Source organism: Struthio camelus, chromosome 1 (genome assembly GCF_040807025.1).
Source record: "Struthio camelus isolate bStrCam1 chromosome 1, bStrCam1.hap1, whole genome shotgun sequence".
Classification (NCBI taxonomy): domain Eukaryota; kingdom Metazoa; phylum Chordata; class Aves; order Struthioniformes; family Struthionidae; genus Struthio; species Struthio camelus.
The window spans coordinates 127,055,961-127,344,318 of NC_090942.1; the positions used below are offsets into that span (position 1 = coordinate 127,055,961).

Here is a 288,358-nt window from a genome sequence, read left to right on the forward strand (position 1 = left end):
CTGGAGTCAGGCTGCGCATGCTAATGTCATGCTGCTAGGAAGAGCATGCAATGCTGTGCCACCCAGCACAGCGATGGCCTCAAGGTGTGGGGCCCTTCCTGGACCCCTCACGCATTGGGTTTCCAACCAGGAGGCTCAGTGGTCAGGTGCCATGATGGGCATTTTGGGCCACCTGCCTGCACAGTGGGGTTGTGTGATGGGCAGGGGATGGAAAGGAAGGAAAGCCATGCATGCTGGAGATGGAGCAAAAAAAGCTTGCCAGGGTTCTCCTCCCACAATGCCTCTCCGCGCATCGCCCAGCAGCCCATCCTGGTCTCAGAGCCCGGGCCAGGCTGTGCCAGGTTCCAGCCACTGCTGCCCTTCAAGGCCACAGCACCCCGGCAGAGGGAGAGGAGAAGGGCAGAAACAAGGGCAGGGAGCAAGGGAGTCTTGCAGAGACTTTTGCCTGCTCCGGTTTTGCACCTGGCACTGCCGAAGGCTGGGAAGCTGGGTGGCTCCTGGGTTAGTGCAGCAGCCTCATACCGGGGTGTGCTGCTACCTGCCTGCCCGGCGTGCGCCTCTGTCACTTTTGGCATATTGAAAAGGAGGGGTTGGTAACTTGTAAATGAGAGCTGGAGGCCTGACACCGTAATTAAGGTCCCTTGTGCCTTTTCCCCCACCTTTATACACTGGGAAGATAGAACTTCTTGGGCTCCCAAAGATGTGAAAATGTTAAGTGACATGCTGTGAGGAGCTTGGGCACAACTGGGGTGACATCTGTAAGCAAAAACGACAATTAAAATGAAGGATCCAGGTTGTCTGCAGTGCTGCTTCTCCTCTTGCTCTTTTCTGACTGTCTTATCTAATCCACTGCGCTGCTTATTTCACTCATCTGTTGCTGCCACAGCCACTGCTTGCTCTGGTCTTTATTTCCAAACAGCAAATAGCAGCCTTTTCAGCCAAGTCCCTCCCTTTCCCCACAAGTGGTAAATGAAATTTAGCTCCCAACCCAGTGCTGAGGGGTTTGGTCAGGGCTATCACTCTCTTGCTTGTGCCTGTCATTGCCACCTCACCTTTTGCTTCGACAGGACAGAGCACCTCCACCTTCACCAGGGTGACTGCCGAGCTCTGCCTCCAAGGAAGGGGCAGCAAAAAAATATCCTTGGCTCAAAGGCTCTCCCACCCACCCCCCCCCCAGCCTGGGCGGGGGGGACGCTGCTTAGCTCCCAGTGGGAAGAAGTGTTTCCATACTGTTTTGGCCTCTCTTATTTTCTAACGGCAATGGCTCATTTTGGGAGTTGTCAGTGGTGATAAACTCAATCCCATTCTGTTTCAAAGTTGGTTTAAGAAAGATGCCTGGCTGTTTAATATTTAAGCTAAGTGTTTAATGTTTAAACAGGAAAATTGTTCTGATTGTCAAAGGGGCATGAAAGCAGAATGGAAACTGGTCTATGATCTCTGACAGGCACAAACGCTGCCCTTTTTCCGTAGCAGCATGGTACCTAGGAGCTGCAGGAGTTTCAGAAATGCCAATTTTAATCAACCTCTTTCATTTCATTTGCCATGTACCATTCCCACAGCCGTGAGATGTGCTTTTTGCCTGTGAAGTGTGCAACATTGTACCTGGCTTTGTTAAACAGTCTGAGACTAATTCAATTGAATTACACTTGCTTTTCAAAACAAATTGCTTGGATATAAATGTGCTTGGAGAAGGTGAAAAGAGGAGCTGGACAGTATCAGCCACAGATGTGCTCCAGTTTATCTGGGTTCACTCCTGCATGTGCACAGCAGCTTTTTTTTGCTGTGAAATCCAGAAGTCAAGTTTCAAGTCAGAACATAAATGAACGCTTCTAACTGCTGTAAATACACATATGGACGAATGTTTTTGAATAGACTGGGGTAGTGTTTTTCAGGCAGCAAATTATTGCCCCTGAGGTAAACGTGTAACAGTACAGAACCATTCTAAGCCACAAAAGACTTAACAGGAGATAGTCTGCGTTCACTCTCCGAGCTCTTGGGCTCGGACTAAGGCTATGCCAGGCTGCACGCACAGAGATAGTCCTAGCGTACATGAAGCCTTGCTTGGTAACAGCTGGAGCTGGGGAGGAAAAAAAATCCGTAGGAATGCCTCCAGCCAAGCAACTCTTCACAGTAGTCACTATTTTCCCCTCCCAAAAGGTTGCTAAGACGAATTCTAAAACGACCTGTCAAAAATGCTTTTGATACAAGTTCTCTTTAAATACGCATTTAATACTACAGCTCAGCGTTTTCAAAATCCAGCATTGCTGCTTCCTTATTCTCTGCTTTCCAGCACAGGTAATTTGAAGTGCCTGTATGACTCCAAGGTAGATAAGAAAGTTTAATCTAAAAATGTAGAAGGTCTTTCTATTACTAATCTATTGGGCTTTTTTCCCCCCACAAAGAAACTGGTAGCGGCTGGCTGATCCTCACCCAAAATGGTCATGAACAACCAAATAGGAAGCTCAGGAGACACATACCAGCTGTACAACTTTTTTTCTGCTGTTCTTAACACTGATGCCGTGAAAGGGGTCTGACAACAAGCAGCCATCTGAAGTATTCCTTTGCTTTGGAAACAGCTTCCGTAGTTGAGACCATCAGCATCTATGCCGAGATTGACCTATACTAAATTATAACATATAGGAAACTTTTCTACAAAGTGATGATAGGACACACGAACGTATTTGATGAGGAGGCCTGGAAGAAAGTCATTGCAGGGTAGGTAGGTTTTTCCATTGGCTTGAAAATATTGATCTCACAGAGTAAAGCCAGGGCTTTGGCTACTGCTGTATATAATATGTCTCAACATTTGACACAGGTTTGGAGAAAAAATTCCCTTCAGCAAACCCACAAAAAATGGCACAAGTGAAAATACAAAGAAAAATTTATCGAATAGATCCTCTTTTCAAGGTTTCAGGATGATTTAAAGGCACATTTCACTGATATTGAATGACAATTGAGTTCATGGACACAGACAATGCTTACATTCATGGTAAAAAGACTGCATAACGATGGTACACTTTGAAACGTATATTCTCAACTTAGTTAACACTAAAGTGATTATTTGAAGTGTGCCATGTACATAACAACAGCGGAACAGGCAGATGCCTCTAATTACTGCAATTTACAAGGCGGTAATTCAAGCCCCAAGTATATTTCCACTTATTGTAGGAAGGCAGTACAGATTACAAGTAAAATGAGGGAGAGCAAAATTGATAAGGAGCCAGGAAACTACTGACATCCTGAAAATAACAGCTAGCATCTGCTGTAAGTCAGAGGGGCTTTAACTTCACTAATTCATTTTACCCCATTTTAATAGCAAATGGCCAGGCTGGATTGAATTCACTTGGGCCAGGAAATAACTGAGAGCCACTCTATCGAAATGTTGCAAAGCATAAGACTCACTGAAGTGCAGGCATTTCACAATAGATAAGTGTATTTCTTTGTTCAGTAGCAGGTAGAATAAAGTCCACTCATGCTTATTCTCTTGCTGTTTAGTGATTTAATTCATGCTAATTATCTCTTTTCATTCAGCTCATCATTAAGTTTCACATTTTGATGTTTAATTATTAATCAAATGCATTTGAAAATTGATTTAACGTTTCTATGTCTGATTGGCATGTTATTCTCTTCTGTGCAGCAGGGATGTTAAAGGAATAACCTGAAATAGTCTGAGCCACTAACTGAGGTGAATATGTAAGGATATTTATTAACCTGTGTGATTTTAAAAAAAAAAAAAAATAACAGGAAGTGGAAATGAATGCATTATCCAAGGCCTCTTTGGCTTTTGGAGAAAGCTCTGATCTGCATTTTCCCTTCCCTCTATTAGGAATATACCATTGATATTACTATGTCCAATCAAAAAAAAAACAGACAAGCAGAAGGCAAATTTGAAAAAAGTCCCCCTCTCCCCTTCCCAGTTGATCTATTGTGTTTTGCTGGTAGCAACTGCAGTAGATTTAATGCATTAATTATGATATTTAAAAGAATCACCAGGAGAACAACTTTTGCCCTTTCCAGCTGTCTCTGTCATTTCTCTCCAAAAATAACACACATCTGGCAAAAGGGAAGAATAGGGGGTGTGCAGCTTCAAGTGGGCATTTAGAATACACTAGTTTCTAACGAATAGTCCCTTTTTATAGGCAAACAGCCCTGCAGCAGCCACAGAGGTGAAAAAAGCGGTAGATCCAACCAGACACAGCAGTCCTGATGCAGATGGCAAGTTTCTCTCCCAAAAGCTAGTAGTAAACGGTCGGGCTGGGACATCCTGGAATAGAGAGCAGTTTGCATTACCACAGGGACTCCCTTACTGTGTGAAGCAAGAGTGCAAGTGTCTCCCACTATATTATAGAGATCACAAGTTTTTACTGATGACCAGATAAGGTGGGGGGAAGGACAGTCAGTGGTTATGAAATGCATAATTTCTGCTGTACCATAAGGCCACAGTACAGTGAAGATACTGTCACTAACAGCAGCCACCTGTGATTGGTTATGAAGATGACTATATTAGACTTAAAACAATAGCCTACTATTGGGCAGAATTAGGCTGACTTCCTGCATTTTCCACTCCTCCAGGCTACTAGATCACTGTACCTTTATCTGGTCATCTCTCTCTCAGACAATGTTCTGGGGAGGAATTGAACAAGTGAAGGCTGTCAACATGTGAGCTAATTAAAAACTTGCAGTAGTCGTTTGGGTAGGGACTGCATCTTGACCAAGGGGGTTCACTCTTGCTCTGATGACAAGGAGAAAGTAAAACTTACCTTTGATTCTGGCTCAGGCATCCAAATTTCTTTCTCCGAGATCCTCCCCATATTGCATAATATCTAAAAGAAAAATTATTTGTACCACATGAGGAAAATTAAAAAATACATTACCTACAATTTGGTTTGGAAAAACAGAGCAAGTCAGAGCAAGCAATACTGATAAAAAGCATAACTGATTAGTTGAAAGTGCCTTGAACTAGAAAATGCATAGTGATTTGTCTGCTGACATCAGCAAAGGAGAAGGCGGAAGTTATGACAGTTTTTGTGAAAATACAGAAGCTGGTCGTGAAACGATCATGTGCCTAACCAATGCTTTAAGGCTAAAAGGACAGTTCCAGTGTCATTCCAGGGTCACTCCCTGATGGTAGAAAGCAGGGCTTCACACAGAAATTCACACGAACTGCTGATTTTCCAGATGCTTATTTTAAACTTCTCAGTAGAAGTAAAAATGCTTTTTCACTTGGCAGTCTGAGAAATTCTAAGGTGAGGTTGCTGCCTTGCTCTCATGAAGCAAAGCCTATTAGGAGTGATACTGTTTGAATCAAAATTAGGAAGAGAAGAGAAGCGAAGCAGGTCCAAGGCTTTCAAGGTTAGGATTATGAAGTTCTCTCTTGCCTGTTAAGGTAGTACAAAGTTCAGTAAGGTTTTTTTTTTTTTTTTTTTTTGACAATAAACTGATTGTAACAATCATAGATGGGCAAATGAACGTCTCCAGAAGAGACAAGTAAGAGCCTTTGTAACTAGTACTCGTAGGCGCAGAGAAAAGAAAAGAAAAGAGAAATTAAGTGACTTGAAACAGAGCAAGTATGAGGCTTGTAAGAGGAATATGACATTCTGTCAAATAGAAGCAAAGGGCTGATTTTCAGTTAACTAACAGCTCCGTGACTCTGCCATACAAAAGTTGTAACTGTTATGTATATCCTTTAATGCTTTTTTTCCCTCCTTCCAGACTGCTGTAAAGAGATTTTACTGTGACTGGGAACCCAGCCCAATGTGTGTCATTCTGAGAAGATTTAGACATCATCAGAGTTGCCCATTACGAATTCATAAAGACTAGCTAACTCTATTCTCTCATAAAAGGAGGAGCAGAATGGATAGAACAATGCTCAGATTTCCACATTACTGCACAGAAAATAACTGCAAGTGTTTGTAATGACTTAAATTACTTCTAAAACATACTGCGATTAATTTGATAGAAATTGTGATAGTATATCTAAGGGCAGCATGAGGTTGGAGGGTTTCCTCCATAGATATGAAGCGCACTGTGTGAACCTTGTTTTAAATCTCTAGTGCAGTAACATACTGTATAATATTCAGATTCTTGTGAGATTTTTGGCTTCACTTTATTCAACAACAAACTAAATCAAATTAAAAAAAAACAAACAAAAAAGGGAGCTTTGGTTCACATTCTTTTCTGGGATTCTCCTGGGATCCTTCAAGCTGCACTCAATCCTCTTTAGTCTTTTAATAGGGATGACCAAAGCAAACCAAAGGTCTGTACCTCTCTAGCTGCTCTCTCTCCTGCCTGTACGGCCCCCTCCATGTATCCGCTCCACTGGGTGGCTGTCTCTGTGCCAGCAAAGTAGATCCTGTCAACAGGCTGGCGAATGATCCTTCAAAATAAATGGAGAATGTCAGATGACAAGTAAAATGATGATCCTTCTAAAAGCAATCTATTGGCTGAGATAGTGCTGCCAACCTAATTGCTGTAGAATTCCTGCAAACCTGGGCCAGGGAGCAAAGTGCAACAAGATCTCTCCACAGGATCACCTACCTGCTTTCATACACAAAACTCCAGCATTATTCAAGATCTGGGACAAAGAAAATCCAAGGCACAAATCAGTGTGCCCAGCTCCCATGCAAAATAATATCAGTCTTATTTTAGTGCTAGGATAAGGGACAATCCTAATAGCCTCCATAAACGCAGTGCAGGTGATAGATTTATGTCCTCTGCATGGCAGCTTTGTCATTATCCTGCCATTACAATGGGAAGCAAATGATGTTTTTGCAGCAACGGGTCACTAACATCAGCTTCTATCTGGAGGGTCAACTTGCCTGGCTGCTTGCCAAAGAGGACGGCAGCTGAACGCATCTGCATCTAGAACAGAAAGTTGCATTTCTCCCTTTAGGATAGTATCAGCCGTACAAAGCTGTACGGGCATCCCAGTCAACCCAGCCGTTGCTAATGAGCTCCCTTTCCCACAGAGGGATATGCCTGCTCTGGTGGCTCTCACCTAGTCCTGGATTAGGTTTTCCCTGCCTGCCTGACACCAGCTTCCCCAGGTCACAGGCCTCACTCATCACTTCCCAAGCATTCAGATAGATACAGCAGGAAAATCTGAGTGTGGGAAGACTCCTTCCCAGTCCCATCTTGGCCCAGAGGCAGGGTGCGACTCCACAAGGGACAGTCAGTTTGAGAAAGACATGCTAAAGAGCTCCCATACTGATATGATACATGATTTGTCTGATTGTTGGTTATGGATATACGATTTGTCTGGTTGTTCCCAATAGGTTCTGAAATAGTGCTCTCCACCAGCTTTTGAGTGGTATGCCTAGTGTTAACCAGTATTATCTAACACGTTCCATTAGCAACACAGCAACTCTGCGTGGGAAAGGCATGTGAGGCTTTGGGAGGAGAAAATGAGTTTTCATATAACAGTTCTGTGTATTCCCCTAGTGATGTGAAAGAAGGGGCTTTGCCAGAAACTGGTGCTGCAACTGCAAAGTCAGTGGAGACTCTTCCACTGTCTAAGATGTGTGCCCTCAAGGCTTCATAGAGCAGTAAGAGATCTACTGTAAACACGGCATAGCAGCAAATACTGTAAGCAACCTAGCAGGGAAAGGTTTCCTATTTCCAGCACGTCCCTTTGTGACTGTGTTTTATTTCACTGAAAATCACAAGAGAAACTGTGCTCTTATTAAAGCCAATAGCAAGATCCTTGAGCTAGGGATTGGAGGAGTGGAAAAGAGGGGTTGGAGTTCTCCCAATAGGCTACACATCCTGTAAGCTTGTTGCATAAAGAATATCATTGTAATAAGATCTAAGAAATACAACCTAAAAAGCAAAGCATTCTTTCTTTTACCTTCCATAATTATACATTATGCCTGGTGGGAAATAGGCTGTGTAACAACCCCCAGAATATTGTTCCGTGCTCCAGTTCTTTTCTTCATAATGCACCGGCTGTAAGTATTAGCAAACATAAGAGAGTGAAACACGGGCAGAGAAACTGGAAATAAAAAGCTAATATCCTTGGAAGACGGAAAAATCAGGGTGAGGACACCTGTTAAAGGAGTGCCAGCTCATCCGACTAATGCTATCCAACACAAAACAAATCTTTGCACGTTTACAGAAGCACTGGCCTCTCATGGGGAAATGACAGGACAAATTAGACCATGCACTGTCTTCTCTTTTCTTGTACAGCACGAGACTGCTAGCTTTCTTTGTCCCGCAATTCTCTGCCCTTGGGAGCAGAGATTGTAAGGAACAACCTATAATTTTAGGTATCTATTTTAGGTACTGGGAATTTTGGCTTCATTCTACTAGAACAAAAGGCAACCCTACTGTACAACAAAGGTGAAAACAGACATTCAGTTCTTACATGTAAAGCCTCTTCCATCCCCAGTGCCTTGGCATATGCCTCACAGATTTTCTTCTTCCTACGTGAAAATAAAAGCAGAATCAAGAAAAAATAAGATGGAAAAGAAGCCTCAGCTATTGCTCTTATCTTAAAAAAAAAAAAAAAAAAATCACATGTATTGCAATACACTGCAAAGAAAGTTGGGTTGTATTTTGTTTTTAATCTGATTTAAAAGTTCTTAATTTATGTTTTTAAACGCTGATGCCTAAATGTGACATCCAAAATTGACCCTGCATATGGGAAATGAAGGCCAATGCTGGCAATGAGCTCTAAAAAATAAGTCTTTGTACAGTTATCTTAGGATGCGGAGTCAATTCATTCTCCTGTTCACCGGTAGAAGACCAGAAAAGAACAGATACGAAACAGTGAAACAACCTACAGATTTACTATAACTGAAAACAGAACATGAGCAGAACATTACACACTTTCCTAATCAGAACTCCTGTTTCACTTAGATGTGTACCAAGATCACATTTAGAAACTACTGTTCACTCATTTCATGGACTAATGTAGAAACAATACTGTTACAAAGATGGAAGTTTAAATTTTGTCATCTAGTCTGAATGTGAAGGACACTCAAAACTATACACGTCAGTGCTTCCTTGATCCTAGGGGGTGAAGCATCATTCAGTGGTGATGCAGTTTGGGAATGTCTTCAGGAAATTCTTCTCAGACTACTTACAAACACAAAGCTGACAAGTCATAACATGGAAGAGCAGGTGGGACTTGGAAATTCTGAAACATCTATCAACTGGATGGATATCAGCGCTTCAGCCAGTTTATACTACAGCTCAATTTTTGCCCCATTTCCAGTATTTGTAGTTGCTCTGAGCATGTGCATATGTACACATGTACATATGTACACATGCACATTCCTGCGGTGAAGCATCCCAGAGAGCTGACTTATTTATGAAAGATTAACAGTTTGTGAACTCTTACCTCTCTTCCTTACTGAGATGTGCCAGTTTAACAGACTTTCTGGTAAGGATGAAACTGAAGAGAAAAATACAGCATATAAATATCATACAGTGCCAGTGCCTCAGTTCATTTTTAAAACTCTTGCTTGAAATGACTCTGAAAAAAAGGTGGGCACACCATTTTACCAGTAGACAGTCAGCTTGACATTTTGTCATCATGCTCCATCACTTAATAATTACAGCTTACATGGGTGAAAAGGACTGTATGGGGCTCTTGAAACACAGTAGCAACTGTCCTTTTGTAGCTATCCCATTTCAAGTGATTTTCAAGCTATCACCTTTCTGCATCAAGAGACTGATGCAATTGCAGCCTCAGACGTGTGTCCCCTTCACACTCCCACGGAGGCTGACGGCCTTGCCCCAGGCAGCTGGAGCTTCCTACTGCTCCTAATGCAGGTGAGTAGGATAGAGGTTGCAGAACAAGGTCTGCACTGTAATGAAAGCAAATGGAGATGCTGGGGACCACCCTGAGGAGCTGGTTTGAGGGAAGAGTGCGTGTTCGTGGGGGGTACTTACAGACGACCACCTGACAATGACCAGCTGTAAAAGTCACATGGGCTTTCAAAGCTGCCAGCACTGGCCTCATTCTGCTGCCACTGAAATGAGCTCTACATCCGCACTGACTCCGGAAAGCAAAGGTAAACCCAAATTGGGCAGAGTGGTCAATGAACTAGCCTGCACTGCCTTGCTGCTTATATGTAGGTCTTTTCCAAAAGGGCTGAGACCAAGGACATGGCGCAGGCTCCTGGAGCACTAAATTTTCTTGTGCTTTTCATCTCCCACAAGCAGCTGGCCATATCACTGTCCATGCCGTTTTGTCTGTGCTAATAAGTGATGGGGAGCCTGTAGCTCTGACAAGCATTGCACAGTCATAGATCAGCCCTCTAAGAAATAGGACTAATATTTATTCAGGTTGAAGTAAACAGATTTGGAGATCAGTTCATTTGACCTCAGTGGAGATATCCCTGGGATGAACTGGCTTCCATCATCCTTTTAGAAAGCTGCATATGTCCACAAGGAGAAAGTAAGAAACTGCACTGCCAGAGAGCTGGAGGTGGCTTATTGCTCTCAGGTCATGGAATTCCCTAAGCCTTAAATATGCCCATAAACATGCACCATTCAGTAGAAGTGGTAGGTTTTCCTTGTCAGATACTTCAAGTGCAGTTGCCTGACACCTATATTGGCCTTTTTGGCAGGTTCACCTTAGATTAAAGCAGAGACATTTGTAAATATTGTTTGTTCATATTGGCTTCATCTCATTTTAGAAGGCAGTAAATGCTATTACATATACTCCCATCCAAACTACAACTCTTCTACTTGTCAGTTTCTTCAGAATCCTAAATTTTTCACTGAATGGCTATTGCCTAGATTAACCACAAAAGCTGATGTTCTTTGTCTCTCTTCAGGTCAATGGGAGAAAGAAGAAAACGAGGGCTTCTTAAACAACTGTATTTTGGGCCTTGGTTCAAATGAAAATGGAAGGCCCAACCTAAGCAGAATATAGGCTCACAAAATTAAGAAAAGGATTTATTTCTAAATGTATTCTACAGCAAAACACTAACTGAATGCTTAAAATGAACGACAGCCGAGTTCAACAATTCTTTCCCAACAATCTCTTTTATATCAGGCTATTTGTGGCAGAAATTTCACATAAATCTATAGGGACTAGAGAGGCACAGGAGAGTTTTAGGAAGTGTTCTCCTACATACATGAGGATTCTGTGGGAGCAGCATCACTTGTGAGATCTGACCATTTCCCCTCTTCTTCCTCCTCCCAGTCTTTCATAGAAAAAGAGATACACATCTACAAGTACAGAACAGTAGCTCCTAACCCCATAATGGCAGGGAAAGATCCATCAGGTTTACTGTCATCCATAGTTATTGCAATTGGCGATTCTTCATCCTCAATGAAAAGGGCACCACAATAACCTATTAGGAGAAAAGAAAACAAAAGGATTGTCAGACAGACTTGAAGACGATCGTTGTTACCTATAGTCATGACCAGGGAAAATTATCAATAAGAGGAAATGTACAGTAACTCCTTTGTAACTGATAACACCTACAAAGGCTGAAGAGTTCTTGTAACATTCTCTCATGCTCAGTCTTCCCTCAGGTTCTAAGAATTTTTACACATAGACATTATAACGGAATTTAAATGTGACTTTTACTACTTAGCAAGGAATTTCTGTGGCTTATTGCAATTCCCTTTGGCTTTCTATTATTGGGTGCAATAAACATTAACAATAAATGGATCTAGCAAGAACCATGATGTGTTCTTTCCATGAGTAGCTTGGTCAAAACAACAGAAGCAACAGCAAAAAACAATGTAGTTACGTCTGATCACTGCGGGCTCAGATTTACACTCCGTATTGATTTTGCAAAGGGTAAGACTGTCAGGAATGGTGTCCAGTAACAATAATGCACCAGAAACATGGGCCAACTAATCTAGTACCAGATCCCTGATTTAGGCCACTTACATGTTCCAGATGAACATGCAAAAAAAACTTGTATGGATAACAATGTATAAGACTTCCCAGATTTTTTTTCTAATCCCAGTCAGTGACTGGTTTATGCCCTGTAATACTCAGATTTATAGTCTTTCTAGTAAAAAAATATTCTTACCCAAGGCAACTATCAACATCACATAAGAAGCAGAAATTAACCTGTTCCTACAAATACCTCTGGAAATAGTAACTTATTTTTTCATCATTCATTAACAGTAAAAGCCAAGCAACATGTGATGTTGCAGCATACAGGAAAAACATATCTTGAGCTAAACAAAAAGCTAACCTACTTTTTCCAGTCCTCTGAGATATCAAGTCTGTAGAGCAGAGGATTAAAAACAGTGAAAGGTCTTTCTTATACTTTAAGCTCTCCTTGTTGTATGCTATAAATTCTGTTTGACTGCTCTAACCCTGTCCCTGGCAGGGAGAAGTAAAGAAGCATCCTGCTCCTGCAGATGCATGTTTCTGTGCATTACAGGTAATCTAGCAGCCTTCCGCAATGAAGGCTTCCTCAGCTAGCACGTCTGAGATTCAGGATCCCATCTTGGTCTGGACTCTGCTTTGCAAAAATATGTATATTCAAGTATGGAAGAAGAGCTCTCTTTCCCAAGGAGCTTTACCTTTGTCCTTTCTGTGTGCTTGATTTGTTTACATAAGGTTTTATTCCTTGATAGATAGCAGAGCTTTAAAATTAGTTTAGCGCCAACTCCTCCCAAGTCCTTCAACTTCCCCACATACCCTTCCTCTCCCAGAAGGCTTCCCTGTAGTACATCATGCATTTTATGACAGACCCCATAGGCATACGCTGAATTAACTGGTTTCTCTTTGGTGGCAATTCTGGTTTGTAATGAATCTTCGTTGATAGAATAGGGGGGATAGCACTGATCACATACCTGCACTGAAATGCAAAACACAGTCAGTACACACAAGGTGCTACCTCTCATTGAAGTTGCCCACCATGCCACAATTGAAAGACTCTCTTTCCAGTTGTTGATAACTTCCCCACACCTGGCTTTGCTGTTTGCATTTCCTGCAAAGATACTACCAGGTTACCAAAAGAATTATGCCATTTTAGAAAAAGAAAACAGGGAAAAACATGTTGTTTTGTGATTAGATGATTCTTGACAGCTTTCTGGACACTACAGTGACAGGGGTGAAATTTGACTAAAGACAGGTAGGGAAAACAGGAAAGGACACACATCATATCATACAGAAAAAAAATGCCTTTTAATACTACCAAGAAAATATGTCCTGCTTTTGTCCAAAAAATAAGCTGTTAAAAAAAACAAAATCACTTCTGCGCATGTCCACGGGATACAATTTCAATAGTAACAGCTAACACCTATGGCGATTTCAGCTTTCCTGAACGTGCTCCATGCCTCTCACAGGTCCTATACCTGACTGGAGTGACAAAGGATGCTCTGCTTCAGGCTCAGGGTGACACTATATCACCATAGATACCACTGCTTTCAGCTGCTGTCATGCTGCTGGGGCCAGGCGCAACAGCTGAGTGCAGGAAGCCTTTCTCCTCCAACTTTGCTGCTGCTCAGCAATATGGAAGGGGGAGCTTTCTGATTTAAAAATCCTTGGAGAAGAGAGAGGGTCTAGTCCTAGAGGACACCCTTAAACTGGTTTCTCTGTCAGACAATCCCTTCCCTTTCTGCTAACTTTCTTGAAAAATCTTCCAAAGGCAGTGAGACAAGGGTCTTACAGACCCTCCGTGCTTGTCCTGTGCAAGCCTGACTTTTCTTCTGTGGCAGGCTCCGTCCTGCATACTGAATGAAGTTGCCGTCCTGTGGATAACATTGTGTGTAATCAGGAACTGATAGATTATTACACAATGCAGATGCACAAAGGAGGCTGAACTCTGGCCTCTCCTAACTTGTTACAAGCAGACCTTGCAATCTTACTAACAGCATTTGAAATGTTGTCTTTATTTTCTGCAAGCCACAATCTTGGATAAGAACAGGAACGTTATTTTTCCTTATTTGATGTGGCCTGGATGAGGAAATAAAATGTAAAATTATATAATCACAGAAGCAGCTAAGACAGAAAAGACAGACTAACGACAGAAACCAATTAGGAAAACACTGAGATGTGACCCACTCATAAATAAGTCTGTAAATAAGTCTGTAAAGCAGGCTTCACAGACTGTCAGGATAGTTTGAGAAACAGACACACACAAATGGGTACTCCTGATTATATCTGGCTAACAGCTACAGCAGATGTATTCCCCCACTAAATGCATAGTCTACTTTTATTTTGATCAAATTACCTCATATATCTCATGGTTTAGAGTCTCCACAATGACATTATCACCTGTCTGATCAATACGGACCACAGGTCTCTCCAGTTTAACCCTGCCTTTGAGGCGTTCCATTATCTTCTCCGTTATCTGACCAGAACCCCCAATAAACTTCCTCTCCTAAAAACAAACAGAAAAACAAACACACAAAATTCATTGGCATTAATTACAATGAACTTGAGTATAACTTCTGCTCATAAGCAGGAAATTCCAAATCTGCAAGTTCTAAGGACGCACTAAGTTGGCTAGACTTTCAGAAGAGCTAAGTCACAAGTTCGAACCCCAGTGAAGACTCTTATCCAAACTACTTTTGCAAAAGCTTCTTTAAACAGCTGGCTTCAGGACTCAGGAAGACTAGAAAACAAAAAATCCTAATGCAGATATTTTAACTAATATAAACTAACCTCTTCATAAAAAGGAAGTTTTGACTGTTTTACCCATTGCTGTGCTACCAAAACCTGCATATGTGACAGAGATACTCGCTTGCTTCTGTACAGCCAAAGCCTGCACAAGTCCAGAAGCAAGAAAGATCTTTCATTGAATCTGGCCTCAAGCGCAGCAGGCAATAAGCTTTATCTGTCCCTGGGAAGACGCAAAGATACTGTTGGCTGGGAAAAGCACATTTTGTGACATATATTTCTTTGCGATGTCTGTGCAGAGGCCTGGTGGAAGCACTAACCCTCTTTCATCTATCAGCCACCAGCATTACATCAGGCAGCTCAATTCCACATATAAGATTTTGGTATGGCAGAGAAGAAAGATACAACAAAATCTTGTGCTAAAGGACTGAAACGGCTGCCTGAAGATGTGTTATAGCACTTGCCACGGATGCTAAGTCAGAAATGCTTATCAATTTGCTCAACGGCCTTTTTTTTTTTTTTTTTTTTCCTTTTTAAAAACCAGGATGAGAAGAGTTGGAAGGATGGTAGAAAACAAAATGGCTTGTCAGATCCAGACGCAAAGAAAAGGAAGTCTTCTGCCCTTGTCAGTCTAGCTTTCTACTCTCTTCTTGCTCAGTTATCAGTATCTTGGGATTCATTTTATTTCCAGTTCCAGCTGTAAGGTCGAGCAGCTGCTGACACTAGGCAGAAAGTGTGGCTGGGAGGCCCCTGAGGAAGACGGCTTTTGGGTCTCACTCCCACCCCAGTGCAGCATTACCTGTACTTTAGTCCTTCCTAGCACATGCTCGTCTATTCTCACCATAAAAGATAGACACCGATGGAGACTTCACTCTCCTTTAGGCAATTTCTTTCATTGCTTCCCTATCCTTAGCGCTTAGAAGTTTGTGTTCCTGTCTCCACTTTCATTTCTCGTCACTTAAGTTTGAAATGCTACGCCTGTTTTCTGAGGCTGTTTTAACTGAAGTAAGAGGTAAAGGGTGCCAACATACCACATCCAATCTCTTTTGATAGCTCCCTGCTCCCTTTTCTGAAACTTATCCAGAACAATCACATGAAAAATGTGAGATTCTGTAGGCAACCAGACGCCTGCCACGGCCAAGGTGAGAAACAGTCTAAAGTAGCTCCTTAAACATGCCACCATGTGAGCTGTCTCAAGGAGGAGGGGCCTTTCGCTACCCACTTCCAAATCCCATCATTAAAGGTCACCACAAAAATATTCTAAGGTCACCACAGGCAAATATTCTAAGATCAAACGTTTTTCTGGTGGGCACAAAGCTCCCATGCTCTGAACCCAGATGATGCCAGTCATCACAGCCAATCCTAAAAAAACACTGTTTTCTCAGGCTCTGGAACTTGCTGTTCTGCTTAAAGAACACTTCCCAGAAAACCTCACAATGAAGTTTTCAAGTAGCTGCTTATTATGTTAGTATTTCAGTTTGAAGTACTCTTGCTTTGTACTCCTAAAGACATACAGACATGTTAAGTAACCCATAGAAAACAAATTGGCAGATACTGAAAAACCAAAAAGGAACAAAACAGCAACAAAAGAACTGTGCTGAAGGAAATGTAGGAAAGAAGAATTAATTAAATTGTCCCAATTTACCCAAAAGCCTAGCTAATAAAATCCCTCATTGTACAGTGTTAGCCAAGAGGGCTGTTCATCCCCATGAAAACATAATCGCCTCTGGTGCCACCTAAACCTAGTGTTTTGCCTTCTTTTCATTAATTGCAGGGGTTTGACAGGTACAATACTCCACTTGCTATTTATGGTTTCAAGAGAGGAAGAATATTTGACATTTTGTACCTGGCCCCCATTGGTCACAGAGAATATCCTGGCTGTGCCCCCACATTGCCTCACGTACCACAGGAACCAGAGAGCAGAGACTTCATGAGGCTCAGATGTGACATTGACATTCACAAAGAGGGTGGCATATTCTTTAGCAGCTCTGCACGAAACACAGGGACAGAAAAAAGTTAGTGAGCAAACGCGACTTCCTGATTGCTTTCATTAATCTTTCTTTACTATTTTTGAAAAGGAGATGCTATTCCAAAAATCAGGAAAGTAGAAATGCTTTTCACCCGCCTTATATTTTTTAGTCTGTAGCGAGATTGTTTCAATGAGTTTATATCAGCAGCTTCCCTCTTCCCCAAAGCATTTACCCCATTTAGTGTGAAATTCCACTGATTTTACCTTAGTTATTTCCTTAAATAGTTTCTCAGCTGCTATTACTTTCATCAAAACAAGCATTTTTCTCAAGAGGAGAATGCATTTGGTAACCAGCTAGGGAAACTCTTCTGCCTTTCTCCTCCATAGGGAGCTCATCAGAAACATCATTTCTAAGTTTTGATTGGTCCTAATGGACTGAACTAGCCGCATTTCCAAAGATATTCCTAGTCTCCCATCTAACATTGCTGCACAGCACTGTTGTAAAGCCAAAAATCAGATGCGGTAAGTAACCCATGGAAACCAAATCGGCAGTCATCACCACAAATATAAAGAGAGGGCCAGTTGTCTACTGAAGTAATTCCTCTCAACAAAGTTACACGAGCAGGAAATGAGCACCCTGGTATTAACATTTGTTTCATTTGCGACTATACGTTACTAAAACAATTGAGATCATTTAGCAAAGATAGTCAAAGGTCTTTGAGATAAAGTTTCATAAAACAAAATGACTTTATAATCATCTGCTAAAATAAGCAACTTTGCAAGTTATCTGTGCTAAAATATGTAACTTATAAATTTTTATAACCTCCTTTCCTTGGGCATGAAGTACAATGGCCTCTATTTTACTAGCAAGAATATGAAAGGGTCCTGCACGCAAGAACTCCCTCTAATGAGTCTGAAAGCGCCCAGACACTAACAACTGTAGCAGGCTCAGGCCTGAGAAACATAAAGGGAGAGTCCAGGATTAGTAGGTATTTGTGACACACGACAAGTGTATGTTCTTTTATAATCTTGATCCAAGTCATATTGAAAATGGTGGGAAAGAGTTATTGTCCTTCTATTAGCAAGTTACTTGGAGGTGAATGGCAACTCAAAAGAGCAAATGTCTGCTCAGAGCACTACAGTTTTTAAACTATGTTTAGGAAAGCTTGGTTTGGCACAAAGATATAAAATGGCTTTTTGCTAAGTTTTTGAATGTGTATCAGTTCAACACGTCCATTAAACCTGGAGTGCCACAAAACAATCAGCAGTAGAAGCAGTCTTGCAGAGCAGCATGTTATAGCACAGATCACTATATGCCCAGTTCTGCTTATAATTAACCGACTTACTCACCAAGAGGAACAGTAACAACTACAAGAGGAAGAGCCAGCACACTTTGCAACAGAAACGGTACTTCAAAGTGATTGTGTTTGTAAACAAATGGCTCATAAAATTCATCGTAAAGAAAACTACAGTGCAACAGCGAGCAAGGGAAAGACCAGATGGCTGTACCTCGTATCATACAGACCTGGAGCAAGATTTAAGCGAATGTAATTTCAGATGGAAAGTTTTGGTCAGGAAGTTTCAGGCACAGCGCTAAACCACAGTCAGAACAAAAGGCAAACAAAACACAGCCAAACAAATAAAAGACGTTGAATGTAAGAGAGGGTAGTTTCACAGAATAGCACAGGGGAACGGCACAGAAAGAGAGGATAAAAGTGCTAGTATGAGCACACTTCTGTTTGCCTGATAATGAAAATAAATTGGAAAAGGAAAGGAAAAGAAGAATATTTCCAGTTGCTGGTACTCCACATCCGACACCGCATGTATTAGAAACAATCCGACATCACCCCCCTCGCCCCCCCCCAAAAAAAAAAAAAAAAGACCCCAAAAAAATAGTGTGGTCCTTCATGGACAGAAAAAAGGCAGGCTAGACCTGCTGCTCATGAAGAAGGAAGAACTATTGGATGATATATAGGGCAAAAGCAGCCTTGGTTGCAGTAACCATGAGACTGCGTGGTTTAAGCTCCTGAGAGGAGTGAGCAAGACAAACAACAGAATTACGATCCTGGATTTCAGAAGAGCAGATTTTAGCTTCCTCAGGGACCTGCTTGACAGGATCCTACGGGAAACTGCCCTGGAGGGCAAAGAGACCCAGGAGAGCTGTCTAATCTTTGAGGACAGCCTCCTCAGAGCACAAGAACGGTCCACTGCAAGGTGCAGACAATCGAGTAAGTGTGGCAGAAGGCCAGCATGGATGAACATGGGCTCCTGACTGAGCTCAGACACAACAAGGTACGCAAAGTGGAAGCAGGGCCAGGCTATCTGGGAGGAAGACAAAGACGTTGCCTGCGCATGTAGGAGCGGAGCCAGGAAAGCCAATGGACTTGGAGCTGAAATTAGGCAGGGAGGCAAAAGGCAACAACAAAGGTTGCCTCAATTGCCTTTGCTGCCTTGTTTCCCTCCAAGAGTTTTGGAAACCCAGCAGCCACTGCTGCTGAAATGAGAAGCAGCACTGGAACTTTCCAGGAGTTTCCAGAGCCAAAGGCTGCTTATTTTTCCTCCTCGGGTCTTGCGCTGCCCCTACCAATTGAATAGCCGCTGGAAACCAGCGGCCCTGTAGCACAGCGTACTGCGCTCTGATCTGTCAGTTTCATTCTCCTGCCCTGTGGTACACACAACACAGCTCACTGAGTAAAAGCAGCCATGTATTTTAACTACATATGTGCAGGAGAGGGCATAGCCAAGAGCCAGGGAACATCATTCCTCAACTATCCTTCCAGGCTGCTGCGTGGCCTGGGAAGCCCTCTCCCTTCTTTCTGTCTTCATCTCTATGCCTGCAAGTGACGTAGAAAGAGCAGTTTTATTTATAAGGTGTTGCTTTTTCTACAGCCAAAAAAGGTACGTTCTCAAACCGAGTTAACTGAATCCCAGTAAGGAGAGCACCAGCTGTCACTCTCACAGGGATATGCACGCTGAGACAAACTCTAGGCTTCCCCAGCATCTTTAATTATACCTGCTAACTGATACAGGCACTGTGTACTATCTTATCCTCCACAGGCCCTCACCCAGTGGTTAATAACAGTCCATCACAGTGATCAGTCTCATCTCAAATATCTTCTAACCCTTCATTGCCTGAATGTATCTGCTGTCTCCAGTCTTAAATTACGGGCTCTTTGGAAGAGATGCAATATATTTCTGTTATGTTTACATAGCATCTAACACTGTGGGGTTTGGTCTGTGAGGAAGACACAAAGGCACTAAGATAAGAAAAACAATAGATGATAATAGAGATTAGCCAACACAAGTCATCAGCAACTACTTTTTTTTTTTTTTTTTTTTTAAATCTCTTGTGGATAGCACACCCTCAGACACTCAAAAACACTTCAAAAGACTTGGCTGAAATAGCTGCTCTGCATTTAAAACCATTTTATACTATTACGGTCTGTACACTCATAGAGGATGTTCATATATCATCTTTTCTAATAGCTCCCTGCAGACTTTATGCTGAAATATTAATTCCACTGAAGACCACAGGAATTTTTCCACTCGTTCCAAGATTTCATGTCACATTGTGACACCTCTCAACCTCTCTGCAATGACTTTCTAAAAACATCTAGTAATTTTTATTGATCTTTGAGTTTGCCTTAATTTTTCAGTCTCCTTTTTTTCCCTCCACTTTCAAAAGCTATTGTTTTATTCCCTCCATAGCACTGAATGAAAAGGAACAATTGCTTACCTCGTTCTTCGTGGCATACCAGGTGTTAGGGTAGTGTATTAGGGCACTTATGACACTACGGAATTGTTAGCGCATTTAGTGCATCGTCCACATTGTTTCTGTTCTCCTTCCTATATTATCATTGTCTATCTTATACCACCACTCTTGCCTCTGTCCATACTTCAGGTATTTCTAACTTCTCAGGCTCGTTCTGCTTTTTGGAGTCTCCAGGTTTTTGGTGGCCCTCCTTCCCATAGATGCTTGGCCCACTGGAGATTTGATCACGTCCCATCTGAAGTCAGTGGGCACATGAACAGACTCTCAGTGAGCAAGCTTCATGAAACTGTGTCCCAGAATTTGCTAGGGAGCCAATATCATTCTAAGGTTGAATTTCAAAGTGAATAAAGAGTTTAGTACTTGGTCCAGCAAGTGTTATTTATCAGCTGTTCCATGGTCATTTTGTCCCATTCTTCAGCATGCGGAGCATCCCATGGCGCTTCAAAAGGAATCTACAGACAGAGATACAATATTCAAGAAATCACTCAGTACTATATCACTCACTATCTGGTCACAGCTAGTTTGTAGTACGGGGGGGGACTGATAAACTGTTGGCCCAGATTTGCTTTTGTCCTTGGCACATAGCCGCAAACCCGGAACAAGTCCACTGAATGAAATAGTCTCCATTCATACCTTTGGACATGAGTTGTATCACGAGAATTAAGTCTGGCTTTACCTGACCAATGAACTATATATATAACCAGCTTTTACGTTAGGACTCACTTCTACTGACTCTTAGCCATCTAGAAGTGAGGTATCTATTCAAATTTAGTTTCTTGATTTCCTTTACAAGCTGAGAAAAAGTTTCTCTCCAGCCATAGATTTATTTAGCTGTAAGACAGGTATCTGAAGACACATATGCCTCTCTGTTGACTACAGAGGCAGTAAAAATAATTAGATAATATTAAATGATTTTTAGACAGTTAAAGACTTAATAGCAATCCATTGCATGCAAGTACCATGACACATGAAGATATTAATGTATATTTAAGCTTTTTCAAAATACATTTGATTTGGAAAAACATGTATAGTATCATGCACAAACCTGGCTCTGCAAAAGCACATATACCGAATGAACTTACTTTGCTGGAAACGGTTACCTATGCTTGTAGGTTATTCTAAGGTAGGTATTCTAAGGTATTCTAATGTTGCTGGTTTGCAGCAACATTATAGGGCAGGTGATAGATATTTGGTAGCTATATTGACTCTCCAGGGTCTGCCTTTTGTACACAGAAAGTTCTGCAGTTATACTGCTTGAATTCTGGAGGCATTTACTATTGGAGAACTTTAGAAATAAAATTGCTCTGAAGCAAAATTGTAGTCCAGCTCAGGCAGTTATAAAGAAGAATCATAATTGTTCTAATGGGCTTTCATAGAGGAAAAGGGGAGAAAAAAAAAAAAAAAAAGTGTTCTCATCCCCCAGCTTCTGGAATGTCTTTCCCAGGCATGAGAAAGTACATGCACTGAGGTTCAACATCAATTTTTTAGATCTTTTCGACACTTCTGGAGCTTTTTATACCCTCTCTGTGAGAAAGGCCTGTTACTGCTAATAGTTTCTGGGTAACATAGACTTCTTTTCTGATGGGTGTTTCTACATCTTTTTAGTACAGAAACAACAATAAAAAAAGCCTACCAGACCCCTCCCCAACATTTACTCATGGTGTCACCAGCACTGTAGGAAACAGATGCAGCTCGTATTTACAGCTTACCTCTTTTCCCAATTTATCCACGGTTCTCCAGAAGTTATTGTAATCCAAATAAACTAAAGGATTCCATGTTGGAGGAGAAATACCCATGAATCGGTGTGACTTTCCCTAAAATACACATAAGAATATAAGCATATGAAACACAACAGAGCATATCTGCATCACTCAAGAAAATGCAATTCCCAGATTCATCATATAGATCTTTAGGGGCAGAAGTTGACTAAAAATAATTTTAAGCAATTTTATTTTTCTTTTTTGCTGCATACAAGTAAGTAACAGAATGTATGAAGCTAAGTATGAGGGGAAAAAAAAAAAAAAAGACAGTTCGGCTGATAGTAAAAAGGACAATAATTTTTTCTTCTTCTCCCAACAGCGTACATTTGTTCTGAGCAGGCAGTCAAATTCTAGGTTAAGAAGAGCCAAGAAACAGCCAAGTAGGTAATATTCCTTGCCCCGAAACATTCTTCATTATCACCTATGAATGAATCTGAGCTTTGCTTGTTTTGCTGAAATGTGTATCCTAAAATGTGCATGGGCTCCAATTAAACTTTTAAACTATCTAAGCACCTTTACAATGCATCTCAGCTATAAAAAGTAAACATCTTTATGATGTCAAGTGCTTTAAGAGAAACTTAGTCTGAAAAAAAAAAAGTTTTTTCTAAATAGAAGTTTTTTGGCTGCAGGAAAAAAAATTCAGTACACTTGCAAAAAAGTAACCAACACTTAAAACGTGTATAACAAAACTGCAACAGGAATAAAGACTGTTTCACATAATCCTGTAATATAATGATAAGTGAAGCAATCTAATAGCAGCTGGTGCTTTGTGATAACTTTAATCTGAAAGAGGACTGAATGAACAGGCAACATTTTCTCTTATTAAATTGCTTTGAAGCTTCTCCCATGTAAACCTCTCATCAGATCTCTTCAATGTTTCTTAGTAAAAGTATACTTGAGGTCATGTGGCAGGATGCAGTGAACATGTTGAATCATGACAGGTAGAAGCTGTGGTGCTAGGCTGCCTGTAACATGCTGTTTAGTGCTACGTATACCATGCCACTCGTTACATTTGGCAGATGGGAGTCATAGACCAAGTAAGAGGCTGCAGGGTTGCAAATGCATGACTTAAGAATAGGCATACCTGAAGCAGGAGCCAACTGTACCATCCCCACACTGAACTTATCAGTCTTCACCACTGTTAATCAGGTATGCATGTGCAAATAAATATATTTCTGATATTCTGCAGAACGTGTTTCTGCAGAGGTCGAAAGAAAAAATAAAAGGTGCAAGATAAAAACTTGAAGAGTATATTGAACTTTCAGACTTGGCAAAAGCAGTAAAAGGTGAAAGTCCAGTTTTCTGGGCAACTTCTGTCATCCCTACTGCAGGTACAACGGAGGAGAGAAGAGGCAGTTGGAAGACTGTATTAGTAGAGGAAAGAAGTCTCAGCGTGGCAAATGCTACGTGGTCCCTCTCTCTAGAGAGCATGGATGCAGTGATCCTTCAGCTCCGGAGTTTGGCTGGAGGCCCAGGCCCACTCTGGGCAGCCAAGGGAATGCATGCTGCACCCCCTCCCCATTTTCACTGAGGGTAACAGCAAATATACTCTTGTATTTAGTCTAGACTACAGCCTGTGCTCTGGGCCAAGCAAAACGCAAGGTCTTGGTCTCAGTACTCCATTCAGCTTGAGAACCAAGTGGTTAGAAATGTGTGTTTTGTTTCTTTTAAATCTTTTCAGTAAGGCAGCAGGCTGACTCCGGAGTTGGTTGGTTACCTCTGGATTTTGGATATGTAATCTTGATCTTCTGCACCATGCATTTTTTCCTCTCTCTTCTCTATTTCTTTTTGTTTCAGGGAGGAGGATGTGTGTGTTTGGGGGTGGGGTGGGGGGAAGGGTTGCCTTCTCCAGGTGCATTTGCATGTGCAAAACAATTCTGCCAAGGCAAGAACAGAGAAGACGCTTCTATGAACTATCAGCAAGGGAATCCTCCACACGACACTGCCTCTTCCCTTCCCTTTAGCAATAGCTCTCACTGCCAATTTTGAGCACTGTGTGTTCAGCCACAGAAGAAAGGGCAAAAGAAGGAATGTAAGTTCATGTCCTGCACTCTACAGCTCCTACTTTCACAAGCCGATGCTTTATCAAGCAGGGGAAACCCCTATAGGAAGCATTAATATATCGCTAATAGTTTTCTTCTTATCGCATAATTCTGTTTTTCAAAATGATCATCCCATACTGCTACTATTAGACTTCTTATTCTGTCAGGAATGCAGGTGCTATCAACGTGTCTGTCTCGATGTGCCTTAAAACTAACAACCCTGCCCTTAGGCAGACACGAGGTACAATGCTGGCAGGCCACCTAAAAACAGGTGAAGGTAAGTTATTACTGAAGTTCTGTGATACCAATACTGCAAGGAGACAGAGAAAAGATAAGCTCTCAGTTCAAGAGTAGCAGTGAAAACTTCTCAAAGTTTTTCACTGGTTAGTAAGATTTTTTTTTCCACATAGCTTGCTAATATGGTAACTGCACTTGCACTTCAAGTGGTGTAACGTGGACACACCTCTCACACCCTTGGCTTACTTTACTCAAGAAAAAGAATAACGTTAAAAATAAAGTTGAAAAAGTAACTACTTCCAGGGTGATTTTAAAAAGTCACCTCCTCAGTTTAGCCAAACCTACTCCTTTTATTGCTCAGCCTGACAAAAGTACATCTCAGTAACTCTACTCTGGGGTTTGTGCCAAGACAGCTTTTCTACCTCCCAGTCTTGACTCTGTTGTGTTAATCAGCAACAGGTTCAGGAACCCCCAGACAATCCTGATTGCTGCAGGCAGAGCGACTGATGAGGCAGAGAGAACCTGCCCACTATCTGGCTAGCTAATGTTTCACTGCAATTTTTCCATCACTATACTAGCTCTTGAGTTTTAAAAACTATGACCACAGACTCTTTTGAGGAGTGATCAAGAAATTTTGTGATATCAGCTACTGGTATGACACGTTTCACTTTAGAGATTCATTTCTCTGCTATTTTAAAAGGAAAAAATATATATACTTTTATTATTGATCTGAAAATATTATTATCCCCATACCCTCGGTCAATGGTACAGCCCAGGAAGACCAATGGAAATACATTTCATCCCTTCAGAACTATTAAATATTTAGCGATAATTAACAGAGTTTACAGTTGGATTACTTGCTAGTCTCTTCTCTATGCAAAAAACTTTATTTTGCATAGATCGGACGCCGGGGCAGGAAAAGCTGGAAAAAATACAATGATGCCACAAAGCCCCAGAGAGACAGAGGCTGAGCCTAGAGAGTCTGAAATAGTTCACAAACGCTCTAGTTCTAGGTCCAGACCCCTTGCACAAAGAACAGGTCCCAGGTGATCTGAGGAAAGTTCAATTCTAAGAAATTCCAGGAAAGAAGTTCCCAGCGTCCATCAGAAAAGAGCCAAACAGCCTTAGCCACATCAGTTTTTCAACCCTTTTCCACCCTGGGGATAAAACCAGGCCAAATGACTTGGGGCTGGCAAGTTGTTCATTTCTTTTTAATATTGCCTTCCTACTAAGCAGAGGAGCTCAGGCCACCTGTCTCACATAGAAGCTCGCTGCAGCAGGCAAGATCTTGCAAATATTCCATTTTTAAACAAGTTTATAGTGTTCTGGCTGGATTATTTTGAGAGCTACTGTTTTCTTAACTGAAAGGCAAACAACATACTGGCTTTGCTCCCATGCTAACACAAGGCTGCTTGACTGACTCACTGAGTTTATCTAGTTTTTTCATTTCCTAGTGTGCTAAATGCTTTCCTGCAGACCTCAGATCTGAGTCCTGCTGCTTGCCTGGATTAGTTACTCCACACCATTCCAAAGGAAACAACAATGTCAAGCACTGTAGCCCAGAGGTTAGGAAGAAAGCCTCTGAGACCTGGGCTTTGCAAGGTCTGTCTTTTCCTCAAAGAGGGCTACGCTGTGTCTTGTAGCTGCAACTACAGACTTAATGACAGACTTACCTGCTGCACATTAATCTCTTAAGGCTAGATGAAGGAAAGAAGAGACTATATGGCAAATGTGAAGTATTATATACAAACGCTCATCTTTTGTCAAACGTTACCTTGCTCTGAAAATGGTAAGCAAACAAACAAAAATCCTTATTTAATAATTTAACATATACTGGAGCTGAGGACTGCAGCCAGACACTACAGGACTGCAGTTATATGAGAGGGTTTAATACCACAGCAAGGCACTAATGCCTTTACTTTCTCGAGTCTTCTGTTAATATGAAAGTGAGAACAGAACACAGTGTGACCTTCAAGGAACTCCATAAAAATAAAAAGCTATCTGCCCCTTCCGGAAAAGGAGAACTCCAGAGCCTCTTGCCTCTTCCCATTCTGGAAAGTATGCTTTCCAAATTATGCGACAGTAGCCACCGAGCAATTTGGCTGGAAATAAAGTCTAGCAGCTCGTAACAAAATCTACAGGTTGAAGGTACAGATTTAGAATGACAAGTTATGAATAAATTTCTGATTCCTATAAAAGAAGTCCACGTTACCATGCTAACTGATGGGAAAGAGTGAACAAAAATATAAACACATCAGCAGTAGCTACATATTTGGTTTTTCAAATAAACTGTGACTACAAAGGAAACCTGCCTACACAAAGCAACACAATTTTTAAAGCATATAGTACATGGAATTTTTCCAAATTCCTATGGGAAAAAAATCTTTTCCGAGTAGAGCAGCTCACAAAATCCCTCAGGGGATCTCCACTTTCCTGTGGCTGCTTCCCCTTCTACAATAAACAATTTCCCCACTTTCGTCTAACTCTATTCAAGCTGTACCCCGGAAGCCTTCAGAAAGGGCAAAACTGAACTTATTAATACCAAAAATCTCTTCATCTGGGGATGCTGAGGATTATGTATGGTTAAATTTTGTTGTGACAGTTATTCAAAGCTGTGTTTCATTGTTCCTTAGAAAACACTCGCTTTCGTCTCCAAGAAAACCACTGCTGGATCACAAACTGCAGAGATACATCCTTGGGAACAGAGCTTCCTCTCTGACCTCGGCTACTTGATCTCTGACAGCCGTTAACTAAGAGAAATAGCAGATGAGACACAAGAAGAGAAGTTTTCAGCAATGCTTTTCAAAACTGAAAGACAACAGCTGGCCACAGCTGACAGTTTGTTAATCCAACACATCAGCCTTCTAGATGAATATTTTAGTTCTGGAGTCATGATCATTTAATGTCAAATCACTTCTTTGCTAACACATTTTCTATTATCTAGGAAATACCATTGTTGTTCGGATTCCAGAAGTATCTTTAACAAATATGAGAGATGTCTCTCCTCTCCCTGCACCAAGGAGAGCATAAATCCCTGCCTGGACAACTCACCATTGAAGCACGCAAACAGTAAGTAGGAGGTAAAGAGTACAAGCCAGAAGATCACTGAGCTCCCACCACCAGGCTAGCCAACAGCCACTACTGCACAGTTTGTTTTCAGTAGGTCTCATGTAGAAGTGGGATGTAAGGAGAGGATTCAGCAGTAAGGACTCCCTAAAAAAACTGTGACTACACAAGTTCTCAAGGAAGGAATAAGGAGTAAAAGCAGTGAAAAACCTTAGCAGGAGGAGAAAAAGACCTACTGGAGTAAGAGCACCGTTACTATCCATTTAGTGCTTAAGTCTATCCACACTTGGAGACCTTAAGGTCCATTTGCTGTCAACCTGCTCCAACAACTAAACCGCTCATGGAGGCCCCAGTTAGTTCAGCAGGAACACTATGCAAAATCCAGAATTGAACCACAGCATATCAGGCAGCTGAATAGCTTGTAATTCAGTCTCTTGCTTAGGAATATGATTCCACTTCAAAGAAAACTTACAAAATCACATGGTCATTAGCAAGGACATGTATAATGTAATATATGACCAAAAAAAAAAAAAAAAGCCACAGCTTCAGTGTCAAAATGGATCAAGGGCTCAAATTCATGTAACCCATTAGAGCCTTTTATTTAACACGCAGAAGATAAGTGCCTTTTAAGAAGCTAAGAGATTCATGTCTGAGCTTAAATTAAACAGACTGGGCCAAACATTCAGCTGGTACAAATCAGCCCAGCTCCCTTGCTGTAGAACTACACTGACTTTACACCAGGCGGTGTAATTTACTTTGTAAGTACTGTGGAGTGGCTACGCAATTATTTAAAATGTTTTATGAGCACAGCACGAAACTGGCCAATATGGAAAAGTTAGAGTATTAGATCCTAAAACTTCCCAGCACAAATGCATTACTCTAATTCTAGGAAGAATCTGAAGGAATAGAATAAAAATGAAACCAATTAAGGAGCCATAACCTTGCCTACTGTCTATCAAGCACATCAACTATGACTCTTATAGACTTCAAGTACTGTTCTGACAAAGTCTGAGAAATACCAAAACTAAAGGGTATAAAAAAAATTAAGCAGCGGTAGTCTTTTGAAAGCAAGGTAATGAAAAAGATAAAAGCTGCTTTTGAAGGAGAAATTCTTTAAGCAGGTGAAAGAAATGATTTGTGAGATATGGAGATAGACACTTGCACCTAATCCCTATGGATCTTAGGTCTGTCTCTGCCTCCCCTGTTCCAGTCCTCTCTGCTTATACATACACAATACACCAGGGTCCCCATTTAGAAGGGGGTAAGCTACAGAGTGATAACTGTATAATCTGCGTATTATTTTAGAAGTCTTTTTTCTTGCAGAGGTGCTGGTACTAAATAGATAATCTTTTGCTTTAAGTAGTCTGCCTAATCAGGTTTCCACTTCGCTGCCCTCCACGACAACAGAATCACAGCATCTGAGCTGCTCTGCACAGTCTGGGAGAAGACAGATCTGGAAATAAAGGTGGTGGGCTAAAGAACTAATATATAGGTCAGAAATGTGCTCTGTAGATAGGTTTCACTTCAGTTCACTTTAGTCACCTACGTGCTAGTTACCTACTTCCAAAGTAGCTATCTTAAAATCCCTGTGTCCCACCTCTCAGCTTTGAATGAGCTTTGGGAGATGCCCGTTTCTCATTCTTAGCTATAGGGAGGATCTAAATGAGTCTCGAATTAGATATTCAACTTCTAGATATCCAATTTTAAGTGAGATGAATCCCATTCTAAGGGCCTGGGAGGGATTTAAATAGGCTTGAAAGGAAGCAAGTTATGTAATTGGGGCAAATACTACTGTCCTACAACATTGCGTTATCTAATAGTGTCATATCCCTGGAAGTAAATCATGTTGTAAGTTGCATGCCTTATGTTAAGCTTAAGAAAACGAAATGTATCATTTCTTATTTACATTGGGCTTGTATTTCAGAACTAGAACTTCCCTAATTTTCAGAATTTTTGTTTCTCCTGACCAACTTCCCGTTGTTTCTATGGGGTAGCCCCGGGAGGAGAAAGGAGGGGGGGGCAGCAAGGAGGAATCAACAGTCCGTTAGATTACTGCCCGCTTAGCGAAAAGACTGGCTTCCCGAGTGCAAACTGGCACTTGCTCAGACAGCAGGAAACGTGGACAATTGATCATCTATTGTCTGTTGTGTCACCACACTAGAAGGCAAGAGCTTTTCACGACAACTGCCAAGAAAAGGAAAAAAGAAGTCCTAAGGGGTACTATTTTGCTTAGAGATGGACATGGCTACAATGTAAAATACTGCCAAAGAGGTAGGTCTTTGATGTTGCTTTCTTCTGGCTACTTGGACCAGAAAGGCATCATATTCTGCTTTTTCTTATTGGTTCATGGATTTCATCACAAAAATACAACAGAAGAATGCAAAATAAAAACAAGAACACATCTGTGCAGTTAAACACAGTTGATTCAGATGCTTCCGAGCAGATCTTTGAAGGTTAGGAAAGCAGGATCTGAAAGACTGGATAGCCTCCCAGAAACCTGAGGAGAATTCTGTAGGGGATACGATTTAAAAAATAAAAATAAAAAAAAAAAATCAGGTGCCGAATGTGTCTCGATTGTGTGTACTATTTACAAAAAAAAAAAAAAAAGAATTATTGATCCAACTGCCAATAAGTCAAAAGAGAAAAATAATACTTCAAACAGATGCATACTGGTTTACTAAAAAAAATGAGGTTTAAATGGAAACCTTTTAATGACTGCCAGTAATTTCCAAATTTCAATGTTATCTTTAGGTATTTGAACACAAAATATGCAGTACCTACCCTCCTATGATGGATGGCATAACCCGCTACATTCACTTTATAGGTCTCAATACCAAGCTCTTTTGCCAGTCGGAGAATTCGGTTTTGGGTAGGTCCTACATACGCTCCACCAACATCTACATAATTAACTTGCTTGTTCTGTCAAAAGAAAGAACACAAGAATTAGACGTTTTGTGAGAAACTCTTCAATATAAATATCTAGCATTAGGAAAAATTATTCCATATTGCATATCACTGCAACTATATGCACAGGAGAAAGCATACTGACTGACTTCAGAGCAGGCAGTTTTGAGACCTGTAATGACAGAGACAGAGAGCACATTGTCTTCATTCCATCACACAGCTGTGTGCAACTGGGTGCAACTCTCCCAGTTTTCGTTTAAATGTCACTACCGTTTTCAATGTTGGCTTTTTATTCTCACAAAGGACATAGAATATGAAGAAATACCCAGCTAAATCAATTCTTTTGTTAAAAGTCTGACCCCACTTTTTCAGAGTGCATGTTACTTTTCTTGTCTTTGCAGATCCTGTCTCAAGTTGAAATTAACTCCAGTATTAAGGCTTGTCTTCTCTCTCTGTGTAGATATCTGCTTAGACTTAATGCTGTAGATGCTGAGCATTGCATAGGTAGCATTCGGAAAGGGTAATCTCCTTTTCAGCGCTGCATGCTTTGGCTTTAGCCGAGCGTGTTCTGGCTAGAGGTCTCCAGCCGTGCCTGCCAGTGAAGGTGCTCCACACACCACTCAGACCAGCATCTCATGCTCTAGGGAACAGAGCAAAAAGTTTTACAGGCGCACACTATTACAAGTGGGCCGATTTTCCAAGACAGTAACTCTTTTTAACATTGTTTATAGCGAGCGTTTTAGGCTAGGCATTTTCAGTGTCACAGAGGAAGGCTGTTTATGTTTCATGTTTCACGTACGATGGGTTCTGCTGCAATACCGTTTATCTCCAGTTCCCAAGCAATGGTATCTGACATAATTTAATTCTCCCCTATGTTTAGAGTGGGAAAGAGAGGTTATGTCTGTATTCCATTACCTTGCATCTGCAGTGATTCATTGTGTCTTTTCCTTTTAACGGCAAACAAGATGCAGTCCATTTTCAGAAGCAGGAGTTTATTTCAGATAATTTTAAGCTATGTTAAAATGCACGTCTGAGCTGTAATGATGTTTGACCCTACTCAGGCTGCTTCTTATAAGGCTTTTAGCTATCATATCTGTTACGGTATATAAAGTGGGATGGGAGTGAGAGGAGAAATGTTTTCAGACTCAGGGTCTCAGATGACAGTTTCTCTCGGTAATGTTAAAGGTGCAGCAGATCCTGCTTAGTGTAAAGAGGATGAACTCAGTGGGCAATCCGGTTGCCCTAATACAGAAGTTTAACGTCATTTTAGACAGTATTCTTTCCAGACTTTTGTGCAGAGCTGACACAGGACCCACAGAAGACCTGCAGCTACCCGCAAAGGCAGCTGGAGGCCTGGCAGTGTATCCTTGGCAGCTAAAATGGCACTACACACTTACGGTTCGGCACCCACATCCTATTTGATGACTCTCAAGGTCACTTCCAGACCAATTTTACAGTACTTCTTGTTGGGAAGGCACACTGGTATATATTGCAATGCAGCCCACCCAAATAGAGCTCTATTATTTGACAAAAATGACAACAACTCAGGACATCTGTATTCTTCAGGAACTCTACTCCCTCTCTGCCCACTTGCTGACAAAGCCAACCACAACATTGCAGACCAGTATAATGAGACTTAGGCATCTCATGAAGCACTTACCCTAATAGTGAATGTCCTTCCTCCAACTCTGTTCCGGGCCTCAAGAACCACCACGTTAAGCCCAGATTCAGACAGCAATTTGGCTGCCGACAAGCCTACCAGGAAAAAGAAAGACAGTCCTCTAAAGCAAGTGCCAGCAAACAATCACCTAAACAGTCAATGAACCTTTTGAGAAAAATAATTTGAACAAAAATTTCACAGATAGAGGTTTCAATACTGCTTTCAAAAACTCCTGAGAGAAGTCTGAAAGTTTTCATGGTTTCTCACCATACAAATCACATGGCTGCTGCTTAGCTGCATTTTATAAACATCAGCATAAGTAACATTCCACAGACTGAAGTCTCCTCCTCTAGGTTAGCATTTTTAAAAAAGCAAAATCTCAATTATTAAGGGACACGCATCTTACTGGTTATGTGTGCAGCGCATAGAAAGGCAGAACCAAACCCTGTGAGGCCCGCAGTGCTCAGGTGGTAGAAAAAAATCATATACTGAATAGGCATGTTTCAGTAAGGTCTGCTTCCAATTTCTTCTCTCCCTTATCAACTTTTAACTCTGTTACTATCCATTGTCCTCATTCACATGCAGAGAGGAAGTCTGCTTCGCTGTCAAGGCTCATTTTAAGCAGTGGAGTTTGACCATGACAATCAAACGGGCTGTACGTAGAAAGTTTATAAAAGAAATTGCCATCTCAGTAAAATCATCTAATTATGGGACTGTGTGATGGAGGCACTAGAGACAACTGAAAATTCAATAGGACAGGAGTCCTCTTTACTTTTGATAAACGTGAACTGAAATTGTAAAAAGCAATCATGAGTTTGTGAAATCAGATTATCTCGTTGTCCTGCAGGCCAATTTGGCACTGAAGCATTGTTTATTTGGAGTCATTCCCCCTCCCTGAGTGTACGAAAGCCAGCCTTATTGATCAGAACTTTCCAACAGGATACCCCGCAGTAAGGAATGATATCGTTATATTCATGTTTATTACACTACTTAGAAGCACGATTAAAAGCTAGTGTTCATAAACCCACAAAGAATACACATCTTACAAAGACAAGATGAGAGAAATCATTCTAAGGTTCTGGATAGCATTAAGTGGTTTCATTTCTTCTGCAGACAATACAGAATAATACATAAACTTCCATGCACATAATCTTTTAACAGGGAAGTAGAACAGCATTCACTTGAAACCAGAACTGAAACCAGAATCCATGTATCTTACATTGACAAAAGTGATGTTTTTCACACTTATCTGAAGATAATTTTAGATCCTTGCATCACATTTAGATTGCTGATGAATCAGAAGTATATTTAATTCTTCCATCTACTTAATACTCTAAGAATGCTAGCCATTTGCCAGTATAGCAAAAATCTTCCAAACTGACCTCATTTCTATCAAAAGGTTTTGATATTTTTTACTGCATGAAAGATGGAGAACATTTATAACTTGTTAATTCTTTAATCCTTTTAGTGATGGTGTTCTCCTCCCCTTCAACATAAATAGAAAACATAACTACAAACTACAGTATTTTCTTTCAAATGTGGACACATTTCTATATTAAGAAAAATGATTTTTCAAAATACACAGTGGATTTTGTCATAAAAAGTCTATTCCTTGCCTTTATAAAAGAGAAAGTTGAATTTCTCTATTCTGCATAAGTACAATCAGGCATGAGAGGATAATTCTTCTGTAAGAAAGTTTACTATACTTTCCCTCCGAAAAAACGCATAGCATGTTCATGCGTTACCCTATCTGCATAAATACCTTTGTACAATCAGGCATGAGTGGATAATTGCTTTATGAGAAAGCTTATTATAGACATATTTCTTCTGAAAAAATGCATAGTGTGCATGCAATTCATGTGCTACCCAATGGAATACAAAGCAATGAAAAATCTGGCCTAGATACTAAAAAAGAATTGTATGCAAGTCCTTTAACTCCACCATTGCCTGTATTGCCTATTTACTCCTAGAAAGGACTGACACCCTTATCTGTCATTTCACGCCATATAATAATAGCTATATACATGTAACCAGTGTTTAGAAAGAATAACAGTCACACTGCACCGAGCTGGAAGTTAATGCTGGCTTATAGCTTAATTATATGATGCATCCAAATAAACAAGGACAGCTAAAAGATGGAGAACATGAGGCAATATGACTGAAGTTCTCTAACCTGGTTGGCTTGAAGGTTGAGATACAACCTGTTGTTGTATTTCTTTGCCCTCCAGCCTTAGGGATTTTTAATTTCATTGTTGCTAACCCAAGTGTCACTGTAGACACAGTTCTGACAAAAGGTCTCTGAGCTCCAGGGACTGAGAAAGGCAAAAGCTGCACCAGGACAGAGGCGGCTTACTAGCAATTGGCACAGGGCCCAACTGAGAATTAAAAACCATACCAATTTGTAACTTCACATTCACCAATCTTGCAGGCCCAGTGAGACAGCATAAGCAGAGGTGGTTATGATCTTAACCTCCTTCACACTGTAAATGCTTAAAGTTGAAGGTTAGAGCTGGAAGACTGAATTTAAAGATAAGCACATTTATATGGAAAATACAGAAAAATTTAGCTCCATCCAAGATAAAAACAGTTTTATCTTTCCAGTAGAATAAAGCCACCAAAAAAGGCAGAGGATGGGAGCGGGAAGAAAAGGTAGGGGTCAAATCAAATATATTGAAGTTTTTTATTTATACATTTATATATTTAAAGAATGGTAACAATCTTCTTTTAAAATAGAGGAGTAGCAAGACCACATGCACAATATCTGTATTTGTATGCGTCTGTCTACTGAACTCCACTCTTTAACTCCCTTCTAGTTTGAACTGAAGCATACTAGATGCAAACTTTTACATGCGTACCGTAAGCACCCCCACAGGCCAGGAAGCCTATTTGCTTTTGATACACGGACATCATTATCCTCAAAATTCGTTGCATATTTTCCCTTTATCTTCTCCACAGCTGGAATTTCTCAAGAGTTTTGTCACTGTCCTAGTATTCTCTGTAGAACGAACACCAGAGATTGATGCGTTTATTTGCGACTGAGGAGCTGCATGGGAGAGCTCGTCCCCTCATTGGCCAAAGGCCTTTTGCAATGCAGGTATCGCTGTGGAGATGCAGCAGCCCTCAGTCGCTCATACACTCCATAACCATCTGCTGTGCACTGCCAGAGGCAAGGCAGACCAGCCTAAATCCAGCTGGGCACTGCAGCCTCTCTGGCCACAGCCAGGGCTCAAGCAAGCTGTTTTAAAGCTCCTTTGCTTGTGCCTACGTTACTGCAGCACTGACACGCCTATCACTGCTACCACATGTGGGTGTCTTCTCCTTCCTAGGCTAGGAACTGATGCTTGTTGTGCGTTGGAAGAGTTGTGTGGATGACCAGCTGCTGCTTCACAGCCTGTCCCCTTTCATCACGCTGTGCATGGCGACGTTGTTGTCACCCCTCCCATCCCAAGTTTGACTCCTAGCAGCCGAGACCAGTGTTGTGTCTCCTGGCTTCCTCCACCAGCCCAGAGAGTAAAGCTGCAAGCCACCCCAAAGCGTTAACCGTGCTCCTCCCGTTTCTCACTCTGATTCTATGCATTAGAAGTGTGCTGCTTGCCACAGCACGAGGAAGGGGGCCTGCCAAACCCATGCCGCATTTGAAGTATCTGGCTGTAGAAGTTCATTTGTTTTTAGTTCGGAATAAACAAAGCAAGATGACTTATACATCCTCCTCAAGGGTTTCTATGGCAATCTCATACTGAGCTCCCTCTCGTCCGAAGATACCATACAAGAAAAAGCTGTTCCAATTGATTTTGCAGTGCTGTTAAGGACTCAGAATCGCTGCTGTCACAGATCATACTACTGCTGCCTTCATTTCAGAAAAATGTCATAATCCTATCACGTAAAGTAGTTTCAAGTGTATCAAACTACTGTATATACAATTAAAAAAATCTATGATGACTTTATGCCAATCTGCCGAACACCAAACACCACGGCTGAAACATACAGAAGCTGAATAGTACTAAATTTTGTATCTAGTCAGAAGGAAAATAAAACAAAGTATGTTTTTAGTACATAGGAGAGGGAGGTTCATCCCTACAGGTAGGACTTGAGAGACGAGAGCTTGACTGCCAACTGAGCCACAGAATATGGAAAGCCTTTTGTTATTTCCTAGGGAAGCATTTTTGAGAATAATAGCAAGTTGCCTCAACTGTTGCGTTGATACAGGGCACATAAATAGAGTGCTGTAGTATAAATGGTGGGAATAAAAAAAAAAAAGAGTTACTTTACTGAAAACATGATAGTACAGTACAAAATAATACTATATTCTACTGCAAACATCTTTTCATCTGGACTCTGTAAATCCAGTACAAATGGATTTACCGATATGCCGTAATCGGAAACAATAGTCACTGGTATCTTACTTGGAGATAGCACTCCTTATGATACATGCTGAACATATCCAGAACATGTAAGGGCAGTACCCAGACAAGGTAATGAAGGACAGTGAAGGGAAGTGGTGACAGTCTGACACCATAAAAGCATCACAGCACCAGGCAAAGAACGCTTCTGATTGTCACATCATCAGAGCCAGATGTGCTCGACTTCACTTCCTTCTTTTCAGATTTTTTGGATCAGTTGGGCAAGGAACTAGATATTTTAACTGAAGATTGGCCCACCTGCATTCTGGAGGAATAGGAGGTATAAGTCACCTGCTTTGTCATAAATACCCTGAAAAGTGCAGTCTTATCCCTGTCATCTCTCTCTGTCTTCCTAGAGACAAGCGAAGCCCCCTTGCTGCAAACTCCTGTGCCAGAGGAGCTCTTCCACTTGGAATAGTAGCAGCGGGTGTGCCGAGAAGACTACATTACAGCACAGACTTGTAAAAACGTTACACTGTCTCAAGACATCCAAATATTTGGTGATGAACATCACAATACGGGTATAAAGTCTGAAAAGCGCTGGTGAGTTCACGTGAGACGTTTCAACGTACTAGAGATGCTTGATTTTTCAGGGACTTTTAATCTTTCAAATAGAGGCCACTATATATCTGCCATGTCAAACACACCAAAACAAAGACATGGAAAACTAACTGTTACTGTTGTAAACGTAACGGTCTTCTGGTTTTCTAAATGCATCGATTCCTTAGTTGTTAGCTTGTTTGACAAAATGTATTTGCCTTTCTGTCCAGCAGTAGATGCCTAAAAGTTTACCAAAAACAATGTGATATTCCTTCTTAAAATCCTTGTTAATCCACCCTATTGTACATGAAGTGAGATAATCACTTTACATGAAAGACTACTATTCCATTATTGTCGTGTTCTAGCAGGCTTTAATGGAATAATATAAGAAAAAAGTCTTTATGAAAGTTTCTACATTTTCCTGATCTTAACAGGGGAATACTTTTAAAACTTTTCCTTTCATCGCTCTAACATACATCAGTAAAGTAAGACAGTTTTAATACATGCTCATTGAAGTTTCACCATAACAGCATGCTAGCACTGTGATTATTTTTACTCTTTCACTGATGGATAACCTAATAGTTTCCAAACAGAACTGAATAATTAAATCCAGCAGCAGTCAGCTTTGAATAACGAGAACTGATTCTAGCAGAAGTCTCTCTGCCAAGTAAACGTGACCCTGCCAATACGAGATGGAAAACACTTCTACTATGACCTTAGGGTAAAATTTCCCTTCCTTACCACCTCCTCCTCCTCCTCCTTCTCCCCACACCATTTTCTTCTCATTAGAGCTTTGTTGCACACCATAGTATTTAAATAAGTTCTAAAAATATAGGCAAAACATACACAGTTGCATCTGAGTAACTGCAGAGAAATCACTGATGGACAGCAACATACAGAAGATTTAAAATGAAAGGGCTGTTCTACCTTTCAGATTAAGGACGTGAAAGCTTTAAGGTCACCACTGAAAATGAAAAAAAAAAACTTAACAACTTAATTACAACCCATGAAAATTTGCACAAAATCCTTTTTTTTTTTTTGTGAGCAGGAAATGAGAAGTGCTGACCACAAATCTATCTACATTCATTTCTTCTTTCAGTCTAGCCTAATACCATAATACCACCAACTTTCTGTTTGTCAAAAAACAGTATTTTATCTTTCCTTAAGTTTCTTCATAATCCTTGTCCAAGTCTAGTCAATACTAGGGATGAGTGCATTTATTTAAATTTTGACATTTTCAGATGATGGATCTTCATGTATGTCAGTGCTTTTTTCTCCTTCCTCAAAAATAATCTAATTGTTTCACCTTAGATTTCAATCAAAAGAGAATAAATATCTTCTATCAAAGAGTGCGCTGTTTAACTGAGAATAAGCCACTTTAATTGTTTTAAATGGTGCAACTGTTTAAATAACTTGAACAGATGCAAACCTTGTTCTGAAGTGTACAGAGACAGTTTCTCATGGCAAATATTAATAGAAACTCACTGGACGGGAAGAGAGGATTATATTCCTACGATTATTCCACCCTTACATATATGTCCACTGTGATTTTCAAATCCAAAACTCACAGAAAAAAGTAAACTAATAGAAAACAGAGCACAGAGTTAAAAACGGCACACCGGCTTTATTTTTACATATAAATTGGAGAGTATACAGAATAAATTCCTGCCTGTTAAATGGTGCTCTTCAGCTAAACACGTATGTGAAAAAATGTTACAACAAAATTATGATCAGTATCACTTCCACAAATATCACAGAAGTCAGCACTGATATTCCCAAAAAAGACTAATGTCTGTTCCCTGCATGCTTTCCTTATGCTAGGATATTTAGGGCTAAGTCCTAACTACTGAGTCTTTTCCAAGTGGCTGTAAATAATAGTCTGAAGATTTCAGACATACCTAGTTAACATGAATATTCGTTACCACCTTTCAACAATTTCCAACTAAATCTGAGATGTGGTGCAAAGTTTAGTTCTCAAGGACAAACCGTAGCTTTACAGTGCTCTCTTAGGAATGCTGAATTTATTCAGCAGTGAGTCACACTGGTGTATGAACTATTTTTGCCAGACAAAACCAGCACATTCTTCATTCGGTAGCAGGACCAGCTGTAACTGCTCGGGTTACCACTCGGGTTAGACAACGTTTATAAATCATGCATTTACCATAGAAAACCACACGAGAAAGAAAATGACGAGAGATGAAGAAAATAATATTATTTCTTTGTTTGCTTATATAATAAATGTATTGCAATTATATTTTGACTGAAACTATGTATCTAGCAACGAGCACAACATAAAAGTGTGTGTTAACCAGAAAGCTCCCCACATGTCATAACGTTTTGTATCTTTAATAATAAAACATTAGAACATGCAATAACTCAATGTTATCATGGGTTAAAAGCACTTTAAAAAAGGAGACAAATAGAAACTGGGAGTACTCCTTATTTGCGGGTATTGGCCACAATGCCCAAAATACTTCATACATGGGTTCAACTGTTTTGACCCCGCAGTGCATTTTCCACATGATGACAGTCAGCTTGCTAACAGTATATGGGGAACTTACAGCTCTGTGAAACAACGCTATTTACTCCCGCATCCAAAAATGGTACCAATTGTGATATTATCACTGATTATCAGCATTCCTATAGGATCCAAAAAGAAAATATCGACGAACTGGGCAGCCAAAGCTCAGCATGCAGTGAACATAAACAGCAGAACCCAGGACACACTTTCGGAGCCAGCTACTGCATTCCTACAGGTCAAATTCAGAGTAAATCTCAAAGTAACACACAAAAAAATTCTACTGGAAATTACTCCAAATCTATATAGGTGTAACGGGTTATATCTTCTACCAGCAACTGTGTATTTGACAGTTTATCTAACACTACCACCCACCAGCAGGTTGTCATGCTGTCAAAACAAACAGAGCACTATGCAACATTAGTTGTGCTGCTGTTACAGCAAGCAAGGAAAATCTGTATTTCCTCATTAGTCACCACTTCACACAGAGACCACAGCCAGTGCGTGGGTAGCTCAGGCATGTACCAGCTGATACCAAGGCCCCAGCACTCTTTCATGGAGAGAAAAAGAATCCCTAATGGCATTTCATATGTTTTCTTTCAATATAAAGACTAATTACTACATTTTTATATCCCCGCTACTCCTACAATTTGCGGTCCTTGGACTTCTACGTAAGTGTAATAGAAAACACCGCTGTTTCTGCATGTGGCTGGTAAATTTAAGCGTCCTTTTTTGTTCAGCTACGGGATCTCTCTGCTTCTAGCTAAGAACAAGCATGTTTTTAACTTGAAGCTAAAAATTATCCATGTCAAAGAATGATAATCTTCAGTGCAAGTTTCAATTATGGCTATATTTCCATTTTGCTTTGTTCTTGTAACACAGCGTGCTCAGAATTCCTCCAAAACATATTTTAGCACAAGTTCTTTTGAACTCGCATGCTTCTGGCTATACTTATCCGTATCTGACAGATATCTGTTTTGCATCACGTAGTAAACCATTCCTAATTCAGCATATACTCTTTTGACAAACTAAGCTTTCGGTGTCCAAAACTCACGTTTAAGATGAGCCTGGTGTGAATATTCCCAAAACTCTGCACTGAAATAGCAGGAGTCTTTTGCTTACATTCGTTTTTGCTAAATTTTAACTATTTAAGCTTGAATTTACTGAAGTGTCTTTTTCAGGCTAATTTTTTTTTTTCCTGAAAAATCTTGGCTAAAATTGGTTGATTATTTACAGTCCTTTAGGACACAAACATTCTTCTGTGATGTTGAAAAGCGATGGCTTCCCCACCCCCCTCACTTCTTCTTCTGCTATGGAAGCAGTGACTTCAGTTTTGGCAAGGAGGTAGCCTTTCATTCAACACAGCGCGTTTTGTTATCCTTGTGAAAAAATGACCCAACGAGGTTAGTTATAAAGCTTTGAGGAATTACAAATCACACGTAGACAGCAGCCAGTTTCTAGATCTTAGAAGCTAAAATATCTGAGGTTCTTCCAGAACTCTCAGAGCACTTAATGTTGCCCAGCTGTTAATGTGCAGAGCCCAAAGAGCGACTGAGAAAGCCAGATCTCCTAATAACCTCTCTCATATCTCAAAGCAACTGGGTACACTCTGTCCTACGGCTTTGGAGCCGAAATCCAATTTTGCCTGTAACTGTGGCCTTAGTTTGGGGAGCAGGTAACGGAACTTGGATTAGGACAATGAATCAGGAAAGGTATGACAATGACTCGCTGCATAAAATGGACAACTTCTGGAAATTGTCAATAACTACTACTGTAATTAGTTCACATAGAAGTTAACAACCTATTAATACTACAGTAGCCTCTTAAATGAGGTGGAAGAAGTTTGTCTGATGGGACGTCAAGGTTTCACTCCTGCTGATCAGTCGGACACGTATCCATAACGTGTCACATGTGGTCAGTTTGCTGCATGTAACAGCTTAGAGAATTACATAGCCTAAACCAAAACAGACAAGCAAGAGATCAAAAACAATCCAAATCAGACTCTTCAGTTCACTAGAAGACCCTATATATAAGGGATGGGAACTAAATTCAAGATGTATACATATGAATTTCCCATAAGTAAGTGAAAAGCGTTTATACATCATTTTATTTAATATGCTTGTGGTTAAAATGCTATAATTATCATTATCTGCATAAGAGAGATACTATCAAAGAAGCATGATGAAAACATGTTCTTAAGGCCATTCCTGGCCACCATTCACATTATTAAAATGCATAGACACCTATAAAGAGGAATTTAGCCCACATTTTGTGGCTCCCTCTCGCTAGGGGATCCAAATATACTTGCTTATGTAGTCTGGACAGTTTGAACATGATTCCATAGAGTATATCAGGAAAAAAAAGCAGTGGTACAAGCTACCAGAGCCTACTTGTTCCTACAAGAGTTTCCCTACTGTGAAAAATTCTTTGCAGAGCTTCTCTTGATCCCAAACGTGTGACTTTCTAAGTGCAGAGGAGATCTTCTGTCCATGAATGATCGCATGTCTGTATGCGTGCAAACAGATATTGGTAGCGTGTATGAGAAGAGAGCATTTGGTAGCTGAGAAGTTGGCTCTGAAGAACTTTCTTTATTTTCACTGAAAAATAGATACTTCCAGAGACGCCAGCCAGGATTTGAGCTTCATTTTGCTAGGCACTGTACTAACATTTTAAAAAGTCGCAATCTCACTATTGGGAAGCTCACACTTAAGATAACCAGCAGCTTGCCTTATATACATATCCCAACCTTTGCTATCCTTTCCCGTAAGCATCAGGTAAGGAGTATTTAAGACTTAGTAGGAGGATAGAAGATAGTAATCTTAACAGTTTGAGAAAACTGCAAGTACATCTTGGGAGAAATAAATAGTAGCAAGTCAAGGTTTGAATCAGGGAGATGCAGAGGGTGAAACCCTGCCCATATTGAAGTAGGTTTTACTATTTACCTCACCAAGACCAGAATTCCAGATAGATTTTTTTTTAAATGAAATAAGGCATTTATTGTTCATTTTTCTAAGATCACTTCCTTAAAATGATGTTTGTTCAAATTCATAGAAAGCAAACACCAGTTTCTATGCAACTGATGAGACATGAGAGTTTCCACTGGCAAGAAAAATGTTCCTGTACGCAAAGAGTCCTGTGACACGTTTATTTGTTTTCCTAATGTTACTGACAAATTTTCTGGGGCTGTAACACCTTGAAATTTCCTGCTTGGATCCCCCCAGACTCCACAATAGGCTCTAATCCAAGGAATAATTGTTCTGAAGTAACTTACTGATGCTTGTGCTAGTGAGCTAAGATATCAGTTAAAAAAAGTTCAATGCATTTTCCAAAATGCTATCGCAGGTTAGAAAACCAGAAGAGCAAGGCATCCTCCAGGGAAGAAGAGCTTCTCAGAATCTAATAACCGTATTAAGAACAGAGCACCATCAGCTGCACACAGTATGGTTTGTAATTCCCTTAAGGAGCTCTGTGGATTACAGAAACCTTAAGGACGAAGAGCAAATGACTTGTGTTAGCAGAAAAAATAATCAGGCATCTGGTGAAACAGAAAGGCAAGCCAAAACTAGGTCCAAACTCTTTCTTTCTGCTGGAGAATACTACAGATTATTTTATTTATTAAAACAACTGCAATTAATTACATTATTACAAATAATTACTTAAATATGTAACTAATGTATTTTTTTAAAAAGTAAACAACATGCTATTTTGTGCATTAATGCACCGCAGATTAAAGAAAGGAAAGCCTCTGATTGCTTCTCAATTCTCATGACGACTGTTACTGTCCCTGTAGTAGTAGCAGTTAATGCCTGGAGTAGTAATAAAGTCACCGGGTCATGCAGCTCACCTTTTCTGAACTGTTAGTGAAGTAGAGCCTCCCTGAAAACTGGAAGCTGGCCAAAGCTGCTAACACAGTATTTATCAGATGGACAACACAAATACAGATTTTCTGTAATACAGCAACGTTCTTATCTCGGGTACCATCAGAAAAATGACTTATTTTCTTAAGCAAAGGGATGGCAGGGGGGAAACGCACTTGATACCGTTAAAAGTGGATCTCAACAATATTGCAGGAAGTTTTGGGTAAAGCGTGAAGCCTCCAGCACAAATGGGGAACTTGGCCGCTGCCCGAGCACAGCTCTTCTCAAAGCAACGAAACCCAGGCTGCTTTTACAGGTATTTCCAGACGTCTTTCTGCCGTCTTTACCAGAAGCACACAACCACCGCCACTGCGAGAGCCACCTCAAAAGCCACAGTTTAAAACCAGTGCCTTTGCTGCGGTGCACAAACCCCAGCTTGCGCCGCGCACCTGTGCGCAATCCAAAGTCTTTCCGACAGACCTTCCGCCAAGCGCAAACCAGCCCAAACAGCAGCCAGCACGCCTTGAAACCCTGAACCCAGTTTCTCCCCCCCCTCCGTTTTCCAGCGCACCCCAAGCCCCCGGGCGCACACCTGCCGCCCCTGCGACCCGCGGGCGCCTAAGGACGGCGGGGGCCAGGTCACCCTCCGGCGCCGCTCTCAAGACCCCCGGGAGCGCCCCTCCGCCGGACCCACCTGAGATGCCGCCGCCGACCACGACCACGTCGTAGCTCTCGGCCATGGCGCTGCGCTGCGCTGCGCTGCCCGCCCGCAACCCCCGGCGGCCGCTGCCTCCCTCCCGCGGCGGCTCCGGCGGGCGGACAGCGCCGGGCCGCCCGGCCCCGCCCCCGGGCGGGCCCCGCGCCGCTCCCGCCAATGGGCATCGCCGGGGGCGTGGCTACGCCTCTTCGCCCCGCCCCCTCTCCTCGACGGCAGGGCCCCGGAGCGTGAGCAGGGAGGTGCTTCGGCAGCCGGGTGGTGGAGAGGCCGCCTGTGGCGGGGGGGCTGCAGGTCCCGCGGTCTTCGTTCAGTAAAAACTATTTCTTTTTTTTGTTGTTGTTGTTTAATTTAGAATGTACGCTGCCGATGGCTTTGGGATAGGAGGAGATCTGCGGTGTCACAATTGCAAGGTTACACCAATATACGAGTCTTGCCTTTTGCTAGAATTAACTAGACGCGCTCGGTCTATTAACCCGGGAATGAAGTGCTAACCTTTACACAAAAAGTGGCTTTCGCAAGACCGTATCTGAAATAATAACAGGCTGCAAAAATGCCAGTTTTGTTTGTACTTCTACTACAACTACTGCTCTGCAATTCATGGTGCTAGTGATTCTGGGGCATTTTACAGCTCACATTTTTTTTTTCCTTTTTTTTCCAGGAGTGTAAATGTCACCACTGTGAAGCTAAGTAGAAGAAAACAGAAAGCATATCCATTCCCTTCCAAGTAAGCACAAAAGACCTTTACTATTCATACAGTTGTAGGAAATCCTAATGCCACTTCATGTTAAATATTGACATAAGTTCTGAGAGTTGTCCAGTTCTGCAGTCTTATTCCAAATCTGCGTATGGCCCAAAAATTGAATGAGTATGCAATACTGTATGCTCAGTGCCCTTGGAAATGCTTTGGCTTTCTTAGAGTGGAAAAAATAAGATTTTTGGTTTCTGCTAATTGTGTCAAATGAGCAAGGCAGCAGTGACTCAAGGTAGAAACTTCTAGGAAGTCACTAAGCTCTAAAAGGATCAACAATATGTGAGACAGAATGATGGATATTCTTCCAAAATAAAAAACAGGTACTTGGAAAAGTTAAGTAGATGTACAGTGCTAAATGTGTGTGCTACCTGCAGACGCAAAAGTGCCAGGTGCTATAGCAAAGAAGATGAATAAGACTCTTACTGCTCTGAGAAAGATGTCTACCAACAGAAACACATATTGCTGAGATTGCTCCTGCTTGCACAACAAACTAAAGAGGTCAAAAAGAGCGCAGTCCAAGACTGGATACAACAGAAGACTGTGCTGCCATTCAGAGGGACCTGGACAGGCTGGAGAGCTGGGTGGAGAGGAACCTCCTGAAGTTCAACAAAGGCAAGTGCAGGGTCCTGCACCTAGGCAGGAATAACCCCCTGCACCAGGACAGGCTGGGGGTTGACCTGCTGGAAAGCAGCTCTGCAGAGAAGGACCTGGGAGTCCTGGGGTGGGGGACAACAAGAGGACCATGAGCCCGCCATGTGCCCTTGTGGCCAAGAAGGCCAATGGTCTCCTGGGCTGCATTAGGAAGAGCACTGCCAGCAGGTGGAGGGAGGTGATCCTGCCCCTCTGCTCAGCCCTGGGGAGGCCTCACCTGGGGTGCTGTGTCCAGTTCTGGGCTCCCCAGTACAGGAGAGACCTGGAGCTCCTGGAGCGAGTCCAGTGGAGGGCTACAAAGACGACGAAGGGACTGGAGCACCTCTCCTGTGAGGAAAGGCTGCGAGAGCTGGGCCTGTTCAGCCTGGAGAAGAGAAGACTGAGGAGGGATCAGATCAGTGTATCTGAAGGGGGGGGTGTGTGTCAAGAGGATGGGGCCAGTCTCTTCTCCGTGGTGCCCAGCGACAGGACAAGAGGCAACGGGCAGAAACTGAACCACAGGAAGCTCTGTGTGAACGTGAGGAAAAACTTCTTTCCTGTGAGGGTGACAGAGCACTGGCACAGGTTGCCCAGAGAGGTTGTGGCGCCTCATTCCCTGGAGATATTCAAAACCTGCCTGGACGTGATCCTGGGCAACGTGCTCTAGGTGACCCCGCTTAAGCATGGGGATTGGACTAGATGATCTCCAGAGGTCCTTTCTAACTTCAACTATTCTGTAATTCTCTGATGCTGTGATTGTGGGAGTGACAAATAATCTGAAATGGAGAATGCAATGCACTAACAGTCGTTTGTGCTCAGCAGAGGAAAAGGCTTTGCTTCTTGGGGATAATAACAATACCCACTCTCACAGCTACACTAGCTGCATGTAGGTCACATGGTATCTAACACATAAAAAGCTTCACCACGAAGCACCTCCCTCTCAGTCTAAAAGCCAAGTTCGGAGGAAAACAATACCTCTTCTGTGACAACAATGGAAAACATGTATCTAGACAACTTGTTGATACATCAGTTCACCAAAAATTGTCTAGTGTTAAATGGAGTTGAAATGGTCATGTTAATGAGCAAAAGAGATCCCTGAGGTTTTACCTAGAGTAGCTTTCGCAACCAGGGATGACAACTAAGTACAAAATGTACATATCATGGGTGCTTCAGCCCTTGCAATAAATATTTGTGGGGGCTACCAGAGATTGTCTCAGGCAATGGCAACCTCCAGGGGTTGTCATAAGAACTGTGTAACTATTAAGCGCTTAGCATCTGTTTAAGATAGATAAGGGACAATTCTATATCATCTCATGCAAATCTGCGGTTATCTAGGATTTGAAAAATAGAAGCAGATGCTGAAGCCTTACTTGAGAACAACTGGATGAACCAAGTGGGAGATGATCAAATAGATGTTGTCAATCTGCCAGCTAGGTCCGTCAGAGTTTCCTGAGAACTTGCTGAAAATGCAAGCAGAAGGGGAGGAAGCATGTGAAGTACAATCTTGTGAGCAATCCTCCTCCCAGTGATATTAAGACCAGATTTTCAAAGAGAAACTTAAAATGCATCTAGACATCAAGAGAAAATGAAAAGATTGTAAACCCCTTAACCTTAATCCAAGCAGATAGAAAATTATTTGGAAAGAAGTTTATTGTTGTTCAGAATAGAGAGTTGAATACTAAAGAGATGCTCGCTAATGGGCCTTATTCCTTCACTACTATAAAAAGAACAAGGAGGGCAACTCTGGAGGGTCAGTATAGAAAGCTACCTTTGCTGAAACCATTCCCTTGCAATTTGTCTGGGTGATTTATGTCTCCTTCAATGAGTGAATGGTATTATTAATTTACAGAGCTTGCAGAACGTGCATGATCATTAACACAAAGGTCTAAAGAGTCACAGAATTGATGTAGACTTTGATATTCACGAGGAGGAACTACTAAGAGTTACTGAGAAATGCAGTAGAGCATTCTGAGCAAGCCTGTCATTCAAGATAACAGCTTTGTTAGCAATGAAAAAAGTTGTCATGTAGCGCTATGAACAAACCAAGCTGCATCATTTCTTGATCAAAGAACATAAAGAAAACAATCCAAAGCTAAGTGCCATCACCAAGTTCTTCATTGTACTGTGTGTGTTTTTCCTTCAGTTTTACCGATGACGGATGCGAGGAAGTCAAATTTCTCAAGTCATGTCATCAGTAGTCAGAGTTCTGTATTATTTTGCTTCTGTTCAGTACCTCAGACAATGAGTAAAATCAGTCATAATCATTGTGGAAGACATACACAGTTTTGTGTCTTAATTTCAATATTAATGTATCTTGTCAATGCATCCAAAAACTGGAAGAAAGACTTGGGTAACATCTGCTGGCTTTATAATAAAATGGTTTTGTCAAGAATAAAAATATTATTTGTTGTACATTTATGTACACAGTATAATTTTTTAGTTCTTTATTTGTATTAAGAATGTCTTTTGACCAGTAAAAACAGAGCATTTTAATATTATAAGGCAAAATTCCATTATCACGAAAAGGTTGTTTGTCATCATTAAGATTGTAATTACCACTGCTTCGCCACCTGTAAACCCGTATCATTCTTGTATCTTAACAAAGTCAACAGATCTGATCTGAAATATCTTAGAACTTGCCATCTTAAGTGTTACTGCCAGATGAAATTTTTGTTATTGACTCATAAACTGTAATGATTAGCAGTCTACTGTGCAGACACAAGGGTGAGCTTTCATCTGATTCACATACGTTCACACACATTTTCATTCTAGCAATTGTATGGCTAGTAATCTGGGTTACATCAAGCCAAAATATAAAAAAAAAATACAAAAAATAATCCAAACTCTTCCAGAATCAGACTCAGCAGCATTCACTGAGCAACAGCCTGCACAGGAAGTGGTAACCTTACGCCTCAGCTTTAGGTGATACTGTATTTCCTGAGGACAGTTTTCCGTTTTCAAACATTATCTTAGACTATCTTACGCTATGTTCAGGGTTGTCATTTAATTTACAATGTTCATGTCTCCAATTTTTTTACTGTTTTTTTCCCCAAGAACTTAGTCAGGATGGGAAATGATAGAAGAGTGTATAGCACATATAAATACACAATATTGTATATGTAAGCGGAAAAGAACAGAAATCGCTATTCAAAAAGTTGTTTCAACCTTTTGAGTGCTTTCCTCTGAAATAAATAAAATCCAAACAAACAACCTCAGACCAAAGTATCTCCAAGATTAGGAAACCATTGAGAAAACCTATATTTCCAAATAACAAGGATAAGCTACAGAGGTCATCTAGTCCAACCTCCTGCCCACAGCAGATCCAGCTGAACCAAATGGCTGAAGGTTGTCCAGGTGAGTTTTGAGTATATTGAAGGATGGAGACTGCAGAGTCTCTCTGAGCACCTAATCTAGGGTCTGATCACACTCATGGTAAAGATGTTTCTACTCACATTGAGTTGGAATTTCCCATGTTTCCAACTTGTCTCTGTTGTTCCCCTGTCCCATTGCTGTGCACCTTGAAGCGTACCTATAAGGTGAGTGCCTTGAACATTAGCCTGCTTGGCTGTTTTGGATGTCCTCAATAAGTCCCTCATTGGGTGTTTGTACAATCTTTGTCTCTCCCTCTGGTCCATTGAATAGATAATTATTCAGATAAGCTGGAAAGGCCCTAATAGGAGGTTTTTAAAGAGAGACACTGCAGGCTGGTAAAAGCTGATAAGAATTGAGCTGTATTGTAGAATATTAATGAATGTTTGTATTTACTAGGATGCATATTCTCATCTTTTCAAATCCACTTTCCTAGTTATCTATTCAAAACTATGAGAAAACAAACATTGGTAAAACATATTGTAAAACAGTCTTCATTGGTATGAAAAATGTTTTTGTATACAAAGATTGCTATGACATGTTTATTCATCATTATTCATTTTAGTGGCATGCTTTCAGCAACTATAGTGACTGGATGATTCTTGGCTAGCTCTGCTTCAGACAGTGTGCCAAGCTTTAATCAATGAATAAGCATCTTGAAGCAATCTACTGGTCCTCGTGATTGTTAGCATTTGATTAGTTCATTTTGCCTTATAATCATAACCAGTAGTCTTTTGAAAAATAAACATATGGACAATAAGAACTCAGTGCTTACCCTCTTCTTGGCTAGAGCTTCCTACTCCCTCAATTACTGTGTGCCCAAACAGACCTTTTGACGCAGCATTTGTCCCAGCTGTGAGATCAGAAAGATGTGGTGGTGGCAGTGGGACATGGAAGAGCACACGGTGCTGTGGGCAGCAAGTGCCTTCTGGTGAGCATCAGTCACTGACAGAGTTTCTGTTCTTCTGCGGTGGAGCCATACGAGACCTACCTATTTGCTTTCCTTCTCCTGAATCTCTCCAGAGATTTTAGGCTCCTCTGCAATGCTGGGTGGTGAATGAATCATTTGTGTGGCCACACTCCATCTGAGGGCATGGAATCTTTCAATGGGGAAGGGGAAAATACATGACTGAATGTGAAGAGTTCTCTTAAAACCATGATGACAAGGTTAACTATTATCACCTTAATGTCCCTAATTAAATCTACTAGAATATATTTAAAACATTCATCCAGCTTTTCAAAGTGACCCTCTAGATCAGGGAATAGAACAACAAAATCCAAGCTAAGACGTATGTCCGGAAGGGGAATGCCATCAACTATGTAAAATTAAGTTTACTGTTCCCTCAAAGAATCCGGTTACTTACTGGATAAAGTCTGACTACCTCAGGCCACCAGAATATATTTTGACTTCAGAAAAAATGTGGAATTAAGTTACAAATTTTAAGAATTTTCAGCCACAAAAGAGTTACAGTAATGTTTTCTTTCTGTGATAGGATACCATCAATAATATCATTTTGTAAAAAACACTTCCAGCTTTTTATTTCATTTTGTAGTAATGCAACGTACCTAGCCATATGAGATATCAAAATTTAGCAGTTTTGGGAAGGAAACTGAGTTACCTTATTAAAAAAGTAACTTCCCTGAATGATTGTCCACTCTTTCTAAAATTATTGACATTGTAACAGTGCTGAATTCACCTCTTCATGTAGATTCAAAGTTTTCGTATATTTTTAATTGAAATGGACCCTAAAAACTTGAGTATTGTTTTAAGAATCCTGAGCAGGCTTGATCAGTGAGTGAAATGAAGCCAAAATCTCGATAAGTGAGAAGAATGCAGATATTTGTAGGTAGCTCTCCAGCAAATACATGGGGATTCTATATGGGTATAGAGAGAGCGAGGAGAATTTGCTTCAGAGTATTAAGACACATCTAAACAGTACTTCCACAAGAAGTAGATGAAGTATGAAAAGCTCATTTTTTTCTAAAGATCCAGCCTTCTCCCACATACAGATTTTCTGAAAGAAAACAAATATTTTTAGATATCTTTATCTTTTTTAAGTAGTTAATTTCATTACAGTGGCACCAGAACAACTTAGACAACTCCTTGTCAAATATCTTCTGGGTTCTGTACTAGCAGATGGCAAGAGATTATTGTCACTTTCAAAAATTTAATTTTTTTAAATATTGGATGTAAAAGAAACATTATTTCAGATAAGTGACTCATAAGCTAACAAAACAAATAGAGGTAGTTCATGTTAAAGTTAGTGCATGTGCCTAGAAATATTACCTTGGTAACTCATTTTTAATTCCTTTTGCTTTGCTTTTGCTTTGCCTTTGTTTTTACTTATATACATTAGTTAAACTGCTACTGTTAAAATAGATGTGAAGTCTCTTCCTTTCTCTCTAATTTATTTTCATGACTCATTTGCTTATAAAGGCATTTTACTTTAATAACCATACAATTAAATATTTTCACTGACTCTAGTAATAAGGATTTCATTAAAAAGTATATGACTCTGTGTTTGCTCTCAAATAAATGAAGCCCTGAAATGATTTCAACAAGCTGAAATTAAATAAATCCTTCCGCATCATTAGTTCTACCAACACTTCCGGTTACAATATAAAGAAATGGCAATACGGAGACTGCAGTGCAAGATCAACCAGAGGGGCTTTAGAGAAGACTGAGGGGGGATCTCATCAATGCGTACAAGCATCTGAAGGGAGGATGTCAAGAGGATGGGGCCAGACTTCTGTCAATGGTGCCCAGCAATAGGACAAGAGGCCACACCCACTCCAACAGCCTCTCTACACTCTCTCTTTCTCTCAACCCAAACCTGAACCAGAACCATAAAAATTTTTTGAGGTTCCACAGCCCTTCCTCTGGCAGCCCATTTGCACACCCACTCCAGTGACTCCTCTACGCTCTCTCTTTCTCTCAACTCTCACCCTAACTGTAACCTTTTCAATAACCATAACAACGTTTTCAGGCCAATGCTGGCACTAAGACCCCAATTTCTGGCCCAGATGAGAAAATCCTGACAGTGCCAGCACTGGCCTGAAAATGTTTTTGTGGTGAAGTTTAGGGTTGAGAATACTTTCTGGTAAAGAAAACAGAGGATAGTACACAGTGAAATGTGTTTTCGCAGTTACAGAGGTGCATTCACATCTGCCCGAGGACAGGACTCACCTCACCAGCATTCTTCATCTTCAAGTTAGGGCTCTAATTGAGCTATTTGTCCAGGCTTTATGGTCGAGGAGAGATAAAGTCAACTCTGTGGTGCATGTCATCCTCTCCAAAGACGCAATACAAAATAAGTGTCATAAATTATTTGCTGATGATGCCTCCCTCTCACATTCTCTATTGGATATCAGCGAGTCAGTTATGTAGAGTGGAGATGGTAGAGAGGCAAAGCAGAGCCAGAGACTGGGTTGCTAATGTAGGCCACAGCAGCTTGGACAGGAGCTAGAGATCTTTGGGGAAAATATAATCTCTCTCTGCAGCATCACCAAAAGCTGAGAGGGAAATTACATAGGCACAGATGAATTCCTGCACAGCACCCAGGGACACCACCTGCAAGTTCACCGTCACTTTGGGCATGTAGAGTGGTGAGATATAAGAGCTCAAAGGCCAGGATTAGGGCTACTACTTACGTTTTTGTGTACTTCTGTGCTTCTTTGGCATGGTTGCAACTGGAAAGGGAAGTGCTGAGATTACATGAGAAAAATTTCATATTGTATCATCCCCAAGAGAGAGTTGCTGGCCTTATTCATCTTCCTCTGGGAAATTTCTTATTGAGCCCAACACCAAGTTTTTCTAAATAAATTAGATAAGTTTTTTTTTTTATTTTTAGATATTTGGATGGCTCAGATAACTATCCAACTTTCTGGGGCTCGTTTGACCTGCATTTTGATATTTGTCAACTGACAGTCTACTAATGTTGCAGCCTAACTCTGTCGAATAAGATTATATCTAGTAAATACTCAGCAGTGATGGCTGTAGCCAAAAACCTCTTTCTTATTATCATTCCCAGATCCTGTAACAGAGGACTGCACACACACAAAATTTTTTATTCACACATACAAGTGTACACATGCAAGCACACAAAACCCTCTAAGTTCAAACACACATTAGTCTTCTCCCCTTAAGCCTCCCCCCAGCACTAGTTTGAAGGAATATAGGTTAAACGAAGTCCATATGCTAAATTTATTTTTGCAATCCATTAAATTAGAAGCTGAAAAAGTCTTATAAAATGAAAATGCTAGTTCAGGAAAGGAAAAGCCTATTAAATAATTAACAAGTGTGTTTTCTGGCTATCTAGCAGAAATCTGTTCCAGAATGAAGTGCATATTTTTAAGCACCTGTAAAAGAAAAGAAAAAAGAGAATGAGGATACTTTTCTCTCGTTTAGGACTGCAGCTGTGGTGGCATGAAAGTAAAAAAGTCATAATCCTGGGGTACCTGTTCAGCATTCAATTAAGTGATAATTTAATTTCCTAAAAGTTATTTATTTCTGAGTTTTTGCTAGCATCTTGAGTACCTCTTTTAGTACAGATACCTGCAGTAGTCAGCTGTGATAGAGATTTTAGAAGAAACATACCTGAACTTTTTTCTCATTTCCATGAATAGCAGCTAGGTGCCTGCAACACTTACTAAACATGCAAACGATCAAGAAAAATGTATTTTTCCTTATCTGTCCTAATATCTGAAGCTAACACAATGACCTGGAGACTGTGTAGGCAGGGATAAAATCTAATCCTCAAATTTGGGATGAAAAGCTGTAATTTAAACCATACAACGCCATAGGGCAGCAATAGACCTTTTATCCTGCAATTTACAGCACATAATATAGGGGATAGGCTTGTATTTACTGCCAAAAATACACATGCATATATATATAGACCTGATCTTAAAGCAACCTGTGGCTAGCTGTTCTGACCACATGCGGCCAGACCGTCTTGCAGGTGTGCAACAGCTCTGATGTGGGTGGGTGAAATAGTTCTGATGAATCCATGAAACCAGACTTCATGGTGATTTCAGCCTCTGAGGCTGATAAAGCAATAATTGTCCCCAATTATATTGCATGTTCATGCATCTCTGGTCACACTTTGTCTAATTAAGAGGGGATATAAAACACTGAGACCATACAAAGAAGGCTTTTCTCACAGGAGGAGTCTTTATCTGCTTTTCCTTCCAGAGGCTGCAATGATTGGTTTTAGTCCCACTGCGTGCTGGGAAGGAGGAGGAGGGGAATGGGCACAGACACTCCATGCTGCACACAGAGACTTGTCATCTACTCATACCTCTTTCTCTGCTGTGCCCCAGAAGGTTTGTCCAAAACGTTTTTCAAGCCTAAGAACCTGTGAATGTGACATTTGCCTTGCCCCAGTACTCCAGCCCCTCTGACAACTTATAAGCTGAGAGAAATGACCTCTCCATGGCTACAGAGTCACCCTCCATCTATCTGTGCAGGTGATGCTGAGCTCAGAGAGAAGATTTTCCAGTGAAGACAACTCTGCTTTCCCTAACACAAAGTCTGTTGATGCATAAAGCGTAACTATGGGAGATTGGTTAGGTGACAGAATGGAACCACACAGGCAGCATTTACCCTTAAATCAAATGGTACAAGTGGACTTATTTTCGCAAAGTTTCCAGGACTAATGCCCCCAAATGTTCAAGCATCACCTAACAGACCCACCAAAATCATGAAATGGGCTTAAAACTGATGAGGTGTAGAAAAAAGGAAAAATTCCAAAAGAAAAGAGGCATTTCTACTGTTTCCTTTACTTCATTATCTATTCCACAGTTATAGCTGCAGCTTCTTCTCTGCAGTTATGAATGTCAGAGGTTGCTTCTTTAAAAACAGCATAGCCCAAGATTTTCATATAGTCGTAAGAACCTGGAATCCAAAGCTTCAAGGACAACATCACATACTGCTCTTTTGGTGGAGTCACAAGAACAGGCAGTACTTGCTTTGTATCTCAATTTTATGTCCCTCTGGAGAATCCAGCAATTGTAGGAACTTTCAGAAAACACCCAACATTTTTGGCACGCCACTTAGAAGAAACTCCTTGAGCTTTCAAGGGCTGCTTTCTTTGCTCCTATTTCTCTACAGTTTAGGACTAAGACAGCTATTGCAAAAATACAGTGTTTCCTGTAATGCATTTATGACTTCTGCCCAAACCTAATCATTTGCATAAAAATATGTGGAACCCATTGTCGCAGGATGACCAACTACTGTACAGTCCCAGACTACAGGGGTTTTGTGTGGCACAAGGGAGGGGAGGAAGGGGAGAAGCAGATTTACTGTACAACTCCACAACTTGTTTCAAAGATCAAAATTTACTACACAAGTTACAATGTACAAAGCAACAATTCTTATTAAGAAAAACTTAGCTCAAGTAGGAACACTTATTTTCTAATTACAGTAAAAGTTATGCTAACAGTAACAACTTAGTAAACAGACAAAACTGGCTAATTTACACTAATTGTAATTACCCGAACGAATGAACTAGGCAAACCAGTTCTGGTTGATCTTACCCACCGTTACCTTAGTGGTCAACATACCCTCAGTCCCTGGGAAGTGACTGCAGGAGAGCGTCCCTGCCCCTAGGGGTTCCACAACTCAGCAGACCCACAGTCACCCACAAAGAGCCCAAGACAGCCTCCAGGGCCAACCTATTTATACTCTTCAGGGGAAGGTGGAGGTGGAGTTGCTAGGCCAGTTGCAGTTCTCTTCATGCAGTCGCAGTCCTGAGCTTTGGCTGCTGCAGGGTTCAACTCCTCCATCGTTGTTATGACAATTGCACTCACAGTCATGGGGTGCAGGGTGAGAGGTGGCCAAACACCTCCAACGGCAGGCTGGCTGCCTTGAGCACTCTTCAGCACTGAAGAAAGGAGTTTGAGTGACTGCGGTTGACTGCTTTACTCTTGCAGTGGTGAAGAAGGAGTTAATTCCAGTCCGCAATGATTAACACTGCCCCAGCAGTGAAAGCAGGTATTGCCTCTCAGCGTCCTGAGGAGGAGGAGATAATTCCAGACCACAGTAATCTTTGTTTCTCAAGGTCCTGACGGCCAAGCAGGCCTTATTTCAAAGTCTTGACATCCTCCCCTTTGCAGCATGAGGCACAGGGGTGCAGACTGCTTGTAACTGGCACCAGATGAAGGCGGCAGGGAGCTGGAACCCCCAGGAACAAGCTTTTGGAGAGAAGATATTTTATGACAATAAAAATATGGATCTCCTTCTGCACTAATCTACAGCACTTGTGGTACTAATATTCACCCTAACAGATGCTTTTCTCCTTTCTTTCCAGATCACATCATAGGCTGAATGGCATACAAAATATTTATACAGTATTTGCAAGTACTTTATGCAAGATCCACATAATGTACTGTGTTGGCATTATAAGACAGGCACTATAAAATTGCTGTTACTTTCCAGAGACAAACAGAACTGGCAAAACAAACAAGAAGTTATCTCGAAGCCACTGCAACACGAGCAGGTCCTCAGGCTTTCTGGATGCTGATTATGTAGCTGTGACTTCTCTTCCCTCCTAGTCCCTTATCTGCTCCTTGCACAATGCTAATGGGAGAGCTTGCCTTGGTCACTCCTTCCAGGTCCTACAAGGTGCTGCCGCAGCACTGGACGCCAAGATGTGATGTGCTCCTATGAGAATATGAGGCTATGGGGTGAAATAAAAGACGTGCTAATGCTACCGGTTTCTAACTAACATGATATTATTTACTGAAATGCTACAGCAACGGCTTGGGCACTGTTCCATCGTAGCACTCCTGTTGAAAGCCTCATGAGTCCTATTTAGACCTGACGAACAATTTCCTGCAGCCACTGAGTTCCCTTTCTCAGTATGCCCCAGTGTTTAGAAGAGGGGCTCTGGCACTGAAGTAGAAGAAATGCTGTTGGGAAAAGTGAGCAAGAGATGGAGTTTCATATCCATTTCCATTTAAATTCACCAAATGCTAACATTCACAGGAGCAGAACAAGCTTTCTCAGCCTGCTGATTTCACCAGGGGCAGAGCACACTGCAGATTTTAATTACTGGCTTTTCACATAACTTGTTAATTGAAACAATGATGTTCATCTCCTTCAGTTCAGTGGCATGTAACTGAGACGTTTTGAAAACACAGAAATGAACAGGAATGTGGCAGACTCTGTATTTTCAGATATGCTGGAAAGGGACTGTCTTTACAAAGATTTCGCTAGCATCATGACATTTCCCAAGAGAGTTTACAGTCTCAGTAATATTTAAAGAGAGAAAGAGACAACAGAACATATATTTGTTTGACAGTCACCATCTCAGCTCAGACGTCAGCGACTTGTATGAAAATATCCAGATGTAAAACCATAAACTGGTTCAGCTTAGCCTAAAGAATTAACGTCAGAGGCTATAGCTGCTCCTTGTAACAGACCTTGACTAGTGGCTTATAGATATCTCACAGGCTAAGAAAAATAATATTCTTGTGATCATCCTAACTGACTTGAATCAATTCTCCTGCTCCCAGAATATAAATAAAATCTCAGTGGTAAACCCTAGCAACTAATTAATGGTAAGGAAGATATCTAAGCCAAAGCAGTGGCAATAGAGAGTTACCCAAGTCATGGGCTGCTGCTCCACTGCCTCTTTCTCTCCGTCTTCTGGCACCTGACCTCCATGTCAGCCTGCAACCTGTGTCTTACAGTTTGGTGAGTAATCGCTTTGCATCCAGAGATTCCCACACTTACCTAGGGGCAGACATGCAAAGTAGACGTCTGCTCTATTTACATTTGATACCTCTGGAGAAGTAAAACATACCTCCTGTTTTTCAGATTCTTCTGAGCTCTTTTTAAAAGTAGTAAAGTGAAAAGAAAATATGTACTCCGGGGAAGCCAAGGTTCAAGTTTTTTGGTCACAATCTTGGAAACTCAGAAAAGGAAAGTAAAATATCAGAACTCAGTAGGGCAAAACTGAGAGTCAAGATCCCCTGGGAATTCGAGGGCCTTGGTCTGCACGCTTTCTGTGATTACCTTTTCTTGCCCTATCCTCTTGTTTAGTCTGGTAGGCTCTTTTCTCTCTCACTGTTTCTTTCAGACTTTTCCCTCCCTCTTTTTTCGGGATTGGAGAGCACCTCTGGATTTGCAAGAAGTATGACTGTGAAGACTCAGGTATTTCGCCCTGCTGTTCTAGGGAGAGGGGTCTGAGACAAAATGAAAAGGCAATACTTTAAACACTTTTCCCAGCCTGGGAGCTTCTCTGACCCTACCTTCCTCTTATAGTGCAGTTGTCTTCTAGCTTATGTAGGCTTTCTGCTGTTCATGGTGGCTGTACACGAGCTCAGAAGGGATAAATCATGAGCAGCAGTCACTGCACTTGCACCTCAGCAGCCACCCCTTCCTGCCCTGCCACTTGCTCTTCCCAGAGACCATCCACAACACATGGTGCAGGTGACCTGCTTGGTATCAGAGAGTTCCGTTTTTCTTCCCTCTGCCCGTCCCCTCCTCACATGCCTTTTGTCAGACTGATTTGAGAGGCTTTTGTGGGGGAGGGGGTTGTTTCTATTAGTTTATATCTTCACAAACAGAATCAGGGACAGATTATGCCCTCCCCACTCCTGCTGAACTCCTTGAATGGCTCTTACAGACGCAATTAGCCACGGGGTGAGGTGCTGCTCGCTGCGAGTAAGAAGGGCACCGTCCAAAATCGGAAGGCAGCTGGTAGGATGCCTTGAAGGCTCTGCCTGCACGCTGTGTGGGAAAGCCACTCAGAAGAAAGCAGTAGAGTCAAAATTTCAGTGAGTCGCTTGTCTGTGTTAGTGAGCTGCTGAGCAAACTGCATCTGGGCTCTGTGCTGCTGTCGACTAGCTAGCAGGAAAAACTGAGGCATTTGCTTTTCGGATGGGTCACTTCTCAGCTGTGAAAGGCATGCTCTGACATAAGAGCACAAGGCACCTTGGCTGATAGATAAAGAGCAAGGCTTTATAATGAAGTTTTTAAAGAACCTGACAGTCTTTGCTGGTAGAATGGACTTTGTTAACTGAAGTCTTTCATTTCAAGTTTTCATGAGATAAAGTGTAGTTCTCTGAAAGCTTCAGAAGTAGTTCTCTGGGGCAATGATACCTCTCTTCATGCTTGGCTGCCTGCTGGAAAAGCAAAACTGCAGAGAAGCACTTGATCTTAAGTAACGCTGATGATCTTTGAACTGAAATTAAGATTAACAGACATGATGATCGTAAAGATTTTTTTTCTTTGCTTCCTTTTAAAAACATTATAACATTAACGTATTCAGACTTCCTCCTTCCCAAATCAGATAAACAATAACGAAATACAAAAAGTCATCAGCTCTCTCAAAAGATATAATAACTTCTGAAAGCACAAATTACTTGGAAGTCTTTATCTCTTTTGAAAGATCCAGTGATCTTTTGTCTCTTGGGCAGCCTCTGGGAACCTGTGTTGTGAGAGTCCTACTGAGCAACCCACTTTAGGGACACCAAAATCCACTGTGACTTGTTTCCTTGGTCCTGCTACCACCTGGACAGTGGCCTGCAGCACCCTGAAGCAGAATATTCACTCAAAGGTTGGGCCTGGACAGTCTCCAATATCATTGACTAGGCCTCACTCTGTCTTAATTGAATTTTTCATTGCTGTAGATAAAAAAAATGTTGTTTCTGTGTTAGACACTATTTTGCAACTTTGATGTGCTCTAAGAATAATCCTTTATACCATATTTAATACTGACAGTGGGTATCTGAGGATATTTTAGGCCCATGCCATGAGATTCATACACTCTGATTAACTGATACTCCAGGACTGTGAATGCTACAGACAAGAAGCAATTAGTTACATTCAGCTGAAGCTGGGGTTTAGCTCTGAGCCACAGACAGCCTGCTTGCAGAGACAGAGGTGCTTGCCTTGGGAACTGCGGGAAGGGGGATAAGGTATCACTAAGCTCTGACTGCGGCTGTCTCTATTGAGCAGGCAGCTGCAGCGCTACCAACCCCACTGCAGGGTCTGAGAAATGAGCGGGGGAAGGTGAGGGCAGGGACGCTGCAAAGAAGGAGAGGGGGCTGAAGATCTGTGATCAAACACATCAGCACCAGAAGCTGCTTGGTCCAGTTCTGCTTGTTCAGCTTTCAGTCCTGTGAGGGATTTGTGGCTCGCTCAGGGAGGGAACAGAGCGCCAGTTTTTTTCCCCCATGGATTTCTATATTTCATACAAGATATTACCTTATATAGCCTAACCTCGTATTTTAAGGTTCTTGGTAATATTTGTTTTGAAGAGGTTCTCGGGAGGAACCTTTAAAAATGTGCATTTTTATATATACTGCCTGGTCTGACCTGCGTGCTACCGCACACAGACCAGCTAAGTATGCTAGCCTACTATATACCAGGGTACTAGCTAATAGGGAATAAATATGCTATGAAAAAAGAAATGCAGTTCTGGATTTCCAACAGAGAAAGTAATTCATGAATGAGGGTAGCAAGATTCATGGAGCCTTGGCAAAGAAACAGAGACTGCCAAGGAAGAGTTTAGGAAAAGCACTGGTATGTTAGCCTGTGTGCATATCTCAAGTGCTTCAGTGCTGTCATCTGAACAGTTCTTCAAAAAGTTGTTCCCAAATCTGGTCAAGTGGAAGAAAATGTGAGTCTTCTCATGTTCACAGCTTCAGCATAAAAATTTGGTATGTGCTGGCCTGTGAGCTTGTGGCAAACCCCCTGCTAAAGGTCAAGGCACAGCCAGGCCTTTGCATTGCACAGTAGGGCTCAGGATCTCTCTCGGGTTACTTATTTGCTCATGAGGCCAAGGTAAAGAAGAACAGGGAAGAGAAATATATGTTAGGATGACAATCCAGGATGACCTGGATTAGATGCAGTCTTCATCAATGAGTAATGTGATGGTTGTATAGCAATGCTCTTATCAATGCGGGTTCAAGCTCTTGTGCATGCTCTCTCCTGCTCAGCACTTCTGGTTTGTGCCTATACATGAACCATTCCCCACCTGTGCTATCAGAATTAAACCCTGAGATAACTTGTTTGGCAAGCTATTCAAACAGTTAACTGATTGCTTTAATGAAGAATGCCTAATGTTCCACATGCCATATGCTAATTACTGCTAATGAATTGCTGAACTAAAAAGGTTTAAACTCCATGAGCTGGATCAATGTCCACTATTAATTCATCAGTGGATGGCACTGCTAATCTGAGGCTTCCTTAGGCATTAAATTACTTTGCTAACCTTTATTTCACATACGTGGCTTGGATTACTGAAAAAAGTAATGTAGAACAAATAAAACCTCTGACTGACTTTGCCCAAAGCCTGAGGATCTATGTGGTAAATGAATGCAGGGATCAATAAAACATTCGGCTTCCAGTAGCAGCTTTCACTTTGGTGCATCTTATTTGAATCTACCTGACAGGCGCTGTCTGGAAAGTGAAGCCAATGGATGCCAAAAAGAGGCTGAAGAACATCTTGGATGATAAATCCACACTGTCCCTTTTCAAATACTAGTAAGGAGAAAACTGGATGAGCTTTTAGATAGATACAGAGTTAGTTGAAAAAATTGCAGCATCTGTCTGAGAAGAGCTGCTGACCTGGATCTGGGTGGCATTACCTGGGTCTGGCTGTAGAGAGGCTACACTCACTGGTACCAGCTGAGAAGATGGCACTGAATCTGCAAGCTCCTGACAGAGCAAGAATGTATGAACAACTTCCATTACAATCGCGCCCAGGCTTAGAAACTAATCCTATGAAGAAGCTATCCCAGGATTACACTTGCAAAGAAGAACCAAGTTTATCACTCAGGCTCTAATTTTTACCAGGCTGATAAATGTGCTGTGGACTTTCTATCATCTTACATTTTTGTTCTTATTTCCAGTAAATGGAAGAGGGGTATGCCTTGTGCTTATGGTTTTAGTCCAGGGTTGTAGGCTAGCTGAGGCTTAAGATATCAGCAAAAGTACTAACAATTAAGATTCCTTGTTTAATGGATTGGATGAAATATAGTGACCAGAAACCCCAACAATGAATGAGATCAACAGCGATAACCGCAGAGGTTATGTTGGCCAGATGAACAATGATATACTTATAACAGATGCTCTGCTCCTGTAAGGGCATGGGCTGGAGGTTAGTCAGCCTTGTTCAGTGACCAACCCCTACTGGAAGGAGTTGTGGGGGGAGCAATTAATAGGGGTTAAAGGGTGAGATAGGCTCTAGAGAGGTGGCTGGTTCTTGCAAGCTTTATTGAACATTCTTTATGAGCTTTTTCTACTGAAATTAATAAGTTGGGCTCTGGCAGAAAGGCTTGGAACTCTTTTAACTGAGAGCAGATTATATATGGAGGTATGTGAAACAGAAGAAAAATGAGCCAGGCCAGGAAAAGACAGGTGCCTAGAGGGATGATAGCAGAGTCCTTTTCTTTTCTAAAAAAAGGAAGGGACAGGTAGAAATACTCTGTGTGTGTTAGCAGAAGACACTGAACAGCTGAACAGGTGACATAAGATCAGCTAATGCCTCTTCAGGCCCTTACAGTGTGCTGGTAAAGAGGCATAAAGTGATCTGTAAAGCAAATGGCTAGCCTTGGGGCGGGTCATCAGGGAGGTATGATGTGATAAAGCTGGAATTAGGTGCTGACCTGAGGCCTTCTTTTGCCTTTTGAAAGTGATTTACCAGTGAATGCTCTACCAGAAGATATTGGTATAAGATGCTGACAGAAAATGCTTACCTGAGGCAGCAGGCTTTCAGTAATTAACAGGTTGGTTCATATGCTCAGGCTGGAGTGATTTCAGAAGTGTTTTTCTCTTTTTTTTCTGCATTTGCCAGTTTCTATTTCTCCAGCCTGTGTATAGCTGGAGATTAATTCTGTGGAGAGAATCAGTTCTTGGGATAAGGAGTCCAAAGAGGCAGGAGGCTCTGCTCTCTGCATGGAATTAGGTGTTTTTCAGTCATCTGAAATCAAGCTAGAAAGTGAAAAAGGGTTAATCTTGGGCAAGGGACATTGCAGGAGAAAGACTGGAGCCAGTGTCTCTGCACTTCCCAAGAGGAAGGATGTGTAGGCGTAGCTGTGTGGGCAGCAGCAGCCACCACTCAGGAGCAGGCAAGCGGAAGGTTGCGATATAGCAGTCGTGGAAGGAGCATTTGGACTGAGGCGGATGCTAGGCAGCAGGATCTAGATATTCAGACCGAGAGTACCTGAGAGTAAGATGGGAAACCAAGCACTGTCTCCTGGAGAGTTTGCTGTTGATTACAGCCCACTGGTCTGTTTAGGAGCAAGCAGAGGAAAAAGGGGCAAGTCTTGCATAAAAACATTAGAAAGCCTGCAGCTGGTTACACTAAAGAGGAACTGAAATAGTTGTGTTTGGACCTCGCAGCACCAACACAGACAACATCAAGGAACTATGCAACTGTGCATGAAGACTGGAACTGCGTTACGCATTAGGACCTGATTCAAGGACTGCATAAAAGCAGTGAGGTATGGGAGATATGGTGCACTTTGGGGAACCTTTGAATCTGGTTACTCTGTTTAGCTAGGGTGAGATCAGAGCAATTCATGCAAAAGGGCTGGGATCCCCGCTGAGGAAAGTCACTGCAAAAAGCTGGCTTCTCTGGCAGAGTGTTGCACACAAGTAAAAAGGCCTGCGGGCCCTTGAGGCCTGTTTTGATCAGGAAAGGGCTTGTTTTATGTTACTTTTTGTTTTGATATTTTAGCTAATGCAACATTTGCAGAGGCCTAATATGTATTATTAGTGCCCTCTGCGCTAGGGAAGGAGAATGGGAGCTCTTGCCTCTGTTACAGGAAGCAGACAAGGACTGCTGTCCTCCAAGACTTTGTTGCGGATATCACACAGGTCCAAGGCAGCACCTGCCCAGAGATGTCTAGCAAAACTCTCTCAGGGTAAGCATTTAGGGAATCTTAGAGATACCAGCTTGCTGGTAAGTATCTCTCACTCAGCTCTTCAGCTGGATCAAATGATGAACTTACCTTACATACAGTATATAGGCTTATTTTTAACATGGACCAGACAATTCCCTCATTCCCATGTCTTATCCCTGCATCTGAAACCTCGGCAGGGCTCTTGTGGCTGGTCTCTCTTAGGGTTCCCAGACACTGGATTCAGCTGGAACACTGGACACAGATCAGAGGACCAGCTGGTCAGAAAATCATACCCACTTCCTCACCAGTGGGACATGTTGAGCCTTTCATGTTGCTACAATGATACCACACAATATCCACAGAAGTAGTGTAACATCGAACACAAAATCAGGTGTCTTCTTAAGCCTGAATTTCATTATTTCAGACTGTTGTCTAGTAATTTATGTTTAATGGTTATTAGCAATATGAAAAAGTAAACCTTCACTAAACCAAAAAATGAAAAAAGAAAAAGAAGAAGAATCCAGATCTGTCGATCTGTCAAATCTTTCATATCTTGCCATAATACCTGTTTCATGGTGATCTCTCAGGCCTCCCTTTCTCTCCTTCTATTTTATGCTTCTATAGAAAGTGCAGGTCCTGTCACTGAGTTTATGAAAGGAAAGGCAAGAAAAACAGCTGTGTGCTTCATTCTGTGTGTTTGAAATTAGAGCAAAGAGCCATTTTCAAGGTGAGAAGATAGTTATAGGCCTCCATTAACTGTTGGTAAATGAACTGTTACAAGTATTCAGAGCAAAATTGGAAGGACTGAGTCAGGAAACAGTCACAGTGGAGATGCCCTTAACTTTGATTTTCCTTCACTGAAATCAACCAAAGCATGCATGAGCTGAAAGTACTTTGCTGCACTGAGCCTATAAAAGGAATCACAAAGTGTCAAAGTCTACTTTATTGTATTAAGCAACAGCAGAAGGGGAAAGCAATCATGAATGTCAAAGAAACTGAGACAGAGTAAGCAGAATGTAAAGGTTCATGTAGAAATGATTAGTAGCCTGCTGCTCCCTCAATTCATCCAGAAAATATAAAATCTATGAGTAATCATCATTTTGTGTATATTTTTGCTGTCTTTTGTTCCCCAACGATACCAAAATGTGCTATGAATGAGAATATATAGCAATAATTATGTCCACAGTATGCTGGAAAGCAAGAGCTTTTTAACCACACACAACAATAGTGCTGCAGGGGAAATTTTGGTTTGCTAGACAAAATTGGGTATACTCACAACACTGTGGTGAGTCCCCCCTATGCTTGTAAATGAGGTCATTAATTGTTTCATGACCAGATATCCAGGACATATTTTCTATTCATGATCCAGAATCTCTTGTCTTTCCCATGCTTTGGATTCCTTTCACTAAAACGGATGTAGCCCTTCGGCAGGATGAATGCACACAATGTTTTCTGTAGCATTTGTCGGACTAAGCAAAATAAAATTGTGATGCTTCTCAACCTGATGAAAAGCTGAAAATGCTGATATCATTGAAGGTCTGGGAGTCTCAGAAGCAATATTTGGAAGCCCAGAGAAACCACACAATGCAAGGAGACGTCTAAATGCATAAGACTGACTGTTTATTTATTCATGCAAATACACAATTTATAGCCACACTGGTGATTTGTTGTCTAGCTGTGGCTGGTTAAACGATGATTAGGTAGAACAATACATTTCAACGAGAGTGTCCGCCTGGGTCATTCATGCCTCTGGCTATTGTATCTAACAGTGAAGACACTGACATAAATTATTATTGTCTATGCTAAGCAATAAACTCTATGAGAACAGCAAAGCGAACAAGTGGATACTTGTGGAGGATTTCCAGCATGAGCAAGTGACAGTTTGTTTGTACTAGAGTTATTTCTGTGGTCTCTTGTTACCCTTTATGTCTGGGCCAGATTAACCCGCGGAGAAAAATAATGCAGTGTAAAATGCTTACAGGTCCCCCTAGTGCCATGGCCATACCTCTCAGGACTTTTGTACTAACACTCATTTGTTTGCTACCATTCTTCCACAGTATAGTGTCCAAGCCTAGCAACTGTGCTCTGTTATTTCCTCTCAGTGCCCAGACTGCCATCAAGCTCCAAGAAGCAGCCACACAGTTACACTAGGAGTTGGAGCTGGAAAGCAAGGTGCTATTGTTCCAAGGACATCATGAATATTACAGGAAATAATGGGACTTGCTCTTGAGATGAAGCCTCAAGAGCTCCTTCACTCCGTTTTCACGGAAAGATGAATTTAGTGAAAAAAACGCTGTCTGCTCCCCAGGTTGTCTATGTGCCTCCATCTCCCGCAGCCTCAGGGGAGGAGAGGGTGCAAGTACGGGCTTCCTTGCAGCTGAGTGGCAGCCTTTCTTGCTGCTGTCACCCTGACATCTGCTGCAAGCCACAGAACGAATTCCCACACAGTTAAACATCCAAAATTCTCACAAGTGACTGAAGAGCGGTGTTGTGTGTGCCAAAAGCATCTTGAACCATGCAGTGTTAGTAGGGTCCAGCTGGCACCAGGGAAGAGGATAGCCAGTGAAAGTATCTGGTATTGAATACACTGGTTGGTGGTCAAGCCCATTAGGGTTAAGCTTGAGCAAAGGGCATGTGTGGAGCCATTAGGAGAGGTCCTTCGTAAAGGTGCACTGCAAATCCTCTTACACCCTAGCAGTGGGCCAGCCAAGCTCTGATGTGCAACCCATGGGCAGGGGAGGTCCTCAGAGGCTCCCAAGCCATCGTCTGCTCCAGCGCCCCTCTGCTGATTTCAGTAGCCCTGAACCAAAGGCAGTAAGGGTGAGCGAAGACCAGATCCCCTGCCTTTCCTTGGCTTTCAAGAATGTATATCCTCTGCAAGTTTAAAAGATGATGTGTACAGGAGCAGAACAGGCAGACTAGGGAAATGCACACATCCTTCTGTCACTGCTCATTGTGCGGTCTCTGCTTTGCTGGTGCTGTGACAGACAGACATAAGATGAGTTGAATCAGCTGAGAGAGGTAATAAAGCAGAAGTAAACGAAGAAATGGGCAGCACTGTCAGCTGTTTGAATATGTACATCCAATTTATATACAAATAATAACTGATTGGAGTTTGCATTTAGTCCAGACTCTCAGATAATGGGAATGATTCACCTTTACCCAGGCTAATTAGAAAAATATAAATCCTACTTTCTAGTGCAGACTCATCTGTTTTGGTTCCTGAAAGAGCAACAGGATGCATCTAGGCCTGAGGCAGGTGGCATGTTTGCTTCTGGAGACACTTCGATCTGTGATTTTTAAAGTTGTGTCATGGCAGTTTTCATAACTCCTGTCTCACGCTGGTTGAGTGCCTCTTGCTCTTTTCCATACAAGCAAGCAGAGCAGGGAGGTAGAAAGTTATGTACTTTTCAGGTGAGAACCTGAGGCCCCCAGCTCAGATTCTCAGTGGTGTCTGGGTACCCAGCCAAAGCCCTATGAACAGACATTGTGTAAGGCAACACAAAAAGCCTTGGGCAGGGCAGTGACATGATGTACATTTGTTATCTTTTCCAAATCAGGCCACATGATTTAAGCAAATGTCTAAAATCTCAGGTGCATTGCAGATTGCTTTTGCTCTTATAGCTTCACTACCAAAAGCAGAATCTTTTATCATCAGAACTATTAAAGAAAACCTGCAAATTGGGTGCGCAGGGCAGCTTTTGCAGGGTATTGGTGTCCAAAACCAGAGAGAACATATTCTCCTGGGAAAGCTCTTTCACACAGTGCTTTCTTCTGCAAGCTGCCCAGGAGAGCTGGTGCCTGGTGAGTGTTAGGTTTGAAGGGAGAGCATGTTTGTTTAGGCAGAGCTCTAATTAAATGCTACAGCAGACCTTCAATTGGTTCACCTGCTCTGGTTGCCTCTGACAGAAGCTTTCTGTTTGTGGCAGCAATTGTTATGACACCTGCATATCTCATCAGTGGGAGACATGCAAATAGACCAGTATATAAATTAATGCATAATACAAAAAAAAAAAAAAAGGTGTTTCTGCTAATTCTGCATGCGCTAGCCACACATCTTGTGTTTGGAAAGGTATTTGCCCAGTGCCTTCGGGGTGGCCCGGGTTTTTGGGTTTTGTTGTTTTGTTTTTGTTTTTGTTTTCTTTCTCGACTCGAATTAATCTTGCCTGCAGCGTGCCTGTGAAGCACCGACTGCGGGCCCTGCAGCGGGGCAGCCCGCGAGAGGGCAGCATGTGCTCAGGAAAGCTGCTGGCAGCCCGCACCGCACCGCCCCGCACCGCACCGCACCGCACCGCACCGCGCCCGGGGGCCGGCTCGACGGGCACCACCTCTGTAGCGTCCCCCTCCAGCGTCTCCCCAGGAGCCAGCGGTTTCAGGCTGTGTGCTCCTGGCTGGCGCGGAGAGCCGGCTATTTACAGAAGCCTTTGCGCGCACGGTATGTTCAAACGCTAAGTGACTCTTACTGCGTTTACAGAGGGCACTGAATACTTCCCACAACCATCAAAAAAAAGGGAATGGAGGAATAATTTCAGGACTGAAGGGTCCAACCTCCTTGCAACAAACATGGAGGGCTCTAAAAGTCTGTAAACTCACCTGCATTGATAGAGGAAAGGTCTATATAGTCCCAAGAGCATAGCGTTAGAGCACAGTTTTTTTACATCTACTATATTGAAAGCATTCATGCTCCCATGGCAACCTCAGCTCCTTCTTACAGAGATCCACTGGAGGGTGTTTTATTCCACTGCCGTGACGTGGAAGGTCCTGTGACATTCACTGTCTTGCACATACTGATTCTTTAGTTTACAGCGGGGTTTGCTTATAGCTGGCACCCCCAGAAGGCAGGTTATATTAACTTCTTTCAGCTGCACTATGAGCTAATTGCAAATTCAAATACATAAAGTTAGCCATAAGATGTAAGAAAGCCAAATGATGTTTCCTTTGTACCCTTTTCTCTTAGGAATCCCCACTGTTGGGCTTCATTTGTTTAACCCTTGTTTTCTGTGACAAGAAAAGAGAAAAGGAACCATCCCATTTCATTGTTCCTTCAGGCAAGACAATGGGAACCAGTTACCTTCACACAGATGTCTCTCCCTTGATGGCTCTGTCTTTACAAGGAAAGAGTCCCAATCTTAGCTAATTCCAGTTAAAAACCCTTTGAAGAAAAGGCAAATCACATTTTTGTCCTGATTTAGAAGGGCAAGCTAGAGACAAAATCCCACAGATGTTTTTCATCCCCTCCTGACTGCCCTGTGTAATAGGAATGCTCCTTGGTCGGGCTGAATCAGGTTGGGACTGCGCTGCTTCAGGGAGTGATTGTTAAATGACAGGAGAATCCCTCCCACTCTCTTGTATTAAGCTTTTTTGTTGGTGAAAGATCTCTTGCAAAGGTGTTGCCTTACCACATGCTGTGGGCATGCTACAGGGGCCTACATTTTTCTTTTTTCCTCAGCATGACTGTGCCAGCTCTCCGATTCTCATAAGCCTGTAGCATTTCCAGAACACCTCTTGGAAATGCAGCCCACCTGCATCAATTCAGAGGGATGTAATTTAATTTTAGTTACTTTAATTTCTAAATTTCTAAAACTCATGAATTCTGAAATTCATTCATTCATTGTTCCTTTCATTTTTCTTCTAGCCTCATACCTACCCAAATCAGGTCTAAAAAAGCTTGATCTTCTAGTTTAGATGCTGAAGTATGTGATCCTATTGCAAAGAATGACTTGGCATTCTGTAGTGCCCCTCTGTACGCACACACACACACACACACACACACACACACACACACACACGCATACAAGCTTGCACGCACTCTAGTTAATTTTTAAATGGTCCACTTTGAATGTTTTCAGAGGCAGATGGTGTGCTGACTTAAGTACTAAGCTTTATAGGTGTTTATATCTATTGAAAATCAGTGATAACGTTTGTCAAAAATCCAAGTGAGTCAATGCCAGGGACAACTCTGAATCAGAAATAACTTCCAAAAGGTAGAAAACTACCCACAGGAATAGGTTTTTACTGCAGTTTCCATTTTTGCTCTGAACTCTCTGATATTTACTATAGGCCATCTGATGTTCTCCTGTGAACCCTGGGTCCAGCATTTGCACATGTGGCTAGAGAAAGTTTTCTTTAGTTGAGTGCAACACCATTATCCTTAGACAAATGGCTTACAGCCTTTTATTTGCTACATCAAAGTGCGTTACACCAGAGGACTACATGACTCTCATCCCAAGACAAAAGACGAGTCATCTGTTGCTTTGACTGATCGTTTTTTGTGAGACCTTATGGGTCAGGATTAATGGGTAGCGCAATATAGATGACGTTGTGGTGGGTGTTTGCTACAGACCACCTTATCAGGAAGAATGAGGCCTTCTTCAGACAACTGGAAGCAGGCCCTCCTCCTCATGGGGGACTTCAACCACTCTGCTACCTGCTGGAGAGACAGCACAGCAGGGTGCAAGCAATCCAGGAGGTTTCTCCCATAATATTTTCATAGACAAGCTAATGAAGCATGGGCTAGACATGATCAGTGAGAGAGATTAAAAACTGGCTGAACTGCTTAGCCCAGAGGGTTGTGAACAGCAGCATGAAGTCCAGCTGGAGGGCTGTGGTGTTCCCCAGGGCTCAATACTGTTTAACATCTTCATCAATGACCTAGATAATGGGTCCAAATGCACCTTCAGCAAGTTCATAGATGATACAAAACTGGAAAGAGTGGCTGAAACACCAGATGGTTGCACTTCTATTCAGAGGGGTCTTTGATAGGCTGGAGAAGTGATTAGAGAGGAACCTTATGAAGATTAACAAAGGGAAATGCCAAGTCCTGGAGCTAGGAGTAATAATCCCTTGCACCAGTACAGGATGGGGGCTGACTGGCTGGAGAGCAGCTCTGTAGAGAAGGACCTGGGTGTCCTAGTGGACAACAAGTTGAATATGAGCCAGTAATGTGCCTCTGTGGCAAAAAAAAGGCCAATGATATCCTGGGCTTCATTAAGCAGAGAGTTCCCAGCGGGTCAAGGGAGGTGATCCTTCCCCTCTACTCAGCACCAGTGAGGCCATATCTGCAGTACTGTGTCCAGTGCTGGAGTTAGGTACCAGAGAGACATGGACATACTAGAGCAAGCCCAGTGAAGGGCTGCAAAGATAATTAAGGGTCTGGAGCATCTGTCATACAGGAGAAGCTGAGAGAGCTGGGATTTTCTCAGCTCTCTAGTTTAGCTAGCCTGGAGGAGAGGATACTCCAAAGTAATCTTATCGATGTTTATAATTACCTGAAGAGGGTGTAAAGAGGAGGGGCTAGACCCCTATTAGTGGTGCCCAGTGACAGGACGAGAGGCAACGGGTGCAAACAGAAACACAGAAAATTCCATTTGAGGATAAGAAAACACTGTGCTGTGAGGGTTGTTGAATACTGGACAGGTTGCCCAGAAAGGCTGTAGGTTCTTCATCTTTGGAGATATTTAAAACCCAACTGGGCAACATCCTAGGCAACCTATTCTACTGACCCTGTTTGAGCAGGACCAGATGATTTCCAGAGCTCCCTTCCAGCCCCAACTATTCTGTGATTCTGTAGCTCTTTTGAGAAAGCACAACCAATAGGGAATGAGCAGCGAAATGCTTAATTCCTGGTAAGTAGAAAAGAAAAATACACTGCTCTTCCAAATATTATAAATAATTCTTTAAAATACTATATTGCTCTCTACAGGAGAATGTTCTAGCAAAGTGGCTCTATGATCTAAGGTCAATCAGTTTTTTGACAGAGATTTATGGCTTTGATATGTTTTAATTTAAAATGTTCATATCTGTTCTCTTGGAAGAAATTTCATTTTCCATGGAAAGACCCTGACATTAGGGTTTCAGACCATAAGAGTTTTTGATTGATTTGAAGGATCTGTTGCTATTATTATGCTTTGTTATTTTGGACATTCACTGGAGATACGTATGTGGTAGCAGCACCTGCCTGCCTCATCATGGGCATTCATGAGGCTATCAAGGCATTCATGATGAAGAGAATCCAGAAACAGAGTGAGGCATGTCAGGACTCAGCATGAAAGAATTTCCTGTAGGAATACGAAGAGGAGAACTGCTCTTCCATTGTTTTTACAATTTCCCCATCCCCAGTCATCTTTTATTCATGAAATAACTGAAAACAAGGTAAAAGGCTAGACCAATGCTTGGGCAAATCTGTGGAGTAGAGGACCAGCCATCTTCAATTTTGACATTATGAGGCTGAGAAAAGTAAGTAATTGACCCAGCTGATAAAAATACATAGGCGATGAAAATTTTCTCACAGTTATACTAACCAACCTGAATTATGCCATGCAATACAGAGCAGGGAAGAGGGAACATTTTTTGGCATCTTACACAAGATGTGTAAGCTGAATGGTTGAAATAGCTGTATAATCAACCTCATCTGAAACGTCTCTTAACAGAGATGGAAAAAGGCAGGGTTCTGGACTTCAGGATCCAGTGATATAATTTGTGTAAGTCCTCTGCATTCTGACCAGGGCTCCTAGAGTGATCCCAATATTAAGCCAAACTCTCACTGAATAATATATAGATGAAGAAAGCTTCCAATTAAACAACTACTATTAAACAAATGGTTGCTTTGGATGCAGTCCTACTGCCTGTTAGGGGTCTACAGAAATCGGCGAGTCCTTTCCCAGGCCAGCAAAGCATGTAAGCACATGGTTAATAACAAACAGCATAATAGTCCCGGGGACTCCAGTCAAATTTAGCTATGTGCTTACAAGCTCTGCTGAACTGGAACCAGATTGCATTAGCTTGCTTTAACCTCTCTAAAGATCAAAAATAGTACTTTGGAAACACCTGCCTTATAGAACTAATGAGGATAGAGCAATATGGAGGGAAGCAATGCTTCGACAGGCAGGTGCTGGGGTTGTTCTGGCTGGTGCAGAGGCCAGTGTGCTACTTTAGATTTCAGCAGCCCTAACGGCAAGTGCTAGTGCTGTACAGTGATTCAGGGAAATGACGCCAAACTGATCAGAGATTTCAGCCAGCATAGTTCTGTTGATTTTGATAAGGATGCTTCTGTATACAGAAAGAGTGGATCCAAGAGCTGGGGCATAAAAGGATCTGTCAGCACATCACAGTCTTCTTGCGAGAGATATGCTGGGCCAAATATAGCCCTGTTTGGAGCCTGCTGTACAAGGAGTGGCAGCTGCTTCCGATGTGGGTTAATTCAGTCCTGTTTTGTCACTTGGGGTTAGCTTACAGTAGCAAGGAACGCTGTCAATATTGCCCAAGCTAGCTTCCCAGACCGAAGTGCCCTGCTACTGTCACCGCAATTCCCTACAAAGACAAGGTGCTGGCTTTACAAGGATTTTGCAGCTAAATCTCTTCTCCCCCCCCCCTTTTTCTTTAAATACAGTAGTATTTTTATCTGAAAAATTAACTGGTGGTGTTGCTGAAACGCCGGTTCCTCAGCAGCATGGCAAGGTTCTTGTGAAGCATGCTGGTTGTGTTCTTTATCAGTGTCAGTCACAAAATGGCATGAGCTCTTTGAATGATATACTTTATGTGAATAAAATTAAACCTACTTAGTACTGGTAACCTCTCAGGAACTGTTGTGGTATCCATTTTGGAGGCCATTACAGCTGCATCTAGGGATTTCACTTTCCGGCAAATTGCATTGCCTTCAAATGGAGACTGAGCATTTGCTGTGGGAACCCCCAGGATGTGAAACAAACTTCTTGTGCGCACCTGGTTCAAACCAAAGCTCTCCACTTTAAGAATAGTATCTCTGAACATGTACTTTTCCATTTTGAAGCACTATCAGGCTCAATATAAGTTGCTGCAATTTCTGTAGTGTTACTCACTATTTTATATTTCACAGAATTTCACAGAATTTCACAGAATGGTTTAGGTTGGAAAGGGACCTCTGGAGATCATCTAGTCCAACCTCCCTGCTCAAGCAGGGACCTCTAGACCATATTGCCCAGGATCACATCCAGACGGGTTTTGAATATCTCCAGGGAAGGAGACTCCACTACCTCTCCGGGCAACCTGTCCCAGTGCTCTGTCACCCTCACAGTGAAGAAGTTTTTTCTCAGGTTTAGGTGGAACTTCCTGTGGTTCAGTTTCTGCCCGTTGCCTCTTGTCCTGTTGCTGGGCACCACGGAGATAGCACTTTTATTATGGCTTGGAGGAGGGGTTCTGGTATGTGACTGACAGATAGTCACAGCCTACAAAGTCCATCTCCATGGCTTACAGAGAGACTTTCTAAGAGTGACCAGAGTCAGCCAACTGCTGACATGTAGTGTCTCTCCCGTGGTGTCTGAGTGCCGGTGAGGTCAGGGCTGTCAGCCACACAGAGCCCAGGGAAACCCTCCGCTGAAGAGCCGTCAGGTGCCTATGGGGGGCCCCGGGCTGTTGCTCCAGATGTCCCACTCATTCCTCTAGCCCTTCCGGATACCCTGTACTGCAGCAAGACCTACCGCAGGGTCTGTTCCATGGGCACTGTGTCACCGTGGCAAGCCTCCTCTTTCATGCACAGCAGAAGCCCTTGACATACAGTCTTAGTGCAATCAAAGATTTGTGCTTTTGATAATTGTCACAAACACTAGTAGCAGTAGATAGATGCTTGTTTAGTTTACCCTTGACACTAGTAGGCACAGCACCAGAATTTGAATATAATATAAACCTCAGTGATAGAATAAAACAATGATCTATAAAGACAATGCTGTAACCCATCTCACTTTACATAGGCCAGTGAATAGTTTCTCAGTCACAGTAAATTAGCTCATTTTCCCAGAAATTGGCAGAACAGCACCAGCTGAGAACGGGGAACAGCACATCTTAAACCAAAAGAAATCCTACTTTACAGCTGCTATTCAATCTACATTAAACCACTAATATATTCTCTTTAAATTTTGCATATCACTTCAAAATATCATCTGAAAGCCACGCTGGCCAGGAAAGTGTAGAATTCTCAGTGTATTTATTGTATTTGGGAAGGGAAGAAGGGAGGGATGAGGTTGGTCAGACCTTTTGTATTTCTGTAGTTTTTGGGTACTGTTTCACTAGTTTGCCACTTCTAAAGGTGTCTGACGTGTGACCAGCACAAACAGCCTCCTCTTCAAAAAAAAAAAGAAATTTTAAAAGAAGAGTGTGGCTTGCTATTTGTTGCCTAGGCTGCTGCTGTTCAAAGCCCACAGTTTTTATAGTCCACATCATCTAGGTCTGTCTCCATGCTGGCTCACTTCCTTTCTGTTAGTGTATTAGGAAAATAAAACGTAAAATCAAAAGGTCTTTAAAACCCCGTTTCATATGAACATTTTTTAACATAAAAGCACCAGATGCCCTGACAAGTCAGCAGTAAATTTTACCTCAACTTTCTTGGTGTGGGATCAGGCCCATAGAGAATCTCATATGATTTAGTCTGCAGATTTCACCTGTGAAGAGCATCTCACAGACCTCATCTCACATATAATAAAGATGAAATGCTATTTCATCGAAATGTGAATGCTATGAAGGAAAGCCATTATGCAGTGAAAGTACTCAGAATGTAAATACTCTGATGAAACCTTTGTGACAGAGCTCATAACTTTTTCACTTTTTCTTTTTCTTTTTTCTTTTTTTTTGTCCTTGAAGATGTATGTCATTTTTTGAATACTTCTTACGAAAGAGTAACTGTGCAGCCATCATTAACACACAACTGACATGAACTATCATTTATGTCACCTCTTACTGACACTGATGAGTGTTTAGAGTCAACCAGTAGAAGTCCATGGAATTAGTTGAGAATTGGCTTGCCTTCCCAAGAGCAGGATTTAACTGAAAGCAGAAGTATTTACTAAAGGTGAAAAAGTCTTAAGTCTTCCAGTGAAATTACATGGTGTTACATGGTAGCATCTCTGTGGTAAACTACAGAAATATGTGATATTTTGAAGTAATAATTTGGTCACTTCATTTTTACTCTATTTTAGGTTTATGCCTAGCATTTCAACTCCATAAGAAAAGATCTTCTCTTCATTTCTCATCCATGTAGCTATATTCTGCTAAAATTAGACAGCCATTAGACCTCGTTACTAGCACTCTTCAAAAGTTAGGTTTAAGATGGCTGCTCCGTTTCTGACTTCTTGTTCTGGTGGCTGTCTGTGCTCCTTTGACAGCACTGATGCCTTTACCAGCCACACAGCCTTGCCATCGTACAGCCTACAACTTCTCTAACTAGTGCTTTTTGTTAGATACCTAGGTCTTTGCTGTCAAGCTCACTCTCCTTTCTACTCTGAACTCTTTCATTGCTTTCTACCTCCTTGAATGTGTCCGTATTTCCCTCTGATGAGTTCAACCTCCTCAGCCTCTTTCTTTTCCCTGAAACATAGGACAAGGAAGTCCAAAATCAAGAACTCTCTCCACTGCAAGCTGTTTCTCAATATTTTCATCTTTTGCTAAAAAGAAGAGTAAAAATTACCCTAGATATTAAAGGATGTTTTTATTTTTTCAGATTGAAAACAAAGGGATGTGGCCATTGTAGTCCTAATATGAATTCTTTAGGGAGTCTTCCTCTGCCTTTTACTGTGGGATGAAGTGCTTTGGTGACCTTACACATACAAACTGCTTCCCTGACACGCTGCGAGAAGCAGCTTAACACCAAAGCCTTACTTTCCATGGGAAGACCCAGACAGTCTAGTTGGATAGCTCCATACACATAGTTGCATTTTTAATGTAGACTAGAGCTAGTTGTAACACTTTCAGCAGAGGAAAACTTTTCAAAATTGTATTTCTACAATTTTATCAGAGAGAGCAATTCTGTACCTTGCAGTAGGATAATACTGTGTCTCTTTTGAGTGCTCAAGTTTTGGCTTGCATAGCTTGGAGCACTCAGCAATGAAATGCTTGCCTTTGAATCTGAAAGAGCTTGGACTTAAACGTACACCTTCCTCGTCATAAGTAGGTACCTTGACCTTACCCTGCATATTTTTTGTGCGTGGAATTCAGCTTATACCACACTTTAACCATGTGTTTCTGCAGGCCACCTACACATGCATAGCCTGTTGATCTATTTAGCAGGTGCTTAATGAAAAGTAACTTATTCTGCAGGTAAGTGTCTAAGTGAACGCTCTCTTAGTTTTCCTGAGTGTTTTCAGATCTGAGAGTTTTAAAGGGTGAGTTATAAAGGCAAATAGAAAAGGCTTGCTATAAAAATCAAAGGCAGCCCGTGTTATTGCTGTATAGATACAAGCACACATACATTTCACGTTTCCTGTATTCTTAAACTGAGCACTCCAGTGGTTATAGTATCCTGGTGGTTATTTGTAAAGCAAGATATGCTAGATTTACTCTCTAAATTCAGTTCTTACTATGAAATCTTCCTTATAGTTGGGCTGCCCTTAGAGGTGCAACAAGGGAAGATGACTTCCCTTTCTTGCTTTCCACTTGTTCAAGAAAGAAATTGCACTGGCTGTCGACAGAGGGCACTTTACTTTCCATCTCATGGTTGGTCCCATGATATTGTGGTAAATAAAAAGTAGGCAACTTTTGCAGTTCCAGATTCAGGTGGTGAAAACTGAGTAAATCCTATACAGGACATGTTAAAAGTGAGTGAATGCTTTTCATCTGTGTTTACCATCCAACACACCAGCAGCCTGTGTTGCTATATGGATCTGTATGTACTATCTGTGGCTGTGGATCCCTTTTCTGCCAGATAAGGCAGTCAGAGATGCCATATTGGCCTTCTCCCATTGATTTCTGCCTTTTAACTGTAAAAAGCAGCGTTAAAATCTGCTTCCTTTTCAGCCCAGAAAGCAGTGCTCTTGACTCGCCAGTGCCTGGCCTTGTTAAAATGACGGCAACCACCTGTAAATTCCACTTGCGGCTACAGGTCAGAGCTTACCTGGAACTGCCCCAGTTCTCCTTTCATTTAGAATAAACACTGAGAAAAGGCACTGCCTTGCATATATTAGGCCCCAACTCATTTTTTTCAGTCAGATCGTAATCAGTGCAAACTTCGTCACACAGCTGCCCAGTGGGCTCAGGGCTTACCCACAGAGAGCAGTGTTTTGAAAGCAAACGTTCTTTGCTGAGGTTGCTTTCGGCTTGTCTACTGTAACTTTCCCATTATTCATGGGATGGGAACTGGGGTAGGGAAGTACGGTCATTTGTTAGAATGAAGTTCTTACCCATGGGACTCATTTTTCTTAAATGTAGCTGCTGCTGAGGATTGAAAGCACATACATATCTTTAGGTCTTCCAGCCTCCTACTGCAGACCGGGATCCTTGCTGATGAATCCCTTTACCCCTAGCAATCCAGTTATATAACTGTGCAGTCAGGGCTATTTCTGCAGTGAAAAGGGCTGGAAAATTATGGCAGTTGCTTCTGCTTTACTCATGTAGAGCAGTTACCTTTCTCTCCAAGTAGACCCATTCCTTCCAGGAAGGAGCTACTCATTGTGAATGAAGGAGACAAAATCTATCTGTCAATTCCTTTGCAGAGCTGAGCTTGTCCTTTATGATTTTAGTTTCTCTCCTAATCTGAAGGTGCCTAACCATGGACTCCATGGTGTTCAAAGCTGAATTTGGGAGGGGTGGACTGGCTTGCTGGAAGCAGTTTGATCTTGCCCATTCAGTGACATTTTTTTTCAAAGGCTGTTCCATCTTTAGAAAATTACCCCAATTAACTTAGGAACTGGGAAGAATCCTTCCCCCCGCCCCCTCCTCCCACTAGCAATTTTGCTTCTTTAGCCTCCACAAATCATTGCCTTACTAATATATAAACAGAGATATGAAAATATGGATGGAAAGGTCAAAAGCCAGCTTTAACGCTGAATGGCAATGATATCTACAGTGGGTACTAATTTTATTACTTTAAATTTACAGACCTGAGGAGAACATGTATGTGCTAGTGTATGGGCTTCAGAAAGCTAGGACATCTACAAGACAATGGATGAGTAGTGGTAGCATGTTATTTTGTAAGCTTTTTTCCAAGGCTTAGAAGGGAAGTTTATCTTGTCTTTAAGGCGACTAAAGAAATGCATATTAAAATATTTCTCCCTTTTACAGTTATCTCCTTTGGGAAAGAGGGAAGACTAGGCGTGCAACAGCTTTAGATTCAGTGTGCCTTAGCTATCACAGGTGTGGAACAAATGTTAGCATGCAGATACTCAGTACCTTGAAGTTGCATAATTACAGATATAAGAACATGAGCACATTGGAAATGCCCTACAGGGCCAAACCAAAGGTCCATCTAGCCCAGTTTCTTGTATCTAACAGTGGCCAAAGGTGGATGCTGAAAGAAAAAGAAAGCAAGACCAAGGAGATACTTTACAATGAATACGCTCCCAGAATCCAGACTTTGATGGTAATCAAAGAGGTGTCATAGCTGCTGTGCGTGCACTGTTGTGCTTGTAAGTGTGCACATACTCGAGGCATTTTGGGACAAGAGCTATATCAGCTCAGGTACTTATTATGTACAGCAAGTTATAGAACCTATAGAAATTATAGTTCACAAACATACACAGAGAACAAAATAAGACTTGATCTGTGAGTCTTAGACTAGCATCTGCATAAACAGAGATTACAGTGTAAAATATGAGATCCTCATCCCACTCCAACCTTGGTCACTTCCTGAAAACATTGCAGTGGAGGCTGCTCAATGTCATTCATTGTATAATTAAATAAATATATATAACTAAAAATGCATAAGATCAAACAAGTTGCGTAAAATTTTAAAATTTCATTGCATGAAAAGTGCAATGCTGGAAAGAGCAATTTATGTTGTTATATATCTATGTCCTTGTAAAGAGGAGTAGAGGTGCTGAACTGAGAAATCAAGCAACCTAAATACTCTTTATTGCTCTTTCACATCCCTCTTACATCACTACAGCCAAGATACCTCCCTCCAGAGGGCAAACTGTTCCAGTCCTAAAAGATGTTCCTTAGAGAGAGGAGAGTAACCTTCTGGAGGGGTGTGTCTCTGTAGCTGGACTATGGAAGTAGCCTAGCTAAAAACAAACTTAGACTAGATGCCTAACTTTTAGATGGTTCAAGTTAAGTGAGATTAACTCCATTTCTGCATTAGTCGGTGTCAGCTTGGAAAGCTGAAGATAGTAACACTACTCTCTCAGAGTACTCAAGTGAAGATCACTAGTATACGTGTTACAGTAAAATACCGTTGAGAAGTAGAAAGCTTTCTGGAAGAAATGAGCTTCAAATAAATCAGCCCACAGTTTCACAAGGCTTGGGGAGTACATTTCAATTGTAGGAGAAACTGTAGGAATTATCCAAAAAGCTTATTTTTAATATTACTGAAGAATATTCATCACCCTTAGCACATATTTTAATGCTCAGCTCTGTGAAAACAAGAATAGTTGGCTGTAAATGCAACCAGAAGCAGATCATTCATGCCAGGGTATCCAGTGTAATAAAAATATATCAGGTATTCCAGGGTAATGGAAAGCACAGATGATCATTAGCTTAGTGTTTGTGCAGAACTTACCACAGTGGAGCCTAGAAGCAATTCTCCTCTGCTTGAAATGACTGGGCATTACAGTAACATAAATGTTTAGCAGTAATAGTTGTTACGGGGGTATAAAAGTTAAAAAAATACATTGCTAGCCTCATTCACACAAATTATTTGTAATCTCCACGGCCTGGACCTTCTTCCTGCTTCTGGATCTCTGCTGTTGGGCAATTCAACTTTTCTTCTTTTTTCCCTAGCCAAAAAGGTGCTATGTGCTCCACATGAGGTTTAACTTTCAGCAGCCATTTATCAAGCAATTTGCCATGTTGATTTGATAAATCAAATGGAATGAGAAGAAGAGGCTTTGAATCTTGAGGATCGTTTTGACCTGCAACGTTCCTGAGGTAGCTCTAGTTAGTAACAGTCTTTGAAGGCGTTAGTGATTTTGCACTAAACAGAAATATTGTCCTTGGAACATGCTTCTAGGGCATTTCAAGCACTTCAACAGTTTAACTTTTGCTTTGAAATTGTTTTTTTAAAATATATGCCTTTCTGTAGTGTCAGGGATAGAACGGTTATAGTCCTGCAGAAAATAAGTGCTACTGGATCCTGCCAATAGAAATACCTTCTGTCACAAATGCCATTGTAATATATTACTTTCAGCAAAACCTTGCATTAAGAAAGCCAAGGTTCCGAATCCTTCCATGAATTCAGCAAATAGGCCTTCATCTTGAAGAGCGAGTACATGGGCCCCACAGTGGGGAGGCAATAAGGTTCATTCCACACCAAAGAGCTTTGCTGAATAAAGGGCATAAAGGACAAAAAATATTCTTGACCAAATGCAAGCATATGAACATCTTGCGACAGCTCTTGGAGTCTTCTTCATTCTGCTCAACCCCTCCAAATGTCCCCATGCAGGTCCTTATTCCCCCCCTACTGTGAAATAACATCCCTCTAGCTTAAACCTCAGTAAGCAGAGTTTAAGCCACTACACACTGCCTCCCATTTGGGCATGCTAGGAGCAAGCACTAGCCAGTTACTGAGAGCAAAGTGGGTCAGCCAACTTTGCTTTAGCGGTTCAGTTCCTTAAAAACTTATGAGCTATGTGATTTCCTGCTAAATAATTTTTGTGGCAAGGTGAAATGTAAGCCTGAATATGAGGGGCATTTGGCTGTCCTCACACTCTGAAAGCAAAGACAAGTGAGGGTACTTGCTCCCTTTTGGAATATTTGTCCTTTTGCCTGGCTGCATTTTTTGTTTTCCATTTTCTAAATTGGGTTTTAAAAAAACAACACCTTTTCCCTCACCCTCTCCCCCCAAACACCTACCATTATAGGCAACGAGGGGCCCTTCCTGTCGGAGTGTGCCAATGGATGGGCAAAAATGAAGCAGTGGCAGGTTTTGGAGCATGTGGGGCTCAGGCTGCTTGTGTTTTAATCATCCACAATTCACAGGCTGAACTGGTTATGCAACATGGTCTCACTGTGGGATGCCCTGAAAATAAGCCCTTTTTTGTTTATGAACAAGCAGTTTTTCTTGCCTGCCAAATTTACAGGGCCACCTCTGAGTTCACCAAAATACAGGACACATGCATGGGGTGGTGGCTGCTGCTGGCCTTGGGTCTTCTTCCTCCATCTGCCCTGAGGGTAGGGAATGTTGTGAAGGAGAAGCTGAACTGGGGGCATGCATGGTGGGGTCAGCTGACTTCTAGCCATTTCTCCTCTCAGCTAAGGTCTTACCACCCAAAGGCAACTGAAATGCTGGGAAATGCCACGTTTTTGATATCACGGCTAAGGGGCTTACAGCTAGTGCCACGGTGTCAGAGAGGCAGCCTGAGATCTGAAAAGCCGGAGCATAGCTGTCGCAGTGGAGAAGAAGAAAGGTGAGAAGCTTTGGAGGTCTGTTTGGAAAAAAAAAAAAAAGCATGTAGAAAATCTGTGCGTCAGCTGCCTTCTTGTAGCTCAAAGATCTAAAGCTCTTCCATCACCTCTTAGTTCATTCCACTAACAAATTGGTTTCAAACCACTCAGTGAGGCCTGCCAAATCATATCAAGCCCACTGGAGAGGCAAGATGGACTGTATCTCTCATATTCACATATAGGTTGTCAAATGGGAAGGTTGTTAGGTCAATCAAGAAACGTTTTTGGTCAATTTTTTGGGGTGAAAAATGGTGCGTCAAACATGTTAGCCTAATTATAGGGGTCTGATTTCTGCCAAGATAATTAGCCGTACTGTGAGAGTTCATTTTGAGATGAAACTTGGCCTGAAAGACCTGTGTGCAGAAGTCTTATTTTTGCAAATATGTTTTATAGTAGGATAATTATAATAGCCTTGAATGAATACTTTAAATGCATTTGAAATGCCTTGTCTATTCCTAGCCTAGCCGAACCATGCATTCCAAGCGTGGGTTTCTGCCACTTATGGCTTAGTAACTTGGGGCAGCCACTGTTGCTTAGATCCTTATGCAAGGGATACAGGACAGGATCAAATGACAACATGTAACTACAGAAAATTCAGCCAAATGCCAGGTGGAATGTAAAAAAGAGGTCTGTTGCCCTCTCACCCCTTGCCCCTATCTCGATGTTGGCTGTAAGCAGTCAGTTAAAGGCGTATCTGCACCGCCACGAGAGAGTACTGCGTGCGGACAGCACAGCCTGTGAGTACAGTGCAATATTGGAGCTAACGCATTGCTCCGTTGCCCCTGGGCACACTAGCTAAGGGTCAACACTCTGGGAACACAGAAATGTAGGTTCAAGAGCAGAGCTCTGCTGAGGCCATGGGCAGAAGGGCTAGTGCCTGGGAGAACATACCAGCTCTGTGCAGGTGCGAGTGAGTATGCTTGTGCTTGTCAAGTGTATGACCCAGTGCCTCTGATCCTGTTTGGTGCCTCTACTGCTAATCATATTCTTATGATGACAGTGTCCTGTTTGTTCAGTGTCTTGCCACAACACAAAAGCACAAAACTACCTGGCTCACCTCCATTCTGCCCTGTACCTTTGCAGTGGTGCCCAATAGGCTAGGTATTTTCCCGACTGTGTCCTTGAAAAAAGAAGAAAACAAAATGGAGCACCTCTGAGGCAGTTTAACCATTGCTCTTCTGCATTTCTAAGTGAACCTTTCTAATACAAAACCCTAGGAATATCACATTAGGTTCTCACTCCTCAGTCTGCACGTAACTGCAAGTTGAGAGCAATTTCAGCCCAAGCTAAGCAGAGAACAAAAAAGTTCCTTTTCTGGCCAGAAGGACATTTATAAGTCAGAATTAATACATCAGAGCCATTTGCCAAAAAAGAAACTCAGGCATTTCATTCCCAGTCTGGAGAACTGAATAAGAAAAAGAAGCTCAAATGAATCTGTGTTTATCATCTTCTGGTATTAGGTCTGGCAGGGTAACCTGCTGTTATGTGATTGGACTAATAGCTATGTTTTATTAACATCATTAAATCAGTGTTGTCTAGTAAATTTTCCTTTTGTCTCACAACTTTATCTTGTCTGCCCTGAAGAAAAGAAATTGTTTCCTAGAAGTGCAGTCTTCCACATCATACACGAATGAGGTGATAGGCACTGACACGGGCCCATTCAGGGCTCAGCACTGATGGTTTTAATGGTGAGGAAAAAGCACAGATTATTGTTTTAAGATGAGCAGTGGTGCGGTTATTGCTGTGCTGCTCCACTTTGGCTAGCAATGTTTGCAAGTGATCCCTGACAGTATAGATAGTCCAAATCCACAGTAACACTTGCTAATCTTGCAGAAAAGACATGGTTTTAACTAAGGAAAAGAAGAGCTTGATCTGCTTTGCCATCAAGTGTCTCAAAGCAAATGAAGGTTTGTATTTATTGGCTTGTTTGAAGGTAAAGGATTACAAGAGAAAAGCACTTCCTTGTGTTGCACCTCTGCCACTGTGATGAGTCTGCGATTTTCAAGGCTGCAGTTTACACAGAGTACATTATTAAAGGAGATGCTACATTAGGAAAGACTGCTGTATGCACTCAGAGGCACTGGAAGACAAACAAGAGGCAGGAAATAAATAGCAAAGGGGAATGAAAAGAAAACACAGAGCTGGGAAGTGTTATCCTCTTGGTTTGTTATTTGAGGTTTGACAGATTGTTTTCCTTACCATTGGTACTGGAGCAATGATGGGTGAAGAGAAATCTTCAGTTCCTGCTCATACTACCTATGCTTTCCAGCTGCAACTGTCTCTGCTACAAATTGTGTATTTTTCCATAGTCCTCAGGTCTAAGTCGAGTTCTGTTTTTTTTATAGGTCCCAAATACTTACATGTTCCTTGACAGGGGACGCCATAAAAAGGACATGGTATTACAGGCCGAGGTAAATAAGTAATAATATGTAGAACTAAGGGAGTGTGAAAATAATTAAAATAGCTACGCAACCCGTAAATAAAACACACAGGGGGAGAGAAAAACCTTTCCTGACTTGAAAGGTTTGGAGTGTATATTTTGAAAGCTGGGCCCTCAAAGACCCAAAACACTGGGGTAGAGGTAGAGGAGAAGAGAGGATCAGCATATCATTTGCATTTATGAATCCCATGCCTCTTAGCCCTATCTGAAAACTGTGCAGGGATAGCTCTAGTACCACCAGAACATCCTAAACCTTGCATAAGAGGAAGAAAAGTCAAAGTGGGCTATTGTTCTGCCACATCCCCCTTGCTCCTTTTTCTGCTCAAAGGTACAAATTGCATGAATAAATGGGAGAGAGGGGGAAAATGTACTGACCCCTCATTGCAGCAATATGGCTATACTGGTTCCAGTATAGATATATTTAGCTGTATCCCAAAACAGCTATGGTGACTGCAAGAGCTTTGTGAGGGTGAGCAGCTCCCATTCCCTGAAGAATTCACTGCAGCCCACCTATGGCTATTGCAGGGTGCAAGGTAGGCCATACTCCTGGTTTACAGATGCTGTTTTTGTGGGTTTTTTTAACCACTCTCAGCATGTTCATGCCTATTTGTGTATTAAAAAGGCTGCCAGTCACTAGTGAAAAAATTTTCAGAAAAAGACCCAGAAAACTTCCACATCCGAAATATTTATTGTCATGGATCAGCTAGTGAAATGCAATAATTATGGTTTGGCAATATTTCCCTGAATTCCCCTTACAAATAAAGCCAGTAGCTGTCTGTCAGTTTACTCGTTGTGATGTTTTTCTCAATCCTTAGCAATGAACTCCAGGCACCAGTCAATACCTTGTTATGTCGATGTGCATTAGACCCATTGCATCAATGATATGGCTTGATATAAAAATGTTAGTGCACTGTGAAGCATTTTGTTCTGATGACCACAATAGCGATAAAGAGTGAAATTGTGGTCATGCCAAACATAATGCCACTTATATCAGCCTTGACAATTTTTTTCATGTCACTTGCTTTGATTAAAGGTTTTTCAGTGGAATTGCTGCCAGAATATTTGTTCTCTGAAATCAGCTAATATGAATAAAACCTAAAAATGCCTCTCCTGTGAAGGTGATTTTAGCTCAAAAGCCTTAACTTAGAGCAGCCCAATGAGACGAGCTTCTCTGTTTCTTGTACTGTTGATCTACAGATTATTAGCACATAAATCTCACATGCTTCCAGAATCAACATCTATCTGTCTATATTTAAGCAGCCTCATCATTGCCAGGACTCAAATTTCAATGATTAGAAGGCCAGAAGAACAGCAGGCCCAAGCCTTGAGACAAAAGGCCAGTGACTCTTGGGGTTCCTTGTCTGATATCCAGAACGGCTCATCCTCCCTTTCTGTTCACTTGCTGATGTTTCCTATGGGCCTGATGGGCCCTTTGAAGTTACCTTCATTAAGAACTATTTCTTTTCAGAGTTCATGGCTTTCTCGTTCAGAAAGTGATGAAATCCATTTAAAATTACTTTCAGTCCCCAAACTAGACTTAGCATCAACTATGTTCTTCTTCCCATTGGTGTAATGATAAACTAAATTGAAACAAACTCATATATTTGTATTTGCAGACTGGGCAGTGACAAGTGTCTAAATGCCATATATGTCAAATTAGAAGTACCTAATTCCTTTAGTATACATTTTCTTTCCATGAGAGAAGGCCTATTCTTTTCATACATACCCTTCATTAGTTATGATAATTTTTAGAGAGGTCTTTCCTGTAGCAGGATATTCCTGCTTTAAACTGGTATCTAATATTTTGCTTCTCTTCCTTCCTTCCTTCCTTTCTTTCTTTCTTTCTTTCCTTCTTTCTTTCTTTCTGTCTTTCTTTTCATGTCATTGATGGCAAAGCTCGTCTGTGGGCAGGTCTAGAGAAGTGTGAGATGCAAATGCTGTGCTGAATCAGTAACCAATTTAGGAAATTATTAAGGCCAGCCCCTGGGAGCTCTGTGCATGTGTGTGCCCATGCACACGTTTCCATTCCATGGGCTCAGTGCTCTCTGTGTGCCACCTGCAGGCTGAAGCCACCAGCTCACCTCATGGGACTGCTCCCAAGGTGCACAGTGCAAAACAGGAAAGCCTCATAGTACTGAATAACAGCTTTAATTTTTTTTTTTTTTTAATTCTGAGTGTAAACAAGGCTTAAGAGCTGAAAATGCCCTACAAAACTAGATTCAAAATCAGTTCCCTTTTCCTTCTGCATCATCCTCTATGTGATAAGCTACAGGTTCTTCTTTTCATAATAGACACAGGTTTGAATTAGTTCAGTTTTCCCTGGGTCATATCTCAGAGCAAGAATTCCGGTTTCTATGCTGTACAAATTTGCATGGCTTTGTCTTTTGCCAGCAGGGAAGGGAAGGAATACTACTATTCCTATTGCAAGGTACTAGGCAGCTTGGCCCATGGGATAATTTCCACAGAGTAGAGTTCAGAGTGGAAAAACTGCCTGGTAGCGAATGGTAAGGTTGTTCATTAAGGAAAATTCTAGGGGAGAAAAGCTTGTATCTAGATTTGATGAAAAGTTAATGAAACACGGACTACACTCCTGTGATCCTCAGCTCATTTTGAACAGAAGCTGAACTTAGACAGGTGCATCTGAGATTTATGATAAATGTTTCATAGATATTTGTGCATAACACCAGCACTGGAAGGCAGCAGGGGAAGCCAGTAGTTAAAATGCTAGGTCCACATAAGGAAGCAGGACAGTGGGGAGGAAGGCGGGTCCTGTGATGTTTTTGAATGAGAAACAGGACACCAATGAGAATGTGAAAAATAGCTTTTTAATCTACAGTACCTCAGCTATCAGCTATTACCTCTAAGTAAGTGAGCTGGTGATTAATTGAAGGAATGTCTAATGTAGTTAAGATAGATACAATGACAAACATTCCTGTTTACAATATTGCTACTACAAGCTTAGAACAAAAAAGTTTTTCTACTAGTTAACATCCATTTTGCAATGTATTATTTGTTTGAACAGCTTGCTGCAGTTATCTACTTTAAATTTAGCCTGCAAATAAGTCAGTGCAGTACAGAAAGGGAAGAGGCAATATGCATCACACAGCCCAGTCCTCATTTTGACAGCAAATACATTAGAAGGTAAATACATTGCTATAGTAGTTGCTGTCTAGGAAGAGGAAAAAATCTCTAATGCTATCAAATACTCAGATATTGCAAAATAAAGGAGCATTACAGTTTAATTTTTTTCTAGAGCTTATGCCATCATGTAACACAACCAAAGCCAAACTGTAATGCTGAACACTTAAGAGTTTACAATTGCTTTTTCAGCTATGCATAAATTATGAATGCGTATGTCTTTTCCAGATTATGTAGTTAATAAGACTCAGTCTGCCTGTAAATAGGTTTGTCTGTTTGGAAAGGAAGGGCATTTGTGAAACACAAATGGGTAACTGACACGCTCACAGTCCTGGAAATGACACCTCCTGACAGTGAAGTGTCACCCAACAGAGCACTGCTTTAGCTGGGGAAAGTCAAACAGACTTGCTTATGCAACATAATATGCCTTGACTGTACTATCATATGAGAGACTTTTCATGGTTTCACTAGCCCCAGTGAAAGAGGTTTCCATTCGAAAGTCTCCCACAGTCTCATTCCCCCTCCATGTCTTATGGTTGTGTCATATCTCAGGTGCATCAGGTATGTCTCTTCTCAGATATTCAGGCTGAGTAAAACTCAGTTATCTGTTGGCTTTAATTAGCCTAGAAATGGCATGAAAGCCTGAGCTGATGGAAAGTCAAACGAACCACAAAACCCAAGGAAAGCTTCATTTCCAGTTTCTGCAGCATACTATATACATAGCATGAAAAAGCACTATGAGTTCATGCAGGTCTTTTTTTTTTAATGATACAAAAGCATCCAGAAAAAAACACCACTGGCTTAGGAAGAAGAAACTTCTAAATACAGAATATAGGCATTATGGCTGCATATTTTACTTGTCTATATGAGCACATATTGAGATCTGGCCTTCTTGCAAGACTGCCTTTCCAGTGTTGATTCGGCTCTGATAAACATGACACTTGAGATAGGTGGGTTTATTTGGGATACCGAAAGGTTAAAAAGTAAAACCTAAAAATAATCAAAAGATAAGATGAAGTGAGAGATGGAAAGAGAACGGCTAGTTTGTGAGCGAGAATTGACCCATTTGGCTGCACGCAATAACATATCCAAGAGCTCTGCTCTGGAATGTTGCATGAGATTTCCCGCTGAGTCCTTCCTTCCCTAAGCTCCAATATATTGCAGAGCACTGAGCTACCTCTTGAGCAGAACAGGTAGATACCGGTTTATATGTTTTCTCTTTTTTTTTTTCTTTTTCTTAAAATTTTCTGTTGCCTACTGGCAATTATTTGCTGCTACCAGACAGGCTTTGTAAAGCCATGATACCACTGGGGAGTAATTGGTAGAACAGCCTCAGAAGTGTTGCTGACCTGATTGCAAAGTATCACATGAAGAAAACAGGACTTTTTTCCCCTTGCTCAGCTTAACAGCAGGGTTTCTGCTTGATCACTGTATGTGTGTAGGAGAGAAACCCAGACACTGCTGCATTACTCACTGGCCTGAATAGAGAAAGTGTTTCCATATGTTTTTCCTAATGTGTGTGTACACATTACAGACTAGATTCTTAAATCAGTTACTTTGAATTTCTAATAGTGAAGTGGGGATTAGAATTAGGCTATCTCCGTCACAGAGAAAAAATGCTTTTTCGCTTACTGACGTCTAATTTTCCCCTTGGTTTTCAAGTCAACATTTTTGATGGACACATCAGACTACATAGAAGAGATTATTACAGCCACGTTAACAGAAATCACAAATCTACTGAGGCTTGAAAGCATTATTATGGTCTCTCTTCTTTTTTCTCCGCCCTTCATTTTGAGTAAATATTATTGTAGAGTGTATTCATGGCTTATTTTATTTAACTGCTATATCAGATGCCTGAGATTCAAATACCATCAGTCCATTCATACACAGTTATACTAAATACAAAACAAGCATTGTGCACTCTAAATGGATATATGCTTAATTATCTTTAATCCATTTGAATTAGGCAGTGGCACATGATAGGCAGTGAATTTCTCAGTGATTATGGCATGCTTGGGACGATGTGAAGAAGCCCCATTCTAGAGGCCATGGGATTTCTAGCAACTGGAAAAGCTCATCTGTCATCCAAAAGTGCACTGAATGTCATAGTTCCTTGAGATAATGGAATATAACTCAGAAAACAATGGGGAAGCATGGACATTGTAGGTCTTTGGAATAATATCACTAACACTTGCAGTTTGTACCAGGTTAGAACCGGAATGCCTCTTCAAAACACTTTCTGCTATGGCCTGCCAGAAATCTGAACTTGTAAAGAAAGAATACACAGATCAGAGCAGGTTGGGTCAGACCGCATTTGTTGCAGCACATATAACACCCTGATCAATGGCAGGCTGACAAGCTGATGTTAATCAGGCAGGTCTTGGAGCTGAACAGCAGCTGTAAGTCTCATGCCTGTACCACATATCTGTAGTCAAGGGAGAGGTAGATCCCCACAAAAGAAAGTGTGAAACATGTTCCCAACTTGAATGGCTGATGTAGTCTGCAGTTGGAAGCAGCTTGGTGCTGCTTTTGGTGCTCCCACAGCTGGGATGCCTAAAAGCATTTATCAGGAGCTGCTCAACACCCTCAGTCCAAAAAGTGACAGAAGGAGCCACAGCGTGCATCCACAGTTGGCTACCGAAGTGGCAGTCAGCTAATGCCAGGTAAAGCAGCGGGTGGCGTTGAGGGAACTTCTGAATCTACCACCTCTTTGTGAGGAGCCACTCCAGAGCTGCTGCCGTACTGAGTGCACTACCCTAGATGCTGGAAGAGCTGCCAGGAGAGCCACTGAAGGAGGGTGGCAATTGGCCTTGTCAGGAGGGAGCCAGAAAAGACCAGGAAAGGCTCAGAGAAGAGGGATGGCCATTGCAGTGTGGAGATATTTTGTGGAGGAGGCTAGAAAGAGAAGGACAGAAGAGAAAGTAGCTTCTGCTAGGAGGAAGGGAGGAGAATGCAGGTAGGTGTAGAAATAAACTTGGTTAGTAGAAGGGGCATGAAGATGGGAGTTTGGAGGTGACATCCAGAAAAGACATCAAGGGGAAAATAAAGTCTGGTAAAGCCAGAGTCTTGAAAGAAGATGCTGCTGTAGGGCATCAAGAAATCTTGAAGGAGATAATTGCTCAGGTAAGACATGGCCTGAGCCTCAAGGGGGAAATTGCTTTTACCTGGGGAAATAGACACTAGCAACTGATATTGCCTGAGCAGGCATTTGATTTAATTTCAAAAATTGAGGGAAGAGATAATGATGCTAGATGTCCAAGAGGTGATGCTATGGATAGAGATGCGAAGAAACCTAGAATTTAAGTACATGGGAGGCTGAAAATGCGCGGTAGTCTGGCACTGTTCTTGACAATGAAATGGCTTTGAAGGAACTGATTTTCATTGTGTAGGGTATAAAGGCAATGCCATAGGAAAGGGAGACATTAAAAGAAATTATGGTTTCTGAGAGGTAAAAGGTATACAGTGGGGAGGAAAAGGGTTAAAAAATAGCCTTCAAATGGGCACTTGGGGGCAGTGGTTGCTTGGCTGTAAGTAAGGCAGGAGCAGTACCTGAACTGTGTGAATGCTACCATAAACAAATAAACATAAAGCGAAGGCAGGCACAGGCGATACCACAAGCTCTCCAAGTCTTGGAAGACTTCGGTTTTAAGATTTCCTTTGTGGTAGCACAAGGATGTTCTATGATGGAGCTCATCCACAAGGTGATGTTCTTCAGTTTTAACTGATCCTTCATTTCTGATATCCATACCAAGGCCTGACCCAAAAGTTGTTGAGCAGGAAGTTCTGATTGTCCTGTTGGCACGTGTTTGATGCCAACTCCTTTAAAACCATTTAGTGCTTCTAAAATCATTTAGTTGATCTCCTATATCTACTTCAGTTGAGCGAATGACAAGAAGAGAGTATTAGTTTCATGTATCCTAGGACCCCTCATGAAAGACTGGCTTTTGTATTAGCAAATAGGCAGAATGGACAAGGAGAGGGATTCAAACCTTGCAAACAGTCATCAGAAAGTCCTTTAAAAAGTGAATGTAGTTAGGAGACTATGCTAGTTCTTCAGCATGGTTTGTCCTTTGCATGGCAAAAATGCATTTGGTATGGCCTCTGTGGGCAGCAATGAGAGGGGTACACAGATGTGTATAGACAGATGTGGACCACTCCCCCCCACCTCCACCTCACTCTAAGCCAGGTGGACACAAGCTATTTTTAGTTTTCAAAGCTGTCTATCTGGGCCAGCGTGGGTGAAAATACCCTTTCTTTCAGCCAAGCTTCCCATTATCAAAGATTTTTGAGACTTACAGTAATATGAGGATGGTACATAAGCAGTTAGGACTTACTAAAAAAATTGTTAAAAAGCACAGTAAAAATGTTAGGCTTCAATCACAAAGTGTTTTATGAATTGTAATTTAAAAGTTGAAAAGCACAACTAAGAAAAATCTCAAGGCCCTATCCTTCTGAATTAATCTGAAGTGGCAAAAGTAATCTGATAGAAATAAGCATAGATGATTTCCATGCTCAGCAGCATATAAAATAAATGTCCCTACCAGAAAATTGGGGATTAAAATGAACAATGAAAGTTTTAGTGATGTAAACAAGTTGAGGAGAAAAGATTTATGGCATTTTATATTTTAATTTTGTTCCTTTTATTCTATGTCAGATAATCCAAACTGTGCGATGCATTAGGCCATAAAAAAGCACAACTGTAGAAATCAAATCAGAGTACTGATAAAAAACCCCTTAAAATCTTGAGATTTCTTTATCCACCTCTTCTGAAATCTCTTTCATAATTATTTAAGAAAGAGTTAATTAAGTCTATGAATGTAAAACAAAACTCTGTGATGAGATTATATTAAATTTGCCATGTTTTATGATCATGGGCACTGATTTTATTTTTAATAAATTGAATTAATTTTAATTAATTTTTAAAATATTCCAGTTACTGACCCTCTCAGATAACCAGTGTCTCACAGGAAACCTTGTAGAGGAAAGGCTACAGAAACACATCTTTTAGGAGTCTTCTTGACATGAGCACTCCTGGTATCCTGAGCTTTCTGTTTTTAACTGAAGCCTAAGAGGAGAGAAGTTGGAGATGTGCAGTCTCACTTCAGGGAGTGTACAAGAGGCAGAAATGAAGTATACCCCAAGCAGGAGGGTTGTAGGACCTGGCTTCTCCTGCAGCTGTGCTTTGGTGGTGTGGCTCTTTAGAGGCAGATCCAAATGAGGACATCTCAGATCCTCAGAGCTAAAAGATAACCAAACGCCTAATTCAAAGACTATCATTCACCACAGACTTTGCAAGAGATTGAAACAGGTCTCCTTTTTGTTTGCTCTGATAACTCTCTGGGTTATTATCAATTCTTGCAGAGATCATTCCATTTTATTTTCCTTTTACAGTTTCTGAATGACATAAAAAATGAGCACCTCTTTCGGTCAGTCAATTCAGCACGTTCCTCAACAGAGAGCTGGACATGAAGGGCTATGGTCTGATCTCAGTAAATTCAATAAGAGACTAACATCACTAGGATCAGTGCTGAATCTACATCCATATTGACAGGGACAGATCCAGAAACTGAGTAGAAAAATATGGAAAGCTTGTAGGTGTTCAACTATCATCTGTCAGTACTTGGTAACAAAGCAGAAAGAATGAAACAAACATGATTCTTCAGTAATTCTATTTTGTTGGTAAAAGAAAAGCAGATGCATAATTAGTACTACCTAATGCAGAATGAATAGTCTATAATATCTTCCTCTAAACACAGTAGCTAAAATCTGGGTTTCCTAAATGTCCTGTATTGTCCTGAGCCAGCCACTTACCTGCCTGCACTGTGAAACTAGCTTTTCTCAATTAATGTTAATATCAGCTCTTTTTGTGCTGATCAGAACCTTTTAAAAGAGAAGTAAGCAATGTGGGATTAGCATTAGTCAAAAAAAAGCCAATTATGCCTACTAAATTTTTACTGCTAGAGTTTCACTTCCACCTTCAGTATTAATAAGGCTGTGGATGAAATTGCTTTCTTTGGTGATGGGAAAAATAGTGATGCTACTTTTAAAGGAGATTATTTTTTTCCATGCACAAATTGTTATAAGCAGAGCAATTGTGTGGATGCAATGAAAGGCAAACATCAGAAACAGTCTGCACCCTTCCCTCTTAAATCATTTAACAATGGCAGTTCCAGCACAAATTGGCAACATTCCGGAAGGATAGGAATTGCATAATCTTGCCTACCTCATGGTAGCTTGGTGGCCTTATCTTTGTAGTATCTATCAGCTACATGGAGATCCCAGATGAAAGAGTCTAGAAGAGCACAAATTACAAAGTGTGAGGGCCACCTCACATTTTAACCCCTACTCACTCACTTTGCCTAAACCAGAAGCTAAAGAAGCTGTTCTGAGTGCATTATGTCCGATTTTTAGTTATGGCTTTGTCTGTCACAGAAAGTATGAATTTAATCCCTTATAGGTGGCAGAGGTTTGTTGATTGAAGACAGCTTTGAGGAACAGAGCACTTCACTGTTTTGTGTGTTGCTGTTTAATGCCTGGGTAGGGAAGAGGTGATAAAACTGCAGCAAGGTTGGGTTTTACGCACAGGATAAAAGCACTAGAGAAGTTTCATTATTATGTTCTTCAAAAGCTCTCCACAGCGCAGCCTCACTGAATGTGATGCATTCAAGTCATCTGGACAGAAGAGCTGTGGTATTTAACAGAGAAGGTAAAGATATGGACCAGGAAATGAGTACAATGAGAATCTACTGAGACATTTCTCTTTATTTGAGAGGACTCCAATTTAGCCCCATCCAACAGTTGCAAGAAGAGGGTGCATATCATGTACACAGTAGAGTCCTTAAAACTGCACAAAGAAAAGTTAAGGCTATGGATAAGGACAGATCCCTCCCCAGCCAGAGAGAGTATTCAGACACTCAGAAAGCGTACTGTCTCCCCTTGCTAATCTGCAGGGTATGTCAGGGCCTTCTAGGCCAGATGGCCTTCATTAAAGTGATCAAAGGAGAGGCCTCAGAAAGAAGAAAAAAAGAAAAATCAGACGCCAGAAATGTAAGAAACATGTATATTTTCTTCAAAGATGAATCAGTGCTTGCAAACCAAGGATGAAGGCCTGGTGAGGGTTTGTGAACAATGCCTGCTGTTGGCCACCGCCATTTCCAATGTCTTCAGTGTACCATGGGATCCTTCAGAGCAGAAGGACACCTCTCCCACATACCTTAGGGCTGCAGAGGGTTGTGGCAGCAAGCTGCCTTGGAAGCACGAACGGAACAAGCAGGAGGGGACCTCAAGACCAAAGCAGGAACATGTCTCCCTGTAAACTGGCTCTGCCTCCAAGAGATTTTGAAGAATCCTTGCTTCTTCCCATAGCCTTTGCTGTTCCTAGCTTAACCCTCAGACTACTGTAACCTACATGTCACTGAATCTCCTCCTGTAAGGGGCTGAAACCTGGCCTTTTGTCATTTCTTAAATGTTCTGGAAAAATTAACTCTTCAAGGCAGTTGTTACTAACAGTGTGATTCTGGAGCTGGAGCTCTATGAGTGAGGATTTTAAAAGGGGTATGGCATTCAGTAATGTTACAAACAAGAACAAATGAAGCATATAAACAATTTATTCTCATCAATCGCAGAAACTGCCCAACCTAAAAGAGCGATCACCTTTGGTCAGTGCCAGGAGTATTTCTAGATGAAGCAACGTGGACTGTCCTAAAGTGCTGTGCCTCCTTTTAAAAGCACATGTGCTTATTTTTATTCCCAAGTTTAAACTGGAGGAGACTTTTGGAAACATTGAAAGAACGGACTGAAGCAAATGTAGGACCATGTTGAGGCAAATCAGAGCTCAGTCAAAGGCAATTTCAGAAGATCGTAGATTTGATTAACCAGTCTGATAGCATTCTTGTTTAGATTGAACTCCATGCTTGTGTAATGCTATGGCTTATGGCAGAATTACAAAACAGCTGCCTGTAATCCAGAGCTATCCAGAGTGCAGTGGTTCATTGCAAGTGAAACAAAATCAAACATGTATTTAGCTGTTTTGGTTGGTGATTCCTGAGACACTTCCTGTGAAGTAGGAATTATTTTTTGTGTCAAATGTATCTTGCAAATACACCATAGACCCAGATGCCACAAATACTTGTGTTGCCAGGTGTCAACTCTAAAGGAAACATGACATTGGTACGTCCTCTCTGACCTGTATTGCTAACGTGTGTGGCCAACACACCACAGGGAGAAGCCCTTTCTATAAAACTTTTCCAAATGTATCATCTTATTACTCCAGCATCAGATCTAAATTCTTGTTGATCTGCCTGCAAGTTAAATCTTCATCTCCTTGACTATTATTAGCACTTTGCAAACTGGAATTTATTGTTGATCTCGTAGGAAGTGGGCATCCTACTCAAAGTAGATCTTTTCCCGGTGAAAGACTGAGTGTAGCAGGAAAACAAGACCTAGAGTGAGAGACCTAGAGAGACCACCTTGAGAAAAACTAGATGGAAATGTTTCCTAGGAAAGAACACCACAGAAAATGAGACATCCAAATACTGGTTATTCTGGCGAGGTGTGCTGGGTTTCATTTGACTGTACCTGAGGCTTGACCTAATGAGGTGGCCCCATATGGGAGCTTTCCACTTAAATCCTCATCTGCAGCCCCCTCAGGAGCTTCTGGAGTTGTGTCTATCTTGTGCAACACAGTGGTGCAGGCAAAAGAGCAGCCCACGCTCTTCTGGGGTCATTCCCAATGAGTGCTCACAGACCCACATCAACAGCCCGAGGCATGGAAGCAGAGGCAGCTCCATCAAGGACCTGGTGTCTTCTTTCTTCTAGCTCTGTGTCTGTGTGGATTAACGACAGACAGCATCTTTGTTTGCTCAGAAATGTCCATCTGTCTAGGCTGACCGCTACCAGTTGATATGGAGAAGGCAGGAAGGTGGCTCAAGAGGTTCCCACTAGTGGTCAAGATAGCTGCCAAGGAGTGCAGTGTGACCAGGAGCTGTCTTGGACTCTAAAGGCATACCTTGATCTCTAGCTGTTATGCATTTGGTTGCTAAGGAGGTCTGGCAACCCCAGGCTCATTGCTCAGCTGATGATCTTGGAATGGAGCCCCAAGGATGGGAGTCTGCCCTCCCTCAGAGTCCATGATCCCATCAGGGCCTACCAATAGGGAGGTGTTGCTTTTGTCCTGCCCACCAAGAGCAAAGCAGGCTTCAGCTCTATCTGTAGCCACACAAGCAGCCCTTTTGTAACAGGAGTCTGCAAGGGGCACTCTGTGGGGTGGGTATGCAGTGGGGAGGAAGAGAGTAGGTGGCTCGAATTTCACCTGGGTGGCATCCCTTGTCCCTGGTGTAGTATGAGCTTGGGAAGGTGTGCACTGTGTGCGGGGCTGGATGGGGCAAAGATGCAGTGTGATGGTGTCATGGCACAGGCTGCACATCTTTAGTGCACACTGAGTATGGGTGCTGTCAAGACAGGTGTGCCAAAGGATGCACCCACAGGCCACTCCTAGGGATGAGGACCATGTTCTGGGATTCAGCCTCAGGGGGTATGGTTGGTGATGGGACAGACAGGAAAGAGGTACGACTTCGACATTGTTCTTTCCTACGTGGCTTGTTTCAGGGATTTTTCTAATGGCATCCCTATGGCACGTCTCAGTTATCTCTTGCTATTACAGGAAGTCTATCATTTCGGACCCAAGATCATCTTATTTCTTGCCAACATAGTGCTGTTATACTCTGAATTCTATAAAGAAATCAACACTTCAAGTATCAAATAATGAAATCATTGTAAAAGGCAAACATTATTTGTATTCAGATCACATCACTGAAGGTCTAACATGATTGATTTTTAACTCCTGCAGCCTGATTCTCCCATTTGGGCCTTGGCTGGTGGAAACATGCCAAAGCTGCTGTCAGCCCCAGTCAGAGATATTCCTGGCTGCAGCAGGTATCAGCTGCAAAGGGACAGGAGCCCTGCAGATGCTCAGAGAGGGCCAGTAAAGGAACAAAAGAGATTGTCCCAGGTCAAATCAAGTGATATAATTGTCCAGGAAAAAAGTGCCTTTCCTGCACTGATGATACACTATTCAAATGTATTTTATGACTGTAACAAAAGATTTATGTAAAATGATCACAGAAACCCTTCTAACGCAACAGTTACTCAGCAGGGTTTTTCCATAATGTCTCTGCTAATGGAAAGTTACTTACCTGAATGCTTGTTAGTTTCTCTTTTTATCAGAATATTTCCAAATAGTAATATATACATTTTTTTTTCTTCCTGAGAAACTGCTTGTGAAATAACCAACATTATTCAGTAACCAGTAACCAGCCACTAGGGCTAAAGCTGTTACATTACATTTCTGGAGACTAACCACTAAAAAGACATTTGGCTGCATCATAAATGATTTGAGTTTTCTTATTTGAAGGGCAAATCATAGTTATTTTTCTAGACACAGAAAATATCTTAAAGAAGAATTTTGGCCTGGCTTTTATGTATCCCAGAATCAAGGAGACAAAATAGAAGATCCCTGTAGGTAAGAAGATGTTCTTTAGGTTTTTAACTCCATTGTACTTAGAAGAAGAAGAAACTGTTTTCCCCCCATATTTTTTGTGTTCTATTTTTTCACTGCTTTTTCATTAATTTTAATCCACCAAGCTAGTAGCAAGAGAGGATAAATTGTTTCAAGTCAGATAGCTTTTGTCTAGGAATTCTCCATGCTCTAAAATTTTACTTCTATATGCCCAACTGATGGGTAGGTAAGGGATTCAAAAATCTAGCTAATGAGCAATTGTTCACTAAACTCAGTACAGGAAGAGCTTAAAGTTCATCTGGTTCTCCTGTCCTTTATAGAACAAGCCTTGCATTTCTCCCTGAATAATTTTTCATTTCTTTAACTGTAAAGTTTTTTGTGAACTTTTTTGTTATTGCAGTTGATCTAGAAAAGCTAAAAATTTTGTGTTGTGTTTTCATTTTATAATTCACAAAATATATATGTCTCATATGGAAATGATGGAAAGAAATGATGGAAGAAAATACATTTTATGAACAGGAGTTGTGATTCTTAAGCTACGCCCTGCCTCAATACCAATATACTTCCAAGGCATTTCAAAACCAAACCCTTTTGCCTCTAATTGTCTCTTGTTCCATCACTATCATACAAACAAACAAGAAGTAATAGCAGAGAGGTTTCCAAGTCTTTTTCATAGGCCTTTTACTACTGGAGCCACCTGCTTTTCAGGTAATGCTGTGGTTCAAATTTACCTTGTGATCAGTTCTGCAAAGAGCAGATTTTGCACTAATTTATCCTTTTCCCTTTGTCTCTCTCTCCTCCCTCTTATTGCTGTCCTATATATTACAAGCACAGCACAGATCACAGCACAGCAAATTTAGCAAAATCCTGGTGTAAAGAATTGCATTGGGTCCACATGAGGTCTCCCCCAGCTCTCACTGCCAGAGCCCCTCCAGTCCAAAAGTCCCTCTGTGTGGTTGCACCAGCTGCACACTCAGTAGCCAAGCTGCTGCAATGGAGCAGGAAGCAACAGGTTAGCTTTGCATGCGTTTTATTTGTGACAGCAGTGGGTATTACCATGACATTTATCATCTGGGGCCAAAGCAGAATGCAACTCAGCCATTCTAGGCTGTACTGGTGTTTCTAGACTTTGCCCATTGTTGCTTCACAGCTTCTTCCCAGGAAACACCACAGTGGAGAGGGAGCAGATCCACCAAATGAGTCACAAGGCAGGTTCCTGCAGGCCAAGTCAAGCACAGAGTTTCAACTAAAACCAGCTTTTATGGAAAATGTGGAATGTGACAACTATTTGCATTAGAAGTTCCTTCAAACACTCAGGGCCAGGTTCACCCAAGGATGCATGTGCTCCTAAGCACTCCCTGGAAAGGGAGATGGGAATATTTTTTGCATCTTTGAGCACACATTTGCTTGCCATATAGCTTACAGAATCTATTTGTGGTGCCATGAGCATGTGCTTCTTTCTATCTCTTCCTCCTGCCCCTTCTTATTAACAGAAGCACAGAATGGTTGAGGTTGGAAGGCACCTCTGGAGATCATCTAGTCCAGCCCCCCTGCTCAGCCAGGGTCCTCTAGAGCACATTGTACAGGATTGTATTCAGACAGCTTTTGAACGTCTCCAGCAAAGGAGACTCCACTACCTCTCTGGGCAACCTGTGCGGGTGCTCTGTCACCCTCACAGGAAAGAAGTTTTTCCTCACGTTCATACAGAGCTTCCTGTGGTTCAGTTTCTGCCCGTTGCCTCTTGTCCTGTCACTGGGCACCATGGAGAAGAGACTGGCCCCATCCTCTTGACATTCCCCCCCCCCCCCCTTCAGATATTTGTACACATTGATGAGATCGCCTCTCAGTCTTCTCTTCTCCAGGCTGAACAGGCCCAGCTCTTGCAGTCTTTCCTCACAGGAGAGATGCTCCCGTCCCCTCATCATCTTTGTAGCCCTCCGCTGGACTCTCTCCAGTAGCGCCATGTCTCTCTTGTACTGGGGAGCCCAGAACTGGACACAGCACTCCAGGTGAGGCCTCACCACGGCTGAGCAGAGGGGCAGGATCCCCTCCCTCCACCTGCTGGCAACACTCTGCCTAATGCACCCCAGGATCCCATTGGCCTTCTTGGCCACAAGGGCACACTGCTGGCTCATGCTTAACTTGTTGTCCACCAGGACTCCCAGGTCCTTCTCTGCAGAGCTGCTTTCCAGCAGGTCAACCCCCAGCCTGTCCTCATGCACGGGGTTATTCCTTCCTCCCTAGGTGCAGGACCCTGCACTTGCCTTTGTTGAACTCCATGAGGTTCCTCTCCGCCCAGCTCTCCAGCCTGTCCAGGTCCCTCTGAATGGCAGCACAGTCTTCTGAGGTATCAGCCACTCCTCCCAATTCTGTATCATCAGCAAACTTGCTGAGGGTGCACTCTGTCCCCTCATCCAGGTCAGCGATGAATACGTTGAACAAGACTGGACCCAGGACTGACCCCTTGGGGACACCGCTAGCTACAGGCCTCCAACTAGACTCTGCACCACTGACCACAACCCTCTGAGCTCTGCTATCCAGCCAGTTCTCAATCCACCTCACTGTCCACTCGTCTAGCCCACACTTCCTGAGTTTACCTGTGAGGATGTGATGGGAGACAGTGTCCAAAGCCTTGCTGAAGTCCAGGGAGACAACATCCACTGCTCTGCCCTCATCTCCCCAGCCAGTCATCCCATCACAGAAGGCTATCAGATTGGTCAAGCATGATTTCCCTTCGGTGAATCCATGCTGACTACTCCTGATCACCTTCTTGTCCTCCAGATGCTTAGTGAGGACCTCCAGGTCCTGTTCTCCAGGACCTTTCCAAGATGGTGGAGAGCACCAATCTTGAGCGTGGAGGAAGTGATACTTGAATATGAACCAGCTTTCTTGGACCCCTCTTCCTTCAAGGGCCATACCCCAGGAGATTCCCCTAAGTAGGTCCCTCAAGAGGCCAAAGTTAGCTCTCCTGAAGTCCAGGGTTGTGATCCTACTTATTGCCCTGCTCCCTCGTCGTAGGATCCTGAACTCCACCATCTCATGGTCACTGCAGCCAAGGCTGCCCCCAACCTTCCCATCTCCAACTAGACCTTCTTTGTTTGTTAGTACAAGGTCTAGCATTGCACCTCTCCTCGTTGGCGTCTCCACCACCTGAGTCAAGAAATTATCCTCAATGCTCTGCAGGAACCTCTTGGACTGTTTGTGTCTAGCTGTGCTGTCTTGCCAACAGATGTCAGGGTGGTTGAAGTCCCCCATGAGAACCAGGGCCTGTGATCGTGAGGCTACTTCCAGTTGTCGGTAGAAGGCGTCATCGATGACTTCCTCCTGGTCAGGTGGCCTGTAGTAGACCCCCACAACAGTGTCACCCATGTTAGCCTGCCCTTTAATCCTTACCCATAGGCTCTCAACTTGCTCTTCATCCACCCCGAGGCAGAGCTCCACACATTCTAGTTGCTCCCTCACATAAAGGGCGACTCCACCACCTCGCCTTCCTGGCCTGTCTTTCCTAAAAAGCACGTAGCCATCCATGACAGCATTCCAGTCATGTGAGCTATCCCACCATGTCTCTGTACCTGCAAGGAGATCATGGCCCTGCGACCGCACACAGATCTCTAACTCTTCCTGTTTATTCCCCATGCTGCGTGCATTAGTATACAGGCATTTCAGAGAGCCAGTCAAACATGCAAGCTTCCCAGGAGAGGTGCAAGAGGATCCTCCATAGCCATGTTCTATGCTGTCTCCCCTGACTGCATGCACCCGCTGGAGGCATCTTGACTTGAGCAGTGTTTTACTGACTACCCTGTTTCTATACCATTCCCCTTCCCCCATCTTGCCTAGTTTAAAGCCCTCCTTACCAGGCTGGCCAATCTGTTGGCAAAGATGCGCTTTCCCCGCTTGGTAAGGTGGATCCCATCTCTCCCCATCAGCTGTCAATCTTCAAACAGGGTTCCATGGTCATAGAAACCAAAACCCTGCTGCCAACAGCAGTGGTGCAGCCAGTTGTTAAGTTGGAAAATCCATCTACTCCTCCTCCCGTCCTTCCCCCTCACAGGCAGGATGGAGGAGAAAATGATCTGGGCTCCCAGACCCTTAACCACCATTCCCAGAGCTCTGAAATCCTGTCTGATGGTTTCCAATTTGCCTTTCGTGTCATTAGTGCCCACATGGAAGAGTAGCAGAGGGTAGCAGTCTGATGCATGGACAAGCCTTGGCAGTGTTTCCAAAGGTTTAGTTTTTTCCCCTAGGAAAGCTTTCAAAAAATAAGTAAATGCTTATGTTGCCGCTTTTCATCTATTTATTTTGGTTGGTTGTTTTTGCTTTTCTTCAGAGAGACTGTGATGCATAAATAAGCTATGACCTGTCGTCCCAGAGGGAGGAAATGGGAGACAGCGCATGGAAAATACTCTCTCATTTTCCTCCTGTAATTTTGGTGATGACACCATACTAAATGACCAGCTTTTCCTGCAAAGAAGTTTAGTGTATTTTCTTCTAATCATTTAAGGTAGATGTGCTCAGATCCTCACAGTAAACCTGAAAACAATTCTGAATTTTTAAGTCCTTCAAGGTCTATATCATTCCACATTTAAACAACCAATTAAGGTTTAATTTCACTGTAGTTTTCAGATACAAGGCAATTACTGTCTCCTGCAGTGCTGATAAGGACTGCAGCAACAAAGACTAACACTCCAAGTATTAATTTAAAGCTAGAGAAAGGAGGTGAAAGTAAAAGATTTCCCGCTCTGAAACCAAGTAATTATAACCCTACAGTAGCCGCTTCCTACTGTGACAACAGCTGTTAAAAAATGTTTTTTATTGTTTGGGTTTTTTGTTTGTTTTTTTGAGGGGGGTTGTTTTGCTTGCTGAGGTTAAGGGAGGAAAAGCAGCAGCCGGGACAACAGATACAAAAGCAGTAGAACATTTCCCCCATGCTGCCCTGTGGATTATTTTAGCACTGACCTGTGAGCACCCTTCGCTGTAGAGGCAGATGCATTGGAGAAGCTATATAAGCTCATCCTTGAGCGTCTCTGCAGCAGTGGCTCAGCTATCAGGCTTCCAGTATTTGTAGTTGAGTGGAGTATTTGGTTTGTGATGATTTCATGGCATGGATCACTATCAGTGAGAAGCTAACCTGAAAATTACTTACTTCATTTTATACAAGATGGTGAATAAAGACAGGGCTAGCAGTGAAGTAAAGCACTATAGCTAAATTCGGTAGATTCATATGGGAGCAACTTCACTGACTTCACCAGAAAGTGGTTTCTAATTATAGTATTTGAACCAGACTTCCCTAGCTCCATAAAATAATCACTCCTGAGAGTCCTAAGTATAATTTTACTAATTAAGACTACTTGGCTGAGTATGCACCACTGGAATGATGCAATGTACACACCAACATAGTAAAAAGTCGAGTTTCTATTGTATTGACTTTCCCTATTTGTATTAAAAAAAACAGAAGAGAGGGAGAAGGAGAGGCCATAGGTTACATGGATAACGTGAGATGAATATCTGCAGACATTCTCATGACACATGAAAACTAAAAAAACCAAAGCTGAGGAGGTTTGATAACATAACTGTAAAGGAATGATCACAACTTCAACATTAGCTGTTTTCAGTGCATTAAAAGTTATTGCAACATAGTTGCATAGAAATCTCAGAAAGATTTTTAATCCGAAAAGAGGTGTAGTATCATATATGTCTTTTTCTTTCGTGAGGATTTGTTGCAAGATTATACCAAGAAGAACGGAAATTGACTGGCAAACTGACAAGATAGGGGAAGCAATGAAATTGCTCATATAGAATGGGAATCATTTATTAGCCATCCAGCTAGTCCTCCATCTAATTCCCCCTGACACTGTCTGTAGTCAATGGAGTCCGGTCAATATACTCAGTGGAGTCCAAAGCACAATTCTTCTTATTCTAAAGTAGGTGCTAAACCAGAGCAGATGAACTGCTCCCTGAAGATGCCTATTTCTCTCTATCTTTTGACTGTAGACATCCCGTGGTGACTAGCTCAGCTGCAGACATCTTTAGTGATTTCAAATAAATTCCACCCAAAGTGTCCATCAAATGCTTACTGAACAAGAGATGTATTTTCCATCCTCTCACCCCATTCATTTCTAGCAGACTGTAGGTGTTGTTTGTGACGATAGATTATCAAACGTTTTCAGGCATATATGTGACTTAAACTGACAGTGTGTTTTAATATGTGGCTTGAAATAGACTTATTCACAGTCTGTTGTGTTTCATGCAGTGGGTGAAAGGCAGAAGATGAAAAACCCACCATTATTTATGCTATGGCAAAATATTTTCTCAGTGGTCTAATATAAAAAAGATTGTGGAAAGAAAAGACAAAACACCGTAACAAAATGACTCCAAGCATCCTGAGGCAAATTTTAGTTATGGAAGCCGTATTCTGCCACTTCACTTCCTTTGGCCACAATACTCCTAAGGAGACAGTTCAAAGGGGCTTACCTTATTGCCACCTTCTTACTTATTTTGAAGACCTGCTTTGGAGGAGGGTAGCTGCATTCAGACAACAGTGAGGACTTGCCAGACTCTACTGCCTCACACGAAAGCAGCAGAATCTGCTGAGCAGACCAGCATGAGTTGACTATGAAAACCAGCTGATTTTAAGCAACAAGTCCCTGCTAAGTTAAAACCTTACTCTGATTTTTCCCCATTGCAGTAAGGCCAGCTTGGGCTTTGATCCTGTGTAGACTCAGAGACATCCTTACCTTTACCCAGCACAAAGTACTTTAAACCGAAGCCCAATGTCAGTTATGCTTATGTGTAAATGCTTGAAGAGCTTATCTTATTCCAAGAGTGACCCCTCATTCAGAAAGCATTGCTCTGCTTGAGGAGGATGGTGGGTTCCAGCCCAAGGTGAATAAATAATCATGATGACTCTTGTGGTTGAACTTGGCTTGTAAATGAAACAAAGGTCATGTAATGAAAGAACGTGAATATTATCAAGCACCAGCTGAACTAGGAAGCCTTTTCCAGGATTTCCTATAGCTGGAAAGACAACCAGGGCCACTAGTGATACCTGAAACTGCAAAGGCAAGTCACCAGGGATGCTCCATGAACCCACGCACCCACTCCATCTTGTTACACCACTGAAGGGCTGGAGCATCTCACAGACATTAATTCATTTTCATTATTTCCCCAGCAGACACTGAGGTAAGAATGGGAGATGATCTCCACGTGTTGGGGAAGAGAGAGGGTAGGTGCTTAAATTGTCAGCCTGAGATTGCCTAAGCTGTCTAGGGCAGAAGGAAACTGTGTCCAGGAGAGAGTTCAAATGGAGAGAGTCAGCATTTTCCTCACGCTGGGCCTCCCCACCTCTGCGTGTGTGTGTGTGTGTTCTGGTTAGCCTAAATCGCAAAACAAAGACACTTTGAACTTCAGAAATTAGAGCTCTAATTACATGAATATTAAAAAACGCACTTTCACAGTTTCAAAACTTCCGTATCACTGTTCTGAGCAGGTATTATTACTGAAACCTACAATTTAGATTTACATGAACAGGAATTTTCTGATGGAAAACATCTAATCAGGATATTTGTAATTTGCTGTAGTGCAAACCGTAGCGTTAGCTCCTTTTTCTAGTATCCACATATTAGAGACTAGTGTTGAACTAAAAAAGTCTGACCTTCCAAATCGGAATCTCTGTAAATCACACCTTTAGTCAGGCAGTAAAAGAGGGAAATAAGATGGGGATGGCACGCTCTATGCCTTCTTCTCCAATTTAAAATTAAACTCGTTTTTTTAAATTGATTTGTCCGGACTAAAAGCTAAAGGGTGCATTAAGCCATAACTGTCTATTAAGATTAATTCAAACCCAACATATCATTTAAAAAGTCTAATTTCTCCATTATAAAAAATCTATGCAAATACTCTGTAAATAAATGCAAATTTGCCTAAGCATTATCTGAAAGAGCACCTCCCCCCAGCCCAGCTTCTTGTCACAGGCAAATGCTTGATAGGTTGTGGCTGGAAAATCCCAGGGAAAGCTGGGGATTTTTATGAGATGAGCACTGATTGTGCAGGAGCCTGCAGCTATTGCTGACCTGCCTCTTCCACAGAAAGAGGATTATTACATAAAAGAGAGCTAGAGATATTGCATGAAAAATACATTTTAATTTCTTTCTCGGCAAGAGAATAAGATGGATAGAAAGGAGATGGGAAGAAGCAGAGGAACTCCTGCAACTTGTTTGGGTGGGATTCCTTTGTTATTTTTATTATTATTATTATTACTTAGAAAGTTCTTTACAAGGTCTTACAAGGATATGTACAAGGATGAACATATATACCCAGACTCGCAGTCTCCCTTGATCTCTTCCACACACACAGAGGTAGGGTCTCTTGAATACATAAAAGCACATATAGTCCCATGGGTATAGATATTTTCCTGGTTTTCCCCCATCGTTTCCCTTTTGCTACTCTTGCCTTTAGTATTAGACTGAACTGAAAGAAGGATACTGTTTGTCTTTATAATTGCTGTGCCCATGAAGGTATGTCAGCCTAGGCTTTTCTCTTAATTGTTAGTTGTCTAGAGGGGATTTTTTGTTGTTGTTTTTGATGTTAGGGAGTAGCCTGCCTTCCTAGCTTATACTAAGGAGTGTGACTGTAATAACAAAACCTCTTAACATCTTTGTTTGCCAAGTGTTCTGTATTTCTACTCCCCCCTCTCACATGCATGCTCACCTGGTGATGGCAGCTGTTTCTGCTCACCCGTTTTCTGTCTCAGATTTCTCCAAAGGTTCCCCCCTCCATCCTCCCATCCCCCTCGAGCCTGGCACTGATATTGCACTTCAAGCAGCTTGTTCACCTGTATCCATGACAACCCAGATGACATCAGCATGAAGACTCAACATTGCAGTGAGGACTCCAAATCAATTAAATGCTAATAATGCCTTTTTAATTGCAGTTAAGATATGCCTGGTACCAAAAAGAGGATGGATGGGTGACTAGATACAGAAAGTGGAGGAAAAATTCTCTTTTCTTGCTGGCTGCCTATGCAGTGACAATACCACATTTTCCCCAGGCACCACAGCAGTGTCGTCTGCTGTCAGAAATCATTCTTTCATATCACCAGAGCAGTCATCTGCATCTTCAGCTCTGCTACAACCAGCTGCAAATGCTTGAATGGCTGCTAATGTCCAATTTGCAGTTGAAATGGGTGGAGGGATGACACAGCTACTGCCTTAGTTCCCATTCAGTTAGATAAGGAAGCATATGTAGCCTTTCTCAGGCCAGATTTCTGCCCTAGCCTCTCACGCATGGGCTGAGCCCAGGTGCTACTCACCAGGTCCCTGGTAGGTAGTGCTGTGTATACCTTTCTACTGCCAGCATGATGATACGTGGCTAAGGAGAAAGGGTACTGGTGTGGTGCAGAAATATTGCCTCAGCCCTCCTGCAGAAGAGGTACTCAGGAGTCCCTGCTGACTGTGTCAGGAGAGCAAGAGGTACGCAAGGACCGGATGAGCAGGAGAGTTGCTCTGCCTGTCCTAAATTACTAGCTTCAATTTTCTCCTGCCTTCTCCCACCATTTTAGAGGGAACTATGGTCTGTTTCCCAGTACCATCAGTCCCATATGCATAGCCACAAACTGACTTACGCTAGATTACCTCCGTGCTTCCCCTGCCATGGCAGGGTGCAGCACCAGGATACCTGCCTGGAACAGCCCCTGTTCCCACCACAGCCCTTGCAGGCTCTGGAGCCCTGGGCTCAGGGGCTTCAGCAGCAGACCTTATGGGACCGCAGCACTGGCATGGCTGGGCAGGGTAGAGCTATTGCCATAAGTGAACAGTCCTAATATCTCATTCTCCCCCAAGCAGACAAGTTTCCCAAATAGAGAAATTTCCTAGTAGCAGAGCAGGGAGAAAAAATAACTTCTATCTAATCAGATTTATGTATGAGCAGCTCTTCTTACTCACGTGCTGGCAGTTGGTATTAACAATGTAGGTCAGGTCAAAGCCTCAAAGGCAGATATTGTAGGCGGCAATCTCCCAGCAGTTGGTGAGTAATCATGTTCTTCAAGCCCCCATACCCCACTTCAAAATCTGCTCCCTCCCTCAGACAGAACCAGAGAGCTTCCCCCAAGCTGGCTACCCAGTGAGCCATCATCACTATCACTGGGCTGCATTAATCTTTAGGCATCTATGGGTGAGCGCATGTGATACAGTGAGGCTAACATGCTGGTGCAGTGCTGGGACTGCAGGTATTGAGGACAGCCACTGGGTGTCTGTACCAAAGGGAGACCTGCAGGACTGATCTCTTACAGGCATCTGGCCTGTCAACGATGGGCAGCGGAAGAGACTACCTCCTTTATCTAAACCTCACTTCTCCTAACTCTTGGGGTACCACTCTTTCATATGCTTTTTGAAAAGAGAAGGGTATCTCACCTCCACACCTCTGAGATGCTTTGGACCACAGAGAGTGCATTTGTCAGTTTTTCACAATGTTGAATGTGTTTTAGTTTCAGTTCATTGCCTAGCAATTCAGGCAACATTCCTCTTCATCATAAAGGGAAAAACAAAAACAAAAAGCAGTCACTCATGCTCCATGATGACCTGCTGTATTGTACCAGGTTGAGTTCAGAGCGTTTGCCCCAGGTTCACAGTTTTCTCAGGAAACAGGTCTTGGCTACCTCTCTCCCTGTGTTCCCTCTGAAGTTCTCAGTCTCAAGGGTGAGGTGAGGTTGAATGCAGGTGGCAAACCTCCCTCAGCAATTAGGGCTTGAGGTCTGGAATCATTGCTGAGAAGCTGAAATAACATAAATCTTATGGTGCTCAGTTTGAAGGTGGAACCCTCTTGTTTGACAGAGCTGCCCTCATGCTGCACACCACAAGCATCAAATAGGAAAGAAAGGATAAAAAAAATAAGAAAGGAGAGAAAGTGGAGGTTAGGAAGAGAAATAGGAAAACGAGTATACAGAAGAAGGAAAAATAAACTGTCGTGAACAAAAAATGTACCTAGTTACCCCTGGGAAGCAAGCAAGTAGGGAGGAAAACTAAGCTTTGAATTTGGTCTTTAGAGAAACACTCTGACAATACAATGTAAATAGCACCAATATAAAACTATAGATCATATGGGAGGCCTGGACAATTAAATCAATTGGATGAGATCAAAACGTACTCATCTTTAAGAAATTTACTTGTTTCAGCCTCTGCTAGGAATGCCACTGGAATGCTGTTTCAGGGTTTGGCATAGTTATCATTTATCTCTCTAAAGGGCCTGGTCATTTATCACTACTATCTGTAGTTGTGACTAGAAGTTAGATTGCTGACAACCACTAAGATATTGAATCAGTTATGTATAAAGCAGTGGGTACATTTTAGCTTACTAGGAATTGAGCTAATTCATGTAACAATCTTTGATGTTGAGGTATGAGGATTTATTTTACTCTCTCCTAATTCATTTGTGTGAATCCCTTTTCCCTACTACAAGAGTAACTGTGCTGCTTGGCTGATGACGACCTTTTAGCTGACCCATAAAATGATTTAGATTGAGTATTGGATTTGCTCCTTTTATGCTTGTAGTCTTATAAGTTGGGAAAAGTGTTAGGTGAAGGCTACTATGGGCAAATACGTGTTTAAAGCCATAGGTGGTTTGACTCCTTCTCTGTCAATGTTCTTCTAAGACCTTATTTCCAAATTTCCGTATGTCACTAAAGTGTAGAAGAACATTCTCCACCCATTGTTGCAGATGTTCTTGGCAATCTTACAGCGTGCTAAGGGAGATCTATCAGTTAAGCTGGGCGAGAAAATATGTGCACAGTGAAAAGTTAAAGGAAAACAGAAAAAGCAGATTTGCGTACTGCTTTTCTTTTGGACGCTTTTCATGTTTCAGGGAAAAAAAGAGAGAGAGAGAGATCTTTAAATCCTCAAATGTTTTTCTAGCGGAAGGAGTTGGAAAAAACAATTCCCAACCCACTTTATCGGTTGCCCAAGACCTAACAAAAATGAACTACCCACAAGTGACATTAGCAGAGCATAGGCTGCTTGGCTCCCCCACGCTGTCCCCCAGGAGCCAGCAGCCCGCTGCTGTTGCCTTTTTTCCCCACTGCCCAGCGAAGAAGGCAGACAGTGCAAGGTGCTCTCACGTTTAACCAAGGTGAGCTGCAGTCTGTGCAGGACTGTGCGTTCAGTAAGACTGAGCAGTATCCCAGAGGGAAAACCCCCTTTCTGGCATACCTGGGCATAACATCATGCACTCTCTGTGGTCCAAATCATCTCAGAGATGTGGAGGTGAGACACCCTTCTCTTTTCAAAAAGCATATGAAAAAGTCTCTGTGACTCACGATGGATGTTAGTTGAATGCTGGAGCTGAAGGAGGGTGGATAAACTTTTGTCTGGAGAAGGCCTGTGCTTGTTTAGCCTGAGAGGATGCCACTGTCCTTGCCCTGGAGCCAGGAGACAAGAATTCAGGAGGGCACAGACCCTCAAGACAAGAGGGAAGCTTCATTTCTTGAGGGAATCCCCATTTCACAAGGGAAGTAGCTTTGCTGAGAGGAAGGAGCCTGGTTTGGGAAGAGTGGGGGCCTTCACGCTGCTCACCAGAGCAAAGTGGAGGACAAAAGGACAGCCAGCTCCTACCCAGAGAAGCTCCTCCTGGTAAGCAAGAGCAAAGCTGCTTGCTCAGTGTTTTCCCTGCTATGACCCGAGGAAATAGTTACCTTAGGTACACTCAGAAAAAGGCTCTTAGAAGAGCTTCAGCTGCTGCCAGAGATAGCAAACTGAATGCTGAACCTAGCATTCAGCTTTCAGCTCAGATGCTGCGCCTGCATGTTGTATTTTTCCAGTTGACTTGGATTTCAGGGGAATCTGAATGAGCAAGTCTATCCTTGGGTAACTGCACTGCTTGAATAATAATGTCATTCTTGCAGTGTCAGCTTGCATAATCTCACTGTTTTCCATCTACTGCTAAAGTTCATGGCAAAACTACCACCAGCTTGAACATGGAAAAGGAGCAGACCCTGTTAGCATTCACCCTATGTACTCATGGATAGTGCTGTATGTCACATTATCTCATCACTGTAGCCATCTAGTGTGCCATCCTACAGAATGCCATCCTGTACGTTTTGAGCAGCTGGATCCTGTGTGCTAAGGCACTAGTCTGCCAACTGTCTTTCTCTTGCAGTCTGTCTAACTGCATCTGTTCTGCATTTGCAATGGGTGTTATATCTGTGAAAATAGTGCAAATTTGTATCAGCTCACCAGCAAAAATGCTAACTGAAGCTTATGACTTGTTCCATGCCAGTGATGGCTAGAAGGGTGCGCTTGAAAAGCCAGAGCCTTTATGTGGATCCTACAGGGCTATGCCAGAATTTGAAAAAAAAATGGATGTCTGGAATTAGCTCCTAAATCCAAAAGTAAGCCCCTAAATTCATGACCTGAATTTGGGAACTGTTAACTGCTCAGACTGCCTGGAATGAAGATCATTTGTTTAGGTGATTCAGGATGCGTTCAGTAGCCTAATTTTAGGTACTCAGATCTGAAAGTCTTGGTTTAAAGTCTGTGATGCCTACTAGAACCATTACAAAATAATACTGGGGATGAAATCAAAACAGTAGATGACTTTCCTTCATTGCCACCACAGCACACTTCTTCTCAGACCATCAACAGAAGAAAGCTGGTAATATAAAGAGAAGGTTTGAGTTTCTATATGTATTATCTGCACCATGTGCAGTACTCCAAGGCTATCCTCACTCATAGAAACTCTGCAGAGCTTCAAATGGCTGATTTAAATCCCCCACCTTTACAGACACTGTGGCTTGCCTGTCTGGCTGCTTCATTCACTGGCTTGATGTAGGAATAGGAGTGGGCTTCATGCTTCAAAAGCTGCCTTAAATTTGACCGGCGGATTCCCATAGTGGCATCATGCGACCCAGGCTCATGCTGTTTCCTCAGTGCCGTGGGTCAGCTCTACCCACACCTGGGGCTCCTGGGTGACGAGGTGATCTCCAGGCACCCTGCCAGCCACACAGCTGAGGGGAGCACAGGCAACCGAAAGACTTTGGGTTTTGTTTTCACAACATTTTCTGCAAATAGAGACATAGATTGAAGGATTAGCTAGCCTCAGTAATGGCCGTGCCAGTAGCACTCGACTGCTGGGAATTAGCTTGTCATTCTGTGCCTCGTTTACAAAAGGAGGAAAAATGGTCTAGGCTCTGTTCAGCTGTACCACTTTTCACCCCAGAATTGCATCTACAGCTTATGTTTGAGTTACAAGCATGTATTTTCCTCTTCCCTCATTACACTTCCAGCTTTCTCAAATATTAAATAGCACGTGCTTAGAATAAAGCATAATATTCTGACAAACGTTTTCATCATGAGGTAAATTGGCACATGCTAACTGCTTTAAAATGCTTACTGAGTAATTGAACACAGCAGTACAGGTTACTATGCAGATGTCTGTCTCTAATAGTTCGCAATTACACACATTTCCCTGCTAAAGGGAAATACTGTTCCACAAGTAGAGCTTGTTGTTTCAAACAAAACAAAACAAAAAAGGGTGAAGAAAGGGTGGTCTGTACTACCCCCAGAGGATATTCTTAAAAAACAGATGGTTGTATTTTGCAAAAGCTTTTGAAGAAAACTTTAAAGAACTATGCAAATTTTGCCATTGCTTTTTTGGTTTGCGTATTTCTTCTCAGTCTCCTGTTCCATCACACATGATTGCAAATCTGTTTCGACCTATAAATAGATTTCTTCTTGCAAGCAGAGAGCTTTGTAATACCAAGCTATATGTTCCAGAAATTGTTGATGGGGATATTTTTATTATTCTTTATCTTTTAGGAAGTGCTAGGAGGTAAAGCTCAATGTTTTACATTTGGTCAATGTGTCAAACTGAAAATGTAATCCGTGCCCCAAGGAGTTTACAGACTTAAAGGGACATCGTCCAATTGTAAATTACATTTCTGTCTGGAGTGGCTTTACCTACTGTTTTGACGGGAAGTATTTATTGCCAAGAGAAAAGAGCAAAGGGAAATCATCTTTCTCTGCATTTACACCTTTCTTTGTGGCTTTGGCAGCACGCTGTATACAGTCACTATTACAGTTTTGCTGCTGGTCCACTGTCCTTCCTGTTTTATGTGCTAAGCATGAAGGCATTATACCTTCATACGCTGTCCTTGCCTATGCTCGTGGACTTGCCCTTCCTCATTACATTACCCCAGGCTGTTAGCCCAAGCAGGATCTGCACTGCTGAAGCAGCAGGAGCTGATGGAAAGTGGGCTGAGGTGTCCCTGCCACATGTACAGAAATCACTCGGAGCCAAGAGGGGGACAGAGGTGTGCTCCAGTCAGTCCCTCATGCTGAGGAGCTACAGCCTCATGGAAGTCTTTGTATAGCACAAGTGCTCCCAAAACAGATTTGCTAATTGCAATATTCTCTATTATTTTCCCTCCCAGTTAAGCCTAGTGATGATTTAGATAAATAAATGCAATGCACAATTTCAGATACATGTCATGAGTGGACTAAATAAAACTTACTACTGAGCTTCGGTAGTCCCTGCACTGTGATGTAGACTGGTTAATGTCTATTGGCTGTATTTATACTGGCGGTAGGTGGGCATTACAGGTGTCCCTGTCATCTAGATAGGGCACCTGACGGACTGTGCTGTGGCTTTTTTCTGGTCTACATACGCTGTCATGGGGAGAAAGGCTTGAGGAGGGGTTACCAAGGCACGTGTCCAGCCTCATCCTACTATGGGGGAGAGAAATATCCAAGGCCTATATGCAGACAGAAGGGCTTGGAAGCGCTCCTGGGGCCTGCACACTAACCACACCAGCACCATCATTTGCAAGCTGTAGTAAGTTCCGTATTTCCAGGGGGACTGTGTCCTGGGAAGGAGACAACTGAGCTTTTAGCAATTTTTGCCAGATAGTTTTGATATTCTGACCTCTTTACTATTTTGCTTCCTGGAGTCCAGAAATGTTCTGCTTTTCTCTTCACAATGAACCTACCTGGGAAAACAGCCCATCACTGTGGATCTACCTCCACCAGTATCTCTGCTATTTGTGACCGTACTTCCCGGAAATAAAAATGGTCAGCGTCATTTTCCTAGAATAGTGGGTGCACCTGAGTTCTTACCAAGCTTTTGTTTTGCTTTATCTGTTGGATATCAGTTAGATAAAGCAAATCAGATCTATTAAAGCTCCGTTGAATCTTTATATATTGGCAAATGTGGTTGACTTTGACATTAGTTTCTAATAGCGCAAACATTTTTGCTTTTGGTTCTCTGTTTAACAAAATATCAGCCAGTAACAACACATGCTCTAGTGGTGCTGTTCTGTAATTTAATAGTGATAAATAGGAATCAGAATCTGATTCTGCAGCCTTTTGCAATAGGTGATTTAGTATTTTAATGCTTTTTTCCACCAGGCTTTTTCCCAGCCTTTTTGGATAAGGAGTAACAGGAACTGGCAGTGGCATATCCAAACCTGTATTTCACTGAAAACTGCTTAAGCTAAGGCCCAGCGAACTGTGACTAATTGCCAGATATTACTATGCCAGCTCTGTCATGTCGAGATAAAATAAATTAGATAACCATCATTACAGGTTGAACTATAGCCTCATTCGAAAGTACTGTCTTGTACTTGGTGCAATGGCAAAATACTGTAGGACAAGTTTGGCTTGGCTTGTTTTTGCCTTCTAGTGTGTAAACAATCTATGTCTACTTTCTTCCAGAAAGACAATTATTCTTGTACTAGTAACAAGGGCTTTTCTCTAGGCTTGGTCCTTATTTGTGGCATAAGTAATCAACATTAATAAATACCTTCCTTCTTGCTACTTAAACATTCTTAAGGTGCCTTCCGCATTTCAGAAGGGTTTCATTGTGGGCCGGGCTGTTCCATCCTGTGCCTCAAGGTATTTTTTCCAGTCTGCATTAATCTTAATACCATATGTTGAAGTAATAGACCCAAAATACTGACAGTATTTGAGATCTAACTGATCAGCAGCCTCTGACCTGACCCTCTGCATAAGGTAGGTAACTCGTTCAAACTCATTCCTACAAGGCTTCTTAGAAGTAGCCATTCCCTCACCTCCTTCTTCACACCTCAGAGCTCTTCAATGTGATGGTAAATGAAAAGTGAGGGTGCATACGTTGCAACGGTGCAGCAGTCAAACTCCATAGAAAAGACCTATCAGGAAGATGTTTGTAGCAGAAGATTTAACTCATGGTTCATTGATTGTTCTACAGTTCTGTAGCTCAAGTGGCTGCTCATGACTATATCTTATAGCCACACGGTCCACCCTTTACTGAAGACATTAATCAGACCACTACATCTAACTCTAGATGTGAAATTGGCCTGATTTTTGCAGAATAGCCCCAAAGATAACAGAAATAGAAAGAGGTCAGCACTTCTGGAAACTGTGCAGATAACATGCTCAGGTATCTACAGCTGAAGAACAATGCTTGGCAGAACAAGGAGACTTCCAGGACCTTCTGATGAGGCTGAGTGCAATATTCAGATACGTGACAGAAAATTCAGATTGCCGCTTGATCTCAATTTTTATTAAGTATGCAGTTTTCAGAGGCAATGCTCTACGCCTCCCATAGGGGCTTACAGAAGTAGTCACAGTAAGAACAGAAGACTCTTGATCTATCCTGTCCTGGTACACGCTGAGAAAGAACCTAGAGAAGGAACTAATTTTCATTCACTGGATTATAAACTGGCATAGCTCCAATAAAGCCTGAGATTCTTCTCACCCATTGAACAAAACCCTGTGGCAGTTGGTCAGTGATGCTGAATACTCATTCAGTGGAACATAAACAGCAACACTCATAGGATTGAATATTGTATTTGAGATTCTGTGATTTGCTTGTAGACCCTCCCAGAAACCTAGCACACAGAAAGATAGCCTTTTGTAGATGTTTGAAGGCTGAAGTAAAATAGGAAGCCTCATGACATACGTTGCTTCAAAATAACCTGTTATAATTCATTTGAGATTTAACACAGAGTATGAAACTAATCCTATGTTGACAGAACAGACCTGTAGGACAGTAGGGCTTCCTGACATCTTTCAGAATAGGCTCAGGAATAGGGCACAAGGACATAACTAAATCTTCATGTTCAGACCTTTATGCTCTTTCTAATGTCCACAGAGGCTATGAACTGAGCTTTATCCATTGACATCGAGTTAGTGTTAGGACTGATGTGTTAAATCTATCTAAGAAAGGGATAAGAGGAATGACTGCTAACATTACTGAGAGGAAAATCAATTTGGCTTGGAGCAGAACAAGCACCCTTACTAGACCAGATGAACTAATATCAGTGCAGTTAAAGATATATTGCTAGAGTTACATCTGTATCAGAAAAGGAAGGAATTGTCTTGTATCAGGAATTAGGAGGTCTTTCAGAGGGCAAGCAGCTTGCCTTAAGCCACTCAAGGAGAAATGCTGGTTTCAGAATTAAATTCAAAAGTTTCTCCTCCAATTCAGTCATTTAGGCTATTAGAGTCTGCCTTTCCTGCCAATGGATGAGTCAATAATTTATGAATATTGCTATTATTGTAATATTTAAGGGCTAAAATATCAGAGGATTAGCTAGCATTTTAAAAGGAAATACAAATAAATTCATTCTTGCCTGCATAACTTAACGCTAACTTAAACTAAATGACTTCACACTTTGATTTCAGCTTCCAGCGGTTCCCTGGAGCTGATTTACACTACCATCCTCTACTGACAGAACTTACTACTTCCAGAGTCCAGCCACCTTTCTGAACAAAAGACTCAAGACTTGATTCAGAAAACCTGCATCTAGGACTATTTGATATATCTTAAGGTATCTGGCTTCCACTGCTGATCTGGAAGTCCCGGGTCTTCCTCTTGTAGGCCCTGCGGGGTCTACCTATCAGCCAGTTCTATGCAGATGTTTTGGACACAGGTATTTGGGCAACAGAACTGAGTCCTCAGTGTATTTTATTTGGACATAGGCCATAACCAAGTCCCCTCCTCTGCTCCAGCCTACAATTCCTGTCTTCGTCTTAGCTATTTTTCTGCTGTGCCTGAAATTCTTCTGGGCCAAGTGTCTTGTCAACCTATAACACTTTTTATTGCCTAATTATCATTCCAGTATAATCATAAAACCTTTTAACTCTTTTCTTTCTCCTCCAGGAAAATCCATCTCAATTGCTAGAGAATGACCTTCATCTTCTATTTTGAACAATGAAACAAAAAGCATTCTGAACAGTATCAGCTTCATCTGTAATTTCCCATCGTCGTGCCTTGAAGACTCATTACCTCCTTATGACTTCTTGTGTATTTGAAGGATTTATTTTTGTTTATCCTATTTTTCTTGGCCATATCCATCATGTCTATACATTTAGCTGTCTTTATCAACTTAATGTTTACCTTCCCCCTCTGACACTTTCATAAAAATCACAGAAATTCTTGTCATAAATTATTTAAAGATCTTTTTTTCATTTACATCAGTCTCTTGAGGTCTCAGTAGTACATGTAAACCTGGTATGTTTGCATTCTTGGAAGGACTGCTTTATTTTTCTTCCTATGGCAAAGAATAGAGGAGCTTCTTACATGCCAACATAGAAAAGGCTTACAAAAAGAAGCTGGGTTTCTTGCCTATCACATAGACGACACAGAGCAAGGTTATAGGAGTACATGGGAAGCCGCACAGCGAGGAAGTGCCTGGGGAAAGGGAAGGCCTTTCCCTCTCCTCTACCTGAGCACTCCTAGGTGCAGTCAGCTTTTTGAACTGCTCATCACTTGTGTTTTGATCTCTTTATACTAAATAGAGGGAGGGGGCAAAAAAAAAAAAAAGCTGACCTAAAGAAAGGGCCCAGATCTGTAGTCTGAGGCACTATTTTATATTCATCTGCAAGAGCATCTTTATTACCAGTCTGAACTTTTTTTTTCCCGGTATCTCACCTCAGTGATTTTCTGTAAAATTGCAGCTTTCCCAATCTTACCTGTTCTGACCAAGATAAATTTTCACCCCTATAAGTTTTTGCGTCAAGATAATTTCACCAGTCTGAAGTAGAGGTTTGTGTACTTTTATCTCCTTGACTTTAGCCTATCCTTTGACTTCCTCTTTCATAAAAATATTGTTCCCTGGAGAATCAAGGTGAGAAGTGAAATACTCCACCATATTATTCTAACTAGTAGGGGTAAAAAATGCAGTGCAAGCTCCTTCAGCTTCGTAGCAGCCTGTGTCCTGATTGCATGAGGAGAAAGAGTCCTGAGGTTGCTTGCAAATCTGGGTGTCTCCTGGGATTGCATATTGTATTATCCCTTGAGGCACTTCCATCTCAGTTAATCCGACCAAAGTGGGCCTTCAAATTCAATTGTTCTGGCTTTTCTTTTAGGTTTTCATTTTATTTAACTCCTAAGCTTAATAAAATTATAATGATGGCTCCCTAGCCATATTGCCCTTTATTCTGTATATCCTTTCCTTTAATAGCTTCCTAATCCTCTGCAGTTAAAAGTTTTCCTCATTTATGTTCCTGATCTTTATGTCTACATTTTACCATCACTATATTACACTGGATTGTTAGATTAATGACTCTTTCCCTTTGCAATTAGGAAAATAAATAATTAAGTTTTTGAGTCATCTGTTGAAGTAAGGTGGCGATTCTAGACAGATGCCTGAACTATATGTCTAAAACAATCATATTAAAGGAATTTCACATTAAACTAAAACTTACCTTCTCAATTGTTACAGTTGTATTCTGTCTTTGCTTTGGAACATTTAAGTATTTTTTTTTTTAGAGATTACCCTGGAAAATGGCTTTGTTCTAAGCATGGACCCTTTCAAGAAAGCAGCTCAGTTAGTGGCTGAGCATCCTCTGAGTCAGACCTCCAGAGTGGAAGATGTTCTGCAGTGACACAGACTACATAATCTTTCCAGTAAGCCACATTCTGTCAGTGTCAACTACTTCCACACGCATTATGACTTTTGGTGACAAAAATTAATCTTATAGTACCTTCATTGTAAAACTTCTTCATGAAAAGTAAAAACACATTTTTCACTTAAGTAGGTTATGGCCTTCTACTCTATTGTATGAAAAGTGCTTTAAAAACGTTGTTTCTTATAATATTCAGACATGGGCTTATATATATGGATTTTCCCACAAAATCAATTAAATTCCCATTACAGTAGGCCCATCACCCGAATACGGTGATAGGTTATATACATGTTGTACTCATGGATAAACATAATTAAATTTAATTGAGGGTTTCATGAGTTTTCAATTTATAGTATTGATAGCAGACTTATTTATCGGAGGTTTTTATGATGGTTTCAACATTCAGAAATTAAATGATTTTTATCATATACAGGAGGATAACATTAACAATAATTATAATGAGATCTATTAGGCATGAAATTTCAGAATTTGTATTTATAAGAAAATGGTACATCAAATTTCTAGCTTTAGTGGAAGCTTGAGAAATTTTCTTCAAAACTACCTTGCTATGGTAATGTTTAACAGTGTCTTCTGCAGCCCCTAAACACACAGCTAAAGAGCTTCAAAGGGCCTGGCTAACAGTCCTTGCATTGTAAACTGTTTTGAAAACTTGTATGGCTCATTCTGTATGCAAGTGAGTTCACGCATTATACCAGTTGCTTCCCAACTCTGAGCTTGAGATTTTGTATACATGAAATTCAAAACTTGTTGCTTTGTCATTAAATTCTTTTTCTGAATTTCTTTCTAGGTAATTGATAGTAAATATCACACCAGATGATACATCCCAATTTTTGAAAAAAAGCCCTAAAGCCTGGAATCTCTGCTTTCTCCTATGGCGACAAGTCTGGAAATACAGAAAAGGAAGATCTGAGATTAACAACAAAGTTTCACAAAACAATTTGATTGCAGAACTTTGGCATTTATGCAAGGCTGTGTCACTACTGATGCTTCTCCTTTCTCTTTTCTTTTTAAATTAAATTAGTTAAAGAGAGTAAAGGGAAGATATAGAATCTCAAAAATTCTATTTTCTTGCAACAGTTCAAAGTAATTGTGCATTGATTCTTTGTAGATAAACAAATACTATTTATCAATTGATTTTAAAGGCTAGAAAGCAGTTGCTTTGAGATCACTTGCTGGCTAAAGGAGTTGAGGGTTGAAAACAACAGAATAATAAATGGCTGTCATTTAGTCACACTGAAGTGGGGTAGACAGTCGATATCCTCCAGAAGTGCAGCTTATTTGCTGATCCAGCTATAACTGGGAATAAAACAGACTCAGCCGCTAAACCAGCTCTGTGCCTTCGGAGGGATATTACAGACTCTTTAGCAGATGTCAGAACAGAGAGACAAATATACAACCTTCAGACCATTTTTACACAGCAGCTTAAAGCAGAGTTTGACTTGGGATGTTTCCTATACCCTAGACTTTCTCTGAGAAACTGCTTGGATTTTCACAGTCCGCTATGGTGCTGTTATAATGAACACAAGCTAGTGGCTGTACTTAAAGCATATGAGGGAACTGAGGGAAAACAGCGTGCACAGAATCAACCTTGAGATAAAAAGAACCTTGAAAATGAACATTTAGTTTCTCTTTGTCCACAGCTCATACACTGCCATGGTCTTAGGCGATAGTCCCCATGGAGGACAGGTGGGACTCTACCGCCATCTGTAAGCTCCCAAAATTTCTTGCCATGCCAGGGGAGCCAGATGACCTCCCTACTGACTGTGGGCAGTGAAAGGACACCCTGAAAGGCCACTCCACAGCACAAAGAGCAAAGGTCTTCTCCAGCCCCCACACTGGGTTGTGATGCCTGGCTGTGGGAAGGGGAGAAGCCCGTCCTGGGCACTTTGTGGGGAACAGCCAGCCTGCAGCACCCACCTAAGACTGCAGCATAGGTCACACAAGCTGGAGAGCATCCTTGCGAGAGAGAGGGTCTCCTGCCTGCAGATTCACCTAAGTGCCTCTGTGATTTTTTTCTTTGTTTTAAACAGCACAACCTCCAGACGAGCAGAGGTATCCTATTGCAGCAAGATAGCTCCTCCAAATACCTGTGACCAACTGAGCTGGCATTCTGAGTTACCGCAGAGCTTGCCAGTCACACCAAGAAGCCCGACTCTTACTGGAGCACATTAGTGATTGCACTATATGTTAGCCGCTATGCACAGTGCAAGACTTATGCTACAATCGAGATGGTAACAGCTTGCCCACCTTGACCTCTTTCTCCTGAGAGTTCTATTGCTACAGCTCTCCTTGGTTCAGGGCTCTGGGCAACGTTTCTGAAAACCTTGTTGTGTGATTAATTTGCAAAGGTAGCTCAGTGTAAAGTGATGCTGATCGCTTGCCCTTTGCTCCCAGGCTACAGCTAGTAAATACTGCCCAGGGCAGTCACAGACAGGTCTGTCATATGTATTGTCACATAAAACTACTTAATACCGTTCTCTTAGTGTCACCATGAGGTTTTTATATGAAAAGGAAAATCTCTCCCTTATGGCTACAGTATTGTCTTACAAATTCTTGAGTTTTTGGATGAAAGAGCTATAAAGTTGATAGGAAATAACATCCAAGGGACCCGTGAAACTACACAGTAACAATAATCAGCACTGTTTTCTCTATACATCCAAATTGCCCATTCCTGCTGTGGTAGGGTTATTATACACATGACTTTTCCTCACTTCAAGATGGATGTGATAGTGTTGTGCAAGAGGTTTTGTTTTGTATGAAAAAAAAAAACTCTGAAGCAACTTCTCCTCATCTTCCTCTCAGTTCAGGGAGGTAAACTGACAGTTTTGAAATGAAGGTGAATCATTTTTGCTTACAAAATAATTGCTGGATATTAAACAACTTATCATGTACTATTTGTAATACCATCCTAACTTAGCACATATGGTCTCCACATCAATAACATATTTCAGTAAACTATTCAGCTTTTTAAATGGTACAGCATTACTCAGTTCTTCAAACTGAAACCCCTCTGCTTGGAACAACACATACATATTTATTTTAAATGTAACTTTATTAAACATTACAGCTGTTCAGAAAAACACATGTTATTTCTCCTGTGGAACATATCAACTTCTCACTGAAAATCTGAAAAAAATAGAGCGGTAGTCCTGGATTTATTCTTGTGAGCAAACTCCTCACATGCATAAGTGTTTTCAGGATGAGCACCTAATCTTACCCCTTCCTTATTATGTCAAGTAGGTGGTTGAGAGAAGCACAGGAGACGTGTAACAGGAGTGGGAAAAATCAATACTGTGATTTGGGCAAAAGAAATCAATGCAACAGTGCAGCAAAGGTACTGAATATAGTGGCATGTACAGAGCTAATCAATAGGAATACACGTGCTTTTGTGATGAGTGGTGAGTGAACAGCTCCAAGTAGGATAGAAAACTAACCTGGACCTTTATCTGAATCCAATACAAAATGAATCTTTGGGGAGGTTCAGCAGAGCTAGTTTTGTGTATGTAGACACCTTTTTTTCCCTTTCCTTTTTTTTTCTCTCTCTCTCTTTTTTTTCCCCCTCCATTCTTCTCATTACAGGCTCTAGCTAGCTCTGGATGTACAAATGACAAAATATTCAACACCTTGAGGGATTTCTCAGTTATTCTGATAGACTTTGTTGGACTGCATAATTTGTATGCTGTTTCTTCTGCTGGATGCTGCTCTTTGCTGCCTGTGCATCTTCAAGTATATTTTCTTCTATCTTGGTAATGAAATAAAATTCTTCCTCTATCCACTTTCCTCCTCAGAAATGGATTCCTAAGTTTGGTGATATTTTGTGCTCAGATATCACTTTTCCTCCTGTCCTGGAACTTGGTAAAAAGGTAGCCCCTGTATTACCTACGAAGGGGAATCTTGCCTTAACCAGGCTGCGAGTCCAATCCTATTTGACCGGCTGCTTTTGATACGCTATATATATTTTCTGGGAACATTTTGCCCAGCCTTACCTTCAGGCTTGGTCTATCTATAACACCTCATGTTGTTTGTTTGTTTGTTAGTTTTTCCCCCTTGGGTAATGCCAAAATAGGTATAAACTCAAAATTTATTTCTTCATGAAGGAACAATCTCTCTTTTTTTTTGCCATACAAGGGCATAATTTTTATCCCTTGCAGAAAACTTTTAATTTTGTCCTATACTAGTTGAAAATACTTGTTTCTGCTTTGGTAGTGGATGTAGGATAATATTTATGTTTAAACTCCCGGGTTTCTGAAATGATAAGATGCCCATAAGCTACATATCCGACCCCAGTTCTGCTACACCGATTATTACGTTTATGTCCTTGTTTCTGTGTGGAGTTCTGCAGTTCCACTTGCTATACCCTTTATACTGCCAGAGCAGCATTTTACTAAACTGTTACAATGCTAACGCTCAGCAGTACAAAATCTGAGGTTCTCGCCTTCAAAACCCACCAGTACTGCCCATCAATGGGCACAGCTCCTCCCAAGCCCAAGCTTTCTCGGAGAGCCCTTAGTGCTCCTCTGGCTCCCAGGAGGAGCTTCCCCATGAGGCCGAGGGCTGAGATTCATCACTACCCTCTGTCCTTGCTATGTTGCTTGCCTTTTTCCAGCCGTCAACATCTGTTGGCTCCTCTATGGGAACACAGGCCAGACTGTCTCCTCTGCACGCTGTTAGGACAGCTGAAGCTTCCCAGAGATCTTTGTATCACGTAGAAGTAGTCTCAATAAAATAATGCTGAGAGACATGGTGTCAATCGTATTGCCTGCCAGGAACGTTACGCTCTGGTACAGATAGTTACTAAATCATGACAGATCTGATGACCGAGGGCATTTTTTCCCCTGCAGCATGACAGTCCTGCTGGGAGGGCTTAAATGTTTGTTTGCAGAGAAAAATAGGAATGTGGTGCTGCCACTGTTGTGGCTGGCACTAGTAATCACCTCTGAAGAGGTTGGTTCAGCAGGCACTGTAAAAGCCAGTGAAAGAGCTTGTCCTAGAGCTCAGGGAGAGGCCCAGGACAGAACGCTTTACAGGAGCTGTTTTTTTAATGCTGCAAATTTTCGCAATCCTCAAATGTCTTTTCAAAGTCTTTTTTAATTATTATTTTTGTTAATAGCTTGTGTGATACAGAAAGTGCTTTGTTGTGCTGATATTTGCACCCCCAGGAAACAGCCACACTCGGCTGGGCTGCACTATCTCCTAATTTAGCTGTGCATTTTCTGCACTTACCTCATACCTTCTCTGATCATACGCATGTGGCTCTAAATCATCACGCTTAGTGACTTAGGGGTGGGATGGATGGGAGAGAAAAGCATATAGCATATAGCAATAGCAAATAGACATGCAGATGGCAAATCTCATCCCCAGCTCCAGGAGTTTGAACCTATGAAACCTGCATTTCCTTTGCAGGGAAACACAGGCATGAGAGGGGGGTGCATCACAAGGCTTTGCCTTGCCACAGGGCTGTGATGGGTCCTGGTTCTGGATGGATTTGGACCCCGGAGTCTGGCAACTGTTCTGCATCCCCAGCACAGAGGTGTCCTCCCAGAGCAGGGACACCCGTAACATGTGGCCCCGAGGGCAGCAGTATGGGCAGAGAAGCAGCTCCTTCTGCTTCTTCCTCTCATACATGGGCTCCCTCAGAAGAGCTGGGAAAATCAGGCTCCCAAGTTTTAAACTCTGCAATCTAATTGTGAGACTTTTTTAAAGCTCCCAAGAGGTTTACTTACGGCTTCTTTCACTGAGCTCCCATTGTGACAATATTATAAATGGTACCACTTTTCCAGCAAGATGAATGCCTGCGCTGGGAGAACCAGAGGAAAAAAAGAAAAAAAAGTCAATTATAATTAAAAATAACCTCTACATTTTCAACTACATGTCACAGCTTGTGGAGGAAAACTCAGCAGTGTTTCTCGAGGTAATTTGAGCTTCCAGATTTCCACACTGAGTCAAACGCGTTTTCGGGGGATTCTTCACAGATGAGCAAAATCCTGTATGAAAAGGGTGTAATTATAAATGTCAAAATGCGATGTTGTGATTCAGTAAGAGGTAATGCTAATACTTCAAAGGACCATAGGACCAGAGCTAGATCTCATCTACTCCACAGTCAGCCCTGCAAAGCTCTTCTGAAATCATTCTGATGACTTTCTTGAAGTTAAAGATTTACATCCCTGTAACTGAGAGGACAATTGTACCTTACAACTTTAAATCATAGCTATGGCATTAATGCTGGAGGCCCAATTCCAAGGCTGTCAAAAGAGGATTTCAAAGATCTGTTTATTGACTAGGAAAGAAGGTTGCCCTTTCAGAGAGTATCAGCCTGACTTCTCATTTATTTTCGTCTTCCTTGCAAAAAGCAAGGTGATTTAGAAAGCAAAGGTGATTTAGAAACAGGGATCTGGTCAATCTTTTACATATTAGGAACTGCTCCAAAGTGATAATCAACTGTAAGGAACTACTGGAAAGAGATAGCTAGAAATATTTACAGACGGGATCTAAAATAATGTCTCAGGCTTTTCTGGGGCTCCTTAGTCTTGTGTACACTCAGGCAGTACAAAGCTCTGAAAGAATAACACGCCAAAAGCAAGAATAAATCTTGAATTTTAGGATCGGCACATGAGTACATGGGTTTTGCTGCTGCTTTAATATTTGTATGGTTGGTGGGAAGAGTGACTGGGAATGGGAAGATAATTTCTGTTTATTCTCTTTCTTAAAACAGAAGGATTAATTCCTTCCTCATTCAGGCGTTCTGTGCCACAGACCAGGACTGGGCAAATACTTGTAGCTAATTCAAATAAGTTCCCTGAAGTTCCAAGTTCCATATATGGAGGCTAAGACGTAATTTCCGCTCTGTGCACTGTGTGAGTCACATTCAATTAAAGTAAATGGAGTTGTGTAATGCTGAATTTGACCCTACATATGAGTATGTTCTTCCCACTGTTTGTTTATGAAAATCGCCTGGGGATTGCTTTATTTTCGCTGGGGTGCTGACAAGGAAGGCAAGTGTAATGAAAACAAAGCAGCCAGCCTTCCCTAACTTGATGTATGTGCTGAAGTCAGGAAAATTTTTCTCACTCTGGATTTAAAACACTACCTGCAATATACATGTCTCTCAGCTTAAATGAAATTTGTATCTCAAGGGGTCATGAGAGCCTCTGTTCAGACACGTGATTTTAAACTTGGACTGGCTGAGGGTTTTTGCTGCTTTTCTTATCACAAAATGGCATTTGCATTGAAAACTTTCTGTTACGCTTCACTCAACCAACAAAATTCTGAGGCTATTAAGAATATGTTTGTGTTGAGGTAAACACTGACTTGACTTTGATCAGGGTTTATTGCAGTTATTGACCTTCAGGTTTTTTTGAAATATTCATTGTTTACAAAGATGATCTGGACTCATGACTCTCTCCTGGATGTTCTTACTTCCCTCATTTTCCTCTCAGGTAAGTTTTGATCTCAAAGAGCTTCTGGGGAAATTTGTACTAAAAAATCCAGTGAAATCCTGCAGGGGAAATGCAGTGCTCCTTTATCTGTTCCTCTTGAAGACACCACCCTCTAAATAGCTGTGACCATGCCTGCTAGATAGCTATTATTCTGATGTCAAATAAGTTATCCCAAAGTTAACTAAGCTCCATGTAGATTGTTCCCCTCCCATATGCGATTGAAACACACTGGTGATATTGATTAAAAAAAGGAAAGACGACTGAAAGAGTTGTGCCGAGTAACAGGGTTGAATCCTGCAGTATTTAACCTGCTTCTGTGAATAACTCTGTCCCTTGTTTTGCCTTTTAATCACGCAGTTGCCTTCCACATTCATTAAAGGTGTACAGAGATTTCAGGGGGCTCATGGTAAAGGCTGAGACCATGGCCTTTCTCCGTATAAGGATGCAGTGTCATGAAATACATCAGTACTGTTTAGGAGACCCCATCAAAAGACATAGGGTAAACCGTTTCCTATCTTCTTCCATCTTTTCACTATGTCCTTGTTAACAGCCCTGACTTCTGGGCTTGGTCAGTGTGATGGGTACCTCTCACAGCAGAAGGGTAAAAATACATTGCTTGAGTTCAAAAGAGTTGCCACAGCCACTCACTGCCTAGTGCCCTAGAGACACGTGCAGCCAAGACCGACTGCAGGCACGCAGTGCTGTCACTGAGGAGAAAGAAGATAGCAGAGTGGAGGAGTGAGTTAATATGCTTGTCTTTCACCTTCAGAGGCCTGGCTTGTTTCAAACTTGAGTACAGATCACAAGTGAATGAACACTACTGTCTTGACTTAGGCCTCAGCTGACATATCTCCATCAAAACCTGACGCATAATTTGTTTTCAATAGCGGAGCTTCTTAAGGAAAGAAAAAAAAAAAAGGAAAGCAGAGAGTGTTTTGATACCAAGGTCAAAAGGAATTAAGAGTGAAAGGAATTGGCTCGGTGCTTGCCAGCGTAGTATTAGATGCTACCCTGGGACAGGACAAGGAGCTCGCTGACCCACACTTGCGCTGGCCTGAAGGACAAGCATTAGTGAGTTGAGGCACTGCTGCCCTCTATGCTCCCTTTATGATTCTCAGGTTTAGCCTGGAGTGCAGCACAGACTGCAAGCTCAGCTGTAGTGACCATCCATTTTGGTTCAAAAGCAGCAGCATCTGATGAGTCCTGTCCAGCTTTCCTTGGGCAGAATCACTATCACTGACTTAAGTGATGATGAGCACAAAAGCGAGAATTCAGGGAATGCAAGCCACTGTTCACAAACTACAAGCCTATACTCACAAGCTATCAAAGTGTGCATCTATGCTGCAGCTTTTGGAGGTGCATACCATCCAGCTTCACAATAATGAGCTCAATGTCTCTCTGCAGCTCACTGTGAGCTCCAGAACTGGATGGAGAAATGAGTTAAACCCTTTGAAGACTGTTTGCACAGTCAGCCTTAGATTACTGCAACTTCCTTGCCAGCAATGCTCAAGGGAGCTAAACTAAAGCTGACTCAGGGGTATCTACACGCCCTGTAACGGCTGGACTATAGATGTATCAAAACCTAGAACATGTGCACTGTATGAAGAAGTTGCACTGAACCACAGTAAACCAACAACGATCACCAAAAGGAGTCCCTTGCTAGCTTTTGGCTATATGATTTCCTAGGATTAGTCTATACAGGCTGCTGTGGGTATGCAGGGTGGGTTTGTAGTCTCCAAGCTCCTAGAGAAATGCCCTACAGTGTTCTCATTTTGCTCTATGAGGAACACAGCCTGCCAGCAGCAACCGCAGCACTCAGGGTGCCTTGGCTTCACCAACTGTGCGTGGGGGAGACAGAGGTGCTGGGTGACCGCACTGAGCAACTTGCAACATTGTGGTGCCATCAGGGACGCTCCTCAGCTGCACCGGCACAGCCGAACCACTGTAACTGGGACTTTAAGAAAATATCATGTGCACCTGGGCAAGTGAGTGAGAAAGGTACTGATCACGTTTAAACCATCTCCAGAGGATGGAGGACCTCCGGAAGAGGCACTCCACGTTCTGCCTTTACCAACGGAGCAGCACCTGCATTTATGTCTGAGTACATGAGAAACCATGTGATTTAACTCAATCTGCCGTTTAAAGAAATGCCTCCTAAGATAATAGCATTTTGACGGAGCAAAGGATATCTGTCCAGGAATGACAGATGTTCCTCAGTGACTTCACTGATCACAGACACAGCTTTGTGAGGCTTTGGAGTGCTGTCTCGTTACTCACTCTCTCAAGCAGCCTGTCGACTATTTATGGTGGTTCCTTTATCTCCCAGCAAAATCAATTTTGTCACATAGATTATGTAACACGCTTTTGTCTCAAACAGTGGAGACCAGTGAGCTTCCCATTCTCCCCAAGATGGTTCCTGGTATTTCTGTTGCATGCCTGAACCGGAGAAAAATATCAGGGAGGGTCTAGCCAGAGCAGCACTGGGAAGAGTAACTGTGTGGTCCCATCAAAATTCTCTATCTGAGATATACATAGCTTATTTGTGCTGCTTACAAGTGAGGACAGGATTTTTCTGCCAAGCCTGTAAACTCAGCCTCTGATCCTGAAATCCATTGGTGTTCTTTGCTTCTTACACCACCAAAGAGGTTTAAAATTCTGTCACCAGAACTATTCTGATAGTTTAGCTCATGCTATATTAGGCCAAGGGACGCTCAGACCCCTTCTTACAATAAGAAATAGAAAAGCCAGTGTTAACAACATAAATATGGGTTTTTTGGACTGAATTGGGTGAGTTTCTTTAAAATGCTGTGGGAGAAAATGCAGGACCAAACCTTGATTTCTCATGGTACATCTTCTTTGTACCACTGTGTCGAAGTACAGCTACTGCAAAATCAGGCTCCCCAGCCACTCCAGGGCTTCCTCAAACAGGAAGATACTCTGCACATAGGCAATGACAATTGCTCAAAGTCACCCTGGTACACTAACACTGTAGCCAGTGCATTAGGAGTATGACTGAAACGGTTAGTTTGTCAGAGGACCTTGACTATTAAAGGTTAGGGGCAGGGGTTTCTTTTATCAAAACAAATGCAGTTTTATTGAGTTGGTTGTACCTAAAACCAGAACTGCTCAAAGCATCTAGTTTCTGTTGCTTTCATTATGGTAGAGGAATCACTTACTTTTGTCTCCTCCACCTGTAATATATAGGCTAATGAACTTGTGTAAGATATTATTTCTTTAGTATTTGAGCACCTCCACATACAGTAACAATACAATAACACAGAATCAGAATAAGGACACCCCAGTGTGAGTGAGTGGAATTTCTGGTGTTTTATCTAAAGCATGTTAAAACTCTGCTTCTGGTAGGACTTAAATAATGACTTTCAGATAGTATTATTGTCTTCAGTTTTCATTGATTTGTAGTTTACTTGATGAAAGAGGATGCTAATGCTGTAAGTGCTGATCCTATTCTGGAAAGGATTCCTCAAAGAAAGTTATACAGCACTTCTTAAAGATAGTCAGCCTCCAGATCCACCTAGTCTCCTTTGGGAGTTTACTCCAACATTGGATTCCCCTTACTGAAAATCCTTTGAACACTTGAGCTGGCAGATATATTGCCCTGGACTTTCTTCTGCATTATCCCAAAGGATGCAGTCAAGAGCCAGTATTGGGCTACCTATGTTTTTCCCACTTTTGTATTTGTTAATGTACAGCTCAATAGAAATGTAGGTTTGGTGGAGAGACATGGTTCACGCTCAAAGGTGCACACTGAGTCATTGAAGGCTTTGAAGGGGTGAATTTTATCTTCTGTTGAGCCCAGGAATTGTTAAAAGACTAGACAAGACTTATTACAAGGTGACATATGCAACTTAAACATCAGTACTGTGATTCTTAATTTAGTTACAGGAGTGTCAGGACTACGTGAATAAAATAGAACTAAATATATGTCATAGGGGCAGAAATACATAGATTCGAAGAGGAGGTGGAAGATTAATTCTATCCAGATCCTTCTGGAGGCTTCAAAGAAATCAGGTACGAAACTGATGTGCTCCACTAAGAATGGTTTCTCTGTGATGAACAAAATCTAAAGGATAGAGGAAGACAGATGCCTGACAAGGTATAAAAATTCCATAGCAAGTCAGTTGGACAGAGAAAGAGACACTTAAGATTTATTTTGAAGTAAATATATTTCATGTATTTGCATGTCTTTTATAAATATTAGCAATGGTACCTATTTTGGTTAATAGAAACAAATAATTCATTTTGCTTTAGCTTCTCTTGAGTTAGCAGTGAATTCAAAGTAACTAGCTAATGAGACAATCATTACTAGACATTGTAGGAAATCTGTGCATTAGAGTCCTGAGAGAAGCACCTCCCTTTCTTAGCACATATTCAAGAGTGTTCAGTGAAGTGTCTCCACAAAGCTGGAAGATCTAGTTTGAGCGCTGGGATTGTCAAAGAATGAAGGGTCTTTCAGTGACCATTCCTACCCAGGAGGGTCTTTGGTATAAAATAAGGTATTGTGTGTCATCCTAAGAGAGAGGTCACATAATCGCTCCGAGAGAATCCAGATCTAATTAACTTTGATGCTGTCCAGACCTTTGAAGACATTTCTCTTTGCTCTCTTACTAGCCAAAACACTTTGCCAGCCAGTGGAGATGGTTAGCATTTTCGCGGGGAAATCATTACAATAGAAAGTGCCATTTTCACAAAATCCAGTTTTTCCACTCTAAAATTTCATATTTCCCCCAAAGATCTTGACTCTTCATCAAGAATATCAGAAGTGGCCTGCCATGATGGCTCCTCTTCAGGAATATACCGATTTCACCTTTTTATTGGAAAAGAAGAAGGGAAATCAACATATGATCAAGAAGCTGGGGAACAACAGCAATAACAAAACTATTATTACATCTCTCACATCGGAATTTTCCTGGAACCCCTTCTCATGATACATTTTTCATTTTTGACCGTCTGCCCTGACGCAGAACCAAAATATATATTCTTTGTAAATGAGTTTTGTTTGTTTGTTTGTTTGTTTTGCAAGAATGGATTTCTCTTTTCTAACCCTTTCTACTGGCCACTTCCTTCAGCCACATCTCTGGCTCTCGTTAATGGACTTTTTCCCATGAACACCTAATGCCTGAACTTGCTTTCAGAATCCTGTAACCAGCCTTGTGCTCATTCTCTCTTAAAACACCCTTTTTTTGCAAGAAGCTAGATACCCTAATCTTCCCTCACGAAGGACTGATCCTGAAAATGGGAAGACCAGTGCTGCTGTGATAATAAACTGACTGTGACTTTCTGACTATATTAATGATGTAATCCCTATCCTTCATTCTCATTAACTCTATAATATATGTCCTCTTGTCTTATTTCGTCTAGCTTTAGTCTAGCTTAAGTCTACATATCTACTCAACTTGCAACCCTTATGCAAGTAATTCACTGAAACCAAGAAAGAAATGATTGCTCTACTAATTAAAGAATTTAAGTTTTATATTACCAGACTGTTATCTCTTGGAAGAGCGCATTAAGATTGTTTTTCAGGAAAACAGTTCATGTTTTAGTGATATTGTATAAATATCAATTTTAATAACCAATAGTTGAATATCACATGATAAAGTCTTGTGATGAAGAAGAAGTACCATTAACCATGTCAGCCGGCTCTGACTAGAGAATGTGGTAAACACTCAGGACCCAGAGTTGCATTTTACAAATGACATCTACACTAACAAGAAGCAAACTTCAAATCTCGAATAGTCACATCCTTGACATTTAGGATTTTCTCAGTCCAAAAAAGACATTCAAATGCTTCTCATTCAGCTTACCCTTCATTGTTTGTCATCACTACCTAGATAACCATGCTGCTGTCCCTTCTTCTTAGATGGCAGCAAGTAAATAAGCCCTCCGTACCATTTCATTTCTGAAAAAACAGATCCAGATTATTGCTGTGTTAGCTGGAAATACTCATGTCCTCCAGGAGGGCTGCCATCCTCAGGAGAGGCATAGAAAGTAAGCTTTACTGAAATGGTATTATCCAGAAACAGCTATGTTTCTACCATTGTTCACTGAGTCGCACAGGTATCAGTGCATAGGTTTGTCATTGAATCACAGGATCATCTACAGCAAGTGGTGTGTTCCTTATCACAGAAAAGCATGTCAGTGTATTTGAGCATTGCAAAGTACAACTGGATTTAATAAGATCAGATGGAGAATAGATACCAAGATAGCAAGCCTGGGTTAACAACCAGTGTGCTCAACAGCCAAGGACTAGTTGAGGAGGGACATGAACTCAAATGCATTGTCAAAAATAAAACAAAGCAACCCCTCCCAGCCCAACCCAGCTCTTTACACCCGAATTTTCTCAGCAGTGTATGATGATACCTACCTCCTGAGTGAGAGAGAAAAGCACCAATCACACACTAAGGGAAGCTGGGGAACTGCAGAGAATCTGCCACTGACAAACTTGCTGGACTTGAGATGAACGAAACCGAGCACCAGCCTCCTGTGATGGTTTGAATCAGTCCAAGGAAACCTTCTTGGCTGTGGCAATGCTCACAAGTCATCAGAAGCTGGAAAGACAAACGTCAGAGTCAGTCTCAGGAACAAATAAGCACGGTGGCTCTTTTCCCAGCAGTGGGTTGAGAATACTGCTCAGCTGTGTCAGTGCAGTCACACAAGGATCAAGACAGCACGAATAGGGGCAGAAGAAGGCTCCATGAGGTAAATTTACTGTGTGCTTTGGCTGAGCAGCTTTAGTGATGCAAACTGCTGTAACTGATTAATTAAGCTGCTAAACTAGATTTATAGATACCATATATTGCTACAGTAGCACAAAGCAGCCAGAGACTTCCAACAACATTTCATCCTTATGACCTAGTACACACACAAGCTTTTCTTGTTTTCAACAACTGTAAATGTGCCAGGTAGGAAATGTTTCCTACTGACTGACTCATGCAAGGAAACCCTGAGTGTGAGCATGGTTACACTGGAACAACAATTCCTTATAGCTACCTAGCTTATTCATTTCCCAGACCAGTACAAAGCCTCTGCCAGTGCAGCTGCATTCACATTAAAAAGATCGTACCACTCGAACTGTACTGATACTGTACAGAATTAATATACAATCATTTAGTTAAACTAATACAGTTTTCCATATGTAGAAAAGGTTTGAGCTGTGGTAAGGCATCAGAGTTTCACACTGCTTAGCAAGAGAAATAAAATGTAATGTATAAGAAAAAATAAGAAGAAATAATAATAATATAAGAAGAAAATGCAGAAAGAGGAAAAAAAAAATAATTCTTCCTGAATCTATTTTCACTAGGTCAGAAAAATCCACAGCTTCCTTTTAGTTCTCTGATTACCAGCTTTCTCTTTGGCTGCAGCTTTTGAAAACATTTTTCTTTCCCATCTTTACTCCCTACAAAAACACATTGTCTTCAAACAAATCTCTCAAAGGGTTCATAGAACTGATTACAGACTGATGCTGGAAGGAAAGAAAGATAATTGTGCACGAGCTGATAAACGTTGCAGGGACAACTCTAAACAATCATGCATGAATTATATCTTCAACAAATGTAATTACTGAACAATTCAGAAAATGTATATAAACTGGTATTTTTTGCAGTTATTTCCTTTCCTGGACTGTGTATTGAATTGCTTTCAAGCATCCTTGATTATATCTGGCCGGAAATCTTCTGATGGAACCCGTTCCTGATGAGAAATGCCGATTCATCAAAATGAAACACCGCCTAGTATGGGAATCTCTGGAGTTTGGTTCAGCACACATGGGTTTCAAAACTTGCCTGCTGTGCAGGTTTCTGGCAGAAAGCTACCAGATTTCCTCCTGTTCCATCTGCACCTCCCTTCACAACCCACTGGGCAGACTGCACAGAGGGGCCCTTAATATTCAGGCAGACTTCTCTGCAGTCTCTCCAAACATAAAAGGAGCCAGGAGGTAAGAGCCTGGCAGCTATCTGTTAGGTGAAAATCTTTATTCTGAAACACTTGGAGGCAAAGCTGTCAGCACCTGATTCAGCTTCTAGCTCTCAGACTTGTGCTCCCAAAGCAGATTGCAAGATCAGCATAACATAACTTTGTCTAAAATTGCTTACAAGTGACCTCAGAAAAGGTTAACATTTGGTTACAGTAATGTGTCAGGAAATGTATTATAAGCTCTTTAAAGCAGGATATTTGAAAGCTTTTTGACCTATATTTTTCTCAGAGCATCCTGCACTAATGCTGTATTAATCACCAGTCTCCACCGCTAGTGCTCTGTCTATGAAAGGGGAGCAACAACTGAGAATTGCATGCAGTTATAACCACTTTTTTCCATTTTTTCTCATGCCCTTAGGCTAGCTTGGAGTGCTGCACATCCCCTACATTCCTAGGAGCCACCAAGAGCACTCCTCTGCTAATGAACAGGACTGTAGGATGCAACTTGTCCCGTATCATGTTGCCCTCAGTAAATATTAGCTGGAGTCTCAGGCTCACATTTGCCTTTCCAGGTATTTGCTTAGGACGTTGTAACACTTGCAAAGGAAGGAAGATGGAGAGGTGTCATGTGGGACTTGTGCAGGACTGTGCATTGGCACAGTACCTAGGGCTGTCAAAGGAGAGGAAAGCCCTGAAGAACGAGTCAATATAGACCCCTGCCAAGCGACATTTCCTACCCAGACGCTTTACAGGTGCAGTGTATGCGACAGTCATGGGACAGGAGGGAAAACAGAATCAGGGGAAGGTGAAGGGCATCACTGTGCATTATGCTGGTGTATTGGTACGGCCAGGAACAGTCCTTCCTGCAGCAAGGTACTACTGCGCTTTGCTTGAAATGCTTTAACTTACGTCTTGCTGAGGTCCTCCCGTTTGCAGTTCTGTAGCCTGCCTTCCCCTCACAGCTCTATAGCCTTTCTCCTCAGACGTTATGACAGCATTTTTCCCTTGTTGTTCTCATACTGTTGTTCTCGTGTATGTTATTCTCACGGTCTTGCACCTACAAACTCCAACAGCATGAGAATCACCCCTTCTTTCCCCCATCCCTCTTTCTACCTCTTGTTTTGCAGTTTTGGTTGTAACAGAGGAAATAGAAGACTTAGTTAATAACACAGTTGATATTAGCTGATAAGTATTACCCAATAATATACCTGCACAAAACTTAGCAACTTGTCAGTGTGCAACACTTGCACCTGACCAAAGCATGGTCCAGTCAGCACTGGTAGTGTCAGAAGTGGGGAAAAACAATAGGGAATCTGAGCAGGTCCCAGTGAAAAACATACAGTTTGAGGTAGGAAACATAGCACAAAAAGATATCCTCATCATCATGTTAACTTGCTGCGCGGGAGAGAACAGCCACAGGAGGATGTTTGTCTGGACATCCGGGAATAACCCTGCTAAGGTTTTTTCCTTGCCCAATGTATTGTCCCTTCTCTCTTTTTTTTTTTCCCCCTAAAAGGTAACTTCAGAGTCACTGTATGCCACTATTGACCCTGCAAATAAAACTTTGTAGATATGAGCCTGTCTCAACAGTATTTGTGTGACAGTATTTCTTAGGATCCATCTGAAACCATGGCCCAGCAATTAACACCCCAAATCAGAGGTCCATTATGGATTTTTAGATATCCTGGGAAACACAATCCATTCTAAATTTTTTATTTTGAGACAGTGTTCTAAGCTGAAGTTACAGGACGCATGTGCACGTGATTTTTCTCTGAGATAAAACAGTTTAGACAAAATTATTTTCAATGCAGTTTCAGTGAAGATGTGATCTACAGGATGCATTCAAAAAGCTTCAGGGAAACATAGTACATCAAAACACCAACCTAACTTACTCGTTAACTTACTTTAATTAACCTCTCTGATCATGGGAGACCTTTCCGCATCACGTAAGCTCATATTTGTCCCCCCAACTCTACCTCTGTAGCTCAATAATCTACTTTTGAAATCTTCTAACACTTCCACTTGCGTTTTTAGTCTTTGTAATAAATTAAAGCTAATTTGGGTTCTGATCATGTACAGCTCAAATCAAAAAGAGTTAACCATTGATTTAATTGGGAGCGGGATTCAGGCCTTCTTTCAGAAAGCAGAAACAGGAAGAAGATCATTATTACTGATTTAGTTAATTCACTAACAAGAAGAAACAGTGGAACTTGAATGATGCCATTAACCTTATAGTGACTCAGTTTTCTTCATATTAGCTAGGAATTCTTATTTCTACAACTGTTAAGAAATTGATTTGCTCCTGGGTCCTTTTTTCAGCTGCTGATCTTCGATTTGGATCCACTGGAGCTGAATGCATCCCTGCCTTATTTGGTCTGGGGGAATGCTGCAAACATAAATATACTTCCATACATATACTTCCATACTTCTGGAAGTAGCCTCACGTTCACAGGCCCTGGTTCTCATGGGAGACTTCAACCACCCTGACATCTGTTGGCAAGACAGCACAGCTAGACACAAACAGTCCAAGAGGTTCCTGCAGAGCATTGAGGATAATTTCTTGACTCAGGTGGTGGAGACGCCAACGAGGAGAGGTGCAATGCTAGACCTTGTACTAACAAACAAAGAAGGTCTAGTTGGAGATGGGAAGGTTGGGGACAGCCTTGGCTGCAGTGACCATGAGATGGTGGAGTTCAGGATCCTACGAGGAGGGAGCAGGGCAATAAGTAGGATTGCAACGCTGGACTTGAGGAGAGCTAACTTTGGCCTCTTGAGGGACCTACTTAGGGGAATCTCCTGGAGTAGGGCCCTTGAAGGAAGAGGGGTCCAAGAAAGCTGGTTAATATTCAAGTATCACCTCCTCCAGGCTCAAGATCGGTGCATCCCTCTGAGTAAGAAGTCCAGCAAAGCGGGCAGGAGACCTGCATGCACGAGCAAGGGACTCCTGGCAAAACTCCAACAGAAGAAGGAAGTACACAGAATGTGGCAAAGGGGACAGGCCACTTGGGAGGAATACAGGGACGCTGTCAGAGTGTGCAGGGATGCGACAAGGAAGGCTAAGGCCCACTTGGAATTAAATCTGGCAAGGGATGTCAAGGACAACAAGAAGGGCTTCTTCCAAGACATCAAGAGCAAAAGGAAGACTAGGGAAAATGTGGGCCCGCTGCTGAATGGAGCAGGGGAAGGGCCTGGTAACAAAGGATACGGAGAAGGCAGAGTTGCTGAATGCCTTCTTTGCTTCAGTCTTTAATGCTAAGGCCAGTCCTCAGGATTTCCAGACCCTGGGGACAAGAGAGGAAGTCTGGAGAAAGGAAGACTTTCTCTTGGTAGTGGAAGATTGGGTCAGAGATCTTTTGTCCAAACATGACATCCACAAATCCATAGGCCCCGATGGGATGCATCCACGAGTGCTGAGGGAGCTGGCGGATGTTACTACTAGGCCACTCTCCACCATCTTTGAAAGGTCCTGGAGAACAGGACCTGGAGGTCCTCACTAAACATGTGGAGGACAAGAAGGTGATCAGGAGTAGTCAGCTTGGATTCACCAAAGGGAAATCATGCTTGACCAATCTGATAGCCTTCTGTGATGGGATGACTGGCTGGGTAGATGAGGGCAGAGCAGTGGATGTTGTCTCCCTGGACTTCAGCAAGGCTTTGGACACTGTCTCCCATCACATCCTCACAGGTAAACTCAGGAAGTGTGGGCTAGACGAGTGGACAGTGAGGTGGATTGAGAACTGCCTGGATAGCCGAGCTCAGAGGGTTGTGGTCAGTGGTGCAGTCTAGTTGGAGGCCTGTAGCTAGCGGTGTCCCCCAGGGGTCAGTCTTGGGTCCAGTCTTGTTCAACGTATTCATCGCTGACCTGGATGAGGGGACAGAGTGCACCCTCAGCAAGTTTGCTGATGATACAGAATTGGGAGGAGTGGCTGATACCTCAGAAGACTGTGCTGCCATTCAGAGGGACCTGGACAGGCTGGAGAGCTGGGTGGAGAGGAACCTCATGGAGTTCAACAAAGGCAAGTGCAAGGTCCTGCACCTAGGGAGGAACAACCCCCTGCACCAGGACAGGCTGGGGGTTGACCTGCTGGAAAGCAGCTCTGCAGAGAAGGACCTGGGAGTCCTGGTGGACAACAAGTTAAGCATGAGCCAGCAGTGTGCCCTTGTGGCCAAGAAGGCCAATGGGATCCTGGGGTGCATGAGGCAGAGTGTTGCCAGCAGGACGAGGGAGGTGATCCTGCCCCTCTCCTCAGCCGTGGTGAGGCCTCACCTGGAGTGCTGTGTCCAGTTCTGGGCTCCCCAGGACAAGAGAGACATGGCACTCCTGGAGAGAGTCCAGCGGAGGGCTACAAAGATGATGAGGGGACGGGAGCATCTCTCCTGTGAGGAAAGACTGCAAGAGCTGGGCCTGTTCAGCCTGGAGAAGAGAAGACTGAGAGGCGATCTCATCAATGCGTACAAATATCTGAAGGGGGGGGAGGGGGGAATGTCGAGAGGATGAGGCCAGTCTCTTCTCCGTGGTGCCAAGTGATGGGACAAGAGGCAACGGGCAGAAACTGAACCACAGGAAGCTCTGTATGAACGTGAGGAAAAACTTCTTTCCTGTGAGGGTGACAGAGCACCCGCACAGGTTGCCCAGAGAGGTAGTGGAGTCTCCTTTGCTGGAGACGTTCAAAAGCTGTCTGAATACAATCCTGTACAATGTGCTCTAGAGGACCCTGGTTGAGCAGGGGGGCTGGACTAGATGATCTCCAGAGGTGCCTTCCAATCTCAACCATTCTGTGGTTCTGTGAAATCCAGAGTCAGCTATCTGTCCCAGTGGGACTTCTCTTAGGATTAGAGAAGCAAGCAAGTACAAGACATTCTGGAAACAAAGTCCAATCTCACTCTCCTGAATATACAGTGAGTATTTACTGGCATATGAGATCACAGAATCACAGAATCGTTTAGGTTGGAAGGGACCTCTGGCGATCATCTAGTTCAACCTCCCTGCTCAAGTAGGGTCACCTAGAGCATATTGCCCAGGATCACATCCAGACGAGTTTTGAATATCAGATTGGTCAAGCATGATTTCCCTTTGGTGAATCCATGCTGACTACTCCTGATCACCTTCTTGTCCTCCACATGCTTAGTGAGGACCTCCAGGAGGAGCTGTTCCATCCCCTTTCCCGGGATGGAGGAGAGGCTGACAGGCCTGTAGTTTCCTGGCTCCTCCTTCTTGCCCTTTTTGAAGACTGGGGTGACATTCTCTTTCTTCCAGTCCTCAGGCACCTCTCCTGATCTCCAGGACCTTTCCAAGATGATGGAGAGTGGCCTAGTAATAACATCTGCCAGCTCTCTCAGCACTTGGGGGTGCATCAGGGCCCATGGATTTATGGATGTCAAGTTTGGACAACAGATCTCTAACCTGATCCTCCTCCACCAAGGGAGAGTCTTCCTTTCTCCAGACTTCCTCTCTTGTCTCCAAAGGTCTGGAATTCCTCAGGACTGGCCTTAGCATTAAAGACTGAAGCAAAGAAGGCATTCAGCAACTCTGCCTTCTCCGTATCCTTTGTCACCAGGGCACCCGCCCCATTCAGCAGCGGGCCCACATTTTCCCTAGTCTTCCTTTTGCTCTTGATGTCTTGGAAGAAGCCCTTCTTGTTGTCCTTGACATCCCTTGCCAGATTTAATTCCAAGTGGGCCTTAGCCTTCCTTGTCGCATCCCTGCACACTCTGACAGCGTCCCTGTATTCCTCCCAAGTGGCCTGTCCCCTTTGCCACATTCTGTGTACTTCCTTCTTCTGTTGGAGTTTTGCCAGGAGTCCCTTGCTCGTGCATGCAGGTCTCCTGCCCGCTTTGCTGGACTTCTTACTCAGAGGGATGCACCGATCTTGAGCCTGGAGGAGGTGATACTTGAATATTAACCAGCTTTCTTGGACCCCTCTTCCTTCAAGGGCCATACCCCAGGAGGTTCCCCTAAGTAGGTCCCTGAAGAGACCAAAGTTCGCTCTCCTGAGGGATCCCATCTCTCTCCATCAGCTGTCGAACTTCAAACAGGGTTCCATGGTCATAGAAACCAAAATCCTGCTGCCAACAGCAGCGGTGCAGCCAGTTGTTAAGTTGGAAAATCCATTTACTCCTCCTCCCATCCTTCCCCCTCACAGGCAGGATGGAGGAGAAAATGATCTGGGCTCCCAGACCGTTGACCAACATTCACAGAGCTCTGAAATCCTGTCTGATGGTATCCAATTTGCCCTTTGTGTCATTAGTGCCCACATGGAAGAGTAGTAGAGGGCTGCAGTCTGATTCATGGACAAGCCTTGGCAGTCTTTCCATGACATCTCTTATTCAAGCCCCTGGCAGGCAGCAAACCTCTCTAGACAAGAGGTAACATTAGCAAATAGGTGCATCTGTCCCCTGCAGCAGGGAGTCACCCAGCCTCTGTTCACTGTGCTCTGGGGGCTGCACTCCAGACCTGGCTCTTATACAGGCCTCTGCCTCGCAATGACTCACAGGGTGCTTGACCCACCTAATCGTGGGTCACCTGGATCAAAGGCCTCGAGTCCATCTCATCAGGGGCAACCAAGAGAGCTTGTTAGCAGCAGCTACTCCTAGCTAGAGCTTCCCAGAAGAAGTTAAGGCCTCCTGCAGTTGTCCTTGCCTAGCTCTCCTCTCCTGCTGGCAACAAGCACCCCGTAGTTCCTCCGGAGTCCCCAGAAAGCCTCCACAACTTCCAAAAAGGTCCACAAAAGGTCTAAGCAGAGCTCAGACACTGCTTCGCAAACTGCTGCATCTGTTCACTGCCTCTGTTAGTGGCGCAGAATTTCTTGCAGAATTCTGCATTCCTGTGTTGGTATTTGGCTGTGTTCAAGCAGTGGGGATGATACTTACTCAGATACTTAAACTGCTGATGAACAAACTATTCTAGGTAAAAAATTGCTCGAACTGTGAACGCTAACAAGTGGCAGATAAGTATGAGTGCATGCATGAGGGGCAGTACATGTGCATGTCTGAAATTGAACTTTTAAACTATCAGGAAGTAGCCGCTTGCTAGCTGCAACTGGTGTGGGCTGATTGTGAATTTTGATAACAGCTGGGCTAAACAAAAATGGCACATCCTGAATCCTCCCACTAATAAAGACACATGAGGCAATCACATCAATTAGGAGGCTTACCATGTTCTGTGCTTCTATTTAGATTTGGAAAAATGGGACCTTGGGATTCATGTAAGAAGAGCTGGCGCTGAAAAGAAGTATTCCCAGAAAGAAGAAGGCATTTCAGAGAGAAGGGGATCTGGAAAAAAGTGAAGATCCCAACTGAAGGAAATATCCTGGAATTGGAGAAGATCCTGGAGATCAGAGAGCCACATGGAGATGAATGCTGGAAGATGCTCAGGGACTTTGACTGGTAACACCTGAAACCTGTATTCACGAGCAGCAGCACAGCTCTAACCCATATGACTTTCTGCCTGATCCTCCCAGACCAGCAGCAACCTCCTTGCTGGGAAGGGAAGTCAAGATCTGTGATTGCAGCACTGGGGGAGTGAGTGAATGAAAGAAACAATGATGAAGGGTAAAGGCTTTGATCTCACTGGTTCTTCAACAAATCCCAGCATCCAGATCTAGTAAGGGTTGTCTTTTGCTATGTCCTGACCACAACATGAACTATGGATCATGAATTTCTCAAATAATTGATTCAGCCAATGTGTCTGAATGACAAATACATTTGAGAAAACAGTACTCTCTTCACTAATCATTTGCAAATAGGAAAGGAAAGATAAAATTCACCCAATAAGCTATTCATTGGAAATGATTCCCTGTGGCTGAAATTCACCCAAGTGCAGTGAACAGTGCAGACAGAAGGTATAATTTCAAAGCCACCCAAGTCCTGGAGCTGGGAATAGGACTGACTTGGATCTAAAGTGATATAATAACCTTGTGTTGATCCACTGTATGGGGATTAATTTAATTGCCCTCACACCCTGGAAGCCACTCATCAGTAGCAGAAACTAAAGTCTCTTTCTCTGCAGATACTACTGAAAGACAGCAAAGTGAACGGAAATACTCAGGTGAAATTCAGCTGCCTTTGCTTCATTCTTCAAATAGACCAACATTCAGCCTCATTTCCTGCTAGAATAGGAGGCAAGGATATTGTCTCCATCATACTTTGTTTTGTTGAGGAGGAAAATCTTCCACCATCCATTCAAGACCTTTTTTTCCCCTAAAGGTAATCCCAAGCTCAAGGAGATGAACACTATATAATATACAGACATCAAAAAATAAGTTTCAGGTGGTTTAATGGAGGTATGGTGGTGGTGCTCACAGTGATGCCTCCATATAGCATAAAAATAAAGTAATTCATGGACAATCTTCCTTTCCCATATTTTTCTCTTGTCACTTGCCTAACCACTAATTCACATTGGATGTGAATTTTCAAGTGGTAACTCAGTTGGGAGAAATATTTTTTTCCTCTCATTTGCTTGCCACATTGTTCGCCTTACCAGTATACATCTGCTTTACCGAAAGAGCAGTGCTCAGATCTTACCAGCTGAACAACTTTAAACCAGTCTCCTCTTAGACCTTGTTGCTGACGGTGCTTTCCCAATGAGGCTTTGAGATACCAGCTGCAATTCCAAATACGCTGTAATACAATCACAATGGCAGAACTGGCTGAAGGCTCATGAGGAGATTGCCTTGGACGACTTGCAGGACAATTAGTTCCTTTTTATTAAAAAATTTGCTAAAAGTTGCACTGTACAGTCCATTGCTTAAACTGTGATTCCTCCACCGGCCAGAAGTTCATCTGATGGTATGAAAAAACATCTCTGGCCCCAGTAGGAGCTGGAATTGTACAAGTATAGTGGTTTCAACTTTGAATTAGAGAATGAGTTACTTGTGAGCGTACCTACCACAGTCTTTGGAGAAACTTTTCTCCATCCTATTCTGTACCACTTCATCTCTTTCTGTAGGTGTTAAGGGGCATCTAGAATGGAAGATGGGAACTCAGAATAAAAGAACATTAGTAATACAATATTTGGTGGGTTCCTGGCAACACTTAAGCCAGTGCTTGCCATTGATCTATTTTACTGAAGAAGAGATTTCAGCCTACCACTTGATTGGACTGGCTGCAATACTCATGTAAGCTCCCATGATGTATTCCTTGACCAGGCTGAAGTAGCCTAAATAACTACTTGTATTCAGGTTGCTAAGACTATGAGTATGGTGAGATTGAACGAGACACATAAAAGGAAGTTTCAACGCTTTACAAAATCAAAAGGTGGAATGTAAGCTGATGTGTTCCAAGCTGTATCTCTAATAGGAGACTAATCTTCAGATGATGCATCACTTAAGTATCCAGAGTGGGAGAGAGAGAAAATAGCTGTTTAGCAGAACTGCTAGTTTCTCATCTACAGACAGGCTACAAGTGGCTGCTTTCAGCTGCTGCACTTTTCGGAAGGGTTATTCACCTTGGGATCCAGTCCTAAACTGTTGCCTTCAGGGACAACAGGGATCACTCTGCAGACATTTAAGAAAATTAAAGTACTGGGACATTCACATTTATTGACTCAGCTTGAAGAATCATTCACATCATAGACTTGGAGAAAAAGATCTTTTACTTTTAATATCCCTAAAAATCTCTTGTTTTAACAATGATCTTGTTCTTATGAAAATCATACACAATTCAATGAGAATATGTAGATAGAATTTTCAAATTATTTTGGCTGTTGAACAATTGTAGCCCAAGAATGTTTAGTCTGCAGCACTTTGTATACCGCAAATAGTATGCAACATTACCTTGTTAACACAAACAAATTCCAAATGGTAGAACATAAAACATTTGACAGCAGTTCTGGATTGCTTTGTCCTCAGTGAAGAAATGCAACTAACATAGCTGCGAAGCTAAGAGATTTTATGATGTAGAATTATGACGTATTCCTCTCCAGTGCTAATTACAAACAGAAATCTACGAAGATGCAGGTTGTAGCATCTCAATGCAATTTTAAAAGGATCTAAAATTAAGAAAAATTGGGTGAGGAAGGGAGAGATGGAGGGGAGAACAATGTAGGACAATCTATGCTTACATTGCTAAAGGAACCAGTTTATCCTGCATATCCTGCATTCAGTAATACTGGCAGGTGAGATGGTCACACTTCACTGATGATTTTTTTTTTGCCATTATGCTCAGCCCAGTAAGGTCCTCGCACCAACGAACACTCTATGTCCCTTGGACAAAAAGAGCAGACATAAGGAGTATATTCTCACTCCTGCCTAATAAAAGGAAAATAACAGCTGAGAGATTTGTAAATGTTTACTGTAATCCCGCAACAGAATAAAATGTTAAATTCCACATACTGCTCTGGCACTCCCATCCTGATCATCATCAGTGAAAATATACCTTCAGTGTAGCAGCTGTAGCTGCTTTAATAAGATATCTACATAGAGAAAATAGGCAATCAAATTTCTGCAAAGTATGAAATTTTCCGTTAAATTGTCTCTTCCTTTTATATAACACAGCTGCAACAGTTCTCTCTAGCTTGTCCGATCCATGCCTCAGCAAAGATCACTCTGACTAGCAGAGTTTTTTTCCAAACGACTCATTTAAGAGTCAGAAGATTTCCTCTAAAGGCGTCTAGACCATGACCCCAAAAAGTTTAGCCTGCAAAAAAATTTGATCCTATTATATACAGCTGTAAGTTAAGGACTAGAGAATGTTGTAAATGAATAACATACTCTGATAAGCTAAAAATGGCTGCAGATGTAATGAATGTCTGTGTCGTTTGCTTCTAAATGAATCTCTGGTAATTCAGCCAATGTATTAATCTTCAAAAGGCCTTTGATGTTGTGATCTGTTTGCCTTTGTCTGCTGAACTTTACAGTTTTGCTTTTAATAAGGCAGGGGTTCTGTGGTTTTCATCTAAGCAACAAGTCCTTATTGGTCGACTGAATTGCTTGGAATTACTGTAAATTACAGTTTTGCCTGATAATTGATGGGGTTTCCGAATTCCTGGATAAAAGGTGTTACTCTTTTCCTGCACTAATGATCTGTTGAACCCTGTTCTATTGCTAGCTTCTGTGTTGATAATGGTGATATATATACTATGCCTATAAGGCTTTGGCCTTGCATCCACAGAATGACTTTTGGGTGATTTAAACGACAAATGCATTTGTGCTGGGAAGATACAGTTGTTGAAGTAACCAAAATGCTAATGCATGGGGTAATGATAGTCACATGAGAACCCTGTAGCTGCTGGGGAGCCTCTTCCCCCACCCCTTTGCAATATCAGCCTGAAGAAGCAGTTAGTCTTTGTTAATTGGGTGAAATCTGAATGAATCACTCGGGTTGCATGAAGCTTGGGACATGGCTTCAGTTACTTTTGAGTCCTACCTAAGCTCTGCCATGGAGACTTAAACGAGACAAGTGCAGAGCTGGGCTACAACAGATTGTTGGCTCACAGGCTGAAGAGAACGGTTTGGAGCAGAAAATCACTCAAAAAGAACACACTTTTTTGCACTTTCTGTCTGTGAAATGATTTCATTTTGGAGCATCTTGCAATTTTTCATTCAACCTGAAATGAAATGGTTTACTTCCCTTATGTGCAATTTAGACCTTTATGTCTTTAATGTGGAACAAGGAGGGAGGGAAACAAACAAAAAAAGAAAATCTGAAAAACATTTTGAAAAGAAAAGGCAAAGATTTCTGATTTGAAACTGTCACAACAAAATATTTTGCCATTTTACGAATATTTCCTCAGAATCAACTCTTTGGGCTTCTTGTAAAACTTCATCCTTCCTTTTAGGGTAAAACTGTTTGCAAAATTCAGCAGTGGCAGTCATAGGTTCAATTCCTCCCCAAACTCAAGTTTCTTTCGAAGTGGCTACTAAAATAGAAATCACACCATGTGCTGCAAAGGCCTTCAACAATGGCAAATTTCACCCTCTATGGCCAGCTTTCTTTGAAGAGCTCACAGGGTTATTTTTTCCACGGTACAGTCTCATAGGCAGGAGTAATGGTGGTGCCCAAGAAATAGATCAACAGACAGGGTGTTTTTGGCCAAAATTATCTATGAATATCAGAGACAGGACTTAGCACTGAGCAGCAACTAAAGAGCAACCAAAACAACCAAGAAAAAAAAATGCATGCAACTGCAAAGACTGTAATGTTTTTAAATGTTTCTGATGTGATTAAAGAAATGTTTTCTACAAAAGCAATAAAAGTTAATCAGGCTGGCTGAAATCTAAATATATTATGTAAGTGATTTTCCTCCTTGTTTAACCTGCAGACCTGCAAACATTTCTAAATAGTACTGCAAGTTCCATAGGAAGTCTAAGTTTACCAACACAGTTTTATTTCAGGAGTCATTTTGAAGAAGTGCATGGACCCCAGAGGAGCCCACAGCCCATAGTCTGAAAAGCAGGCTAACCTGTTATTGACATCTAGTTGGATAAATTTTGAAATCAGTATTTTATATTTTATCTATGTAATAGATTGCTTTACTGATAACATGCAAAGAACATAATTGTTTACACGGTCTCTTTTAATTCTGTCATATTATTGCCATTGCCTTAAGAAAAATACCCCAAGGTTGTATTTCACTTACTATCATTTACATCTTCAACTTTCAACACTGAAAAAATGCTGTACATTTCACATCACTTCTGACTTGCAGAACAGCAACGGTAACTCTCTTGTTGAATGCTGTTTACGCTGAATGGGAAGCAGTCTTGCCTGCAGCAGCCTGTGAGTCACAAAACTCATGCCTTGCTTTACTTGGAGCAAATGACTTCACTGTTGTGAGTTAAGGCACTGTTGCTGTGCCTGGATTTCTCCTACTGTACAACAGCTTGTATAATGCTATTGACCTTGTCAAAACACTTGGGTTCAGTGAATGAAACTGCTAAATGAGTGAAGTAGTAACAATTCCACTTTTCATTTCCCATTTGCAGTGATGTATGTGTATCTTGTTGTCAAATGCTCCTATAACATTAAATATGGGATTTTGTAATCTTTACATTAAGGGTACAGGACTATGAAAGAACCATTTAGCACTGTTGTGCCAATTAAAATTCAGTGCTTTGACCACACTTTGAGATCTTGGGCAGGGTGTGAAGAGAGATCTTCCATGAGAGAGAGTGTGCAGCGCACAAGCACTCCCTGGCTAGCTACGATCGCCCTGCAGCAGAACTTCAGCTTTGACATCCTCAGGGCAGCTCTTCTTTTCAGAGAAAATACATGAAGATAAAACAAGCTGGCCATTACAAACAGCAGCACTCTGGGCAGGACTGGCAGTGAAACATCCTGGGCGCATCTGCACACCCACACCTTCCTTCTTACTGCCTTCTGATACCACTACTTACTTATTCCTGCGCCTTCTTATACCTGTCCTTATGCCTGAATTTTTCTGAAAAAAAGAAGCAGCTGCTCTTGGCAGGCGTAAAAGCTGTTTAGCACATCCCCTCCCTCCCCCAGCAAAGAATGTTTGCACGCGCGCGCGCACACACACACACACACAGACACAGAGCAACATTATTGTAGATTAAATTTCTGTTATTGAAATCAGATTTTGGATTACACAATACTGACAATATTGTATTTTATTGCTAAATGCTACAAATAATTCCTGACACTCTCAATGATTTATCACATAGCTCATCCATTCTGGGATTTCCTTTACCATGTAATACCACCAGAATTTTGCCCGAGGAACAACTGCCAGGGAGGAGCTGCTATTATGCATTACTTCCCTCTTCTGCAATATATTAGCATAATGTAACTAAACACCACATAGCAGTTTGCCATATTGCATACATGCTGATTTTATGTTAAACTTACAGTGACAATAGTTGCTTGTTGAGAAGAGGTACAATTTCAGAAACATTCTTAGCCTACTTACACATTTTAAATCAGTAATATGTAAGCAGATGGTATGCCAGTATCTGATTAAATTCCACTATAATCCAGCCACATTTTTGTGTCCTTGCATCTCATTTAACACACAAAGAAATTCAGACTACATAGAAACATTTGCATTTACACTGTTACAGTACAAACAACCTTCCATTGATATCAAACACTGAGACCATAGTTGCATATATAATATCAAGCACAAGAGTAGATCCCCTTTGCTTCTGTCCGCTTTATTCACAGGAAGGATATTACAGATACCCATGATCAGCATATATGACTTGCTGAATCAAGGGCATATTCATACTCCCTGTGCTCCCAAAGGAGTCTCCTTCACAGTAAATGCACTAATCACTTAGCTGATTAACATAAGAACATATTAGGACCAACTGGCCCAGAGTCCTGTTTCCCAAACTATCCTGTACGTGATACTTAGGGGAAGTTCCTAAGAAAGTACAGCATGCTCTTTCATCAAGCACCTCTTCCAGCCATTGGTGCCTTAGAGATCACCTGAGCTGAAGGTCACGCAGAGACTATCATGTTTAATGGGGGGGCCAATGGACCTGTCCTAATTTATCTAATCCATTACTGAAGCAAGTTACATTTCTGCTTTCACAGCTTCCCTCAGCAATGAATGCCTTCTTTAATTATGAGCTGTATGAAAAAGTACATTCTCGTTTGTTTTAAAACTGCTTGACCATTGCATTACAGTCCCACTAATTCTTGTGTGGCAAGAAACAGGGAATGGTCCTTCTCCATGCCCTTTCTATAATCCTGTAATAACTTTATCCAGTTTTACCATATGCCTTTCTCTTTTTCCTCTTCCCAAAGCCAAAGCTGGTCTGTTTGGTCACTTCTCCTGTGCAGGCTGTTCCATGCCTCTGATCTACCATGTCGGGACCTCTTCTAGCTCTGCTTTTTCATTTTTGAGATGGGGGAAGGACTAGACCTACACACAGTTTTAGGAATATGGCTGCACCAGGGATTAATGCAGCTGGCTAACAGTGTTTCCAGTTTGGCTCTCAATTCCTCTCCCTAATAATTTCTAACAACCTCTTTGCCCTTTTGACCACTCCTGAGCAATGAGCGTACAGTAACCTGTGTAGAGCAGCTCAGAGATTTACTTCTTGATTGGTAACAGCTAATTTAGAGCCAAGAACAGTCTATGCATGGTTAAAAATATTTTTTTCCAGATGCATTACATTGCACTTATCAGTGCTGAATTTTGGTTAGTATCAAAAGATCCTCTGCAATCATTCACAATCAGCTTTAAATTTGACTGTGCTAAATAATTTTATTTCAGCACCAAAATTTGTCATCTGGCCCAGTTTTCCAGCTTGCGTCTGAGGACATGGTAAAGCCTCAGCCCAGTTAACATTTCCCCACTGTGAAAAATTCACCATTTGTTCTCATTCTCTGTTTCTAATCTTTTAACCGGTTATTAATCCATGAGAGGCCTTTCCAAATGGCAGCTTTGTTCCTTTAAGAGTCTTTGGGGAGGAACCTTGCTGAAAGCTTTCCTGAAATCCGCAGGCACTATATCAACTGAATTACCTGTATTCTCATGCTCACTGACTCCTTCACGGAGCTCTCATAGATTTGTGAGTCATGACTTGCCTCGGAAAAAAGCTGTGTTGACTGCTCCTCAGTAAATCAAGTTTATCCCCACGTCTAGCAAATCTATTCTTTATATAAGTTTCTATGAGTTGACTTGGTACAAAAGCTAAGCATAATGGTCTGTAGTTCTTCACATCTCTCTTGCAATCCTGGTTATAAAAACCAAAAAAGTGTTAAACTTGTTGCCTTTCATTCCTTCTGGTACCTACAGCATAAACTTTATTTATTCTGAGAATAAATCCCAAACTTAACTCCTTTAGAGTTCTTGGCAATTATTTACTGAATAGTTATTGATTTGTTCCATACTCTATTCCACTGTTTTTTTCCAAATGAGACAGATGTTCCCCAGATACGTGCCTCATAAAGATCAGCAGTGTCAGGTCTTTTCTTCACCTCTGTGTGGAGAACATAGAGATGGAGAAATCAAAATACTGCCTTTCCCAGAGGAGCAAAGGATTTGCTTCCCAGCAGTAGCCGTTGCCACTGCTTCACGCCTTCCTCTGCCACTGGATATGGTACCAGCTGTGCAGATACCTGTTTACATTGGGCTTCATCCCCTCCAGAATTCATTTAGCTTTCCTGCCATGACCTTGTCCTTCCTGTGTGAAGTGTTTACATCTTGTTCACTTCTGGGCATTACTGACAAAGGGTTAGGGTCCTGGTTTTGATTCAGTCGAAGCCTTTGTTATTAAGTTTCATGCCTTTAGCAAATTGCTTCACAGAACCTCCTCTATCACTTTTTTCTTGGACTGCCTTTAACAAAGTTTTACATTTCACTTGCTAAAGCTTTTGCTTCTGGTTATGGAATCATTCTCCCTTTCTCTCTCTAGCTCAGGGCTTGTTTAAATATTTCATGCAATGAGATATAACTTTGAAAAGAGACACTCAAAGAGCTTCCCTTGAAGTACCCTACGCCCCCTTAGGAATAAAGGGGTCAAGTTCCCTCCAGGCAGGGAAAGGATTTGACCTTGAGTTTCTCTTGATCTAGACTCATAAGTAAATGTCAGCCCTACCTTCACTCCTAATTCCCTGAATGCTTGCACCTCTCCCCGCTGCCTGGTGTTCCTCCTTGGCACAGTGTCAGTGTACCCCATGCCTCAGGGCCAGTTTCCTCCCTTCACTCACTGAGGTTCCCACGTGTCCAACTCAGGGACTTGCCTTCTGCTCCTGAAAACCCAGCACTGTGAAAGGCTCAGTGTTGTAACTCCTTCCATCCTTTCATAGCTCCAGCCTTTAGGCTGTGTGTATATGTTATCCTTCTCACTAAATCTTGACGATTTAAAATTAAAATATATCAGTACTAGTTAAGCTGGATATACAGTCTTATGATCATGACAAAATAGTTTGGGTCAAGATTTGTCTTGTAGTCTTTTTTTGTAGCAGCTTGTAAGAAAACGTCCTTCTGGTGACGACCCTAACATTAACCTTTCAGACTAGAATGTATTCAAACATTGGACTGCTGTTTGTCTCCTGCTCTAGAATAAAATAGTTTCTAAAGGATACTTATGTATGTATTCATTAATGAAAATCCCCATCCTTGCTAACAATTATTCAAAATTTACTATTATTCCATTGCAGTGACTTTTACTGTTTAGGAACCATGTGATTTAATATGTGAAATCCAGAGAAAAATGTGTTTTCATAATGTTTCAATGTTTCTGAAACACAGCCTCACTGAAATTAAGCTAACTGATTCAATGAGCAAACTCAATCAACTCAACAATCCCTACTCTCCCACAGGACTTAAAAGGAACCCAAACCTTCCACTCATAATGTATGGTGGCCCTAAGGGCCTTTTAACTAGAGATTTGATTGAGCCTTAAAAAGAGTGTTGTTCAGTATAAACACAAATGAATTTACTATTCATAATTGTTTAACAAAAGCTTTATGTTAACAAATTTTGGTCAGTGGATGGCTCATAAACTATTCTCTGCCTTTTCCTGTCTTTTTGCTTCTTTAATTCACTAAGTCACATTCAGTGCAGGTGAAGCTTTCAAAAAAGAAAAATAAAGAGCTGAAGTGAGTCAGTGCTTTGAGTACTCACTAATTACAAGGCACCTTCTGCACCATCTGATTCAATTTTATTATTCATTGCCTCAGATTTTCCAGAAGGAGAAGCATGTTTAAAATGTCACTTACTATATGAAAATACAATTTAATACAATTTAGTCTGAACATTGATGGTACTCCCAGTGTTCCCATCTGTGCTTACATGAACCTTTTTTTTCTATAAATAGCTGAAGAAAACTATTTTGTTCAGCTGCTGGCTTTAGTAAGAGCCTCGCAATTTACTCTCATTAAGTCTATGTTCACAGAGGTCATTATGAATATCATCCTGTTGAAGCTGAAGTCAGAAATAAGAGGTTTATATATGGGATTTCTGAGTGAGGTCTAGCTGTGTGATTTTCACCAGTTTCAGGATTTTACTGCAGATTTTCAGGGGGCTGACTCTTTCTCTGAATGACTTTTCCAAGCCTGATGCTTCCTCTGCTCGGTCTTATTCTGAATGTACATAAGTGTATCAATCTTCAACAAGGTGCATTTCAACCTTCAAGGTGTGTTGCTTCTTTGTCCTCATAACGTTATTAAGAGCCACTACCTTTTAAAGCAAACTGGGCTCTTGATTATCATGACTCAGTGGATGTTGATGGATCTATCTGCATGCTTAAAATTAAGCTGAGCAGGGCATTAGCATTTCATTGGGCTTGAAGGCTGGGTAAACAGAAGTTAAAGCTAAAAGCCAAGGTATCATTTAAGACCTTCCTTTATTTGAATTATGGCATATACCTACCCACAGTATTAAAAATACTAAAAATCCGTAATACAAGTGAGGAAAATAGGGTCTTTCCTTCCAAAAATACATCCAACAGCTTTATCCTTCCAGTTAGGAAAACAGTTTTGTCTGTGCCATGCATTGTATTTAAAATATCTGTGAATCCCGACATAACAAACTACAGAGATAAACAACCTTCAGTCAATAAACAAACCTGCTGTTGAAAGGGAGGTGCTGTAATCAGAGATGGCTACAGGTCTGCAGCACTCTGGGGGCAGCCAGAAGGTCTGGAGCTAAAAACCCAGGTTGTGTCACAGCTGGCAGCTCTGCTGTACCAAAGCAGAGACCAGAAGGACAAGGAGCCCAGCAGAGTCCAGCCTTCCCTTTATCTACTTCAATTTTCCTGATGGTTCCATCAGTTATTTCAAATGTGCATGCTTTCTTACATAGTACTTAATTATTCTCATTGTCATAATGATATTCATAAGCGCAGCATATGGGGGGAAAATAAATAAATCAAAAAAAGAAAGGAAGGTGCCAGTAGCAGCACAAGAAGAGCTTTAACCAACCCGAGGGAGAACAGCTCGGTTAGTTGGAACGAAGGACTGTACCACCACAGCTTCTACCAAAGCTTCAGCCACCTTCCCGAAGGGTCAGGTTCAGCCTCTGAGGATCTTGTCTAATGTTCCAGGGAGAGCGCATACCCACAAAGACTGAACCAGATTTTCTCCTTTTTGCCTACTGGAGTTCAAGCAAATAGGCTGAGTTAAAAACTCCATGGCAGAGGCAGAGCAGCACAGCAAAATGACAAACTGTCACCCCTTTCTGAAAAAGCCCCTCTCCTCCCTTGAGTGCAAGAATGGTAAGAGGGCTGGCTGTTGTCTCTTCTCGGGATGTGCAGCTCCTTCAGAGTCTGTCCTTGCCAAGATCAAACGCTCCGTTCCTTGCCCCAGTTTAGGCTGTTGGGCTAGAAGCCTCAAAAATGAGCTGTCTGCCACCTAGATCTGCTTGAATGATTCTAAATACTAGCAACAATTATTACAGCAAACAAGACATATGCACATGTTGCCGTTACTGTCTAGAAGACGTCCTCTAAAGAGTCTCGAACACCTTTTTGGCCAAGCCCTGCAGGCTGTTTTTTTAGGGAACCTGCTTGCCTTGGGCATTTTTAGGAACACTTAGCTTTCCCAAATTATTTACAAGTTATTCCAACTATTGTAATCGCCCCCACTTCATGAAGTGGCTGATTGCTAATAGGCATGGTGCGCCTGAAGAATAGTATGGCTTAAGGCATAAACTGAGTCTGGCCCTCTCCTCCTGGGGAGCAGGGTGCTCCCAGGTTTTGCAGTATCCTACCTCAGCATCCCTGAGGAGCAACTATTCTTCTGCAGTCAGCTTGAGGCCTGCACCAGGGCATTGGCCTATAATGCAATGGGCACAGGAAAATGATTAATTTGGAGCAGTCCTTTACTCAAAGCTCTATCCAGCATAACACCATTGAGACTGTGTTATCAAACCTGCAAACTGATTGCAGATTGAAAAGAGACAGTTTTCCTGTCATAGAGATTCTTTTTTTAAGAAAATAAATAAGCCAACAACAAAATCTGAGAAATAGAAGGGTTCCAATACAGCTAATATCCCTACAATTAATTCATTACCAATTCAAAAGTATTCTGAGATCGTGAAGGAAAGTTTGTCCACATGAGCTCCACAGAATGATGACCTCGAACTGGTTGCTGTGTCTGGCTCTCTGTAGTAACGCAAAGGCTTGAAAAGTTCAGTAAGGTGCCTGTGTAAATTAGTTTTTCAGCAGCTGCATGCATATATTCTTCTCACTCAGCTGATGAAAGCTGCAATGCAACACACTGAAGGTTCAGTGAGTGAACGAGAATGCTGATATTATTCAGGAACTGTTTGGTCTCTGCCAGTATCTACCACCACTGGCTGAGAAGATTTGATGGAAGAACTGAGGAAACATGTTGAAAATGTGACAGCCAGTGAAAGTGTCATGCTTGATTACTCTAAATTGGATAGCGTTTGCACAGATGAGGCACCTACCCTGACTGGCGCAAATACTGGTTGTATCACTCTGCTAGAAAGGTTTTTTATTGGGCAGAAAGTGAACCACAGGCATTTCCATCTAAACCTGAGAAAAAACTTCTTTACTGTGAGGGTGACAGAGCACCCGCATAGGTTGCCCAGAGAGGTGGTGGAGTCTCCTTCGCTGGAGATATTCAAAACCCGTCTGGATGTGATCCCTGGGCAATATGCTCTAGAGGACCCTGGTTGAGCAGGGGGGTTGGACTAGATGATCTCCAGAGGTCCCTTCCAACCTAAACCATTCTGTGATTCTGTGATTTTGTTTTTGTATCAACAGTTATCCAAAATATCATTTTATTGCCATCAGGAGGCTCTTTGTGCCAAAGATTTGGGTTTCTCAGGAGTTCTACATCTGATTGTCTGTTTCATCAACATGATACTCACATGTGCACTGAATCAACATTTCCTAAAAATGCCAAAAGGAGAAAATTAGCGCTCCACTGCAACATTATTTGGTTGGCACAGGAAAAGACCCTTCAAAACTTTTGGAAACAAAAGGAACAAGGGGTTATTGGAAGGGAATACTGAATTCCTTAATGATTGTAAGCTGCTTAAAGGCCGGAATTAGATAGTGAACTTTGCTTCCTTTACAGGCGTTATAAATTTGTCTCTACCACCTTACTATCCTTCCAAAGGGGAAGGATAGTCTTTGTGTTATGATTTTTTTAATTGCCTTTTTCATGATAAAACCGATAAAAACCTTTGTTGCAATAATTTGGACCACTTTCTTTTAAAGTAGTTAAGAGCTGATAATAGAGTTATAGACTATGATATATATATATAAAAATATATATATATACACACATATATATACTGTAATGTCATCAATTCTCGGCTTATGTGAGTTAAGTTCTGAAAACATAAAGGTAGAAAAGACCACTGTGGCCTTGCTAGTAATCTTCTTGCTGAATTTACAACTGGAAATGTTGAAATTCAACACTATAGCTGGGCTTGGGAAGGAATTTCAAGAACCACATTCATCTCCCCTGAACCAGAACCCCAATCTGGATACAGGTCCCTAAAGTTATTTTCCTCTAGTGTATGTAATCTTGTTCTTTCTTATGGATGTCACTTTTGATCAATTTCTATGCATCAGTAGTCAGTTTTGGATAATGAGCCCCCACTATAGTACTTGTTTTTTACATCACATTTTTACATTGATCATTTTATTCTACTGGCTCCCTAAAACTGAACTTGTAGATTGAAGACATTATCGGCAAAATGTCTAAGCAGAAACCCGGTGAGCTTCCACTATGACCCAGTGATTAAGGTCTGTGTTGTTGTGAGCTGATGGTATTCCTGGGGTAGATGCAGCCTTGATCTGACCGCAGAGCTGTGCAGCTGTGTCCCCAGAATCAACTGATTTGACATGGAAGAGATTTCCCCACACTGGACAGGGCTAAAAGAGGAGCATTTATCCCTCATCGCAAAAAAGTCATCTCTGCTGAAGTACATAATTACCATTGAATCTTTAAACACCTGCACTACATAATATTAATGCCTGAAATGAACAGCAAAATGGCATTTCCAGGGAGAATAAACCATTACATTCACTGCCACAGTGGGCTGAGATAGTACTGAAGATGGTTTGGGCTAATAAGGGTTTAGTAACCAGTCAAAATTGGCAAATATAACATTCACAAATGGAGAGGATGAAATGAAGGAGCAAACTTGTACGGAAAGGCTTCAGCAGACAAGAAGCTTCAGCCTCTGTTTCCTACCTCATATTCCCTGCACAGCTCCACCAGTTCATACCTAAAACTAGTAGGCTGTATGAAGAGTCAGAGAAGGGATAGTAGGAATGCAAGAGGTGCCAGAAGTGGGAGGAAACTAAAGGATGGGCGCCAAAAATGACCCTGTACCTCAGCAGAGCCAGCTTTGCACATACACACCAGAGAGATACAGGTCTAAATACCTGTCCAAATAGTGAGTGGGTCCAATGATAGTACCTCTACTTAGAGAAGAGAGTAGGAAGAACAGGTGAATAGGAAGCAAAGACACAGCCAGTCCTCTCTCAGAGCTTTACTTATGAAGATCGCTTAAGTCTCCATGCTGAACAGGTGACCTCTAAGGGTCTGTGGAGCAGGACAGGATGTTCCTGTGCAGAGAGGTAAGGCTTGTGCCAAACACATGAGTGAGTAGGGGGGTTGGACTAGATGCTCTCTAGAGGTCTCTTACAATCTCAACCATTCTGTGATTCTGTGAAGCTTTTTCTTCTTCCCATAAAGGAAGGCTGGGGAGGGAGATGTTGCAAAGTTATATTTCTCTGCAGATCTCAGTATGGGCAGTCTCCAAGCTGAGCAGACTCTACTAGAAAAATGCCAGTTTTTAATCAGTCCATTGTGCTGAACCAGTAAACAGCAATTTATTTTTTCCTCAGTTCAGTTCTGGCTAAGAATCAACGGAGACCTCAAAAAAAAAAAAAACAGTTCAGGTTCAGTTCCAGTATAACTGGTGGGTGGTGGGGGGAGTGGTCAGTGAGGAAGGATTTCAGACTGATGTTTGGTTCAGGTTTAGTTCAATTCTTTGAGTACTTTTTCTTTTAAGTTCATATTATAATGCCCCTGGTGAAAAAAATAAAACCTTGATACTGCAACAGAATGACAGGCACATTGCCAATAGGTAGGTACCGATCCAAGTCTGAGTGATTATGACTGCAGTAGGGAACTTTGGCCAGGGTAGTTTGATAAACTACACAATAGGCAAGGTGATGGAGCTGTTAACAGCAAGAGATGGTAAATCTTATTTTTTAGAAGGGAGGCTGACTGACAACTATTTCTGTCTCTAATGTATTACAGGTTTTTTTTAAATCTACTTCTTCCTATAGATGTGACTGGAGAAAGGTTGAATCAAACAAATTCTTAAAAGTTAGCTGCTGCAAAGTGTATCTCTTCACTGCGTGAAACCTGGGGTTGAGTCCTGGCCTGTGGCAGGTGTGCACCCTGTAGTATGTAGGAAGGGTCACACAAGCACAGGGTTGCCCAGGGTTGCAATGGTTTCTGTAGCTCATTATTCTGTTTCCAGCAGTGACTGTGAGGGGGTTGTAAAGGAAGTATATGCATTCAGGCCAGGCATTTAGCTTATTTTGCCTAACAGTCTGCAGCCTCTAAACAGGAAAGTCCATCCTTCAGAGGCCTGAAAACCACAACCTTAGCATTGCTGGCTTCCTGCTTTAGCCAGCTGAGGCAAGAGTCTCAGAGCTTGAAAGTGCAATCACAGGCACTTGCAAAGCAGGACATAAGGCTCAGGCACATTTGCATGTCAGTGTGTCCACATGGCATCAGGGTAGAAACCAACTGTATGAGCAAAGATTGCACATACATGTCTCTGCACCTAAAACACGCCATCAGAACAGAAGCACAAAGAGCCAGCACACTTTAAGTTAGTCAACGTAGTTGTATAAACATACAGCCTTAGGAGCAGGGATCAAGTTTTTCCCTTCACAGGCACTATGCCCAAGCCACCAGGATGTAGACTCAGGCTTCTGCTTGGCATTTCTCTCTCCCGCATACTGACAATTTTTTTTTTCTGCATGCTGTCGGAGTTTCAAGAAGGAGAACCAAAAACACTTCTCAGTCTAGCTCATAGCCTGGGAGATGGGAAATACTTGTTCAGGGCTGCCTGAGTCACAAAACTTTCTGTGTTTCAAGGGAAAAAAATTAACCCCTCTTGCCTCCATAAGAAAACTGGTGGGGGATGAGGGTAACTTGGCTGAAGTTCAGGCTGGTGAAGCTAGGACACATCTAGGCTTGCCACCTGTGTTTATTATGTATCTTCAGTGCATATCCACATTTTCACTTCCACGGAAACTTGCCTCATTTCCAAACTGCACACCAATATTTACACCTTAGCTTTGGGTGAGCTCCTAGGCTGCCAAACTGCAGCTCATACTGCTGCCTTGTATGGGCCCAGAGCGCAAGAAACCTGGGGCGGTACCAGCAGATTGTGGCCAGGTTCTCATTTCTCACTTTCAGCCTGGGGCTCCACAGCCCATAATGAGTGGTACCATATACAGCTTAGATTTGTTCAGCCTGTGGCAGCAAATATGAATAGAGGGGCCCAAAACTACCCTAAAGGAGAGAACTGCTGCAGAGATAACTATCACTTTCTCTCACAGACCTTCCCCCTGCTTCACCTGCAGCAAAGACTACGCAATTGAAACTCACTCTGTACTCCAAGATATCTTGATTCAAGATCTAAACTGGCAACTGCTTCCACGGGTAGGAGCTAGAAAGAAGGGTTTGATTTTTCTGTTAACCAGCTCTACCCATTTGTTATGGGTTGAGTGGACTCCTTGTTCTTTCTAATAGCAGCAGGAGTTTTCCCATAAATATTTACTTGGGTATATTGCTCTTATCAAGTCAAAGAAATAGAATACCAGTTTTGTTTTGTTTTAGTATTGGCTTGGGGTACATATATATACTTGTGGACTAATATTAAAAGAACAAAGGGTGCAAACTAAAGTCATCTCATATCTGGTCTTTCTAAAATTGCCTCCATGATCAAATTTTGCCCTATGCTGAAGTTTTCTGCCCTTTATGATGGAACTGACTTGTTTCACACAATACAGGGTTCTGTTGCTTATTTATGTGTGTTTTTTAACTGTTCAGCTAAGATGTAGGAGATCTTCTGCTGTTTCAATATACTTCTGCAGGGAGGGAGGGAGCTGTTATACAATCCATAAAGTGCTGCAGATTTCTAAAGAATGCAGACATACAGAACTGCATTCATGTTATTCAGATATTACTAATTTCTCCATTTCCAAAGAGCTGCACTGCTCCAGTTGATTTTACCAGAGGCTATACAGGATAAATCTCTCATATAGGTTTTGAAATCTCACAATACAAGAACAAATAGAGCTAAATTTCTATTGTTGAACCAAGACTGCAGTTCACAGGTCAGAAAGAGTTGCTAAGAAAGCCAAGTAGAAACTTTACAAGTAAGACAATAGAATTTTCAGCTTTCACTCCTCAGTTGTTTTGCTTGTCTGAAAAGAATTGGACTTGTTATTGTAATGAACCTTAAAAATAATTAACTGTGCTCTTTCTCCATTACTCTGAATACATAGAGTAAAAGGCTAGTACAGCACCTGTGCTTAAGGGACAAGACTGCTAGGGATTTCATATATGACCATTGTCAGGTTAATTAGGGTTAGATCTTTGAAAGGAATTCATAGTTTTGCAGCTGAGAAAAACAGTATCTGACCCCCAGGCAGTTAGCATGTCATCTAGCAGATTTTCTTTTTCCTCAGCTGGCAGCTTTGTGCTGCTGAGGCTCCTTATGGAGCATGTGAGGACAGTCAAGTGCTTCAGTAAGTGATTTTGGAAGCTACTCAGCTGAAGAGGGATGGAGGACATAGCAACGTAAGTGGTGGTTCTGGTGCATATTGCTGACAGATGACAGGTAAATGCATCCCCATGTACGGAGCCCTCAGCTTGTGAACACTGCCCTTGAGGTAGGCACCCAAACCTGTTCAACCAAAGAGAGTATGCTAACACTTCAGTATCCTAAAGCTAGGGGAGAAAAATCAGGTACAGAAACTTTAGGGTATATATAAACTAGACAAGGCTGTTTCCAAGGCAGAGATCCTACATGGCCTTAGGTAGCTCCTGCTAGAGTTGAAATAAGCTCTGTGCCTGCTTTCTGATCACTCAACTTTCATTTCTCAGGGCTCTTAGAGGACTTCTGTGCAGATACTCCCTGTCTTCTTGCCGCTGGACCTGTATCTCTCACAGCGAGGTCTGACGGGTACCTGATCACAGGCATGCACAGCACACATCTGTATAATAGATCCCAGCTGGTCAAATAGGTAACACCCACCACTTCTGGCTTCAGGGCTTCAGAGAGCTCATGCTAGGGCTCTGAGCAGCTCTGCAGCGGAGCGGTGACCACCGTGCTTGAACCTTGTGGCAAATTCTGCATGCTGGAGCCTGTGACTCAGGTATGGTAGATGATGTGGGCATCTACCTGTCCACTGAGCAGCCCCTGCATCTTAGTTTTTCTGTGCCTCCATAGCCCCATTTTGCAGGTAAGGAGTAAATAGATTGTTTCTCTGGCTTGGCTGTTGAGATTGGATCCCTTTAAGCATGGATTATTATATTTATCTACGTATGTGCTGTGTCTAAGTCTGTGGAGCGTCCATCAGCAGTGTCCAGGAATATATTCATAAAGGGTGTTTCTGTTGAAGAATGCTGTGTTTTTTGAAGATTAAATGTTTCCTGATATAGCCTTGAGTATGCTCTCATCCATAAAATTTGTAAAGTTAAGGAATCTCTGGTCACTTCTAATTAGAAATAGAATAGAATAGAAAACTTAACCTTTGCAGGCAGAAAATATATGTTTAGACACAGTTTGGGGTTTTATTTCAAAACATCTGGAAGTTTTGGTTTCATTCCAGTGTGAAACAAAAACAAAATTTGAATCTTAAAAGTGATTTCAGAATTCAGTATTTAGCTTTATAATTTAGCTCCATTTAGCTCTACATACACTTTTTGCATAGAAACAAAAATCCTCATAGTAGCAATGACGATGGCAACAACAACAACCACTGTATAAAAGACATGATTTCTCTACTTCTGGAAGAGAAGTATTCATTTGGAAGCTTTATATTCTCTGTGAAAGTGATAGAGACAAAAACTATCACTGAGCGTTAAGAAAGCTGTCCTGTTCAACAGTAATAAAGCCGTCAAGGTCTGCTATCTCACAGCTCACTTGGGAAATCTTTAATCTGAAGATTTCTCATTCATTAACAGGCAGATTATTGATATTATAGCCTTATTATAGGTCATTGCATGAGAGCATCTGCCTTGTGATTCCTCACTTGACCACACACCAAGTTCTTTTCTATCCTGCACGGATTCTCCTAATGGGCCTCTTGCACCTGAGCGCCCTCCATCACTGCATTAAGCAACCATCTAACATCTGCACTGTTTGTTCTCTATCTTTTCCCAAATAGGTCATGTAGGTGCAGTAAAGTGTTCTGTTATGAATGGACTTTCTTGATGTTTTTTAGATAAAAAATGTACAATGTTAAATAAAAACAAGTACAATTTTTCAGAAAATTTAAATGTACTAGATCATGATCTACTGAGCTAAATAATATCAACCCTAACTTCTTCTGAACTGTATGGAAAATTTCCATAGTTACTCTTAGCTTCTGTTTTACATCTGGTACTTGAAAGATGATACACTCCTAAATTTTCCTCTTATTTTTAATGAAATTTAAACCTGTAGGGTGGACTGCCAATTCTCGCTCTTATTTGTTCACAATGCTCAAAAGAAACTTTGCAAGATAAATAGGCCGGCTTGCTGCCCAGAAGAAATATGGGCTGGGTGACATTGCTTATTTTACATGGCAAAGACAGAAAATTATGGGTTTTTTGTGTATAAAAGCAGATCTTCCTTGAGGTACTGATTTTTCCCTTGTCTGGGAAACAGGGTGACACAAAGTTGACAGAAAGGAGTGTGGTTGTAATCCACTGGCTCCATTCCCATCCTCTTGTGCCCTGCCTAGGACAACCACCATATGCTAGGAGAAAAATGGACCCTGAAACATGTGGTTAGCAAAGCCTCTGAGGTCTGTGCAAGCTTCCAGATGTGCTCTGCATCTTTCAGTTTGAAGACTACCTTCCCCACTATGCCTGGTGGCTATGCCTGCAAAGCATGCATGAGCAGACAGCTCTCAAACTTTTTCTGTTGTTTAACTTTATTCATTGCTCTGATCTTTTCCTAACTACCTTTCCTAAGGTCCTTATTTTAACTCTAGAAAAGTTGTGACATTAAATTCCTCAGAACCTTCTACTTAAAATCTGAGAAAATGTCAGTGATCTATAGTCTTCCTCCACCTACTTGCGAAAATATATTTTCAAGGAGGTGGAAATAACAAGTACTGCAATAAGCTACATTAGTTTTTCAAAGGATTAGACACTCTTGAGAGACAAGTGTCCCCCTGCTTCAGAATACCACCCCCCTCACTCCACCTTAAATTACAGAAGACTGGATGCTACTGAAACATTGTGTGTCACTAGCTCCTTGTACATCCTCCTCTAAAGGGAGGAGTTTTGAAGTGGGGGCAAGAGTTGGCCCAAAGAAGGAAGCACTTGGATTTGAAAGTCCCAGGATGCTGCAATGTTAAGGAAAAAGATAAGTCAAGTAAAATAAAAAAGGTGTAGGAAATGATTAACTGAGGAATAAAGTAGAAAAGCCTGAACTACACAAATTTGCTTTAGCACTGAGCACTGAAGAGAAATACAGAAATCGTTATGAAACACAGTTGAAAAAGGTCTAAAAGAATTTGCATCATCACTAAAGTATGAAACAAGACAACTTCCTTCAATATTCTCATGATCCCTCCTCCCCATTCTCTGCAGCCTTCTGCTACATCTCCTCTGTGCTCTAGACAACATTATGTTATCTGCAATTGATAAATAACCAGACCTGAGGAGCACTCCAAGCACTTCTCGGAAGTAAAGCTGCTGGATTTACTGTCAAAGCAAAAGGTACTTCAAACTCTGAAGAAACTAGCTACATTCTTACAAACAGGGGCATCCTCTATAAGAAGAACATCTCATCTTTTGCTTCCATCTGTTTGACAAAGAGACAGAAATCAGCTGAGCCGGCTCAAGGCTAGTCAACGACAAAAAAAATTAAGTAATGGAAATGCCTGATGGATAGGCTCACAACTGTGTTCGTACTGGGTATGTAAGTTTTGGCCTAACAGTCCCCTTGAGTACTCTTGCTGGGGTTGCTACTGGCCATATTTTACAGCCCTCATCAGTTCCTTGCAATTCTCTCCCCCTGTTGTCCGAGTGTATTATACAGGGCATGGGAAATAGCAAGGTAGCAGCTGCCCTTACTCAAGGGCAACCCCAGCAATCGTGTATCTTACGCAGCCCTTTCCTCTGCCTACCTAAGACTAAGAGCGCAAAGAAGTAATCTATAGCAAAGAGCCTAGTACATTTTTTGTTATTTTTAAGACATGGCAGGATTCATTTGGCCAGATGGGAGCATCACAGGTACAGATGTCTACATCTGAACCACCCTTCTAGACTTTCTGGTGATTTTAGTGGAGAGAAATGACTGCCTCTCACATAAAAATCACTTCATCCTAATGCAGATGTCTAAAATTGGTCAGAGGAATTGTTCCATAAAAACGCTTACTTCTGTTCATGGCTTACTAAGGAAGTCCGAGGTACCTGACTCCAACGTAAAAATTGACACTGCAAAGGCCTAAACTTAGGTACACCACCATAAGTAACCACAACTAGGATAAAAAATATGCAGGGGTCCAAGAGAATACTAGTTAGCAGAATTACCATTTCAAAAACACTTAAGCATTTGGCTGAGTATTTACAATGCAGGGTCTCTGGTCCCCCATGTAAATTAGTGAGAACTCTGCCATTGCTCTCTGTTGGAGCTAGACCAGTCCATAATTAATGGCTCCTTTTCCAAAAGAGGGCAGTCAGCTAGCCCACCAAAAGCAGGCTGGCTCAGCAAGAAATGACAGAGCACCACTTAAAAACATATTTTTCCTCCAATGAACAAACTTGATTGGTAGGATGATCTTTGTCCTTCCCCTCACATCGTCATGATAGATACACGTTTTTGTGGGTACAACTGAAAATTGATTGAAAAGTCCCTCATCACTTTCTTTTTCCTTTTTAATGGAGTAGAATTATTTATCCAGACAGGTATTTTTCTGCCAGAGGTCAATCTCCAATCATGGGCTTCCTATGGCATAAAAGTAATCAGCATTCATTTCACGGTGTGTCATTAGGGTCCCTGTCCTACAGTTTCAAATAATAAAACAATCTTGTAGCTTTATACACTGATCATCTTTGTCATTGTAAGTTATTCTCATGATAGGTTGCTGCTTCACTGTTAGAAAGAAATGGCACCATGTGATGATGGGTTATAAAATGTGATGCTGAAGGTAAGGTGACATTAATCTTCTGGCTATCATCCCTCCCCTCCCCCCAGTTTGAAGGGTTAATAAATGGGGTGTAAACATTCTGCCAGAATGAAACTTGTCATAAAACCTGAGAAATGAAATATTTGCATAAAAGAAATATGGAAATAGGGAAGTAACTTGATCCAGACCTTTTTCCTCCCTATTTGACTGAAACCTCAAATTTGATTTAAATGATTAATGGTTTAATAATTTCTGGATAATGAATTGTTTCACCTACTGAAATTTTAATCTCAGGATGCAAAACAAAAATACACCTGTGACTACATTAGTATTCCCAGGAGCTTGAAGCACTATACTGGTTTGTATGCAAATATACACATATGTGAGTATATATATTTAATTTGTATAATCCATTGGGGATGTAAGGTTAAAAAATGACTTAAATCCTGGAGAAAGATTAATTTCTCAGAAATTCATGCCAAGCTTGACTACTGCTTATATAGTTTCCATGCAACCTGGTGTCACAAAGAGCTCTTGAAGTCTAGAGAAGTCTTCAGGGAGTCACTGAGTATTGCTGAAGGAAACTTTGGATACTCATTGCTGGAAGTGTTCCAGCCCTCAGTGCACTGAGAGCACCTGCTTTTGCAGCAACTCCTTCTAGAGATCGCTGGGTTATAGTAAAAGATTTCACTAGTGTGAAGTTCATGCCAAGCTGTTGTTCCTATACCTTCTTTCTCCCACCCTATACCTTCTTTCTTCCACGGAGGATGTGTTTTTAGCTTCCCAAACAGGCTAGCCTTTCTCTGAGGGTGAATGATTAATATGCAGAACTCCTGTTGTTTCTCTATATTCCTTAAAGTGCATGCCAGTCTTTAGCCACAAAGAAAAAAACAAATGTAAGAGGCTGAGAGATGCTAGATTTTGAAATCTTAGAAGAGCCACACAATTCCCCGGTCTGCTTGGATATTCATATGAGATTTGCATTAGTTCCACAGAGAATAACCATGAAAGTCTGTAGGAGATCTGCAACATACATCTGACCTGGTTCTTTGGACTCCTGTGCAATCAATGGAGAGATATAGGCACTTTTAGGGAGAGATTCATCCAAAATATTTAAAATATTTTCTACTAGGATGTACAGAATTGCTGAAGGACTGTCTTTTTTTCCCCTAATGTCAGAAGAGTCCAGGGGCCTACTACAGCTGTAAACGTTATACAAACTCTTAAAAACGTGATTCATAATGGCTGTTAACAGCCTATCCTCTGAAAGTGCAATTAACATAACCAAGGTGAATGATGAACCCGACACCTGATGAACCTGATGAATAACACCAAGCAGCTCCCTCACCCTGAAAGAAAAGCAGCACCTTGCAGCCTGCTCTGCAGAGGAGCAGTCTCGGAGTCCAATATAAAACATGGCCCTCAATGCTATCATCCTGTCAGCAGCTTCTCTTTTATGCCAGTGAAAGCTCACGTCACACATTGTTGTTGTTCACTACGGCAGTTGGGTATTAGATGCTTTCTTGTGTCAGCAGGTTGTAGGTTGCTTAGGGAATTCATACAGAAACCAGTCATGTGATACAGGAGAAGGCACTAAACATCAACTTTCTTTCTCATACAGGCTTCATTTGCTGTATAGTGTATGAGGCAGCACATTATAAGAAGAGGGAAAAGTATCTGGCAAAAAGAATGGAATATAGTATTCCTAACAACCAAAAGTGATAGGACACAGACTCCGCTTCAAATCCCTGTTGTACTGAGGGAGAAGAGAAAGCTGTTTGTTCCCACCAGACCTATAGGTTTAGAGTTTTTCTGATCCTGCTGTGGTTGTCCCTGGGTTTGTGACCCAGGATGTTCCAAAAGCTTCCACTTCTAGGGCCTCATCTAAAGCCAGGGGGATTCTTTTAAAAGGATTCTTTTAAAGTGGGCAGAGCATCAGCTCCACGCAGTGTGAACATTGACTCGTTCATGCCCCTTTATCGGCAGTAGGTTGTTGGAAGGATATTTCCTAGGCGTTCCTGTTTTCACAGGTAGGAAGCTTCACTCAGTTTGCACTGAGCAAGGGTATAAGCTAGGGAAGACATAAGCACATAGCTAATATTGAGTGAAATCCCATGATTTCAGTGGAATATTGCAGAAAGCTCTTGGACTGTGCTTTTTGAGATATACCTGAATGAGGCTATGGTGTGTCCTGCCACCGTTCCAGACACATTAATACTATCGCCAATTATAAATTTGACGGTACGTAGAACAGATTTAAAGGATACCATGAAGAACAATCCCTCTAGAAAGCCAAGTTAGTTATTATATCTTTGGAAATCTTGCAGCTGAAATGGAAGAAGCTGATGCTTTTGGCCAGAGGCTCCTCCGAGATGCACTAATGCACCTTTATTTATACTAATTCAGTGGCTGTGTAACACAGGAAGCTGGGCGGGGGGGGGGGGGGGGGGGGAAGAAGGGAGGGGAGGGGCTGAGCCTTAGACTTTTTAGGAGCTGTCTGCTTCTGAGATGGAGAGTTCCCTTCTCTTTTCTATCATCACTGTAAGGAAAGCAAACAGTGAATGAGGAGAAGACAGCACAGGAAAAAGAGGCTATGTGGAAGGAATGCAAGTAGATAAAACAGTGACAGAGGCCAGACGCCCTTACCTTCACCTTATTCCTTACATCAAAGCGCATGGTATTAAAAGCATGACTGTATGGACTGAAGCAGGCAGAAAAAAATCAGGGGAGCTGCTGAAGCAGAGAACTTCTTTCACGGGCTGAATATAGAGCAAAGGTGGAGAGCATTAGCTGTTCAAGTCATGTTGTAACTTACAAAGCGGTAAGGGAGTGGAGCAGTCAAGCCCTACAGGACATGTTCCATTTCTGCTTTTCTTTCTGTTTTGGAGTGTATCAGTGACAGCTGTATATTAACAGTGCTGCAGTGCATCTTTCTCATAAGCAAGCTTAGTGCTGATTTTCTCAAAAAAGAGCTAATGTCTTAGCTGAAAGATACCAGTTAGCACAGTACTTCCTAGATCTGTGCTGAAAAATCCATTCAGTCCAAAACTGGAGGAGAAAAATGTTCACCGTTGAATCCACAGCACTACTTCCTGCATTATTTTGGATTCTTTTAAAGAGATTTCAGAGCCAAATATAAACTAGGTTCAGAGGTTTACTTCATAAGATTTACTTCATAAATCCAAGGAGGTCACAGCCTGAGAAAGTACAACAGGCGGCTCCACCGCGAAACAACATGCGCTTGTCTCAGGGCTGAATTATTAAGCATCTGTCTTTGTGCAACATCCATCAGGGTAATGTGCTCAACATTATATCCAAGCTGCTGCGTGTGGGGTAGTGCTACATGCATGCTTGCCAGCCTCTTTTAAGCCTTGCTTACTGACTATTGTCTGCAAACCAAGCAGCACTTAGAGTGCTGATTAACCAAAAGACTTTTAATCGCCACTTGCCTTGAAGATTTCAGCAGCAAGGATAGAGACAGAGGTTTCACAGTGACCCCTTTTCAAGGCCTAATTGCAACAGCAGATGGGGAGTTGTCAGATGAATGCATTGGATTGCTCCTCTTGGACAACTTGTAGGAATCCCCATAAAGCCCTGGATTCAAGTTCTGGCTCTCTACTGGAGATAGAGGAACTGAGCAACAAGCCTGATGGCTCTTCTATTTGTCTCAGACAGAAAGCAGACTGTAGCACTTGGGGAACGTTCCATACCTCCAACCTGCATCTGAATTTTGTGATATTTTTGTCAGTGTTTTCAAGGAGGAAAGAACGGTTTCAACTGCTGCATTTCAAACTCAGATATGCATGCTCATGTACCCTCAGGCCAGAGACTGCAAAGAAACTGCACTGTGGTGAATAGGAGGTGGAATCTGTGCTTTCTGGTAAAACAGCTCTGTTTTCTTCTTTTGCTCTTTGTTTTTTATTTAACAAGGCATGAACATTGCCTTGCACTGCAACTGCACGCTAGAGAGCCAGCTGCAGAGCTTTGAAACGTAAATGCAGTTTCTTTCTTCCCTCCCTGGAGTTTTCTCATTTCTATTTATTTTTGTTGGTAGAAATGAAAACAAATTAAGGCATGCAACACTCTATAGAGGAGGACTGCAGCAAGCACAACTGCTAGTACCCAGAGCATGTCATTACTCCAGTAGTGACCCTACATTTGAACAAAACCCAGCTGCCTCTGAATTGCTGGAAGCTGGAAGTTTTTTTCCAGACATAGGGTTGTATGAGGTTCCCGATCTCATAGCTCCACTCGCCTTTTAACCTCAACGCCTTTTCACTTCCCAGTTCCCCAGATGTCTGTTTACTTGAATGCTGATTCTCAGCTGATTCAGCTTGCTGTATTTGCTTTAATAGCTTTAATTTTAGTATGATGGCTACTAATACGCCCAGCTATATTTCAGTATCATACTAAGAATGTGGTAAATGCTTTGTGTCTCCCTGTGCAACCTGCATACTCATTAGTACAGCTACATGCTCTTTCTATAGCCCTGCTTTCACACAAAGTTAAATTTATTTTCCTCTTCGCACAGTTGTCTTTTTCACTTTTTCCATTAAAGAGCATCTGCCAACATGGGACATACTTTTTTTGGTTATGCAAAGAATCCTAGTCTTTCCACATGTCAGCCCAACTGTTGCTGCTTTTTTTTTTCTTTTTTTTCCTGCTTTTAGATATGTAGCTTAGCTATATTTTTGTGAGCCTTCCTAAATGCCTCAGGAAGAAACTGAAGACACAGCAACAACATTACTGAGTGTTTCAGGTCTTCACTGACAGTGTGGCATGGGGGGAATAGCTCCTGAACTATTCTGGTTGCATAAAAATGACTCCCTGAGACCAGGGAGAAAGCTCATAAAAATTAATCTAAATATTAAAAATATGGGCCTACAAAAATACTGAGATTGTTTTTAGAGGATCTGCCTGTCTTATTCTTCCTCTCCAGTAGAACAGGAAAATTTGTAGCTGAATAGCTGAGAAAAAGGAACAGAGTAGAAGGCAACCACAAAAAGGGTCAACATTTTTCTTTTTTTCACCAAGAAGAAGAAACAGAGTTTCTCCTGAAAGCCAAAGAAAAAAAAATTTGAAAACTTCCAGCAATTTAGAAAGAAACTTTGCTTTTGCTACTGAAATATCAATAATGTTACGTTCCAACATTTTACAGGGTGAATAAAAAAAAATCTTTCGCAAATTATGTTTGAAAATGTAGTTCAATTTCAAAAAAAAACACCTGAAGCAGTTCATTTTTTTAAATTAAAGAAACCTCTAGCCTAGACTTTCAGCTGGTGTAACCTACAACGACTCCCACTTTATAACCTAGCTGAAGCATATTTTCTTGCAAGGAAAAAAAAAAATCCCATTGTGAAACATTCAGTATGGTAGTTTCACTCAGAGGTAAGCCACCTCTGACATCTGTGCGGTTATAAGTGTTACAAGGTATAGAAGAGCAAAATAAAATGCAAGCCACAGTGCTACTGATGGGGAGTAAGTTGTCACTTGGTGGTGGATTTTGACCCACCTACGCTAACTCCCCATGTGGCATGCTATTAAACTCCTCAGAAAACTAAAAGGGGCCAATTCTCTTTGCAGAGTGCCCCATGGCAAGGAGCAGATAATATGTATGCCTGTCTTTGCCTGCTAGCATAGGAGCAAGCCTGCAGCAGTACAGACCAACCGTTTCTCTAGAAGTTTGCACTCGCTGTAGAGCTACTACCTGGCAGTGTTTATTAATGGACCAGGGCACATAGCATAATGTAGGAGTGGATTCTCCTAAGTTCAGGCACAGCTGTTTTTCAGATGTTGAGGGGATTTTAAGGCATCACATGTAGTTCTGTGTCTCCCCTTTGCCACATTGCTAGTTTTCATCCTCAGTTTTATTTTCTGCAGAGCTTCTTCCCAATGCCTTTTCGCCTTAATTAGGGTGGCATCGTGCCAAGTAAAAGGTTTTGGCTATTACTAGAGCTCCTGAGACAGCTTTTGTAGAAAGTTGATACAATTTTCTGCACCTCCTGGGAATGCACAGCCCTAAAATTGGATTGAATCTTAATACTCCTGAATCAACTAGGTCAGCATATTCCTTGAATCATTTCTCTGCTTGTAAAATTCACACAGGATACCAAAGAGATTTACATTCTGTGAGGACCTGATTATGCACTGATCTGGCTGCTTCTGCTCCCAGCCAGAAAGAAGTTCCCTCTCTTTGACCTGTTTTTGCAAAGTAGTGGGCAATTTTGTGTTCTAACATCATTTCCCTTACGTTCCAGTCACATTTTTATTACTATTATTGTTATTTTCCTCTGGAATTAAAGATTATGGATCTAGCAGGATATTTTGCTATCTCCAGGTTAATAATGGGTCACGTGGATGCACATTCATTGATTCTACATGTAAGCTTTATAATAACAGAACAAGGTTAAGACACTAAACTGCTTCTATTTCAGACTAGAACACCTACTGCTAGAAGAAGAGCATGGAATATTACCCGTCTGCTTACCCACATCTTCTCAAGTATCTATAAACTCTAGTTTAGTGGAAATCAATGTAGGTGAAAGAGCCACCTGCCAAATCTGTGACAAACACACAATCAGGAGCAAAGGAAGAGAGGATTTTTTGTTGTTGTTTTTGCAGGAAATTTTAAAATTTAAAGAACTCAGAAATAAAGTGACGTACAGGGGGAAAAAAAGCCTGATCACATCATTCAAAGATATTTTGTCATTTGAAAATGTTTCATTCTGATTTGCACATATTCTTTGAAATATAGAAAAATAAAGAAGGAAACAAAGTTAGTTGGAAAGAGAAAAGTTGAAATATTCCAAACTGAAGAAGACAGTCATCAGAATTGCCTGATATTTTCAATGTTTTTCTCATTACCCTTCAAAACAAATTTCTCTGAATTGACAAATCTTCATAAAATGTGTCAGTTTTGACAAATTGGGAATTTTAGATAGACACATTCTGCTGGGAAATTTCCAGTTCTGTGTCTAATCATGCCTTGAAATGCTGCTTCTGATAAGACAAGAAAATACGAGTATAGACAAGTATCGATCATCAGCAGATGGACTATCAGACCATGGACAACCAGTCCCTCAGTGTCCTGGCTGCATTGCAACTGTGGTGCCTCCCTTGGCGCCTGATGTGGATGAATGCCACTCAGGCATACCACATACCACCCTACCTTTGATGCTTAAAGTGCTTCTGTTCTTCCTGCAAGCTGTTAAAGAGACACATACTAAGTAGGTTTCTATCGTGTAACTTAACTGTGTTGTATATTATCTGTGTTCTTGTTTTATGCAGGTTACCGCTTTCCTTCCTGACTCCCCATAGTCCCTGGACAACTGAAAATAGATCCTGGTGGGTCTACATGTTCACTGCACCATTTCTGCTTTACCACGCACAGCTTCCACTCTCTTCAGACTTGCGCGTAGTGCACACATAGATGCACATTATCTAACTCTGGTTCTCCGAAGCCTCCTGTTGATGTTCTGGCAGCGCCTCAGGTCTCAGATTTGATAAAGCACCTGTATATCAGTAAGTCTTACTCAAGTTGGTGACCACCTCTACACTTTGAAGAGGAGATAATCATAAGTGGGTGCAGCCAGACCCAGCCAGTGGTGCTCAGTCCAGGTGACTGCATGACCTTAACAGTCACAAAGAATTTTTACAGAATCATACTTTCCAGGTGTTACAATCTGTTTTCATCTTGATTAGGAATATATGGGGAGAAATTGTATTATATTTGCTGCAAAAGCAAACTTCTGAGCGTTAACGAACAATTTACAGCAGCGGTTCTACTTTTCTAAGTGAGGGCCTGGGGCAGATATGTGATCTTATCAAGGGGTACAAAAGAAAATCCTGAAGTGACAGATACCACGTTTTTTAATCGTGCCACAGTGTTTTGCATCTTAGCGATGGAGAAAGTAGAGTTGAATCTCCTTTCAAATGTTGTGAGTAAATTGCTTTCTTGTAATAACTGGATTTTTCACTGACAGATGGCAGCTACAAGCTGTCAATCATTTTAAATTCAAAGGATAGATGGTGTGCAACAAATGTATTGTTATTGCCTGCTAGGCTGGAAGTACGGCCAAGCTGGTGTATGGTTCCTCTGTGTTGCGCTGGCTTCATAGATTGCACAAGTGTAATACTTCTGCCAGGCACTAACTGGAAGAAAAAACCCATATCCAATTACTTAGGATCTTCGTTAAAACCACAAACAGCTTCACGTCCATCCAGAGGAGGTAAACAGCATGGTCTGGGCACACAGCAGGCAATGCTCCCTCCCTTGCAAACAGCCCATTAAGCAAATGGACCTAAACAAACAGAACTTTGTTGGAGGGGGGACAAAAAGGAAAAGAAAGCGATTATCGACTGGGAAAATCTGCATAACCCCTGCAATCCAAACTGTTGCCCTCCAGCTCACACTAGCAATTAGTCCTGGCCACCTCCCTTTGCTGGAGGCCATGAGCACCTGTGCTTCTTTTCTCCTGTACCCTGACCCTGCGAGGTTCGGAAGAGCCCAGCACATATCGCCCAAAAGAGACTGCACCATTTCCAGGCCCCTACGACACCACCCCGGCTCCTCACTGCACCAGCCCTTTTTCTCAGTGGGAGGCTTGTGCAGGCTCCCGCATGCCAACCCCGCTCTGCAGGACACGGCTTCAAGCCAGGCCGCCGCAATTCAGCTTTTGGAAAAGAGGCAGTGCTGCACAGAGCCAAAAGTGATCCCAGCTATGTAAAAGCCTGGTTTCAGGAAAGGGAGATGTTCTTTTCAGAAGGACACCCCCACATGCTCAAAAAAGCGAAACAAACCAAAAAAACCCACCACATACTCCAAGCTGTGCTTGCTTAACATTTCTTCTTACCAAGCTAGCTTTGAGCTTTATCACTCACTTGTGTGCCCTGTGATAGGCTTATAAATGCCTGTTTTCCTCAACTTTATAGTATGCCTTTGCTTTGGCAGAAACACCTCTAAATATTTGAGAACATAGGTGCACATAAAACCTATTTAAAACCTATATAAAACCTATCATTTATCAGTTCTAGTCAGCTTCTGCACTTTCAAAACACAGACTAAGTTCTTCTGCCCCTTCTAGAGCCTTCTAGAAATGGCTGTTTTTCTCCCTCAAGCCCTAGGGAGTATTTATTTTTGTAATTATGCGAGAAAATAGGAAGAGCCAACTCGAAAGCAGTACACTTCTAAGAGTGAAACAAATAGGAGTTAGAAGCACGTAATGCACTTGTAATTTAGGCTGAACTAATTCCTAGCTGACTCCATGCAACAGCAATGGAGTATACATGCTTGTCCTGGCCTGGAAGCATGCAGCACAGAGGGATGGTGGGAAAGCATCGAAAAAGGACAAATGCAATAAAAGTTACATTGCATTTGGACCTACAGGGGTCAGGAATGCTGGCTAGCCCAAGCCAGGGAGGCAGTTCCAATTTGGAAAGTTCATTGAACAACTCAGAAAAATATCTTTTTTGCTGTCATCTTTTAGGACCAAACCTGATATGTTTTATTTTATCTTATTTTTTGGTAAGTAGAAACTGAAAGCACTAAAATATGGTTGAAACTCACAGATATATAGTCAATTTATTGCAGGGAAAATAAAAATAAACTAAAATCTCTTAACTTTGCATTACGGAGCTGGGAAAGCAAGGAAAGCAGGCCTTATGGTAGAAGAGTAATTTTGCTACTAAAGACCTGATAAGCAAGTCTGATAAAAACAGGCAAAATTGGTATGATGCTCCTATCTGACCACCTGTCCTTCACAACACTGGGAGCATGGCAGAAAGTGTTCTCTTAGCTGTGCATGTCTTTAGGAAAGGTCACAACTGTCCTCTGCAATTCCAATGGATGGCAAAATTTGTTGGGCCTTTCATAGTTGACAGCATTTGCACAGTACAGTCTGTTAAAATCGTTGTGGGCTGAGCAGCAAGGAGGAAAGTTTCCCATTTGTGATGGCTTTCCTATACCTCTGAAGTAAGGCGGAGCCCCTGAATGAGCAAGGAACTCATTCCCCACCCAAAAGCAGCTCCAGGTGGAGCTCAGGCTGGAGATGCTTCATGGATGCAGGGCAGGCTCTAGGAGAGAGCCTGTAAGCAGACTGCAGAATGAGTGAAGTGTGGGAGATAAGTGGAAAGAGAGGTCTTCTTCTGAAGTTCTTTTGACTGATCCAGAGTGCTGTCATCTCAACAGTAGGCGCCTATAAACACATCTTCTGATTAACGTTTCTCAGCATCATAAAAGTCCGTCCATACACATATGATTCCCCCCCCACCCCCCATTTTCTATCAGAAGGCAGCTTCTTTTATAGCTTAATAACAGAATGTGAGAACCTGCATAACTGGTGCAGATATGACAATGTAAAATATAAATGAACTCAAAGGCAGAGCAGGGGAAGCCACATGGGCATACTTATTCCATGCGTCTAATCTTACACTCAGTGTCTTCTGATGCAGCTGAAATTAACACCATTAAGCTTCATCCTTTAAATTCAGGAGCTTTTGCTGCCACAGCAGAGAAGGAAGCAAATGTAATTTTTCTCTTATAATAGAACTAATGTTCAGTAGCTGTCAGAGGGCAAATTCTCGAACGAGTCTTGAAGATGCCTCATGAGTTTCACTTATTTTCACAAACGATGAAATGAATCTATGTAGTTGCCTCGGCTGGAGGACATACCACATTCAGCAGATGGCCTACGTGGTACACATTTTTTCTTTCCTAAAAAAAATCCATTTAGTTGTTCAGGGCTTAAGTACCAGTCTTCAATGCACACCATCTCTGAATCAGTGTTTAAAAGCCTAGAATTTTAGGCTAACCGCTTGAAGATAAATATGCCCGACTGCTGTAAATGTCACAAGAATTTCTTGCAACAGATAGCATGTGGTTAGATAAAAGCATCAAAACGGAAATTACGGTGCACAGGAAACCCTTTAAGCACTAGCTTTGCGAATATTTACCAAAAAACATTTGATTTCTCCCATTTTGTAATCTGTCAGCACTTTAAGTTTGTTGATAACCTGCTGAAGGTAGCTTTCAATTACAGCTTGCATCGAAACCTTTGGTAGGCTTGGACACAAGAGATGGAGTGTCTAGATTTATCAGATGAGCTGTCTTTTTTTTTTTTTTTTTTTTAATTCCCTTCTTCCTAGCTTGTGTTTGTAAGACTGAGTTCTCCGCTGTTCTGGCCAAGTACCATCAGTCACTGGAAACAACTTGCAACTGAATGTTTTCCTTGCCCTTACTGAGATGCAAGATAAAATAACAGGTACATCTATCACATAGATAGCTAAAGATGTATTTTATCTTCATTTTCTCTAAACACCAATGAGAATTTAAGCTTAGTAATCAGAAGAGACTGACAGATCACTGCTGGAACCATTTGCAGCATGAAAGCAATGAAATGCTCTGATAATACCTCAAAGGTATTTCTGTTCATGGTCAAGCCAGTCCTTTGCCTACAATTACCGAACCTGGTAACTTTCAGGCTTGGAAAACAAGAGGCTCATGCAGCACTCACAACTAATACAGACACTAGTAGAAGATGACAAAAATAAATGGATGCAAGATTTTGCCCAGTTACTCCCTTTCATTATCATTCCCCAAGTTTCATGCTGCTTAACACCTTTTGGAATGAAACAACCAACTTGTCCTCTAACTGACCAAGTTTATTTGGAACAATTTTGTAAGTGTGTTGCAGTTTATAGGGAGAAAAAAAGTGAGCCACAGAGCAGATGAGGTCTGGAACTTTGAAGTAGCCTGGCGAAGCCCTTCTCTACTTCCACAGCTATACTTTCTCACCCTGAACCATTCATTTGCAATTGTCTGTCGTTGTCTCATTAGCATTCAGAAACATTGTCAGTTTTAAAGTTCATGTACAGAACTACAAGCAATACAAATGTGCTCAGGGTCCTGTTAGCCAGCAGCCCAGCCGCACAGAGACAAATATATAAAAGAATGGATTTGTTCTCTGAATAAAATTATCTCAGAATGTTGCATTATACATATAAGAAAATAACACAATTTATTACAATTCAGATAAGATAAAAATCTTCCTTTTTTATAGTTGCTGTTCTTTGTGGAAACAAAATTATTCTTTTTACTGTTAAAGATTTTTTTGCAGCTTAATTTGATTCTGATAAATGAGATGACATCATCTGCAAGCATTCAGCCAATCATATGCATTGTCCTGAAGTTTATTAGTATTATATTATTATACAAGCAACAGCTCTATCATTTCCTTGGATTCTAGACTGTAAGCATTTTTCTTTCTATTATTGTACGCTTTTAGGCAATCTCCTAGGCAGGAGATTCTCCTGTATCACAAGGTCATTAGATATAATTTTGACCACATTGAAAGGGATGTAATCCAGGAATAAATCTAGTGAATCAATAGAATCACACAAAAGAATTATCAGTGTGAGATCAGAAATAGACCCATAGCTGGTGCTAATTAAATTGGCTTCTATTCACATTGTCTTCTTTTATAAGGGAGGTACTAGGCAAAATGCCTATTTGGGCCTTCATTTTTTCACAGTTGCCTTCAAGGCTTTCCGGAGGAACTAGTGAAAACCATTAGTTAACTATAGTAATGAGGAAGGCAGCAGCAACAAACAAAGGCGAGTTGGGTATGTTGACGATGTTTTGTCACTTATATTCAAACCCAAAAACTTTGGTCCCAGCAGCAATTCATATTATAAATGAATTTGGCAAACTATCAGGCTTTAAAATCAATTACACTAAATCAGAAGCTGTGTATACAGTTAATGCACCAAGGGGCACACTTGCACAGCAATGACCTTTTAAGCTGGCAGAAGCCAGTTTCCATTATTTGGCAAAGTGTCCTCCTACAATACTAAATCAGTTATACCAAACCTTTTTCAGTCTGTTATTGAGTATATAAAGGGAGAGCACTGTCGAAGGCAAAAATCCCCCTATCTTTCTCTGGAAGGGAAAAAATACAATCAAGCTGACAATATCATTGTTTAACCCAGGTCTATACTATAGAACTCCTCTTCAAGCAATAGGAACAATAAAGAATCAGGAAATATTAACCCATTTTATACATTACCAATCTCTCCTCACAGTTTTAATGTCAATCAATTGCAACTCTGCAAGTACAAAGCAGCACCATACTAAGTGATCATTAGTCTTCTAAGTAAGACCCGCGCATAGGAGGGATCATTAGTAGATAGCTCTTAGGATAGCAAAGACTCAAAACTGCTAAAACTGTAATCTATAAACTTGTACAGCACTTTTAATTTCATGGGAGATTATTTGATAATTCCTTATTATTTAAATATGACCTGAGTGAAGACACCACAGGGCTTTATAGCCCAGAGAGAGATTTGGTGCCACCCAAAAAGAACCCGATCTCTGTGCTGACATCTGCGGCACAGCGAGCACTAAGGGGAGAGGCAAAGTGGGGACACCCAGAGATACAACAGTAAGATTTCCTCTCATGCTTTTCTCTGTTACATGCAGATGGTTCAACAATTTTAAAGTGTTTTGCAGAGGGACTTTCTGCTAATTTCAAGAATCTAGTCACTGCTGGCAGAGATGTGCATGTAACCGACATGAATGTGGTCAAAGATGTGAAGCGTGGGTCAAGCAGAATGAAGTCAAACAGAGTACAGGCAGCAAGAAGTGAGACCCACAGTCAGAAAAGGCAGTTACAACTAATACGTGGCTCACACCAATAAAGTCAATGAAAAGCAGTTGTAGAGCTAATTAATTATTAATAACAGTTGTAGGAATAAAATTTCTTACCAAAAAAGCAGTATGCAAACAGGTATGTACTCCAGTAGTGGTATGGCGGGATTGCTTGCGGTACTGTGGGGAAGCATCACTGACATTAAGACAAGGTCAGACTGCTAGACTAGGAAAGCACAGCTTGCTCTTTCTGACTGATGGACTTTTTTAGGTTATACAGGGCTCTCAGCAGACTCCCGCCCTGAGGGAGCTGCCAGAGGGTGCAGGGAGGGGTACGCAGCAGCAGGTGGAGAGGCAACATCTGCAGGCTAGGGTGGCTCTGGGTCGGTGAAGATAGCAGGGAGCAGCTGGCAGCTTGACATTCCCGCATCCTTGGGGAAACACCTGCTATTGGAGGGCTGCATTTTGTCATTATGCTTGCAAGTGACCATCCTCTCCTTCTGCGGTAAGCACAGAAAGAGGTGCTAGGTTAAACCTTCTTGGCAAATATACTGCTATAAGATCCCTCACATACATCGTTCTTGCTTGGACCAGCACAGCCTATTGCACTAAGCACACACAGAAAGATACAGCTTTCCTGTGCCAGATAGAGCAGTCTGACAGCAGAAGCAAAACAGGTACGGCGAGCAGGAGAGACTTACTGAAGACACACAGGATCAATAACCGGGCTGAGAAAAGAAACCAGACTTAGCCTTCCAGCCATTAAACCCTGCTTCCCCTCTCTGTACCTTCAGTTCATTTTTCAGCTTCTAGACAGAAAAATGTGTTTATCTCTGTGTGGCTAGGATGCTGGTAAGCAAGAAATACGCCTAACTTAGCTACAGAAAGGTAGATGTATTATGCACCCTCAAGAAGAGAAGGCTGAATGAATTACTCCATCTTTGCTTCAGGCCATATATTCAGAATGACTGGTTTGTGTGTTTGTGCAGGGGTAGGGCTCATGGAGTTTAAGGAAATCTTTTTTGCTTGATATCAAATATCATTTTTGTTTGAACTCCAGGATAAATTCTTCACATAGTGTGGTTAATACTCAGTGTGTTTTGGCAACTGAAGTTCTGTTGATTGGGAGGCACTTCAAAGAGTGAAAAAATTGAGACAAGAATCAGTTTTTTTAATACTGCATCAGTAGCTTCTCATAAACAAAGCTGTATGCAATAGCTCTGTCCTAACGTAGCATACAGATCAGAGTTCAGCTCCTCAGGTACTTCAGAAGCTACCTTGCTGGTGATGCCCATTCTCATACTCAGCCTTTTGCTCTCCCAGATAACAGAAAACTCTGTAAGTGTGAATTACTCAGCCCTTGGCTCATTCATGAGAAAGTACGAATGAAACCAAACGATGTTTCGTATCAGGGCTTTGATGAAAACTATGCTGAATGCAATGTGCTTCTGCAAGAGTGGGAGAAGAAAATAGGCAGGAGGGGGAGAAGAAAAAAAACACCACCACCACCACCCCCACACTTGTCAGCATCTTTTTGGTAGCCAGGAATCAGCAGCACTTACAAAAAGAATTCTGTGCGAAACCTGGGAATCAGTGAAATAAAACAGAGCAATACCCTTTTAGTGTACAGCTCGGACAACCTTTCTGCGCAGGGTATAACCAGAGGTATGTGTAAGGTTACCTTCCACCCAATACGATGCTGAGGACACCGTTTCCTTTCTAAAATCTAAAGGCAACTCTCATCTTCACACTGTAGCCAAGGCCCTTCCAGCATTAGGATAGTTTTGGGTCATCTCAGTGAGGGTGGTCTTATACTAGTTTAGTTATCTAAAGTGTCCTTTGCTTCCCAAGTTCCCAGACCAGAGCTGAGATATCACAGAAGTTCCTCTCCCTGTCTCCTAGATGCAAGTAGAAAAGGCATTGTCAGAGGAAAGCAGGCATGGCAGGGCACCCCTAGGACCAATTATTTTGAGCTTCTGACAATATAAATTAGCACAGTTTAAGTGAGAGTGTAACCAGTCTGCATTTGGAGAGCAGATCAAGTGCCGGTTGTCCTATGTAGTCAAAGTCAATGGAAGGGATAGCTTAATAATTATTGCTCTATTCCATGTTGCAGTCATAAAGCAACCCACTAAATCTTGCTAAATTATCTGATTAAACAGTTTATTATGTCACAGTTCACCATATGCTTTCTTCTGTATTTTAATAATGAAGGTACACAGAGCTATATCTCTACCTCCTCTAATTTTCCCTTTCCCCTTATTCAAACCTCAGTTTTCCTAACCCAATTGCATGATGCTTCTTTTCTTTTTTATTGTCTCAATAAAAGCACTTCATGACTTTAAGATTCATGACTGAATAGTCCACTGAACAACTTCATTAGGAATAATACCTGACAGGCTAGCTGAATACAGTACCTCTAGTTTCACATGCTGAAATCAGTTGATTAAAACTAGAACAGGTCAGAGATGTCCTGTAGGAAAAGCCATTTCTTCCAAATCTGTATGTTTTGTGACCTGTTGAACAATGACAAATATTTTGTTTGAAAAATAAACAGCAAGGTTTCTTAAATTTCCCATTTTGAAATGAATTTTGAGCTGGCGATGAGAAGTTAAAAAAATGGAAGTCAGAACAAAACAATTTCGATATAAGTGAAAATGGTGTGATTGGCCTACTTATCACTTGTCCATGATTTTTTTTGTAGGAAAAGAAACACTGAGAGCAGCTGAGCAAGTGCTGTAATTCATTACATTATTCAGATATATGGTATGTCAGCTGCACTTCAGGGCACTTTTTTTTGCTAAGCTAAACATTGTAAATCTGTAGAAAACACCGAAACTCTTGGGTTTTATTCCAGCCTTACATTAATGGACCTGCCGAGTCTTGGCCTTACTGTCTTAACATCTTAGTACATAGCTCTGAATTATACTCAGAGAAATGCATAGATGATTGCTGAGTTCAAAACCAAGGAAAATGCAAATGTGAAGTTGCAGTAATGGAATGAGACTGTCATATTGATTCTTAAGAGTTATATTGCTCACAGCATGCAGTTCCAAGAGGGAGTTCAGCAGTAGGAAGTTGCATTTATTTTTTTAACCCCTCTAACACAAAAGGGCCACCTGTAGCTACTTAATGTTGGTCTCCTATGCTCCAAAGCACCTCACTACTGATTTCTGTGGAAACCCTTGCTGAGTGGCACTAATTAGATCAAATTTGTTGTTATAATGCTAAATGACTTTCTGGTAACACCATGCAAGGCATAAAAGAGTGTCACTGCAGTTACTGTTTGTAGCTGCTAGCACAATGGAGGAGCCAACCCTGTGGGGCCTCTCAAACATGTGACTGATTTATCAGTCTCCATCTGACCTCATCAACTGAGCATTTAGGTCACACACAGTCTGCATATTCCTGGTACAAGCACTGACTGGCTTCTTGACTTCATGGGTAAGGTTTTTCCATATACTGAGAAAATATTTGAAGCAACAGTGTAAGTAAGAGGTAAGGGAGAGGGCAGATGAGGCTTCTGAGTCACCCAGGGAATTAATGAAGCTCCATCCCTCCTAGACAGGCTGTTAGCCATTATGTTCGCGAACTTGATCCTGGTGTTCTTTACACCCTGAATAATTCAGCAGATGAATTTACCACCAGAACCTCTGGCAGCTGATCAATCTCAGATTACATCATTGGCAAAGAGAATTAAGTGTGTCTTCATTATTTGCAAGATAAAAAATGTCCATCTGTTCTGTTCTTTATTAATTTTGCGTGTAAGTAGAATGCAGTGCTATACATTAATTAAATGCATATGTCTGGCTAATGAATTTGTTACAAACTACTCTCATGACGTCTGTCTGTCTCCACTAAACAGAGATTGAGAATGTATGAAAGACTGACTTTTTACAATAAATCATAGCTAGATAAGAACTAAGCCACCTAGACATTTCTGTAGTGCTATAGCAAATGCCGGGGCAAAAGCAATTCTGTCAATACTCCAGTTTTCTCTGTGCAATAGAGCCTCCTGTGGCATCAACACAGGAGGACAAATGTCTTTCTCCTTATTCTGCAAAGATAATCAGTATTCATTTTCTCCCCTTTGCTCACAACGCAGGGAGATGAAGCCAATCATGGTTGCTACTAATATAATTCGGTGAACCAGTGAGCACAGAAGTGCTAAGAAAAACAGGATAGCCAACACAATTCCCATGTCACCTTGCCCCTTGGGTCTGAATGTTTCACCCATGGCCAAGCTCCATTGAGCTAGGAAGTGAGAATGAGATAAGAACTTGAGAAGAATAAAAGAGCAGGCCTCCCATAAGCTGTACCAGTATAATATGCTATTGCTAAACACACCAGGGATTTGGCAGTCACTGGGTTTGGGTTTATACGGTTTATGTTATTGTTCAGAGACGTTAATTTGGAATAGAGGTGAAAGTGATCCTAAAAAGGTCAGCAGAGAATTGATAAGAGAAAAGAAATGAGAAGAACTCTCATATTCCATGAGAATCTATTATTAAACACAGAATCTGAATCTAATGCCTGCAAGAGTTTCATAACAGCCTTTCTAACCAGGTTGGGGGGTGGGGGGGAAGTATCTTTTATGAGCGCTTCTTCAAGTCATTATTACATGTCAGTACCTAGCTTTAAAGAAATTGGAAGACAATAAATAGAAGCTTCTGCTGGTATTGCAGATCTTAGTGATAGCTCGACTTTGCTAATATCATGCTTATTACAATAGCAGCAATAATGAACTACCACAAACTACTCGTTGTGACAGTGTCTAAGAACATACCATCTCATTACAGATAGACAAAATCAAGTCTATTAATAAAAGGAAAGAAGTACTTTCTATAGAACATCTGAAAACGGAAAACACTGGGTGACATAGTGCAAGTGATGATACAACTACAAACATTTTTAGTAAAATTGCTTTTTAAAAAATTAAGTGAATAACTTCCAAGTGAAAACAAGGAAGCATTAAAATGAGGCTTCATTTCAAACTGAAATACCAACATTGATTACATCCCACACAGAACTTTTAAGTTTCCATGATGAGGAGGGCACACACACCTACAAACACACATACATACACTTTTCAGAACTTCTTGAGAAATAAAAGCTTTGATATTTTGACTTTTTGTCCTTTTGGGAAAGATTACTGAAAGTTTCCCTCACAGTGGGTAAGCTCTCCCAAAGCAGAAGCCACCTCCCTCTCCCTGCACAGCTCTCAGACATGTAAGTTAGAAACATAAAGCGTTCTCAGAAGTGGCAAAGTGGTAGCACATGAGTTAAACAGATGAGTGAAATTAGTTTAGTGAACTACACAGTTTCCCAAGGTAAAAAAAAAAAAAAAAAAAAAAAGTAGCCTAATGGGAGTGCTCATCAGAGGGCTAATTTTTAGAAAGCAAAAGTTATGACTATGCAGAATAATGCCTGAATGGTAAAGGAAGCGCGCAATTACTGGCTGTATTCCAGCAATTACTGTGGAATTCCAAAGAGGTAGCATTGATTAGTGTTATTTTTATAAATATATTAGTAGTAACACTAAAAAAAGTCACATGAAGTTTTTGTTGATGATTCAAGAGAACCAGAAAACCCAGAGAAATCATATTTTATTAAAAAATGAAGTGAGAAGGAAGATAGAACACAGCACACAGAGTAAGTCAAGTAGCATACTAAGGTGAACAGTATCCTGTAGTCTGTTGGCAATACCAAAATATTTTGAGCAATTTTTTTGTCTCCTGAACAGTGAATGACAGTGTATATGGGAAATGCCACACTTGCAGCCCTGATCTGTAACAGTGGTAACAGCACAAATTTTATCAGTACATATTTCCCCGCACAGTCTTACCTGCATATCCCAGTGCTTACTCAGAGAAGGAACAGTTTGCTATTTCCCTTAATATTGGGGTACTGTCCCTCCAGCTATACAGACAACAGGAGTTTGGAGTGGACTCACCAGAACAAGTACATCTTTTCTGAAAGAAGAATGAATGAACAGACACCAGTCCCAGATAGCCTGAGTCTGCAGATGACCGAACAGAAAAACATTACCTGCTCCACAGGCAGAGAGCTGTGCACTTACTATTTCTTACCTGAAAACTTTTAATTTACTGTGCTATTATTAATCCCAAGCTAATCTTGCTGAAGCCCATGAAGTTATACCAGGGATTTATCTGGTTGTTCAGATGTTTTATTTCTATGCCAAACATGCTATTGTTTTCTCAGCCCTTTGAGGATAAGGGAATTATTCCAAGTCTCATTGCTTGAAATCGTGTTCTTTAGCAAAGAATGGCTGCTCAGCCTCCTGATTTTCATCTTGGTCTCCCTTGCACTCCTCATTGGGAGCTAGCCACGGAAAGGCAAAAGAAACGGCTTGCATTTACATGGACATCACATCTACCAGACTTCTCCCTGCCTGCATACTTCTGTGGTCTCCCCTCCTTGGGAGCAGCTTGAATACCTGCTCAAAAATGACACAACCTGCCAGCTGGTGGCAGAGGGGGAGACCCCAGCAGCAGCACGCAGCCATCTTGACCTAGCACTGGCGAGCGAGAGAGGAAAAGAGTGCTGAAAAACAGCCTGAGCAGGTCACTTTTGGTAGGGATGAGCAGAGCAACCAGTCCTGTCTATCCAGGGTGCTCTTTCTTCATCCCTGTTGGAGCAAAGCTAAATCTGGCCAGGCTGAGGCTTCTCCAGTAGCCACAGATCGACACAGGACTTGTCCGTGAAGAGAAGCAAGCAGCTTGCCCTCAGTGCAGTGTCCTGGCCTGCCCTCCCCCTTGCCAAGTTTTTGAAGAGTCCTGCAGCGCCAGTGAGGAACGTGGCAGCAGCATCATTTGTGCTGCCACACTGCATTGTTGGGTGTGCATTTGTGGTCTCAGACAGGTGCAGGATTGCCCTGAAGGCCTGAGGGGCTGGTTGCTGCCCCGCCATGTCCCCACCTGGACCAGGGCTCTGGTGCCCCAAACGCACTCCTAGGTTAGGGAGCATGGACAGTCAGGGAATCTGGCCTGAAAAGCATTGTCCTGTTTTCCCAGGGACAACGCGAACACACTCCATGGGATCCAGGGCAGCCCGTTGGAGTTCCATCCACAACTATTCTGACACTTTCTTCTCCCTCCTCAAATCCCACACCTGCTGAAACTTAAATGGGAGCACAAGTGCAAAAGGAATGGCACTGCTGAAGGCTCCTCTAATTGCACAATGCCTCCCTGCCAGCCCCTGTAGATTTCTTCCGTAGAAGAGGTCTGCAGTAAATCCTGTCACCACTTCTTTCTTCCTAAAGATTTAAGATTAGCTTTTCCTCTCATTTACACATCAGTCTAAAGCCATTAACCTCTAGAAAGCTATTCCCTTTGTCTGCTGGCACAAGCAAGAGCACAGTCAGATCATACAGACATAGTCAGTCCGTTTTGTTACCAATGAGTGGCAAAAACATTCTTCCTAAAATTTAAGTGGCAGCTCTTTATATCCCTACTGCTCTTATTTAGTCAAGCATTCACATCAGTGCCATGGAGCCCTGCAGTATAACCTGCAGCAATACATAAGCTTTTGTTTGTCACACTCTTTCTGTCTAAATGCCCTGCTAGGCAGTGTTGTTTTCCCCATAAAGCAATGGGTGCTCATTGCTTTCAGTCAAGGAAAAAAAAAGAGAGAAGAAGAAAGAGTCAGTATCGGAACAATATTAGCATCCGTGCACTGCAGCTTGCAACCATGAACTGGTCTCTACCTCTCATTCCACCTCTGCTTGCTGGTTATTTGGATTCATTTTTCACACTTTTAAAGCACAAATGGTAGGTGCCATGCTGCATATTTCTGGACTAAGGTGGTGTTAAGAGCCATGCACCAACTACCCATTTCATTCCCCTCCCCTCAGGGTACAGGGAACTGTCCAGCCCTGGTAACATTTATTTTCCCTTTGAAAATAAACAGAACTGAAGATTTAGGAAGACATACATTTTTGTGCATTTTTCTCTCATTCTCTGCTCAAAACCTCAGCTCTTTACTTTCAGTGGAAACACTAACTGACAAGAGAGCAATGTTTTGCTTGGTGCTTTTGCTTGATATTCCTTTGCTGCAGAGCACAACATGCTTGACTTTCAGAGCTCAACTTTACAGCAGTGCTTAGCTGTTGCTGTCTTAAAAGAGTACAACAAATACAGTCAAAATTCAAAATAATACAAGATTTGATGCTGTTCATGAAAAACTTTGAGATAAGACTTAGATCTCCACATGTTCCAGTGATTCACCAAGTGAATAAGCTTATTTTCCATTGTGTACCTCAGGTTCCCAGTAAATGGGAGAGCAAAAGGACATAACAGATGCAGCAGATAAAGAGCAAAGGTGGTCCTCAGAACTAACAGCCATTTAGTGCAGGAGCTGCTTTTACACCCCTTTTCCTATCAGTCTTTATACTTGCCAAGGATAATCTGACTCTAGAATATGGATTTTAAACCTCCAGTATAGCTATTTTGCCACCTAGAAGTAGCAATCCAGCTTATTTGCCAGCCTCTCAGTTTCATTCATTTAGGTGGTAGATATCTACTTCTAGTCCTTCATCTTTGAGCAAGAACCTGTCAGACTGCCAAACACACAGAAGTCCAAGACAAATTGCCACTGCATACTTAGCATAGGACACACAGTAGCTCCAACATTTTGCAATCCTACAGATCAACTACAGGTGCATAGTAGACCCATCTCACACAATTTCAGGATTGCCAGTGTAGGCAGGTCTAGAAATGCACCCTGCAAAATAAAGGCCCAAAAGATTCAACTCAATCAGTGGGTTCAAGTGAATGGGTTCCATCCCATTCAACTCCACACCATTTATTCACATCCCTCAGTAACTATACTGAGAGAAAGACTCCCACACCAAGCAGTACTGTTAATACTCACTCAAGCCTAAAGCTGATAAGGAAACTACCATTACCAATTCTTTCAACATACACAACCCTCCTCACTTAACTCCTCTCCCTCTCCCTTCCCCTTCCTCCCCCACAATCTCTTTAATGCTCAGCTTTTTCTCTTGACTGGTTGGAGCTAATGAGACCCACCTGACCTGGCAGCTTGTGTGAGTCAGCAAAACAGCTTTCCACCTCCTGATCGGGTTCAAGAGCTATAAACCTGTTATAAGGATAGGAATACTTCACATCTGAGATGCTCTGGGGATTAATTAGCATTTAAAAATCATGTTTTGAGATCCTCATGTGCAAAGTGCTAGAGAAGTGGCTATTATTATTCTTATAGCCCATAATCCTGGATTACTTAAAGCAACTAGTCAAGCAATCAACAGAATTTGTCAATGATGAGGTAATGAATTACTGCCAGTGACATTTCTAGGACAGAAAGAATGAATTTTCTAAACAATCAGTATGTGCTGCATAGAGTGAATAATTTGTAATGAATAATTTATGCAGTTAATTTAGCCTCTTTGCCAGCTTGCAGAACATCCAGGAGCAGAAAGAGACTTTCCTAACCTTATTTCAGGAATTTAAAAAGTAAAAATTGTATATTACTCTATGGGTACAGCTTGTTTACTTTTCCACTTCTGCTTAAGATGGTCTGACTTTCTAGGAGACAGAGACAGGGAAAAAGGAAAACATCTTTGTCCCACCTGGAATGGGAGCTAGCGGGGAGGACCTGATCATAAAAGCCTTCCAGCCCTACCATATGTTCAGCCTGTCATGTTCAAATCATGGTAAAAGCTGTGAAATATTTTCCCAATTGGATCTGAATATTGTACACACTCACATCCCCAGGCCATTAAAAGAACTCCCCTTTATTTGGGAGCTCTGCTCCCCAATAGCAGAAGTTCTACTTGCTAAGTGAAACCATGCGTGACAACGGAGACATAATCATACCGATATTTCAGATTTAAATTACCCTGTGGCTGGCTGGTTATTTCACAAGTTCTATCTTGATTTTCAGCTGGGATTGCAAAAGAGATGAACAGACATATTGCACACCACCATGCTATATACCAGCATCTGAGAATATTTTGCAGAATAGGAATTGTGGCTTCTTCTCCTTCTGCTAAACCTGAATATCGAATAGAGACCTCACCCGTTTGTGATGACCTTGCCATAGTTGTATTATTTTAAACTCAATGGTTTAGAAAAGTGCTCTTCCTTGAAAAAAGCAGCAGCAGGAGAGAAGCGAGATTATAGATTCCCTCATTCTCCTTCATTTTGTACTATGTTTAAAACCAGCCTGCCTCCAAACCTGAGTAATTCTTAGCAATGGATCACCAGTACTGGGTTTGTAAGACTTACATACAAGCTTGAGTCCTCTTGTATGGCTCACACTGTTCAACTGATGACCTGAAAAGTTATCAGCCTTTATAGCTTGCAGCCTGCAGAGCAGGGGTGGAAGGGCACAGTAGCTCTGCCACCAGGTAGCCTGTGGATTCCTGCCAAGCACCTCACTCTGGTAGCAGCTTCTCAAAGGCAGGCTAGGGTAGCTGGCTATTGCTGCTGTGGGAAGCAGTGTTTCGGATAACCTTGTGGGTAAAATGAAGGTTGAATTGGTGAAAATAAATCCTCCTTTCTAGTTTGTATATAGAGTAGATTTGCTTTCTAGCACTAAAATACACAGAACATGAATATTAAGTAATAAAGTTGCTGTTGTGCTGTCTCTCGCTGTCTGTATAGGCCCAGCTTGCAGTGTTTGGGATGTTACATTTTCAGCAGGATGAAGACATCTGTCCCCATCAGCTGGACTATGATTTCCCTTCCGTGTCCTTTTGTACTGACAGTTTTAGAAAATATTTATTTAGAGGAAAACTGAAAAGGATGCATGTGTAAACACCACAAGGCTAGATCCATTAGATGCTTTCAAAAGAGAAAATTAAAGTCATTGCTTTAGGATATGAGGAAATTAGCAAGGAGAAATGAAGGGGATTAAAAATCTAGACTGCAAAATGTGGATTTTGAAGGTGACCGGGAAAAGGAGATCAGTAGAAAATGACAGATGTATATTTGTGAATCAAATTAATGTATAAATATGTAAAGCATGCCAATCTGCCAGACAGATGAATGTACATCCTTCTCCAAACTACAGCTAGCTCATCACTTCGCCCTAAAGGGCCGCGCATTGAGTGCTGATTCACGAGAAGTCCCTGCCGTGTGGGGGATCTCCCTGACAAGTACAAATGTAATTCCTTGTGAACAATTGTCAGCACATGAAAAAGGAACTATTTAAGCATAACTTTAAGCACAGCTGTCATTGCCCCTCCATACAGCTGGCACAGTAACCCAGAAGGATTTTAGCCAGCTCTCTGTGCCTTAGATAGCACTGCTGTAAACTCAGAAGTTCAAAACTAATGTAGAGCAGGATGATATAGAATAATGGAGATTTGTGGTTCATATGGAAAGGGAACAAGTTTCAGTGCGGAGGGGAATAGTTATTAACGTTCACAGCTGCTGCAGTTTCCTTAGTGTGTTCATGATGTTTCCTTCCTAAAACCCATGTCTATGTCCTTTCAATAAACTCAAGTTAGTTCTCTGCCATTACTCATTGAAGCCAAATTAGTTACTGGGGCTCCGTGGAAATGTTTTTGAGAAGTTTGCAGGTGAGAGGCATTTTCATCATTCTGTAATGTGATGTTCATGGGAATTTTTCTTCTTCCACATTTTCTTCTTTGTTTGGCACTCCAGTAATTTCATCAGTTTCTCTTTCAGTAAATGACCCCAGGTGGCTGTATGTCAGCCAAAAGGAAAAAATAACTGTCATCCATAGCACTATAGGGTCAGATTTTTTCCCTTTCTGAGTGACTCTACACTGTCACTGTGCAGTATTTTCTTAGTTAAGCATATAGAAATGCATAATTTATTGAGTTAATTCTGGAAATTGAGGACAGAGCTACAGGCACTGAAGATGCAGGATGCAGCTGCATTTTGAGTCTTCACTCTTGCAGGTCTCCACTCCGAGTTACTGTATTGGGGCAGGAACCAAAGAGGGGAAGGAAAAATTAATTTTTAATTTATTCTCTGCCTCAGCTTGCTGGGGTAAATTAGAAGAGCCTTAGGGTTGTTAAACTCACATTTCTGTAAAAAAGCCCATTGTTCACGGATGATGGTTCAACAAAATGTATATAAAATGGCCATTATGACTTTAAGCAGCAAATTATACCTGCAGTGGACAACATTTGTCAGCATTAAAAAGTCACTAGTCTCTCATCTTCCTTGGAAATTGCCACGGGCATGAGAGGAAAGAGAGCTAGGCTGGGGGTCGGGAGAACAGAGAAACACAGCTGGCTCATGTTTTTTGGCAGAGATCCTGGTGAGCATCAAGAGAGGCCACAAGCAGGCTGTGAGTGAGCGTGCTCCCCAGGTTTGGAGGCTGCTGCTGCTGCTGCTGCTGCGGGGTGGCCGGGGCAGCTCACGGAGGTTAATCCCAGCGGGCCTGGGGTGCACTCAGACACATAGCTCAACTTGGAAGGTGCTCTCTGGTCCCACTGTTCATGCTTGGCTGACATCCAGCAGTAACCTTGATCTCTCCACTTCTGTACATGCAGCTTTCTGCATCCCCTACACTGGGACAGCTCTCAGAAAGAGGAGGGGAAGGTGAAAAAGTGCCCATCCCATCTTGTCTCTAGCTCTTTTCAACACTTTGAAGGTGATGCACTAGGAATTGTAGTCAGCAAGGTCCGCTGAGGGGAGGGAGGGCAAACTCTGGTGACATACCTTCTGGAGGGTCCACTGTCCTCACTTCACACATACTCTGTGCTTTCAGAACAACTTTACAAATACCTTTCTGGCTGATTGCAAGAGGGCCTATGTTGTCCTCACATGCCAGCTCTCATCTGTGCTCAGGGACTGACAAAGTGCCTTCATTTTACTTATTTCTGCACTTTGATTTTTCCAGCTGCGCCTTGTCTGATAATTAGAAAAGTGCTTTTACTTCTTGTTAGCAGTCAGCAGCTCTGACTGTGCTGCTGTTAAATCTTCCCTTTCATATACTCGTAAGCCTAGAAAGTTCTGCATTTTCATCCAGCTTTTGTTTTCCATTTTTATTTGTGAGGAAAATGCCTGTAGCCAGAGATTTTACCAAAGAATCACAAATCCGGAACTGCAGTTGCACTGGCAATCAATTGCTCATTAACATTAGCCATCAGTTACTCATTAAAATCACTGCATGTGGCATGGATGTAAGGACATTCAGTGTCCCAACTTGTCCTTGATTCTGATGCCTTCTGAGAGTGGTGATGAAGCAAGCAGCACTATCAAGACTCATTTCTAGAAAGAAGTCCTAGCTTCACAGATACTTTAGAAGATGCAATATGCCACAAATATTCTCTTCAGAGCTGACGAAGATACAAATACCTCATCCTCAACCTTCCCGTCCACTTTTTTAAAAGGAAAAATTGCCATTGATTTTAGATAGTTTTATGCGTCCTGAGAGATGAGGCTGTCCTTCTCATGACTCCTCAAGTAATGGTGAGTGTTTCTGCTTCACTGGTAATGATGCCATTGGAAAGAAAGAAAGTCCCAGATTATTCTAACATATGCTATATCTTTTAGCGTGCCAGCAAACATTTTATCAGTCCTCTTCACACCGATCTCCTATGATCCAGCAAGCCCTGCATACTTAGGACTGCAGACCATTTGGTCAGTTTATTCACTGTTTTTTTTTATGGAACAAATACCATTTATCAGCTGGCTTGACTCAGATGGTTGTCAGTATGAACCAACACAAAAGCTAGATTCACAGTAAAATGTCTTAAAATGTCTCATGCCACTCAATATCTGTGCTTCTGTAGCTGTGAGGAGGGAGTGCTGCACCTATCTTAAGATCGGTAAGTAGGAGGCATTTTCTGTGTCCCTGAGAGGAACTCTGAACTCTTTCCAGGGTCTCTGGCTACAAGATTGCCCTTCAAGGGGTCTCCCTTATTTCTGATTTTCAAGGCTACATTTTTGCCAATTCTGTATTACCTTGGGAAGTAGCAGGCAAGCTCTTCTCTTCTGCATGAATTAGTGGGGTGATAGTGCAATATTAATTACCGGCAGGTACTTACACACAGAGTCTCTATACTCTGGAGACACAGTCTGAATCACAAAGCAGTCCCTGGAGCAGGGTTTCTATTTTTCTCTTTAGTGGAAGTGAATCTTTTTGTCAGAAATAGGTTGTCTCTAAACTGAGCACAGTACAATTCTCTTGATTAGGAATTCAGAAAGGTACCTAGCCTTGCATAACAGTTTTTCTTCGCAGAGCATTTTTAACTCCTTCTTTTCAATCAAAACTGTCAAACGGATGTTGCAGAGCCCTCTCTCCAAAGCTGCAGGAAAAGCAAAGTGAGCATGTGGGGCTCCTTTGCTACAGTGTTATTGAACAGAAAGATCAATTTCTGTTTTGGCAGCCAGCTCAGCTCTCAGTGAAGCCAGTGGAAAAGTGTCATTGCTTTCAGGGTGGATTGGATCAGGCCTAAGGTGAGCACTCTACATCTCATTATGCAGTTCGTTTAAGAAACTGGCCTGGAGTAGCTTTCATGGATCTTTCAATGACTTTACGCTACCAATAGAGGTTGGGAGGCCAAAAATCTCCATTTTGATTTCTTAATAGTAGGATAAATTATCCTAGAATACTGATGGCAAAGAGAGAGCAACAGATCTCTTCCAGAGTTATAGGGAGCTTGACTGTAAGGAATCACACTCATCAGTTCTGTGTTGTATCCAGTGCCACTGGATTTTTTAGCTAGTTTGAGATAGAACCAGATTTTTCTCTTCTTAAATTAATGAGCAAATATGTGTATCAGGCTGGATACCTGTCTGAAGTCAAATGTTACAGGTGCTTTACCTGTTAGGTTGCTTCATACTGCTCCATTTACTCTCTACCATCTTAACCTGGAATGATCATTGAATTTATGAAGTGGTATCAACCACTCCTTAGGTTTAGGTTCTTCAGTAGTGCAGCCTACATAGAACAGCATAAATTAGATGTCTTGGGAAAGGCAGAAAGCAAGAGACAGGTGACAGAAATGATTATAGGCTAAGACGCATGAAGACAAAGTAAAAAGATCAGCATTGTTTCCATGCATATTGTGTAGCAAAGGTAAAACAAAAAAAAAAAAAACAACCTTGATTACTAACAAGAGATTGTTAAACAGGAGCAAAGCCAGCACACTATTCTTTTTTTGAAAAAAAAAAAAAAGTTTTATGTATTAACTTGTGGAACTCATTGCCACAGATAATATCAGACTTCTGTGACTTGCAATAGCAATATTCAGCTATACTAGATAGCCTTTTGTTGCTAGTAGGAGACATAACATATCTTCCTCCCTTCTTGGCCTGGAGGTGAAGGGAAGGAGAAGATGAAAGAAAGTGAAGCACACTGTCCCACAGCTTGGGTGTGAGTAACAAGACATTATCCCCTGTCCTAAATCGAAGAGGAGGAGCTGGCTGTTCTTCCACTTTTACCTTGAAGCTAAGATTTAGTATCTTGAAACACAGAGATAAATAGTTTCACGGAAGATTTCAGACCACAGTTTTCAAGCCTGAAGAGTTAGTTTTGACAGTGTCCACTGAGGGAAGCATAAAAAGGGGCTCAGAGCAGGACGGATTGTCAGTATGTAACATGTCTGAGCAAATACTCACACAGCAAGACAAAATGCAGCTGGCAGTAACTGCACTTGGAGGAAAATTTGAATCCTTGCCTGTAAGGGTGAACTAACTGAACGAGAGTGTAGATTCCCTAGACAAGTGCTCACAACAATCGTGATGCTGTAGCGTAGCCTGGCAGTCAATGGTTGGTTTGTTTTTACAGAATGCAGACTTAATTTTCAGAAGATCTAAGACCCTGCATTTTGCATGGACGTGCCAGTAGATCTGGGAAGCTCTGAAAACCATACTCATAATTTTTATTTCAATATACTATCCGCCTCAGCTCATGGCTAGACATACTAGATTCTGCACTGAATTTTTATAATCAGTGAGTAATAGGGGCCCTGCTTTCTTCTTCACTTTAGTTCCCCGTTGACTGTAAAAGATAACATTAGCATCTCACTGCAGCAAAATGATATTCATCCTTACTGCTTTCCAGAGAATAATTGTCAACTTCTGTGGACTCACAAGTAGCTCGACCATTTTCCACTCCCAGTAATTAATTCAAAAGGAACAAGAGGTGTTTAAAGCCATTAGGGCTGTTAGCTCCCATCCTCATTTTCACCAGGGAAAGCTCTCAAGAGAGAATTCAATGACACTTTCTACTTTTTGACAGCAATTGTGATTTCTACATTAAAAGAATGAATCATTGCCACTATCAATAGTTCAAGGCTGGAAATCCACACAAAAGGAGAGAGGTACTTGGGAAACAACGGGTGCTTCCATCTGCAGAGTTTCTGAAGCACCATCTTTATGGTGAAGCAGTGTTTGGAGGAGCTGTGGATGGCTGAGCTGCCTCAGAAGTCAAGGAAATCCCATTCTGCACCTTCTGGTTTCTCAGCATAGCTCTGGGGCCAGCACCTTCCTCTCCCTCCTTCCAGTCATACGAGGTCCCCAAGTCTGGAGTCAGGGGGCCCCTGAAGAGAGCTGGGGAGGACACAACCACAGGTACGCACCAGCCCTCCCCTGCAGGGGGTGCAAATCGATGCTCTCGAAAAAGATGCTGTATGAGTGTGGACAGTAAAAGCAGACTGATCACACAGCTGGCTTTTCAGCACTCATAGCTGGCAGACGCTGCTGCCTTAATGCCTGGCTCTGCCTCATCCCACGTCCACAAATAGCATGGAGTGCCCGATGGGGGACCATGTCGAATTAGACAGTAACAGATTTGCTCTCATATCATTTTCTTTACTCCATACAATGGAGACAGAGAGAGAGATTGTGCTTCTGGCTAGTAATTTTCATCATTTTTCCTTTTCTTCTTGTACAAAGCAAACAAACAAGTTATTGCAAAAGTCTGCAGTGAAATTTGATCAGTACCTCCTACAAAAGCCTTTGGCAAAATGGACAGGAGTACATTGAAAGATAAGGGGAAGGCAGAATACAGTCAAGGAGGTTTGCAGGCAGGTAACTTCAAATAAAATCCACCTTGCGGACTTGAAAATCCCAGAGGAGAAAGAGGCTATATATACTTTAGCTCATAAATTACCGTATAGCAGTCCCACCCACATGACTACAAAGAGAAAGCTTAACAGCTGAAGCCCTCAGCCATGTCATCATCCTTCCAGTCATTTCTTCTCAAAGCACAGCTTGGAGGAACTGCACCTCATCACAAATAAAAGAATTGTCAGTTCTTTAGCATGGAGGATTGTAAAGGTAGAGCAGTTTAGCTTTCATTTGTGCATGCATTTTTGAAACTTAACTTGAGATACTGCAGATCATAAATAAACTTTTCATTATTAAAGATCATTCCCAACCATAGCTTAACATTGCTTTACAGGTTCCCTGATATAGAATATCACAAGACTGTGTGCTTGCCATATTTTAAATGGGCACACAGTACATATAAAAGCCTTGTAATTATCAGTAGAGCTATTTATTCTTCAGCATTTGAAAAGGAGAAATCAGTCCGATGAATTCAGCCCAATATCAGTTACAAGAATTTATGGTAAGAATGGTCTTTCTGTCTTTTCATGTTCAAAAACGTAGATTTGTTCTTAACCAAACCTAGACAGACATTAATTTTTCATATTAGTATATTATAAAGGTGCACTATACTACAGAATACCCACTAGCCAGAAGTAAACATGGGAACATTTAGCAGATTAAGCATTGAATCATAGGAAATACAACTGGCCGGAAATTTTCAGTGAAATATTTTTTGGCAGGAAAAGCCAGCAGATTAAATTATGAAACCTTTTGAGGAAAACTATTGGTTTAAATGGCCTTGGCATGAAATGAGAAAAAAAAAAATGTTTTCCAATTCAAAATGGCTTTGTTTTAAAAAGTAATTATAGTAGGGGAAAAAAGAGAAAAAAACAGAATTGGTAAAACTTAAAACATAACTGTCAGTTGTCCTAAACTTCTTGCCTTTTCTTTTGAAATGATAAGTCACAATTATTTTTTGACATTTCAAACTTTCCATCATGATTCAACATGGGAATTTCTTATGGTTCCAAAGGATAAAATAAAAGCTAGGTACCTAGCCATCTTATAGAGTTGTGTGACTATTGAACAAAATGGATTTTGAAGAAATATTTCAAACTGAACCCAAAAGGCAGATGAAGTAGGCATTGACATTAGCTTACTGAAGAAGAGAGAATGGAATCTTGGTCCTGATGTAGTGATATTTAATGGGGATTTCACGGAATCTGAGAGAGCACCCCAAAATGCTAACTTTAGACTAGGGAGATTAGTCTTCCTACATTTCTTCTTCAGTTGGTTGGGAGATATAAGATGTTGCATTCAGTCTCCCTCCATAAGAGATTAACCTTAGCCTCATTGACTCTAACAAGTCTAGGAAGGCTGCCCTCCATCAGCTGTTATCACCCCCATTTCCCTCCTCACTCACTGGGCCAGTTAAGAATGAGCATGTGCATACTGACTTTACCTGTGATTCTCTACTTGCAGCTAAAAACAAAGATCATTCATGGAATTAATATTGGGACTCCTGAAGATTTCAGCACCCTTAGCGTGATTACATGTTGTCCCTTACTTTTGACTTGAAGAGAGAAAGCTGACTCTCTCTGAGAAAATATGCTTTATTGTGTTTGTTGACTCCCAATATGTCTGTTACAAATGTAGCTGAATCTGGTACTAAGAGCGAAAAAGATGGGCAGTGATGGGTGTGTCTACTTTAGCAATTCACTCTTTGCGATAGGATCAGATCAGCAGCTCAAAGCAGTTGGTGCTCTGGCTCCTCGTGTCCCCAGTATATTTGGTTCAGGGGGGGTTAGTTCAGATTAAATATGATCTGCCTGCATGCAGTGTGTCTTACTAACAGAAAAGAGGAGAGACGTTGATGCTTGGGGGTAAAATCCATCATATTCTATAGAAGAAGATGTTGAAGGGATCTCAAGTCTGAGTATAAATTCTTTCAAGCATACATTTCCTCCTTAGAGTAGGGTGTCATGGGAAATTGTTAAGATATGCCTGTGCAACCTCTTCTTAAACAGCGGTCAGGTCAGGCCAGCTGTAGTCTAATGCTGAGCACTTATTACAATGAAGAATCTGTGTGGCTGTTAGCATGGCAATTCACACTTGCTTTTAAAAATTAATAAATAACTTGTCTGTTAGAGAATCCAGGCAGGAAGCCAAAATTAAGTGCTTCTAAACCACATTATGTCAAGCACAGACACCGAATATCACAGTTCTGCTGCAAAAAAGACCTGGCCTAACCGCGCTTGCTTCCTTTCCTGCCCTCACAATTCAGCTGCCTTTCAAGCAGAGAGAGCTCTAGGACATGGTCACCTACGATAATAAGAAGTCATGCAACTTTCAAGCCTTTATGAAGTTTTTCAAGCCACTTCCAGGCTCTTAGGGAAATCTGAGTCCTCTTCACTTGCATAAGCATAGAATTAAAGTGTTTTCATTATCAAAAATTACATACACAGATGTTATTTGTACCACTGCTAGCAAGTTTCAAACTCCAAAATAGAATGAGGAATACAGTCTTTCCTAAAGTGAGGTTTTCATCTGAAGAGTAGATTAACAGAATTTCTCTTTCAGCAAATGTACATCCCTAGACAACAAAACATAATTAGGAAAGGTCTGTTGCTGGACTACATTCTCTGTGGATGAAGAGAAATTTCTCTTATAGTCCTCACTAAACAAAGAAACAATTCTGGGATTTCATACTTATTTTGACATGGTCCCTGAAGAACTTCAACAACACCCGTATGAAAGCCAAGATCTTATCTCAGCTTTTGGCCGTACTCCTTCCAGATGGCTTAAATTCTTGAACATTTGCACAAACACATTGTTACCCGTATACTGAAAAAAATAACCTTAGCTTTTTAAGAAAGCCAGTGAAGTGGAGCTACCCCTAATGGCTTTCCAGGCTCTTTCTTGATCTCCTCCAGGGACCACGTGACTCTCAAGGACAACCAACTCCCAGCTGCTACTCCCAGCAGATGAAGCATGTCAGTGATGCTGCCACGCTCAAAAAGATATTTTGAGGATTGCACAAGACTTATTATGGCATGTTTCAGGGAGGATCCAAAGGCAGGGAGAGGGAGGAATCAAGATGGTTTGGGAAGGAACAAATGTGGGAAAATAGAGAGACAAGGGAATAAAAGGGGCCAGCTGTGCATAAGTGGGCTGCTTGTCAGTGCACTTGTCTGGCTGTGCCCTGTACCTGGTCAGTGCAGTCTTTCCTATCTTCTTATCAAAGTCCATTTCAAAGTACTTTCCTAGGTGAAGGACTCTCTGTTCTGTGTGTATGTGTATGTGTGGAGGTCTGAGCACCAGTAACTGGGGTCAGACAACGGATCATAGGGGCTTGCGTGTCTGTGGTGCCAGCAACCAGAGCGAGTGAGGATGCATATGTTAGTGTGCAATCACTAGTGAATGTCAAGCTGGACCAACTGGCAAGTAGGTGATGACCCGGGAGCCAGGTATGTGTGTGTGTCTCAAGGTGAGACCACAGGGGAGCTGGCTGCTGGAGGGACCAGGTGAGTCATGGCCAGCTGCTGGAGAGACCACGGGGTCTGGCGTCAACTGAGACCTGCTTGTGTGTGTGTGTGTTTGTCTGTGTGAGGGGTCTGTACCAGCAGCTGGAGTGGGGATGCAGCCTCAAGGGCTTGTACATCCAGGTGCCAACAACTAGGGAGACCGGGGATCCAGGGGCAGCTACTGGGTAGACTGAGTGTCTAAGCCCGGCTGCTGGAGGAGTCCACATTATACATATGCACATATATATATTTCCCACTAGCGGACCTTCCTGCTGAACAGCCAGAGAGGGGAACTAGGCAGTTAAGGTTGTTTGTGTCTGTGTGAGGGCTGAGTGGGCCAGTCTATATTGATCTGTGTGGCTGGAAGTGTATGTATACGTGTGTGTCTGTGTCCGTGTTTTATATACATGTATTCGTGTATTTGTGTGTGTGTCTACTGGGAATGCATGGTCATCCTCACTACTGTATGGACCTGAGGGCATGGAGCTGCAGCAGCCTCACCTCTATTGAGCTACTAAATTGGATCTCCTTCTAAGAGTCTGTACCTTGCAATTCATATTTTAATGTCTCAAGAAAACTGTGCTAGCACTAGGTATTGTAAGTCTGGACAGTCTTGTTCCTAAGACAAAAATCCTACCTCTTTCACAAGCATGTTGAGAGTCTGACCTCCATGGTGTCTTGCAGCAGAGAGTTCCATGGTTTAATTATCTCTTGTGTGAAAGGGGTTTTATTTGATCAGTCTGGAAATTGCTGCTTTTCAATTTGCTTGAGTATTTTTAGCTGCCACTGCTATGCTAGATAGGCTTTAATATATCTTTATCATATTCGCTTTCATTGGTTCCCTTTCCAAGGTGAACGGCCCTAGTACAACCTTATTCGTATAAAAGGATTTCCATGCCCCCAATCATTTTCATTGCCCTTTTGTGAACCTCTTCACGTTTTCTTTAAGATAAAGTAGCTATTGCTGTACATGCCATTTGAGGTTAGGCTGCGTTATTTTTCTTATTACTCTCTTTCTAACCCTGATCCATTAAGAGACACCTTGTTTGCTTTTCTGGGCTTGAGCAGTATGTGGAGTACAAGCTGCCCTTCCAAACTTCCTGCAGCTGATTTAGAACTCCGTAGGTTGTACAGATAGGTGAAAAGAAGAGCTTTTGAGTTATCACAGTGCATAAAAGCTTCCATTTGATACTAATCATTGGACCAAATCTTTTAGCAGTCCCCAAATGCAGTTTGCTTTTTGGGTGTATTTGTTCCTGCAGCCCATCACCACTGAGAGATGTAAAACCTCTCCAGGCATGGAACATGTCAAGTTGAAAGGGGACATGTGGAAAGAAAGGAAGGGTGGTTGATGCAAAGGATGCATTATACAAAAAATGGTAGCCTCCCACAGCATAGATATCTTCAGACAGTGGTGGTGTGGCCAGGTATGTCTGCATAAGGTACCTGGGGCAACAAGCACGGTTGTCCCTGCTGAACAACCTACAAACTTTTTAAAAAAAAGGCTTAAAAAGCCCAGGAACTCACTATATGTGTTGCCACAGTCCTACCTGTTGTTCCCAAATGCTGGCAGCCACTGTTTTGTACCACTTGCCCCAAGCTCTGTTATATCCCCTAAAATGAAAGCCAAGGGATAGAGTTAGGCTGCTTAAGAAAGCTGGCAGGAGACTGAGTTTAATATCCTGCCTTTGGCCACCGAAATTGAGTGCAAAGCCCACAGCTTTATATGCTGGATACCAGCCTCTGCCAAGTGACATAGGCATATTTTATATGAAGACATGAATGAAACAAATGTGTTGCCAACACGATCTAACTGAGCTGGGAGAGTATGAGACGAAAGGAAAAATGTAGGTTGGATATTTTTGTATAACTCCAATCAACATCCATCTGGGAGAACTAGTGAGGGTTTTTCCCAACAGCTCCTCTCCTCCAAAACTAGTTTGACTCTCAGCTAGCTGATAAATGAGAAAAAAGTTATTTATAATTCAATCACAAAAGACGCTGGAATTCATATCTGCTACCAGTTTTTATAAACTAAGTACTAACAGTGCCACTGTGACCTACAAGTGCAGAAATCTGTTTTTTGTTTTAAATTACCTCTATTCTGGGGGCAGCAATCAGATCATTCACAGAATATTAGATAGCATTTTCCTTCAAGCCAGGAGAAAAGCTGCATGGAGAAACACGAGGATACTTAGGGTGAGCACTACTGCTGTAAGCACATTAGGGTAAGGACCTCGACTTTACAACTGCCAACAGAACATCAGCGCTTTACAAATGACAGTAACCTGTGGAAACACAGAGGGGTGGTGGCAGTGGTGAAAGCACCAGGTGCAGATATTCTAATTCCTTTTTCATAGGCAGGTTCTGATACCTGATTTCTGCCCTTTCAGCTCCAGCCACAGAAGAAAGGAAGAGGGGCGCTTGTCAAGTCTCCTGTTGGCCATTCTTTGTCATGACTCCTTCCCCCCATCCCTTTCCCCCCTAGTTTCTTTCCTTAAGACAGCTATAAGGATTTGTATCAACAAATGATAATCTCTTGGCAGCTGGTGACAACAATTGTCTAGGGAACTAGACAATGTCAACAAGAGGGAAAGAGAAAAACAGTGCCTGTCTGCACTACAGAGGAATGCACCCTTGTGGGAGCTCCAAAACATAGCTCAAAAGGATGATCCCTCTTCTTCCATTGCTACTCCACTCAGAGGTGTATCAGCTGGGCCATCTCAGAGCCAGCTCTAGGGCTTTTCCTGCAGCCATGCTAATAAAGTTAAATCCATCCTGCAGAGCACTTCCAAGCAGCAGTGCAGGTCTGCCAACCTGGCCTTAAGAGCTCTGGAAGAGCCTAAAAAATGTGATAGTATCAGATGTATCTGATGCCAGTATATCCCGTGCTCCCTTTTCCATGAGCATACACTCACAATAAGTCCCAAAGAAAACTTTCAGAGCCCGGAAAAGTGGTTAGTTCTGTTTTCCACCTGATTCCTGCCCACTGTCTGAACATAATTTGGGGTCCTCTCATAAGCTAATTGTTACTTCTTAGAGTATGACTCATAACATTGTTGCTGCATATTTGAGAGGTTCTCCTCAAAACTACAGTCCCTCTGGTTGCCAGACGCTCCGTTACACAGTGCTGTCTGTTCTCTGCTTTCTGCTGTGATCCATGTCTGAAAGTCAGATGCAGCAAAGACAGGCACAATTGCATGTTTAGATGGATTCCAACATGGTTTTTAACTTCCTCCCAGCACTTTACAGCCTGTGTCATTTACCTTAGTTCACTCAAGTTGAACTACTTTAAATTCAGTCATAAAGTACCACCTGTCTGATTGTTTTCAGTATAAGGTTGACCCTGGCTGCATGTTCTGTTGGCCTTTCATGCTGTAAAACAATTATGTACAATGATATTAGGGCTCAAAGAGCCATGATGGATAACTAGTTGTTAGTTCATATTTTTCCAGCTACTTTAGTTCTTCCAGCAACATAAAGAAAAAAGCTTCAGAAGAATATACTCCAAACAACCAGTGTCCCCTGTTGACTTTGTTCAGTGGTGCAGAGACATTTATTACCTTTTCCTAGAACAAAACATGATGTTAAATATAAAAGCAATGGTTTAAATGGTCATAAAATGTAGTGGGACATACTATGGATACAGTCAATTTCAAAGCTCAGGTTTGGGGAAAATTTATAGTCAGGGACTTTATCAGTCCAAAAGCTTGGCTTACTTATTTAATGTTGATCTTAAGATTAAGATAAAATACATTCCTATTCCTTGAGGAAAAATGGATCATTACAAGAATTTCCAGTTCTATATGTTTCTCATGGGTAAAGGGGCTCTCAGCTTTTTCAAGCATGGGTTTGTTGCACACTGTGGTCATGAAATATCAGAGGAGAGTGGGATATGAGAGGGTGGAACGGAAGTACTGAACTCACATGTTTCCATGTCTCAAGACAGAGGGAGACGAGCCAGGAAAAAAGCAGAGACCGTTCTGGTGTGGTGTATTAGTATTTTGTTAACATGTGATTGGTTGGCCTCTTTTATAAAGGAACAAGGAATTATAACCTTTGCACATCTTTGCTTCAGTCAACTTGCCAAGCTATTTAGCAAATCCATAATTCGGCCTTAAGTTATACTCTATTGCAAGGTTAAAAATAGTTCTATAAAAGAGATGTTATTTAACATTTAACTTAAGTTCTTCTGGGCTAGGCTGTAATATTTTGAGTATTCAGGCTGTTATTTAATATGAAACAGGACATCAAATTTCTGTAATTCCATTTTTTATAATATTTTCTTCATGAGGCTAATTAGGTTGGGATTCATACCAGGTAACACCTTATTATGGAAATCATCCTAATTTAATCAATAGAATGACAGACACCACTCAACAAGAGTAAAAATTCCTTTTTCTTTCCAGACCAAAATGAGTGTAAATTGAGTTAGAATGAGAGTACAATTCAGTAGTGGTAGACTAAGCTTAGGTAGGAGGATGTTCTAACTTCCAAAGCCAAACACATCAATGCAGAGTCAAGATTATTTTTAAAAGCTGAAACACTCAAGGGATTGAAATGCCTGGATTATGCACTTCAGCAGTTTCATCCCTACTCTGCACTTTGGAGATGAGAGAGAAAGAGAAAGGAAGGGATATTGCAAAAGATACACTACCATTTAATGTAAAGGCATGCAGTTCTTGATCATATTGTAATAGTGCATCATGGGTTTTTTTTCTGTTTACTGTTGAAGGAAAAGACTCAACCATTAAAGTTTGCTTAGAAAGTACTGCAGCTGCTTTTCCTTGCCTCCAGCTCATAAAACTAGCCCAACTAGCTGTTTTATCTAAATTTATGACTACTTTGCCTCACCTGAGAAGCACAAAACAATTAAAGCATATAAATGTGGCTACTTCTAGAAGTCTTTACAGACAAAAGACTGAGTGGAAACTGATCACGTTAAATTCAGCTGTTGGCTTTAAAGACTGCAGTCACAGCATTATTTCCCACTGCGTTTATAGGCTGGAAAATAAAATCAAGGTATCACCCTGTGACATGTTGGCTTGAATATATGTTTACCACAGCGCTTTTCTCCGTGAAATATATTAGACATGCTCATGTATACCATAATGCCCTATGATAGCTAAGTTAATGCAACTATTTTATTAGCTTGTGAAGTACAACATAGAGTTTTTGGAACTGAAGGTCTTTGCTTCTCCACCTTACAGGCTATATATGTAGAGCAAGTATATGTGCGATACGATACTACTGATCATGAGCGCTGGCAGGTCCTCAGAAGGTTTATGTTTACAATTACCTACTGTTCATCTCTTTGAAGTAAACACTGCTGTTACTTAAATTGATTTCAAATGCCATAGAATCTAGTCTATGACTCTTTAAGACCTGAAGGTTAAACTTTATGCCAATGCCTAGAAATCATGATAGCAGGTAGCACAAGCATGAGCAGAATGAATTAATACCATCAGGGACTCCTGAACAGATCAGCAAGGAAGGCTCCAAGGACACTCAGCACTTAGGGGAAAAAAGGCTTAAAGAAGCACTATTCTCTGACAGCTGTAATTCACTTAAAAGGCTCGTTGGTAATCAAAAAAGCAAGATTATCCACAGAGCTGAGGATATCTTAAAGCTCTGCTAGTTTCTGCTATGGGAGCCTGATCCAAAGCCCACTGACATGAGGAAGGAGTCCCATCCACCTCCATAAGGTCTGGCTCATGCGCTGAAAGAGTTAAAGATTCCAGAACATTAACAGCAAGGAGAAAACCTTAGTCTGTTAAAGTCTGTCCTTACAAACCCAGAAAATGCCAACCAATCTACAAGGAGCTAATATCTCAGCACATCCCTGAAAATCCAATTAGCAGCTGCAACCCTGAATTCTGTCTTTGTCCAAAAAAAATCTTGTTCCCTTTTACAGTGGGTTTGTACTCTATCCCCTCGCTACACATACACGCTTCAGTAGCTGACTTTTCCCATCCATGCCAAATTACAGACTCTTTTCTGTGAAGTAATTTTGTCTGAATTGCCTGTGCACCCACCCATCCCATCCCAATTTTAGTCCATGGCATCTTGTTTTCAGATTAGTTGCTATGTTGAACAGTTTACTGCCTTCAATCTGTTCCTCTCAGGATTTTGTTTACCTCTCTGGCAGTCTCCCATTTTACCTCATTTCTTCCTCAGGCTGCAGAGGCCAGCACAGGCTAATCCTTTCTCATAATTCAAAGTCAAAACCTGTAGAGTATTTAAAATTTTACTTCATAACACCTTTTCAATTTCAAACCTCTAAGCAATTTTATTACTGCCCAGAATAGTATATAATATTAATATTTTTCAAGTTACAGTACAACAAAATACCCTTTATGTATTTGTAGTGTACAATGCCATATACATGTACTCCCTGAGCAGCACAAGTTTCTTGCTACCTGCTGTTTCAATAAGATTCACTTTTTGCTATTGCAATGGAACAAAAAAAAAACGGCTCATTGAACACTCCTCTCCCCCATCTCTACTTCCTCCTGTTTTTCATGTTTTATGCACAAATGTCTATAGCTCCTTCCAGGATACCAAAACAGCCCTGCTTTGTCCTTTTTAGGCACCAGATACAATACGTACTGATTGCAAGTAGGATGTCTAGTTGAAATGAATCATGCATCCCATTCGTTTAGTGCTTTTCTCTTCTTAGGTGAAAAATCAAAGTCTTCTCACAGATAATTCACAATGGATGAAATTCACTGCTGAGCAGAAGGCCAGCCCAAAATCCATGTAACGTTGAATTGCCTTTAAAGCTCTGTTTTGAAGTTTTCTGAAAGACTAGGGAAGTTTAATGTCTCTGTGCCAGTGCCCTGCCCAAGGATGAATTTCACTTTTTGGGGACTGTCTAGGAGAAATTTGATTTTAGTTCTAATTTGATTTTTATTCAGGTGCTTACTGTCTGAAATGACTTGATACATGGTTTATGCCTATACATATCATGGATGAATTTCTGTAACACCAGTAAAAAATATGCAGAGATATGATTACGCAGTCAGTTATTTCCATAAAGGACTCGGTTACTGATTTCCTCAAAGATGGTTAAGAGAGACAGTGGTTTGCATTTTCAATGCTGCAATTTGCTATGGGAGCATTGGACAGAGGTCAGTCTCTTGTTTCTGTTTCCTGGTGGGTTGATTCTCAAACCTACTGAGAGTTTTAAACCTGAGTCCTTCCAGAAAGATTTGCAGTTCAAAAATGTAAAAATTTATGACACTATTGTTATTTCCAGTATTTTTCAAGCGATTCACTTGGGTGGAGTTTTGAAAAGTGAATAAAAGAGCCATTTACAAAAGTGCATGAATGTATTTTTACCAGCTTTTGGTTCCATCACATCTTTTGCATGTTCAAATAGAGGACGCTCTTTGCACTTATTTTTTATTACGAATGAGAGGGGCAGGCAAGAATGTGGTGGGAGGGGTGGGGATGATAATGGTTTGTATGTTGTTCTCCCCATCAGCTCCATGGAGGTTTTCTTGCTAAGATGAGGACTGCATAAACTTTTCAGTGTCTCACCCAAGCTCATAAGCACCTCCTTCAGACAAGGGAATGAGTTATCTAGAAACAGCACTGGAAGGAGAAGATCCCAGCTGTGTAATCCATGCCTGGGACTTTGCTACTGCAACTAAGTACACAGCACACAAGTACTGGCAGAAAGCCCTGAAGCTAATGGTCCCAGTTCATACGGATTAAATGGAAGGAGGGAGGTCTCAGGATCAGCAGGCCTAAGGATCATCTTGTTCTTCTGTGTAAATGTGCAGAGGACAGGCATTGTTCCTCAGGATAACACAGTAGGATAAAATGTAAATGGCAGCAACTTTGCAATTTTCCTGCTCCCAGCTCCCTTGTCAATGTTTGCTAACGCTTCTCATCCATAAAATGGAGCCATAAGGAGCAATACACAGTGTACATCATTATTACCTGTTAAGACAGCTTTCATAAATCCAGATAGACTTTAGGATTACCCACATCCATTTAAAATACTTCAAGGCCTTCCACCGAAGACAAAATTAAATATTTTTCTCTCCAAGGTACCAAAACGGGGATGTGAATGTTGCAAGCAGTGCTTCCCCCACCTTCTTTCTCATTCTTCTTTCCTTATGAGCATTTCTCATAGCACCAAGGCTTTAGGCTAGACAACCTGGTTACTGATCAGACACAACAGAGAAAGAGTCAGGCAGTTTTGTATTTGATAGGAAGACTTTCACATGAAAGAGGTCTATGCCTTTCCTTGCCTTACAGTAAGCAAACAAGGGGTTGAAGCCTTTGGGCCCTGAACACTGAACAGGGCTGGGAAGCAACTGTGTGAACCTTATTACTGAGAGAGAAAACCAGTGCTTCCAGGAAGGGTGGCAGTGTTAGTCTGACACTAGGAGAAGAGGGCTGCAGCCTCAGCCCTGTTTCACTCATTCCCCTAACTCTCTGCCTCCCTCTCGTACAGTATGTGCTCTCCCAGATACTTCAACCCCTGTTTGTCTTATCTAGCTTGAGGCACCTGCAGTGCTCTTGAGAGAGATAGGTAGTCACACCAGTAATTTCGGGTTACTCACAGTTGTAGGGCTACCATGGCTATCCTAACATAGCTCAACGGAAACAGGAAACTGCAGGCATTGTTTCCCACATGTAAGATACCTCTATTATCTCAAAAGAACAATTTTGATGCCAAGAATTTCTGGCTGCCTTTATCTCAGCAAACCTTCCAGGCATGGAAATACAAGCACTTCTTAAACTAACCTGCTTGGGCAGAACCTGGAGCACTTTGGCCCGTGCCTGGTCCCATTCTCCTAAAGACCCTTCCAGCAAGTTTTGGGAGCTGGCACCGGTGAAGAGCTGCTCCCAGCAGGCAGTTAGCAGAATCCTTCCTGTTTTGGGGTTCTGAGAGGGTTTATGGATATGGAGCAGGTCAGTTACTATTGGTGAGCCTCACAGGCTCTGCAGCTGAGTCCTCTGTAGATGTTGTGTGCAGCTCTGGAGGCCACCTCTCTCAAGGCAGTGGGGCAGAGCTGCCTCAACCCTGCTCACACGCGAAATGCTTTGCTACATTTCTCGGGAGGGACAAGTACTGGAGTTTGAGATAGTCCTTGCTTTTATTGCCATGTACATGCTAGCCATGATGCAAGTGAACTGCTGGTACACTGATTCTTTTAAATAGTTTTCATTTGATTTTCTGCCATCAGAAAACATATTTTTGTGGAGTAAAGCCCTTCCTTTGGCATTAATACACACCTGCCAAGCATAAGCATCCTTACTCTTAGCCTTTTGGCAGACCACGTGCTAAACTCTGCACCCATTGCTCCTTCAGCCATGAAGATGCACTTTATTGGTGTCAGCACTCTATTTGGTTATCCAGTTCAGTGCCTTCTCCCTTTTAACTACTGACTGACTTCTTAAATGTTGCTGCTGTGTGACAGAGTACCAAGCCCCATCCGATGCAGGAGAAAAACCTTACACACACTACGTCCTTTCATCTTTAGTACCAAGCACAGTATGTTCTTTGGAAAAAAAAAAAAAGCAATATATATGTGATGCAAGAAGGACATAGGAAAAGTCCATGAAGATTGAAATTTAGCAAATTTGACTCTGACAACAATATTGATTATTGATCTCTGGAAAGCTCAATTTGCAAACTCCTTTGCAATAAAAACCTTTACAGGTTCTCACTGCTTTCACAGCAATATGTTCTGCCAGGTCAGAGATCCCTCATTTCTGTGGCACAGGGATAGCGTGAATCAAAAGGTGGCTACTATCATATGGCAGAAGGCTCCAAAATGATGAGGTAGGTTATGCTCAGGAAAACAGCCAAAGAAACAGCCCCTTTTTTCATTCCCTTTAACAACACATAGCACAACCACATCCATACACCTATATAAAAACATAAATGCTCCTACAACACCCCAAATCTCAGGCTGTAAAGAGAAGTAGCTTGTGGGAATGCAGCTTGGCCATAAAAAGGCAGGTGAGAGAGACAGACAGCCTGGAAGATGAGGGAGGATAGGCAGAGACTAGGAATAATAAGAAAGGTGGCAATTTCTCAGAAGTAAAACAGAAATAAAAATGGGGGTTTAGCATCCATTTTATCAATTCAGATTGGACCAAATTTTCTTCTCAAAAGACAAAATATTACCTATAGCAGCCTTCCTGAGCCAAGCATAGTTTGCAAGAACTCCAGAGCAAGCTTGGACTGATGGTAAAACTGAGCAACAAACAATTTTTCTTTTTATTTGTGATTTCCAATAATTTTCCTATCTCCTATGGTTTCAGGGAGTTTTCCTTGTCCCAAAGTCAGTAAACCAAAACAGAGCTTGGATATTTACTCTTCTTTCTTTCTCTTTTTTTTTTTAAGCATCAGATATTACAAACCAGTAGACTCCAGTCTAGCCCACTGATTGGTCTGCAGTGATACATTGGTTCTTTCTCAGTAAATCTGAGTGAAATGTTTTAGGTAGAATCACTCTACTGAAGTTAGAACATGATCCAGTCTCCTCCTAAAACCAATAAAGGTTGGTTTTAGAGTTAAGTAGGCGTTGGGTCAAGTCAGTATTGCTGTTAGTGTTCATTGCATAGTAAATATTGTATATTTAAAACCATCTGGCAGGTAGCTCTTTGGTTAAATATGTATTGCTTTTGCAACACACACATTACAATATTTCCTGAGGTTTTGACATACACTACTTTTAGACAGTGGTGGGGATGGCCTGAGGAATATTGAAAATATTTTTTGTTTGTTGTATTGATTTCGGCAAGAAATGAGTCACTAAAAGCAGATGATGGAATTCATATGTGTTATGTATGAATTATAGATGTTTCTAACATTAGTCTTTCTAATTTACACCTCAATAACATTAGAGAAAATATATTGTGTCAGTTTCATTAGTCTTTGCCTTCTCCTTCCAGAAATATGGAGCAGATATTGATTTTACCAAATTAAAATATAATCCAAATCTTTGGCTGTACGAATTGATCTAGATTTTTTTTTAGAGTACATTGGTTTTCTAAACATAATCATTTTTGTCTCCTGACCTGTACTTCATATATAAGTATATTAAAATGATCTATTGGTCTCTTGTAGATGTGGTTGCATATAGACATGTTAATGTCTTGAGAGTCTGAAGCTGGGCTAAGCTTGTTGTGCACCAGCTCCATAAGTCTGATGCCTGCTATTAAAAGGGGTTTGCTCCTCTTCTGGCGGTAAATAATGAAATGAAACAAACACAATCTGTAATAGAATCAAACATGAGTACAATGAGTCCACAATTCAATTTGGATTTAATATAGTTGCTTAATCCTGTTAAGGGGTGCCCTCATGAGAAAGATGCTTTAGCAGCCCAGAGCAGAGTTTGAAACATGAGGACAGGCAGCTGAAGCTGGCTTTGTGGCGCAGTAAAGGATCAGAGGAGACCACACACTTTCACATTGTGCCACAGCGCCAAGTCTGACACTCTTCTTGACCGAATAGAGAGAGGTAGTGAGACTTCACAGAGACTATGGAGAAGGATTTAACAGTTATCAGGGTCAGAGATGATTAGCTCTGCTTTCTGGATATTCTGAAAGAGCCCAGGAGCAACGGAAGTATTGCATCTGTTTGTTTGGTTTTATTTACATTTTTTGTTTTTGCTGTAACAGGAGTCTATCACAAGAAGTCTATCACTCATCATTATATGAAGCAATGGTAGCTTCATCCGTGGCAACAAGAAGGGAGAAATGCTGGAAATTAATATTTACTGTGCAGAAGTTGAAACAGTCATTAATTTTTGTGGAGCCATCATTTCACCTAGAAATAAGTAAGCCTTGCAAGAAACAGCAAGAAACCTGTGCAGCTGTGTCATAAAGTAAATTCTATTTTGCAAAACACAGTCCTCAGATATAAATCCCACTTTTCCTGCAGGAAATGTACATCTTTTTTTACAGGAAGATAGAACATCTTCCACCAGAATTCGGCGTGCAGAACAGGTGGCATCTTATTGCTCCAGGAACATAAGGAGCAAAGGACTTATTATGCTCATAAAACATACTATGGAGCTAACTAGGAGGAAGTTCTCTGGATTATTAGCATCAGGATGTGAAAAAACACACATATCTAACTACTTCAGTGGCTGACATGGCAGAAAAAAAACCTAAGTTACTAAAACCAGTCCATTAGTACACTATATCCCAGTTATCCTACAAAGGTATTGTTTCTTCTATCTCTCTTCAAATTAACTCCTCATGCAGGAGATGCATCATCCTAGAATATTTCCACCTAAAATAACCCACATCCTGGCAATGCAGGCTTTCTCCTGCTTTTCAATTCTTGATACATTCCCTCCTTCTCCTGCCCCGAATCCTCCAGCCAGTTGTATTCTTGGAAGTTTTATTAACCTCCAACAATAAAAGGTACTAGCAGAATTGTTCTTGACCAGTACATTTATCTCTACAGTGCCGGGATAGTGATTTCCAATTTTTTATTTTATTTTATTTTATAACATATAGAACTCTTAAAAAAAACTCCCCAGGTGTGTCCAGGCTCCTTTACAATGATAATTAATCCATTAACAGTGTTCTGCTTTTTCCATAGCTTTTGTGGACATCTTGAAAGTGATCCAGGTACATCCAGAGTTTCTATGGACTATAGCAGTGAATACCGTTGAGCTATACTGATCTCTTAAATTGGCTCTGCTGGTGGGACAGTGCTTCACTGGGGTGACTAAAAGGTGAAGCTGTGAAGCAGAAGTTCATTCCCTGCACTTTCAAGTCTGAAGCAGGGAAAGTCACCTTCTCTTCATGTAAGGATTCAGGAGCAGAGCATTAGTTAACAAATAGCTATCACTCAGGAGCAGCCCTTGGTCTCTTTTACCTCCCTGCGTGCAAGCCGAATACCTGCAGAACAGTCTGAATTAGTGTGTGGTTAGTGTCCTAAGGCACTGAAAGTGAAATCGGTGCATGCCTTGCAACACTGATCATGTCAAAACCAGTCTTTTTCCTTAGTGGGCCTGCTGCTTGGACAGATTTCCTGGATTTTTTTACAAACTCAAATACATTTTTGTGTTTATATCTGTTTTTTGCCTCTGTTTGCACCATGGAACTGACAAGAGTCTGGCAAACAGAGCTCATTATCATCCGGCTCATACATTAACAGAAATAGCAGTGAAAGTGGGAATTCACTCCCCTGATTTAAGTTCCTGAACTTGGAGCTTAGGCTTAATGTGCACTTCATGGAGACTGATGGGTTCCTACTTCAGGTGCTGTGGATGGACCCATCTGATGGCCTTGGACTTCTAACTTAGGCACTTCAATTAGACATTTAACATTAGATGACAAACCAAAGTGAGCACCCTATCCACTTCCACTGCACAAGTCAGGCAAACTCTCCACTTAAGTTCAAGTCTGCCTCTGCACTAACCTTACTTTACCCCTGTCTATTTCCTTTGATTTCAGTGGGTGATGGTGGCCTATATTTGGAGTAGAGGACATCTCCTTAGAATTGCAGGTGAGTTAGCAGAAATGTCAAGCAGTTAGAACTATTTTTTATCAGTTACGCACTGAGCAATCTGAAGTGGAAGTTATTGAGATAGAATTAACATCAAACTCCAAGAAGCCACTTTTGCAATGTCATTTTTCAGAGCAAAGTCACTTGTCAATGCCACTTCATTTTAAACTGACATAAAAAGGTTTGCTGGTGAGAAGGTATAGATGAAAGAAACTGCATCCTTCAGCCTGGAGAGGTCATGATAGAGCTGTGTTTTGGGACCCTGTGTGTACTTGGGTGCCCTGATCCTCGATCAAATTAAAAGCTCAATAGAAATATAGCTTGACATTATCCACTACATTAAGGCATTTAGATAGTACCATAAATATACATGCTGCTTTAGACAATACAGATAGACATGTTCTCCACCCTGAAGACCTTACAGTGTGAATAGTGAAGTAAAATTGCAATTAGCACTTAATCTATTGGATATCTGCCATTGCATGGCAGACCCTCACCTACTTTAATAATAGGGTTGTATCTTCTGTCTCATCTCCTGAATACCTAGTGCTCAGTTAAACAGCTGCAGACTTTGACTTGTTAATACGATTTCCTATGCTTCCTCAGTTTTCTTCTTCAGTCTTTTTTACCTAACTGCAGACTAGACCCAGCCCTACTGAGTTTGCCAGACCATGGCCCAGGCTCCCAGCCAAGTGGAAATTAATTTTTAATCCATATTGGCAATTGTCAGGGTGGATGAATTTACCTAATTGCCGTGGTCCCTCAGTTAGAACTGTTTTTCAACTGTTGGGTGATGTCGTTTCTGAGGAGAATGTGTTGTATTACTGAGCAAGAAGTCCTTCTACTTTACCTGTGTCATTTAGTATCACAATTAGGAGAAGGCTGAACACAAGGAAATAAGTAGTAGAAGCCCTGAGATTTCAACACATTTCATTTGGGAGAATATTAGAATGCTGCCATTTGCCTTTGAGTTTTATACACTATATATACTGAAATTGTTCCACAATGTCCTGTTAGATTAAGAAATATACTATCAGGGATCCAAATATAGTGTTCTTGTTTGTTATTATGAATGAAATACAAATATTGAGAAATACATGCAAAACTTTGGTGCTCTAACCAAAGAAAGACTGTGGTTTCAAGTCTGCCAGATAACAGGGAACAGCTCCTTCCTGACTCTTCTCTTACCTTCCAGGGGAGCCAAACATGGTTTGTCAGTTCTGAGCAGCAGGACACAGGTTCTGTCCTACCCACTGTGCCACCTTCCCTACCCAGAATGCCAAACCCCTCCAAAGAGTCTTTTTCTCCGGGGTGAAAAGCTAGTTCAGATACGAGCTCAGTCATTCCTTTAGGATGGAAAATAGTGCTGTTTCTGACTTCTGCTATTTGGATGTGTGCATCCATTAAAATTACAATTATATCTTTTAACAGGAAATAATTAAACTCAAGATGAAAGTGTTATACTTAGCCTACCTTAAAGAATATTAGACCACTCCATTCCCTGTTATTATTACTATTAATGCAAAAATTAAGAAAAGCTGTTATCCCAACTTGGGCACATTCATGCTGCTAAGAATGTACTTGCTTGTGGGCAAACTTCACCCCTTTGAACTTAGCTTCTTGATTTGAATTGATGGAAATGCACATATCTATTACTGCCCTTTCATTCGTCTGCTGAACTTCTCTTGAGAAAAGACTTAAGGTGATTTTGTTCTGTGACTTACAGTGATTTTGGCTTGGCAATATTAAGTCTAAGTCCCAAAACAAATGTGTTATTTAACGTCACTAACTGATCATAACTGTCTTACTAATTCAACAGAAAAACTCATTGTTCAGATGCTCTCCAGTTTTTTTTTCATATTTTCCCCTCTTTTTTAGGAAAACAAAGAGGAGTTAGGACTTTTAGGAGTTAGAGAAAGAGAGAATCACTTTTTGAAGTGGAGAGCCATTTATCATTATATCCACTTCCTTTGTATGACATTCATGGAGATGTGGTTGGTAGATCCATATGAAGTGACTGTGAGTGACAAACCTCACACAAAAATGCCTCAGCCAACATTAGATCTCATTGTCTTTCACCTCAATCCACACCCTCCCCCATAACATATCTGTAACACAGCAGCTCTCTTGGAAGAATTGTCCTCATTTAGTTACCTGCTGTTCCTGGCACATTCTTGATGGGAACTTGCAGAGAACTTTTGAGGAAGTGGTTTTTTCCCATTCTGAATATGTTTATTTGTCTGAATTTCTCTCTTAGGTGCATTATGGAGTCTCTGTTTAGAAAAGGCTACCCATCCTGGAGTAGCCAAACACTTGGTATGATGATTTAATATTTTCCTAGAGTCATAGGATGCACCTTAGCTGTTTTCTGCTTATGAGTTTTTATCTGTTGGAGGGAAATTCTTGATGAAATTCAATAGTGGACAACACCAATTCCCTCAATAGTCCTTGATAGTTAGGCGGGAAATCTCCCAATTCTCTGTGTCCCCAAAACATAGCCTGGAGGTCGAGTCTTTCGTGGTGCCAGCACATGTTGTTTCCTGGAGGTGTGCTGACTCATAATTGTAATGTGTGATAAATTTGTTGCTTCCAAGGGATCCAAACACCAGAAAAGCAGTAAAACAAAGACAAATAAAAATATATTTAGCTAGACTTAACGTCAAGCTTTTAAAAAGAATGTTGGAAAGAACACGTAAAGTAAAAGATAAAACAGACATGAAACATAATCACTATGTAGATAAAAACGGGAAACCTTTCTTATTGGTTACCATCTATTCCTGAGGATTCTTGTTATCTTTAGATTTGATGGAGCATCGACAGCAGAGGTTTGGTAGAAACTCTCCCTCTCTTCCTCTTCCCTTTGTGTACTTTAGGAATTTAAGGATTTAGGCCATTTATATGGCTCTTTTCTAGATGTCCTGGCACTAAGCAGTGATTCTTCACTAAACAGCAAAGGGCAGTATAAACTATGTAAATGCTCTTTTGCATAGCAGCTGGCTCTTCCTGGTACCCAGATCTAAGATATTTTAAAAGTAAGCCTTAATCATTCTTACTCAGCCTATTCACCTTGCCCCTAGCCCATTCAAGAGTGTCAATTTTTTCACAAAAGAGAATTCATCTTTTCTGAGAATTCATCTTAAGCTTGGATTCACTTCACTTCACTTCACTTCCAAGCTCCTGTATTCAAAGTTGTCAAGAACATCCCACTGTGCAATGAATGTTCCTTCAGAGCTAGGACACAGCTTTTCTTCATCACTACTGCCAGTAGCAAAGAAATATCACAGTGACAACCATATTGCCTTCACTTGACCTCCACAACTTCTAATAAGGAAGGATCTTTCTACACAGATCAATAGGAAATCCCCAAAGGCATTTATGATACCAGCTCCTGATGGGCAGGACCCAAAAAACAGCAGCCATTCCTTCTGCTTACATGGAAATAGTGGTGAGAAGAGGCAGAAATTGAAGCAAGCGCTTATTCTAGTAATTAGGACACTATGGAAGTGCTAAGGGAGCGTCCAAGGGAAACTTTACTTCTTTATCTCCTTCTCTCCCATCTGAAAAGTGGAAGGGCTCAGTACACATCATAGCACTGGCTATACAGTCCTAGCTCCTCTCGGAGGAAAGCATGAGAGTACAGCTTTCTATCAATATTGGAAGTTTTCCAAACTCTTTGGTATTTAAGTAGTAACGACTTTGTCTTCATCTGCACAGATTAAATATGGATGTGTGTATTAATTATGTAAATTCAAACCTGCAGATCTCAATCAAGTAGAGCCAAGGATACACTATCATTTGCAATTGCTGATTGATGACATACATGAGAGAGAAACAGATCATTTAAATTCATTGCTATGTGTACTAGAGAGGGGAAGAAAGGAAGAAGGGAAATTTGGAAGTAAACAGTGATGTTAATTTTATAGTTAGACTAAAACTGTAAATGCTACAACTTTCTGCAGTACCTAATAGTCTCTACTCAGCAAAACAGAATGCTTACTTAGGAAGAGGCAGCTTTGCAAGATGGTGAAAGTACATATTTAGAGCAAGATGAATACTATTAACTATAATCAAGACACAGTTTTAATCAAGGGATGAAGCTGGGCTTGGATGTGACATGGTAGTAGCATTTGATTTTTCTGTAGCTTCATGTAAATCACAAACAGGCACATGGAAATCACTGCATTAGTGTAAATTGATGTTCTGGGGCAGAGGATGAATAAACTTTCCAGATTTAGCCTTGTGAGCAAATAACAACACAGCATTTGATAGATGCTTTATTTTGAGTAAATGAACAGGGCATAGGCTTTCAAGGAAGCTGAACTGGATTGTGAATGTGAAATTTCCAGATTCTTTTTGATGCACACACAAAAGATGGTGCGTTGTTAGAGAAACTTCACCCTGCAGTCAGCGCCTAGCACTCATCTCCATTCCCTCCACTCAGCTTAACAGCTCCAGCATCCACCGTGAAGCCATTCAGGGCCTATCACTCATCTCTTACCACCAAGATATTATTAGAGTGATAAAAACCTCATTTCCCCGCGAGTCTGACAAGGCCAACAGAAAGGAGAAACAACCTCTCTCTGTATCAGAATTAGGGAAGACAGAAAATGAAACGGAGGTGTCAGGAAGGGACGAGAGACAACAGCTGTCCACTAGAAGAGGAGGGCAGGACAACAAGGAAGGGCAGAGCAAGGCAAGACCAAACACTCTGTCATGTTCCAAGTTCACTCACAAGAGGACTCAGAAGAGACAAATCACAGCATTTCTACGTTCTTCAGGCACTGTAGTCTCACCTTTGCTACTCCCACTAAAGAAGGATGTTGAATACTCCCTGCTCAGCACTACTCAATACAGAAGCTCCACTTGGAAAGACAACTTGCCCCCAAAATAACAAGTAATTTTGACTCCTATTTATCGAGCACCTCCTTCCAAGGGCTTGGGCTATTCTGAACTCAAGATATTCCTGCACTGTTTATGAAGGGTGTATTGAATGGTTCTAGTTAAGTAACATACTTATTCCTCTCCAGCTTTTTCAAGCTGACTTTGCATTTGTTATAATTATTGGAATTAAGGTGGCTGTCATTCTTATCGGTCAGTTGGCTGTGATGATACGAATGAATTGGAAGCAGGTTAGGGGATGCTCTGATGTATCACTAGCGTCTGTACAGTTGCTCTTTGTGCGAAGATAGGCACCAGAGAGCCTGGGAATAGCTAAACAGATTGTTCAGCACGTAAGTACTTCTTTGATAAACATAGATATTGGACATGGAGATGACTGCCTTTCCATAAACATCTCATTTTTCATGTCTTCCTTAGCTAGCTTTACATCAGAGAATCGAACTTCTATGAGTGGCTATATGCCACTCTAAGAAACAGGTTTTTGTGTTGAACTGGCTTAGGGATTGATGGCCAGAACACACCTTGACAGGATTTCTGTCCTGAGACCCCATCAGCTTCCTCAGTTTCAGCTTTCAACAATTTTTCAAGGCCACATGTGAGTGCACAGCTGGAGAGTTAGTGCTGCTGCTGCCTAGAGAATGCTGGGCACAGCAAGAGGAGGGAAGTGTGGAAGGATGGCTGGTGGAACTATTCATTGATGTAGTAGTTAAATACATGATTGTGTAATGAGTGATCCTGCACTAACTTTTCAGAAAACAATTGCTAACCATGCTGAACATATCCTAGAAGATTTCCTGAGAGTAGAGGCTGTGTCTAAATAGTTAATTTACTATTAGTGCAGTTTCTTCATTAATAAGAGAACTGGTAGAAAATATTAAGTGTTGTCTCTCTGCACTTATCAGATAGCCCATACCCTGCCATTCCACTGAACAGGTCTTGAAAACCTCTCCTGCATGTAGTGAACCCTGTGCAAAAATTGCCCATTATTATTAGGTTATAAGTGGGTTATTTTGTGATATGCAGCAGCATTTTCCCATTTGCAGGTAGGTAAATGAAGTTACTGTTCCCCCTCTCAGCCCCTAAACTGCCACATCCCATTGCCCTGAGGCCAGGTACTCACTTGGCCCGAGGCTCTACTTGAACCTAGGCTTGCAGTATCACCAGCATACACGGCTTACAGGATTCAGACCATGACAATTTACCTAATACAAGCCCCCTCTGTGCTTGGCATCTTCAACAGATTACTGATGTGTGACTCCAGCCATTTATCTGAAAAAGCCTATACAGTGAAACCTGGTGTTTCTGCTCTTGTAATGAACTTTCTATTGATTTAAATCTATCCTTTATGTTGCTAATTGAAGTTTCACTTTCGTAGCTACAGAAAGTGATCCTCTGTACCAGGAGCTCCAAACTTCCTATGATTGTGTATCACCATCAAAGCCTGAACTGGCAACACCCAGGTATGCGTGTGTGTAGGAGGAAGCGTTTAGGTGACTCAAGTATGCAGCTGCGCAGTTCAAGAATATTGGCTCTGCACTAAATTTCTGTCTTTACTGTTGTAGGTTGTATACATGTGCATTCACTGATTCATTCCCCTGCAATTCACCCATTCACTCACATTCTTACATCAGAAACATGTCTGGTCTTTGATTTGGCTGTAATGGAAACTAAATCGCAGCAAGCAGATGCAACAAAGTGGTCTTGAGAGACAGTACTTGCTACTAAAAATCTAAAAGTTTAGTGTGCGCAATTTAAAGTGTTCTTAAACTTGGGTATATTCTTTTTAAAAGAATCTAAATTCAGCAATGGAGTTCAGACTGCAGAGGAAATAAGCCCTTCAAGATGCTAGACACAGAATACAAATGTTGTATACATATCTATATATACACATTTATATACATATAAATTCATCTCCTGCTTATATAGACCAAAATCTACAGTTTAACTTTTACTCCTACAGTCTGTAAAACTTTATTCAAAGGTCAACTTAAAAAATCATTAGGAAAGTGAAAAGTCCTCTCTCCTGATCAAGCAATAACTCTCCAAGACCCTGAACAATATCTCTCTTTGATGTCTGCCCATATTTCTTGTGAACCTTAAAGCATCAAGGCAAAACTGAGATGGAAATGTAAATTCATTGAAGTGACAGTCAGTGATGACAAACTGTGTGAGAGGCTCCCTTATTTGTGGGTTGCATAATGGATGAGAGTTTTTAGCAATGAAGTATCCTCAAGAAGGGACAAGATTGTTCAGTTAATGACCAAATGCACATTTTGGGGTCCGAACTATTTTATAATGTGTCATAACCAACTCACTGATAACAGATTAATTAGAATTATCTGGACTAAAGTGGACTGGTCACCTAGCTGTGAGAATACCGAGCAGGCACTTCTTAGTTCATTTTACGCTATTAAAATGTGTTTACACTATTAAAGTAGCTCTCTGAAATGCCTGTATACCAATGCGCGCAGCATGGGGAATAAACAGGAAGAGTTAGAGATCTGTGTGCGGTCGCAGGGCCATGATCTCATTGCAGTTACAGAGACATGGTGGGATAGTTCACATGACTGGAATGGATGGCTACGTGCTTTTTAGGAAAGACAGGCCAGGAAGGCGAGGTGGTGGAGTCGCCCTTTATGTGAGGGAGCAACTAGAATGTGTGGAGCTCTGCCTCGGGGTGGATGAAGAGCAAGTTGAGAGCCTATGGGTAAGGATTAAAGGGCAGGCTAACATGGGTGACACTGTTATGGGGGTCTACTACAGGCCACCTGACCAGGAGGATGTCATCGATGAGGCCTTCTACTGACAACTGGAAGTAGCCTCACGATCACAGGCCCTGGTTCTCATGGGGGACTTCAACCACCCTGACATCTGTTGGGAAGACAGCACAGCTAGGCACAAACAGTCCAAGAGGTTCCTGCAGAGCATTGAGGATAATTTCTTGACCCAGGTGGTGGAGACGCCAACAAAGAGAGGTGCAATGCTAGACCTTGTACTAACAAACAAAGAAGGTCTAGTTGGAGATGGGAAGGTTGGGGACAGCCTTGGCTGCAGTGACCATGAGATGGTGGAGTTCAGGATCCTACGAGGAGGGAGCAGGGCAATAAGTAGGATCGCAATGCTGGACTTCAGGAGAGCTAACTTTGGCCTCTTGAGGGACCTACTTAGGGGAATCTCCTGGAGTAGGGCCCTTGAAGGAAGAGGGGTCCAAGAAAGCTGGTTAATATTCAAGTATCACCTCCTCCAGGCTCAAGATCGGTGCATCCCTCTGAGTAAGAAGTCCAGCAAAGCGGGCAGGAGACCTGCATGCACGAGCAAGGGACTCCTGGCAAAACTCCAACAGAAGAAGGAAGGCTACAGAATGTGGCAAAGGGGACAGGCCACTTGGGAGGAATACAGGGACGTTGTCAGAGTGTGCAGGGATGCGACAAGGAAGGCTAAGGCCCACTTGGAATTAAATCTGGCAAGGGATGTCAAGGACAACAAGAAGGGCTTCTTCCAAGACATCAAGAGCAAAAGGAAGACTAGGGAAAATGTGGGCCCGCTGCTGAATGGAGCAGGGGAAGGGCCTGGTAACGAAGGATACAGAGAAGGCAGAGTTATTGAATGCCTTCTTTGCTTCAGTCTTCACTGCTAAGGCCAGTTCTCAGGAATTCCAGACCCTGGGGACAAGAGAGGAAGTTTGGAGAAAGGAAGACTCTCCCTTGGTTGAGGAGGATCAGGTTAGAGATCATTTGTCCAAACATGACATCCACAAATCCATGGGCCCTGATGGGATGCATTCACGAGTGCTGAGGGAGCTGGCGGATGTTATCGCTAGGCCACTCTCCATCATCTTGGAAAGGTCCTGGAGATCAGGAGAGGTGCCTGAGGACTGGAAGAAAGCCAATGTCACCCCAGTCTTCCAAGAGGGCAAGAAGGAGGAGCCAGGAAACTCCAGGCCTGTCAGCCTCTCCTCCATCCCGGGAAAGGGGATGGAACAGCTCCTCCTGGAGGTCATCACTAAGCAACTGGAGGACAAGAAGGTGATCAGGAGTAGCCAGCTTGGATTCACCAGAGGGAAATCATGCTTGACCAATCTGATAGCCTTCTGTGATGAAGTGACAGGCTGGGTAGATGAGGGGAGAGCAGTGGATGTTGTCTCCCTGGACTTCAGCAAGGCTTTGGACACTGTCTCCCATCACATCCTCACAGGTAAACTCAGGAAGTGAGGGTTGGATGAGTGGACAGTGAGGTGGCTTGAGAACTGGCTGGATGGCCGAGCTCAGAGGGTTGTGGTCAGTGGTGCAGAGTCTAGTTGGAGGCCTGTAGCTAGCGGTGTCCCCCAGGGGTCAGTCTTGGGTCCAGTCTTGTTCAATGTATTCATCGCTGACCTTGAGGAAGGGACAGAGTGCACCCTCAGCAAGTTTGCTGATGATACAGAATTGGGAGGAGTGGCTGATACCTCAGAAGACTGTGCTGCCATTCAGAGGGACCTGGACAGGCTGGAGAGCCGGGTGGAGAGGAACCTCATGGAGTTCAACAAAGGCAAGTGCAAGGTCCTGCACCTAGGGAGAAATAATCCCCTGCACCAGGACAGGCTGGGGGTTGACCTGCTGGAAAGTAGCTCTGCAGAGAAGGACCTGGGTGTCTTGGTGGACAACAAGTTAACCATGAGCCAGCAACCAGATGCCCTTGTGGCCAAGGCGGGCCAATGGTCTCCTGGGGTGCATGAGGCAGAGTGTTGCCAGCAGGTCGAGGGAGGGGATCCTGCCCCTCTCCTCAGCCCTGGTGAGGCCTCGCCTGGAGTGCTGTGTCCAATACTGGGCTCCCCAGGACAAGAGAGACATGGCACTACTGGAGAGAGTCCAGCAGAGGGCTACAAAGATGATGAGGGGACGGGAGCATCTCTCCTGTGAGGAAAGGCTGCGAGAGCTGGGCCTGTTCAGCCTAGAGAAGGGCAGACTGAGAGGTGATCTCATCAATGCGTACAAGTATCCGAAGGGAGGGTATCGAGAGGATGAGGCCAGACTCTTCTCTGTGGTGCCCAGCCTTGTGGACAAGAGGCAACGGGCACAAACTGAAACCCAGAAAGTTCCGTCTCGAACCTGAGGAAAAACTTCTTATGAGGGTGACAGAGCACTGGGACAGGTTGCCCAGAGAGGTCGTGGAGTCTCCCTCCTTGGCGGTAATCAAAAGCTGTCTGGACACGATCATGGGCAGTGTGCTCTAGAGGACCCTGCTTGAACAGGGAGGTTGGTCTGGCTGGAGATGATCTCCAGAGGTCCCTTCCAACCTCAGCCATTCTGTGATTCTGTGAAAGTCTGTTTTCTGAGTCCCTGGCTGTTATTACGTAGACGTGACATTTAGTATTGTGTTTTGGCTGGAAAGTAAAGGGAAAATATGACAGCAGAAATGATTACCTCAGGAGTAACTTGTAACTATTTTTTACCCCTAGTTTACTCCAAAAAGTTTTTGAATTTTGAAGCTGCGACTGTTAATTTCAGTCGCCAGACCACAGAGTCCATATTAGGTGAATAATTCCACAAAAAATAACCCAAACAAACAAACCATAGTGTGTCATTTGATATCTGGTTTGGGTCTTCTATCTTCTCCCTTTTGGGGAAATTCTATTTAACAGAAAAGAAGCAAAAACCCCACAGCCTTTCAAGTTAGACCAGTTGGCACCGTTGTTCAGCCCTGAAGGAGAACCCCGTGCACAGGCACAGAAAGTGACACTCTTTCCCCCCTCCATTTTTCCTTCCAAGTCAAACTACCCTCCGTGGCAGGCTGCTGGGGAGAAAGTGTGTCTCCTGCTACCCCGGGTCTTCTCTTCTAAGCAAACAGATCATTTCAGTCTCCTTTGCTGTCAGTCTACTAAACAGATAAGCATTTTTTTCCCTGAAAAGGTTTGGAAAAAATGGAAACTCCTTAAGATCTTCTTTATCTGTATTTTCAAATTTTATGTGTTATTATGCAACGTAGTTTGAAACCATAGTTTTTAATATTATGAAGTTGAGAAAATCAGAGTTGGGTTAGGAAACAGAAACACACACACCCTTGACTAAAATCCGTACCACAAGAAGAGCTGAAAATGTTTACCTAGGCATCTGGAGTACAAATGATACATTGTATTTTTATCACCATGGAAATGTAATTTTTGTGAAGCTTTTGCTTTCATTTAGCCAATTACATAATGAGTGTGGGACAGGTCAGAGAGAGATAAAGAAAGAGGGGAAAAACTATGGGGAGGGTGAGGATTGTTAAATGACCTGGAAAAATATATTATACTGCAGAGATTTTTTTTTTTGGTATAATAAACAGAAAAAAGGGTAAAATGGAGACCCCAAACCCACTTTCATTCCCCAAAATATCTCAATGTACAGTCTTATATTTTTCTCTTGGAGAAGTTTAAGAAATTAAAAATTTCCTGATGCCAGGCAGTAAAAGAGAAAGGTTATAGGGAGTATGAGACAGAAGTAAATGTATAATATTTGTAATAGATAAATGAATAGGTGACTAAATTACAGACATAAAGGGCAGATCTTGGTGTGTCCTGGCAATGACACATATGAAAGTGACCAGAAATCAAGGTTACAACTGCATTTGATTACTCTATTTGATGAGGCATGCCTACGACTGCACACTTTCACTTGCACATATATTTTATAAGAATATCTTATGAAGCCTGGAGCTTTTCCCCTCCATTACGTTTGTAAAAATCTGTATAGAAAATAAAATTAAATTGTATCTGGGAAAATCAAGAAGTTAATAAAAAATAAAATCTAATCAAGATGTTGTGTTCTTGGAAGGTATATCTAGAATTACAGCTATAGTTGGGCTGATACTTCTTTTGATATGAATAGCTTTTGAATTGCCAAGTATACTCTACAATATATGCAAACAACAAAATATTCTTGAACAATGTGCTTTCATTTCTTCATATGTAACAGCATAAAAATAAAACAATAAAATACGAAATAGTAAAAGCATCAAATTCCCAGTAATGAAATGTCTGTCTTCTATCATATTTAAGTTCCAAATCACATCTTTCTTGTTTGCTTAAAACCATACATTGAAAATGAAAAATTGCCACAAAACTCTGCAATTTTGTAACTCAAACCAAAAATCTGTTACATACAACTGCAGTTATTTATGTCAGCTTCTTGACTTCATATTTATAGCTCTTGAAGTGGATCTAACTTTTTAGGAGCAATTTATAAAGCCTTGATCACCTGTCTGGGACTGCATTCTGGTTTTCTCACTTAAGTTTCTGTTTTTAGAATAGAGGCAAAAGATTCTTTGTGCTGTGCAAATCAGTTCATGGTGGGGGGGAAGTAGAGATGCACCGTATCTTGTACCACATTTGTAGAAATGGTTTTCTCTCATCTCCATAACCAAGTTAAACACATTGTTAACCTCTTCTTTGCTCCTGGTGGTTCTACACACTGGACTTCATGCCAGGGTCCCAACATCTCTCAGTAGAAAAACTTACAAAGTTCAGTATTTTGGCTTGTTCAGACAGACCAGTGTGATCTTTTCCTTCATTTTCACAGGTAGGATCTTACTGTCATGTTATTTTGGGTCCACAAGATAAAGTTCCTTCATCTCTGCCAGATAGTGACTCCTCAACATATGCCAAGTCAATATCTCTAGCTAACGATAGATGCCTATGTATATAATCCTCCTCCACACAAATGCAGCTATGATTCCTGTGATCTTCAAGTGATTAATCATATGTTTGAAGGTCTACCATAGAAGAATAGGTTGTTTCCTTATGCTTATTAGGCTTATTATTTGGATTATCAGGAGAGATTAAAGCATTGTTAGGACTCTTCAGAATTAGTGTAGTTATAGTAGGATGTGGAGTCATGTTTGTTTATAGAGTAATTCATGAAATTTAAGTGATTATTACTTCAGAAAATGTCTGCTGAATGCTTGTGAGGAATATCACTTTTACCAAACTGACAGAACTTCAACCCTTCATGCCAGTGCTTTGCATTTTCTCCTTTCTTCAGATATTAGCAGGTTTTGTATGACTGGATTTTCTCGCTCTACCATTTCCTATCTCTGTGGAACTGCCTGTGTACTTAAATTGACAATATCAGTGGGGTTTACCTCGATGGGGCTAACATATTCACATCTGCTGTCAAACGCAATGTCCTTGAAGTTCAGGCGTACTATTAAATGCAAAATAACTTAATCTAAGGTTTCACTTTTGAGGTCATGAAAACACAGCAACTTGTTAAGGTATTTCCAGAACACTGTTAGGTAATTGAAATTACCATCTCTGCTAGTTTGCATGCTGATGAGATTAATTTGAGCATCTGCAAGTTCATTAAATGTCATAGGTTTTTACTCTCTCTTACTCATTTTTTAATGTGGTCTGAGAGCGCTTTTTTTGGCAAGCTCCAAATAAGCTGAGGTATGCTATGATTGTACCTCTTCACCTATTCTTGCACTATACCTGGGTTTTAAATCATTCTCCTTCACAATGAGACTTTCATGTCTGATGCTGAGGTATGTTCTGTGTAAAAGATGAAAAAGCTCATCCCTATTAATATGTTTTGTTTTATAATGCCCTTAATGACTGGACTCTTGGACTCACCTATGGTCAGATTTTCAAATCTCTGGAGCAGTAGCAGCTCTAATGCTTTTTCCTAGGTTGAGACAACAAGAGAAAATTTTGCAGATGTGTGTGTGTGACTACGTGTATAACGTAACAAAAGTTCAAGCAAGACTATTGTACCAGAAAGAACATTATAGGCTCTTCAGCATCAAGATAATGCTAAAGGATAGCAATATTCAGCTGTTATACATTGGGAAATAGTAAAAATGGTCATTCCCTTGTGAAATACCTTGTAATTTCTACTGCACACCCCTTTTTGTGCTCAATCTGAGTTGCCACATGCCCTTGCCATGAGGCTAGGGGAGACCAAGGAAACCCCCATTGAGTACAACTGTGCAACTCCAGCAACACAAGAGAACTTGGTAACATGTTTAAGACTTAGTAAACACTATGAAAACTTTTTACATGTAGACAAGCTGTTACATTCTGTTAATAAGTCTGTATGAGGTTTGTAGTTACCCTCATTGCCTTATGCTATCATTGTATGTCATCATTAATATAGGATTATAAATAAAGCTTTCAGAGAGGCTTATAAATTTCTGCTGGTGCTGAATCCACTGTCATGATCATAAGAGTCCTTCCTGCTCAGCTGTTTGTTGTAGTTTAAGGAAGCTTTTTTATTTTTGTTCCTTTTCTTGTTCTACTTCCTGAATAAGTTCATTGCGTTATTTTCCAGATAACAGCTCACAGGTGTTTCAGTTCTGTAGGTATTAAAATTTTGACTGAAACTTTTTTTTATTTCATAGAAACAGCTCACAGGTGTTTCAGTTCTGTAGGTATTAAAATTTTGACTGAAACTTTTTTTGATTTCATAGAGCTTTTTTTCATTAATTTGCCTATCTTCATTGTCATAGCAGTCATCATTTTAAAAGAAATACGTGGAGAAGCGAAGTATGAGGAAGAACTCAGTGGTATGTGTGCAGTTAATCCATCCTTAGCAAGACTTTGTCATGCACTTGGCAAATCCAGATGTCTGTAGCTTTTAATCTGTAGTTCAAGATGTGCCCAGAGAGAGTGGCCACCTCTGGAGTTCCCTGGGTAGATACGGGTTTATTCAAGGACAATCTGGTTAAAAGGAATTGTTTCTGGATTCTGCATCATTCTGAAATTATCTGTAATACATACAGAAAAGCAATTCAATCAGGAAGAATATCAAACTGTGCAATGAAACTATGCATGAACTGAAATAAATAATTCCAAATCAATCCCTTTCTCTACTTTAAACAGACAGCATATCCATTAAAAACCGACAGCCAGTTCAATTTTAAAGGGAAATAATGTTAATAATGTTTGTATACTGCCAAGCGTGGATGTGGGAAAGGCTAGCTAAGCATATTTCATGATCATTTCCAGATTATTCAAATACTATTTCATGCTTGCTTGTCTAGAAGATCCATACACAGAAACACTCATTCAGCTGTGGTCTGCTATAGAGGTCCACGGTAAAGTAAGAGTGACAACTAGGCCATTTATACTACTTATTTTTACTACTTTTACTATTTCATTCATAGAGAAGGACAGTGTACGGTAGATCAAGTACTCAGGAGGAAAGGTTCACTTCTACATGCAGTGGAGCTGGGTTTGTTGCTATATTTTCACATTACAGCATGCAGGAGTTACTGACTTTAGGACTCTTAAGTCTCTTATCTCAACTTTTTCCTTGCTCTTTTACATAACATGATTACAAATGTACCTTTATATTTTATTTGCATTTCTCTCTCAAGGAAGCCCTGACCAAGGACAAGAACCCTGTTATGCCAGCTGTTATAGAGTCACAGGGTAGAGATAGTCCCTGTTCCTGAAGCATACCAGATAAACTTGGCCACTTACACCAACTATAATGTAAGAGGCACGGGTATGGACAGAAATGGGAATACAAGTTAAAACAAGAGAGTATTGATCAAGAGGGTAATTGGTCAGGTGTATCAAGAGCCTTATTTTTGTCAGAGGAGATCTGTAAAGAGGTGCTGAGGCAAGATAGCAGGTGCCTTTGAAGAGAGATGGAGAGTCCCACCCTTGCGCAGCCGACAGGGTGACAGAAAGAATGAATGCGCTTGCTAGAAAACCTGATGTGTAGAGGAACAGAGGCTGTACTCATGACTAATTAGAGGTGATATCTGCCTCCACTGTATTAATAGTCGATACATTTATCAAAAAGGGTAGACCATGAAGACTGTGACAGTGAAGAGGAAATATTTATGCTTCATGCAACAGAGTACATATATGCCAGTAGTACATGTATATTTTCTTCCCTCAGAGACATCAAGTCCTTGTATTTAGTGAAAGTGTTGTGTTTAAACAGGGCTTCTGAAAGGTAAGGATAGCTTTTAGTTCCTGCCAGCCACACCCCACATCTACACATAATGGCAGCCACTCTATCCAGTGTAGGGGTCAAAAGGTTTTCATCAGCCTCCAACAAAAATGGCATAAGCCATGGGACAGCACTATGCATCATGCAGGACAGGAGCCCCCAGACGTGAGATAGCTCATCTTCTGAAGGCAGCAGAACCAAGCTCTGTGCCAACGCTTTGCCAGATACTAAGCAGGACTATTGTTTAGATAAAATTGCCAAAATTCTCATGTGACTGAGGTGCCAGAGCCCCTTCGACTCTCAGTGGAGAAGGAATTAGGTTCAAGAGTTACCTTTCTTGGAAATACAATGCTGACTCCACAATTACCTGGCCAGCACATAAAGATGAAGGAGGCCATGCACACGGATTAGCAGCTATTGCCTCCCCTGCCCCCAACACCCTGCAAAGAGGCTGCTGAACAGATTAAGCACCCCTGCCTCAGACATTACTCAGACTTTGTGCAGGATGACAAGTAATAAACACTGGAAACAGAAAACAAGCATTTTAACAAAACTAGTAAAGCATGACTCTTTGGCCTTTAATTGACTCCCTGGGGTCTGAATGATGAGATATGCTGGTGTCTTTTTCTTAAAGCAATACAAAGAGAAAAGAAAAGAAGGTGGGGGTCCAAAAAGCTGTACAAAATCAGATAAGGAAAAATACCAGCAAATATTGATATTAATGAGGAAATTCACCATATACTGCACCTTCAAGCTGTTATTTCATTTTGTAATATATACGTTTATGGGTTTACTATTATTGTTGCTGCTATTGTTATTATTCTTTCCCAAGAAACTATTTCAGTTACTGATATAATCCTGTGCCAGATCTGGATATGATTTTCTTTGTTTCAGTATTGGATATTTTGCAATTACAACACCTATATTCAGTGTTACCAACACTCTGTGGAATAGATTTCCTGCTCTTTTGTACAGCCAGACTTCCTGCTATATATTTCTACAGTTCCACTAAATAAGAGCCTCAGCAAACCACCATAGTGCTGAATGTCTCCAGTTTAACTTCCACACAAATCTTGTGTGTTATAGGAAATAGTCTGTGTTCTTTCTCCCTTTTAGTGTTTCTTAAGGTTTTACTGAATAAATGGAAGCCCAAGATGCTCTTTCTAAGTCAGTTACCCATTGACTGGAAGGTCTTAAATCTTTTTCCTTCCTTCCTTCCTTCCTTCCTCCCTACCTCTCTTCCTCCCTTCCTTCCTTTCTTCCTTTCTCTTTCCTTCCTTCCTTCCTTCCCAAGATAATTAGTTTTCTAACAGCTAACTCTACTTTAAAAACAAAAGAAATAAAGACAAGCATGTATTTTTCCTATAGAATGCCAGATTTTGAGGCAATAAATGCCAGATTTCAATGTCAACAAGAAATTGCTTGCTTCCAGGATGAAGTTAGTTGAGGAAAGAGAGGAAGAAAGAGGTAAGAAAAGGCATGGAATATAGGAAAGACACAAGTTCAGTGTCACATAGATTTTTGAAAGTCCTTAGCATCTACTTCTTGCCACAGTACCATGCCAAAAATGGAGTATATATCAACCATTTGCCTTTTCCTTTGTGTTTGAGAGTAGTAGGTAAAACTAAACTAGGATCTACAGAGAGGTGATGAGAACCAGTCCTCTTGCATGTTCAACTAGAGAACTACATCCCATTCAACTTTGAAGAGTTTGCATCACAGAATTTGGATCTTCTTTATGGACCTCCCACTATGAGACGTGAGACAAATACACTGTTATTTCCACAGCTTAAAATCCAAAGTAAATCTCTCAGTTGCTGCTCCTGCCTGCTTGGCTCAATCTTTTTCCTCTGGTCACTCAGTATGTAAGCCGATGAGCTTAATTTATGTATCACCATTTTATCTTAAAATCATTCTGTTTCTTTTTTGCCTGTCTGCAAGACAACTGAGGAATGGCATAGCTGTAGCATATTTTTTAATTTTTCACCTATCAATTGTATACATCTTTCCTTAGCCATCAGTTTAATGTGAAAATTACAGAAAATTTATCATGTATACAAATATTTTCCAAATTATGCCACAACATAAAAAGAATAAAATCTGTCTGTTTGCCTGCCAGTATGATACTATAATAACTCAACTCCTTCCTCTTATACCTAGGTCAAATTTTGCCTGAGGTTCACTCAGTTTAAGTTGCTCACTTCCTCCCAGCTTTGTCTGGCTCTCGCAGTGAGCTGGTCTTTAATCTAAATCCAAAACATCCAGTCCTTCCAGATGTCCTCAATCGCTTAATAGAGAAGGGCTCTGTACCTCCTCTCCTCTCAGTGAACAACACAGAAAGGAAACAAAATGCGTGCTCTCTAAGGAACGTGGAATTATTCTGTATGAATTTATGAATATTGTATGAGGCCAGGTAACAAGAAATGTTTATTTAGATATATCACACACAGCTTAATAGCTGAGCTGCTAGAAAACAACAAAACAACAACGCATAAATAAAACAACTAGGAGATACTTGCTGGACAACTCAAACCTCTAGCATCCAAACTCCCATAGCATTCCCTCTAACAGATAGCATCTCCACACGTGCAGTCCTGCACATCACAGATTCTAAATTAACTGAATGAGGATGCACAGTTAATCATTCACTTAAAAAGTCATCATTACAAGTTCCCAGCCAGCAGGACTTTTCATACTTTCTTCATGAAAATGAATGGTGCACTTTTATCTTGTCCTTGAAAAAAGAAACTTGAAAAATAACATTTTTCCAGAGTTTAAACAACTGTTGTTAGCACAACAACCTGAGAAAGGACATTAAGCATAGATAGCATTCATAGTGTTCATAGCATTAATGAACACTAAGAATGATTTGTGAATAGTCAACTCAATATCCTGTCAAGAAGCCACACAGTGTAGACACAAAAAATGAGTTACTTGAGCTAGAATTCATCCAGGTTACAATACAATGGGAAAACAATGGTAAAACATCTAACTATAATATGAGGGAAAGAAAGGAAATGGGAAACAAATGGTTATTAACATATTTTACAAGTTCAGTAATGTGGGTGAATGGTAGGGGAAGCCAAAGAAATCTATTAATAACCTATTGAACTGTACATAATAAGACTTGGAACAAAAATCAGAAACAAGAAAAATAGTATGTTAGGTATAAACTCAGACTTAGATTAAATGATAACTTCGTAAATAGATGTGCAGAAAAGCACCAATTGCTTCTTCTCTAAATCTTGTACACGATGCAAACGCATCACAGCTGATGTTGTCCCTAGAACAGAGGTCTGACATTCACAACAGAGGAATGGATGGGACAGTTATACTTAGGTTAAGCATTTTAAAGCAAACTTGATCTAACAATTTATTTACCATGTCATTTAAAGGAACTTTCTGAGGAGCTGTATGAACAGCTACTGTCAGTATTTACTCAGTCTTAGAAAACTAAGGAAATTCCAAAGGACTGGAGAATGACAAACATTCCCGATATCTGAAAAGGGCAAAAGGGATGACTCAGGGAACTAGAGAACAATTATTGTGACACTGATCCCAGCTAAAATACTGAAACAGTTAATGTGGGAGTGTATTCACAAAGAATTAGAAGCTGAAAATGTACTTAATGCCAGGCAACGTACTGGCAAGGTAGGTTTTCTCAAACAAATCCATCATCTCTTCTTAAAAACAGAGTTATAGGTCTGGCTGATAAAGATGATTCTGTTGATATAATGCATTTGGATTTCTCCAAGACATTTGACTTTGCACCACATGACATTTTGGTTAAAAAGCTCGCATTATATGGAATTAACAGAACACATACTAAACGATTTAAGAATTAGCTCATGACACATCTCAGAAGGTAGTCACTAAGGCTGAGGTACCAGAGAGTGAAACTGCTTCCTGCATTGTCTCAGGAAATTAATTGTTGGTCTAATTCTACTTAATATTGTCATCTATGACTTTGTTCAATCTTTTTTTAGATTATTCAAATCATGAAAATCCCCACATAGCAATCTAAAACTGACTGAAAATAAGGCTACTTTTCTCAGTTATCTTCTTTGGCACCTGGGAAGGAGTCCACAGATCCACAGTGTCCATGAATGAGCTCTGGCTGGGACAAGAGTATGAAATCTTCCCACGTAACATTTGCTAACAGCACCAGAATTGGTCCAATATTAAATAATGAGAGTAGACAATTGGCACAACCTAGTTCAAGTTCTTTGGTTAAATAATCAGGACCTGGCAGAGTACACTTACTGCAGTTAGATGCAAGGTAGTACAGCTGGGAATAGAGGACCAGAACAAGTGATTCTCTGTGTTTAAACGTACAGAAAGAAGACTGTTCTGGGAAGCAGAGGCCCAGGACTGAATTTAGAGGCCATAAGCTCTCATTGTAGCGCTCTGTGGAAAGTGCTGATGTGATACTTGGATCCATAAAAGGATCTGGAGTAGAGAAGGAAGGGCAGACGGAGATGGGTACTCTTGTGTGACAGAATTAAATGAATTTCTGAATGGGATGGCTGATACTACAAAGTGGTACAGAAAATCCTATGCAGAGCCAGGCTGATGCATTTTGCTATTATGCTCAGAGTCCTACTTAGTATCACATTTTGGAGGAGGAATTTTATGTTAAATCTCTCCTTTCTCCTATTCTTTGTGTTTTCTATTGTTAAATCAGTAGACACCTGATTACTGTGCTGGCTCCCAGCCATATGTCTTCCAAGGATGATTTGCAGGTGGCAGTCCCAGCTGGTAGATAGATTGCTTTACAGAAAGCCTCAGTGAAAGGGGGAGGGGAACAGAAACCACCTCTCCAGAGAGAGACATTAATGTGCAGAATCTGTTGCCTGACATGTAGAATTCCTAAAGGTCTCAGTGGGGTCAAAAAGACATTTAGCACTATAGCAGGACATAGACTACGGCAGAAACCTCCAACGGAAATCTTAAACCACTAAATTTATGTTTCCTCCCATAGTTCCAGTCTACATTTGCAAGACATTGCTGTAGACTGCTGGCTTTCCAGGTTGTCCTTTATAGCATGTAGCTTACGCGGCCCATCCTTACGGCCTGCTGGACTCTGTCTTCTCTCCTCACATTTCCCAGACCTGTTCTTGGTCACTTGCTGCTCCTCTCCTCCACCTGCGCAAGTAAGTGAAAGCTGGCACCATTCCATAAAGAGCTGGCTGCCTTGTAAAAATGTTCTAAATCATGGTCTAACGCATGGCTCTGTGAACAGAGAAAACCACATGTCACATCTGATAGCACTTCATTCTTAAAACAGCCAGAAACCTCCCTCCTACCACAAGGACCTCTTTCATCCTTCTCAACCACAATCTGATAGCCAAATTTCCTTTGAACTGGTTGCTCACAGCAAGTGCCTTCTTTGAACCCTGAGAGTCTTTATCCATCTCTGCCTAAATAATTCCTAGGGAAATTTTTTCAGAAAACAGGTATGGTAGCCAGTATATTGCTCCTGTCATGCAAAGGACAAAAAATACACTTATCCAGACTGCTGGGCTGCACACTGATCACTGATTTCACCCACTGCATGTATTCCTGTTCAGGAAATAGATCTAGTGCATTGTAATTCTTTCAAGCTCTCTCTCTTAACAATGCTTTGTATATTAATGAGGTTACTGTTAATCTATCATCTGCAAATGGCTTACTGTGAGTCCATAAAATTTTGATGGGAAATAACAATCCAGCTGGGATATTATTTAAAAAAAAAAATAAAAAAGTCAGAGGTGTTTTCAGGCAGAGTAAGATGATAATGCTCTTGGCTCTTCTGTCACTGTCATGGTGGATAGGCCAGAGGAAAGGTCCTAAAGCCCTTGTCCTAAAATACAGGGCAATGTTTCTGTAGGATTGCCAATAAATGGCCACGGAGTCCTAAAAGTCCACAGTGATCTCACTTTTAGGTATTATGGGCTTCTGAAAATCAGTTCCTTTAGAAATGGAAAGCATCTTTTAAACCTCCTGCTCCTTTCTTTTTTTTCCAGGCCTTTTTATGGAAAATATTCTCATTTTAATTAGCAGGCCTCTGAAGGTATGACCACTCTTCAGTTTCACTTAGCGCTGCTGCTGATTGAAAGCCGTAATGCAACAGGGGAGGGAGCACCACATGGGCAGGATGTAAATAGAACAGGCATCTCCAAATGCTTGATACTGTTGAGAAATTCTGAGCTCATCCCATTTGGCTTTAGTTCCCTAACTATGCTTTCCTCTCATGCCCTGACTCTTAATTCTGAATTGGAATTAGCTGGTTACCTACTGTAAGTGGGTATTAGAGATGAAGGACTGTTCTGGATAATGTTGATGGTCTTTTATTCTTGTTGCAAAGTGTGCCCAGCATTAAAGAAAGGCAGGAAAGCATAAGAGAACCAGACAGACCTGAACATGCATAGCAAGGACACTGAGGCCGAAGTTACAACCAAATAGTCAATGGTATCGCCCAGATTTGAAGTTACCCTTGAGAGTTCATCTACTGAAACCGAAACCATCTGTTCTCTTTAACGAGGATGTATTCAAGAATTGAGGATTTTGAGTCAGAGAGAGTGGCATGCATATTAAGAAGCTGAGTATTGCCTGAATATTACCAGAATCGAAAATATCCTTACTCAAGAATGTGTGCCAAGCAATGCACATGTAAATCACTTCCAAAGGTAGGATAACGTACATGTACTGATACTCATCCAAATTCTGAAATCAGACTTGCTTCTATAGGCAATAATTAAGATTGAACAGTGTCTCAAAAGCACCTAAACCACTTTGGAGCCCATGAGCATGTATGAATAGGCAAGTGCAGATTAGCCTTTTGTCTGCACTCTGGCCAGTGGAGCAAAGTCGAGCTCTAAAAGTAGGAAATGCCAGACTTCAGGTTGCTTGTAAGTGTTTCACCTGCCTCTAGGAGAGTTTGCATTAGGACACAGTCTTTAATTACAGGGACATTTACCATATTTTTTCTGGGACCCCACATTATTCGGTACCTATCTGAGGTGGATGGTGATTGTTTAACAAGCAGCTCTTCAGCATTTCACTTTTTCTTTGCCATTCAGTGCAAGGTCCTAGACTGTACAACATGAACATTTTTCCAGTCCTGCTTGGAAGGCAGAATCCTAATTTTTTCATGAGAATTTCTATTGTACTCTCCATTACATTGCTGTGCTCCAGAAACATACACATAATGTCCTCATTTTACAAATCAAGAACTGAGGCAGAAGGGATGAAAATAGAAACCCTGCCTCTGGTTGTCCAACAGGTTATGTCTAAATGGTGGGGTGGGTATGAACCACAGTGAACCTTGCCACAGTGTTTCATCCAGCCGTGGGGAGGAGAGCCTCTGGAGATCACATGGAGCTCCCTCCTTTTCCATCTATCCAGATTGCTGTTCAAAGGACCTCCATGCCTAAGGAGAAATATCCAAGTCTTGCTCTGGCAGAGAGTCAGGGCATGGCTGGTGTGCACAGCACCTGAGTACAGCATTAACCATTAGGACACAGTTTTTCAGAGTGACTGGCCTTGCAGACAGGTCCAGATAACCCAGGATAGCTCTGCTAACTTGTGTTGAAGCTATGAGTCCTCAGCTCTCCTACAAGGGACCAGAGACCTGGGCCAGGCAAACAACTGGAAAACAAGGGCCTCAGAAATGAAGATGACCTGAGAAAAAAATAGCCTCACAACGGCATTTAGACACCTAAGACGCAGAAAAAAGAGATTTTTCAAGATCATCTTGGCAATCACTGTAAGCAATCATCTCCATTTTGGGCACTCAAATGCACAGGAATCTGGCCTTAAATGGTTTGCCAGCGTTATATATGAATTCTGAAGCAGAGGAAAAATCTTATTCTTTAGGATAGTATTCAAATACTCTCACAATAACAGAAAATACAAAAAATAGCTTTGGAAGGATGATCTAGTTAATTATGTTACCTCCAGCCTCTCCTCTCCCAGGGCAGGATCAACTGCTTCTACATCATTTCTAAGATGTTTATCTGACCTGTTCTTAAAACAGAATGATTGTAAAGCTGACCTATGCAATCAATATGAAGAGCAATGAAATTAAATAAGAGGTGAAGGCGAAGAAATGCGAAATGTATTCAAATCCTGCAGACACCTTTCCCAAGAATCACCTAACACTTTCAGTTGCAATCTAACGAGTACCTGAAGTACAATCTCTACAGTATTCTTTCCTATGAAGCTAGTTCAGTAGTCCATGCTATTACATTAGGCTTTAAGTTAAATACCTAAAATTATATAATACTTCATCCTTATTAGCCCCTTTTTAGATAATGCTCAGAGTTTGCACGGCATTTAGAGTAGGAGTTCAAAAATAATGAACCCTGCGATTTGAAATTACCTTTACTTAGTTTAAGGTTCTTAGAGCATGAAGTGTATTTTTATAACTGAGACAACAAGAAAAGGGCTGTAAAAGAAAAGTCAGAATAGTCATAGGGGCTGATTCAGGATGAGGGCAAAAGAGCCAGCTGAGTCTTCTCTATTAACAGTGTCCAGCATGGTATGTGATCTGGGTAACATCACAGGAGATTAGCCAGACTGCTGAACAGCTTTTTCCCCCACCGCACCCCACAAAGGCAGCTGCCTCTAGCTGTATATTGTGTGATCTATTTGCACTGGCTTGGCTGAGTAAATATGGAGATGCCTGCAGGGCACCTAGCTACAAGGTAAATTGCATGTAGTCAGGGATAGTAGCCTTCAATCGTAGAAAGGCCAAATATCAGCTAAATGTTAGGATACAAAGATGAGTACTGAAGAATTCATAGATACAGTAAGGAAAGTCATATATATCCATATGTAAGTATGGATATATATACACACATACACACACACACATATATATATTGATTCTATCTTACTGCCTGCAACAGATAAATAGTGAACATCATTTCTTCCTGCATTTTCATTCTACAAAGTGCCTTTTCTGTTTCTATAGCAACTTCTGTTGTTTGTAACTTGTAGTCCATGCTAAAAATATCCTAGTTTTAAGGGGGAAAATTCTAAAAAGTTAGCATAATTGGAAAGGATGGCATTTTTAAAATAAAATAAAGTCCTAGACTGTGCTTAATAAGTAGCCTATTCACCATAAGAAGCACTGAATATGACATCCATTATGTGACTTAATAGAAAAAGAAAATAGAAAGGGGGCTTTTATTAGTATGTCTCAGGTTCTTTGCCACAACCTGAATTACTGCCATTTGAATGACTCTCTAGTGATATCCATCAGAAATTCTGCCACCTGGTAATGCGTAGAAAAGAGTTCCACCTCTAGACATACACATCTTCCTGTCATGGGACCCCATTGTACGGGCTTAAAAGCAATATATGCAATTAATGTGCTCCATTCTCAATTGCAGTGATTGCAGCAGTAGGTGCCCAGCATCACATGTTAGACAGAGATTTTGGGAAGAGGAACTTTAACAACGGCCGAGGTTCGCAAGATAAACTGATGAATGCCTTTTTCTTTCCTTTAAATGAACGAAAAGTATTTTCTGCGTTGCCCTTCAGTTCCCTCGAGGTGATACAGATCTGAAACTATCCCTCCCCAGATGACAGTCATTAAAAATTTATAAATACAGATGGTTTCTGAAGGATAACTAGTCTTCTTCCCCATTCTGTGCTAGTGTAGTTTCTCCAGAGTGTTTTGCAGTAACATGTACACACCGGGAGGCACACATTTTGTATGAAACCATAGCTGTGAATTTTCTGGGTGCAGTATTGCACTACAATGAGCAGAACAGGATGAGTGTCCTTACAGTATGAGTCTGATGGGCTCATAGCCCCCTTCATTTCTCCCCTCTCTACTGCACACACTGCCCCAGCAGTGGCCCACATATGAGAAACAGCAAGGGTTCAATGTGGAGCCTGGATGGAGCAGGTCCTCACCAGCCTCTGGTCTGTGTCTAAGGACTTCTTTCTGGGAAAGGAAGAGGAAAAAGGTATAGCAAAAAAAACAGGCAAAACAGGAGGTCAAATTTGTTAATTGGGCAACTTCCCGCTTGCATACAAGAGCCAATAAAACCAGTAAATGCAAGAGTGAGATATCACAACACCTCTGTATTAAAATACATGGAAGACACCCTGGAAGATCTTAATTAATTTTATTTTCTAGCTAAACTGAATACTTGTGGGGATGGAAACTCCACAGTATTTGTCCTAAACAGAACACATTGTCAGCAGCCAATAAATTAAATTGTAATAAATGGAGTCATCCTGCTGCCGCACAGTTTTGCACAGACGTTCCTGCTAGCACTGCTGTATATCAGTAGATGCTTCTCCTTGAACTTATTCTATTATCTGCATCTTTCCACAGGCTGGTGATTTTCAGCTATTTTCTTGTTGATCTCAGTTTTACCAGGGGAGGTGCAGAGGATGTCTTAGCTTTCCTCCATTTCCAATTACATTCTGAAGATAACTTTGCTTTATTCCGTCGTCTGCTGCTTCCAGCCGTCCTCACTTTTTAAGAATTTGTTGGTTCTCTGCACATCATTCATCCCTCATTTCACCATGAACAGCTTTGTCTTGCAAGGGGATACAGTTATTACATGTGATATGCAATTGTATGATCAGTTATCACAAAGGTTACAAGATTAAGTCTTTCACTACCCAGGAAAACAGTATCCCTGCCTGTCATTCATTTTCCAAGTAAACTTAAACATACCTTGTGAATTGATTATGGCAGACTGCAGACTGGTTGTCCCTTTGGTCTCTCTTTCCTTCTTCCACGCTTTGCAGACTCTCCCTTGTCTCTCCATTGCCGTTATTCTTTATGCTGCCGCTCTTGCAAGAGACACTGGCAGTTAAGTGGCTGCTAAGGTCTCATCAGCTCCAGAAAGAAGCAGAGCTGGTATCTTACTACAATTTGCTATTCTGGTTCCAAGCCATTCTGTTCTTTCTCAACTTTAATTTTTCATTTTGTAGTGTCAGAAGCAGCGGGTAATTTGATCCATGTTAGCTGGAATAATGCCAAGAGTTATAATCCCAAAAGGTACCCAAAAAATCAAGGTGCAGCACTTTCTGTTTCATCAGCCTTTGACTAATCTCCTCTGCCACACGTTCTACCACCAATGCCAGCTTATTTAGTCACTGATATCCGAAATTCTTCATTCAGATAAAAGGGGTAGCAGATTTTTGTTTGCTCACAGATGGCCATCTTCAGTTGATGTAAGTGGATACAGTTCTCCAGAAGCCAATGTACCTATTCAGAGTGGCTGATGATCCACCCCCTATATGAGACTGAAATTTCCTCTTCTGCTGGAAGACTGCTGAAAAATTCCAAAGGTTATTTTAGATGTGCAAGTTGCTCCTTTGATAATGCATGGAGAAGAAAGCCAGATGTCTCCTACTGTCGACCGGCTTGAAATGTCATCAGCTCTTTCATGGTGACAAATATATTTCTTGAAATGCATTTCCATTACAGGAATATGCTGTGTTAGGAAGGTGCAGTACCACCTTTAAAATCAATTAGCATTTTAATCTTTATTAAGGAGGGGTTTATTTTCATTGAACATGCGTCAGAACTAAAAGCAATGTAGCCATTTTTTCTGTTCAGAAACACTATTGGGGTGCTGTACTGAGTACGCTGAATACAGAGTACCTTCCTAGAGCTGCCAGTAATTATTCAGAAAGGTTACTCTACACTCTTCTATACCCGCCGAAATTTAGTGCAGCTGCTGGACGTGAGTTTTCTTCTCTATTTTCATCTCTAATGATTTATGACCCACTTAGCTTTTAAAAATGCCGTTATGTTCAGCACTGAGAAAGTGTGGTGCCTGATTTTCCTCAACCTCTACCCCAAGGAAGGCAATGGTCCTTAGAGCTGTAACTTCCTTCTTGACGGACAGTAGGAGGAACTCTCCGTGCATTCATGGAGAGCCCTGAGGAAGTCCTTCCTTGACATCTAGCCCACCCTCTGCCAGTACAGAGCAAGAGCCTACTCTCAAAGAAGTGAACTCTGATTTTACAGCGAGCCCAGCACAAGGGACAAGCCTTTGGGAGCTTAGGCAGCATGGGAAGCTAGGCAGCATTCAGATATGATCAGTACCGCCTACAGCACTGTACAAAAGAGGCAATGATTTCACTTTTGAGAGTGCTCAGTAGTGAGGCACAATCACCCACTCAGATAGCAAGACTCCCTATAGTTTTGCAAGAAATTACCCCTTGCTGATTCTAAAGGGGCTTATCTTAGTAGAGGGCTTATAGGCTTGCCAAAGGAAGGGCAGCTACATCTTCTGGAAATCCCTACCTGAAAGGGCAAGAACTACTTCAGGACAAATGCAGCTTTCAAGAAGGTTGTTAAGGTACTGTATTACTCCTCTGCCTGTTCCTGCCCTACAAGGAATACTGATTTCCACACAGGGAAACTGCACAGATTCAGGTTATTTAGCCTTGATGGAAGATTTCATGGTTTCATTAGTGATTATCTGCTAGATGCACACAAGCTAGAGCTCTGTGAAAACCTGCACTTTATTTAGCTGGCCATAGGCTGCTAGGTAGGGATTTATGCTTCAGTGCCTTGAAGATGCATGTGCTTTTAAACAGGAGTGGGCTTCATGCAGAAATGAGGGATTGAAATGGGCTACCTTCTGTGCTACATCCTTGCTGTGAGAAGTTCTACCAGCCTCAGTAAGAAACAAAGAAATGAGCCATAATGGTAACCACTCCTCTCTTCTCTTGGCTAGCAGTAATATAAGCATATTCTTTAGTGGAGTGTTTGGCAAGGGGAGGTTCAGGTCCTTCCTTTTGCTTTACTTCAGCAAATCTTCATTCTCTTCCATCTACAGCACAGAAATGCTTTTTAAGTGCAGGTTGTAACCCATCTAACTTTAGCCCTAAACAAATCCACATCTGGAAGATATTAGGATGCATTGCAATGCTTAAACTGTGGGCATTAGGACTCATACTTGATATTTTTTAAAGGTGACGTACATGCTGTATTCCAGACCACTCCTGGTGCTTTGTGCTTAAATGTATATATTAATTTGTGTTCCACTATGTTGCTTTTTCCTTTTGGGAATGGTTTTGTGCTGGTCTGTGATCTGCTTCATAATTCAAATAGAAAGTTTTTGAAAATAAGAGAAGCTTTAATACAACACAAAAAGTGGTTGTAAGTTTAAAAAATAAAAAGGACCTCTATCTTTCTCTGCGATGCAGTGATTTATATGCTTCTGAGGGGTTGAAGAAGCTTGGGTTTTTTAGAAGGTAGGATGGCTCTTAGAAACCACCCTTCTGTCTTCTAATACCTTGATGAATACATATCTGGAGGGTGTGAAATCGAGACCCACATCACTTTTACTTGCAGGGAAAAATAGCCAGAGGGAGCTTCCGAGAGATCATTATGTTAAGGAGATGAGACTTCCACATGCAGCTGGCCACTGAATTGCCTATTCTGAGGACTAGTATGCCAATTTTAAACAACACACCCCGGATAACAGAGCTTCTACAACCTATGGAGGAAGGCTGTATGGCCCACAAACCTCTGCGCATTAAATTTTGAGGAATCTCTTTTAGCTGTGTTTCTGATAGGCCCTTTGGAGTGGGTAGGGCTTGGGAAGGCCTCCCAGTTAAAGAAGGACTCTCCCAAAACAGAGAACAAAGGCTGTAATTCATTTCTCTTTGCCTTCATTCCCACACTCTGTTGGCCTTTGGAGTAACCAAGACTAGGGACTGGAGCCGGTCTGCCCACTACAGACATCTGAAGCTTAGGCACCTACACGAGACAGGCAGGGTCTCCCTTCACAGACCTTCAAAGGCACCTGCTTTACTATCAAGACAGAGGCAAACTGCCTCTGCAGCATGATCCAGGAGCATTTCCACAGGTGCTGTGTGGGGCTTTCTGGCTGCATGCTGACTTCTCCTGGGTGAACCAGCCCTTGCTCCCTTCCCAGGCACCTGTATTCATGGAGAAACAGGAGAGGTGCACAACCCAAAAGACCATTGCAATGTACTCTAGCCAAATCCTAGATCTGGATAACTGGAAGACCAGGGTTGTGGGGGATTCCACAAAGCACATCTGCTCTACAGCCTAGAGGCAGTGCAGTCTTAGGCACTTCCTGCTTCACTAAGAGGCTAAAGTTTGAGCATAGAGTAGGAGCCTAAATAAACCTGGTTTCCACCCTGCAATGGTTTAAAGGAAATTAGTGTAAAGAGGGCCACCACTCAGTGAGCAGGGGGCACCAGGGCAGGAAGACTGGGAAAGGTCAATGCAGGTATCTGGACAAGAGAATCCTCTTCCTTCATGAATGTGGGCACATGCTAATCCCCCATTACTGAATGTAATCATAAACTATATATCCTTATTTTTAGAAACTTGCCTGACATCATTTCTAACCAGATCAGTTCTTTTCACTACCTTGGCTGAGCTTAGTGAGTTAGAATCCTTTTAAAGTCAGAAAACAACAGAGAAGAGAGCCTCACAAATCATGTCCTCTCAGGATGAGTGGGAGTGCCATGTTTTTAAATTGTTGAATATATTGTGAACTTAAAACGAAAGACTATTTCCATTGTTCCTGAGGCAAGAACCACCGGTGGTTTCCTTAGAGCATGATCCCTTTGCACAGAGCATGCAAAGCAGCTGAAAGTGTCTCTGGATGACCTCAGCCAGCCTCTGGGAAGACTAAGCAGGATGCGAAAGAAGAAGCAGCCACAGGGTGTGTCTTCCCTGTAAGAAATTCGTAAGGCAAAATTTGGCTTGCAACTCCCTTTAAGCACATTATAAGAAACAACCATATCTTGTTTGTCAGGCCCCTAATCATGCAGTAATTATCTTCCATTGAGGAACACAGTGATGGAAAGCACAATCCAATTCTCATTGCAGCCAGTGGCAAAATTCCTGTTGAGTTCAGCAGGAGCTGCAGCAGCTGATGCTAGGATCCTCCAGGCCAGGCTAAGGAGAAAGAGGGAGTCTTCTCCAGCTGGAACAGCAGCCTGGTAGAACTGAAAGTGTAGGCTGGTGAGGTATTTTCTTTACAAGAAACCAACTATTTCCTTTTCTCTCTTAAGTCGAGCAACTCTTTCCTTTTCTTAAAACTTCTTCTATCAAACAAAACTGTTGGCTGTGGAATATGCATGCAAGAGATGGAAGACTTGGACAAGCTGATAAATCAGAAGCACATCTCTCCCGTTAAAACACTGGCACTTCCAATCCTCTGAAAGGTACACTGTGTTGTGAATTTAGCTTCTTCTCTTTTACCTTTTACATTTAATTAATCTTTATCTGAAGGGCATGTTCTTGTTACTCAGAAGCATGCTTCAATGGTGCTAATGTTCAGCTGAGGTGACCTCAAGTTGGTTAACAATTATCGCCCTATAGTTTTCCAGCCAATTATCTCCAGAGGTGCTAGAAAGGATTATTTATTATCCCCATCTCACTCAGTTAAAAAAAAAATCTCTGAAAATTAATTTAGTTTCCTTAGGGAAGATTATAAACCTATGATATAACATTATGAAAATGCTGTGAATTTTAGACATGTTTTTAATCTATCTAGATTTTCATACAGTCTCTCTGGTGCCATAAACAATGGTATAGTTGCAAAGTGTTTTGGGCTCTCTTAGTTTCTTTGCTGTATCACAGGCAATGAAAGTGAATATTGAAAGTGTTTTGGACAAATTAATTTTATTATAACTAGGCATCATGCTAAGCTGTAGGGCTAAAGAAATTACAGTTTATTATACTTATGAAGATTTCCCTTTGTATTGCTTCAGCACTTAGAAAGCCACCTATAAACCAGGACTTCAGTGCTAGGTGCTATATAAACAGAGACCAAAAATACAGTCCCTGCCCCAGAAATTGCGCGCTTTAAATATGAGGCAAAAATAAATTGTTGGCTTTAAATATAAGGCAAAAAGATAACTGACTGGCGACCGAGAAATATGGGAAAGAAATAAGAAAAAAAAACCCAGCTACAGTAGGAGATCAAATATATGGGCAAACCACAGTGAATTCACATGGATATTAAAGGATCAATTACACCCTCAAGTACTTAAAACCAAAAAATGCCAAGCGATATTTGTTTCACATGAATATGAAGACTTGATTGCAATTCTATAGTAGCAGCACAAGTTGCCACTACCCTTAAAAAGAAAAGGTTAAAAAATTCATGTCTAGCCCTGGATATCTGGGCCTGGTAGCCTGGGGAGCACAGGCAGCAGTTTACAGCAGAACTGGCACAGAGAAAGGCAGAAAGGAAGAAAAAGGGAGAGCTCTAGAGGGGGCATCTATTTCTCCTACCTTGAAAGAGGAAGGTTTTTCAGCACCAAGAGGCCTGATTCCCCTAAGGGAAGGGTAATCTGGGGAGGGAAGTTTGGGAAATCATGAACATACACTTTCTGTAAGGAGGGGAAAAGAACAAGATAGATTTTTGCTGTGATTTTATCCCAGAGTTCTTAAAGCTGAAAGGTCTGGCCATGACTGCTAGGCATCTGGCACTATTCTTCGCAGGAACCTGACTACAAGGGGCCCGCACTCCCCCATATGCCCTGCTATATTTGCTCAGTGTATCTCAAAGAATGAAACAGGATTCCTCTTCCATGCTCACATGCAGCCTGAGGATCAGCTACAGGATTAGCATCCTCGAACATTTTTTCATTCTTCCACTTCTCTGCTGCCCTAGACTTTTCATTATTGATGCACTCTGTACATTTTCTATTTGTCCAGCGGCACAGCCCTGCTTAGTTCTAATGGAGGGGCTAAGGCAGTAAGATAGATGAAGCCTCCACGCCCCCCTTTATAGACAGGGTGTCCTCAGTTGCAGCACAGGGAGGCAGTTAATTAAGAAAATAACTTTACTGCATATCAATGCGGTCTATGTAAGCCAGCCAATTTTCTCTATTGTTCTATGAGGATACAATTTCTTTCTGGAGTGTTGTGAATCCTTGCTTTCTCATATGGATGGTTTTAATGGATCATTTCTCTAGGAATAGTACACAGTACTGCAGGGCACTTGACATTTATATCAAGGATGTTGTGCAAAAGTCTATTGTACTTTATAAATAGCTGTCACTATGCTGTTAGAAACCAAGGGCCAGATTACATCAACTGCAAGAGCATTTTGTCCAAAGATGATTCCTAGGGTATGATTCCTAAGAGCAAAAGTGACATCTATAATGTTTATAAAATCTATGAGATGTGTTTGATCTCCATCATAATGTTGTATGTGCTTTGCTGTGCTGTAAACAACAATCTATGCATATTAGCTGTGAAAACAACTTCTCTTTAAAACTCTCAACAAAGAACAAAAGCCAATATCTTTGGGGCCATAAAATTTTCCTGAGAATTTTTCTAGCTTGTCCTGCGTAAGTTTAAAAGCTTATAAATTGGATTTGGCATATTGTTCTGGAAACCAGATTCTCTTATATTTAAGCTCTTATCTCATCATCCTTGTCTCCTAGAAAAGCCTTAAGCAATACAATTAACAGTCTTTGGAAAATATCTGATCTACACAACAGATTATTTTAGAAAGACAACAACAAAAATACTTTCAAATTTGTAGTCCTGTGCTTGAAAGAGTGAAAATACAATACTAGCATATGAAGGAACTTATTTTCAAAGAGGTCCTGAATATTTGCATGTTGTCTATAATACCTTCTCCTCCTAACAAACACTGCAAGAGTGATATATTCGATGTATGTGGAAGATAAGCTATCTGAGGTAAGTATTCACCTAGCACGCTTATGAACCTAGCCACTGTAAGGGCTAATCATGGTTAACAGTGAATAGTGTGGGAGAGACAAACTGGAAATAAACTGCAAGGCAGTAAACTCCCCACATAGCAGAACCCTTCTGGAGAGCTGGTGCTGACATCCCTAGACTACTAATTTATCTGGCTTCTCCTATTTTATTCACTTTCATGCTACTTATAAATATCTGTCACATATCTGCTTAGCTGCATTAAGCCACTCAAGAAGGAAGACTTTGAAACAGAGAATTTAAGACGTTGAACAGGCCAGTGATCACAGGACTATGTAATTAGCCAAAACAAGTAATTCTCTTCTATGGTATTACATATAAAATAACTCCCCACTGTTACTAAAAAAAATTATGATAGCAACGAATCAAAACATGGCCCCAATTCCTCTATTCTACCTCTTTTCACGGCTCTGTGCTCTCAGTTCAGACCAAGCATTAGGAATGAAATCTTGCTAGAAAGGTCACTTGTATCACCACAGCTTTGGACTGAGGTTTAAAACACAAACTGATATTATCTCGGGCAGTGTCTCCTACCAGAGCCCCACTCACATAAATTACTTTGTCATTATTTCCACCTGTTATCAGATTCTGGATGAATGGAGCTAACTTGTAGGCTCAGTGGAGGAATCGCTTGGTGGAATTGCTGGTTTATGCTATATTAGTCATTTACTGTTATCCTAAATGACTTCCATGGACTTCAAACCTCTGCACTTCTTCATTGGCATCATTTCCCCACTTCCATCCTGGAAAGAAGCAGAATTGCTGCTTGGCGAAGGCAGGCTTCACTCTGTGACCCCAAGGCAGGCGTTGAAGGCTGTCGGCTCCTTCTTCAGAAAGAGTTGTCATTCCTCCAGCCCCGATGGCCCACCGTTCCTCACTTCTCAGAGTCTCTGCGTACAGTGAGTGCTGGTGATCCAAGCATCAAACTACAGTTGGGAAAAGAGACATTAATTTCAAGCTCTCTGATTTCTCTTCAGTTTCCTGAAATGACATGATAGACTTGTATCAGAGTCATTATGACTCGGGTATTTAATAGCGCTAATCAGACTGGCTCGAATGCTCATACCTGCCTCCGTAAGAACAGACATCAGCAAAAGCACAGGATCTGTCATCTACCGTCTTTGTATGTGATGCAGTGTCTTTGTCTTGCACCTGAACCCTCAAAAGGGTCACGTGAATATTTACCTTCTTGCCTGATACCTGCTGCATCTGCTCCAGTCCTTGGCCTCATCCCTTATTAACGTCGGCTATTTCTCTTCCTGTCAGTGAAAGCCTTAAGGACCAAAATCAGCCAAGCCATAAGAATGATTCAGTGACCAAAAAGTACTGGAGAGAGTGGAGTATAGTTGCTGTTTCCCTACTACGCTTTTGCAGAATAAATGAAGTCAATTTCTACCCCAGGGCACAAGGGAAATGGAGCTTTTGAAAGCATGGCCAGAGTACAGCCACCCTATATGGTGGACTCAGCATAGCATGGTCAGGAGATAGCAAGGCACAAACAGGAGGGGAGGTAATGGGGATGAGGGTACACAGTGCAGGTTGCCCCAGGGCCAGCTAGTTTTGTGCTTGGTTTTCATTGACATACGTGGTCCTTTGCTGTATCAAGCTCCCAGGTCCAGCCATTTTCAGTTATAGAAAGCATTGCTTGTATTGGCATTACCATCGTTTGGTACCCTTCCCCGTGAACTGACTTATGAGATTGAGCCCAAGGAGAGCTGTCCTGGCTGGGTTTGGCTTTCAGTGGTATTAAACAAGGATGAAACCTCTGAGGAGGTTTCCATCCAAGTGCAGAGTTACTTCTGGGGCATCTGCATGGAGACTTCAGATTAGAGTCTGTTAACCCCGTGCACTGGGCCTCTGTTCTCATAGTGGAGAGCCCTGCTCCGCCCAGCAGCAAAGGAAAGCCAGGTTCACTCCTTCAGTTTGATTTTTTTAAAGGTGAACTTCTTATGGAGATAGATCCAATCAAGGGTCTGCAGCTGCAAATTTTAAGTGAAAATTTATGTTATGAGCCTTTCATTTCTTTGGGGGAGGGTTGTCTTCTGCTTGTAAACTGTTAAGAAAGATCTTTTTCAAGGGACTTTTATAATGGAAGATAGTGCTGTTTTGCTTTTGCAGCTGATGATGCAAAAGAGAAAAAAAAAGAAAGAAGAAGTCAACTGACACTGCATATCAAAATATACCATATTCCTTGATGGTGTAGGATTTCAGCCATTTACAGGCTTAATGGAAAACGTTTGACAGAAATGATGATCACTGCCACCTTTTCTACCTCAGCAGTCTCTCTAGCTGGCCCAAACTGCAGCTGCATAGTGGTAGCATGTTAATTAGTTCTGTTGAGCAAGGTGTCTTTCAAATCGATGTTATCACTGAGTTTATAGTGGTGTTCTGCTAAGATTAGGAATTCTTTCACCTGAGTCAAGGATTTTGAAATGACCAGAGTAGGGGTTTAGAGGGTGTTCAGACACACATTAGAATGTAAAAATAAAATTTCCTAGCTTTCATTTCCAAAATATATTGAGAATCCTAAGTGACGAATCCTGAGAGCATGTAGTTTGATAAGGAATTGTAATTCTTCATTTTACACAAAAGAAGTTGAGCTATTCATAGTGGAAGGGAATTCATCCCAGCCATGGAAAAAGCCAATGGCTGAACTACAGCCTAGAACTAGCAGTGCTAGCTTCCAAGCCTGAGAGCACCTCTCTAGATTTTGCCCCTCTCTCTTCTAATTGCCAGTCTAAATTAGCCATTAATGACTTCTCCAACTCCCATTTGCTTACTGCAGCAGGATAAAAATGAGAATGTGAGAGGTAAGAGAATGCCTATGCTGGGATTCACAAAATCTGAAAACGAAGTTATTTTCAAAAGCTGTTTTTCTTCTTAGATGTGATGGTGACAGCTGCCCTCAGAAAAACACAGACAAATAGATGGATAGGGAATAAGTGTCTCATGAGCTGAACTCAACATATATCTTAGTAGTCTTAAGTCAGGTCACAGTGTCCCATAGCAAAAGAAAAGAAACACAGAACAGAACAAGGTAATGAAATAAATTTCCACAGAATCTTTCTCTTGAGGGATGGGGAGGGAAATGCTGAAGAGATAGTTGCATTTCTCTGCTCAGCTGCTCTTTGAGGAGGCTTCTAGCCACATTAACCTCCCCTAAAGCATCCATTTAGGTATCCCTGGGGACAGGAAGAAATGGTGCCATGAGGCACAACCAGAACGCTGGTCAAGCCTTCCCCCCGCTACTGCCAGCTCCAGAACCCATGCAGGACCGTGACCCCACAGGAACCAGGAGGTCCCGAGTGGGAGAATCTACTTTCTCAAAGAGGCAAGGGAATATCCAGTCACGGATCTCTTCACAACAGAAAGGATATTAAGGCTTCCTGCTGACTCTCTTAAAGGTTAATTAGACTGGAAACTCTTGACAGGCCCTTACGGGAACCATGCTGCAGGGACTGCTCAGTCATTTCAGTGTTTCTAATAAGGGGACTTGACATACAGTAGCTGCAGAATTCGTTATGGCGTTTCTATGGGTCCCTTTCCCCCTTGCTTGCCTGCCAACGTCACTAGTGCATACGTTTATTCTCTTTTTCACGCTGTTGCTGCAGCTGAGCGCAAAAGGAAGACAGATCTGGCTTCATAAATCTTCTCTTTTGCAACAGCACTAAGGGCAAGTTTAGCTTGTTAAGCTAAAGAGCATGATTTAATTTCCATGTGATCCCGGATGGGCCACCAAGCCTAAGGTGAGCTGAAACAAAATATCTCGGTTCGTTGTGCGGGGCAAGAGGTTACTGCAGCAGATTTTTAGGGTGACTGTTTTTATTAGCCTGGCAACTAGAGAGAGAGGATAAACCTGTTCATCCCCTCACTCTGCCCTGCAAGGACAAAATTCAAAGGGTTCAACACTGCGTAAAAAAATCTGTGATGGATAAAGTGATGACTGCCAAAGAGATACAATATGTCATCTTTAAACTACAGGGAATTCCCAACGAAGAAAGCCACATCTGCAATAAGAGGAGATGTGGGGCCCAAGGTACAGGACAAGGGCTGGAGCTGGGCTGGGGAAGGGAGGGCAAGCCCTGCGGGGTCATTCTCCTACTATCTCCTACTACTGGGGTGGGGGGAGAAGATGAGGCCACCACTGCTGCAGCTGAGGGTGCTGTTTGCCTCCCCCCGGTGCTGCTGGCCTCCTCAGGCACCCAGGCCCCAGCGGCAAGCGTCAGCCTGGATCTCCAAGGCCGTGGCCCTGGCAGAGGAAAACCACTACTGGTTTGAAGCTCCCAAAGCGTGGTGCTGTAGGCAACTGCGTACTTTGTCCGTGTGGCTAGCTGGCAGAATAAATTCCCCTAGTTTAAATGCTTAAGGGTTCTCTTTGGTAGTCTACTACTTACTACTGCATAGTAGTAAGTATGTCTGCTAATCCTGAAGTTATCACTTATTTCATCACAATAGGGTTCATTTGGCTGTAGTTTCTGGTCTGACAGGCACAGAGGAGGAGATGGTAGTTTTCTAAAAATTTATTAATATTTTTTAAAAATGCTAGAAGCATGTTGGGTTTGTATTTTTCCTTTTTATGCAATTCAACCGCCAGTCAGGCAGCGTTGAAAAAAAAAAAAAGCAAATTTGCTTGCTTCAGACATCAAGCAAATAATGAACAATCAAAGTAAAGCGATTACAAGCAACCCAGAGGCAGAAAACAATCCAATAAGATGGCTCAGACAAACTGTCACAAGCAAGGACAGCAGTTACAGACAAAGCGCTAAACCCTCAAAAATGGCTGGCAGCACAGACGAAGCGATCAGGAAGGGAGGCTGACCTCCTGTAAGAGCTTTCAAAATTCTTTCTTCTCTTAGATCCCAAACCAATAAATCTCTCCTGCACATCCTCACATTTGAGTGTGAGTAGCTGTAATGGAAGTTTTCATATACTTGCAGTTAGGCATGTGCTTAAGTACTTTGCTGGATCCACCCTGTAAACGTGAGCATGATTTAGTGCTTTACAGAAGGTAGTCGCAAACAGTAAAATGAGTAGGAGACACAAATCCTTTTCCCTGGGATTCCTGGAGCGTGCATAGTATTTAACTGATGGTTCTAGTTTCTCTTTTCCACTTCTCCCTCCCTCCTGCTTCCCCTGGCAGCATGAAAAATTCACACACACGAACACGTACAGAGTCTCAGAGCGTCCTCATCTGACCCCAGCACTGAGCGCTGTTAGAAGCAATAGGGGACATTAGCTATATAAAAAGCCAAAGCCATGTGAAAATGACCTCAGTGGGCTTTTTGTTAAGAATGAGCACCACTTCCTCTCATAAGGGCAAATAACTGTGTTTAATAATGCTCTGGCACCAGCTTCTTTGATGGCACACATCACTCTGTCTCCCAGCTGACGGGAGACACCTGGATCCCAATTCAGGGTTGGGAGCAGCCATCACATCATGGTGGCTATTGCTCCTGTGAGAAGGTGCTTAGGTTCCTTCTCCACCAGCTGATCACCCCTAGGGTTATCACTGAGTAGCAGCCTGTGTACCATAAGGGGTCGTTTTCGGACATGAGTTAAGTAACAAGTCACTAGTTAGTCTTGTTACACCAGTGCAGCCACAGCCTGCTGCTGCTATAGGTTTCCCTCTCTCAGTTGCTCCCTGGCACGTTCAGATCCTGGTTAAGATGCTGGTGTCCAACAACATCACTTTGCTCAGCTTAAGGTCCCTGGATCTGGCAATTTTGGAGGCTGGCTCATCAGACTATCTATCATCCTAATCAGGAAGAAAGAAAAAATGATGATGTTTGCTTAAGGCCAGGCTGTGAGTCTGCCTTAGTGTGTACCTTCGTACTAAGTGTTTTGGACATGATTCTCTTGCGGACACCTGGCCCCTGTTCCTACACCGTCGCGTAGCTGGGCTTTTACTGCAAGAACCTACCCTTGCATGAAGTGAGCATCGGGCTTTTAAGGCAGTGCCCTTTGCCTCTAATAGTTATTGATTCCCTTAATGCAGGGGAATATGGATTCAATTAGCTGGTCATATTGCTGTAGTTCAGAGCTTGTCAGCATTTCCAGTATACAAACTATTGTTTTCAAGGTTTATATAACATAGCCATAAAAATTCAGCCTGCATTAAAGTTGGTATCCAAAGTTCTTTTACAAATGATTAGTTGTAACATTTACTAATTGTTTTTATTATTTAAACCCTTTAAAGCCACTGCTTCCTGCACATGTATAGCGAGTTTCCAACAAAAGGTTCTTAAAGATGGGCACTTCTGCTCAAGGCAGAGCTAGGCAGCAGAGGAAACCATTTTTCTGACTGGACAAAATTTGCACCTCACAGAGACTTCTGCAGACCCTATGGACTGCCACCACAGAATGCAAAACTTCACCACTGCAGGGAATGGAAATAATCTAAGTAAAGGAAATAATCTGAGAGCCACCAAAGTCAATACCCCTTCAATATAGGGCACAGCCTAGCCCTGTGTTTTTGATCAAGCTACTTAAATGCTATGTGCATTGAAGAGTTATTCTCTTCTCCAGATTTCCTCTTCATTCTCCAGCAGGAGTTGGGCAGTGATCCTTTAGCAAAATTTCTAGGCCGTGCTTACACATATCCCCCACTTAGCTTTGAAAATGGGATCATCTTCCTTCCCATTCGCACACCTTCAGGCTTGGACTGCACTGCAGCCTACACTGATCTCATGGCAGGCTCTGCAGCACACCCTGCCTCCTGCCCCCCAGTTGTCTATTTCGGCCCCCTTTGCACCAGCTTCAGCATTGCTTTTCAGCCAGGTCTAGAGAAGGGTCAGACCACCAGCAAGTGCACTGGGTAACATGGCAATAATATAGGCAGCCCAAAAAGCCAGTTTGCTCAGCATTCTTTCACATATGGAAGGCAGTAGGTTCTTGCCCACAAAAGGAAGGACTTCCTGGATTGGAGCTCCTACTGAATTCGGGCTCAGCAGCAACTGTCAGATGTTGATACTCAGGGAGGAAATATCTTGTTGCAACTCACTAGGAGCTGCAATCCAAAAGCCATTGGCTTTCAAAGAAGCAAGACACTGCCAGTCAGCTGACTGGTGATACCTTGGCTCTGTGACAGCCAGACACCTTTGACTACCCTACTCCTACTGAACTGAGAACCCAGCACAGCCAGTGCTTCTCATCACAGCAGGATCAGGCTCTTGTAGGAGTTGTTTCTCCTGTGGAGAAACCTGCAGAGTTGAGAGACCTGCAGCTGCACTCCTAGGTCAGGGCAGCCCAGATCGCCCATGTCTCACTGTGGTGAGCTCTTGTTCGCAAGAGAAGCAGCTGCTTTTGGCTCCCAGCTCCTGTGGAGCTGAGTGGCAGCCTGGTGAACCTGAAATTATTTCCACCACCTATTGCCTTCCTTCTCTTCTGGGTGTAATGATTCAACCTGTGCAAACAAATAATTCCTGCTATCTCTTAGTGGTCCCCCAACCTCCCCATCCTGTCCCCTGGAGTTCTTGACTCCTCTAGCTCTAAAACTTCCTCCTCTTATCCCCATCTGCCTTCTTTCATTACGATACTAGAGCAATACTTCCGAGGAGTTATCAGAGTCTTTCATTATGATATTAGAGCAATACTCGGTTTCCTCTCAGGATTTCCTCTCGGTTTCCTCTCAGGATCATTTCCCCACTCTGTCCCCCTTCCCATTCTTGAATAGACAGTTGAAATACATTCAGGCTAAAATAACCTTAGAGCTTCCTAGCGTGAAAGGTGCTATTTTAACATTCAGAACAGTTTAACCTGGAAGCACGTCCTATTGCCCAATCTGCTCTGACTAGGTGCATGACTTGGCCACATCCTGACAGCATGTCAGAATGAGATGGGATATGTGAGTATGAGATTTGGGTACCATTCTTTTTTCCCCACTATGCCCTCATGTTTGGTTTCCACTGGAGGAAAACCCACTGAAGGTGCATTGCAGCTGGTCCTCTGGGCTGGACAGCTCAGGGACAAAACTGGGAGCACCCACAGAGATCACATGTTCTCCAGGCTCAATGAAGCCTGAATATCAGTTTTTAAGATTCAATTTTTTTTTTTTTACTTTTCTCTTTTTGTGATCTAGTATTGCTTTTCTAGCTGCAGTATATCTTTTACTGTATTGCTGAAATATACCAACTTCTAAAATATCAAACACAGCACAGATATATATAATATGCTTACTATAAGGACTGCATATTAAAATGCATTTACATCTCAAAAATTTTAACCTGGAGCAGACTCAATATTCTCTAAATAATTTGTTTAAGAGAATGCAAAATAATCTGCTCTTCTTCCAGAGGCGATATAATATTTACAAAATCTTATCTTCACAGACAGAATTTGTATTTTAAGCCCCCCAAATTAGAATTTGCACACTAAGAACAGTCAAGCTAAAAAGGAATTAGGAGTATGTGATCAGCAAAGGAAGAAAAGAGTGCGAAAATGTATCACCATTTCTACATTAATAGATGGCTGTCTTATGACAGGTGACTTTTTGCTAACTCAGAACACTGTATGGAACATCGATTTAAATATACTCACACCTTCTTCTCTTCAGTGGGTCATAATGTAGTAGCATGTCCTCTGATGTCCTCTGCTTTTACAGTTGATACAGAGACCCATCTAGAAAGATTATACGAAATGGGTAGGAAGTATAGCAGCAGTACCATGGGACCAGTGCATTTCTGGATATGGTAATAACTGCTGTTAAAGGCATGTTAGGAATATACATCCATACAGTCATTCAACTATAGATTAAGGTGACATGTATTCTAGCAGCACAAATTGCACTGGTACAGCTGCTGCTGAGATGTAGTTTCCATGCCATGAACAGTAGCTTCTCTGTTCCTTTTCTTATATGCTTATATGTATTGGTGTTACCATAATGACAACTATGTATTCAGATTGTCACAATATGAGTAATAGCTATAAAGGAGCTATAATGCTCCATCAGTTAAATAATATGCATTTTAAAAATGCTAAGGATGAAGCCACATAATAGTCTGCAGTCATTCAGAAGGGCTTTTAATAGCGTATTACTTAAATCAATCTGTGTCAGCTGTTCTCAGCCCACTGTGGCAGTGTTCCTGGCTGGATGTGCACCATACCTGGTTGCTGTAGGCTGGCAGGAACATGATGACCTTCTTCTCCAGAACTTTCTTTGGATCCTTTTTACCAGCTGAAATGCAGGCTTGTCATCTCTTAACGATACTGCGGCCTTCCGTGGGCTTTTATTACTTTGAATATATTTTCACAAAGTGGCCAGAACTTTAAATGCTGCCAGAAAGCACTGAGGTATATGCCCTATAGGTTGAATAACATACTTACTAGAAGTTATATGCCTGTTAGTAACCTGCTGCTGGGCCACACACTCTGCTCATCACAGCCGTGTGGAAGAGGTCAGAGTGACCACCTTGACTGCTTGTCTTTGCTATATGAGAGCTTCATATAGCACGTGAGAGAGCTGTATTGCTCATATCACCAGTTCATGCTCTGTGAGCCTCTACATGCTGTTGACAGTAGCTGAAACAATGCTTTTGTCTGAGGTTGCACCTACGGTTTTGTCCACCCTCGAGTTAAAGCACTTGCCCCTTCCTGCAGCTCCACAGCCCCCCTGGGGCCAGCTCTGAGGTGGCACTGCAGGGGCCAGGCCCAGCCACAAGGAGCTGGAGCCACGGGAGCCCCGTTGGGGGCCTCTGTCCTGGGCAAAGGAGTGGTGCTGAGGCCCCAGTTGCTATCGCCGGCCTGGTTCTGTTCAACACCTCCAGGCACTATGGGACAGGGGTGCCCCAGGTGGCCCTGCTGAGCCCTGACAAGATGGCTTAAGGGCTTGACATCTCCTGCAACCGAGGCAAACAGGGTTTGTGGGCAAGCAGCACCAGGGCTGCCTGCAGACTGCCTACAAAGTAACGCAGGTGGGAGATGGTGAGGCAAGGGCCCCTTTTGGGCTTCCAGGAGCTGCCAAGACAGCCACCTTGGTTGCTGCAGTGCTACCACCACTGTCACTCGAAATAATGAGAAAGTAGTCAGACCAGCTTTGTCCTGGTCTGAACCTAGCCAGTTCCTTTGGCAGGTTAAATTCAAAGCCTGTGTAAAATAGGCTGGTACAAACTTCACCTTTTCCTTGCAGTTATGGAGGGGAGCCACAGAGACCAGTAGTGCCGCATGTTAGACCAGCTTGTGGGGGATCAGAATTTGCTCCATAGCAGATTTTTAACCACTCTCACTGCTTAGCTCCTGAATCCTTCAGGTATGAGGACATGTGCTGTCCATGGCAGCAGCTTCTCTTGGGGTCTAATAAAATTCAATGATTTAAAATTCAGTGGCAGCTTTCCTGATTTTTTTCTCTACAGTTTAGAAAATGGAGAGGTGTCAGACTCTTCTAAATGCTTAGAAAGAGCTCTTTTCTGGATCTTCTGTCTAGTCAGCTTGTCACCTTAGGGCTTTATGATACAAAAAAGGTGAGAAGAGATCACAGCAGCTGTCATATGCATTGATGGTGGTTTATCGGGTCAGTGATTCCTAGCTCCTGCAGGAGCACCTAGAATGAGTAAATTCAGGCTCCTCCACTGACTGTTCTCCTCATGCAAGGCAAAGGCAGCAACTCTGCTAGTGCTGCTTTGCTGTGTCTAGGTCACTACTCTTCTCACACTTTCTAAAGAGCATATCTGTCTCTGAATAGCCAATAGACAACATTGCCCCACAGCAGGGGGAGAACTGTGTTTTGTAGCACCTTGGCTAAGGAAGCTAGTCAAACTTCATTTTCTTTTCTTAAATGATCCTTCTGTGCTGTTTCCTGCCTCCAGGTTGGGCAGTATTTGCTACACTGTTAACACTGGAGGAACTCCAGCGCCTGTTCGGCACTGGCATTGCTCAGGCTGAACTTAAACTCACCCACAAAACTGTGGAGAGGGGTGGACAGTAAAGGTCATTTCTGACTGCTACTCATGAATCTTGTAGAAAGGCATCACTGTTGTTTTTAGTCAAGTGCTTGCGTTGCAGTCAGTGCTCCACCTCACCAAGCAATGAGTCCCAAAATATTTAGCGTTGAAAAGAGTGTGGACATTCACAAGTGCAGCCCCACTAGTGAGTTTCTTACTACCTGAAGCGTTTTTATAATTGCTTCAGTCTGAAGAGAAAACACTAGGGTCATAAAAATACACACCTGGATGGGGGAAAAATGGGTAGTTTGGGGCTCAGACATTCCAGATGTGGAAGTTCATTATGGACACTGGTCTGATTCTCATCGTATCAGGAAATATGCCCCCAGTCTTGCTTCCCTCCAGCACTGGGACTTCTGTAAGGTCCTGCCTGATTTATGCAATTCCTGAGAGTAAGATGAAGGTGAAGGATAGGCTTCCAGGTGAAGGATATCCTTCCAGGTGAAGGATAGGCTTTTGACCACTTCCATTTCCATCCCTCTATCTCTACAGGAATCTTTTCCTAACCCTCACTCATCCTACTATTTTCTTATTGTCTGCCTCTCCTGTTCCTTTCTATGGTGTGTTTTCTCCATTTACATCTTTTTACTATCTTCCATGCTCCGTTTTAAAAGATTTCCCAACTTTCTTTACACTTCCTGTTATAAAGCTTTATGTGGCAAATCCTGCCCTGCATTTTGTTTTCCCAGAGGCATACTTAGATGCTAAATGGGTTCAATTCTTCTGCAAAAAAAGGAACGTTCAGATGCAGAGGGGTAAAAAAGGCATCTAGCACATGGCTGAGTTCCACACGCGCTCTCCCACGGTGCAGATGCAGAGAATGAAGTAGTCACCACAGGAGTGTATCATGGTAAGGTAGAGACACTGCTGCATTGCAAGTCCTCACCTTCCTCTGGTTCCGCAGAGGTGAACCCAAGTCATGGCCTAAGGAAAAAAGTCTCCCAAGTGACTTCCACGAGCCTCCTGCTAGCATCCATACCAAAATACTGACCCTGAGAGAATTAGGATTTTCCCTTACGTGCACCAGTTAGATGCCACTTAGATACAGTAGCATGGCAACAGACTGCTTGATAGCTGTGTTAGAAATGAGCACTATTTCCCTGTGTTGCCGTCTCCAAGGAGGAGTTCAATATAAGTCAGTCCCTTAACATTAGTTTGATATCAGCCTATGTCTTTGCCGCATTAATTCAATTTATTACCCATCTCGGTTCACACTTCACATTCTATTTAGAATGCCAGGGGACCTGTTCATCCCTAATGACTGAGGAAGCATTTGTTTTTTATAAGCTATTTGGGACACACCATAAGGAACTAAAAGTGTCTGGTTTATTTTCATTGTCAAATTTACCATCTACCCATTTCTAGTGCTGTTGAAATTGATAGCAAACTTGCTGGGGACCACTGCAACTTGAATGCTTGGTGAAATTTAAGGAGCTCAGTCAAAGCAACATGTTTTCCCTGGTAAAAAAGGCCTAGTCATCTCTTCACAAATCATGCATGGGAAAATGTTATCAGGGGATGGGGGAAATTACAAAATGTTAGTTTGTTTTTCTTTTATCTCTAGCTAAACTTTGATCTCTAGAAAGTGTTTCTACTGTCATCTATAAGAGTTTCCTTAGTCTTCACTCAGTAACACATTAAAATTCAGCTGACTAATTTCAATGTTTTTCTTTGATCTTTATCCTTCAATGTGAATTACTCTAGCTGAAGAGTTCATATCTGCATGAACAAAATTCCTCTTTTTTTCTCTATACATTCATACTTTTACGAGTTTCCCGTCACTGCATTTTAGCCTAATTATCCTTGCTTAATCAGGTACATGGTTCCTTCCCTTTGTCTACAGTGGTCTTTCCAGGTGGTCTTTTGCTCTCTCGGTATTCAGAGTGCTGCAAGTGACAGGTCTCTGGAGCACTCCCCCACTCCTCACCCCACCTGCCCCTGTGGCTTACAATGACATAAATAACACTTCCCCCACTGAAGTAGCCATCAGTAACCCATCAGTGCTGCTGGAAATCCATACTGCCTTCTTATATGGATTTATTCTTTTGGGAGTGAAAGAGTTAATGTGATGTGGATCTAGGGGTGTGGGTTAGAGCAGCAGTAGCAGCTATTATGGTGCAAGGGTAAGACGGGATTAGAAGTAAACCAAGAAAAAGTACATTAGGCCCTCTTGCATACTTCTGCTTTTCAGTCTTTATCATTGCAGTGAGTTATGCTTATGTAGGTGCCTGGACCATGCACTTTGCCCAACCTCAGCCGCAACAGACAAGCCATGCCAGCAGGTGTGCCCGGACCACTTTGCACCAAAACTGCAGCACAGCAAGTGCGTGCTGGGCCATGGAAACAGCGACATCCCTCTCAGTGCCTCCCTCAGCCATCCAGCACATAGATGATTACAGACAGACGTGCTCCCCACATCTCCCACCCACTCACTGCTCATTTGCTCCTGAAGGGAGCAAAGAAAACATATTTTCCTTGTCCCCATATAAATAGACCCCACTGCTGTCAATCCTCCAACCTATGAGCACCATGCGCATATGCTTGTGTACACAAACTCATACTGCACCTGTTTCTTTCTACAGAAGATCCATGTTAATTCTCTGTAGAGCACAAAGCATTTTAAAATATCCTTAGAGATGACACAAGTAGAGTGCTGTTGGCGTTCGGGATTTCACAGCTGTGAAGCTAAATTCCTTTTTATAGGTCCATGTATTTTTTCCTGTAAAGGGATGTGTTGCCTGTCCTCATGATGGAAAAACATTTTTTCATGGACCAGTGTAGACTAATGCTGGTGGCACAGTGTGCTGGGGCAGAGGAGACTGGAGATTTCCCTTTCTGAACAAACCTCAGAGTCTTGGGACAGACCCATTAAGCGGTATTCTACCATACAAATTATCTCCAAACAGCTCAGACTTTGGTCTGTTATCATCCAACTGCTGGAAACAGAGAGCACTTGAGCAGTGGCAGAGGGTTAACAAACTGCACTTGTGAGACACACTACCTGAGGCATCTAGGCAGTATTAGGAAGACAGTCTTTCCCCTCATGGTGCTCCATCTAACCTCCTGCTATAGAAGAGTCATTTTGGATGTGCAGGAAGTTGTGTTTTTTGTGTTTTGTGCCAGCTCACCAACCCTAGATAACTATGACCTGGCCAGCTGCCTGTGATATTTAGTAGTCAAGGCTGCCTGATGCTGATTTTGAAAGGCATAGCACTATGCACCACAGCTCTGTGGGTTAGCTCCACAAACCATGACAGCTGGTGTGTGCTGATGGTTTAGCTCTACTAATCTTCTCAGTACTGCCTAGTCTGTCCCTCCTCCTCTCTTTTTCCAGCCTAGGATGTCTCTGGCAATACTGGATTGCAAACTGATTTAGAAGAAGAGTTTTCTCTTCCAGAACAACCATCAGACACCTCAGACAGATGCTGTGTATGAGAGTGCAATAGCTCTCACCCACAGGATTGTTCTGAACTCAGCAAATCTATGCTGTCTCTTCTGAGAAGAAGGAAGAAAAATCTCTAGCGTTAAGAGGGCTGAAGCACTTGCTAACCTGCAGATCATGTCATCTCCTGAATGCAACACACAAGGCAGCCCCTCTGAAAAAACAGTTTAGTCTCTGCTTCACCATCAGGTTGATGATGAAATGGTAATCTAGCATTTCAGGACCTACCTTTCTTGCCCTTATGGATGCTTTAGGTCAGATGTAGCTAACTGTTGGCTTTTGTCATTGTATGTTGTATCACGCACTTGATAGGTGTTTAACTTATTTTAATTTGTACCGTCTTTTCTCTTGACACAGTTTACAGTGAAACCGTAGCTCTGTTGTTTTTTCCACCAGCGGGGAGACAGCATAGTCCAGGATCCAGATTACTATTGGACAAATGAGGGGAGAAGTGAAAATGGTTTTTGCCAGAGCTCTCTATATGCAGGGTGGCATCTACAGGTAGAAAACATCAGCCCCGTCTCCCTCGAATTTGTCTTTTAATTTCCACATATCTTGTGTTAGTTCTGACGTCCATCTCCTTCTTCCAGATTTGCTTCTGGAGGTTACCAGCACTCTGAGAATTATTACTTTTTCACAGCTGTATAAGCATTGACATCTGTTTTCTCCCACACAATGCAAAGGATGTGTGCATCCAGAATCTTCTATTCATGAACAGACAGTAAAGCTTCTCATTCACTGTCATAACACTGGCCAGATAAATCCGGTGAGGACAACAATTGCTGTCCTTAAGCTTCCTAAGATCCTCCTAGGGCCAGGAAAGCAGGCTCCCTCATATTTATAGGATTTCATTGGTATCTAGCAGTGAAATACACAAATGGCTCAAAGAGAAATAAGAGGGAAGAAAGCATTTTATTTATATGTAGTCACAAAGTCTTCAGAGCTAATTGTTTCAGCTGGCTGGGAATGCTGACAGTCTTAACAGCCGTGGAGACTTCCTGCCTGCTTCTAAGTGGAAATGACAGCAATTCATTGGGCTTAGTAAAGCCCTGTGCTTGCTGACCAGGTTAAAAATTGTTGTTAGCACTAGAAAATCACTCCTGGGTAGACATACTGAGTGTGCAATAAACTATATGACATGGTGTAGTTTAACATACTTAAAAAAGGAGTGTTGGCTCAAGCACTTTACAGCATATCATTTTAGATGTAACCATGACACATTATAAGAAGGATGTGATTTAATATCTTTTTCTCTTGTCTGTTAGTACATGTTTGGCTCTGCAGTTCTCACACATCTGAGGCAGATGGAGGGAATCCATCCGCTGTAATCTGCTATGCTGCAGGAGTGGGAAAAGAACAAACTTGAAATGGTACAACCTAGTGCATGCCATGTGCGGTTTTCCTGAGGGGCTGCTCTGGCTTACAGGAGCTGGGCAGCATATATTGATCCAGGGCCTCAGGAACATCTATGTAGTGGACAGACTGACAACTCCAGTCCTGGATTTACCGGTGACTGTTATAGCTGAGTTGTGTTAGCTGTAAATCCTGTTTTGTGGTGGCAGAGAGACTCCTTCTGTCACTTAGGCCATCTGGAATAATTCACTTACTGATGCTCTTCACATGCAACAGTCAAAGGCACTGTAAATCAGAGACTGGAGAATTGATGACAGCATCTTCCTCCTTCCCCATTCCCGTCACAAACCTCACCTGACTGCTGCTTCATTAGGATGTTTATAGTCCATGCATTACATCTTTTACTTTAATGTATCTCAAGGGTTTGTGAGGCAGGGCAGGGTTGACTGTGTTGTTTTTAAACACCATAATGCTGAGTCAGCCTTTTCTGGCTAGGCAGTACACAGATTTGCTTTCAGATTCACAAAAACGGGAAAAGCAAATCAATTTACAATCCAAAGCAGAGCGCCTTTATCTGGAGTGGCTATATGGACGACTTACCCACTGGCTGAGGAGCGTGCTGTCATGGGGAATCGATGGATTTCACTGTGCCAGTAAAATGGCAGCCTTATGCCTCTGCTGACACAGGCTGTGAAATATGCACATTAAGTCTGGGAATGGAGTGTGTTTGCGGCCTCCTGTGTGGCTGGCCAGCCTCTGAGGGCCTACGTCAATCAACAGAAATTAAAGCAGACTCCAACTCTGCATCAAGGCAGACCAACTCTGGGCTCAGGACTGGGTAAGAGAGAGTGGAAAGCCAGCAGGATACTCATCCCTTTCTCATTTCTTGCTTCATGCTAAGAGCTGTTGTTCTGAAACCATGACTGGGAATTCCTTCATTTCTGTCACGCTGCTAGTCAGTTCAGGACCTATATTACCTCAGAGAAGAGTAATGGGATATAGCAGAAAAAGAAACCATAAAAAAAAACAAAGCTATATTCTGTTGTCAGTGCTTTAAGCTTTTAAAAAACAATGTTCAAGTTTACAGAAAGCTCTTCAGCAGTACTTGCAATGTTCCATTATCAAAATACCTACACATTGCTTTTAAAACAACATAATGAGAGTTTCAGTGCAGGAGAGAAAAAAAGGAAAAAAAACCACACAACAAGCTTCTGAATGTTGGCCATGAAGCAAAAAGGTTTGCTTTTAATGTAAATAGTGTCTTGCATGAAAGGAAACAGCAATTTCATTGCATTAATCCTTTGCTTTTGCATGTGTGAGCAGCATATCCCTATGCTGCAAGGGAACAGATGTGTGCGTCACAGCTCAATATCACAAGATAGTGTTTGCTGCATCATTCCCATGAAACATTTTTAAATTCTGCAGATCTCAGCATTTCAGAATAAATAATCTTCTATTTAATATAAGGTAGATCCCAAGGCGGGAATATAAACCAGTAACTTCACTCAACCAGATGACACAAAGAACAAGGGTTAGGTAATCTTACTTCTGCTTCCTACTCCAAGACAGATTCCTCATGTGACTATAACCAAGGCAGCAGCCTCTCCATGCTGCTCCATCTGTGCCATAAGTGCATTACTATACCCTCTTAATAATGCAACTGAAAATCTCTGCATGAAACAACAAAGGCAGTAATACAATATAAGACCATTTTGGAGGCAGAAATTGTGCCTCAGGTAGTACTCACTGTAATTTGGCCTCTATTGATGTTTGTTTTGACGTTATACTTCTCTGAGAGTGTATGCTGTCCCTGCACTAGCTACTTTTAGGTAAATGTTGACATAACGTGTGGAGACACGAGTAGTGCTGAGCACGCCAGTCTCACCAACACTCACAGATAAAAGAAAAAGAGCAAGAGTTTTTGCTGTAGAATCTTGGAGGAGAATTTCTTGCCAGTGAAAGTGAGGGTGGGATGATATTTGGGCGGCAGTCATGTAACAGCATTTAGAAGTAAGAAGACAGTGGCATTTTGAGGGAGTAATTCACTCTATGGTCTGAATGAGCTTTTGGGCATACTTTTCCTTTCCACCAGTTGAAAAGGAATTTTAAGCCTTCCTTATGTATGTGTCTAAAGTTCAGTGGAGTGATTCCAGATCATAGGTTCTGGTGCATAAGGAGCTCCATGTGGTCAGATCCTTTTATCCATTTCCAAAGAGTTTCAGAACCAATACGGTTCTCCACTTTGGTGGCTTAGAACCTTATTAGGGCAAGCTTCCCCTCATACTTGTTTAAGTGTATTTTCTTGTCTCTTGCAAGAAACAGCACCAATTTCAGTCCTCCCTTACCCTCATTTAGTAGAAATGATCAGCTGTGGCACCATGTGATGTGATGGAAGACTAACTCTGTAACTCGCACGTTTTTTCCTGTGAAGCCGCACTGACTGTCCGTAGGCAGTTCTCACACTCTGCCTTCTATGCACTGGCTTCAGAAGACAGAAATAACTCACAGATGAGTTCCGTCTCTCTCTTTCTCACTGTATTCCAGCCTGTTCTGGAAACTGCACACTACTAGAAACAGTTACACCAAATCACTTACATCCTTTAGGAGGAAAACCAGAGGTAATTGGGTTTCAGGCATCTTTGGCCATACCTTTTCAGTGCATAAGGCATGGGGAAGACAAGTCATCAACAGAAGGACCTTTGAGAATTGAAACACAAATGCTAAGATACCCTCCATGAGAGTGTTCTATTTCTTGCCAATACACAGAAGCTAACAGTGGAAGGAGCAGCGCTTTTAAACTATCCTGAATGAACAGTTGCATAAAAAATGGTACAAAGGTTTAAAAAAATATTTTAACATAGGTAACATAAGCAAACATATCCACATGTAAGACAAAGGCAACATCTTCAGCAAATCCTCCTTGTAGAAAAGTCTAGTAGATATAATTAAATGTGCTTTCAGGTATACCATCATATGCAATGACTCCAGTTCCCCTTAAAACTGCTGTTATTTTTCGTTGTAGTGCAGTCATGGCAGACTGTCGCATTTGCCACCTAACTTTGCCAATGGCCAGAGGCAGCCAGCCTTGGTCCACACATTCATAGCGCTGGATCCAACAGGGAGTGTTGCCTCATTGATGGGCTGCGGCTCTCACTGTTGGGCAAGCCCTGCTGCCAGATAATCGCTGAAGTCTTCCACTGTCTTTCCCAGGCAACGTTTTCATAGGAAAGCAGATCAGGAAGCAAACTGGGTATCACAAACCAGCTCGGGGTGGATGACAGGATGGTTGTCCATTTCTCCCACTGTTTGTCAATTTTTCTTTTGTCCAAATAAAGGAATTCACTTTTCATGGTTCTGTTTTGCCTTTATTCTCACTTTCTGAGAAGCAGAAGAAGATTCTTTTGTGGAAGTTCACATCACAGGTTGTGCGCCCTTGGAAGGGCTTTTGTACTTTTGCTCTTATAGATAAAAAATTGGGAGCCCTTCCACCTGTACAACTGTAGGAAGGGCAAATAGAGTCTCTGTAGTTATTCTGACTTCCATAGACATAACAGTTCCAGTTCTGCTAAAGCAGTGCAGCTTCTCAGAAACACTGCCCCCTGTCTTCCCATGCTTCTTGGAGTTGTCACTTACCCGTAAGGATTTAATACCGGCTGAGGTTTCGTAACTGTGCAGAAAGCAAGACTTCCCATCTCTGCTGTGCCGTGAATCATGCCTTTCTAGAGAATGTTTGTCATATTTTCCCACAAAGGCATCTGCAATAGATTTGCAAGTGTTCATTTAGCAGAATGGAACTCTGATCCTGAAAATGCTTTGCAACACAAATGAAGGATAATAAATGGCAGGCTTCCTAGCCCTTCTTGAAATATGTGGATATAATCTAATCTTCTAAAAATTTGGACCACATTGTCAACTGGGGCACTCTGAGCTCTCTCTATGTAATCCCTTAAATGCATAGTTAGAAAAAAGGCAATCTTGTGAATAAATCTCAAGAGATGGGTTCAGGGGGAATATCAGGCCAGTGGTAGAGCTGGGAATTGGCTTCCTCAGTAACTGTCAGTCAGTATGGCTTAACCCATCAATGCCTCAATTCTCTAGCAATGAAGGGCAAACAAGAATTCACATCTCATGGGTCCTAGCTGCCTTTAGTCTTCCAGGTTTCTGAAGGCCTTGAGATTGGTAGATGGTGACTGTACATAGCACAGTCTGTGCAGTGCTTATTATTATTTTTTATATAAAGTTTAAATAGCCCCTTTGGTGAGCACATCCATAGAGGTGCCATTTGTCAAAGGCATAGAAAACAGTGGTTACTCCAGGGGCATTAGGAGGACCACATAGCAAATACTCTTTAAAGTAAAATATTAGAGCTATATACAATCAAAATAATCTTTCTGGGGATGATTATCACTAATTCTATGCTTATTTGAAAATGGGAAGCCTCTATTTTTCCCCTGATTTCACTTACATTCTTTTTTCCTTTGTTCGTAGACAAATGGAGCAAGGTTTAAATGTTAAAAAGTCTTCAAGGAAGATTGCTCTGGGCAACTCCCAGTAACATCAAGGAGAATTGCAAAGCTAAAACCCTGAACACTGAAAAGTCCTGAAACCCTAGCTCAGATAAATGACATTAAACTAAAAGCCTTAATGAAAACCTTGTTAAATGCAGTAACATAAACACAGGGCTAAAAAATAAGAGGTATAGGGAAACTAAATGGAGACAGTGTATGTCATTTTATAGGCAGACTGTTTTCATAGCTAAACCTGCCTGTGCGTGCTGGATGCTAAATATCTCATTCTTTCAAGGAGCTCTTAAAAAAAAAAAGGCTCTTTGAGAGACGCCTACCAACTCTGTTGCCATGGCAGCTGCAAGCATCAGTGATAACCCAGAGTTTCTAGGTGCGTGCAGCCCTTTTAACAAGTCCCACAAAGTACTCCACATTAGTGATAGATGAGGTTGTCCAGTGGCTCAGTCTCAGAACTTGGAATTCCATGTGAGAAGATCTAGATCCAAGTTTGTTCTGTTTCCAACACACTATATTCCCACATCTTAATAATACCCAGCACTTGAGGATGCACGGTACTTTTCAGACAAAGCTTTCACCTGAAGCTTGCAGGCTGCCTGCAAATTAAGCTGCTATAGTCCTCGCTTGCAAGCTAGGAAGCTGAAGCAGAAGGAAATCAGAAAGCTGGGCACAGAGAATATAAGGGAGTAACTCAAGATCACATGCTAGGAACCAAGAATAAATACTGCTCTTTTACCATTTCTCAGCTGGGTGAATTTTGTTTTCATTACTCAAGCATCAGCTCTTCTAAAAAAAGGTCTCTGGCAGATACTTGTTTCCTTTCACTTCAGATCTGGGACATGCCCATCCTTTTTAAGGCCTCTCTCTAAGGAGAGGAGAGGGACAAGGACAAAGCATACAGGAGCAAAAGTTAATATTTTTCCTACTACTTAGCCTTAGATTCACCACTGCGAGGGAATTTCCTACCAGTCCTTTGTGTCAAATGCTGTCTTGCTCTACACCCTTGAAGGAAAAGGTGCATGTGGCTGTCTGCTCACTAATGCTTACCTCCTGCAAAAGCGTGCAGAGCACCTGGTAGCCCCTCCAGGAGCAAAAGTGGTTCTGGAGACAAGGCACTGCCATCCTGCCCCGAGACATTCCAGACCCAAAGCATTCAAATTCCCTGTTAGCTTGTCTTTGCATCACACCCGCATATTCAGAAAACAGAGACAATATCTCCTTTTTCCCTCTCACTGCGTGTTCCCTATCCTCGGCTTGTTAGCTCCTTGGAGCAGGACCTATCTGTACTGATGTGTATGAGTGGTGTTTAGCACAATCAGGCCGTTTTTCAGTTAAGGCATCTCCTAGTTATGATAGCGATATGACACTGATAATAAATAATGGCATGAAGCTGGTACCTCCTCGTTCCATGGGATTTAGGCTTCCTTCCCCTTGCATAACCTAAATTGGAGGAGAGAACTCCTGCCAGAGGGAACACGTTGCTGAAAATGAGCTTAGGTGCTGACTCTAGGCTTATTAGTATACCATATGTGCAACTTCCCTTTCTGTTTAGGTGACTGCTTTTCTGTTGTAGCACATGTCCATTATTTGTTACATATTTTCAGACCCATGAAAGTAATTTATTCTACTTTGTCAGATACTACCTTAAAGTAAATGAAAGCATTAATATGCCACTGCATTAGCTCTCCTTTTGTTTAAGGTATCTGGAAATAAATGTTCAGCTGGTCAAATTGTCTGGACAGAGTGGGGAGAATTCCTACTTGCAGATAACTTTCAACACATGGAATAACTGAAATATATTGAAAAATTACATATAAGAATATAATTTTTACCTCTTACAATGGAGGTTTCCGTGTATGGACCGATCCTCTTAACTACTAGATTAGAGAAAGAAATATGCTTATTTCATATATTTTATTATTCTGTTACTTTTATTTCAGACCTTTGGGGTGAAATGAGGTGGAGCAGTCTGTTTTATCAGCAGTGGAATCTAATTCACGATTTATCTAACCTAGACCCATCAGTTTTGCTTTTCCAGAGTGTATCTTTAGAGGACAATGTTACTACACACGGTATTACTACATCTTTATTCCAGAATACTCTAATTGATAGTAAGGTCTGTCACTGATATATTAAGCTAATTACAAAGCAACATTGATATATTTTCTTCAGCTACAATGATGTGGCTTCCCTATCAGTAATATTGGATCTGAGCACTTCTAAATTTTCTGGAACTACAAATTGGATCCAGATCAGGCTAGACTACACAGTTCAATTTCTGCCACATTAACCATAGTGCAAAGATTTGAAGCATTTATACTTGTTTTATGCTAACTGGGAGAACACAGATGATGCCAGATTCTTTATAAAAACTCCCCTTATAAAATTAACCCATTCGACATCTCTAAGCAAACTGAACTGGAAGAAAGGGTTTTACTTAGACCCAGTGCTTTTTGCTACATGGCTGCATCATTTTTGATTTTGTATCAGAAGCCCTACAGCTGGAGTTACTGTATCATCCTGCCGCAGCCCAAGCAACAACCTAAATTCACTCACAGACGTTATAGTATCTATCTTATCCTCTATGATCTTACTAAGGACAGGAAGCAGACAGTACATAATATATGCAGAAATGTGAAGGCATGCCAGCACTCTTCGGAAATGGATCCAAGATTCCACTTTGGGTGAGATGACAGGCAGAAACTTCAGTCATTCACCATTGCCTTAAGGCAGAGTTTAAGAAAAAAAATGATGCTATGTGATCGCAAAAATGCACAGGCAGGCAATGATGATTTCAGTTCCTCAAATAGCTACACTGTAGAATAGTCAAGGATAAAGATAGACTCCCCTGGTGAAAGGTGTTATCGGGGGGGCTGAATATTTTAGTTGCTTTTATACTGTTGATTTCAAACTTGAGTCAGCTGAAGCTGCATCACTCTTGATACGGCAGAAAGTTCCTATAAAGGAGACAGAAAGGGAAAGAAAAACACTCCTCACCTTTCGTGCTATTTTCAGTCCCTTCTCTTTAATACTCTTCCTTCCTGTTGCTATTCTTCTCCCTGCTACTTTTTCCATTCAGTTCACTAAAAAAAGTCATTTACAACTTTGCAAAGAATGTGAGTGGAGCAGGTTCAAGGCAACATATATGCTAAGATGGTCCTAGTTTTTTTCCTACCACTAACTGCACACAGGCCATTGAAAGAGCTGCAACAGTTCAAGCAACCTTTTCTTCCTAATAGTTATTTTCCTATCAGGTTCACAAAAGTGAAAAGCATGAGATTTCAATAGGCTGCAGTGCTCTTCTGGAGAAGGACAGCCAGTACCTCTTCTGCAGGTAACAGACTTAAAGAGCTCTTTCCGAGGAGAAAGAATAAATATTTCTGGAAGAGTTTTTGAATGTTTTCGTTGAGTATCTTTTCTGTTTTGACCTGAGAAACTTGTGAAGACCTGGAGCTGCAGAATCCCAGGCTGATTTTGCAAATTAGACACCTGCCCCCAGAATAGGTAAACCAAGCCAATTTGAATTCCATGCCAGAGAATGTATTAAACATAGACACCCTGCTGAGGTGCTGCTTGCTAAAAGTTACTTATACCAGTAGGATTAAACTTTAAATATCTCCCGTGAAGACCCTATTTCATCATCCAGCTGTACTGTGTTCAGCTGCCTGAATCCCTTTTCTTTCTTTACAGCTCTCTTTTTGTTACTTAACCTGCATTTTACACTTGCAGCTTAAACTTATTAAGTTGCACTCTGCCTTTGATAGCTAATGAGAATTATAGGTTTCCAGTATGCAAGGGAGACAAGCCTGGTGTTGAGCAAGGCCTGGGGGCTGCCCCTGAGAACACAGGCAGAGCTATTATCTTCCCTGTGAGACATGACTGTTCCATAGCTCCAGGAAACATGCGGTAAAACGTTCAATTAAAGTGGATTACACGTTCTTAGCCGGTCAGCTGTTACACCTAGGCTTGAAAATATATTAGAGGATGCAAGAAAGAATGCTATTTCTTTATTACCCTCAAAGCTCTGCCCTTTATGCTTGTGGACACATTTTGCTTTCATAGTCCTTTGCAAATTTTCCTGGGAGCAATCCAGTTTTACAGAGTGGCTGCTTTTAGTACAGGCCTTATATCCTGCACAAAATCTCAGCCGAATACCTTTGCATTTACTACAACTTAAGCTGATCACTGGAGTTATTTACCTCTATATTCCTTCCTTATGCTTTGGGTATTCATTTTTACTAGGTACATCCTGTTCTTTCGTTGCTTGCTAGTGCTACCTCTGCAAATATCTAAGCCTCATGAAGTCAAATCCTTTCAAGAGTGAGTTATCCAGGTAGCTTAATTTCCTCTGTTCTTATTTAAGATTCAGTTTAATTCTGACCTCACATGAGAAAGGAGTAAGATGACTATACACTAGTGCACTATATGCCTTTATTTCCTGCCGTAGCCACGTGACAATGGTTAGGGTTGCAAATGTTGTACCCTCTTATATGGTAGGGATTGTTCTGCATTGGCTCCTGTGGCTATTATTACCGGAGGGAAAGATCATGGTGTGTGTTAGAGTGGAAGAAATAAAGCTCTGTTGGAGCAAGTCCCTGAGAGCCTTTCTATTTATTCAAGTTCAATGTTTTAGGAAGTCATTACAATAAGCTATCCCAAAAACCAGCTCAGCAGAAAAATGTATTTGACTGAAAGCCGTTGTATTCAGATCTCAGGGCAGACACAGTATACTGTGTTAATTCATGAATTACAGCTATTTGTTTAATCCCCTTATTTCCTCCTTTCAGCCTGGCATCGCTCCTTCTTTCGCTCCCAGATACCCAAGACTAGGCAGGTCCATTATATTCACCCCAAGGGCCAGCAGCAGCCTGCCAGCACATCCTCAACTTACCCTGCCATTCCTTCAAGCTTTCTAAATGCTATAAATGACTGCAGCTCTTGCCTGTAGAGGAGCCACTTCGAAAATCAGTTCCTTGCTTTACTTTCTCACCATCTGGGAAACCCTCCATGATTCACAAGCTGACATGGAAGTTCAATTGAATTCTTACACAGTCTCTCTCTTCGTCGTTTTTAGCCAAAACCCCTTCGGGAATAAGTGTCCTCACACTGAAGTAAACCTATCAGCGAGTGTTGCTACATCTTGGCGTGGAGTGATATAGGGAGCTGGCTCCATTTCCTCCACCTCCAGACTGGAATCTCAGGTGGATACAGGAAGACGTGAATTTTTTCAAGTCCCCTCAGTAACACAGATGCACCCTGTATATAGAGCTGGCAGCTGCTCCTTTATGAATATTTACACATTTTAAGAGATAATATCTTCTGAATGGTACAAAAGGTGAAAAAATATCAGATAAGAAACCCAAGGTTCTCAATACATCCATTACACCTTGTTGCAACCACCATCTTTTCAAGCGGATGCAACATCTTCCACTAAAAACCTGAAGCTACAGCTTAAAAGAACAAGAAGCACTACATAATCAGTTACGACTTCATTTAATGGAGTAGTGGTTATACATATCTCTTTGCTTCATAAGTCAGTGCCAGAGACACAAATTTACTAAATAAGTGGTGTGTAAGTGTAAGTGTGTATGAAAGGTGGGGAGTACTCTTACAGGAGGCAACTGGTAGGCCTCATACTCGTTCTTAAGCATTGCTTCTGCAGTTACAGTTCTCAAGATGTTTGCAATTATTTTACCCAAACCAAAAGTACTATAATTAAGAGAGAAAAAAAAAACCACAATCTTCAATCTTTTCCTCTTTACATGTCTTATACTCCTTGAAATCTCATTCTTAGTCTTCCAGAGTGATCTTTCTGCATATGCAACAGAGGCAAATAACTGAGTTATGTACTCTGTAGCAGTCAATAGTTGACACAGCTACTTTCTATTCTAAAAGGAAGAAGAATGTATATTGGCTCCCAGTAATCACTGGCTAGCTTCTTGAAAAGTGTGAATTGCAAAGATGAAGAGCGTGATTCATAAAGTCAGGAAATGTTGTCACACTTGGGAAAAGAAACAACGGCTGCTGCAGAGGATTTCTGCTTCTTCCTTCAGAAAAACTAAGCTTGTTAGAGCTATAAATATTTGCAGTGATGAAACTACAGTGTTGGTGCTACAGAGCTGGCAAACCTCTCTTGTAAAGGTGTGGCCAACCATGGTTTTCAGTGTTATGACTTAGAGCAAGTTTGTGGAAGCCCCATTTAGTGCGGATGCCATGTATCTGCCCTGAACTAGGCAGGGGGCAGGGGAGGTTTTACGTTAGCTTCCTCACATTGGTTCAAGCTAACAAACCATCTCTCCATCTCTCAGAGGTCCTACAGCTTTCCAGAAAGATATCATATCAGCTTATGGTTTCCAAAGTCACTATTTCGATAGAGAATGATGTGGTGCTGTTGTTACTGACCTTAATATGACAGGAGGATTAGAAGACCAAACAGTGGTCTGGGGTCACTGTCTGGGGTCAACAGTGCCGGGGTCAGTTCCCACAGGGGATGAACCAGAAAAGCATATATCTAGTTCAGTAAGGAGTTCATTATAACTCTATAGCAAGATGTTAATGTAGTGTTAGTTAAATACTGAATCTTCTGTTACCATACCTTATCACAAGACCAAATCATTAATATTAGGTAGTGGAAATCAAGCACTATGACACTACAAGCTATTGTAACATTTCTTGGAAAGCACAGGAGATTTCTGGAAGGCATCCTGAACTACTTTTTTAACTACTTTGCATTCCAGGAAATAAATACCACAAATAATACACCCTGGTAAACATTTTTAATGGCTATCATTTCTGAGTTACGAGGATAAAAAGAATAATAAAGAGAAGAAATAAACTCAGTAGACTGTCATTGCTTTTGAGATGAGTTCTACCTCAGAGCATAAGGTCTAATGGAGTCCTGGACTAACGTTTAGGATTTCCGTCATTGTATGCAATGTAGCTGAAAGGTGGAACACAGGAACAATGGAGAAGAGGCCCTCACTGAGCAGTCAGTTTGCCTATGTGCAATTGTAGCATCTCCATACCTAGTTTATTTAGAAAAGAGCCATTTTTGTTTTATAAACCCAGAGTGATTTCAACTTGTTCCCCAGCACATAGTATTTGCAACGTGCTGTCTTAAGAGATTGAGGGACTAGGAATGAGTGAGATAGAGGTGCCAGGGATAACTAGAATATCAGATTGTCTTTTAAAGGTATCTGATGATCCCTTATACATCAGCATAACAAGTGCCTTTAAAGACCTGGGCAGGGCAGATAGCTTTTCTCTGGAAAGAAACTATATATGAATGCTGTGAACCTTCCTAAGACAAAGGCATCCTGCCTGATGGACATAAATGACTTCCAGCAAAAGAGGCAGGGAGGGAGAGAAAATATACCACCTCACTTAGATGTAGGCTGCTTTGGAAGGTATTAAGGAAGACTAGTTATATTCCTGGCCCAACCTGAAAGGGAGGAATGGGCATACAGATATTGAGGATATTGATCCTCTTTTGTCTGAGCTGCCCTGCTTCTTTTGTGTTAGCGGTAAAAATAGGCTAAGGGGCTCTTTGCCGGACCACATCCACAGAGAGTGAAGCAGAACAGAGCCTGTTCAGATTTAGTACTTGCCCCACGAAAGTAGGCGGGAGGGCCTACAATTCAGCTGATACCTAAGGCAGCCTGAGGTAACACTGGTGCTATTAGAGCCTCGCTTACTGAAAGCATCTTTGTTACTATTACGAAACAGTTGGTTCAAATTTTCTGGATAGATTGTTGAGAGAAAGAAACTTAGCCCTGCAAAATGCTTCTGCAGATCAGAGACTGGGGGAAAGGATCAAAAAAGAAGTCATCAGTGATTGATTCTCCTACCTTCAGTATTTCCTTTTGAAGCTGTGGGTGGAATAGATGTGCCTAATCACTATGACAGCCTTAAATCCTAATGGAGTCATGAACACTCATCAAAGGATGGGAAGAAGACATAAAGTAGTCCATGAGGTCATGAATTCAGTGGTGAACTAGCAACCTGCATTCATAAAATGCTAGCTTTTAAACAGGATGGTTATTCCACAGTTATGGTGACACACGACAGTAATAAAGCCTTATCTGGAGTGGAAGGAAGAATTCAAACTCCAGTGCATACTGGCAATGAAATAGCCAGGTATCTGGGAAATGTTGGCAGGCTCGGGCTGTCCTGAAGCATCTGGGACCTGCAGGTTCAAAAATAATCATCTCAGCTGTCGGCACTGAGTTTGAAAGAGAGAAGGTACACAAGCCACATGGGGGCCAACAGGACATCATCCAGAAGAAGAAAGATGATGCAATGGCAACCTTTGGTCTTGGCCAGCCAGGAAATGCTTGCAAAAAGATGCAACACCAGCAAAAGTAGTTGAAGAGCAGATTCAGTGACCTGTGTGCGACTTGGGTGGAAACAGCTTGCAAGAGGAAAGTGTTCAAAAAAGATACTGTGGAGGGAGTCTGTGCTTTTGCAGCATTTCAATGAAGACTCAGCTTACTTTCAAAACTGAGTGATCTCTCAATATCAGCTTCTGAGCTGATATTATGGAGCCCAATAGCTCGATTCCAAACTTCTGATGCAGCTCAGAGCAAGGCCTGTTACTTCTCCGAGGGTCTCACCCCCCATTACATTTTGTCTGTCTTCCCTGCATGGCTTGTAGGCTCTTTGGGCCAGGATTGTCTGCTGCTGCATGCCTAATGGTGCCCTTGTCAAAACTCTGATTTGCAAGCATCGGTCTCCTAGAAAGTGCCCAGTACAGCACAAAACATGGACAAAGATTTACTTCTTGCAAGGAGCTTATGCTAAGCTCTGTAATTAAGACATATGGAGCATTATCCACAGCTTAGGGAAGTCAATGGGAACACTGTCTTATAGGCTGGATGACAAAATGGTGATGAAGCAAAATTTATTTTAAGGAATCTTTTTTTTCTGTTTTCAGATATTGTAAGGCTTTAAAGTAGAACTGTACCACTAGAAGGTATGAAAATGAAGAAGGGGGAAAATTAATACAGTGCAAGAAACAGATAAGTAGATCAGTGTTATAAATGGGGTCAAACTGAGATCTGAAAAAACATTTTCACAAACAGTACAAATGAGAATTAGGTTAACGGGTCATTGGTTTTTTTGTTTGTTCTGATTTGTTTCGTTTTTAAAGGAGCCACTCAAAAGATAACTAAAGACTCTCCCCTCCTTTGCAATGAAACATGAAATATCTTGCAGATCAAGGGGTACTGATCAGTGTAAGAAAAAGAACCTGACTCTTAATTTTAAGTGAACCACGAAAAATAATTACAATACTAAACAGGATGGAGGCTACATTTTTATTAACAGTCTGAAGTGTAAAAAAATGCCAGCATGCACGTGGAGTGAACAGACAGCCGAACCACTAAATGCAGATATTTAGTAGATTTGTTTATGTGACAGTTTGCCTGTTAACAGGAAAATATTGATTCTTCTGGCTTTGCAAATCAGTACCCTTAAGTGGTCTGGCCAGAAATTCACAACACAGCAATACAAAAGTGAAGTTCTCAAGGAATGAGTCTGGCCCTAAATGTTCATTGGGCAGAGGGAGGCATTTTTCTTGCTTGGAAAATGACATTCAGGCTCCCAGTTTCCAGTCTTGCAAGGTATATGGCAAAGACTTTGAAAAATAAAATACACAGTATGCATGGTCTATTGTAACCCAGACAATTATAGGCATCACAACAATAAATTTTTAAACAGTTAGGTAATATATAATAAATAAAAGATGAGCAGGAAAGCACTCATAGCTACTCCCCTAATGCATCTGGAAAGTAATTAACTTTTTTTTCCTCCTTTAAGAATGTAATGTATTATACCCTGGCAAAGGAGGAGCCTGACCATGCATTCCTGATGAAGATTTATCTAAGGTCAGACTCTGGGGGACCAGACTTGCCATCCATACTAGTGGAGCACTGCATCCGTTTGGCATCCTGCCATCGCTAGGAGAACCACAGGAAGCAATGCAAAGAGTGCTTCCTCGTGAGCAACTTTGGCTTCCAGCATTAAGCAGACAAAGACCCTGAGAGCTTTTCTTTCACTACTGTCCACAGACTGTGCCTGACAAAACACTGTTACTTACCTGCTCATCAGCAACATGTCAACAGATAGAGGTGAGGCAGTGAGCGGCAGGTGAGGCAGTGTTTGGTCAGGACGGTAGGTGCTGACCTTGCTGCAGCCCGAGAGAGCGACTGTGCAGAGACGAAGGACAACGCTAAGCCATGTCAACTGCATGAGCAATTCCCTTGTGAACAAAGGTCACAGGCAATGAGCCCTGCCAAGGACTAATGGCAAATAATAGTCGCAGAGAAGCTGCTGGTTAGGAGATAGCAAAATTACAGACAAATTTGGAGGCTGGACATGGCTCTCCTGGCATAGTTAGCATGCGGTGAAGTCTACAGAATCACAGAATCATTTAGGTTGGATGGGACCTCTGGAGATCATCTAGTCCAACCTCCCTGTTCAAGCAGGGTCCTCTAGAGCATATTTTCCAGGATCACATCCAGGCGGGTTTTGAATATCTCCAGCGAAGGAGACTCCACCACCTCTCTGGGCAACCTGTCCCGGTGCTCTGTCACCCTCACAGTGAAGAAGTTTTTTCTCAGGTTCAAATGGAACTTCCTGTGCTTCAGTTTCTGCCCATTGCCTCTTGTCCTGTTGCTGGGCACCATGGAGAAGAGACTGGCCTCATCCTCTTGTCACTCCCCCTTCAGATACTTGTACACGTTGATGAGATCGCCTCTCAATCTTCTCTTCTCCAGGCTGAACAGGCCCAGCTCTCGCAGTCTTTCTTCCTAGGAGAGGTGCTCCAGCCCCCTCATCATCTTGGTAGCCCTCCGCTGGACTCTCTCCAGTAGTGCCATGTCTCTCTTGTACTGGGGAGCCCAGAACTGGACACAGTACTCCAGGTGAGGCCTCACCAGGGCTGAGGAGAGGGGCAGGATCACCTCCCTCGACCTGCTGGCAACACTCTGCCTCATGCACCCCGGGAGACCATTGGCCCGCCTTGGCCACAAGGCCACACTGCTGGCTCATGTTTAACTTCTTGTCCACCAGCACTCCCAGGTCCTTCTCGGCAGAGCTGCTTTCCAGCAGGTCAACCCCCAGCCTGTCCTGGTGCAGGGGGATTATTCCTGCCTAGGTGCAGGACCTTGCACTTGCCTTTGTTGAACTTCATGAGGTTCCTCTCCACCCAGCTCTCCAGCCTGTCCAGGTCCCTCTGAATGGCAGCACAGTCTTCTGAGGTATCAGCCACTCCTCCCAACTCTGTATCATCAGCAAACTTGCTGAGGGTGCACTCTGTCCCCTCATCCAGGTCAGCGATGAATACGTTGAACAAGACTGGACCCAGGACTGACCCCTGGGGGACACCACTAGCTACAGGCCTCCAACTAGACTGCACCACTGACCACAACCCTCTGAGCTCGGCCATCCAGCCAGTTCTCAAGCCACCTCACTGTCCACTCATCCAACCCTCACTTCCTGAGTTTGCCTGTGACGATGTGATGGGAGACAGTGTCCAAAGCCTTGCTGAAGTCCAGGGAGACAACATCCACTACTCTCCCCTCATCTACCCAGCCTGTCACTTCATCACAGAAGGCTATCAGATTGGTCAAGTATGATTTTGTCTAAATCTTCTTATTGCAGGGGGTGGCACTGCTGCCTACTCACTGGAGCAAAGGACTTTTCTAAGGGTTTCTACGGGCTTTACCATTACCTTATAGGGATACTAATCATCATCAAGGCACTGCATGGGCCAGGAGCTCCCTGTGGCGGAGCCGGTGGTGTCAGGGACTGCCGACGCGGCAGAGCACGTCTGATGCTGGATGCCAGGGCCCGTCCCCCCACCGTGAGGGCACAGAGCTGCAGGGGTGACCGGGATGTATTGGGCACTGCCGTGTGTCTGGGTCAGGGCTGGAGTGGGAGTTGGGGGGCCCGTGTCTGGACAGGGGCAAGGCCGTGACAAGGCTGGAGCTGGCAGCGCTGAGGCATCGTGGAGCGGCCACTGACGGCCCCAGGCTGCGCTGGGATGGGGCCAGAACTGGAGGCGGTGGGGGAGGCAGGGGGTGGGTAGGGACAAGGGGGCTGCCAGGGCCCTTAGGGCCTGGGCGGTCATGGAGTTCATTCAGCTTATGTGGGCTTCGGGCTCTCTGTACTGTCAGCCCGGCAAAATCAAGAGAAGAATGAGAGTCTGAACAAGGTGTTCTGAGGTGAGCCCAGGAAAGGCTGTTGGGTCACTAAGTGTTTTCTTCGATGGGAAATGGAAGAGCTCTTAAGTTGATATTGCCAGTGCCAAGTTCAGTGGAAACTCCTGAGGCTAGTTTAAAAGGAGGGGGATTGCCAGGGTGGGTAACGCTATGGCATTTGCAACAATCAGCACAAATCTGCTGCATTTTGAGGTATATTGCAAAATCTATGGCTGCTGGGAGGTTTTGGAGATGCTGCTGAGGGGCAACTTTTAGGACAGTAAGAAATGTCAATTAATTTATTTTTTCTTAGATGATCTCATTGACTGCTTTGCTTTTAGGATTAACCACCCTTGTAAATGATTGCCAGCAATACTGGAGCTCATGGTGGGTGACTAGAATTAATATGATTAACACAATTTATCACATTAAATTTAAGCACAGACCGGGCAAAACTTCAGGAAATGTTTTATAATAGACAGCATCTCACTAGCAGAGGTAAGGCAGCAGATGATTTGATAGGTGTTTTTCCACCTCTGATTTGTACAGTTGTAGGTATAGCCAAATACAGAAAATCTAGTCTTTCTAGAATGAAGAGTTTGGTGTGGACATAGTCTTGCCATAGGAAGTAGTCAGGTCATTTTATGTCCTATGCCAGTGCCATGAATATCCCTTGCTCCACGGTTCCTAAATTAGCATGCCATACATTCGTTTCAAACACAGGCGTCACCATCTCATAGCCTTACCTAAATCAGCTACCCCAGAATATAATTTCATTTATACTTAAAGAAATCAAGTCACAACTGGATACTTTTTGGCCGATTAGTTCCTGGAAACATCTGTTGGAGCCAGACTATTATTAGACATGAACTTTTGACATGAATTGCAGACAAAATCATATACAGAGATTAACTTCTCTCCAGCAGGCACATTCCTCATCTGCATCCCGAGCAAGATACCATGACCCAGATTCCCAGCTGCAGCTAAGCAGCAGCACACAGTACCGCCACAAATGGGAAAGGCCTGACCTCAGCTATTTGTGTGCTAGTCCAGGCCCATAGCAGAAGTTAGAGCAACCTATGCCAGCTGCCAGCAGAGACTGAGTTCACCAGAGGACACAAATGCCCCAGCCATGACCCCTCCATTCAGTCGTGCTACAAAAGTAGGCAGCAGGAAAATCAACTGTGAGCTCCTGGGATGGTGTCCCCATTGCTGGCTACATGGACTCCGTGGTTTCATTGCACTTGCATTACACAGCTGAAGGTGTAGGCCTATTTTTTATAATGCAGATAGACACAAAATAACTACGTGTGATCATATACTATTTGCTCCACAGGGCATGATTTAATTCAGTCCCACAAAACCCTGGCTTGTCCCGTCCTTTTTTCTGTGTTCATGGTGTTGTCTCTTGCTCCTTCGCCAGAGTATCCTGGGTATATCACAGTCAACATCCCTGACAGTGAAAAGCCTAACTGACACCCTTAATGTAAGGGTTAAGGCATAGGGGCATTTCCAATGCCTGATTTCTCACATCACTCAGTACCCATTTAAGGTGCTGACTGCTGCATTTAAAAGTTAAGCCCCAGCCATGACTAAGTGACACAGAGGAAATCTGTGGTCGTGGAGTCTCCAGCATCTTTCCCACAAAGCATTCCTGCCGCTTCCTTCCCTTTGGCCTCTGAGGTACTCTGCAGTGCTGACATGATTGCTTCCTCTCCAGCCTATTTTTCTTCTTTTGAGGAGGACAAATATAGCACTCTAGAAAATGAAAAGCAGATGACGTTCAACAGCTTGTTGCATTAAGCTGTTCTTCAGCCCTTTAGCAGAGTACCGCCTGTCCAAACATCTTTGGTTAGACTATAACATATACTTTTTTATTTGTTTTTAAATTCCTTCTTAATTTACACTGTGTGAACTAATGTGGTTGTAATTTTACTGCACTTTTCCCAATCTGTTCTATCATCAAATGGGTATAAAATAATCAACATACAGTAACTATCTTCTCTTCACTACTGTCACAATATCTCCTGGCACTAGCGAGGGCAACAGCAAGGTGGCTTGAAATTCTAAAAACTTTTGTATTTCTCAATGAAGAAAGGTATTTAGAATAAATTAAATTTAAAAGTTTCCTGTGCCCTGGGATCACTATTAGCAGCTCCTTCCCTGTTGCACCAGATCGTTGCCTATAAAAAAACTCCTAAGATTTCAAGCAAAAATCAGAAGTTAGGTACAAGGTTGTGTTAAATTCCGTTTGATCCTTTTATGTTGGTATGTATTTTCCAAAGGTCAGGCTCCCTTCCAAATACTCTGAGGCTCTCCAGAAAGTACTTAACTGTGATCTGCAATTTATGAAGAATGTAAGTAGGTGTTGCAGAATAGCAAAATGTAGAGAATAAAGAAGGGGTTTCCCCAACAAACATGTTAGTGGACCAAGAAAAGAAAAAGGTCCAGAATTCTAATTCCATTTCTGATAGCAATCCCACATGCAACCTTGATCATCTCACCTCCTGTTTTTACTGTATCACAGTCAAGACCCATTAGGTCAGTTATTTTAGGACCACAAGGTCCATCTATCCCTGTATCCTGTATCTGATGTTGGACAGTAATGGTAACTTGAAGGACAAAATATCAGAATGAGGTAAATGTGAAATGGGGACTTTCTAGGCCTGAGGCAGATTGACAATTTAGTTTAGTAACCATGGATGGACTTCTCACCCATAAGTTTGTCTAATTGCTTTCTTAACTCATTTATGCTCTTGGCTTCCGCAACAGCCTGTGGCAACAAGCTCTGCTGTTTAATTTTTCACTGTGAGGAAACCACTGCCTGTTGTTTGTTTTAAAACTTTAGACTGACACTTTCGTTTGAGAGCCGCTCCTTTTGTTGTATAAGAAATAATGAAGAACCTTTCCCTATTCTTCCTCTCAGCATCATCTATGCTTTCAGAAATCAGTCAGATCCCATCCTTTCTCCTAATAGAAGAGCCCTATTCTATTTAGTTTCACACTGTACAGAAACAATACCTTAATTACGGCTCTCTGTGTTGTCCTTCTTACTGCCTTTTCCATTTCTTTTCAGGTTCCAAAGAAGGGAAGACCAGAACTGTAAATTTAGGTGAATCACTAGTTTATTCACTGGCCTAAAAACATGCTTTGCTTTTCTTTGGTTTGTTTTTTCTGTTCTCTGTTTTTTCTTTTCTTTTTCTTTGCTAATAACTTCTAGCACTCTGTATGACTGCCCCTGATCAGGGAGCTGTTTTCAGAGTACAACGTGCAGTGGTCCAAAGACCTAGTTCCTTGAATGGCAGCATCTAATGTAGAGCTCATCAGTCTGGATGTATAGGTGGGATTATTTTTCCCCATATGCATCAGATTTTCACTGATCAAAAGAGAATTTCATCAGCTGTTTTACTGCTCTATCACTCAGCTTCATTCCATCGCACTGCAAATCTTCATAGACAGTTTTAGCTTTTACTACCCATCAGCTTTTACTACCCACTACTTTTCCTCTTTATGCTCTCTTCCAGATCATTCATTAATACATCAAAGAGCCCAAATTCCAGTACAGATCTCTGTGGTATCCACCTGTAGCATTTTCTGCAGTGTGAGATCTGAGCATTTGTTCTTATCTTTACTTCCTGTCTTTTAACCACATGTCAGTCCATGAGATGATCATGTCCCTTCTACAATGCTGCTGAGTTTCTTCAGGTACTTTCTGAGGAGGAAACTTCCAAGTGTGTTTTGTCAATGGGCTCATTACAGAGTCATTGACTGTCATTGATTTTAATACTCACCTATATCACAGTGGGGCTATAATACAGAAACTCTTAACATACAAGAAATCTAAAATTTGTCAGAGCTCACACAGACATTCAATAGCTCCTGAAGTGTAGATATACATGGAATATGATGCCTCTGAGATGTTAGGCTTTTCTCGTGCCATAGATATTTGGATGTGAGTGTTTATGGGAATGTGTGTCTGGCACTCAGATTATTTCCCACTGCAAATATTTTTTTGAAACTCTTGGCTGATCTCAATCAAATTTGAAAGAGGGAGAAAGGTTTCAAAAAAAAAGAAGAAAAATACCCAGTCCTTCCAGAACTAGGAAGAAAGGTTGGGTGGTAACGGGCTGAGATCTCAGTGCTGTCACCAAAGGAAAGGTTTGACATGAGCACATGTTAGGGTACCTTATTAGATTCTCAGGGATTGAGAGAGAGAGAGGAAGAAAGAGAGGATGAACAGATGGTAGGAAGGATTCGGATGTAGAGAAAATCTTCAGTCAGATCCTCTGATAAGTTAGACACTAGAAAATCCAACCATCAGGTAGAAAAGACTCAAAAGCCTTCAGAAATAAGACTTTAGTTACTCAAAGAGCATCTTGTCTACTGATAATAATTTTTCAAAGGCCTCAGTGTAAACAGCTGTGATCCGCATATCGTACAGCAGCAGAGAGAGTTGGCAGTCCATACTCCTGAACCAGCCATTTAGAAGACATCTGTCAGTAAAAAAAAAAAAAAAAAAGTGAAAATGGGAAAAGGGAAGATGTGTTGCTTTTCTAATTTTACTTTGTGAAACTGACGTATGAAAATAAGACTCTGCCTGCAAAGCCAAATCAGTGTTACAGGAATGTGAATGAAAAAAATAAGAGAATCAAGAGAAATGGAACAGTTCAGTCCTGGTCAGATCAACCGCTGTTTTATGTGAGGAAAGCTGAGCCATGTAGGCTAGCCAAATAAATTACCAATGTAATTGTGATGGTGATAGTAAGCAAACTTACCATAACTAAAACCTTACATTGCTTTCACTCTTTGCTATAGTCCCTTATCTGGTATGTCTGCCTATGTCACTCTTTCTGCCTATATAAAAAACTACAGTGTACCATTGACCCTTCATCTTTCATTTTAAAAAATGATGTCAAAACCATACCCTGATATTTTGGTGCAAAATTCAGATTTATGTACACAAATAATTAGCTCACTTTCATAAAGGTCTATCAGTCATGTCCCTGAAAGCTGGAGGAGCTTGGCAAAGCTAATACTTTACAATGAAATATTATTTCAGGGGAAAAATTTAGCATCTGTGACACTGAAGTGTTTACTCATTCATCTCAGTTTCAGTAAAAAAATCTCCCTCCATAATGAAGTCCAAATATTTCATTTTAATATTTTCAAACAAAACATTGTAATTTTCAGATTATGAACAGCTTCAATTTGGAAAGAGAGACACATTTTTGTTTGATATTTTTAACAAATTTTAGTTTCAAAATTGCTATTTTCATTTTCAGTCTAACAAAATATTTTCTTTTTTTGAGAGAGAAAAATATAGTCAGCTGGAGATGGTGTGTTTTGTACTTGCCAGGGAACTGAAAAAAAAAAGTTATATGCATAGCTCTAGAGTTCAGAGCTCTTGAGAATCAGGCCATGCCTGAGATTCTTCAACTGAATTTAGAAATTTTGCTTCAGACCTCTAACAAAAATAAGAAGATATACAGCCACTAAATGCTCAGAATTCCTCAGAATTCCTATAATAACTGAGCAATACAGTGGATGTTCCAAAGAGAAAAATTTTCATCTTAAAATTAGAGTTGGATGTAATGCACAACAAGCACAGTCTCTTTCTGTGCTTATTTTCTGCTAAACAGCAGATTATTTTAACATATTTGCCATAAAGAAAAGGATGTGCAGCACACACATACAACAAATACAACTAGAGTGTTCAGGTGTGTGTGTTGTAGTCTGTCTTTGTAACATCCTGAAACATTTTTCGCACAGTGGCTCTGAATAAGACTGCAACTTCACCTAGGCAGAGTAAAAGATCTCCTTACCTTAAGAAAGTATTCTTTCAAAGAATTGATATTTATTGGTCAGAAAACCACCAGCAGGCACATTTTTCTTCATGATTGGCAGACCTCAAAGATCACATTTGCCAGTTCTGCCCACATGTGACATCTCATGCTGCAGATATGACTGCCAGGCTATCCACCGTTCATATTTCAAGCTTTCTGCTCTGAAACACAGTGACAAAAGCCTATTTCGCCTCTTGCTTTTCATGTGGCCCTTCTGCTTTCTGCTCACGAGTGCCTTTTGTTCAGTCCTCTTCTTCTTCTCGCTGTTTTTCTGCTGAGTCTTTGGCTCATCTGTCTTGATTTCTCTTGAGCTCTTGCTTTTGCTGCTGAGAAAAGAAGGATGGGGATTTTCAGTCCATTGCTGGTTCTCATCAGCCACAGTTGCCATCCCCTCTTCCTGGCACTTGTTGCTCTGGTGGCCAATGACTTATTCGACATAGGCCTCTGGGCTCTCACACTATGAGTGCGGTCTCCTCACCAAAGGCGGAAGGAAGCCCCTCAGCGTTCTCTCAATCACTCCACTGTTTTAAACATCTTGGGATGGTCATAGACGGGATTTTGAAAAGGGCTGGATGAATAATGAGGTTTTTGTTTAGTACCCAAACTGAGATTCTGTGGGTAGGGAATGAGAAAGAAAATGAACATGAAAATGGTTTATTTGACACAGAAGGAAATAGGCTTTTGTGTTTAGAGTTATTGAGCACATTTGAATTAAAAAGACAATTTTTAAATGAAAAATGCCATCTGGAGATCAAAGAAAGTCAAAATACTGTTTAAAAAGTTTAGATGAAACATATATATATCTTTAAGAGAATCTCCCCCTTTTTTCCTGCTGAAACCATTCATTACATTTACCTAAGTGTTCACAGACAGCCTGTCTATCTGCACCAAAATAGTTGGGGGGGCGGGGTTAGTTAATTTACTGTTCACCTGCTTCAAAGCAGACATCCTACATCGACACTGGCATGTTTAAATCACCAAGGCACTTAAAAAAACCCACTCTTCACCCACAGAATTCACAGGTCTTCAGACATATTCCATGGGGAGTGTGGCGCACTGCAGCAAACACGCTGAGTATTTGCGAACAGCAGAGGGAAGAGTGCTGATGACACTGATTGAATGAAGGCAATTGCAGTCATAAATGTCAGTGTACCCCAATGCATAAAACACAATTATGACTTCGCGCCTTTTTTGTTTTACTTTCACTCCCTAGGTCATGACGTTCTTCAGATTTTCCCCTATTGTTATATTGAGAATAAGTTGATTTAGGCTGTTGGTGTTAGAACATGGTCAGAATACTCTCTCCTGTTGTCCATCCTCTGCCTGCTGCAGATACTGAATATCTTCATGCTGCTTCCTATGCTCTGTGCTCCTCACTGTACTTCTGTGTATTTTGAAAGTGATATGAAAGGATTTTCAAACATTTCTCTGCATCTAAAAATGGCAACAGTAAAAGCTGGTTACAAGCAATTAAACCAGTTACTAAAAACCTGACCAAACTGGGAAACGACAGGCTTTGGGTAGTGTTCACTTGTGCATTATTTGTTTCCAACAAAAAGGTCTTAAAAGCTTCCTGCCAAAATGCTAAGTGCTCATAAGGTGTCATCAGGCTTTATGCTGACTCAGAGGAGAGAAGGCTAAATTCTTTCTCCTGTAGCATCTTAAGTACATTTAGCAGCTGCATGCACAAACTCTGACTAAATTCTTCTGTTTTGCAGCACCCTTTTCTATCTCACACTCTTACAGACTGGTAAGATTCAGCCTTGACTCCCTGCCAGGCACAATATGACGAATTCTATAATTATCAATCTAGTGATGGCATTTAAAAGCAAATGCATTATCATGCACAGAAATCATCTCATGTCCCCTACAGCGAGATCCACAACAAGGACTGTCACTTTGTTTGCCTATAACTCCGGTTTTATTGCATTAAACCTCTCCCATCAACAGACTCCCCCAACTAATAAAATATTCTTTTATTCATCAAATAGCATGTAGTCTGGAGTGGCTGCCAACATACCTAAAGGTCATATAATGTCAGAGTCATTATTTTCAAATCACCTACACTCATGAGCTCTACTTTGCAAGGCTAGCTATCAAAACAATAATAAACCCAGAGTGTGTGTGGTGCTGCATGAAGATTTGTGCCCAGTCATTTAAGAAGTATGGAACAGAGGCAGAAGGATTCCTCTCAACTCCTCCCCCTCTGACTGTACAACCACTGTTTTCAGCAGAGCATAACATTAAATGTAATTCATAGCCTGAAACCCTCTCTGCCTGTACCTTTTTCTCCTTGACCTACTTGGAAATCCAAAGCTCTGCATTTACAAGCCAGATTATCCATTACAGAGTTGCCAGTTTCTGTCGGACCCTAATATTTCGCCCTGTCACGGATCAAAAAGATTAAAAGCAACTTTAAAAAGCACATGTTATGACACTGAGTCCAGTAATGCTAGCCTGTCTGCATCAGCTCAAACGCTGAAACCGAGCAAAGATTAATGTTTGGAATGGTATCGGAATTAACTTTTTGTCAACCAGCTCTGGGGACAAGGGTTGCTGTTTTCCATTTGTTTGCTTGGTTTTCGTTTCCATAATCCAGGCAGTTTTCAATCACTGTTTGCAGCATCAGGAAGGCTATGCTGAACCTGCAGTCCTGGGGGTTGTTTTATCTAATAGTTCCAGACACACGCAAGGTGGGAGTCATGGGTCATTGATTCAACAGGTTAACATGACTGACAGAAATCTTACTAACTCAGAGAGTGATTACATTTATTTGCTGACCTAGATCTTCTATAGATTAAAACATACTCCTACCTTCATCTTCCTTATCCTCCCATTTCTTTGACCGTAAAAAAAAATTGGTTAACAGATGTGGGCAACTGGAAGGCTTCACATTTCACTTCTCTCTTTGTTTTCTTTTTCTCATCGACAAAAGGTGGAAAGGGGCTGAAATGCAAGAAATAACCGTCCCGTGCTTCCTTCAGCCAGTTGTACCAAATATTACTCCACTCTGTGTTGGTACCTGGCACCAGTGTTAATATACTCCATACGGCTTCAAACTGAGGATCAAACAAGAGGAAAGACACTTTAAAACTTCTATGTCCAAAGCTGGCCATGTTTATCAGGGCTAAGCACTGCATGAGCTTCAGTCAACAAAAAGCAATTTCTCCTTATATTTCTGTGAATTATTTACTAGAACATTTTGAAATGACATAACTGAACATTTTCCCCCCTCTATTCAGAGTTTTATTGCAGTTCAAAGAAGAGAAGTAAATGAATAGCAGGAGAGAGGAAATAAATCCCATTGAAATGCACTGGCTGATAAAATAAGTGTCTCTGAAACAGTGCCTCATGCAAGGATAATTGTATCATTTGTTACAGTGCGGTACTGAGGTACTTAGGACCATCTCTGCCTATGACAGAGACGTGGTGGAAAGCAGAGCTCCAGAAGGAGCATACTTGGGACTGTGGGTCTTTGTTTATAGGTTGTTAGTGAAGATGGGCCCAAGTGGCCAGCCCTAAAGCAAGAGATTTTGAATGCTCCCTATAAAGGGTGGAGAGTTTTGGAGCAAAGCTACTGGCCTATCCACAGACACACAGGTGCACACACGCAGACTGAACAGGAAAGTCTTCACCATTACCAAGAAACAGAGGACATCATGTCTTTAGCATGGATGACAGGGCAGACACTGTGCATCTTGTGTTCTGCCCTGAATAAAGAAATAGGCAGAACTGAGAATGGGTCCCTATCTGTCTCTCCGACACAAGCACCGAGGGAAGAGCTAGCTAACTCCTGAAAAGAAACGCCGCTATTACTCTCTATCTCAGCATCAGATGTAGCTCAGAGAGAAGTGCACCAGAGCCTTTTACAGGAAAAGGCTCCACTCCACAAGCTTTGTCCGGCTCCAGCTTTGGCTCCTAGATGTGACCCTCACTTCTCAGATCCACAGTTCAGGGCTTTCTGGGGCCATCACTGGCTTAGCTCTCTTTTTAATTTGTGCCATATAAAATACAGAAGCTGAGAACAGTTCCACAGCAGTAATGTTTGGAGCAGCTGAGCCCTTCTTTTCCAAAACTTGCATTTGCTCCCAACCCAAAATCCAGTTTCCTCCTCAATCAGAGTTGGGTTGGTTGTACGGACCTTTGTCCTGGCTGTTGCCGTTAATGCCAGCACTGAATCTAACAGTAGCGTTGCGTGAGTTTCTCCTTCACTTCTAAGGAAGACAGCACTTAGATTCACAATTATCATTCCTGGGTTTCATTTTGCAGCAAAGGAAGTTAAGGAAAAC

The 288,358-nt window shown here is 41.7% G+C and overlaps 1 protein-coding gene and 2 long non-coding RNA genes across 3 annotated transcripts; 1 reads left to right on the forward strand and 2 right to left on the reverse strand.

Annotated features, from left to right (window-relative positions):
• Positions 1-2,208: 2,208 nt before the first annotated feature.
• LOC104147136 (amine oxidase [flavin-containing] A) lies at positions 2,209-44,101 on the reverse strand. Its single transcript, XM_068916203.1, has 15 exons — positions 43,965-44,101; positions 31,956-32,050; positions 30,173-30,310; positions 21,996-22,100; positions 20,647-20,738; positions 16,392-16,533; positions 14,157-14,306; positions 12,620-12,779; positions 11,210-11,306; positions 9,341-9,394; positions 8,363-8,420; positions 7,847-7,944; positions 6,265-6,376; positions 4,761-4,823; positions 2,209-4,264 (listed from the first exon to the last, which is right to left on the reverse strand). Exons 1-15 carry the CDS (start codon positions 44,008-44,010, stop codon positions 4,109-4,111), a joined length of 1,566 nt encoding a protein of 521 aa, XP_068772304.1. The 5' UTR covers positions 44,011-44,101; the 3' UTR covers positions 2,209-4,108.
• Positions 44,102-44,224: 123 nt separating this feature from the next.
• On the forward strand, positions 44,225-47,796 carry LOC138065803 (uncharacterized). Its single transcript, XR_011138871.1, has 3 exons — positions 44,225-44,398; positions 44,647-44,712; positions 45,114-47,796. It is a non-coding gene; the product is annotated as an uncharacterized lncRNA (long non-coding RNA).
• Positions 47,797-130,583: 82,787 nt separating this feature from the next.
• LOC104147137 (uncharacterized) lies at positions 130,584-239,266 on the reverse strand. The gene is made up of 4 exons (XR_694857.2): positions 238,749-239,266; positions 132,743-132,926; positions 132,183-132,277; positions 130,584-131,185 (listed from the first exon to the last, which is right to left on the reverse strand). It is a non-coding gene; the product is annotated as an uncharacterized lncRNA (long non-coding RNA).
• Positions 239,267-288,358: the final 49,092 nt, after the last annotated feature.

Coding starts and splice junctions, on each gene's coding strand:
- LOC104147136 (XM_068916203.1), bottom strand. CDS start 44,010: ATGGCCGAGAGCTACGACGTGGTCGTGGTCGGCGGCGGCATCTCAG. Junction 11,307..12,619: donor AGCCTTCTGGGAGAGGAAGG/GTATGTGGGGAA, acceptor TTCTCCTAATAG/GTTATTGTGGTGCCCTTTTC. Junction 9,395..11,209: donor TCTTTCCCTGCCATTATGGG/GTTAGGAGCTAC, acceptor TTTTCTCTTCAG/TTTCATCCTTACCAGAAAGT.